Genomic DNA, 243,867 nt, shown 5'->3' with positions numbered 1-243,867 from the left:
AGCAGCTAAGCCCGTGACCTTTTATCCCTCAGGCTGTACTGCATCAACAAGCCACATCAGTGTGTAAAGGATATCACCACATGGGCTCAGGAACACTTCAGAAACCCACTGTCAGTAACTACAGTTGGTCGCTACATCTGTAAGTGCAAGATAAAACGCTCCTATGCAAGGCGAAAACCATTTATCAACAACACCCAGAAACGCTGTCGGCTTCGCTCATCTAAGATGGACTGATGCAAAGTGGAAAAGTGTTCTGTGGTCTGACGAGTCCACATTTCACATTGTTTTTGGAAACTGAGGACGTCGTGTCCTCCGGACCAAAGAGGAAAAGAACCATCCGGATTGTTATAGGCGCAAAGTGTAAAAGCCAGCATGTGTGATGGTATGGGGGTGTATTAGTGCCCAGGACATGGGTAACTTACACATCTGTGAAGGTACATACAGGTTTTGGAGCAACATATGTTGCCATCTAAGCAACGTTATCGTGGGACGCCCCTGCTTATTTCAGCAAAACAATGCCAAGGCCACGTGTTACAACAGCGTGGCTTCATAGTCAAAGAGTGCGGGTACTAGACTGGCCTGCCTGTAGTCCAGACCTGTCTCCCGTTGAAAATGTGTGGCGTATTATGAAGCCTAAAATAGCACAACGGACTGTTGAACAACTTAAGCTGTACATCAAGCAAGAATGGGAAAGAATTCCACCTGAGAAGCTTCAAAAATGTGTCTCCTCAGTTCCCAAACCTTTACTGAGTGTTGTTAAAAGGAAAGGCCATGTAACACAGTGGTGAACATACCCATGTGCCAACTTTTTTTGCAATGTGTTGCTGCCATTACATTCTAAGTTAATGCTTATTTGCAAAAAGTTTGAACATTAAATATCTTGTCTTTGCGGTCTATTCAACTGAATATAAGTTGAAAAGGATTCGCAGATCATCGTATTCTGTTTTTATCTACGAATTACACAACGTGCCAACTTCACTGGCTTTGGGTTTTCTACAGACCAACTACAAAAAAACGTTACTTATTCCACTCAATGAAATACAAATGATTTCATAACCTTTATTTGGGTGTTTTTCTGTTAAATAATCCTGCCGTAAAATAACTATGTATGTTATGTATAAGTGGCTATACAATATCAGCAGGTATCAAATACTAAATGCTATATTAATGGCAAGTTTGCTTTGTTGCTGTGCAAAACACAAATCTACTGAACACGTGAGGTACAGTAGCAGCCCTGTGGTGACGTCAGACAAATTCATAGTCATTAAAAACCCTCCCCGAAAAACACAATTAGAAAATGTTTACTGTTAGGTGCCTATAACAGTAATATTCTATTACTGCGGTCTTCTGCTGGCATTGGACTGGATCATTTGCATACTGAAAAGCTGAGGAATGGCATTGAGAAGTGGAAGAAAAAAAATATTTAGGAAAAATATTTTGATTGCCAGGATCTTCTTAAAACATGAACACTGTCATAAATCATAATAAAACGAGTTTGAATCATCATCCATCCCTGCCTGTTCTCAATGGAGTCGCTTCAAAAAGCACAGTCCAGTCATTCAGCGTCTTTTCCAGGCCGCACTGCTCGTCATATCTGGAATTGTTCAATTCCACCTTAAGAACAAGTCAGTACGATTTGTGTTCCTACTTTGCCCCGGAGATAAAATTGCATCCCAGCTTAAAACAGTGGTTCTTAACCTGGGTTCGATCGAACCCTAGGGGTCCGGTGAGTCAACCTCAATGGGTTTGGCGGAGGTCGAGACACACCCGACTCATCGTGTAAATAAAAACTTCTCCCTATCGGCAACAGCGGAAGTCACACTGATTTGCAGGTGTGTGAATTTGTTGTGAGTTTATGCACTGTGTTGGTGTTGTTCTTTGAACAAGGTGATGTTCATGCACGGTTGGTAACACTTTAGTATGGGGAACATCTTCACCATTAATTAGTTGTTTATTAACATGCAAATTAGTAACATATTGGCTCTTAACTAGTCATTATTTAAGGCCTACTGAAAGCCACTACTAGCGACCACGCAGTCTGATAGTTTATATATCAATGATGAAATCTTAACATTGCAACACATGCCAATACGGCCGGGTTAACTTATAAAGTGACATTTTAAATTTCCCGCTAAACTTCCGGTTGAATGATGGCGTATGCGCGTGACGTCGATGGTTGAAACGGAAGTATTCGGACACATTGTATCCCAATACAAAAAGCTCTGTTTTCATCTCATAATTCCACAGTATTCTGGACATCTGTGTTGGTGAATCTGTTGCAATTTGTTTAATGAACAATGGAGACTGCAAAGAAGAAAGCTGTAGGTGGGATCGGTGTATTAGCGGCTGGCTGCAGCAACACAAACAGGAGGACTTTGAGTTGGATGGCAGACGCGCTATCCGACGCTAGCCGCCGACCGCGTCGATGATCGGGTGAAGTCCTTCGTCGCGCCGTCGAACGCTGGAACGCAGGTGAGCACGGGTGTTGATGAGCGGATGAGGGCTGGCTGGCGTAGGTGGATAGCTAATGTTTTTAGCATAGCTCTGTGAGGTCCCGTTGCTAAGTTAGCTTCAATGGCGTCGTTAGCAACAGCATTGTTAAGCTTCGCCAGGCTGGAAAGCATTAACCGTGTAGTTACATGTACATGGTTTAATAGTATTGTTGATCTTCTGTCCATCTTTCCAGTCGGGGGTTTATTTCTTTTGTTTCTATCTGCAGTTAAGCCCGATGCTATCATGTTAGCTCCGTAGCTAAAGTGCTTCGCCGATGTATTGTCGTGGAGATAAAAGTCACTGTGAATGTCCATTTCACATTCTCGACTCTCATTTTCAAGAGGATATAGTATCCCAGGTGGTTTAAAATACAAATCCGTGATCCACAGTAGAAAAAGGAGAGAGTGTGGAATCCAATGAGCCAGCTTGTACCTAAGTTACGGTCAGAGCGAAAAAAGATACGTCCCGCACTGCCTCTCTAGTCCTTCACTCTCACGTTCCTCATCCACGAATCTTTCATCCTGGCTCAAATTAATGGGGTTAATCGTCGCTTTCTCGGTCCGAAACGCTCTCGCTGCTGGTGTAAACAATGGGGAAATGTGAGGAGCCCTTCAACCTGTGACGTCACGCTACTTCCGGTACAGGCAAGGCTTTTTTTTTTATCAATGACCAAAAGTTGCGAACTCTTATCGTCGATGTTCTCTACTAAATCCTTTCAGCAAAAATATGGCAATATCGCGAAATGATCAAGTACGACACATAGAATGGATCTGCTATCCCCGTTTAAATAAAAAAAAATTCATTTCAGTAGGCCTTTAACTAGTCATTATTAAGTACTTATTAATGCTTTATTCGGCATGGCCTTATTCTAACCCTCTAACCCTAACCAAATAACTCTAAATGAAGTCTTTATTACTTAGAATATGTTCCCCTGGTGTCCAAATAACTTTAAATTAAGTCTTTGTTACTTAGAATATGTTCCCCTAGTGTCCAAATAACTTTAAATTAAGTCTTTATTTCTTAGAATATGTTCCCCTAGTGTCCAAATAACTTTAAATTAAGTCTTTGTTACTTAGAATATGTTTCCCATACTAAAGTGTTACCAAAAAAATATAACTTTGCCTTGAATTTGAAAAAAAACTAAACATTTTATTTTTCACTAAAGAAGGGTTGGGTGAATGCGCATATGAAACTGGTGGGGTTCGGTACCTCCAACAAGGTTAAGAACCACTGGCTTAAAACCATCAACAAAATGAATCCAGGGGGGTTTTTAGAGTGGATTGTTGCTTTAAATAGAGACACACTTTGCACCCTTTGCGTGAGTTTCCAGCCTATGTGTACCGTTTCGGAATAAAAGAGAAAGAGGACGACGTACTTAGTTCCGCACTTCCTATGCTCCTCTTAAGAATTCCAAGTTTTTCACTCAAAAGGTGGAAGTGAGCCCGTCGAACGCAACGCAACTTGAGTTTACAGCAAGTGTGACATTTGACCTCTGTGGCACGGCAGGTGTAGCTAAAATATTTGTTGTTGTAGCAAAGTTTAAAAAAGGCACATTCTGGATGCCGAGTCCTTAGAATTGCCCTACGAAAGGGCAAAAAAAAAAAACGTCCTTAAAAATCCACGCAGGTGTCGCTTCCTGAGCTGAGGAACGAGGAAGGCTAATGTAGAGCAGTTTCCTGCTCGACCAGGAGGTGGCGGCGCCAACAACATGGAAGACTTCCTGGCATGGGAAGAGTCTCAGTCTAGGGTGGAAACCCTCACTGATGTGAATTTGATTGTGTCAGATTTACATGCTGGTTTTGTTCGGATGTGTATTTTAAAAAATAAAAAAAAAATTCTGTTAGCTTGTGGCCCCTTGGTGCTTGAGGACAGTGTAGACGTTGTCCACTTTGCTTAGGCGCTCGAAGAAAGGGATGAGGTCCAGCAGCTCGGTGTCGGACATGTCGTCGAACCACGAGGCCACGGGCACCTGGGGGATGACCACACAATCTTGTGAACGAGCGAGACAGGATAAAGGATGCGCTTGTTAGATCTATTTGCTAGGGGTGTCCCGATTTTGCACGTCCAATACGATACCGATATTGGAGTCCTGGGTATTGCACTGCAAAAATTTCAATCTAAGTAAGATGAAATATCTCAAACAAGGGTGATATTTGCTTATTTTCTGTCTGGTAAGATAATTCTTCTCAATAAGCAGATTTGATGTTAGAGTGTTTTACTTGTTTTAAGGGTTTTGGTCCTAAATGATGTCAGTAAGATATTACAGCTTGTTGCTGAGATTTGATGACCTATATTGAGTAAAACATGCTTGAAACTAGAATATCAACTGTTGCAAAGCTGTGTCATCAACACTCACAAGTAGAAAACTACTTTTTTAAAGTAATGATTTCTTACGTCAAGCATGAAAAAAAAAAAACATGACTTTGACACAATTGTGTCTCATAATTAAAACAGATGACAGCCAAATGGACTTTGCTGTTTTATTTTCAATGAAAAAATAGAAAATACGTACTCATTAGGGCTGCAACAACTAATCGATTAAATCGTTTAAAATCGATTATAAAAATAGTTGCCGATTAATTTAGTCAATCTATGCTATGCGCATGCGCAGAGGCTTTTAAAAAAATAAAAAAATAAAAATATTTTTTTATTTTTAAATAAACCTTTATTTATAAACTGCAACATGTAAAAACCGCTGAGAAACAATAATCAAAATAAGTATGGTGCCAGTATGCTGTTTTTTTTCAATAAAATACTTGAAAGGATAGAAATGTAGTTTGTCTCCTTTATCCGATTATTAATCGAAGTAATAATCAACAGATTAATCGATTATCAAATGAATCGTTAGTTGCAGCCCTAGTACTCATATAGTAGTACAGTTGGCACAGTACAGTAAACTGACAGTTAATATTTAAACATTTAACATGTGACATTTCTAACAATTTTTAACAGAAATAGTTCATGCACATTCAGATGAATTCTTCAAAATTACAAATAAAAAATTGTTGGCCGGGGGCCAGGCTGTGTGTGTGTGTATATATATATATATATATATATATATATGTATTCCTTGCGCACTAATTGACTGAAAGAGCACGCACTTGGCGCGATGATGTCATGTTGTCGATGGAAAAATGCATTTTTAGACAATATGATTTGCCTGAGCGGCTAGGAGACCCCGAGAGTAACAAGCGCTTGCCTTGTTGCCTTTCCATTAAGAACAATAAATTAGTTTTTAGTAGGGATGTCCGATAATGGCTTTTTGCCGATATCCGATATTCCGATATTGTCCAACTCTTTAATTACCGATACCGATATCAACCGATACCGATATCAACCGATATATGCAGTCGTGGAATTAACACATTATTATGCCTAATTTGGACAACCAGGTATGGTGAAGATAAGGTACTTTTTTAAAAAATTTGTAAAATAAGATAAATAAATTAAAAACATTTTCTTGAATAAAAAAGAAAGTACAACAATATAAAAACAGTTACATAGAAACTAGTAATGAATGAAAATGAGTCAAATTAACTGTTAAAGGTTAGTACTATTAGTGGAGCAGCAGCACGCACAATCATGTGTGCTTACGGACTGTATCCCTTGCAGACTGTATTGATATATATTGATATATAATGTAGGAAGCAGAATATTAATAACAGAAAGAAACAACCCTTTTGTGTGAATGAGTGTAAATGGGGGAGGTAGGTTTTTTGGGTTGGTGCACTAATTGTAAGTGTATCTTGTGTTTTTTATGTTGATTTAATTAAAAATTAAAAATAAAAAATAAAAAATAACGATACCGATAATAAAAAAACCGATACCGATAATTTCCGATATTACATTTTAACGCATATATCGGCCGATCTAGTTTTTAGTATAAGTTTGCTGGTTTCAAGAAATGTAATGCCGAGCGCATATCATTATGTCAAGATAATGGCACTAGCATTTACTTCATTTAAGAATATTTTTCCACATATTGAGCAAAAAGGTCTTATATTTTTTTTTTCTACCAAGAAAAGTGCACTTGTTATTAGTGACAATATACTTATTTTAAGGTATTTTTGGGTTCATTGAGGTTAGCTAATTTGACTTGTTTTGGAAAGTCTTGACAAGCCAAATTTTCATGTTCTATTGGCAGATAATTTTGCTTACCTGTAGTTCAAATAAAATACCCCTCATTTTTGTGGGTTTTTTTCTTGTTTTTGAACACTGACTTTTTGCAGTGTGGCTGATACCGATATTAATCGGACACAATATCCCTAGTTATAGAGCAGACCTGGGCAAATTAAGGCCCGGGGGCCACATGCTAAGTATTTCAATCTGGCCCGTCGGACATTCCCAAATAATTTTTTTTAGATCTTTAAGATGGAAAGTGTCGCTGCCATTATGATGTGCAGTGATGTTTTCAAATGACCGTAAGTCTTGAACTACCATATTTTTCGGAGTATAAGTCGCTCCGGTTGAAAATGCATAATAAAGAAGGAAAAAAAACATCTAAGTCGCACTGGAGTATAAGTCGCATTTTTGGGGGGGAAATGTATTTGATAAAAGCCAACACTAAGAATAGACATTTGAAAGGCAATTTAAAATAAATAAAGAATAGTGAACAACAGGCTGAATAAGTGTACGTTATATGAGGCATAAATAACCAACTGGTATGTTAACGTAACATATTATGGTAAGAGTCATTCAAATAACTATAACATATAGAACATGCTATACGTTTACCAAACAATCTGTCACTCCTAATCGCTAAATCCCATGAAATCTTATACGTCTAGTCTCTTACGTGAACTAACTGAATAATATTATTTGATATTTTACGGTAATGTGTTAATAATTTCACACATAAGTCGCTCCTGAGTATAAGTCGCACCCCCGGCCAAACTATGAAAAAACTGCAACTTATAGTCCCAAAAATACGGTATGCTCTATAACAGGCCTGGGCAATTATTTTGACTGGGGGGCCAAATTTAGAGAAAGAAATGTGCCTGAGGGCCGGTATATCAATTTAAGGAACACTGATGCGATGGCATTTGGTTGTGAGTTCAAACCCCGGCCGAGTCATACCAAAGACTATAAAAATGGGAGCCATTACCTCCCTGCTTGGCACTCAGCATCAAGGGTTGGAATTGGGGGTTACATCACCAAAAAGGATTCCCGGGCGCGGCACCGCTGCTGCCCACTGCTCCCCTCACCTCCCAGGGGGTGAACAAGGGGATGGGTGTAATGCAGTGGACACATTTCACCACACCTAGTGTGTGTGTGTGTGTGTGACAATCATTGGTACTTTAACTTTAATATTCAAAATATTTTTTTTTAAACAAGCAAAACTTCCTACTCCTATTGGAACATGTTGAATAGAGAAACTGGAAATTGTGATGCATCATGTTGCATGCATGCATGTTCGAAATGAACTCAAAACTCTAGTAAACTCAACTCAAAAAACACTGACAGGGTGTTTGATTGTTTGTGCTATGGCGCCATCTTTTGGACAAATTCGCTCAATGCAGGGGTTTGCGGCGTTCTTTTATTTATCGGTAGTGGTCTTTCCGTGTGGTTGTATATTCCCCCCGTGAGTGCGTGGGTTCCCTCCGGGTACTCAGGCTTCTTCCCACCTCCAAAGACATGCACCTGGGGATTGGTTGATAAGCCCTGATGTGTGAATGTTGTCTGTCTATCTGTGTTGGCCCTGTGATGAGGTGGCGATTTGTCCAGGGTGTACCCTGCTTTCCGCCCGAATGCAGCTGGGAAAGACTACAGCCACTCTAAGAGGTGCAATCGGTAGAAAATGGATGGATTCATCACTCCAAGCAACATTTATAAGTTTTACAACAGGGGTCACCAACCTTTTTGAAACCAAGAGCTACTTCTTGGGTACTGATTAATGCGAAGGGCTACCAGTTTGATACACACTTAAATAAATTGCCAGAAATAGCCAATTTGCTCAATTTACCTTTAACTCTATGTTATTAATAATTAATGATATTTACACCTAATTGAACGGTTTAAAAGAGGAGAAAACACGAAAAAAATGACAATTAAATTTTGAAACATAATTTATCTTCAATAATCATTACTAATTTTTCCTGATTAAGATTGATTTTAGAATTTTGATGACATGTTTTAAATAGGTTAAAATCCAATCTGCACTTTGTTAGAATATATAACAAATTGGACCAAGGTATATTTCTAACAAAGACATCATTATTTCTTCTAGATTTTCTAGAACAAAAATTCTAAAAGAAATTCAAAAGACTTTGAAATAAGATTTAAAATTTGATTCTACAGATTTTCTAGATTTGCCAGAATAATTTTTTTGAATTCTACTCATAATAAGTTTGAAGAAATATTTTACAAATATTCTTCGTCGAAAAAACAGAAGCTAAAATGAAGAATTAAATTAAAATGTATTTATTATTCTTTACAATAAAAAAATTTAAAAAATTACTTGAACATTGATTTAAATTGCCAGGAAAGAAGAGGAAGGAATTTAAAAGGTAAAAAGGTATATGTGTTTAAAAATCCTAAAATAATTTTTAAGGTTGTATTTTTTCTCTAAAATTGTCTTTCTGAAAGTTATAAGAAGCAAAGTAAAAAAATTAATGCATTTATTTAAACAAGTGAAGACCAAGTCTTTAAAATATTTTCTTGGATTTTCAAATTCTATTTGAGTTTTGTCTCTCAGAATTAAAAATGTCGGGCAAAGCGAGACCAGCTTGCTAGTAAATAAATAACATTTAAAAAATAGAAGCAGCTCACTGGTAAGTGCTGCTATTTGAGCTATTTTTAGAACAGGCCAGCGGGCGACTCATCTGGGGCCGTACTTATCAAGCTTCTTAGAGTGCCATTTTACACTTAAGTCCTGAGAATTTGCGAAATTTAGTCCTACTCTCAAACTTAAGAATAAAAGCTTTTTATCAACGTTCTTAAGTCTAAGAATCACTCCTACTCTCCACGATATTTGAGAGACCTTCAGAGGTGTCTTAAGTGGTTAGGAGTTGCCAGCAGGGGATGGCACTGAGGCGAGAGAGACGTGCGCGAACGTTCAGGGAACGGAACAATGTTGTTGTTTTTTTGATGACGAGCAGCTGATCAAACGGTATCGTTTAGACAGAGCGGATATTATTTTTGTCACAGATTTAATACTTTTCTATTCCTTGTTGATTTCTGCATGTGTCTGCAGTGGGCTAGTATATATAGAGCCACCCACACCAGTTTCAAATTAGTTGCCTAATTAATGAATTGGAAAGAAAATGTTATGACAGTAGCGTATGTGTGTGGCCGTGAGGTGAGTGACGTCAGTGAGTGTGTGGGCGACAGAAGAGAGGGAGCGGTAGCGTGAGTGCCGGCGGGGACTAGTTTGTTTTGTATTATTTTGTAGTTTATTGTCAAAATATACACTCCCATTGTCCACTTAAATATTTCCAAGATATTTCTTTATTCTTAGACAACGGATTCCCTTCCGTGATTGGTCATTTCTATGGACACAGAAATGACGTCACCTAAAATTCCGTTTACGGCACATAGTAATGTCGTAATTCAGCTCTGAGTGTGACACTCAAGATTCAGTCCTACACTTCGCTGAAAGTGTGAGTAAGACGCTTGATAACTAACTTTTAAGTGCAGCTTTCAGCGAAGAATTTATTTACTCTTAAGTCAACTCTTAGCAGACTTCTTAGGAGTAATTCTAAGAAGCTTGATAAGTACGGCCCCTGGTCCTTACGGGCGACCTGGTGCCCGCGGGCACCGCGTTGGTGACCCCTGTTTTACAATATAACTAAAACTGTTTATACTTACTAAACCGTCTCATGTGTGATGTAGGAGTGTTTTCGTGCATATTTGTAGGTGCTATTGTAATGTAATGACGCTAGCATCGTTAGCTCTAGCTAATATGCTAACACGTTTATGGGCATCTGTGTTCGTATTAACTTACAACGGCATTATTTTTGTTTTGTTTCAGTTTCACAAATTCCTCAGTAAACTCACCATAGAGTTGTATTATTGTAAATGCAAACCAATATCATTCGATAATATCTTTTTTGCTGATATATAATATCGGATCAGGACACCCCTCCTATTATTTGTCTCCACCATGGGTGTCCTAAAAAATAGAAACTGTGGACACCCCTGCTTTAGACCGACTGGGCTCAGAATGGGATGGACTCACGGCGTTGTCAGGATGGAAGATGTAAGAGGCAGGGGAGTTGTCTACAATGATGACTTTGTTTAGGTCGCGACCCAGGCGACTTAAATCCTTGACGTAATTTCCTCGGTGGAAGACGCAGGACTCCCGAAAAAGGCGACAGCGGAAGGCTCCCCACTTGTCCAGGAGGTCAGAGACCGGGTCGGCATACTGTGTCGGGGAGAAGAGTGGACGGATGAGATGAATGATGTTCAACGTTAAACAGACATCTTACCTTGGCTAAACTGGCAGTGAACAGGACACACTCGAACATTTCTCCCATCCTCTTTAAGAACTCGTCTACATGAGGTCGCTTCAGCACATACACCTAGAAACCATAGCGAACGTTAGACCAGGAGGCATTGGAAAATGTTTCTGCAGACTTATTATGTGAACCTTTTCCATCCATCCCTATCGGGTTCACAGGAGGGCTGAAGCCTATACCAGCTGTATGTAAGGGTGTAACGGTACGTGTATTTGTATTGAACCGTTTCGGTACGGGGGGTTCGGTTCGGTTCGGAGGTGTACCGAACGAGTTTCCACACGGACATATTAAGTAGCGCAGCGCACGTTGTGTAAACAACGCACAGAGGCACAACACACGGCATGCTAGCAACGACCGGGCTACTACAACATGCAAAAGCCAGAGCTGGAAGACCCTCTTGCCTCGTTAAGATCTCCCGTTTGGGAACATTTGGGCTTCGCGGTGCGATACAACAATGGATAACATCGCTTCAACGAAGAGAAAGACGAACAAACACAACTCCCACCGCATTCAAGCAGCCTCTCCTCGGCGAGTCAGGCAGGGCTAAAGCAATAACAAATGCCGTTGGTGTTTTTATAGCATCAGATTTAAGACCATATTGCATTAAAAACTAGATTTTGACCCACTTCTATGGTGGAAGAACATTGAGCCCATATACCCTCTTACTGCCAAGTTAGCCAGGCACTACCTCACCATACCTGCTAGCTCCGTGCCCAGTGAAAGGGTATTTTCCACAGCTGGAGACATTTTAACTGCAAGCAGGTCTGCTCTTTCTGCAGACAATGTGGATAAACTGATTTTTCTGGCTAAAAAACATGAACATTGAGTGAAAGTCACCAGGGTTAAAGGCTGGGGGGGGGAAAGAAAAGTTAATCTGAGGCTGAGTTGACTTGAAACTGTTTAATGTTGCACTTTTTGTATGTAGAAGAAAAGTTGTGTCATTTTATTTAATCTGAGCAACAACTTGAAGCACTTTATATGTGGAAATGTTGCACTTTATACGTAGAAAGGTTTTGTTAAGAAACCAATTCTGAGCCTTATTTATTTAGTTTTTATTTTATATACGTTGACTGCATTAACCCTGGCTATGGACCCTGTGCTTAGCATTCATGACTGCCTGCTGTTGCACTGATCAGCCTAGTGGTGGCTCACATCCATCACACACACAGCTATTTTAAAGCAATGTTAAAAGGATAAAGCCATTGTTTACAAATGTTGGTAAATAAATAACCATAAAATGTATATTTTGTTGTTTTCTTACTGTACCGAAAATGAACCGAACCGTGACCTCTAAACCGAGGTAGTACCGAACCGACATTTTTGTGTACCGTTACACCCTATGTGAACTTTTGACGCGTCTCAAATCATCTGCACAACCATTCCAGAGAGCTGTAAGTGCATATGAAGCCAATGTTTCCCATACATGCATTTATGGCTCGTACTGACACTTTCAAATGAGTATGGTATCGGATATCAGTGTTTCCCATAAACTGCCAAGATACCTGTGGCGGTGGGGGCGTGGCTATGGGCGTGGTCACCATGACATCATCGACTAATTTACTACAATAATATGATTTTCTCTAAAAAGGCTAAAAAAATGTATACTTACTAATTAATAATAACAGTTTTGTTTTAAACGTCCATCCATCCATCCATCCATTTTACAATATAATTACAACACTTTATGTACATATTTATATACAGATTTGAACAATAAGTTATTCACTGAAATATATGTATTAATTGTGGTTCTTACAAAAAATATATCTTATAAAATATAAAAGCTAAAATGTCTCTTAAAGCTCTGCCCCTTTAATTAGTGCATACTAAATAATTTAACTTTAGCCTACTACTACAACCATATTTTTTTACCAGCAACATAAAGTGAAACAGAGGCAGAGGTGTCCTGCCACAGTCAGTAACAAATAAACAGAAAACAGTAGTGGTCAAATACAAATAAGGCAACAAGAGAAGTATCCTACACTTCTCTTTTGTAAAGTAAACAGCTATATGGGCATCTACATCAACTATTTGATTTGCCTGCGAAGCTGGACTAGACAAAAAAAATAAAATAAAAAAAATAAAATTTTTATTTTTTTTATTTGTGGCGGACTTAATTCTTCCGTGGCGGGCCGCCACAAATAATTGATGTGTGGGAAACACTGGATATAATGTTTTAGCATTGATGCATTTTTGGGATTTAACCCTAGTTTGCAGTCCTGTGGGAAACACTGCTTGAAGCTAAAATAAACTTGTAAATGACTGACATTGAAAAAGTGGGACTCATTCCTCCATCTTTTCTTCTCTTTGTGGTATTGGTGGCTGAGGGCCACGTTCCCGAACCAAGTCATCCAGAATAGGCTGGGCTTGTTACAACAAACCTATCCTGGATTACTTGAATCTGGCCCGGGCCCCTGGCAGGGCTTGTGTCTTTTAAGTGCCTTTCCCTGAAACCAGCTGGATGCAGCGGTTCGACAATTAAAAAAAGGACGTGCTTTCGTGCCGACGAAGCATGGTTCTGGACGGGGGGGGGGGAGAAGATTTTCAGCAGGTGGAAGAGTGTGTGAGGCGTTACCTGGTGTACGGTTCCATCTATTTCCACGGGAATTATGAAATCTGCGTTGTTCACAGGCTGGGTGAAAAGAGGAAAGTGTATCAGAGGAGGACTTGAGAAACCGTTTATTTGAAGAAGCTCTTTGGGACCTACAAAAACTCTACACACTGCAAAAACTGAAATCTAAGTAAGATGAAATATCTCAAATAAGGGTGATATTTGCTTATTTTCTGTCTGATAAGATAATTCTTCTCACTAAGTAGATTTTATGTTAGGGTGTTTTACTTGTTTTAAGTGTTTTGGTCCTAAATGATCTCAGTAAGATATTACAGCTTGTTGCTGAGATTTGATGACCTATATTGAGTAAAACATGCTTGAAACTAGAATATCAACTGTTGCAAAGCTGTGTCATCAATAGGGATGATGTTTGATAAGGAATTATCGAGTTCGAGCCTATTATCGAATCCTCTTATCGAACCGATTCCTTATCGATTCTCTTATGGAGTCCAGATAGGGTGTTGTATATGGAAAAAAACACACAATATTTGGTTTAACAAAAGCTCACTTTTATTATATAATAAAAAAATAAAATCTAATAAATAAATAAATATTGACTGTTACCCACCTAAAAAAATAAAATAAAATAAATAAATATTGACTGTTGTTACCCAAAGTATATTAAGTGGGATTTTTCAGAGAAACAAATATATACAGTAACACAAAAACAACCTGTCTCTGTGATCACTATAGGTGTATAAATAATAATAGAGTGTTAAATAAAATCAGTCCCTTGGGCACAAAACTGAAAATAATACAGCTCTCCAAAAAGTGCACTTCTGCTGCTATTTGGCATAACTGTTTGTTATGATGCTTTGACATTTTTGCACTTTATTTCTTTATTGAAAGAAAATTCTAAGAAGAGAAAAGTTGTTTGCAAATGTGGTTACAATGCTAATAAATGAAAAGTTAAAGCTAAAAAAAGAAATACACTTTATTGAGTTAACATTATTTCTTTATGGGGGAAAAATGTTATGAGCTAGAGCAGGGGTCGGCAACCTTTACCACTCAAAGAGCCATTTTGGCAAGTTCCACAAATTAAAGAAAATAATGGGAGCCACAAAAAAAAATTTTTAAATGAAAAACACCGCATACAAAGCTTAAATTGCTTTGTGCTATGTTAACCAGGGGTCTCAGACACACGCACCGGCACGCACCTTAATTTTGAAATTTGATGTTAGTGCGGCCCGCGAGTTTTGAATGAATGGCGCTTGATAGCGTCATAGTTGCCAATACTCTCATTATTTCCGGGAGACTCCCAAATATCAGGGCGTGATGGCACTGCTTTTGGCGCCCTCTACAGTCTGCCCAAACAGTGTACCTGCTCAACCACATGTAGAATGCAGCTTCAGCTTGCTCACGTAAGTGACAGCAAGGCGTACTACTTCAACAGCCACACAGCTTACAGTGACGGTAGCCGTACAAAAACAACTTTAACACTGTTACGTTACAAATATGCGCCACACTTTGAACCCACACCAAAAAAGAATGACAAACACATTTCTGGAGAACATCTGCACTGTAACACAACATAAACACAACACAACAAATACCCAGAATCCCATGCAGCCCTAACTCTTCCGCTCAACCGACGCACGGAGGGGGGGAGGGTTGATGTGTGGGGAGGTTTGGTGGTAGCGGGGGTGTATAATCTAGACCGGAAGAGTTAGGGCTGCATGGGATTCTGGGTATTGGTTGTGTTGTGTTACACTACCGTCAGTGTAAGCTGTGTGGCTGATGAGTAAGTATGCTTTGCTGTCTCCTACGTGTGCAAGTAAAAGCTACATACAACATGTGGCCGGGCTGGCACGCTGTTAGTAAATGCTATAGAGGACAATTACTGCAGTGCATCTAGGGCACGCCCTTTATTTAGTAATTAGAGTGAAAATAGGATTATAATTGCCCTTGGAGATTTCATAGAGAGGCACTGAGATCCACAAGTCTCCTGGGAAAATCGGGGGGTCGCAAGTATGCCGCTGAGCCGCATCAGAGTGGTCAAAGAGCCGCATGCGGCTCCGGAGCCGCGGGTTGCCGACCCCTGAGCTAGAGAATATAACAACTACACTACCCAGCATGCAACGGGAGTTACGAGCATGCGCGGTAGCCCCGAAAAGTGTTGCATGTTGCCACGCTGTGAAAGTAAACGTCAAGAACTCAGCCAACACGCCTCGTCTGCATTATTTATAATTAGACCGACAACACATCTACAGTGTGATTTTGTAACGTTTACAAGGAAAGAAAAACAAAAGTTAAAAAAGGGAGATATGTTGTATATATATGTATGTGCTGCGGTTGTTTTAAGAACGTTGCGGCAGCTGCCGTAAAAGAGGTGCGTTGCTAGCCTGGTTGCTATGTTTCCGGTTGGTCGTAAAAGTGTTGGTCATGTGTTTTACCCTGCTCAAATCTCTCAGTAAAGTTATTCGATGGATTATAGCTTTTGTTTTGAACTTTATTACACCTTGGAGCGCTTTTTCCCGTCCATTGTTTTCCTGCTTTCGCTATCTGCGCCTAATGACTGAGATACGTGACGTCATTTCTTGTGATGTCCCCCGGAGCATTTCTGGTCGGGACGGGATTCGAATAAAGAATCAAGTCTTTTCCTTTACTACAGTGGTCTCGATAACGGGTACCGGTTCTCAAAAAGGGATTCGAGTCCGAGGACTCGGTTCTTTTCTTATCAAACAACCGGGAAAACCGGTTTCGAGTATCATCCCTAGTCATCAACACTCACAAGTATAAAACTACTTTTTTAAAGTAATCATTTCTTACTTCAAGCATGAAAAAAAATCATGATGCCGAGCGCATATCATTATGTCAAGGTAATAGTACTAGCATTTACTTAATTTAAGAATATCTTTCAACATATTGAGCAAAAAGGTCTTTTTTTTTGTACCAAGAAAAGTGCACTTTTTTATTATAAGGTATTTTTGGGTTCATTGAGGTTAGCTAATTTGACTTGTTTTGGAAAGTCTTGACAAGCCGAATGTTCTTGTTCTATTGGCAGATAATTTTGCTTAGTTCAAATAAAATACCCCTAATTTTTGTATTATTTTTTTTCTTTTTTTTGAACACTTGACTTTTTGCAGTGCAGAAGAACAGTGTGGACTTAGGTTCCAGATCACAAACAATCCCCAAGAGATCCAAATCACAGTGGAATTTTGTAGAACTGACCTCAGTTGGTACTATGCCTACCTTAAAAGAGCTGTGAACTAGCGTCTCATCCAGGTCGATAACCACGCAGACCTTTCCAGAGTCTTTGGACTTGACTGGTGGCAGGAGCGGTTTCACCTGGATCAAAAACACCTCTCATTAGACACTAGGGGTGTAACGGTACACAAAAAATTCGGTTCGGTACGTACCTCGGTTTAGAGGTCACGGTTCGGTTCATTTTCGGTACAGTAAGAAAACAACAAAATATAATATTTTTTGGTTATTTATTTACCAAATTTGCAAAATCTTCCACCAAAAATATTTTTCTTAGTGGAATATTTGATGTGAAGTAATGGGAACTTTGGATAGGTCAATAATTAATAATAACATTGCTTTTGATTGAATATTATGTTTTGAGCAATGACAGTTTGAAAGAAAAAAAAACAGCTTTGTTTTATAAGTCAACATTGCAACTTTTTCTAAATTACATTTAACCTTTAAGCTTTTTTATTTCACTTTTGTTATGTTTTTGTTTATTTGAATAGTATTTTTAGAATGTGCCGTGGGCCTTTTAAACATTAGCTGTGGGCCGCAAATGGCCTCCGGGGCACACTTTTGACACCCCTGCTACAGATAATAAAAAATTGAATGTGATAAATCTATGGATAAAAAGCAGAGCCTGGCGACGCATGCCCGTTTATCATAACTCTCTCGCTCTCTCTGTCTCTGCCCCTCTCTCACCAATGCTGCTGCACGCACAATTAGTTTTGTTTTTAACCCCTTCTAAACCCTGAACGTATATTAAAAATACACGCAACCCTAACTCAAAATGCCGGACATTTGAGGCATTTAAGAAACTTCGCCCGGTGAAAAGAGGACGTATGGTTAGTCTATCCTAGCCCGTTAGCTGCTAGCATGCCGTGTGTTGTGCCTCGGTGTGCATTGTTTACACAACGTGCGGTACGCTACTAAATATGTCCGTGTGGATACACGTTCGGTACACCTCCGAACCGAACCGAAACCCCTGTAACGAAACGGTTCAATACAATTACACGTACCGTCACACCCCTTTTAGACACACGGTATGTTTCAACTAAAAAGGAAGGAATTGGAACGTTTAGATCACCTTGGAAACGGTGCCATTCTCCTCGACTAGCAGGGGGGCGTTGTTGTTCACCGGCGGAGGTTCTTGCTGGTCTCGGCACAGGCAGCAGGAAAAGATGGAAAATAAGCCACCACTTCGGGGCTTCTTGGTGGACAACGAGGGTGTGGAACCTGCAGAAGATGGGGGTGCTCAGCAAATTACTGTTGTGCAGACCAGTTAGCTCATCTTACTTCCATGGCATTCCAGTAGAACACAACCTCACCAGAGCCTCTGAATGCTATTAACACTCTTCCCTCACTTATTGTTGCCATTTGTTTTGCAGAACCACAAACAAACCACCGTCACCACCAAAAAACATGCCACCATGGCCGCTTCTCTGGTGGGCTGGACGTGATGGTATTACCAATACACAACACTCTTTCATTCCTGCTGCCTGTGCTCGCGCATTCAAATGCTGTCTGACCCTCCGCTAGCCTCTACAGCAAAACAGGAAGAGGAAGAAGGCGGGTATCAAAGCAGGAAGTGGCTTGTTCGAGCAGAACGGCAGTTTTATTATGTAGTGCGGACACGGGCTTCCTTGCCGGTACACTATTTTTAATACCGCAGGATTATTATTAGCAGAATATGTAGAAGAAAATAGTCACGAGAGACTCCCAAAAACAACAAAAAGTGTGAAATGAGCCACATGCAAACTTTTAATTGTGACCAAGCTGGAAAATGACTGGATCGTAACACGGTCTCTGCAGGTTTCAACAAGTCAAATGTAAGACTTTTAAAGACTTTTATATGCACTTTTTGTGTCTTTTTATGATCGTGGCCAATTTTATTGATCATATTGATTTTTGAACAAATGAATGAAGGGCATTCTTACTCAACAGCCATACACGTCACACTAAGGGTGGCCGTAGAAACAACGGCAACACTGTCATAAACACGTGCCATATATTGAAACCACATTACACAAAAATGACAAACACATTTCGGGACAATATTTGCACCGCAACACAACAGAACAAATACCCAGAATTCCCTGCAGTGCCAACTCTTCCAAGACTATTTTATTTGGTACAGGGTGTAATTATAAGTGTGACCAGTAGATGGCAGTCAAACATAAGAGATAAGCCTAAAATAAACACCACCAACATTTTTAAATGTTCCATTCAAAATATAGAACATTACACACATCTATCAACATTTTTAAGTAGTACATGTTTTGGTGCCATTTCTAATATAAAATAGTGTAAAGTTCTTGATTATATCTGTCAGTAAACTCGCCATGAAAGCACCAAAACATACCGGTGTAGTGAGTTTACATTATTCACCCAAGGAACTTTAGTTATTAGAGAGTTCCGGTCGGACGGTTTTTCACGGGACACATTTCCGGTGTAATTCTTTCCGGATGAGGAGATGCTGCTCCGTTATTGATTGATGTAAAGTCTGAATGTCATTAAAACAGTTAGCTCCATCTTTTGACACTTCTTCCACTCCCGTCCTTGCACACTACACCGCTAGAACAAAGATGACGGGGAGAAGACGCTGTCGAAGGTGAGCCACGTAAATAAGACCGCCCACAAAACGGCGCATCCGGAAGCGACTGTCAGAAAGCGGCTTGAAGATTATCTGCAAAACATCATCTATGGTACATTTTTACCAAAGAACCACCATTACATGTTATGTAGACCACAAGGAAGTCTTTTACATTTAGAAAATAATAATAATAATTAGAGCTGACCAATAATGGCTTTTTTGCCGATATCCGATATTGTCCAACTCTTTATTACCGATTCCGATATCAACCGATACCGATATATACAGTCTTTGAATTAACACATTATTATGCCTAATGTTGTTGTGATGCCCCGCTGGCTGCATTAAACAATGTAACAAGGTTTTCCAAAATAAATCAACTCAAGTTATGGAAAAAAAATGCCAACATGGCACTGCCATATTTATTATTGAAGTAACAAAGTGCATTATTTTATTTAACATGCCTCAAAACAGCAGCTTGGAATTTGGGAGGTTGAGGAGGTTGAGGTGGGCGGGGTTGGGGGTGTATATTGTAGCGTCCCGGAAGAGTTAGTGCTGCAGGAGGTTCTGGGTATTTGTTCTGTTGTGTTTATGTTGTGTTACGGTGCGGATGTTCTCCCGAAATGTTTGTCATTCTTATTTGGTGTGGGTTCACAGTGTGGCGCATATTTGTAACAGTGTTAAAGTTGTTTATACAACCACCCTAAAGTCATAAACTTTACTTTTTGAAAGCGATACCGGTCATTTTGAAAGCGATACCGATAATTTCCGATATTAGATTTTAAAGCATTTATCAGCCGATAATATCGGCAGTCCGATATCGTCGGACATCCCTAATAATAATAATACGACTCCTTTAATGCGCTCTATAATCAGGTGCGCCTTATATATGAAAAAAGATTAAAAATAGACCATTCATCGGCAGTGCGCCTTATAATCCGGTCTGCCCTATGGTCCGAAAAATACGGTATATTTGCCGGGTCAAATTATTCATTATTGGTCGACTTCAAAGTAATGCACTTTCCGGTCCAGTTTCTTAAATTTTGATTCGCCGAAAGTTTTTTCGATCACAAACACTGCATTTGTTTTCTTTTGTGTTATTTTTTTAATGAATTAAGTAACGTTTATGACAACCGTTTTCCAAAACACAATACAGAAGGTGAGATATAACAGGATAATGCATACATTTATAAGATGGCTAAGGTTATCCTGGGTAAATCCCACCTAAACGTATCCTTGTCCACACGCACACACACACAATGGTTGTGTCATAGTCACCTCCAGTGTTGCTTTGTGTGCAAGTTCTTAAATTTAACTTATCTGAACAATATCCAGTGTTGTGGTATTTCAATTAACTGGAATCCTGTGTGATGTGGGGCCCTATTGTAGTGAATCACACCTGAGCCATCATCAATTAATTAAATCTTTAATGGACACTTGAAAGTAAATAATGTGATAAAGAACATTTTACATCAATCTTTCAAGGGATCTAGATATCTGGTCAGGACACTTTTGCCTTCACCTTCATTGTCCATTCCTTTTTGGTGACTTTTAATACTCTGGACCTAGACGTTGAGTCCGCACATGGCGGACAATAACTGATACAGTCTGCTTTGCCAGTCCAAAAGCATTCGCCGTTTTCCGTAGTCTTCCCTCGACGGCCAGGTAATAGAAAGCACACGCTACCTTTTTTTAATCCCATCCACGGGAGCCCGCATTCTCGATGTCTCTCCTTCGACAAATGGACCAACTTTTTCGGTAAGTAGAATCACAGCTGGCCTGGACATTCAAAAGTTCTCTTGCCGTCTGATGACGCGCTAACTGTTCAAAGTCGGGACTTTGGGGACGTCTCTGCGCTGCTGACTTTTCCCCACTCAAGATGATCCCACTATGGACTGGACTCTCACACTATTAACTAGATCCACTCCAACGTCCATTGCAACACATCTGCGGCCCTCTACAAGGTTTCTCATTGTATCCCATTGGGTTGAGTTTTTTCTTGCCCTGATGTGGGATCTGAGGCTTGTGCAGCCCTTTGAGACACTTGTGATTACAGGCTATATAAATCAACTTTGATCGATTGATTGATTTGTTTTGCTTTTCATGTTTTCAACTCACTTTTTGCAATTGAGCCATGACCAATTGTGCAAATTCGATGATCACCATCCGCCCCCTCCAAATACAGTATATTTTGCATTCCTGTAAGGAACACTGATGATGGCCTCAGATTTAATTCAATAATTAATTCAACAATATATTGATTATTTGTAGCAGGCATGTGATTTGACCACAATGAAAAAGACTGAAAAAATTTCCGGGGGTCTGGGGGACGAAGGCCCCCAGCCAGGTCCAAGGCGGCGCCCTGGTGGGGGGACAAGGTTTTTCACCAATTTAACATGCTAAAATTAACAAAGACAGCACCATTTGAAGAAAATATTTTAGTGTTTAAAGACATGAAAACATCATTAATAGAACATACATAACCCAATTATAATAATGAATCACTGTATATGGTTCAGTCCCAACAGTATTTAGTCACTAATATTTACATCTTGTGTTCATTTCACATCCACAGTTGTCACATCGATCAGTGTTATTATCTACAGTTTATTTACAGTATTACCACATTACTTCAGTTCATGTAATGTAATGGAAACATTTCATTCTTTTCGCCAAAATAGGATATACATTTATTTTAAGATTAAGATTAAAGGCCTACTGAAACCTACTACTAGCGACCACGCAGTCTGATAGTTTATATATCAATGATGAAATCTTAACATTGCAACACATGCCAATACGGCCGGGTTAACTTATAAAGTGACTTTTAAAACTTCCCGGGAAATATCCGGCTGAAACGTCGCGGTATGATGACGTATGCGCGTGACGAAGTCCGAGTAACGGAAGTTATGGTACCCGTAGAATCCTATACAAAAAGCTCTGTTTTCATTTCATAATTCCACAGTATTCTGGACATCTTTTGCAATTTGTTTAATGAACAATGAAGGCTGCAAAGAAGACAGTTGTAGGTGGGATCTGTGTATTAGCAGCGGACTAATTGTAGTACAATAATGTTCATTGTCATTTCTGTATTATTATTTATTTCACTATCTTCTTCTTTGCTATCACCTTTACCATCATATTTGTACATATCCTATTTGCTGATGTTGTTCTGTTGTTTTTGTTGTGTTTGCTGTTGTTGTTGTCTCTGTCTTATCCCCCTCTTGTCCCCACAATTTCCCCCTCTATGTCTTTCTTTTTTTCCTCTTTATATCCCCTCCAGCTCCGGCCCGGCTGCACCAATTAATAATATAAATCCATTTAAGTCAAATACAAATAAGGCAACAAGAGAAGTATCCCACACTTCTCTTTTGTAAAGTAAATGTGTACAGCAGATATGGGCATCTACATCAACTATATGATTTGCCTGAGTAGCTGGACAGGACACAAAAGTATTTAAAAAAACAACCGGGGATGGGACCCGGTAACCTCACGTTGCTGTCACGGCCGCTTTACCAACCGAGCCGCGCCGCCCCAATAATATTGATAATGCTTGTACAAACCCCGTTTCCATATGATTTGGGAAATTGTGTTAGATGTAAATATAAACGGAATACAATGATTTGCAAATCCTTTTCAAGCCATATTCAGTTGAATATGCTACAAAGACAACATATTTGATGTTCAAACTCATAAACTTGTTTGTTTTTTTGCATATAATAATGAACTTAGAATTTCATGGCTGCAACACGTGCCAAAGTAGTTGGGTAAGGGCATGTTCACCACTGTGTTACATGGCCTTTCCTTTTAACAACACTCAGTAAAGGTTTGGGAACTGAGGAGACACATTTTTGAAGCTTCTCAGGTGGAATTCTTTCCCATTCTTGCTTGATGTACAGCTTAAGTTGTTCAACAGTCCGGGGGTCTCCCTCGTGCTATTTTAGGCTTCATAATGCGCCACACATTTTCAATGGGAGACAGGTCTGGACTACAGGCAGGCCAGTCTAGTACCCGCACTCTTTTGCTATGAAGCCACGTTGATGTAACACGTGGCTTGGCATTGTCTTGCTGAAATAAGCAGGGGCGTCCATGGTAACGTTGCTTGGATGGCAACATATGTTGCTCCAAAACCTGTATGTACCTTTCAGCATTAATGGTGCCTTCACAGATGTGTAAGTTACCCATGTCTTGGGCACTAATACACCCCCATACCATCACACATGCTGGCTTTTCAACTTTGCGCCTATAACAATCCGCATGGTTCTTTTCCTCTTTGGTCCGGAGGACACGACGTCCACAGTTTCCAAAAATAATTTGAAATGTGGACTCGTCAGACCACAGAACACTTTTCCACTTTATATCAGTCCATCTTAGATGAGCTCAGGCCCAGCGAAGCCGACGGCGTTTCTGGGTGTTGTTGATAAACGGTTTTCGCCTTGCATAGGAGAGTTTTAACTTGCACTTACAGATGTAGCGACCAACTGTAGTTACTGATAGTGGGTTTCTGAAGTGTTCCTGAGCCCATGTGGTGATATCCTTAAGACACTGATGTCGCTTGTTGATGCAGTACAGCCTGAGGGATTGAAAGTCACGGGTTTAGCTGCTTACGTGCAGTGATTTCTCCAGATTATCTGAACCCTTTGATGATATCACGGAGCGTAGATGGTGAAATCCCTAAATTCCTTGCAACAGCTGGTTGAGAAAGGTTTTTCTTAAACTGTTCAACAATTTGCTCACGCATTTGTTGACAAAGTGGTGACCCTTGCCCCATCCTTGTTTGTGAATGACTGAGTATTTCATGGAATCTACTTTTATACCCAATCATGGCACCCACCTGTTCCCAAATTGCCTGTTCACCTGTGGGATGTTCCAAATAAGTGTTTGATGAGCATTCCTCAACTTTATCAGTATTTATTGCCACTTTTCCCAACTTCTTTGTCACATGTTGCTGGCATCAAATTCTAAAGTTAATGATTATTTGCAAAAAAAAAAAATGTTTATCAGTTTGAACATCAAATATGTTGTCTTTGTAGCATATTCAACTGAATATGGGTTGAAAATGATTTGCAAATCATTGTATTCCGTTTATATTTACATCTAACACAATTTCCCAACTCATATGGAAACGGGGTTCGCATATCTTTCAAATGCAATAAGCTTGTATTTCTCATTAATTTTAATATAGGAATTGGAATGACAATGTTTATATCCCCAAGTTAAATAAAACAAACAAATAATAAAATATACTTTGTCAGCAACATTTTGCACTTGAATAAATATGACAGGTTAAAGCAATAACATATGTTAAAGAGGAGGCGGGGGCCCTGAAATATATGCATGCAAAACAATACCGTATTTTCCGCACCATAAGCCACCCCGTGTTATAAGCCGCACATTCAATGAATGGCATATTTCAAAACGTTGTTTACCTATTAGCCGCCCCGTGCTATTAGCCGCACCTACGCTGCGCTAAAGGGAATGTCAACAAAACAGTCAGATAGGTCAGTCAAACTTTAATAATATATTACAAACCAGCGTTCTAACAACTCTGTTCACTCCCAAAATGTAATGTGCAAATGTGCAATCACAAAAATAGTAACACTCAAAATAGTGCAGAGCAATAGCAACATCAATAACTCAACGTTGCTCGAACGTCAATGTCACACGACACACAAAATAAACATTTAAAGCTCACTTTCTGAAGTTATTACTCATCCACAAATCCCTCGAATTCTTCTTCTTCGGTGTGCTTCACTTGTTTTTTGACACCATCTGTGATGTGGACGCGCATGCAGTCGTAGATCAACAGGAACGGCGCTGCGTGAAAAAAGTCACCCGGTCTCTTCGCGTAAACGTCTATCAACCACTCGCTCATCTTTTCTTCATCCATCCATCCCTTCCAGTTAGCTTTTATGATGACGCCGGCTGGAAAGTTCTCTTTTGGCAAGGTCTTCCTTTTGAATATCACCGTGGGTGGAAGTTTCTGGCCGTTAGCATGGCAAGCTAGAACCACAGTAGGACGACTTCTCATTCCCTGTGGTGCGAATATTCACCGTACGTGTTCCCGTTGTATCCACAGTGCGGTTCACAGGAATATCAAAAGTCAGTGGAACCTTGTACGCGTGTCTCTTAGTAGGAGACATTTTGTGGTCTTTACAGAAACACACAAATGAAATGAAAGGTAATATCCGCGCGCTTCTTCTTCTACGGGGGCGGGTGCTCACCTTGGCGGTTGCTTACAGTAGAAGAAGAAGCGCTTCCTCTTCTATGGGGGCGGTTGCTTACCGTAGAAGAAGAAGCGCTTCCTCTTCTACGGGGAAAAAAGATGGCGGCTGTTTACCGTAGTTGTGAGACCTAAACTTTATGACAATAAATATTAATATTAATCCATATATAAGGCGCACCGGGTTATTAGCCGCACTGTCAGCTTTTGAGAACATTTGTGGTTTTTAGGTGCGGCTTATGGTGCGGAAAATACGGTAAATAAAAAGTCTTAAGTATTGACAAACAAAATTGCACTTCAATCTTGAACATGTAGGCAGGTGGAGTTGAACATTACTTAACTGACAATCAACATTTTTAAACAAAAGTGCAGAGTAACAATATTAACACTACTTTATAAGCAGATGTATTAACAGGTCATGTGCAAAAAATGTCAATAAAGTCTGGCAGATTCCTAGTGAGGAAAGACCGACAGGACAACACGATTTGCACGTTTGCAGCGTTTTTAGAGAAACTAGTTTTATAACAGTATTACATGTCTTCGGCGATGCATTTTTAACCACACTTTCTGGGAGCTCTGTTTTGTTTGCAGTCACATGGCTTGTTCACTGAACGCTCCGGTGAGTGTGGCCTGTCAGGCGGGTGTGCAGGTTTATTGTAGTCGCACGCATTCTGCAAACGGACTCCTCGGTGTTGATAGGCTCATCTTGTTCCAATGGTTTAAACTGAAATATTCCCACAGTGATGCGATGGCACTTGGTTTTATGATCATTTTGTCAGTTCACCCCCTTCTTTTCATTTCGCCACGGCAAAAACGCAAGCAGCTGCTGAAAGCGACGAAAAGCGTGAATGATCTGGAACAGTGGTTCTTAACCTGGGTTCGATCGAACCCTAGGGGTTCGGTGAGTCGGGCTCAGGGGTTCGGCGGAGGTCAAGACACACCCGACTCATCGTGTAAATACAAACTTCTCCCTATCGGCGTATTACGGATACGGCAACAGCTGACTGATTTGCAGGTGTGTAATTTGTTGTGAGTTTATGCACTGTGTTGGTTTTGTTGTTTGAACAAGGTGGTGTTCATGCACGGTTCATTTTATGCACCAGTAAAAAAACATGGTAACACTTTAGTATGGGGAACATATTCACCATTAATTAGTTGTTTGTTAACATGCAAATTAGTAACATATTGGCTCTTAACTAGTCATTATTAAGTACTTATTAATGCCTTATTCGGCATGGCCTTATTATAACCCCTAACCCTCTAACCCTGACCCTAACCAAATAGCTCTAAATTAAGTCTTTATTACTTAGAATATGTTCCCCTAGTGTCCAAATAACTCTAAATTTAGTCTTTTTTACTTAGAATATGTTCCCCTAGTATCCAAATAACTCTAAATTAAGTCTTTATTACTTAGAATATGTTCCCCTAGTGTCCAAATAACTCTAAATTAATTATTTGTTACTTATATGTTCCCCTAGTGTCCAAATAACTCTAAATTAAGTCTTTGTTACTTAGAATATGTTCCCTTAGTGTCCAAAAAACTCTAAATTAAGTCTTTATTACTTATAACATGTTCCCCTAGTGTCCAAATAACTCTAAATTAAGTCTTTGTTACTTAGAATATGTTCCCTTAGTGTCCAAATAACTCTAAATTAAGCCTTTGTTACTTAGAATATGTTCCCTTAGTGTCCAAATAACACTAAATTTAGTCTTTATTACTTAGAAATATGTTCCCCTAGTATCCAAATAACTCTAAATTAAGTCTTTTTTACTTAGAATATGTTCCCTTAGTGTCCAAATAACTCTAAATTAAGTCTTTGTTCCTTAGAATATGTTCCCCTAGTGTCCAAATAACTCTAAATTAAGTCTTTGTTATTTAGAATATGTTCCCTTAGTGTCCAAATAACTCTAAATTAAGTCTTTATTACTTAGAATATGTTCCCCTAGTGTCCAAAAAACTCTAAATTAAGTCTTTATTACTTATAACACGTTCCCCTAGTGTCCAAATAACTCTAAATTAAGTCTTTGTTACTTAGAATATGTTCCCTTAGTGTCCAAATAACTCTAAATTAAGCCTTTGTTACTTAGAATATGTTCCCCTAGTGTCCAAATAACTCTAAATTAAGTCTTTGTTACTTAGAATATGTTCCCCTAGTGTCCAAATAACTCTAAATTAAGTCTTTGTTACTTAGAATATGTTCCCTTAGTGTCCAAATAACTCTAAATTAAGTCTTTATTACTTAGAATATGTTCCCCTAGTGTCCAAAAATCTCTAAATTAAGTCTTTATTACTTAACATGTTCCCCTAGTGTCCAAATAACTCTAAATTAAGTCTTTGTTACTTAGAATATGTTCCCTTAGTGTCCAAATAACTCTAAATTAAGCCTTTGTTACTTAAAATATGTTCCCCTAGTGTCCAAATAACTCTAAATTAAGTCTTTGTTACTTAGAATATGTTCCCTTAGTGTCCAAATAACTCTAAATTTAGTCTTTATTACTTAGAATATGTTCCCCTAGTGTCCAAATAACTCTAAATTAAGCCTTTGTTACTTAGAATATGTTCCTCTGGTGTCCAAATAACTCTAAATTAAGTCTTTGTTACTTAGAATATGTTCCCCATACTAAAGTGTTACCAAAAACATAACTTTGTCTTGAATTTGAAAAAACAAAAAACATTTTACTTTTCACTAAAGAAGGGTTGGGTGAATGCGCATATGAAACTGGTGGGGTTCGGTACCTCCAACAAGGTTAAGAACCACTGGTCTGGAAGCATGCAGATGCCGATTTATCGACGCTGGAAAAAATGCCCGACTTAATTTTCATTTATCGTTGGTTAATTGACTAATTGAATATGGGACCAGGCCTTTGCACATCAACAACACTGACATTGCAACTTTAAGTATGTATTGATACAATTAAAAAAACTAAATAAAAAATTATCTCCACCACATAGATCCCATGACCCAGACACCACCGCTCTTATGTGCATTAAACCAGTGTTTTTCAACCACTGTGCCGCGGCACAGTAGTGTGCCGTGAGATACAGTCTGGTGTGCCGTGGGAGATGATCTAATTTCACCTATTTCGGTTAAAAATATTTTTTGCAAACCAGTAATTATAGTCTGCAAATTATGTACCGTTGTGGAGTGTCGGTGCAGTCTAGAGCTCGGCAGAGTAACCGTGTAATACTCTTCCATATCAGTAGGTGGCAGCCGGTAGCTAATTGCTTTGTAAATGCAGGTAAAAAGGTGTCTTTTGCTTAAACCAAAAATAAACAAAAGGTGAGTGCCCCTAAGAAAAGGCATTGAAGCTTAGGGAAGGCTATGCAGAACGAAACTAAAACTGAACTGGCTACAAAGTAAACAAAAGCAGAATGCTGGACGACAGCAAAGACTTACAGCGTGTGGAGCAGACGGCGTCCACAAAGTACATCCGTACATGACATGACAATCAACAATGTCCCCACAAAGAAGGATAGCAACAACTTAAATAGTCTTGATTGCTAAAACAAAGCAGATACTGGGAACACCGTTTAAGGAAGACATGAAACTGCTACAGGAAAACATCAACAAAACAGGAAAAGCCACCAAAATAGGAGCGCAAGACAAAAACTAAAACACGACACACAGGAAAACAGCAGAAAACACAAAATAAGTCACGGCGTGATGTGACAGGTCGTGACAGTACACCTACTTTGAGACAAGAGCTCAGGGTTTCCCACACATTCATTTATTTGTGGCGGCCCGCCACGAAAGAATTACGTCCGCCACAAATAAATAAAAAAATAAAAAAAATATAAAATGTATTTTTTATTTTTTTATTTTTTTGTCCTCTCCAGCTTCTCAGGCAAATCATATAGTTGATGTAGATGCCCATATCGGCTGTTCAGATTTACTTTACAAAAGAGAAGTGTAGGATACTTCTCTTGTTGCCTTATTTGTATTTGACTTTATTAAATGTATTTATATTAGAAACACAACATGTGTATATAACAAAGGGTGCAAAGTCTGCAGGCAGTAGGAAACACATGGTTAAGTGTAGGGAGTAAAACTGATGGCAGTCTAAAGTTCAAGATTTTTGGAGCTCTTTGTTCAGTGGATCAGATGTTTGATGAAGCTCTGTGTCTATCTACCACCACTACTGTTTTCTGTTTATTTGTTACTGACTGTGGCAGGACACCTCTGCCTCTGTTTCACTTTATGTTGCTGGTAAATAATATGGTTGTAGTAGTAGGCTAAAGTTAAATGATTTAGTATGCACTAATTAAAGGGGCAGAGCTTTGAGACATTTTAGCTTTTACATTTTATAAGATATATTTTTTGTAAGAACCACAATTAATAAATATATTTCAGTGAATAACTTATTGTTCAAATCTGTATATAAATATGTACATAACGTGTTGTAATTATATTGTAAAATGGATGGATGGACGTTTAAAACAAAACTGTTATTATTAATTAGTAAGTATACATTTTTAAGCCTTTTTAGAGAAAATCAAATCATTGTAGTAAATTATGCAAATTACTCGATGATGTCATGGTGACCACGCCCATAGCGACGCCCCCACCGCCACAGGTATCTTGGCAGTTTATGGGAAATACTGAGAGCTATATTAATGCATGGTTGGTTATGGTTTAAAGTCATATCCAACAATTGCGACTTTTTACTGCCAACTAAATAAATAAATAAATAAATGGGTTATACTTGTATAGCGCTTTTCTACCTTCAAGGTACTCAGAGCGCTTTGACAGTATTTCCACATTCACCCATTCACACACACATTCACACACTGATGGAGGGAGCTGCCATGCAAGGCGCTAACCAGCAGCCATCAGGAGCCAGGGTGAAGTGTCTTGCCCAAGGACACAACGGACGTGACTAGGATGGTAGAAGGTGGGGATTGAACCCCAGTAATCAGCAACCCTCCGATTGCTGGCACGGCCACTCTACCAACTTCGCCACGCCGCCCCCACGGAGTTTAATTTTTTAATGATTTCTGCTGGTGGTGTGCGCCCGGATATTTTCAATAAGAAAATGTGCCACGGCTCAAAAAAAGGTTGAAAAACACTGCACTAAACAATTGGCGCAGCTGTGCAAATAAACTATAGCTGAATATTTTAAGTTGTGGACACAAATTCAATACATTTGCATTAGTTACGCTCATTAAACGATTATTTGAAGCAACACAATATAAATCGAAGCGTATTCCAATCGATCAATTCTTTGCAGCCCTAATGAGTGTTGACAAGTAAGGTTTTTTGAACGTTCTGTAATGCTGCAATAATTATGACAATTTGTTTTGGTTTTTATTTTTTTATGTATTACTTAGTTATCATGTAATTCAAATAATTGAAGTATGTAAATTGCTAGTCTGTTCAACTTAAATGTCACACAATTACATAAAGAGAAAAAAAGGCATTTTAACCTATTGTTACTATAACAATCTACAAGGTTATTATAGTTGGCTTCGCTTTCTTCCCCTCCATTTATCTGCTTTCTTTTGTATTTCAAGTTATCATTACATATTTGTATTAGGGCTGCAACTAACAACTAATTTGATTATCGATTAATCTGTCGATTATTACTCCGATTAATCGATTAATAATCGGATAAAAGAGACCAACTACATTTCTATCCTTTCCAGTATTTTATTGAGAAAAAAAAACAGCATACTGGCACCATACTTATTTTGATTATTGTTTCTCAGCGGTTTGTAAATGTTGCAGTTTATAAATAAAGGTTTATAATTTTTTTTTTTTAAAGTAGCCTCTGCGCATGTGCATAGCATAGATCCAACGAATCGATGACTAAATTAATCGCCAACTATTTTTATAATCAATTTTAATCGATTAGTTGTTGCAGCCCTAATTTGTATTGTTGCATTTGAACAATTGCTGATAATAGAGGTAATTATTCTTATTATTCATTATCAATAGTGCTATTTCTATTGGTTTTTGTATTGTTCATTGTTATTTCTGTATTATTTATTTCACTAACTGCTTCTTTGCTATCATTTTTACCATCATATTTGTATATATCCTATTTGCTGATGTTGTTCTGTTGTTATTGTTTTGTTTGTTGTTGTCTCTCTGTCTTATCCCCCTCTTGTCCCCGTAATTTCCCCCTTTGTCTTCCTTTTTTCCCTCTTTCTATCCCCTCCTGCTCCGGCCCGGCTGCAACAAATAATAATATAAATCCATTTAATCAAGTCAAAATACAAATAAGGCAACAAGAGAAGTATCCCACACTTCTCTTTTGTAAAGTAAATTTGTACAGCCGATATGGGCATCTACATCAACAATATACAGGACAAAAAAAAAAAAAGAACAAAAAAAAAGGCATTTTCCCTCCCCCAATTTTTTTAAGTAGGTACCATTTTGGGCACCATTTGGGCACAAGCACCATTTTTTTTTTTTTTTTTAATTTTTTTTTTTTATAATGTCCTGCCCAGCTTCTCGGGCAAATCAAATAGTAGATGTAGATGCCCATATCGGCTGTTCAGATTTACTTTACAAAAGAGAAGTGTAGGATACTTCTCTTGTTGCCTTACTTGTAATTTGACTTTATTAAATGTATTTATATTATCATTTGGTGCAGCCGGGCCGGAGCAGGAGGGGATAGAAAGAGAGAAAAAGGAAGACAGAGGGGGGAATTGTGGGGACAAGAGGGGGATTAGACAGAGAGACAAAAACAACAACAGCAAACACAACAACAACAACAACAACAACAGAGCAACATCAGCAAATACGACATGTACAAATATGATGGTAAAAGTAATAGCAAATAAGCAGTTAGCGAAAAATTTTAAAAAAATACAGAAATGACAATGAGCATTATTACACTAAAAATGGAGCAATATGAATACCAATAGAAATAGTGCTATTGATAATAAACAATACCAGTACTTTACCTTTATTATCAACAATACAATTGTTCAAATGCAACAATACATATACGTAATGATAACTTGAGATACGAAAGAATGCAGAAAAATGGAGGGGAAGAAAGAGAAGCAACCTACATTAACCTTGTAGATTGTTATAGTAACAATAGGTTAAGCTTTGTCAGTGTGCCATGTGTTATACCCAGTTTACCCTAGGGCAACAACGTTAATATATGTTTGATGAAATGTGATTATGTGCATGAGTGTATGTGTGCATATGTACTTGTATATGTATAGTAGGTGTATGTGTGCTTGTACAGTGAATGTATATGTACAGTATGTGTATATGTGTGTACAAGCACCATTTTTAAAGTTCTGGCACTAGAAGGGGTGTAACAATATGAACATGTCATACCACGGTTATTGTGAGCAAAATGATCACGGTTATCATGGATATCATTATTATCGCGGTACTGTTGAATGTGCTCGAAAAGTACTTCTACACACAGTCAAAATGTTTGGATTTTTTTTAAATGACTTAAAAAAAACTGTTGGTTAAGCCCACTATTTTACATGTTTTGTGTTTCTCATGCTTCATTTGTGTTCTGGCGGGCGTTGTGGTGTCCTCCTCTGTTCAGTAGTCCACGAACACAGCGTAAAAAAACCTCTGTCATATTCCTCCGAGTATATATTGATCGCCTCGTACTAAAAGAGCACAGCTTGTAGGTTCAATGTGCACAATTGAATAGCTTAGTTGCATAGACAGCAATGGTTCTATACATTTAGATTGGGGTATGTTGTTTCTTAAAGGGGAAATATGTTAATTTCTCTTGTATCCATTGGTTTCATTTTAGCGAGATAGCGCCAGTTGAGCAGACTACAACTACCAATCGCGGTTTTTTTTTTCGATAAGTTTGATCGAAAACGGTAATACTAACCGTTGAGTTTTACTGTGATAATTATTACCGTATTTTCCGAAATATAAGCTGGTACTTTTTTTCCCAACGCTTGGAACCCTGCGGCTTATAAAATGGTGTGGCTAATTTATGGATTTTTTCTTGCCTAACGGCCATAATGTTTTGTATTCAACAAATAGTTTTCCTTTGACCCTGACAAAGACACTGAAAAGATGTGTTATTATTCATTCAATGCAAGTGCTGCTGTTCGACAATGTACTTTTTGTTGCTCAAAAATAGATAGATAGATAGATAGATAGATAGATAGATAGATAGATAGATAGATAGATAGATAGATAGATAGATAGATAGATAGATAGATAGATAGATAGATAGATAGATAGATAGATAGATAGATAGATAGATAGTACTAAAGGTTCATTATGTCTTCTTATTCATATACTTTTTTAAATGTTCTTGTAATCAGACAACATTTTCGGTATATGTAAATAATCCATCTAATATACAGAAAATATTGTCTGATTACAAGATATTGTCTGATTAGTATATTTGTCCATAGCATTTCTGTTCGAAAGGATTCTTCATTCATTACTCTAAGCAACGTTTGTAAGTTTTACCATATACGGAATTCTCCGGACTATAGAGCACATCGGTATGTAAGCGGCACTCACTACATTTTTAAAGAAAAAATATATTTTTCCATATATTAGCTGCACCAGGACCTGCGATAAGGTGGCGACTTGTCCAGAGTGTACCATGCCTTCCGCCTGAGTGCAGCTGGTATAGGCTTCAGCCCCCCCAGGCGGTAGAAAATGGATGGATAGGTAGCAGCACCGGATTATAAGCCGCAGACATATATGTTGTGAAATTAGTTATTTACACAGAAAGATTTTGTAAATGTTTATTAACATACGTTAATAGTTTCCAAACGGTGCCTGTAACACGGCAGTAAAAGGGCTGATCAAACAAAACAGAAGTCATCGTCATGGACCCACTAGCTGCGGAAGCTAGCTGTCCAATCAGCTAAACAGACTCAATAACTCCACGGTGACGTTTTGGTGAATTTACTGAAGAATTTGTGAAACTGAAACAATTCAAAAAGAATGTTGTATGTTAATATTACTAACACAGACACTTGGAGTCGCAACACATTAGCATATTAGCTCAGGTTAATAACGCTTGAATAATTCCATTACGATAGCACGTACAAACACGCATGAAAACACTCCTATAGACATCACACATGGGACGGTTAAGTAAGTATGAATACTTTTAGTTATATCTGTTCTATAGAATCTATAGGAGTAGAGACACTATGGACAACTAGAAGACGGAATGGCACTTGTATTTCTGGTTCAAAGCAGGGACGGAAGGAAATACTGTAGACGTTCACCCAGCAACATCTACAGTGAGCGAACTCGTCTAAAATATACCGTAATAGCACAAACAATAACACACTTTTTCAATGTCTTTGCTTGTGTTTAATAAAAACTATTTGTTAAACACAAAACATTATGATTGTTAATAAACATCTAGAAATTAGCTGCACCTTTGTATACGCCGCAGGGTCAAAGCGTAGGAAAAAAGTAGCGGTTTATAGTCTGGAATTTACGGTAACTCAAATAATTCGTACTTACTAAAGTACGTATTCAACTACGGCCCCGCGGGCAAAGTTAAAAAAAATTAAATTAATGTTTGTTGAAAAAATCTGTCTTTTCTAATCCATTTTCTACCGCTTGTTACTCTCGGTGTCTCTTAGCCGCTTAGGGTCTAAAAATGCATTTTCCCATCGATAACGTGACATCATCGCGCTCGGAATATATATAGATAGTCAAGGTTTCTGTGGTTTGTCCGTTATACAGTTCTCAATACCCGGGTAGAGCAAAATATATGTTAGGTCAGGAAAAAACACAGAGGCTATTTCATCCCTACAAGCCTGTTTCGCAGGTTTTCCTGCTCTTCAGGGGATTTTATAACATATAATATAATAAAATCCCCTGAAGAGCAGGGAAACCTGGCTTGTAGGGATGAAATAGCCTTTTTCCTGACCTTACGTGCAGGAGTTTTTTCATATATATATATATATATATATATATATATATATATATATATATATATATATATATATATATATATATATATATATATATAAGTTTGGGGTCACCCAAACAATTTTGTGGAATAGCCTTCATTTCTAAGAACGAGAATAGACTGTCGAGTTTCAGATGAAAGTTCTCTTTTTCTGGCCATTTTGAGCGTGTAATTGACCCCACAAATGTGATGCTCCAGAAACTCAATCTGCTCAAAGGAAGGTCAGTTTTGTAGCTTCTGTAACGAGCTAAACCGTTTTCAGATGTGTGAACATGATTGCACAAGGGTTTTCTAATCATCAATTAGCCTTCTGAGCCAATGAGCAAACACATTGTATCATTAGAACACTGGAGTGATAGTTGCTGGAAATGGGCCTCTACACACCTATGTAGATATTGCACCAAAAACCAGACATTGCAATGTATAGAGTGTATTTCTTTAAAGTTAAGACTAGTTTAAAGTTATCTTCATTGAAAAGTACAGTGCTTTTCCTTCAAAAATAAGGACATTTCAATGTGACCCCAAACTTTTGAACGGTAGTGTATATATTAGGGCTGCAACTAACGATTGATTTGATAATCGATTAATCTGTCGATTATTACTTCGATTAATCGATTAATAATCGGACAAAAGAGACAAACTACATTTCTATCCTTTCCGGTATTTTATTGAAAAAAAACCAGCATACTGACACCATACTTATTTTGATTATTGTTTCTCAGCTGTTTGTACATGTTGCAGTTTATAAATAAAGGTTTGTAAAAAAATTTTTTAAAAATGTATTTAAAATTTAATTTAATTTTTTAAATTGCCTCTGCGCATGCGCATAGATCCAACGAATCGATGACTAAATTAATCGCCAACTATTGTTATAATCGATTAGTTGTTGCAGTCCTAATATATATATATATATATATATATATATATATATATATATATATATATATATATATATATATATATATATATATATATATATATATATATATTAAGTTAAAGTTAAGTTAAAGTACCAATGATTGTCACACACACACTAGGTGTGGTGAAATTTGTCCTCTGCATTTGACCTATCCCCTTTCATATATATACTGTATATATATATATACACAGCCCCGGCTATATTTTTTTTAACCCAATGATATATATATTTTTGGGTGTCTGGACATTATGTCTTGTGGAAAAACTTTTTGAAGGGGATTACTGTGTTAAGTTGATATATAAATCAGACTTTGTTACAAGCGCTTGTCTTTTAGATGCATGTGAGTTTGCAGGCTTGGACAGACGAAAAAAAAACAAAAAACGTTTGCTTGTTCTTTGATGGGATGGCACAGATAATGACTGAGGCCCCGTTTACACTAAGCCGGATCAGGTTAGCAGCACGGTGGAAGAGGGGTTAGTGTGTCTGCCTCACAATACGAAGGTCCTGAGTAGTCGTGAGTTCAATCCCGGCCTCGGGATCTTTCTGTGTGGAGTTTGCATGTTCTCCCCGTCACTGCGTGGGTTCCCTCCGGGTACTCCGGCTTCCTCCCACCTCCAAAGACATGCACCTGGGGATAGGTTGATTGGCAACACTAAATTGGCCCTAGTGTGTGAATGTTGTCTGTCTATCTGTGTTGGCCCTGCGATGAGGTGGCGACTTGTCCAGGGTGTACCCTGCCTTCCGCCCGATTGTAGCTGAGATCGGGGTCGCGGGGGGCGCTGGAGCCTAAGGGAATAAGCGGTAGAAAATGGATGGATGGACGGATCAGGTTATCCAGGGTAAACCACACCTAACCTTATCCGTGTCCACACACACAACAATGCCACCGTTTAAAAAGACCCCCGCCCTCCTCCATCCGCCGGCGCAACGCGACCCAGTACGCATGCGCGGAAAATGCGCACGTCATAGTCACCTCCAGTGTTGCTTTGTGTGCAAGTTCTTAAATTAAATGTAACTTATCTGAACAATATCCAGTGTTGTGGTATTTCAGTTAACTGGAATCCAGTGTGCTGTGGGGCCCCTTTTGTAGTGAATCACACCTGAGCCATCATAAACTAATCAAATCTTTATTAGACACATAAACAATGTGATAAAGAACATTTAACATTAATCAATCTAGGGATCTAGATATCTGGTCGGGACACTCCTCACTCTTTTGCCTTCACTTTCATTTGCCATTCGTTTTTGGTGACTTTATATACTCTGGACCTAGACGTTGAGTCCGCGACATACATGGCGGACAACAACTGATACAGCCTACTTTGCCAGTCCAAAAGCATTCGCCGTTTTCCTCGACGGCCAGGTAATACAAAGCACATGCTACCTTTTTTGTCACATCCACGAGAGCCCGCAATCGCGTTGTCTCTCCTTCGACGAATGGACGAAGCTTTTCCGCTAAGTAGCATCACAGCTGAGAAGTGTTGTATCCCAAATAGCTGCAATCGCTTTCTCTTAAGGAATTCATGTGTGATTTCCACAAGCGTCTGTACATGTAGAAGGTGAAACACGGGCATGTCTGGATTAGGGCAGGGCGATATATCGAATATACTCAATATATCGCAGGTTTGTCTCTGTGCGATATAGAACATGACTATATTGTGATATTCGAGTATACGTTCTCACGCAGTTGCTTTTAGCTGCGGGCATTACACTTCAGGCGTTTCTCACGCGTTCTTGTCTCTCCTTCTCACAGAGACATAAAACAAGCGCACCTTCTTACATACGTCACACACTGTCGCGCGTGCAACGCCATACGCCCTCGCGGAGCAGAGAGGCAGAGACATTGTGATAAAATGTCAACCAAGGTAATCAGAAAGGTTAACCAACGAACGAGATTTCTCTACAGAATTTCCTCTCTGGTCAACAAAAGCACCTTGAGGATTCTGGCGGGAACTCTCGTTCAACCCTTTTTCGATTACGCATGCACCTCCTGGTACCCTAGCACCTCCAAAACCCTCAAATCTAAACTCCAAACATCTCAGAACAAGCTAGTCAGGTTACTTCTAGACCTCCACCCCAGATCCCACCTCACTCCTACCCACTTCTCTAAAGTGGGCTGGCTCAAGGTGGAGGACAGAGTTAAACAACTTGCACTGAGCCTAGTCCATAAAATCCACTACACCTCCCTGATACCGAAGTACATGTCAAACTACTTCCTTAACGTAAATGACCGCCATAACCACAACACCAGGGGGAGCTCCACTAACCACGTTAAACCCAGATTCCGAACTAACAAAGGTCTTAACTCATTCTCTTTCTATGCCACATCAATGTGGAATGCGCTCCCAACAGGTATAAAAGAAAGGGCATCTCTATCCTCCTTCAAAACTGCAATAAAAGTTCACCTCCAGGCAGCTACAACCCTAAACTAACACCCTCCCCGGATTGCTAATAATCAAATGTAAACAATCAAATGCAGATACTTTTTCTTTTTCTTATGCCTTCTGATCTCTCTCTCTCTCTCTCTCTCTCTATGTCCACTACTTGATGTCCATATCCCCCCCACCCCCCTCCCTCCACACACCTGATTGTAAATAATGTAAATAATTCAATGTGATTATCTTGTGTGATGACTGTATTATGATGATAGTATATATGATAGTATATATCTGTATCATGAATCAATTTAAGTGGACCCCGACTTAAACAAGTTGAAAAACTTATTCGGGTGTTACCATTTAGTGGTCAATTGTACGGAATATGTACTTCACTGTGCAACCTACTAATAAAAGTCTCAATCAATCAATCAATGGCTAACGATGTTGAACAGAATACCGTAATATGTCAAGTATGCGGCAAAAGCGTTGCTACAAAAAGTAGCATTACTGCTAATGTGTGGCATCATTTGAAAAGTCACCCGCTAGAGAATGAAGAGTGCTTGAAACTCCGCATGTCAACATCTCCGTTCGGTGCCACACCCACAAAATTTCCAGATCATTACTGTATGAAAAAAATAGTCGACAACAGAAGGAGATAACGTCCGAAGGAACCTACCACATAGCGAAGGACATACACTATTTGATTTCATATTATGCAGCTCATTTTTATTTGACAGCTATTTAAATATCTTGTGACATCATGCACAAAAGTGCACTTTATTTGTTTTGAACTATTGTAGTGGCGTTCTGTACAAAAAGTGCACTTTAATTTAGTGTTGTTTTGATATGTCATCTTAGTGACATCATGCACAAAAGTGCACTAGTAGCTTGTTTTAAAATGTCTCTGACAATCTTGCACTTTCTGTTTTGAAATGACATGAATGTTTGTGCCACTGCTTAATAAATACAGTTTTGGTCAATTGACTTAGTTGTGACTTCCCTCTCTGCATGAAAGTTTAAAATGAGCATATATTAATGCAGTATGAAGAAAAATGTTTTAAAGTAGACACATAGAATCATCATACTGCTGTGATTACATGCATCAAGTGTTCATTCAAGGCTAAGGAAAAATATCGAGATATATATCGTGTATCGTGACATGGCCTAAAAATATTGAGATATTAATAAAAGGCCATATCGCCCAGCCCTAGTCTGGATGACTCGCCTCCATATTTCCAGTGGTTACACTGCAAAAAGTCAGTGTTCAAAAACAAGGAGAAAAAAAATACAAAAATGAGGGGTATTTTACTTGAACTAAGCAAAATTATCTGCCAATAAAACAAGAAAATTCGGCTTGTCAAGACTTTCCAAAACAAGTCAAATTAGCTAACCTCAATGAACCCAAAAATACCTTAAAATAAGTATATTCTCACTAATAACAAGTGCACTTTTCTTGGTAGAAAAAAAAAAAAGAGACCTTTTTGCTCAATATGTTGAAAAATATTCTTAAATTAAGTAAATGCTAGTGCCATTATCTTGACATAATGATATGCGCTCGGCATTATGATTTTTTTTTTCATGCTTGAAGTAAGAAATTATTACTTTAAAAAAGTAGTTTTATACTTGTGAGTGTTAATCGCAACAGTTGATATTCTAGTTTCACGCATGTTTTACTCAATATAGGTCATCAAATCTCAGCAACAAGCTGTAATATCTTACTGAGATAATTTAGGACCAAAACACTTAAAACAAGTAAAACACTAACATAAAATCTGCTTAGTGAGAAGAATTATCTTAGACAGAAAATAAGCAAATATCACCCTTTTTTTAGATATTTAATCTTACTTAGATTTCACTTTTTGCAGCGTAGCTCCGAGCTACGGAACCGCTTTATAATGAAGCTGGCTGTGGCGCGTTCTTTCTGGCGTCACTTCCTGTGTGGGGGGTGGTCTTTCTGGCGTCACTTCCTCCCCGAACTCACTTTGTAAACAATCAATGAGTCCATACAAAGCTAAGAGCCGGAGATTCAAGAATTACACGGCACGCTTACCCGTGTAAAAACTTGTCCGAGGAGGGGGACCTTAAACGCTGGTTTAGCGTGGCTGAAACGGGGCTTAGGCTAAATAATTATTAGTTTAAGGCAGACCTGGGCAAATTAAAGCCCGGGTGCCACATGCGGCCCGTTCATCTTTTCAATCTGGCCCGCCGGACATGCCCAAATATTTTTTTTAGATCTTTAAGATGGAAAGTGTAGCTGCCATTATGATGTGCAGTGATGTTTTCTAATGACCGTAAGTCTTGAACTATACAAAGTATTTCAATGGTTGGAATCTGTGCTTTTGCATGATATACTAGTTACTATGGTCATCTAATTAGTTGCTATGGTCATCTAATTAGTTACTATGGTAATGTAAGTCACAGCAGCTCAGACGAGGCACCAAGCAGTGTGGGTGGGGAGCGTTTCCACAGAGTGTTTCCAGAGCCTGAAAATGTGGGTGTCAGAGACAGACGCGGAAGGATATTTTTACAACAGAGTTCTAAAGCTTAGTGATACATCAGATATATCAGATCGTAGGTGGGTTTTTTTTACCCTTAGCGTTCATATTTCAAAGTTTGTTATGTTTCCCTTAATTGTCAAATATGTGGATGGAGTGGGTGCGTGGCGTTCTTTTGTTGTCAATATTCAGTGTTTTATCGTTCATAGTCAGTATTGTAAATACCACATTCTTTGCTTTCATGTACAAACTCCGTTTCCATATGAGTTGGGAAATTGTGTTAGATGTAAATATAAACGGATTACAATGATTTGCAAATCCTTTTCAAGCCCTATTCAGTTGAATATGCTACAAAGACAACATATTTGATGTTCAAACTCATAAACTTTTTTTTTTTTTTGCAAATAAAAATTAACTTAGAATTTCATGGCTGCAACACGTGCCAAAGTAGTTGGGAAAGGGCATGTTCACCACTGTGTTACATGGCCTTTCCTTTTAACAACACTCAGTAAAGGTTTGGGAACTGAGGAGACACATTTTTGAAGCTTCTCAGGTGGAATTCTTTCCCATTCTTGCTTGATGTACAGCTTAAGTTGTTCAACAGTCCGGGGGTCTCCCTTGTGCTATTTTAGGCTTCATAATGCGCCACACATTTTCAATGGGAGACAGGTCTGGACTACAGGCAGGCCAGTCTAGTACCCGCACTCTTCTACTATGAAGCCACGTTGATGTAACACGTGGCTTGGCATTGTCTTGCTGAAATAAGCAGGGGCGTCCATGGGAACGTTGCTTGGATGGCAACATATGTTGCTCCAAAACCTGTATGTACCTTTCAGCATTAATGGTGCCTTCACAGATGTGTAAGTTACCCATGTCTTGGGCACTAATACACCCCCATACCATCACACATGCTGGCTTTTACACTTTGCGCCTATAACAATCCGGATGGTTCTTTTCCTCTTTGGTCCGGAGGACACGACGTCCACAGTTTCCAAAAACAATTTGAAATGTGGACTCGTCAGACCACAGAACACTTTTCCACTTTGTATCAGTCCATCTTAGATGAGCTCAGGCCCAGCGAAGCTGACGGCGTTTCTGGGTGTTGTTGATAAACGGTTTTCACCTTGCATAGGAGAGTTTTAACTTGCACTTACAGATGTAGCGACCAACTGTAGTTACTGACAGTGGGTTTCTGAAGTGTTCCTGAGCCCATGCGGTGATATCCTTTACACACTGATGTCGCTTGTTGATGCAGTACAGCCTGAGGGATGGAAGGTCACGGGCTTAGCTGCTTACGTGCAGTGATTTCTCCAGATTATCTGAACCCTTTGATGATATCACGGACCGTAGATGGTGAAATCCCTAAATTCCTTGCAATAGCTGGTTGAGAAAGGTTTTTCTTAAACTGTTCAACAATTTGCTCACGCATTTGTTGACAAAGTGGTGACCCTCGCCCCATCCTTGTTTGTGAACGACTGAGCATTTCATGGAATCTACTTTTATACCCAATCATGGCACCCACCTGTTCCCAATTAGCCTGCTCACCTGTGGGATGTTCCAAATAAGTGTTTGATGAGCATTCCTCAACTTTATCAGTATTTATTGCCACCTTTCCCAACTTCTTTGTCACGTGTTGCTGGCATCAAATTCTAAAGTTAATGATTATCTGCAAAAAAAATAAAAATGTTTATCAGTTTGAACATCAAATATGTTGTCTTTGTAGCATATTCAACTGAATATGGGTTGAAAACGATTTGCAAATCATTGTATTCCGTTTATATTTACATCTAACACAATTTCCCAACTCATAGCCTACCATAATAGTGGGTGACATTGTTATCACCAGGAAAGATGAGGTCACCTACCTAGGTTCCATTCTAGAGGCTAACCTTTCCTGTGATAAAATGGCAACCAAGGTAATCAGAAAGGTTAACCAACGAACGAGATTTCTCTACAGAATCTCCTCTCTGGTCAACAAAAGCACCTTGAGGATTCTGGCGGGAACTCTCGTTCAACCCTTTTTCGATTACGCATGCACCTCCTGGTACCCTAGCACCTCCAAAACCCTCAAATCTAAACTCCAAACATCTCAGAACAAGCTAGTCAGGTTACTGCTAGACCTCCACCCCAGATCCCACCTCACTCCTACCCACTTCTCTAAAGTGGGCTGGCTCAAGGTGGAGGACAGAGCTACACAACTTGCACTGAGCCTAGTCTATAAAATCCGCTACACCTCCCTGATACCGAAGTACATGTCAAACTACTTCCTTAACGTAAATGACCGCCATAACCACAACACCAGGGGGAGCTCCACTAACCACGTTAAACCCAGATTCCGAACTAACAAAGGTCTTAACTCATTCTCTTTCTATGCCACATCAATGTGGAATGCGCTCCCAACAGGTGTAAAAGAAAGGGCATCTCTATCCTCCTTCAAAACCGCAATAAAAGTTCACCTCCAGGCAGCTACAACCCTAAACTAACACCCTCCCCGGATTGCTAACAATCAAATGTAAACAATCAAATGCAGATACTTTTTCTTATGCCTTCTGATCTCTCTCTCTCTCTCTCGCTCTCTTTCTCTCTCTCTCTCTATATATATATGTCCACTACTTGCTGTCCATATCCTATCCTACCCCCCCCCCCCTCCACACCCCTGATTGTAAATAATGTAAATAATTCAATGTGATTATCTTGTGTGATGACTGTATTATGATGATAGTATATATCTATCAATTTAAGTGGACCCCGACTTAAACAAGTTGAAAAACTTATTCGGGTGTTACCATTTAGTGGTCAATTATACGGAATATGTACTTCACTGTGCAATCTACTAATAAAAGTCTCAATCAATCAATATGGAAACGGGGTTTGTACATAGATAGATAGATCTACTGGCCCCCAGACACATTTTTTTCCCTCTAAATTTGGCCCCTGAGTCAAAATAATTGCCCAGACCTGGTTTAAGGGGTTTAAACGACTTAGTGTAGACATGGCCTGATAGGTCACCTGATCACTGCACTCACACACTTTGCTGCCTTTTGTGTGCAGTGGAAATCAAAGTGCGGTCAAACACGCACTTCGAAACACACACTTCGGACAAGACTGCGTGGAAATAGAAACAAGCTCCGTCGCCTGCAAACTTTAGAGACGTTCGTTTAGTGACGCTGACGTCACTTCCGCTGTGCAGACTCGAGGCCCGCAGAAAAAAAAAGTAAGAAAAAAAAGTGACACTTTCGCTGTTTAAAGTTGAAAACTAACACTCCACTCACCTCTATCTCCTCTTTCCGCGGCTTTATTCGCCTCTTCGTCCCGGCTGACCTGCGTGATGACCGAGGACGGGTCGTCCATCACGTCCACTTCTCGCTCCCGCCGTCAAAACTCGTGGATCGTGGCGCAGACTAGTGCAACTTTGCAGGGGTGTGTGGGGGGGGGGGGGAAAGTTCGCCCACTCGTACGCCGTCACAGCTCCCCCATTTACACGAACACCCCGAACTTTTACAGCATTGTTGTCACCGGAGTTGGCAACTTTGATTCAATATGGAGCCGCTGGACGCCCCCACGCAGTTTCAAGAGCTAAACACGGAGGTTTCAAGGCGTCCCATTCCACTTCAAGTGGCGCAGTAAGGGAATGGCGAAAGCGTGGAGCGCCCGCGACTTTGACGACGGTCCCTTGTAAAAAAAAAAAAAAAAAAAAAAGTAGCTCGTAACAAACTTACCCCCGAGACAAAGTTAACGCATTGAACTTATAAATTAAATGAAGCACAAAATATTCAACTATGTAGCGTTTGGAGACATTCCAAGCCAGCGACATTAACTTGGCGCCGTTGTCTGGAAAACACGACTGGTAAACAAGTCGACCACGACGGTTGGATACTTTCCATGCGAAAGGCTATAAAGGGAACGCAAAACGACAAAAGGACGAATTCCAGGCCGTGGTTTAGTGTTCATGGAGGAGGATTTTCTTGCCGTTTAGTCCTCGGTATAAAAAAAATTCGGAGGTTGACGCCGTTTCGCAGAAACTTTTCGTGGGAGTTGCCACACAGAAACGCCCAGTTTGGGTTCCCTTGAAACTGCCTGGGTCCAGCCAAGGGAGCGTCGCCAAAGTTCAGCGTTTTTACGGTTTGTTTTAGTTCTGAAGGAAAATCAGACTGGTAAAAACTAGGGATGTCCGATAATGGTTTTTTGCCGATGTCCGATATTGTCCAAATCTTTAATTACCGATACCAATATCAACCGATACCGATATATACAGTCGTGGAATTAACACATTATTATGCCTAATTTGGACAACCAGGTTGGTGAAGTTAAGGTCTTTTTTAAAAAAATAAAATAAAATAGGATAAATAAATTCTAAACATTTTCTTGAATATTAAAAAAAAGGAAAACATTACAAAAATAGTTACATAGAAACTAGTAATTAATGAAAATGAGTAAAATTAACTGTTAAAGGTTAGTACTATTAGTGGACCAGCAGCACGCACAATCATGTGTGCTTACGGACTGTATCCCTTGCAGACTGTATTGATATATATTGATATATAATGTAGGAACCAGAATATTAATAACAGAAAGAAACAACCCTTTTGTGTGAATGAGTGTAAATGGGGGAGGGAGGTTTTTTGGGTTGGTGCACTAATTGTAAGTGTATCTTGTTTTTTTTATGTTGATTTAGTAAAAAAAAACAAAAAAAAAACGATACCAATAATTTAAAAAACGATACCGATAATTTCCGGTATTACATTTTAAAGCATTTATCGTCCGATAATATCAGCAGGCCGATATTATCGGACATCTCTAGTAAAAACATGGCAAAATTGAGTTGAGTTTGAGTTTATTCCCAACATGCATGCACACAACATGATACATCACAATTAGGGAAGTCCGATAATGGATTTTTGCCGATATTCCGATATTGTCCAACTCTTTAATTACCGATACTGAAATCCACAGATACCGATATCAACTGATGTATACAGTCGTGGAATTAACACATTATTATGCCTAATTTGGACAACCAGGTATGGTGAAGATAAGGTACTTTTTAAAAAAAATTGTAAAATAGTATAAATAAATTCTAAACATTTTCTTGAATAAAAAAGAAAGTAAAACAATATACAAACAGTTACATAGAAACTAGCAATTAATGAAAATGAGTAAAATTAACTGTTAAAGGTTAGTACTATTAGTGGAGCAGCAGCACGCACAATCATGTGTGCTTACGGACTGTATCCCTTGCAGACTGTATTGATATATATTGATATATAATGTAGGAACCAGAATATTAATAACAGAAAGAAACAACCCTTTTGTGTGAATGAGTGTAAATGGGGGAGGGAGGTTTTTTGGGTTGGTGCACTAATTGTAAGTGTATGTTGTGTTTTTTATGTTGATTAAATTAAAAACAAAAACAAAACAAAAACGATACAGATAATTAAAAAAACCGATACCGATCATTTCCGATATTACATTTTAAAGCATTTATCTGCATCTCTAGTAAAAACATGGCAAAATTGAGTTGAGTTTGAGTTTATTTCCAATATGCATGAACACAACATGATACATCACAATTAGGGATGTCCGATAATGGCTTTTTGCCCATATCCGATATTCCGATATTGTCCAACTCTTTAATTACCGATACCAATATCAACCGATACCGATATCAACTGATATATACAGTCGTGGAATTAACACATTATTATGCCTAATTTGGACAACCAGGTATGGTGAAGATAAGGTACTTTTAAAAAATAATAATAAAATAAAATAAGATAAATAAATTTAAAAAAATGTCTTGAATAAAAAAGGAAGTAAAACAATATAAAAACAGTTACACAGAAACTAGTTGTGGAGGGAAGTGAGTCAGCGCGTCTGCAGGAGCAAAGGTCAACGCCTCCGGCAATGGTGTCGAGGGCGGGGCACCATCAGCTGGGGGCGGGGCATGAAACACCGCTGGCAGGTGATTGGATGGCACAGGTGGTACGTGTTAGTCTAATCATCTGTTGTCTGTAACAGTGAGCGACCGGCGGCGGGAAGCGAGATGAGACTGGAGAAAAGTGACATGCAAGAAGTGTATGAAAAAGCTGCATGAGTGAAATAAAAGCTCTGGTAAAACGACACGCCAGGCTCTGTGACGTGGTATCCGTGGAACGGGCAGGGATCGACTTTCACACTAGTAATCAATGAAAATGAGTAAAATTAACTGTTAAAGGTTAGTGGACAAGAAGCACGCACTGACTGTATCCCTTGCAGACTGTATTGATATATATTGATATATAATGTAGGAAGCAGAATATTAATAACAGAAAGAAACAACCCTTTTGTGTGAATGAGTGTAAATAGGGGAGGGAGGTTTTTGGAGTTGGTTTACATGTACGACTTTCTCCGACGCTGCCACAGAAAGACGTGTTTTATGCCACTCCTTCTTTGTCTCATTTTGCCCACCAAACGTTTTATGCTGTGCGTGAATGCACAAAGGTGAGCTTTGATGATGTTATTGACTTGCGTGGAGTGCTAATAATCCGTGCTAACATGCTTTTAAGGCTACATATTGCATCACTGTGCCTCGTTTGTAGGTATAATTTGAGTTCATTTAATTTCCTTTACTTATGTCCTGTGTGTATTTAATTGATATTTGCGTGTCTCATGACACATTACCTGTATGTGATATTGGCTGCATTTGTGATTGTGTGCCATGTCGTTCCAGACCACAGCAAATGTTACCCAGCCTGCAAAGATTGTAATAAATCCATTAGAAGAAGACAGCCTGTCCTTTCCTTTAACTTGGTCATACACATCTATACCTTTGGCAGTTTTAAGCCAGTAAATTCCAGGAGTTATCTAGACACTTACTTAAAGGCCTACTGAAAGCCACTACTAGCGACCACGCAGTCTGATAGTTTATATATCAATGATGAAATCTTAACATTGCAACACATGCCAATACGGCCGGGTTAACTTATAAAGTGACATTTAAAACTTCCCGGGAAATATCCGGCTGAAACGTCGCGGTATGATGACGTATGCGCGTGACGAAGTCAGAGTAACGGAAGTTATGGTACCCCGTAGAATCCTATACAAAAAGCTCTGTTTTCATTTCATAATTCCACAGTATTCTGGACATCTTTTGCAATTTGTTTAATGAACAATGAAGGCTGCAAAGAAGACAGTTGTAGGTGGGATCGGTGTATTAGCAGCGGACTACAGCAACACAACCAGGAGGACTTTGTTGGAGCGCTAGCCGCGCTAGCCGCCGACCTCACCTTGACTTCCTACGTCTCCGGGCCGCCAAACGCATCGGGTGAAGTCCTTCGTCCTTCTGCCGATCGCTGGAACGCAGGTGAGCACTGGTGTTGATGAGCAAATGAGGGCTGGCTGGCGTAGTTGGAGAGCTAATGTTTTTAGCATAGCTCTGTGAGGTCCCGTTGCTAAGTTGCTAAGTTAGCTTCAATGGCGTCGTTAGCACAGCATTGTTAACCTTCGCCAGCCTGGAAAGCATTAAACGTGTATTTACATGTCCACGGTTTAATAGTATTGTTGATTTTCTATCTATCCTTCCAGTCAGGGGTTTATTTTTTTGTTTCTATATGCAGTTAAAGCACGATGCTATCACGTTAGCTCGTAGCTAAAGCATTTCGCCGATGTATTGTCGTGGAGATAAAAGGCACTGAATGTCCATTTCGCGTTCTCGACTCTCATTTTCAAGAGGATATAGTATCCCAGGTGGTTTAAAATACAAATCCGTGATCCACAATGGAAAAAGGAGAGTGTGGAATCCAATGAGCCAGCTTGTACCTAAGTTACGGTCAGAGCGAAAAAAGATACGTCCATCACTGCCTCTCAAGTCATTCACTGTAACGTTCCTCATCTACAAATCTTTCATCCTCGCTCAAATTAATGGGGTAATCATCACTTTCTCGGTCCGAATCTCTCTCGCTCCATTGTAAACAACGGGGAATTGTGAGGAATACTAGCTCCTGTGACGTCACGCTACTTCCGCTACAGGCAAGGCTTTTTTTTATCAGCGAGCAAAAGTTGCGAACTTTATCGTCGATGTTCTCTACTAAATCCTTTCAGCAAAAATATGGCAATATCGCGAAATGATCAAGTATGACACATAGAATGGATCTGCTATTCCCGTTTAAAAAAAAAAAAAAATCATTTCAGTAGGCCTTTAAGATTCGATGGGCCATTCGTATTGATGCTAATCTTTGAACGTTAGCTAAATTTAACAATGTATATTTTTGGAGAACTAAACAATGATGGTGGTGTTGTGGTTTTCGGTCAAGGATTTTGAGGGATTGTTTGTGCAAAGTTTCCAATGGCCTCAGTGTCATTTTGCTTGCCTGCGACCAACATGTTATACAATAATAAAAACGAGACATAATCATTGCATTAAAATAAGTTTGAGCTGCCTCCAGTGTTAATGAATTCCTGATACATTTGAACGTTTTTATGTTGTATTTAAGACTCTGGCACATCTGTTTGATATGTTTTTTAAAGCTCTAAAATGACACCCAGGTAACGATATTCACTAACATTTTGTATTATTTCCTTATTAACCGTTATATTTGGAAAGGATGACATTTTATATTTGTTTACAAAATACATTGTTGCAGTTTTCTTAATGTTTAATGTAAGACAAGAGTCATGTAGCCATCTTGCCACCTAATATGTTACGTTAACATACCAGGCACGTTCTCAGTTGGTTATTTATGCCTCATATAACGTACACTTATTCAGCCTGTTGTTCACTATTCTTTATTTATTTTTTTGAATTGCCTTTCATATGTCTATTCTTGGTGTTGGGTTTCATCAAATAAATTTCCCCCCAAAAATGCGACTTATATGTGTTTTTTTCCTTCTTTATTATGCATTTTTGACCGGTGCGACTTATACTCCGGAGCGACTTATAGTCCGAAAAATACGATACTGTTTTAATTGGTTTTACCCTTTAAAACCGTTTTTTAATCATATTTATTTTTATATTGTTTTTATATTTATTTATTTTTTGTTTTTATTCAGTATGAATATTGTTTTTAATATTGTTGTGGAAACATTTTTGTTGTTTAAATGTGCTATATAAATAAAGTGGATTGGCTTGGATTAAAAACGCACGAAGAATGTTGAACGACAAGACTTTCTATCAACATTTTATTACATACTGTCTCTGGAAAAAAAAAAAAAAACATTTCCCACGTATAAACACCGCAAAGTGGCACATTTACAAATTCTTAAGCATCCAAATTCAAAGAAAAATGGAGTGCTGTTAGAGTAACAGGACTATTAAATGCCATCAATACTGTCACATGTCGACAAGAGTATGTCGTTGTAAAGTTGCAACAGTGGGGCTAAGGTTTGTTAAAAAAAAACATGTGATTTACCACCGGAACACATTAAAACACTTTGGATTGGACTCCAATCCAGGCACTGACTGGGCAACCATAACTTCACCAAAGTACGAGTAACACTGAGGAACCACAGGAGTTCACCATTGTGGTGTGACTGTGTGGGGTGGCGTGGCCTGCGGACCTGCAGCGAAGCGGGGTGCGCCAGGACCGGTTTCGAGATTAGCGAGAGGTGCGTAGATGGCACACCTGGGCTGGCTTATCTAATCACCGGTCGCTCTGTTAAAGAGCGGCAGCCGGGAAGGAGAGGGGTTGTTGACGGTGGAGAGAAAACCCGAGCACGAACGAGAGTGAGGGCGAGACGGACAGAAATAACTGAAAACGAACACAAATTGCAAAATAAATCATTGTTCAGAAAGATGAACGAGGCGGTCATGTCCGTAGTTGGTGGTCTTAAGAACCCGGAAGAGCAAGTCTTCCACAATTTGAAATTGTGGAAGACTACGCACCGGTCGATAATCTCGAAACCGGTCCTGGCACACCCCGCTTTGCTGCAGGTCCGCAGGCCACGCCCCCCCACAAACTGTTCTAATCTCCACCGCTCACTGCTTGTAATCCACGTTTAAACACAGACACGTTAATTGCACCCTACCTTAAATAACAACCACAAGGATTCTCCTCTTCTTTTTTGTTTTCCCTTATTGAGTCCAAAAAGTGATTGAAAGATGCTCGTGCATGCATGCAAATAAATTAACATGAAAAAAGTAAACATTTAAAGGAAAAGTAATTGCGATTTTTTTTTTTTTTTTTTTTTTAAACCAATGTGTAACGCAAATGCAAATATAAGTTAGCAGCTCAAAGTATGGTACATTCACAGGTGGTGCGTGACGTAAAAAGAAGGCTGATGATGAACAATTTCAGTGTTAAGAATTTGCACACAATGTGTTGGCGTCTGAAAGTATCTCGTCTTCTGCGGCTGACTTGGCAGCCTTAAGAGCGGTCAACAATGCGTCATTCCAGGCGACGGGAGTCGGTCCGTTCTCGGTTATTTCACTTTGGGCCGGGACCTGGCGGCACGGACCGGGGCGCGTTTTGGTAGGTGCGCAGCTGCACCTTGTGTTTGGTGGAGCTCTCGGCGCGGCGACACTGCTGCTCCACCAGGAACTCCTTGAGTCCGGCGGTGGCGAAGGTGAGAGTCTGCCTTCTCAGCTTCATCAGGTAAGTATCCTGCAGCCACGCGTGGGTGATGCAGTCGCGTGTGGTCGGGCGGGCCCTGAAAACACAGATGCCTATCGATCAGTGGCGGGGCCGTGCGTTTCCCACTTAGGCCTTCAGTCATGTCCGACTTCAATGATTACCTCTCAAAATACCATAATTGATGTCACCACATGACCATTGCTGGAGAAATACTATACAGCAGTGGTCCCCAACCTTTTTGTAGCTGGGGGCCGGTCAACGCTTGAAAATTTGTCCCACGGACCGGGGGGAGGGGGGGTGGATTATTATTATTATTTTTTTTTTCATAAAGAAATACAATCATGTGTGCTTACGGACTGTATCCCTGCAGACTGTATTGATCAATATTGATATATAATGTATATAGTGTTTTTTATGTTGATTTAATTTTTAAAAAAAAAAAAAAAATTTTTTTTTTTTTTTTTTTTAATTTCTTGCGCGGCCCGGTACCAATCGGTCCGCGGACCGGTACCGGGCCGTGGCCCGGGGGTTGGGGACCACTGCTATACAGGAACACATATACGCCCTACTACTTATCATTGAAACACATCAACAGTGTACAAAACGGGTTTTTTTCTGGCGCATTTAAAAATCTATTAAAACGCATCAGTGTTAGAATAATCATGTATATATATTATCACACAACTTTAGTATGCTTAAAGTCCGTTGCTATAGTTATTAGCTATTGTGCTCAAGCTGTACGTTTTCTATTTGTGCAAGGACAAAAACTTATTGTCTGAGGGGTGGCCATACTTGCCAACCTTGAGACCTCCAAATTTGGTGGTAGTTAAGGGGGGAGGAGTATATGTATAGCTCAAATCTCTCAATATTTTATACACTAACACTTGATCTTGATAACTTCCGCGTCTCTTTCTTAGTAGCGCGCAGGCTAAGCTAACTAGCAAGCTAAGCTAAGCCTGAGAAGCTTTAAAGTTCACTGAGACGAGTCTGACGCAAATAATACATTTTCGTTTTTTCACACGACATGCGAATAAGTAAAAATGCGTAAATGAAGGATTTAACGCCGACTTCCAAGCCACAACGCTCGTTAAATGCTTTTTCTGTCAATGCTGTGTTCGCTGTGAGCTGGTTTGTTTTCAACGAATTCCCGGTTGCTAGGGGATTGGTAGGCGGAAGTGACGTAGGTCCGCCCTCACCCATTGCATCATTATGCCTCATTTGTAGCTATATTTGAGCTCATTTAGTTTCCTTTAAGTCATCTCAATTCAATGTATATCTCATGACACACTATCTGTATGTAATATGGCTTCTAATTTGTTGCGGCTCCAGACAGATTTGTTTTTGTATTTTTGGTCCAATATGGCTCTTTCAACATTTTGGGTTGCCGACCCCTGCCCTAGTGTCCAAATAACTCTAAATTAAGTCTTTGTTACTTTAACAAGCAACTAATTAATGGTGAATATGTTCTCCATACTAAAGTGTTACCGTATTTTTATATGGATTTCCAAATATTACAGACGAGATTATACCGTAATAAATACAGTAAATCAGATAATGACACAACAGTGCTGTATTTTACTTATTTTAATTTAAACAACAAATATTTATTCTGGTTAGGGGGTACTTGTCTAGAAATATAATATTTCACAGGTGGTATTTAACCAAAAAAAAAAGTTTAGAATTATTGTCATAGGTACGATCAACGATAAAAGGCTTAACCAAACTTTGGGTTTCCGCTGTTTGACTTTACATCTTCTTTGCCAACAGGGGGCAGTGTTTCCTCATGCGTTGTATAAAAAAAGAAGAAGGTTCATCCAGTTCTGTGAATCTTCCTTTTACAATGTGTGTGTTTTGAACATTGTATTTTACTCTTTTTGGGGTTTACATTGCAGGGGATGAATAGGAAATATGGAGGCTCTAAAACACAGGTGTCAAACTTAAAGGGTGAAGTGAATTAATTAACTCATATTATGTTTTGCACATGGTGAATGTTTATATTAATCTGGGAGAAAGAAAACTACCAGTTTAAATGCTCGGTATTTCAGGTTGGGCTCATAATAACATAGGGCCTTTTAGTATTGACATTTGTGTGTGTATTGGATTAGTTCTCGCGGAAGAAAAGGAAATAAAATCGGACCTTGGTATTCTAGGGTGATGGCCCTATCCGTGAGAAGAGACTACACGTTTAGCTTAACGACAGCATCTAAGATACGACCTGGATCTGCTGTCTTTCCAGACACTTACACACGAACATCTACTCTTATGGTCTGGGTGTGTTGTCCTGACCTAGCACACACCCAGAGACAGGAAAGAGGAATATAAAACTGAGGGTTTGGCTCCTCCAAGTTAGGAGTCCTTCATTTTTGACCCGACCTCCTCCAGGAACTGCAGTCCTGTATAATGACGCTCGCTTGTAATAAAGCAACTTTTGGTACAGTAAAGCGTCTCCGACGTCTCTTTTGATCCAGCCGCACTGCCGTGTCATCATTCTGTCTGGACGAGGATGACAATCATTATATGAGAGACAAAAATACAATTTATTTTTTTTCCGCTTTCTAAAATCGGCTCGGTTTTGGTAGCTAGCAGGGCAGCTAATGCATTGTAAATGCATTCAAAAACAGTCAACAATACTTCATTTATGTTCCGTAACTGTAAAATTAAACCAAACAGTAGCAACATTGTTATCGTAAGAGCAAACACAGAGGAAACTATTTTTCTAGCGTACTAACACATCGGTGTGCTATGGTATTAGCCGTAGAAACTAACTACAGAAAGAGATAAGCTAGCTTCAAAGTCAGCACAAAACGAGTTCGAGTTTGTAATTCACAAAACTGCGATAAGACACCAATCTGTACTGAGTGAAAAACAAAGTATCCTCCAAGAATAACCTCCTATGCCGACTAGCAGGCTGGTCTTGGGGAGCAAGCGCCTACACCTTAAGAACCGGCGTCCTTGCCCTGGTGTACAGCGCGGCAGAATATGCCTCCCCTGCATGGTGTCGCCGCGCACATGCCAAGAAACTCGATGTCACCCTCAATGAGACCATGAGGATTGTCACCGGCTGCCTGAAACCCACCCCAACGGAGTTTCTCCCGGTACTATCTGGCATCGCACCAGCCGCCTTACACAGACTTGTGAGTAAGGCCTCGCAGGATCCAACCCATCTCCTGCACAAACTTGTAGCTCTCCCAAGACTCCCAAGACCATGGTCGCCAACGCCTACCCTTCCGGCCCCCGTTCTCCCGCCACCCAGTAACTCTTGGTGGACCCAAATTCAACACACTTGAAGCATGGAGAACCAGCTGGCAGGAGACCCCCCCCGACCTCCTCAACTCTGTCAACCCAAATGCAAGCCTACCACCGGGCGCTGACCTTCCTCGCAAGAACTGGTCAACACTAAACCGGACACGGACGGGTGTTGGCTGATTCAACGCCCATCAGCAGCCTGCCCATCAGCAGCCTGCCCATCAGCAGCCTGCCCATGCATCGCCGAGGAACAGACCGCCCACCACATCATCCACGAGTGCCCCACCTTTCCCCCACCCAATGACCTGGACCTCGATAATCTGAGCCCTGACACAGTAAGCTGGCTGACATTGCCTAGCTGTCTCATACGAAAGACTGTAAAAATGAAAAAACCCATTCCCAGACTTTTACTGTGATGAATAAAACAAAAAACTAAGTGCGGTACTGTTTTTTGTATTTACAGTAATACAACATTTTACATTAAAACATTGATACTATACAGTAACATTTTGGCAACTGAGCTGTCAGTTTTTTTAACTGTAAAATATATATATTTGTGTTTTTTACACAGTGGACATAAAAAACTATATAACTAATAAATAATTGTGTAATAACGTCAAGTCGGAAATTTATACTTATTATTCACAGTTACAAGCGGCCATAACTGTCATGTGGCCCTCAATAAAAACAAGTTTGACGTCTAAAAGGTTAAAAGTACGATCTGGCGGTTTGTTTGTCCGTTAGTTAGTTCGTTAGCAAACTAACTCAAAAGGTTATTGGTAGATTTTCTTGAAACTTTCAGGAAATGTCCAAAATGAGATTAGGAACAATTGATTAGATTTTCGGCCTGGCTTGGAGGTAGCGGGGGTGTATATTGTAGCGTCCAGGTGTTGTGCCGGATAATGCACTCCCGGCGTAGAATGCACCCCCTGACGGGAGTGTTATATCAACTAAAGCTCACACTTAAAGTTTCAACGTGCACGATTGAATCTATTTGAAAAAGTTATTTAACAAGAAGCCAAAAGTGCAAAAACAATAATGTTCGTGTTGGAGGAGTTGTGAATGAATGAAATATGAAATCCGTGCTGCAGTCTGCAGGTGTACCTAATGTTGTGGCCCAGCAGCGACTGCAGCACGGATTTCATATTTCATTCATTCACAACTCCTCCAACACGAACATTATTGTTTTTGCACTTTTGGCTTCTTATTAAATAACTTTAAATAACACACACACACACACCTTGTAGCGTCCCGGAAGAGTTACTGCTGCAAAGGGTTCTGGGTATTTTTTCTGTTGTGTTACTTTGCGGATGTTTTCCCGAAATGTGTTTGCCATTCTTGTTTGGTGTGGATTCACAGTGTGGCGTATATTTCTAACAATGTTAAAGTTGTTTATACGGCCACTCTCAGTGTAAACTGTATCGCTGTTGATGAAGTATGCGTTGCATTCACTTCAGTGTGCATACAGGAGCCGCACATATCTTGTGACTGGGCGGGCACGTTGTTAGAGGGGATGAAAAGCGGACATGACGTCAGCTCGTAGAGGACGTTAAAAGCAGTGCATTCAATTTTTATTTAAATTGTATTTGATATGCCATTGATATTTTTTAATTTGTATTATTATTATTTGAAACTCGATTTTGCATGTCCCTATAAAGTTATATAAGCCTTGCTTGTTCAATATTTAATGCAAAACTTGTTTGGGTCCCTATCAAAAAGGTTAATTTGTTCAACCTTGGCCCGCGGCTTTGTTCAGTTTTAAATTTTGGCCCACTCTGTATTTCAGTTTGACACCCCTGGATAAGAGGCACTAACAGTTGTGGGCACATTTTGATTAAACTTTAGGAAATGTCGGAAATGGAATTAGGAACAAGTGATTACATTTTTGCATCCCTAAAATTAACTGGTGTGTCTTGATCCTTGAATGTATACACAATATGTTCATAATGTTATTAGATATTCTCACCAAGCGTAACTGCTCAACATCTTCTTGACAAAAGCAGAAGCACTTTGGGACACGTTGGGGTACAGTCTTGTTGGGTCAAACTTCGCCGTCAGGATCTTGGATTTAACCCTCTGCAGGTCTTTGTCTTGAAAAGGCAGTCGGCCACTAAGCCTTTTTTGTTCGTGACAAAAATAGAGTTAGGTGATGACGGTGTCCCTTAAAGGCCTACTGAAAGCCACTACTACCGACCACGCAGTCTGATAGTTTATATATCAATGATAAAATCTTAACATTGCAACACATGCCAATACGGCCGGGTTAACTTATAAAGTGCAATTTCAAATTTCCCGGGAAACTTCCGCTTGAAAACGTCTATGTATGATGACGTTTGCGCGTGACGTCAATGGTTGAAATGGAAGTATTGGGACACATTGTATCCCAATACAAAAAGCTCTGTTTTCATCGCAAAATTCCACAGTATTCTGGACATCTGTGTTGGTGAATCTTTTGCAATTTGTTTAATGAACAATGGAGACTGCAAAGAAGAAAGCTGTAGGTGGGATCGGTGTATTAGCGGCCGGCTGCAGCAACACAACCAGGAGGACTTTGAGTTGGATAGCAGACGCGTTATACGACGCTAGCCGCCGACCGCATCGATGATCGGGTGAAGTCCTTCGTCGCGCCGTCGATCGCTGGAACGCAGGTGAGCACGGGTGTTGATGAGCAGATGAGGGCTGGCGTAGGTGGAGCGCTAATGTTTTTATCATTGCTCTGACGAGGTCCCGTAGCTAAGTTAGCTTCAATGGCGTCGTTAGCAACAGCATTGCTAGGCTTCGACAGGCGGCACAGCATTAACCGTGTGGTAACAGTTATTTATTTTGTTTCTATCTGCATTTAAGCACGATGCTATCACGTTAGCTCCGTAGCTAAAGTGCTTCATCGATGTATTGTCGTGGGGATAAAAGTCACTGTGAATGTCCATTTCGCGTTCTCGACTCTCATTTTCAAGAGGATATAGTACCTAAGTTACGGTCAGAGCGAAAAAAGATACGTCTTGCACTGCACTCTAGTCCGTCACTCTCACGTTCCTCATCCACAAATCTTTCATCCTCGCTCAAATTAATGGGGTAATCGTCGCTTTCTCGGTCCGAATCGCTCTCGCTGCTGGTGTAAACAATGGGGAAATGTGAGGAGCCCTTCAACCTGTGACGTCACGCTACTTCCGGTACAGGCAAGGCTTTTTTTTATCAGCGACCAAAAGTTGCGAACTTTATCGTCAATGTTCTCTACTAAATCCTTTCAGCAAAAATATGGCAATATCGCGAAATGATCAAGTATGACACATAGAATGGATCTGCTATCCCCGTTTAAATAAAAAAAAATCATTTCAGTAGGCCTTTAAAAGGATCAGATGGTGTATTTCGACATTTCGATAAGAAACTCACATAATGTAGATAACAATTCCGACTGTCCAAATATCTGCTGGGGGCCCCACCACTTCACCTTTCACCATTTCAGGAGCTTTAAGCACATTTAATAATACATTTATATTGACATAAGCACAAATATACATGAGTGATTGGGCTTACCCATGTATTCCAGAGTTCCTGTTACCGAGTCCTGCTGCTTAAGACTGAGCGGGTTAAAGCTCTGAGCGCTCCCAAAGTCTACAATCTTGATGGTGTTATTGTTTGTCACCATAATGTTGTCGGGTTTCAAGTCCAAGTGGAGGACCCTGCGGTTGTGGAGGTACTCGACTCCCTGAAGGATCTGCACCAAGTACTCCACCACGTCATCCTCAGAGTAGCGAAACCTATTATTGAGAAAAAAGATTTCAACAAGGATGGTGCTTTCGTGTGTATTATATCCTGCTTGAATGACTGTTTAGAACCTGTCTATTAGGCTGTGCAGAAGCTCTTTGCCTGTGTAGTACTCTGCCACCAGCACAACGTAGCGTGGCGTGACGTAGGCCTCGTGCAATGCCATGACTCTTTCATTGTGCAGGGATTTCAGAATCTCATACTCCTTCAACACCTCCTGTTTGTTCTCATGGCTATAGGGGATGATCTTGGCCATGTACATTCTGCCCGTGGCATTCTCACGGCATTCGCGGATGACTCCAAAACGACCCCTGGAAATAGTTTGGTTTAGATGTATCACTTTCCAATGTCGGATGAGAGGTTTAATGATAACATTGTCCATCACCTGGATTTCTCATCCAGGAAGGTGTACGGTTTTTGTGGAACCCCTTGCCGCAGAGCCGTGGATGGGGTCCCTCTGCCGGGCGTACTGACCCCTTCACCGATGGGGCTCAGGCTGGATGTTTGAAGCACTTGAGGGGAGAAGGAGACAGGAGATGTGGCCACAGATGCTGTGGTGCCTTTAATGGGCACTGAGGCTGGTTTGGTGGGGGTTGAAGGTGGAGTTACAAGTGTGATGGGACTCTGGGTCATAGGAGACACAATGTTCACGGGACTTTGGGGTTTGGGCACTATAAATGGTGCAGAGGGATGTTTAGCGCTTGTTTTTGGGTCATGTGGTGTATTTTTTGGTGTATTATGGCTTGAAGGACCTAAGGATGATGGCGATTCTGCTGCAGAAGGGGACATCACTTGTGCAGTTGCATCTTCAGCAGCTGTAACTGTGACAGTCATCATGGGTGTGAGTTGGGGGATGGATGAGGGGGACACCAGAGGCTCTCGTTTGTTCGCTGTCTTCACAACAGCCACCTCTGGTATTGCGTCTTGAGCTGAGAACCAAAGACAACAGTACTGCAATGTGTTTCCAAAAATATCTTTAAAGGCCTACTGAAAGCCACTACTACCGACCACGCAGTCTGATAGTTTATATATCAATGATGAAATCTTAACATTGCAACACATGCCAATACGGTCTGGTTAACTTATAAAGTGCAATTTTAGATTTCCCGGGAAATATCCGGCTGAAAACGTCTCGGTATGATGACGTTTGCGCGTGACGTCACGGATTGTAGCAGACATTTTGGAACAGCACGGTGGCCAGCTTAAGTCGTCTGTTTTCATCGCAAAATTCCACAGTATTCTGGACATCTGTGTTGGTGAATCTTTTGCAATTTGTTTAATGAACAATGGAGACAGCAAAGAAGAAAGCTGTAGGTGGGATCGGTGTATTAGCAGTCCGCCGCCGTGCCGCTGTCCTCACCGGTGTCTGGGTTGACTTCCTCCGTCTCCGGGCCGCCGACCGCACCGATGATCGTGGTGAAGTCCTCCGTCGCGCCGTCAATCGCTGGAACGCAGGTGAGCACGGGTGGTGATGAGCAGATGAGGGCTGGCGTAGGTGGAGAGCTAATGTTTTTAGCATAGCTCTGTCGAGGTCCCGTAGCTAAGTTAGCTTCAATGGCGTCGTTAGCAACAGCATTGCTAGGCTTCGCCAGGCGGGACAACATTAACCGTGTGGTTACAGGTCCAGGGTTTGGTTCGGTGTCTCCTGATAGTAGAAGTAATAGTAGTATTGTTGATCTTCTGTCTATCTTTCCACTCAGGGGCTTATTTCTTCTGTTTCTATCCGCAGTTAAGCACGATGCTATCACGTTAGCTCCGTAGCTAAAGTGTTTCGCCGATGTATTGTCGTGGAGATAAAAGTCACCGTGAATGTCCATTTCGCGTTCTCGACTCTCATTTTCAAGAGGATATAGTATCCGAGGTGGTTTAAAATACAAATCCGTGATCCACAATAGAAAAAGGAGAAAGTGTGGAATCCAATGAGTCCTTGTACCTAAGTTACGGTCAGAGCGAAAAAAGATACATCCTGGCGTCCTGCACTGCACTCTAATCCTTCACTCTCACTTTCCTCATCCACAAATCTTTCATCCTCGCTCAAATTAATGGGGTAATCGTCGCGTTCTCGGTCCGAATCGCTCTCGCTGCTGGTGGGAATGATTGTAAACAATGTGCAGATGTGAGGCGCTCCACAACCTGTGACGTCACGCTACTTCCGGTACAGGCAAGGCTTTTTTATCAGCGACCAAAAGTTGCAAACTTTATCGTCGATGTTCTCTACTAAATCCTTTCAGCAAAAATATGGCAATATCTTGAAATGATCAAGTATGACACATAGAATGGACCTGCTATCCCCGTTTAAATAAGAACATTTCATTTCAGTATGTCTTTAAGTACAATCAGTGCATTTGCATGTTGTGTCCAACGTTGCTAAAAATACCTGTTGAGTCCAAATTGACTGGAGCTGAACAGTTGCTATGTGGCCCCTGTCCTGCCTTATTCACGCAGGACACACGGAACCTAAACAAGCCACCTCGCGGTAAGTCGGTCACATTGTAGTAGCAGTCAACCACTCTGGTGGCTACAGTTTGCCACGTTGAATCTCCTGATGAAACAAGATGCAACCCATGGGTTTTCAGTGGACCCCGACTTAAACAAGTTGAAAAACGTATTGGGGTGTTACCATTTAGTGGTCAATTGTACGGAATATGTACTTCACTGTGCAATCTACTAATAAAAGTCTCAATCAATCAATCAATTCTGTAAAACGTTACCCCCTTGGATGTAAACCAAATGCTTGGTGAGATTTTATCAAATAAAACGATTGATGTTCAATTCAAACCTTTCCCTTTGCTCTGTTTGGAGCAAAGACAAGGAGGTATGATGCAATCCCAAGGTGTTGCTTATCTTTATCGATCCAGTTTCAAATGTATTTATTTATTTTGTCACCTTCTGACTTCCTTTCCAGAGTATAGCTGCACGGAGGCTTGGTGTCTGCCGGCTTCCAAAGCACCAGGGCAGTGTTGTTGTACGTCTGAGGGACCTCAGGGGTCCCCGGTCGCTTAGGAATATCTTCAGCATTTTAAAAAAAAAAAAGGGGAAGAGAGAAGAGGACCCAATGAGGTGACATTCTGTATTATGAAAAACATAGATTGCATTTGTTTGTACAGTGTTCCCTCCGTTATCTAAAACATATGTAATTTTAACATGAAACTCCCATATGTATGCAAATCTCAATGTACAATACTCAATGGTACTTTAAAATCTTGGACAGCGTTTTCTGGTGAGTCAACTCACTGAGAAACCATGGCACCTTCTGACTATTTAGCTTGTTAGCTTCCTGCGTCACAAGTGCACAATGGTGACTTAAAGGCCTACTGAAATGATTTTTTATTTATTTAACGGGGATAGCAGATCCATTCTATGTGTCATACTTGATCATTTCGCGATATTGCCATATTTTTGCTGAAAGGATTTAGTATAGAACAACGACGATAAAGTTCGCAACTTTTGGTCTCTGATAAAAAGAAGCCTTGCCCCTACCGGAAGTAGCGTGACGTAGTCAGTTGGTCACCTCCTCATATTTTCCTATTGTTTTCAACGCAGCTAGAGCGATTCGGACCGAGAAAGCGACGATTACCCCATTAATTTGAGGATGAAAGATTCGTGGATGAGGAAAGTTAGAGTGACGGACTAGAATGCAGTGAAAGACATATCTTTTTTCGCTCTGACCGTAACTTAGGTACAAGCTGGCTCATTGGATTCCACCCTCTCTCCTTTTTCTATTGTGAATCACGGATTTGTATTTTAAACCACCTCGGATACTATATCCTCTTGAAAATGAGAGTCGAGAACGCGAAATGGACATTCACAGTGACTTTTATCTCCACGACAATACATCGGCGAAGCTCTTTAGCTACTGAGCTAACGTGATAGCATCTGGCTCAAATGCAGATAGAAACAAAATAAATAAATCCCTGACTGGAAGGATAGACAGAAGATCAACAATACTATTAAACCATGTACATGTAACTACACGGTTAATAATTCTCAGCCTGGCAAAGCTTAACAATGCTGTTGCTAACGACGCTGAAGCTAACTTAGCAACTTAGCAACCGGACCTCACAGAGCTATGATAAAAACATTAGCGCTCCACCTACACCAGCCAGCCCTCATCTGCTCATCAACACCCGTGCTCACCTGCGTTCCAGGGATCGACGGCGCGACGAAGGACTTCACCCGATCACAGATGCGGTTGGCGGCTAGCGTCGGCTAGCGCGTCTGCTATCCAAGTAAGTCCTCCTTGTTGTGTTGCTACAGCCAGCCACTAATACACCGATCCCACCTACAACTTTCTTCTTTGCAGTCTCCATTGTTCATTAAACAAATTGCAAAAGATTCACCAACACAGATGTCCAGAATACTGTGGAATTATGAAATGAAAACAGAGCTATTTTGTATTGGCTTCAATGGGCTACCGATACTCCAGTTTCACTGGCTACGTCACGCGCATACGTCATCATCCAAAGGCGTTTTCAACCGGAAGTTTAGCGGGACATTTAAAATGTCACTTTATAAGTTAACCCGGCCGTATTGGCATGTGTTGCAATGTTAAGATTTCATCATTGATATATAAACTATCAGACTGCGTGGTCGGTAGTAGTGGGTTTCAGTAGGCCTTTAAGAGAGACGGAGAGTGCTATTGGAGGTGCAACTATCTGATGTGTTACAACAGACGCTTACTTATATTGCACATTTTGAAAGACGGCGTTTGTGATACTGGCTCTCTGAAGGAGTTGTACATGTCTGAAATGATGTACTAAAACATCCAATCACAGCTTTACAGTCTGCATCAAAGTATTATATTCGTATTTATTAAATTTTTTCTACCACTACAACCCAATTCAGCAAATACCATGCATAATTGAATGGTGTGATAAAAGAGATAGGTAATTTAGGAGGAAATACCATGTTTTGATAAATGCTTGGTTGTCACGTCACTCACAAGCTATTGACAGTGTACAGGACGTGGTGATGGCAGCAATGGGATTAGTAGCTAAACACTCGTACACCCCGGCATCTTTATGGCTACACTTGAGGATGGTAAGAAGCTGCCTGCCGTCTGGATGGGAGATCAGACTAATGCGGTCATCCGCCAGCACAGCTTTACGATCTGTAACGGAAATGCAACAATTAATTCAAACCTGCATTAAAAACATGACTTTTTTGAGAAATGACAATATCTTTATTGCTACTAGCGTTCAAATACCTTTCATCCATGAAATGTCAGGAGGTGGACTTCCTGCCGGTAGGCAGCAAAGGGTGACCTGCTCTCCTTCTAGCAGTATTTGGTCCTTGAGTTTGATATGGAACACCGGTGGGAAATCTGACGCAGAACGGACAAACTTCGGAGTGTTTGAGTTCTCCTCCTCTTTTGGGGCAGGTAAAAGAATGTCAGTCTGGGAAGGTGTTTTGTCTTTTTTGCTCCTGCTTAGACCCCACCTGTCCCATCTAGACCGCCGGTCGTTCTCTTTCTCAGAATGAACACTTGAAACAGATTCAATCGACTCTTTAGAGGTGCCGACGGCAACCTGTTTTGCAAGCTGATTTTCAGGCACACAGATTTCTTGCAGTCCACGACCCTCAGAGCGTGAGTGGCGATGGCGAGAAAACAACGGTGTCCTCTTTCCTTCTGTGTTCTCTTTTCTCTCGTCCGACTGGCTTCGTATTTTGGTGGAAATTCCTGCCACTTTATTCTCAAACTTCTGTCGCATTGCAAAGACGGAAGAATCTGTGATCTTCTTCAAATCCGTCTCTTTCTGACTTCCCTCGGCATGTTTATCCTTCCTATCCTCAGACTGGGTTCTTATTTTAGCAGAGATTCCTGCCACTTTGGACTCAAACCTGCGCCTCACAGAAGAAATTGCAGACTCATCAGCCTTTCTTTGTTCTCTATCTTGCTCTTTGGTGTCCAGAGATTTACTTCGACCAATTGCCCAAGTAACCCTCTTAGTGGCCGCACTTTCCTGTGCATCCTGAGTCTTTCTTTCAGTGGATTTGTCTCCCTTTTTGTCATCGGATGGTGATCTCTTTCCTCGTAATGAAAACCTTCCGATAAGGCTCAGGCCTCGTTCCTTTATCTCATCTTCACGTAGGTCTTGAACTGATTTGGACTTCTCTTGTAGCCCTTTGGAGCTCATCTCAAGAGGTGCTCCCCTTGGCCCTGGCCTGTAAACCTCTTCACCTCCACCGCCAATCTTACGGCTTGGCACAGGCGATTCCCCTTCTGATTTGTTTCTTGTCAGCTTTCTGAGGCCACGGGTCAAAGAGGATTCCCGCTTCTTAAATCTGGACTCAAAGACCTCCTCTGAGTCAATGTCTTTGATATCTGTTCTCAGTTTTGGGTGGCTAAGCATGCCAGAAATATCCGGATTTGATAACGAGGAATTTGAAGCAGAAGATGAGTGGCCAGCGGCTACTTTTGCAAACACAGCCAAGTGTTTCGATGATAAAGCATTTTCTTTAGGCTCAGGTCTGCCTCTTGACTTGTCAGGAACCTGATCAGATGTTTCAGATGACACTACAATGGCTTCTGCACTGCTTCTTTTTGCAAATGATTCTTTATAGGTTTGTGATGTTTCTTTATCTTCCATCACTTCCTCTCCATGTATTTGCATGTCCTGATATTTTTTTCTTGTGTCCTCTTCGTCATCATCCTCTTCTATCACTATTATGGGAGTAACTACTGAAGGTAATTTCAACTCAGATTCAACTTCATTTAGCTTGTCTTTGTTGGCTATTTTTTCTTCATAATTCAGTTTTTTGCGTTGGTCCACTTTCCCTGGTGTTGGGTAGACAAAATTGTTGTGTTCAGTAGGCGACGCTGACTCCAGCATCGTTTGTCCTGTTAGTGCCGACATTGACGTTGCTTCCTGAAGCTTCTTACTCTCGGTGCTGACATTGATGACAGATGGAATCTCCAAGGGAGCTCCATACCTGCGGTGAAGTGGCATGGGCTCAGAATCTCCCTGGGTAAAGGAGACACTTTTCCGAAAAACTCTGGTCTTTGTTGTGTCCTCTCCAGCATTCTCAGAAGATGCAGCTCTTGTGAGTGTAGATTGCCCTGTTCTGGATCTCCTCAGATTACGATCGAGAGACCCGGTCTGCCTCTCATCTTCCATGCCAAGTGTTTCAAACAAAGGCCCTCGGAGGCCACTCATCTTTTTATCCATGTTGCCACCCCTTAGTAGCCGCTGTCTCATGAGCTCCAGTTTCAAGGCGTAATCCTCCTGGCTTAGCTTTGTCATGCCAGGGCTTGGGCTGCGGTGTGGCAGTTCCAGAGAAGTCGCCTTTTTCAGGCTATTGCTGCTTGTTTCTGTATCTTCAATGGCATTGTCCTCCTCGGGGTCAATATGGAGAAGTAGTGCAGAGTCCGCCGAGCTGCCTCTCCTCATGGTTGATCTTCTGGCTTTTGTTTGTGATTCATCAGACTCAGTGCTTAATCCTTTTTTAAACGGAGCTCGTTTTGTCTCTTGATTTATCTCGTCTGGGCTAATTGTGTCCAGGTCGTCCTTAGTTTTCTCGACAGCAATGTGTTCATCTGCAGGGATCTCATTCAGGGAGACTCTGGAACCGGAGAAAAACATAGATATCGGCATTGGAATGAAGGGCAGCTCATCTACGTCTGCCTCAGAGTCGGAGGACGAGGAAGGCGGCGGTGAGCCGTCTTTTAATTGCCGGGCCACTGCAATCGAGACGTGGTTAGATGCGTCATTAAGTATCTCTGGGATTGTGCGCATCACCATCTTGGATTTGTAACTGATGAGGGAGCGCTGAGAAGCAAAAATCAGGACAAGCATGAGAAAGCAATGGTCAATTAAATTGTAAAAAAAACTATTAGTCAACAGACACACCCTTTGTCACACCTGCACCATCTAATGCAGGGGTGTCCAAACTTTTTCCACTGAGGGCCGCACACTGAAATATTAAAGCAAGCAGGGGCCATTTTGATATTTTTTATTTTAAAAACAATACAATATATGTATAAAAAAATATACATTTAGGCCTCCACTCAGGCTTGATCCTGGGGACCCCAAAGTGTTTAGGTAAAAAAAAAAATTACAAATGTGTCATTATTTAGTATTATTATTATTATTCAAGGTCTAAATCTCCAGATCAACATTAGGTCTATCTGTCAATATAAAGTGTTTTTCAAGATTTAAGTTGTATGCTCTTTTTGTCAAAGAAAACCCATTTTTTTTATGGAAAAAAACACAAAATATGCAATATTTTCCCCCAATAACATTTTAAAGTCATAATACATAATGTTGAATATAGAGAACATACAAACCCTTTGTTTATTAAGTCAAAAATATTAAAGTTTGGTGATTTGGTAAAATTGCAAACAGCTAAAATGATGTACAAAGCAATCTATCACCTGCTACCAAAGAATGTACAACATTTCTTCTCAACTAAAGAGGAGAAATATAACCTTAGAGGAAAAAATTATTTAAAACATTTGTATGCACGTACAACACTTAAAACTTTTAGCATAACAGTATGTGGAATTAAATTATGGAATGGATTAAGTAAAGAAGTTAAAAATTGTACTGACATGATCCAGTTTAAGAGGTTGTTTAAATTAATAGTGCTTACAAAGTACAAAGAAGAAGAATTATGAGAAAAACTTCCAACCTTATTGAAAATATTCTTCATCTCAGTATGTTAATAATGACTGAATTAATTAATTACATATTACAAACTGTTGTATATACTAATTCATAGATGTTATTTTATTATATAAAAAGGTCAGTAAATTATTTTATATAATTGTAAACGCTTTCAAGTGGGAAAGGGGTAGGATTAAATAAGCTTTGCTTCTTCCTACTCCTTTTCGGGCATGATGTAAATGAAATGATATGAAATTGTGTGATGTATTATGATGTAAATGTGTTCATGTTCTAAATAAACTAAAAGAAAGAAAGAAAGAAAGTAGAATATTTGAGATTATATAATAATTGGAGTTCATAGCATAACTCATAACAACATTAATTCATTATTATTTTTGAGCAACTTAAATAGACACTTAAAAAAAAAAGTCCCACTAAAATTATTGGGGATCCAAAAGGGTCCTGCTCAGTAAAGTATTAAAAAATAAATCATACTTTTTTTTAAAAACTTTTAACACAATAGTCTCAAGATCAACTTCAGATCTATCCGTCAATTATAACTTTTGTTGTTGTTTGTGTTTTTTGTTTGTTCGTTTTAGGCCCTTTAAACAAAACAGCTTTGTTTTTTATATGGCAGACACAAAATATTTTCCCCAAAAAATATTCCAAAGTGGAATATTTAATGTGACGTAATTGGAGCTTTGAATAGGTCAATAATTCATAACGACATTGATTTTGATTCATTATTATTTTTTAAAGAAAGAAACAGCCTGCATGGCAGCTTTGTGTTATTAGAGTAAAATTGCAACATGTTCTTGTTACATTTCACCTGTTTGCTCTTTTATACCACTTTTTATGTTTTTTATTTTTTTAATCGTATTTTTAGAATGTGCCGCGGGGCCGTTAAAAATTACCTGCGGTCCGCAAATGGCCCCCGGGCCGCACTTTGGACACCCCTGATCTAATGAGTAAAGAGCCAAAAAGCTATATATTCAGAAATGTGCATTTTGTAGAATCTTTTTGTGAAACTGCAATTCGTCTTGCTGTCAAATGTCATACTATTGAAAATCCTGTTATTTTGTTTTTAAATGAGTCTTCTTTTGTAAAAAAAAAAAAAAAGCTGGTGTGCTCCGCTGGCGAGAGCATTGCAATCTTGAAGGATGAAGTTTGACAAGATTGCCATTATTTGCAGAATCTCAACTCAAAATCTGTCTGGATTGAGATTGCCTTCAATGATGAAAAGCCACCATAATTAACAAATATCATCACCGTATCATTGAAATAACAACTCAATCAGAGTACTAAATTGATTGTTACGCATTTATTTTTATTGGCACATGCAGCGCTTGTATTGGCTCTCATTAGAATGTGTGCCTAATGTGATCAGTAAGTGCAAAAGTGTGTGTACTGTACCTGCCATCGCCTTCTAGACAAAGTCTGTTTAAGCCTCGCTGTGCAGATGCCATTGTTGCTTTCTGACTGCAAGACAAAATGTAATCAATGTCATGAAATATTTAATGTTTTGAAGAGGCATTTATAAAAAGACGCATCATGTGATGTTTTAAAATACATTTAAGTGGTTATAGTACAAACCCCGTTTCCATATGAGTTGGGAACTTGTGTTAGATGTAAATATAAACGGAATACAATGATTTGCAAATAATTTTCAACCCATATTCAGTTGAATATGCTACAAAGACAACATATTTGATGTTCAAACTGATAAACAATTTTTTTTGGCAAATAATCGTTAACTTTAGAATTTGATGGCAGCAACACGTGACAAAGAAGTTGGGAAAGGTGGCAATAAATACTGATAAAGTTGAGGAATGCTCATCAAACACTTATTTGGAACATCCCACAGGTGAACAGGCTAATTGGGAACAGGTGGGTGCCATGATTGGGTATAAAAGTAGATTCCATGAAATGCTCAGTCTTTCACAAGAAAGGATGGGGCGAGGTACACCACTTTGTCCACAACTGCGTGAGCAAATAGTCAAACAGTTTAAGAACAACCTTTCTCAAAGTGCAATTGCAAGCAATTTAGGGATTTCAACATCTACGGTCCATAATATCATCAAAAGTTCAGAGAATCTGGAGAAATCACTCCACATAAGCGGCATGGCCGGAAACCAACATTGAATGACCGTGACCTTCGATCCCTCAGACGGCACTGTATCAAAAACCGACATCAATCTCTAAAGGATATCACCACACGGGCTCAGGAACACTTCAGAAACCCACTGTCACTAAATACAGTTGGTCGCTACATCTGTAAGTGCAAGTTAAAGCTCTACTATGCAAAGCGAAAGCCATTTATCAACAACACCCAGAAACGCCGCCGGCTTCTCTGGGCCCGAGATCATCTAAGATGGACTGATGCAAAGTGGAGAAGTGTTCTGTGGTCTGACGAGTCCACATTTCAAATTGTTTTTGGAAATATTCGACATCGTGTCATCCGGACCAAAGGGGAAGCGAACCATCCAGACTGTTATCGACGCAAAGTTGAAAAGCCAGCATCTGTGATGGTATGGGGGTGTATTAGTGCCCAAGGCATGGGTAACTTACACATCTGTGAAGGCACCATTAATGCTGAAAGGTACATACAGGTTTTGGAACAACATATGCTGCCATCTAAGCACTGTCTTTTTCATGGACGCCCCTGCTTATTACAGCAAGAAAATGCCAAGCCACATTCAGCACGTGTTACAACAGCGTGGCTTCGTAAAAAAAGAGTGCGGGTACTTTCCTGGCCCGCCTGCAGTCCAGACCTGTCTCCCATCGAAAATGTGTGGCGCATTATGAAGCGTAAAATACGACAGCGGAGACACCAGACTGTTGAACGACTGAAGCTCTACATAAAACAAGAATGGGAAAGAATTCCACTTTCAAAGCTTCAACAATTAGTTTCCTCAGTTCCCAATCGTTTATTGAGTGTTTTTAAAAGAAAAGGCCATGTAACACAGTGGTGAACATGCCCTTTCCCAACTACTTTGGCATGTGTTGCAGCCATGAAATTCTAAGTTAATTATTATTTGCAAAAAAATAAATAAAGTTTATGAGTTTGAACATCAACTATCTTGTCTTTGTAGTGCATTCAACTGAATATGGGTTGAAAAGGATTTGCAAATCATTGTATTCCGTTTATATTTACATCTAACACAACTTCCCCACTCATATGGAAACGGGGTTTGTATTATTTACATTTTAATATCAAGCACATATGAGTACTACATTGGAATTTAGATTATACAAACAATTTGATATATTAGTCATTAATGAACTAAGGGGGTTTACTCTATTTGAAGGTTGTTCATACAACTTATTTGTTGTTGCATCACAGCCATTGGACATAGAGGACAATACAATAGCTTATTAAGATCAAGTAAATCCTGCAAGTTATTTTTCAAGGGATATTAAACACAAGATTGACTGCTACCTTGAACCAAGGATGGCGGAGGCATTCAACGGCACTCGGCCTCCTGGCGGTGCAAACACAACATGCTGCAGTTTAGTTACGATGCGTAATACAAAGGCTGTCCAAAACTAAATTTGAGATGCTTACAGGCGGTCCACCACCAAAAGCTTGATGACAAAGCCCCTTGCTTCTTTGCAGAGGGCAGAGAACATACTCTCTTCAAAGGCCACATTGTAGTTGCGAATGTTTAACGCTGTGGCGCGGTCGTTTTCACCGGCAAATGGTGACACTCCTGTCAGGCTGCAATAAACATATTTATATATATATATATATGACTCAATACTTGTTAAATATTAAATAAAGACGGATAAATATGCGTGCCCCTGCTGGATGACCTACCACAGATATGTAATGACGCCAACTGGCCTGTAGAGAGCAGCAGAAGCATAAAATAGTTGAGAGAACAATTTTTGTTGTGGTTGCCAACAGTGCACAAGGTACATGAGGCTCACCATATGTCTGTTGCTGTGGAAACGGGGGTCTGGTTCACAATTTCTGGGCTCACATATTCTGGTGTGCCATACTTGCAATAGTGCTCCTCGGATGACTCCAGTCTGATGGCATTGCCGAAGTCACATATGCGGATCTGGTCACTGCTGGTACCAGTCATCAAAATGTTTTCTGGCTAGCAGAAGACAAACACAAATGCGATGAAATCTCGTTTGAATCTCGCCCTAATCCCGTAAAAGCATTACCTTGATGTCGAGGTGAGCAATTCCTTTCTCATGAAGGTAACGAAGGCCTTCTAACACCTGCTGAACACTTCGACGGATCTGTGGAGATGCACAAATTAAGTCAAGGTCAAGTGACATGAAGGCATTTGGGCAGAATCCAAGCCACTTTCAATTCAACCGACTTCCAGTTCTGTGACGGTTGTTCTTCTGGACATTCGTTCCAGCAGCTCTTCATGACACCTTCAGGTCACAGCTGAGGAAAGGTAGACTACATAGTCCAACTGATGAATCATACATAAACAATACCCCGAGTATGTGTTTTTTGTTACGATGCACTCAGTGATGAGTCAAAGGTCATAAATAGGGATGATGCTCCCGGTTGTTCGATAAGAAAAGAACAGAGTCCTCGGACTCGAATCCCTTTTTGAGAACCGGTACCCGTTATCGAGACCACTATAGTAAAGAAAAAGAGTTGGTTCTTTATTTGAATCTCTGGGAACGAATCCCGTCCCACAAGAAATGCCCTGTGGGACATCACAGGAAATGACGTAGCTCAGTCATTTGTCACGGACCGGGTGCAGCGTGCTGCGGTTCGTTCTCCCGGGACGCAAAAAGCGTGCATACAGTGTAAAAAAAAGAAAGTTGAGAAAACGCAAATTTTCAAGGCAACAGGATGCAACAAGATTTTTGCGTTTTCTCAACTTTTGACTACTGCTAAATAGTGAAATACGATTTGCAATTGTTGGACTAATTATAGTTTTCAAGTCAGTCAGACTCAGAAATAAGGTTTCGCTATGTTTAACTACCAAAACAGTGTCTGGCCAGCAGTAGTCAAAAGTTGAGAAAACGCAAAAATCTTGTTGCGTCATGTTGCCTTGAAAATTTGCGTTTTCTCAACTTTTTTTTTTTTTTACAGTGTAGATAGGAGATGATTTATTTCTCATAAATCATACACATTACAACAGATAGGAACAAAACAAAAAAGGAAGGCGTGCCGTTCGCACGAGAAGCTAAAGCAAAAACTTACTCAGCACAGGGATACTAGAAGCTAAGGTAACTTGGCACAGGAATCATGAGCTCGAAAAACCAGAATGCCAACATAACCGTTGCAAATGCAAACAATGAAGCCACGACGAGTGAGCGGAAAAGGCAGGCTTAAATGGAGTCTCTGATGAGCAACAGGTGCGCGTACAAGGCAGGTGAAAATCATAAGTAACCATGGTGACTAAAACAAACCCCCGAAGTGCACAAAACAACTAAGGAAGTCCAAAACTAACAGAACATAACTAAACAAAACATGATCCGACCACATCATAATAATACATCACAGTTTCATATCATTTCACTTTCCAGGAGTAGGAAGAAGTGAAGCTTATTTAATCCTACCCCTTTCCCACTTCATAGCGTTTACAAATATATACATCATTTACTGACCTTTTTATAATAAAATGTATGTGAATTAGTATATACAACAGTTTTGTAATATGTAATTAATTAATTCAGTCATTATTAATATATTGAGATGAAGAATATCTTATTTTTAATAAGGTTGAAAGTAGGGATGTCCGATAATGGCTTTTTGCCGATATCCGATATTCCGATATTGTCCAACTCTTTAATTACCGATACCGATATCAACCGATACCGATATCAACCGATATATGCAGTCGTGGAATTAACACATTATTATGCCTAATTTGGACAACCATGTATGGTGAAGATAAGGTACTTTTTTTTAAAAATTGTAAAATAAGATAAATAACATAAAAACATTTTCTTGAATAAAAAAGAAAGTACAACAATATAAAAACAGTTACATAGAAACTAGTAATGAATGAAAATTAGTAAAATTAACTGTTAAAGGTTAGTACTATTAGTGGACCAGCAGCACACACAATCATGTGTGCTTACGGACTGTATCCCTTGCAGACTGTATTGATATATATTGATATATAATGTAGGAAGCAGAATATTAATAACAGAAAGAAACAACCCTTTTGTGTGAATGAGTGTGAATGGGGTAGGGAGGTTTTTTGGGTTGGTGCACTAATTGTAAGTGTATCTTGTGTTTTTTATGTTGATTTAATAAAAAAAAACAAAAAACAAACAAACAAAAAAACCCGATACCGATAACAAAAAAAACGATACCGATAATTTCCGATATTACATTTTAACGCATATATCGGCCCATAATATCAGGCCGATATTATCGGACATCTCTAGTTGAAAGTATTTCTCATAATTCTTCTTCTTTGTACTTTGTAAGCACTATTCATTTGAGCAACCTCTTAAACTGGATCATATCAGTGCAATGTTTACTTCTTTACTTCAATCAATCAATCAATGCTTATTTATATAGCCCTAAGTCACAAGTGTCTCAGAGGGCTGCACTTAATCCATTCCATCATTTAATTCCACATCATTTGAGCTGTTTGCAATTTTACCAAATCATCGAACTTTAATATTTTTAACTCAATAAATAAAGTGTGTGTATGTTCTCTATATCCAACATTATGTATCAGTCTAATTGATTGTTTTTGTAACACGGTTAACGAATGTAGCGCACATTTGTAGTTATTTCCCCCACATTTCTGCACAATAACTCAGATATGGTAATACTATAGTAGCGAGCAGTAGAGAATGTGAAGTGATTTGTTAAACCAATTATTGTGTTTTTTTCCATACACAACAACCTATCTGGACTCGATAACAGAATCGATAAGAGGATTCGATAATAGGCTCAAACTCAATAATTTCTTATCAAACATCATCCCTAGTCATAAATGAATCATTCATGCCTCAGGCCATGTCTACATTAAGTCGTTTAACCCCTTAAACGAATAACTATTTAGTCTAAGCCCCGTTTCAGCCACACTAAACCAACGTTTAAGGACCCCCTCCTCGGACAAATTTTTACACGGGTAAGTCAGCCGTGCAATTCTTGAATCTCCGGCACTTAGCTTTGTATGGACTCATTGATCGTTTACAAAGTGAGTTCGGAGAGGAAGTGACGCCAGAAAGACCACGCCCCACACAGGAAGTGACATCACAAAGAACGCCCACAGCCAGCTTCATGATAAAGCGGTTTCGTAACTCGGAGCTAACCACTGGAAATATGAAGGCGAGTCATCCAGACATGCCCGTGTTTCTCCTTCTTCTACATGTACGAACCCTTGTGTAAATCACACATGAATACCTTAAGACAGGGGTGTCCAAAGTGCGGCCATTTGCAGCCCGCAGGTCGTTTTTTAACGGCCCCGCGGCCCATTTTAAAATACGATTAAAAAAATGTAAAACATAAAAAGTGGTATGAAAGAGCAAACAGGTGAAATGTAACAAGAAAACGTTGCAATGTTTACTCTAATAACACAAAGCTGCCAATGCAGGCTGTTTCTTTCTTTAAAAAATAATAATGAATCAAAATCAATGTTGTTATGAAGTATTGACCTATCCAAGGCTCCAATTAAGTCACATGAAATATTGCACTTTGAGATATTTTTTGGGGAAAATGTTGCATATTTTGTGTTTGCCATATAAAAAAATTGAGCTGTTTTTCTTTTTTTTTTTAAAGAAGGGCGTAAAACGAACAAACAAAAAACATCAACAACAATACAACTTATAATTGACGGATGGATCTGAAGTTGATCTCGAGATCATTGTGTTAAAAGTAAACAGTAAAAAAAAAAGTATAATTTATTTTTTAACACTTTAATGAGTAGGACGCTTTTGGTTCCCCAATAATTTTTGTGTGATTTGTTTTTAAGTGTCATCGCTCAAAAAATAATAATGAATTAAAATCAATGGTGTTATGAGTTATTGACCGTTTTAAGGCTCCAATTATTATATAATCTCAAATATTCCACTTACAAATTTTATTGGGTGAAAGTATTGCATATTTTGTGTTTTTTCCATAAAAAAAACTAGGGTTTTCTTTGACAAAAAGAGCATACGACTTAAATCTTTAAAAACGTCATATTGACAGATAGACCTAATGTTGATCTAGGGATTTAAAACTTGCATAATAATAAAAATAATAATACTGAATAATGACACATTTTTTATATTTTTTTTTACCAAAATCCTTTGGGGTCCCTGGGATCAAGCCTGAGTGGAGGCCTAAATGTATATTTTTTATACATATATTTGATTGGTTTTTAAAATAAAAAAATATCAAAATGGCCCCTGCTTGCTTTGATTTGTCAGTGTGCGGCCCTCAGTGGAAAAAGTTTGGACACCCCTGCCTTAAGAGAAAGCGATTGCAGCTATTTGGGATACAACACTTCTCAGACTGCAAGAGAACTTTCAGCTGTGATGCTACTTAGCGAAAAACTTCGTCCATTTGATTTACCCTGGGTAACCTTATGGCTTTACATTTACACACTAGAACAAATGTATTGGATATTTTTTGTTCGAGAGATAATCAGCTTACTTTTAAGCACATGAAAGACCCGGTAAGACACAAAAGTATATTTTTAAATAAAAGATGGAAAAAGGATACAATTCTGTTATGAGCACTACCACATTCTTCTTTTCAAAGGCATCTTGGAAGTAGATGATCCGCTCGTGGTCCAGTGTGGACAGCAGTTCCATCTCCCGCAGTGCCAAGGCTTTCCTTTTCCCGCGTGCAGATGTGAACTTGGCGGCAAAATCCTTCTTTCCCTTCTTCTGAGTTACCCGTTTTATGTAAGAGAAGGCCCCCCTGTGAGGAGACATGCCCAGAAATCACTTTTTTTTTTTTAACCTTTTGATATCATTGAAACTTTTGGCATAAGTCTGTGTTCTAGTTATATATTTAAGTTTAATCTGCAGTCCCCGAGCCTTGTCATTTTTGTGTTGTTTTCACCGAGCCTCCGTCAACCTGGGATTGAGTCTTCACAAGGATGGAGAAACACATACCGGCCTATCTCCTTGTGGAGGTCATAGTAGTCGGTCAAGCGTCGCATCTTCCTGAGAATGGTTCCCTTGTCTTCCATTGGTTCTATTGCCTCTTTTCGCTCTGCAAGAAAGATGTACGTTTACATGTGCATTAGTCTTGGTGCTTGTAGTACAATTGTAGTCAAAAATTGAGCTGTTTGTGGCCAAACAGCTCAATTTTTGTTTCATCAGACCACAGAACTTTCCTCCAGAAGGTCTTATCTTTGTCCATGTGATGTCAGATGAAACAAGAATTGAGCTGTTTGGCCACAATACCCAGGAATATGTTTGGAGGAGAAAAGGTGAGGCCTTCAATCCCAGGAACATAATGCCTACCATCAAGCATGGTGGTGGTAGTATTATGCTCTGGGCCTGTGTTGCTGCCAATGGAACTGGTGCTTTACAGAGAGTAAATGGGACAATGAAAAAGGAGGATTACCTCCAAATTCTTCAGGACAAGCTAAAATCATCAGCCCGGAGGTTGGGTCTTGGGCGCAGTTGGGTGTTCCAACGGGACAATGACCCCAAACACACGTCAAAAGTGGTAAATTAATGGCTAAATCAGGCTACAATTAAGGTTTTAGAATGGCCTTCCCGAAGTCCTGACTTAAACGTGTGGACAATGCTGAAGCAACAAGTCCATGTCAGAAAACCAACACATTTAGCTGAACTGCACCAATTTTGTCAAGAGGAGTGGTCACAAATTCAAGCAGAATCTTGTGGATGGCTACCAAAAGCGCCTTATTGGAGTGAAACTTGCCAAGGGACATGTAACCAAATACTTAAAGGCCTACTGAAAGCCACTACTAGCGACCACGCAGTCTGATAGTTTGTACATCAATGATGAAATCTTAACATTGCAACACATGCCAATACGGCCGGGTTAGATTAGTAAAGTGCAATTTTAAATTTCCCGCAAAATATTCTGCTGAAAACGTCTCGGTATGATGACGTTTGCCCGTGACGTCACGGATTGTAGCGGACATATTGGGACAGCATTGTGGCCAGCTATTAAGTCGTCTGTTTTCATCGCAAAATTCCACAGTATTCTGGACATCTGTGTTGGTGAATCTTTTGCAATTTGTTTAATGAACAATGAAGACAGCAAAGAAGAAAGCTGTAGGTGGGAAGCGGTGTATTAGCGGCAGGCTGCAGCAACACAACCAGGAGGACTTTGAGTGGGATAGCAGACGCGCTACCGTGAGTACGCAGCTTTGGCTTCCAAACATTTATACGCTTGCCCGTACGTGCGTGCCGCTATGTGCATGTCACGTACGTAACTTTGGGGAAATATATGTGCTGTATGAACTTTGCGGAGGTGAACGGTACTTTGGGCTGTGGGATTGAGTGTGTTGTGCGGGTGTTTGAGTTGTATTGGTGGGTTATATGGACGGGAGGGGGGAGGTGTTTGTTATGTAGGATTAATTTGTGGCATATTAAATATAAGCCTGGTTGTGTTGTGGCTAATAGAGTATATATATGTCTTGTGTTTATTTACTGTTTTAGTCATTCCCAGCTGAATATCAGGTCCCACCCGCCTCTCACAGCATCTTCCCTATCTGAATTGCTTCCAACGCCCTCTAATCCTTCACTCTCACTTTCCTCATCCACAAATCTTTCATCCTCGCTCAAATTAATGGGGTAATCGTCGCTTTGTCGGTCCGAATCGCTCTCGCTGCTGGTGGCCATGATTGTAAACAATGTGCAGATGTGAGGTGCTCCACAACCTGTGACGTCACGCTACTTCCGGTACAGGCAAGGCTTTTTTTATCAGCGACCAAAAGTTGCGAACTTTATCGTCGATGTTCTCTACTAAATCCTTTCAGCAAAAATATGGCAACATCGCGAAATGATCAAGTATGACACATAGAATGGACCTGCTATCCCCGTTTAAATAAGAACATTTCATTTCAGTAGGCCTTTAACATTGCCGTATGTATACTTTTGACCCAGCAGATTTGGTCACATGTTCAGTAGACCCATAATAAATTCATAAAAGAACCAAACTTCATAAATGTTTTTTTTGTGACCAACAAGTATGTGCTCCAATCCCTCTATCACAACAAAATAAGAGTTTTAGAAATGATTGGAAACTCAAGACAGCCATGACATGATGTTCTTTACAAGTGTATGTCAACTTTTGACCACGACTGTACATACTCCCGACTTTCGTTGATTACGTAGACACAGTTTAGTGTGTCGGTACCACAGTGTGGTTAGTACAACGGTCAGCCCCCTTTTACCGTCAAAAGAGCCATTGTAGCCCGTTGTGCATGAAAGAAAGATAGTCTGGGGCCACGATACATGACAAAACTTATACACTTTTAAAAGTTGTAAGCTTTTTATTTTATTTTATAATTGAATACAGCAAACAGAAGTTGGGTGTGCATGTGTAACGAATGCTGCCAGCTAATGTGGCTGTTAATATGTGCAGTGTCTTTTAACTTTATTGATAGCGTTGCTGGACTGAATAGTCATTTCGTGGGAATATGTGGTCACAGGCACCGCCTGGTGTATCATTCAAATGTCAACAAACAAAGCTTTCCAATGACTCATAACAGCAGGGGTGTAAAACGTACGGGCCGTGGGCCGGATCAGGCCCGCGAGATGAGTTTGCCAAGTACAAAAATGAGCCGAAATGTTTGAATGAAAGAAACTGCTGTTCTAAATGTGTCCACTAGATGTCGCAATAGCAATTATTTGTATCTTTGTAGATGATGCTACATATGTAAACAAAAAAAAAAACCCACATGAGGTGTCCTGCCACAGTCAGTAATAAATAAACAGAAAACAGTAGTGGTCAAATACAAATAAGGCAACAAGAGAAGTATCCTACACTTCTCTTTTGTAAAGTAAATCTGAACAGCCTATATGGGCATCTACATCAACTATATGATTTGCCAGAGAAGCTGGACAGGACAAAAAAACAAAAACATTTTTATTCTTATTTTTATTTGTGGCGGACGTAATTCTTTCGTGGCGGGCCGCCACAAATAAATGAATGTGTGGGAAACACTGCGGGATGCAAACGGACTATTCCGGACAGGACTTGAAGGTAGGAACCTGATTTAATCTTGACTCTCAAATAGGTACAAACAAAAAGGCGCACAAGGCGAAGACACAACTTAGCGCAGGAAACAAAAGCTAACACTTAGCATAAACTATGGACAGGGCAAAAACTCACTAACTGTGGCATGAACAAACAAAACTTACTTGACAAGGCATGAAGCAAACAATCGCATGACACAAGCCGACTGACAGGCAAAGACAGGCTTAAATACTGGTCTCTTGATTAGAGACATGTGTGTCCCGAACGCAAGAGGCTGGTGAAAATAATAGGTCGCCATGGAAACTAAAACAAAAAAGGGTGCACAAAAACAGGAACTATGGAGTCTTAAACTAACAGAAAATAACAAAAAAAATGATCCAGACCACAGATCATGACAACTATAAACCTAAGTGTAAAAAAACAACAACAACATTATGATTTGTACAAACTACATTTTCAGAATGTACTTGTTCTATTTTTAAACAAAAAAAAACAATCTGAAGTTGTCTTTATTTTGAAGTTATCGTGCTGGGATTTTACCAGTCGGGCCCACTCGGGAATAGATTTTCCTCAATGTGGCCCCGATCTAAAATGAGTTTGACACCCCTGCATTACAGGCTCAAGAACACAAACAGGGTGATAGGGAAATCTGCTTTGCCATGAAAACAATATATAAAAAGGGGCGGCATGGCGTAGTGGGTAGCAGGGCCGGCCCGTGGCGTAGGCCGTATAGGCAAATGCTAAGGGCGCCGTCCATCAGGGGGCGCCACGCCAGTGCCACAAATGTTGGAGGAAAAAAAAAATACAAATAAAAAAAAGTTGTTACTATTATTTCTAAATACATAAAATAATCCCACGTTAATTAAAATGCAAAGTACAGCCTATTTAATAGAAATATTATTTGTTACAACATTACGCCCCCCTCCCCCGGCACGGTGCGCCCCCTCCCTTCCCGTATCATGACTCTTTTTGGACGTCACCACATCAAAAAAAATCAACACAAAATGTCAAAACGGCCAAAACTGTCAGGTGCCCAGGGAAGAAAGAAGAGAAAAGAAGAGGAGAAACGAGAAAAAGACAGAGGTAGCAGGTAGGTAACGTTAGCCTACATGAAATTATTTGTCTGTTACAGAATGTGATAGTAACCTGGCTTTTTAGCATTAAGCTAATGTTACATGATTCGGCAATTGCTAATCAATAAATAGCTAGTTCTGTTTTAACGTCGGGTTAATATTGTGGAGGGGGCTAAATTGTTATGGAAAATAATAATGTAATGTTAGGTAATTACAGTACTCCCTGGTGTACAGTAATTTGTAAGTCATTCTAGTTAATGCAATATTAAAAAGCACAAATAGAGAACTCTGTAGGATCCCCTTTTTTTGTAATATAGTTGTTCAAGTCATACTGGTTTGATATCTTGTTTTGTGCAGTGCCTTATTTATATTGTATTTTTTATTTATTTTATGCAACTTGTTGACACGTTTTATTTTGTGTTTATGTATGTAAAAAATATTGTATTTCATATATTCATTTTTTATTTTTTGTATTCATTTATTTATCCATATTTTTTTTCATCTTGTTAACTATTCTGATTGTTAATTTGCTTTCTTGAAGTTAAAAAAAAAGGTCAAAGACAAAGCTATTCGGTTTCTTGTGAGTATATACACTTCACTGCCGATGTGGGGGGGCGCCACCTAAAATCTTGCCTAGGGCGCCAGATTGGTTAGGGCCGGGCCTGGTGGGTAGAGCGCCCGTGTCAGAAACCTGAGGGTTGCAGGATCGCTCCCCGCCTCTTACCATGCCGTTGTGTCCTTGGGCAGGACACTTCACCCTTGCCCCCGGTGCCGCTCACACCGGTGAATGAATGTTGAATGAATGATAGGTGGTGGTCGGAGGGGCCGTAGGCGCAAATTGGCAGCCACGCTTCCGTCAGTCTACCCCAGGGCAGCTGTGGCTACGAAAGTAGCTTACCACCACCAGGTGTGAATGAATGAATTATTATTATTATTATTAATATGTTATAAGATGATTGGTACAGACCTGTGTGAACTGTCAGTTCAGCCTTGCAGGAGTTGGATCCAGCCATGTTTTTTACAGTGCACGTATAAACACCAGAGTGCCCCGGACGGGCGTTGAGGATCACAAGGGAATATTCTGGGTCATCGTAAACAAAGGTGAAATAGCTGCTCTCGGAGAGAAGCTCATCATCCTTTGAAAAATGAAGAGGAAACACCTGAAATATTCATATGTGACCTAAATGATTCAACCGCTCCAGAGACTAACCTTGTACCACAAAATGTCCGGATCTGGTTTCCCTTCGACCACAACAGCCAGAAGGGACGTTTGCCCAGCCTCCACATCCACGTCCTCCATGATTGTTTCGAACTTCGGCGACACTGTGAAAGAGGTAAAAATGTTTCCGTTTTAATGTCACTTGGGTCTAGAGCGGGGGTTAGCAACCCACGGCTGTAGGGCCACATGGGGCTCTTGAGCGGCGCCCTGGTGGCTCCGTGGAGCTTTTTAGAAAATGTATGGAAATGGGAAAAAAAAATTGGGTGAAAAATATATTTTTTGTTGCAATATGGTTTCTGTAAGAGGACAAACACGACACAAACCTTCCTAATTGTTAAAAAGCCCACAGTTTAATATGTTGTGTTCATGCTTCACTGATGAGAGTATTTGGGGAGCGGCGTTTTGTCCTACTAATTTCAGCGGCCCTTGAACTCACCGTTGTGTGGACTGTAACTCAACAGTTTGTTTACACGTGCAACTTTCTCCGACGCTGCCACAGAAGGACGTGTTTTATGCCACTCCTTCTCTGTCTCAATTTGTCCACCAAACGTTTTATGCTGTGCGTGAATGCACAAAGGTGAGCTTTGTTGATGTTATTGACTTGTTACGGAGTGCTAATCAGGCATATTTGGTCACTGCATGAATGCAAGCTAGTCAATGCTAACATGCTATTTAGGCTAGCTGTATGTACATATTGCATCATTATGCCTCATTTCTAGGTAAACTACCGTTCAAAAGTTTGGGGTCACATTGAAATGTCCTTATTTTTGAAGGAAAAGCACTGTACTTTTCAATGAAGATAACTTTAAACTAGTCTTAACTTTAAAGAAATACACTCTATACATTGCTAATGGGGTAAATGACTATTCTAGCAGCAAATGTCTGGTTTTGAACCCCTTCAAAGATTGGCTTCAAAGCACATTAGGCAGGTGGACTGACCTAATTAAGTCTGTCTTGGTCTCCATTCGGAGCTTTTTTGGCCATCATAGCCTCATGCGGTTGCTTTATCGCCCCTTGGGCTAAGTGTCACTAAAGGGGGTCTAGCAAAGTGGTAACTTTAAGACTTTCGAGAATTGTTGGTTTACTTCCCTGACCATGACGACATTGACGTGGACTCCTTCCATCTATCTCCCATGTAAATAAGCTGTTGTTTTATTGCTAGCTTGCTTAAAGAAAAAAAACAGCACCTACTTTAATGTGGGGCGTGCTTTATAAGTTTTGTACAAGTAATAAAGATCTTATTAGAAGATCTTAAAGGGGGACTTGTTGGAAGCATATCCATATTTAAGTGTTACTTCTTTCTAAACTCCTATAGTCATATAAAGAATAGCTAGTATTCTTCCTTCTTTTGAGTCTCATAGTAAGGTGTTGGCCTTCTAGATTGGAATGTGTCAGAGTAGAGATAACTCGGAGTAGTCTAAACAAAGAGAGTGGGGGCGAGGGACAGACGGAAGATCACGGGACTTCCGGGAGTTTGAGCTAGACCGAGCTAGACCGATCTGGACCGGGCTAGGGAACGCTTGGGTGCTGGGTTGGTCTCAGGTTTGTCCTCTAAGCTTTGAGAATAAACTACAAAATACCAACTATTGCCTGGAGATTGAATATAAACATCAGCGTATTGCCATAAAAAGAATCTGGGAGAGACTAGCAATTTGAATTCCCCATTGGAGGAATGCTGGTCAACGCAACAGTGTATAGAGGCCCATTTCCAGCAACTATCACTCCAGTGTTCTAATGGTACAATGTGTTTGCTCATTGGCTCAGAAGGCTAATTGATGATTAGAAAACCCTTGTGCAATCATGTTCACACATCTGAAAACAGTTTAGCTCGTTACAGAAGCTACAAAACTGACCTTCTTTTGAGCAGATTGAGTTTCTGGAGCATCACATTTGTGGGGTCAATTAAACGCTCAAAATGGCCAGAAAAAGAGAACTTTCTACTGAAACTTGACAGTCTATTCTTGTTCTTAGAAATGAAGGCTATTCCACAAAATTGTTTGGGTGACCCCAAACTTTTGAACGGTAGTGTATATTAGAGCTAATTTAATTTCCTTTACTTACATCCTTTGTGTATTTAGTTAATTTTTCCATGTTTCATGACACAATGTTGGCTGCATTTCTGATCGTTGTTAGTGTGCCATGTTGTTCCAGACCACAGCAAACAAGCCAGCTTGCAAATATTGTAATAAATCCGTTAGAAGAAGACAGCCTGCCATTTCCTTAAATTTGGACACACACTTCTATACCTTTGGCCATTTTAAGACAGTAATTTCCAGGAGTTATCGCACCCTCTGAGAAGTCTTACTAATGTTTTCCAAATTTTGTAAAAATGTGTAGAATAAATATTACATTTCAACATTTCTGTCAACAGAGATTTGCGTTAGCCTGCGACGGAATCATTTTGATAGTAGGCTAATATAGCTAATTAGCCACATACATCATGTTTTGTCTTCATTATAACACTTATACAGTATATGACTTGTAAAGCCATTTTGATAGTAGGCTAATATAGCTAATATAGACACTTACATCATGTGTTGCCTTCATTATAACACTTATATAAGTCTTTAAATTTTTTGCAGCTCCAGACAGATTACTTTTTTGTATTTTTTGTCCAATATGGCTCTTTGAACAATGTGGGTTGCCGACCCCTGGTCTAGAGAAACCAAACCTGCGAGAGGTCCAACCTGCCATGGCGAGCTCAAGCATGCAGAGGTCGCTGCCGAATTGGTTGCTGGCCAACACCACCAGCTGGCCGAGGTCTGAGGCCTTGACCCTCTGGAGTGTGAGGGAGTGTTGATCATCGTCTGGCATGCTCATCTCGCACACCCCTGGTTTGTTGACCAAGGACGTTCCCCTCCTGGTAAACACACAAGCGATATATTTCAGCAACTTCAAACCTAAGAACATAGGAAACCGAGGAAATGAAAAACCAAAATTTACCTTTTCCAAGTTACTGTAGCGTGCACATGGTTCAGGGTGATTGAGATGCTCGCAGGTTGGTTGTCGACCACATACAGAATGTCAGGTTTGTCCACGATGACCGGCGCTTTCTTCAGATAGGGTCCTGCAAGGATGTTTATTGTGTTAATGTCGAGCCACATTGACTTTAATCAACTTCCTTTTGCTTTCCCTGCTATTCGTCTACCTTTTTCAACAGCTTGTCAAAGGAGCGTAATTAACCATCAGATTTAAACTGAAACAAAAAACTAATATACTCGTTTGGGGCACATTTACTATTTACAGTTACTATTTTATCTTGTCCAAAACACATATTAATTCTGCAATCTTATAATTGTATTTCCTGAAAGAAGTAATAGTGTACATGGTAATTGGGATTTCTTATTTATTGTATATATTATATAAAAATATAATATAATATATCGGTATATATTATATATCGTATGTATAATATGTAAATATTACGGTAATACTTTAGTATGGGGAACATATTCACCATTAATTAGTTGCTTATTAAAGTAACAAAGACTTAATTTAGAGTTATTTGAACACTAGGGGAACATATAAGGGTTAGGGTTACTAATAAGCAATAATTCTGAGGTTATTGAGGGATTGATTGATTGATTGAGACTTTTATTAGTAGGTTGCACAGTGAAGTACATATTCCGTACAATTGACCACTAAATGGTAACACCCGAATAAGTTTTTCAACTTGGGGTCCACTTAAATTGATTAATGATACAGATATATACTATCAGATATATACTATCATCATAATACAGTCATCACACAAGATAATCACATTGAATTATTTACATTATTTACAATCGAGGGGAGGAGGGGTAGGTTTGGTTGATTATCATCAGTCATAACAGTTGAGAACAGAGAAATGGATATTGGAACAGTGTAGGTCTGACTTGGTAGGATATGTACAGCAAGTAGTGGACATAGAGAGAGAGAGATCAGAAAGCATAAGAAAAAGTATCTGCATTTGATTGTTTACTTTTGATTATTAGCAATCCGGGGAGGGTGTTAGTTTAGGGTTGTAGCTGCCTGGAGGTGAACTTTTATTGCGGTTTTGAAGGAGGATAGAGATGCCCTTTCTTTTACACCTGTTGGGAGCGCATTCCACATTGATGTGGCATAGAAAGAGAATGAGTTAAGACCTTTGTTAGTTCGGAATCTGGGTTTAACGTGGTTAGTGGAGCTCCCCCTGGTGTTGTGGTTGTGGCGGTCATTTACGTTAAGGAAGTAGTTTGACATGTACTTCGGTATCAGGGAGGTGTAGTGGATTTTATAGACTAGGCTCAGTGCAAGTTGTTTAACTCTGTCCTCCACCTTGAGCCAGCCCACTTTAGAGAAGTGGGTAGGAGTGAGGTGTGATCTGGGGTGGAGGTCTAGAAGTAACCTGACTAGCTTGTTCTGAGATGTTTGGAGTTTAGATTTGAGGGTTTTGGAGGTGCTAGGGTACCAGGAGGTGCATGCGTAATCAAAAAAGGGTTGAACGAGAGTTCCCGCCAGAATCCTCAAGGTGCTTTTGTTGACCAGAGAGGAGATTCTGTAGAGAAATCTCGCTCGTTGGTTAACCTTTCTGATTACCTTGGTTGCCATTTTATCACAGGAAAGGTTAGCCTCTAGAATGGAACCTAGGTAGGTGACCTCATCTTCCCCATTACCCCCATGTGTCTTATAAGCCCACGCCTCCCTTTGTTCTGTGCCAGATTGTCTCGTTTATTTGTGCCCCTCCAGCTTCCTGTCCATGCCTTGCCTCTTCTCATGTTTGAATACCTTGATCCTGAATTCCTTTCGTTGCTATTTTGAGTTTTCTTTTTCTCCTCCTCAGCAGAGTGATTTTGTGTTATTTAGTTTTACAGCCAAAGTGGTGAGTTTTCAGTTTTTTCTTACAGTTTTTTCTTTTCCTCAATTTTTTGAGTGACATTTTTTGTTAAACTTTATTAGATTAGAGAAAGTGTAGAAGTTTCATAGCCATTGTTTTTTACTCCTGTTGGAGAGTTTTGTGTTTATAATAAGTTTCATAGAATATATGGCGTCATGGTTTTTGTGTTTTCCTCCTTTCGGAGTGATTTTCGGTTGTTCCTTTTTTCGGAACCTTTTTCGCCGACTAGTTTAGTTATTGTATATATTGAATTGCCCTGACTCTGAAGGTGAAAGGAAGCTTTCAAAATAAAAGCCTGACGAATGATTCCCTACTCTGCATCTGAGTCCTATCTTTTGACCAAGCCTGACAAATTTAGAGTTATTTGGACACTAGGGGAAGATATAAGGGTTAGGGTTAGGTTAGGGTTACTAATAAGCAATAATTCTGAGGTTATTGAGGGAAGACTCTTAGTTAATGGCTTACTGCTTGTATAATAAGGCCATGCAGAATAAGGCATTACTAAGTACTTAATAATGACTAATTAAGAGCCAATATGTTACTAATTTGCATATTAATAAGCAACTAATTATTGGTGAATATGTGTTCCCCATACTAAAGTGTTACCAATATTACATATATGTCATATTTTATATTGCTACTACGGTACATTTTTCGTCTACTTTATACCTGCATTATCCTTTCCTTCCTTACACTTTCCATCCTTTGTAACTGAGATACTGTGTGGAACAATTTCCCTTGTGGATCAATAAAGTTTGACTAAGTCTATGTCTAAGTTCAATGGAGGCTTCATGAACTAACAATATGTGGAAACATGTTGGGCACATATTTGCTATGATATGTTGCGAAGTATCAACCAGTCATTTCTGTCCTGATTGACCAAAAATTATTCAAAGAGGATTTTAGAAAAATTTGGGTACATAATAATAACAATAATTATCCCAGTCTGTGGAATGCTCTCCCTGACCACCTGAGGGCACCACCGACTGTGGATGCTTTTAAAGAAGGCTTAAAAACCCCTCTTTTAAAAAAAAGCCTTATTATAGATATATGCATACTAGTTCTATCTATTAGGCTGTTCTAGTTTTTATTTAAAAAAAATGTTTAAATTATATTTTTATTTATTTTTATTTTTTTCTAAATACACTGTAGCACTTTGAGGTTGTTTGCTCAATGTAAAGTGCTTTTTAAAAATAAAATGTAGTATTATTATTATTATTATTATAATGATAATAATAATAATAATAATAATAATAATAATACATTTAATTTATAAGCACCTTTCAAGAACCCAAGGACACTTTAAAATATAGAAATAAAAATCATTAAAAGATAATTATAAAATCAACATTTACAAATAAAAACATTAAAAGATAATGATACAACTAAAGGATAAAATCACCATGAAACAAACAAATAGTGGACATTTCATACCTCTGTCCAGCAGCTGGACCAGATCAGTAGATGGTGAGGGCTTGCTAAGTGTCTTGCCAGTAGACGCCAGGACCCTAAAAGCATAGCGGACTCCCTTGGATAGGCAATTGACGGTGTAGCTGGTCTCCCTTAGATTGGACGCCACATTGGACCACTGTATGGAACCCAGAGGTTGCTGCTGGAGCACGTATAGCAAAGAACCGGGGTCTGCCGGAAGCAAGCAAAAGCAAACAAAGCATGAAACCAACAGAATGCGGACTTATACCAAGGCTTAGACATTTATCACATGTGAAACCAACCTAGGAACTCAAGCCATATTTAATGTAACAAACTTAATACGATTCTATATCAGCACATGTAGCGAATGTAATTAACTTACAAACTATGCAGATGATAACATAAAATCCTTGTTGAAGGCAAAAGCTTTAATGACAACCCACAAGGTTATTGCTTGTATTTTGACATGTGACTTCTTGCTTTTCTGTCTTGCCTCTGGTGAGGGCGGTTTTCCGCTCCCTCTACCCCCAGTTTGCTCTCTTTGTTTTTGTCTCGTCTGAACTTTTTTGAAGCCTCTTTCTTTGCGCTGTCCTCAAATCTAAACAACAGACTGAGAGCACCCAGCATGGACGAATAGAACAGACAAGTCATTGTTTTGTCTGCTCGCGGAAAACAAACATCCTAATCTACGATTTGACTCCCTCGAATGGCCTTGACGCTGTGGAAACAGGACCAGGCTGTTCTGAAAAACACCCCCGAGGACCTGGAGTCGAACTTTTGCAGATCGGTCTCAGTCTAAAAAAACATTACATCATCACACCCAAGACAATTGGGCACACACGCACACACACCCCTCCCCCACCCCACGCCTTCACCACCGCCAAACAAACACCAACGTGTTTATGTGTGCATTGCATGGAGGTTTTTTCCCACTCCAGACTAGGCCCCCTTAGGAGCCCAGTCTAGATTGTATTTTTTTACTCATCTTTTTCCCCAGCGTTTTACCTTTTTCCCATCTTTTACGGGGCGCCTTGTGGCGACCCGTCAGCATTCCTGTTCTGTAACCCTGTACACTGTTTGTTTGTCTAATCTTGAACGGGTTTGTGCTGAAAACAAAGTTTCGTTGTACTTGTGCAATGACAATTAAGACCTATCTGATCTATCTATCTGACTTCTTCCTAGAAGTGAAAAACTGTGGTGGTCAACCAAGCCAAGATGGCTGTTGTGCAGCAATCAGTGTGCAAAATATTTGAGTATGCAAGGGGTCTAGATCTTACCGTTAAAAGCAGATAAGAGGAAAAAAGTCTAACTATGAAACCGAATAGATCCCTATACGTTATCAAAAAAAAAGATTTGTCGAGTGATATCAAGGATTATCAGTCGGTAGAGTTCCCAGACATATCAAACTATATGGTTCTCCAGACATCATTATACTCGACAAAACAAATTAAAACTTGGAAAAGCATGGAGGTCTAGAACTTCCTTTTGTGTGGCTTGGTCAAGGAAATTGGTATCAAGACTTTCCTGGATGAATATGCATTGTTTTTCTCGTGTTTCATGATTCTACTTTGCGCCTTGGGACTGGGAGGACACGTCCATGTAAACAAACTAGCACCCGACAACTGCCACCAGTGACTGCATACCCATTTAACAAACTGACAATTACTGTATATTCACCATATTTCATTTTTGTCCTGTTATCATATGTACTCTGACACATTTGTGTACAAAATAAACAAGAGGGGTAGACGTAGAGGTGCCTTCCCTGACAAAGTATCATTGACTGTGACTTTCTGGTTTCCGTTTGTTAAAAAATAAAACACAAACAATATCAAGATAAAACTTCAAACGATTAAAGTATATAAAAATGTGGTTAACACTTTAGTATGGGGAACATATTCATCATTAATTAGTTGCTTATTAACATGAAAATTAGTAACATATTGGCTCTTAATTAGTCATTATTAAGTACTTCTTAATGCCTTATTCTGCATGGCCTTATTATACACCCTAACCCTAACTCTAACCCTAACTCTCTAACCCTATCCCTAACCCCCTAACCCTAACCCTAACCAAATAACTCTAAATTAAGTTTTTGTTACTTAGAATATGTTCCCCATACTAAAGTGTTACCTAAAATATATATCAAACACACCTTTAACAAAGTGATCGCTGCAAACTCGAGCGTTTTTCGACTCGGTCCTTTGTACTGGATTGTGTACCACTTTTGTCATTGTCTTTCGTAAACTCTTGCACTCCTCCGCCCTTCTTGATTACCTCTCGAGGAACTCTGAAGAAACTTTTATCCTTTTTGCGATTTGAACAGTTCATACAGCCGAAGACAACGCAACGTTTTACTACTTATGTATAAAATACTAAACAGTCTAGCTCCATCCTATCTTGCTGATTGTATTGTACCATATGTCCCGGCAAGAAATCTGCGTTCAAAGAACTCCGGCTTATTAGTGATTCCCAGAGCCCCAAAAAAGTCTGCGGGCTATAGAGCGTTTTCTATTCGGGCTCGAGTACTCTGTAATGCCCTCCCGGTAACAGTTAGAGATGCTACCTTAGAAGCATTTAAGTCTCATCTTAAAACTCATTTGTATACTCTAGCCTTTAAATAGACCCCCCTTTTAGACCAGTTGATCTGCCGTCTCTTTGCTGCTCTGCTCTCCTTCGTGGAGAGGGAGGGCACAGATTAGGTGACCACAGATTAGGTGACCCGGGATGGACCACTCATCTGTGCATCAGTTGAGGACGTCTCTGCGCTGCTGAGACGATCTCCGGCTGGCCCCACTATGGACTGGACTCTCACACTATGATCTAGATCAGGGGTGTCCAAAGTGCGGCCCGGGGCCCATTTGCGGCCCACAGCTAATTGTTTACCGGCCCGCCACACATTCTGCAAAAATTGCAAAATTGATAATATTGCAAAAATTTTAAAAAACATTTTAAAAAAGTGGAATGAGGTGAAATCTAAGAAGAAAAAGTTGCAATGTTGACACAAAAGCTGCCATGCAGGCTGTTTTTTTTTCTTTGGTCTTTATTTTTCTTTTTTTTGCCATTACTAAAAAAAAAAAAAAAGACTAAAAATCTATGTTACAATGAATTATTACTTAAAAAATATCACTTTTTAAAATGTTTTATGTGGAAAAAATATTGTATATATTGTGTGGTTGCCATATAAAAACATCAAAGTTTTATTTGACAAAAGAGCATAAAACAAACAAAATAATAGTTCAAACGTAAAATGGACAGATATATCTGAAGTTGATCTCGTAATTTAAGTGTTAAAAGTTAAAAAAAAACTAATAAAAATGTATCACTTTATGAGTGGGGGACCTTTTGGATCCCAAATATATTTGGTAGGATTTTATTTAACTTTTCACTGTGATTACTCAAAAATATTAAAGAATTAAAATCAATGGTGTCCGGCATTATTGATCTTTTAAGGCTCTAATTACTAAATACTGCATATTTCAGTATTACTATAAAAAACAAAGTTGTCTTTGACAGAAAACCTTTTTTTTTTTACTTTATATCAACCTCAAGTTGGGGTCACCAACGCGGTGCCCGCGGGCACCAGGTAGCCCGTAAGGACCAGATGAGTAGCCCGCTGACCTGTTCTAAAAATAGCTCAAATAGCAGCACTTACCAGTGAGCTGCCTCTATTTTTTAAATTGTATTTATTTACTAGCAAGCTGGTCTCGCTTTGCGCGACATTTTTAATTATAAGAGAGACAAAACTCAAATAGAATTTGAAAGTCCAAGAAAATATTTTCAAGACTTGGTCTTCACTTGTTTAAATACATTCATTTAGAAACAGATAACAGATTTGGTGTCCAGTTCAAAGTGTGACATGATTTATTTAAACATTTGAGAGTTGACTTTTGTATTTTACATGAGTTATTATTTGTACAAACATGGTGCAAAGTAATTCATGATTTGTTAAAAAATGTTAGTGGCTAGCTAGTTAAAATGGGATATTGTGATTTCACAAGACTGTCTTAGAAGTGATCATTTGAAAATGTTCAATTTGAAAAATGTGCACTTAGAGAAAATATAAAAATAAAGTGTTGCATATTGATATTTATCTGTTTCTATATATATTTATTGTGAGAAATCATTAAGATGATCAGTGTTTCCACAAAGATAAATATCATTAATTATTAATAATAACATAGAGTTAAAGGTAAATTGAGCAAATTGGCTATTTCTGGCAATTTATTTAAGTGTGTATCAAACTGGTAGCCCTTCGCATTAATCAGTACCCAAGAAGTAGCTCTTGCTTTCAAAAAGGTTGGTGACCCCTGATATAGAGCAAGGGTCACCAACGCGGTGGCACCAGGTAGCCCGTAAGGACCAAATGAGTAGCCCGCTGGCCTGTTCTAAAAATAGCTCAAAATGCCTCTATTTTTTAAATTTTATTTATTTACTAGCAAGCTGGTCTCGCTTTGCTCGACATTTTTAATTCTAAGAGAGACAAAACTCAAATAGAATTTGAAAATCCAAGAAAATTTTTTCAAGACTTGGTCTTCACTTGTTTAAATAAATTCATTAATTTTTTTTTACTTTGCTTCTTATAACTTTCAGAAAGACAATTTTAGAGAAAAAATACAACCTTAAAAATGATTTTAGGGATTTTTAAACACATATACCTATGCAATGCCAGGCTTCCCACTAACTGACAAAGAAACAGATAACAGATTTGGTGTCCAGTTCAAAGTGTGACATGATTTATTTAAAAATTTGAGAGTTGACTTTTGTATTTTACATGAGTTATTTTTTGTACAAACATGGTGCAAAGTAATTCATGATTTGTTCAAAAATGTTAGTGGCTAGCTAGTTAAAATGGGATATTGTGATTTCACAAGACTGTCTTAGAAGTGATCATTTGAAAATGTTCAATTTGAAAAATGTGCACTTAGAGAAAAAAAAAAAAAATATATATATATATATATATATATATTTATATTTATCTGTTTCTATATATATTTATTGTGAGAAATCATTAAGATGATCAGTGTTTCCACAAAGATAAATATCATTAATTATTAATAATAACATAGAGTTAAAGGTAAATTGAGCAAATTGGCTATTTCTGGCAATTTATTTAAGTGTGTATCAAACTGGTAGCTCTTCGCATTAATCAGTACCCAAGAAGTAGCTCTTGCTTTCAAAAAGGTTGGTGACCCCTGATATAGAGGTTTACTGTAAGCGTTAAATAAAATAATAATAATAATAATTTGACTTATTTTTAACAGTTTAATGACTGAGACCCTTTATAGTCCCCGGGAGCCCTAAAGGTTAAAAAAAATAAAAAATCCACATATTTTGTTAAGGTTTGAAAATGAAAAATATCAAAATGGCCGCCGCATGCTTAAATTTTTCCGTGTACGACCCTCAGTGGAAAACCTTTGGACACCCCTGATCTAGATCCACTCGACGCCCATTGCACCTGTCGCCCGGAGGGGGTCCCCACATCTGCGGTCCCCTCCAAGGTTTCTCATTGTAATCCCATTGGGTTGAGTTTTTTATCGCCTTGATGCGGGATCTGAGCCGAGGATGTCGTTGTGGCTTGTGCAGCCCTTTGAGACACTCGTGATTTAGGGCTATATAGATAATCTTTGATTCATTAATCTTTGAAGCATATGGGCATTTTTTGAGAAAGGCTAAATGGCGCCTATCACCCATTGAGAACAGTCGCTCACATATTCACTTAAATCCAAGCAATAAGAGACGGAGGGGATGAAATGCTACCATAAGATGCGTCCAGTCTCTTTGGTCTCTTCCAGCTAAGGGTTATAGTTTTCCCTGTGATGGTTTCTATGACAGGAGGGCCGTCAGGTGGTTCCGGAATGATATCTGTTAACAAAGCACACAAATATATGTTCACATGTTGTGAAGAGAAGAAAACTGTCAATTATAGCGCTCCCGGCCTTACCTGTGACATATAAATGTGCATAACAGGCTGCTTTACCCACTTTGTTCGCGATCACAGCCTTGTAGACGCCGCCATCAGCGTGACGAGCACTCTGAATGAGCAGGCTGTGGACATCCCTGTCTGAAGGAGATACATGCACACTTCTTATTTGCCACACGCCACCAGAAGCACCCCGCCGTGTCTTTGCATACACTGAGTCATTTTGCGCTCCTCGCTGCTTTCAATGCGCTTGCCGCTGTGGTACCAGGCGATGGTTGGGTAAGGCAGGCCTGTCACCTTGCAGCAAAGCACGGTCTCTTTGCCCTCAATGACTTCCATGTCTACCAGAGGTTTGACAAAGTCCGGCATGGTTCGCTTTTCCACTTCACTCTCGATATGTTCCGGCTCCTCTGGGATGGACGGCATCTTCTCCAGTGTGGACCTGCAAGGTAAGAGATAAAGAAATTGCGTTAGACTCTCAATGTTTTCTGTTTTTGTTTGTTTTACCTCTGGGAAAGTCTTTCAGTGACAATGTAATCATTTTCCCCACCCCAGATTTCCAATTGTCTGTCAAATCGTAACTTAAAGGCCTACTGAAAGCCACTACCACCGACCACGCAGTCTGATAGTTTATATATCAATGATGAAATCTTAACATTGCAACACATGCCAAGATTAGTAAAGTGCAATTTTAAATTTCCCGTGAAATATTCTGCTGAAAACGTCTCGGTATGATATGAAGATGGCTTCATCTGGCCAGGATCTTCAGCTCTCACTGGATCGGTTCGCAGCCGAGTGTGAAGCGACTGGGATGAGAATCAGCACCTCCAAGTCCGAGTCCATGGTTCTTGCCCAGAAAAGGGTGGAGTGCCATCTCCGGGTTGCGGAGGAGACCCTGCCCCAAGTGGAGGAGTTCAAGTACCTAGGAGTCTTGTTCACGAGTGAGGGAAAAGTGGATCGTGAGATCGACAGGCGGATCGGTGCGGCGTCTTCAGTAATGCGGTCCGTTGTGGTGAAGAAGGAGCTGAGCCGGAAGGCAAAGCTCTCAATTTACCGGTCGATCTACGGTCATGAGCTTTGGGTCATGACCGAAAGGATAAGATCACGGGTACAGGCGGCCGAAATGGGTTTCCTCCGCCGGGTGGCGGGTCTCTCCCTTAGAGATAGGGTGAGAAGCTCTGCCATCCGGGGGGAGCTCAAAGTAAAGCCACTGCTCCTCCACATCGAGAGGAGCCAGATGAGGTGGTTTGGGCATCTGGTCAGGATGCCACCCGAACGCCTCCCTCGGGAGGTGTTTAGGGCACGTCCAACCGGTAGGAGGCCACGGGGAAGACCCAGGACACGTTGGGAAGACTATGTCTCCCGGCTGGCCTGGGAACGCCTCGGGATCCCCCGGGAGGAGCTGGACGAAGTGGCTGGGGAGAGGAAAATCTGGGCTTCCCTGCTTACGCTGCTGCCCCCGCGACCCGACCTCGGATAAGCGGAAGAAGATGGATGGATGGATGGAAAACGTCTCGGTATGATGACGTTTGCACGTGACGTCACGGATTGTAGCGGACATATTGGGACAGCATTGTGGCCAGCTATTAAGTCGTCTGTTTTCATCGCAAAATTCCACAGTATTCTGGACATCTGTGTTGGTGAATCTTTTGCAATTTGTTTAATGAACAATGGAGACAGCAAAGAAGAAAGCTGTAGGTGGGAAGCGGTGTATTAGCGGCAGGCTGCAGCAACACAACCGGAAGGACTTTGAGTTGGATAGCAGACACGCTACCGTGAGTATGCAGCTTTGGCTTCCAAACATTTGATCGCTTGCCCGTACGTGCATGCCGCTATGTGCATGTCACGTACGTAACTTTGGGGAAATATATGTGCTGTATGAACTTTACGGAGGTGAACGGTACTTTGGGCTGTGGGATTGAGTGTGTTGTGCGGGTGTTTGAGTTGTATTGGTGGGTTATATGGACGGGAGGGGGGAGGTGTTTGTTATGCGGGATTAATTTGTGGCATATTAAATATCAGCCTGGTTGTGTTGTGGCTAATAGAGTATATATATGTCTTGTGTTTATTTACTGTTTTAGTCATTCCCAGCTGAATATCAGGTCCCACCCGCCTCTCACAGCATCTTCCCTATCTGAATCGCTTCCACTGCCCTCTAGTCCTTCACTCTCACTTTCCTCATCCACAAATCTTTCATCCTCGCTCAAATTAATGGGGTAATCGTCGCTTTCTCGGTCCGAATCGCTCTCGCTGCTGTTGGCCATGATTGTAAAACAATGTGCAGATGTGAGGAGCTCCACAACCTGTGACGTCACGCTACTTCCGCTACAGGCAAGGCTTTTTTATCAGCGACCAAAAGTTACGAACTTTACCGTCGATCTTCTCTACTAAATCCTTTCAGCAAAAATATGGCAATATCGCGAAATGATCAAGTATGACACACAGAATGGACCTGCTATCCCCGTTTAAATAAGAACATTTAATTTCAGTAGGCCTTTAAGTAGGCTTCTGTCGTGTTTTGGTAACACAATTTAGTGTTTGTACAAAAACCCAAAACCATTGAACCCTTTGATCGATGAACCGCAATGTTTCGTGACAGAGCTTGGTGAAACGTTACAGTCTTGTGTATATATATCACCAAGTACAAAACCCCAAACCAGTGAAGTTGGCACGTTGTGTAATTGGTAAATAAAAACAGAATACAATGATTTGCAAATCTTTTTTAACTTATATTCAATTGAATAGACTGCAAAGACAAGATATTTAATGTTTAAACTGAGAAACTTGATTTTTGTTTGCAAATAATCATTAACTTAGAATTTAATGGCAGCAACACATTGCAAAAAAGTTGGCACAGGGATATTTTTACCACTGTGTTACATGGCCTTTCCTTTTAACAACACTCAGTAAAGGTTTGGGAACTGAGGAGACACATTTTTGAAGCTTCTCAGGTGGAATTATTTCCCATTCTTGCTTGATGTACAGCTTAAGTTGTTCAACAGTCCGGGGGTCTCCCTTGTGCTATTTTAGGCTTAATATTGTGCCACATTCAGGCTACATTCAGGCCAGTCTAGTACCCGCACTCTTTTACTATGAAGCCACGTTGTTGTAACACGTGGCATGGCATTGTCTTGCTGAAATAAGCAGGGGCGTCCATGGTAACGTTGCTTGGATGGCAACATATGTTGCTCCAAAACCTGTATGTACCTTTCAGCATTAATGGTGCCTTCACAGATGTGTAAGTTACCCATGTCTTGGGCACTAATACACCCACTTGTGCCAGCTTTTTTGAAACATGTTGCAGGCATCAAATTCCAAATGAGCTAATAATATTTGCAAAAAATAACAAAGTTTACCAGTTCGTACGTTAAGTGCCTTGTCTTTGCAGTCCATTCAATTGAATATAAGTTGATAAGGATTTGCAAATCATTGTATTCTGTTTTTATTTACCATTTACACAACGTGCCAACTTTACTGGTTCTGGGGTTTGTACTTGGGGATATATATACACAAGACTGTAACGTTTCACCAAGCTCGGTCACGAAACATTGCGGTTCATCGATCAAAGGGTATTTGCAGGAGGTTTACAGCTTCATTAACAACAATATGTAGTGTTTATGTCTTACTCATACAGTATGTTAATGTTGGAATGGGCATATACATGTAGACACAACCCAAGTCTAATTGTATTGCAGCTCATTGCAATTAGCGTTGTCCAGATACCAATATTTTGGTACCAAAATGATTTCCATACTTTTCGATCATTTTCCAAATAAAGGGGACCACAAAAAATGGCATTATTGGCTTTAATTTAACAAAAAATATTACGGTACATTAAACTTATGTTTCTTATTGCAAGTTTGTCCTTAAATAAAATAGTGAACATACAAGACAACTTGTCTTTTATTAGTAGGTAAACAAACAAAGGCTCCTAATTTAGCTGCTGACATATGCAGTAACATATTGTGTCATTTATCAATCTATTATTTTGTCAACATTATTAAGGACAAGTGGTAGAAAATGAATTATTAATCTACTTGTTCATTTACTGTTAATATCTGCTTACTTTCTCTTTCAACATGTTCTATCTACACTTCTGTTAAAATGTAATAATCACTTATTCTTCTGTTGTTTGATACTTTACATTAGTTTTGGATGATACCACACATTTGGGGATCAATCCGATACCCAGTCGTTACAAGATCATTAATTGGTCATATTCAAAGTCCTCATGTGTCCAGGGACATATTTCCTGAGTTTATAAACATAATATATATATAAAAAAAACCAAAAGTGTCATAAAGTGGGGGTTTTTCGCAGCTTACTGCGAGGATTGTTCTCCCGGGATGCAAACGGACTTTTCCGGACAACGGTAGCAGGTAGGAACATATTTAATAATCAATTAATCCTACACAGCAGAAATGACAAAAAACAAAACAAAAGGAAAGTGTACCGTTCACACGAGAAGCTAAGGCAAAAAACTTAGGACATGAAACATGAAACTATGGACATGAAAACCTCACTAAACTATGGCATGAAACAAATAGCATTAACTATGGAATCGCATGAAATAAGCAAGACTTACTGTGGCAAGAAAAGAGCAGCAAGAACTACGATAACGCATGAAAACAAGCATGAACAGAGCAATGTCGCCAGCCCGACTGACGACAGGCTTAAATAATCATCTCCTGATTAGAGCAGGTGCGTGTCCCGAACACATGAGGCAGGTGAAACTAATGAGTCGCCATGGTGACTAAACAAACAAGGGAGCGCAAACAGGAACTAAAAGAGTCCAAAAAATAACAAAAAATAACAAAAAACGTAATCCAGACCACAGATCATGACAAAAAGAAGATGTTGTGATGCCAAAAAATATCAACGTAATCATAGCAGTATCGACTAGATACGCTCCTGCACTTGGTATCATTACAGTGGATGTTAAGTGTAGATCCACCAATGGCGTTTGTTTACATTTTGACGCCGGTGAGCTACGGTGTGTAGTTAAACATGTTTAGCTATTCCTCGTCCTGCAGGGATGATACTTGTAAGAAACTTACTTCATTTGTTGCCATGGAGATGAGGATTAGCGATTTAGAAGTAGCTACCACCTCTTCCTAAGGGCGTTTCAGTGTTATAACTTCACCTTTATCGTCAGTTTTTAAGCCAAAATGCGTCCGTTCTCCCTTTTCTGTCTACACACTGTGTCCACTTGTAAGTACTCTGTGTGTGTGCGCTGCCGAACATGCTCCTCTGCTCCTAAACCAGCAATGTCACAACGTGACGACGATGGGGGCGCGAGGGGTGGCGGACCGGTACTTTTCAGTACAGTACCGATGACTCATTAGTATCGCGGTACTATACTACTACCGGTATACCATACAACCCTAGTTGCAATGTACCATACCATACCATACCAACTTTATTTATAAAGCCCTTTAAAAACAACCACAGTTGAAGAACAAAGGGCTGTACACCACAAAGAAATAGAGGCAAAGGACAGACTAAAAAATAACATTTAAAACAGATTTAAAATACACATTAAAAAAGCAAATACAAATTAGAGGAAGTTGTGTCTGTGTTTTCTTCCTAGGTGCTGCGGCACAGTGGTTCTTTGAAGGCTCGTAAAATCACAGCAGCATTATCAGTGCAGTGGTTCTTTGAAGGCTCGTAAAATCAAAACCGTAGCACTTATCCAAACTCTTTGAGTATCCGTCAATCAGAAGGGTTCAATCTCTCTCCTGTAGTAGTTTGAAGCCGAAACGACAAACGCGCTCAGAGGAGATAATGTTTGATGTTTGGTGACCGCTTTTTACAAAAAGGTTGTTTTGAAGGGGGGATATCAAACTTCCTGTTGATTTTTGCTGAAGGATGTCAATCTATGAAATGTAGGTCTGAGTGAGACCAACATAGATGTTTCATGTCTCTAAGACGTTCCTATCGGAAGTTACAAGCAGTTTTGTCAGTTTTTTCCTCTGAGGAGCAGTTTTGTCTGTGTTTTATTTGAAAATTGCGCTACAGCGCAATTTTGAGTTTTGGGGTTCGTTTTTTTCATTAGATCGCAATTTCCACCAGTCCTGATGTGTGTGAAAAGTTTGGTGAGTTTTGAAGTATTTTAAGGGGGTGACATTACAGCTCAAAGAGGCAAAAATGAGTGTTTTTAGTACAATTTTGTCTTGAAGGGGGATTTGCCAACTTCCTGTTGGTTTTTGCCCAAGGATGTTAAATTATGAAATGTAGGTCTAAGTGAGACCTACATAGAGGTTTTTGTTTCATGTCTCTACGACCTTCCTAGTGGGAGTTACAGGCAGTTTGTGTTTGTTTTTTCCTAGGGGGCACTAGAGCGCAATTTTGAGTTTTGGGGTTTGGTTTTGTTAGATGGAAATTTTCGCAGGTCCTGATGTGTGTGTCAAATATGGTGAGTTTTGGAGCATGTTAAGTGGGTCAAATTGCAGCTCGAAGAGGCGGCCGGTATAATAATAATAATAACAATAATAAAACCTTACAATAACAATAGGTCCTTTCGTCCCAATGCAAAAGGACTCCCGTTGGGATTCCTTTTACATGGGCCGTGCGGGCCCTAATTAAAGCTGCAAGCAGCGATGGACAGGACCGACTTTGAGGGCTCATAAAATCCAAACCGTAGCAGTAATCAAAACTATTTCATCAACTTTCAATCAGAAGGGTTCAATCTCTCTCCTGTGCTAATTTGAAGCCAACACGACAAACGCGCTCAAAGGAGATAATGTTAAAAAAAAGGTGACTGTTTTTACTCAACTTTTGTTTTGAAGGGGGAATTTCAAAATTCCTGTTGATTTTTGCTGGGGGTTGCCAGTGTACGAAATCTAGTTCTAAGTGAGACCTACATAGAGGTTTTTGTTTCATGTCTCTACGACATTCCTACTCGGAGTTAGAGGCAGTTTTGTCTGTGTTTTCTTCCTAGGGGGCGCTAGAGTGCAATTTGGAGTTTTTTTTTTTTTTTATTAGATCGCAATTTTCGCCAGTCCTGATGTGTGTGTCCAATTTGGTGAGTTTTGAAGCAAGTTAAGGGGGTCAAATCACAGCTCAAAGAGGCGGCGGTAAAATAATAAAACACTAGAAATTCAATAGGGTCCTCTGTCCCAAAGGGACTCGGTCCCTAATTACTGTTGGAAGCATATCCATATTTGACACATTAAGAGTGTTACTAAAACGGCCTTCTTTCATCTCCGTAATATCGCTAAAATTCGTTCCATCTTGTCCACTAGCGACGCTGAGATCATTATTCATGCGTTCGTTACGTCTCGTCTCGATTACTGTAACGTATTATTTTCGGGCCTCCCTATGTCTAGCATTAAAAGATTACAGTTGGTACAAAATGCGGCTGCAAGGCTTTTGACAAAAACAAGAAAGTTTGATCATATTACGCCTATACTGGCTCACTTGCACTGGCTTCCTGTGCACTTAAGATGCGACTTTAAGGTTTTACTACTTACGTATAAAATATTACACGGTTTAGCTCCAGCCTATCTCGCCGATTGTATTGTACCATATGTCCCGACAAGAAATCTGCGTTCAAAGAACTCCGGCTTATTAGTGATTCCCAGAGCCAAAAAAAAGTCTGCGGGCTATAGAGCGTTTTCTATTCGGGCTCCAGTACTCTGGAATGCCCTCCCGGTAACAGTTAGAGATGCTACCTCAGTAGAAGCATTTAAGTCCCATCTTAAAACTCATTTGTATAATCTAGCCTTTAAATAGACCCCCCCTTTTTTAGACCAGTTGATCTGCCGTTTCTTTTCTTCTCTCCTCTTCTCCCCTGTCCCTTGCGAGGGGGAGTTGCATAGGTCCGGTGGCCATGGATGAAGTGCTGGCTGTCCAGAGCCGGGACCCCGGGTGGACCACTAGCCTGTGCATCGGTTGGGGACATCTCTGCGCTGCTGACCCGTCTCCGCTCGGGATGGTTTCCTGTTGGCCCCGCTGTGGACTGGACTCCCGCTGATGTGTTGGATCCACTGTGGACTGGACTTTCACAATGTTATGTCAGACCCACTCGACATCCGTTGCTTTCGGTCTCCCCTAGAGGGGGGGGGTTACCCACATATGCGGTCCTCTCCAAGGTTTCTCATAGTCATTCACCGACGTCCCACTGGGGTGAGTTTTTCCTTGCCCGTATGTGGGCTCTGTACCGAGGATGTCGTTGTGGCTTGTACAGCCCTTTGAGACACTTGTGATTTAGGGCTATATAAATAAACATTGATTGATTGATATTTAAGTGTTACTTCTTTCTAAACTCCTATAGTCATATAAAGAATAGCTAGTATTCTTCCTTCTTTTGAGTCTCATAGTAAGGTGTTGTCCTTCTAGATTGGAATGTGTCAGAGTAGAGATAACTCGGAGTAGTCTAAACAAAGAGAGTGGGGGCGAGGGACAGACGGAAGATCACGGGACTTCCGGGGGGTTTGAGCTAGACCGAGCTAGACCGATCTGGACCGGGATAGGGAACGCTTGGGTGCTGGGTTGGTCTCAGGTTTGTCCTCTAAGCTTTGAGAATAAACTACAAAATACCAACTATTGCCTGGAGATTGAATATAAACATCAGCGTATTGCCATAAAAAGAATCTGGGAGAGACTAGCAATTTGAATTCCCCATTGGAGGAATGCTGGTCAACGCAACATTACCCTAAGAACAATTTGTTAGATAAAAATCAAGCTCCTGCCTATCTTGCCGATTGTATTGTACCATATGTCCCGACAAGAAATCTGCGTTCAAAGAACTCCGGCTTATTAGTGATTCCCAGAGCCCAAAAAAAGTCTGCGGGCTATAGAGCGTTTTCTATTCGGGCTCCAATACTATGGAATGCCCTCCCGGTAAAAGTTAGAGATGCTACCTCAGTAGAAGCATTTAAGTCTCATCTTAAAACTCATTTATATACTCTAGCCTTTAAATAGACTCCCTTTTTAGACCAGTTGATCTGCCGTTTCTTTTCTTTCCTTCTCTGCTTCCCTCTCCCTTATGGAGGGGGAGTTGCACAGGTCCGGTGGCCACGGATGAAGTGCTGGTTGTCCAGAGTCGGGACCTGTGCATCGGTTGGGGACATCTCTACGCTGCTGACCCGTCCCCGCTCGGGATGGTTCCTGCTGGCCCCACCATGGACTGGACTTTCGCTGATGTGTTGGACTTTCACAATATTATGTCAGACCCACTCGACATCCATTGCTTTCGGTCTCCCCTAGAGGGGCGGGGGGGTTACCCACATATGCGGTCCTCTCCAAGGTTTCTCATAGTCATTCACATTGACGTCCCACTGGGGTGAGTTTTCCTTGCCCGTATGTGGGCTCTGTACCGAGGATGTCGTTGTGGCTTGTACAGCCCTTTGAGACACTTGTGATTTAGGGCTATATAAATAAACATTGATTGATTAAAAAGTTAAAAATGGGTTTTAAGAAGGGTCAATGTAGAGTATTTTATCCTTTTTTGTGTGTTGACATCTTACATGTGAGAAGAGATGGCGGCCCTGTGCTCCTGCATGTAAAGCTCGGCGGTGCATTCAGACTTTCCGTGAACGTTCTGAGCCATGGCCGTGTAGAAGCCCTCCGTGTCACCGCTGACGTTGGCGATGACCAGCGAGTGGCGCCCTCCCTCGCTGAGAACATGCACGTTGTCACTCTCCTCCACCCTGGCGTCTGAGGGCATGTAAGGGGGGGGTAATCCAAGATATTCCTCTGAGGAACTTTAAACATGATTAAAGTCCGGAGAGCTCCCTACCAAAGTGCATCCAGGTGACTTGTGGTGCCGGTGACCCGCTCACCTTGCAGTCAAAACGGGCGGTGCGACCTGCGATGACCTCGAGGATGTCCAGCTTGCGAGTGAACAAGGGCTCTTTGGAGGGTGTGACCTTCAGGCTTGCACTGGAGGTCAACTCCTCTAAAAATGAAAAAAAAAAAAAAAATGCAGATTTTCTTAGAATTGCTTTGTTGAGACCAGGGTAAGTGGGTCTGTCGTTCACCTTTAGCCGTGCTCAACTTGCAGGTGTACGTCCCGCTGTCATCTTCGTGCACTGAATTGAGCAGCAGGCGGCACCTGAGTGACGAAACGGCGTCGAGCAGAAAGGACATCAAAGGCTGAGAGGACTATAAGCACACTGCAAAAAGTCAGTGTTCAAAAACAAGAAAAAACTAAACAAAAATTAGGGGTATTTTTACAGAGCCCCTAAAGCATGGGTATCAAACTCTGGCCCGCGGGCCAAATCTGGCCGGCCGTGTAATTTCATTTGGCCCTTGAGGCAATATCAAATTAACATTAGAGCTGGCCCGCCGGTATTAAACAGTGGCGGTGCCGCTGTTTCACCGCTAATACTCATATTTGCTAACACTCCCGATTTTCCCGGGAGACTCCCGAATTTCAGTGCCCCTCCCGAAAATCTCCCGGGGGCAACCATTCTCCCGAATTTCTCCCGACTTCCACCCGGACAACATAATTGCCTTTAGCGTCCTCTACAACCTGTCGTAACGTCCGCTTTCCCTCCATACAAACAGCATGCCGGCCCAGTCACATACTATATGCGGCTCTTGCACACACAAGTTAATGCAAGGCAACTTGATCAACAGCCATACAGGTCACACTGAGGGTGTACGTATAAACAACTTTAACACTGTTACAAATATGCGCCACACTGTGAACCCACACCAAACAAGAATGACAAAACACATTTCGGGAGAACATCCGCACCGTAACACAACATAAACACAACAGAACAAATACCCAGAACCCCCTGCAGCACTAACTCTTCCGGGATGCTACAATATACACCCCACGCTACCACCAAACCCCGCCCCCGCCCACCAAGTTAATGTTGATATTTGCCTCAGAAGGCTGCAAATAGAAAAGAGGCATTACATTTTTTATTAACATTTTATTTAATATACCATTGATGTTTTTTCCTTTGTTTTTTGAAAGTTGATTTTGCACTATTAAGTTATATAAGCGTTGCTTGTTCCATATTCAGTGTTAAAGCAAATCAGTGTAGCAAACTGAGCAATAATTAACGTTTTATTCATGCACTTTCTCTTGCTACTTCAACGCTTGAATGTTTGATTCATTCATTATTGTTATTTTATTTTCAATTTTATTATTAGCCTGTGGAAAAAGTTTATTTTGATATTTACCTCAGAAGGCTGCAAATAGAAAAGAGGCATTACATTTTTATTAAAATTGTATTTGATATGCCATTGATATTTTTTTATTATTATTATTATTTGAAACTCGATTTTGCATGTTGTTCAATATTCAATGCAAAACTTGTTCGGGTCCCTATTAAAAGGTTCATTTGTTCAACCTTGGCCGCGGCTTTGTTCAGTTTTACATTTTGGCCCCCTCTGTATTTGAGTTTGACACCCCTGCCCTAAAGGGACATGGGGGAAATTTTTGTTTTTACAATTGTATTTATTTATTTTTTATTTTTTTAGACATGTATCTCGTGCGCACGAGAAACTTTTTATAAATTATGATGCCGAGCGCATATCATTATGTCAAGATAATGGCACTAGCATTTACTTAGTTTAAGAATATTTTCCAACATATTGAGCAAAAAAGTTTTGGTTTTTTTTTCTACCAAGAAAAGTGCACTTGTTATTAGTGAGAATATACTTATTTTAAGGTATTTTTTGGGTTCGTTGAGGTTAGCTAATTTGACTTGTTTTGGAAAGTCTTGACAAGCCGAATTTTGTTGTTCTATTGGCAGATAATGTTGCTTAGTTCAAATAAAATATATGGAGCCCCTAAAGCAGCGTTTCTCAAAGTGTGGGGCGCGCCCCACTGGTGGGGAATAGAGACATGACAGGTGGGGCGCGAGGAACGGGAGGAAATTTCACTTTAAATTTTAAAAAAAAATTATATTCTTAGATTTTTTTTTTTTTTACTATGCTTTCATTTTCTATACACACTGTAAATCACTTTGTGATTCTGTCTGTGAAATCCGCTATATAAATAAATGTAAATTACTTATTTTTCCTGTAGGCTTTACATTTCTAGGTAGGAGCGAAAGTTTGACAGACATAACAACAGTAACTAATGGGGGCGGGGCTAAGCGGAACAAACTTTTGCGCGGATGGGTTGCTACCCATCCGCGCTAATCATCCACTCATCGGGCAGAGAGCTGTGTCCATTCTTCTCCCCTTTGCCACATCTTATCTGTGTGAGATAGGCTTTTCAGCTGTTGCTTCACTCAAAACGATGTACAGGTCTCAGCTGAACATTGAGCATGACTTAAGAGTGGCAGTGTCAAGCCTGTAACCCCCATTTGAAAAGATGTGCAGTGCAAAACAGGCTCATTGCAGCTAATAATGCTGGAGTACTGTAAAAGTCATGTTCACTTGCCCTGTCTTGCCAAATGCATAGCTCCTCCTTTTTCTTTTTGCAAAGATTGCAAAGTGGCACTTTTATTTGATTTATTATTGAACTTGATGCAAGTTATTTGATTTATTATTGAACTTGATGCAAGTTATAACACTTTTATTTGATTTATTATTGAACTTGATGCAAGTTATAACACTTTTTTTGATTTATTATTGAACTTGATGCAAGTTATAACACTTTTGTTTTATTTATTATTGAACTTGATGCAAGTTATAACACTTTTATTTGATTTATTATTGAACTTGATGCAAGTTATAACACTTTTTTTGATTTATTATTGAACTTGATGCAAGTTATAACACTTTTATTTGATTTATTATTGAACTTGATGCAAGTTATAACACTTTTTTTGATTTATTATTGAACTTGATGCAAGTTATAACACTTTTGTTTTATTTATTATTGAACTTGATGCAAGTTATTTGATTTATTATTGAACTTGATGCAAGTTATAACACTTTTATTTGATTTATTATTGAACTTGATGCAAGTTATAACACTTTTTTTGATTTATTATTGAACTTGATGCAAGTTATAACACTTTTGTTTTATTTATTATTGAACTTGATGCAAGTTATAACACTTTTATTTGATTTATTATTGAACTTGATGCAAGTTATAACACTTTTTTGATTTATTATTGACCTTGATGTAAGTTATAACACTTTTGTTTTATTTATTATTGAACTTGATGCAAGTTATTTGATTTATTATTGAACTTGATGCAAGTTATAACACTTTTATTTGATTTATTATTGAACTTGATGCAAGTTATAACACTTTTTTTGATTTATTATTGAACTTGATGCAAGTTATTTGATTTATTATTGAACTTGATGCAAGTTATAGCACTTTTTTTGATTTATTATTGAACTTGATGCAAGTTATAACACTTTTGTTTCATTTATTATTGAACTTGATGCAAGTTATTTTATTTATTATTGAACTATCATCTGTTTTAATTATTAGACACATATGTGTCAAAGTCATGATTTTTTTTTTCATGCTTGAAATAAGAAATGATGACTTTAAAAAAGTAGTTTTCTACTTGTGAGTGTTGATGACACAGCTTTGCAACAGTTGATATTCTAGTTTCAAGCATGTTTTACTCAATATAGCTCATCAAATCTCAGCAACAAGCTGTAATATCTTACTGAGATCATTTAGGAGCAAAACACTTAAAACAAGTAAAACACTCTAACATAAAATCTGCTTAGTGAGAAGAATTATCTTATCAGACAGAAAATAAGCAAATATCACCCTTATTTGAGATATTTCATCGTACTTAGATTGCAGTTTTTGCAGTGCAGACGAACTTACCGCCGGCCGTCAAAGTGCATCTTGCAGTTGAGCAATGCCGGCTGGATCAGCTTCCCGTTGGACAACCAATCCACATCCATGTCCGGGGGCCCTGCAACGTGGCATTCAAACATGGCCGACTCACCGCCCCTTACTGTCACGTCTTTGATATCCTGCTTAATTTTCAAGTTGGTCTGTGCTGCACCTGATGAATGGGCAGAGCAAACAAACTCTCAGTAATACAGTCGTGGTTAAAAGTGTACATACACTTGTAAAGAACATCATGTCATGGCTGTCTTGAGTTTACAATCATTTCTACAACTCTTATTTTTATGTGATAGAGTGATTGGAGCACATACTTGTTGGTCACACCACATTCATGAAGTTTGGTTCTTTTATGAATTTATTATGGGTCTACTGAAAATGGGTCCAAAGTATACATACAGCAATGTTAATATTTGCTTACATGTCCCTTGGCAAGTTTACCTGCAATAAGGCACTTTTGGTAGCCATCCACAAGCTTCTGCTGGAATGTTTGACCACTCCTCTTGACAAAATTGGTGCAGTTCAGCTAAATGTGTTGGTTTTTCTGACATGGACTTGTTTCTTCAGCATTGTCCACACGTTTAAGTCAGGACTTTGGGAAGGCCATTCTAGATCCACCCAGAGTCGGGACCCGGAGTGGACCGCTCGGTTGGGGACATCTCTGCGCTACTGACCTGTCTCTGCTTGGGATGGTCTCCTGCTGGCCCCACTATGGACTGGACTCTCACTATTATGTTAGATCCACTATGGACTGGACTCTCACTATTATGTTAGATCCACTATGGACTGGACTCTCACTATTATGTTAGATCCACTATGGACTGGACTCTCACTATTATGTTAGATCCACTATGGACTGGACTCTCACTATTATGTTAGATCCACTATGGACTGGACTCTCACTATTATGTTAGATCCACTATGGACTGGACTCTAACAATATTATGTTAGATCCACTATGGACTGGACTTTCACAATATTATGCTAGATCCACTATGGACTGGACTCTCACTATTATGTTAGATCCACTATGGACTGGACTCTCACTATTATGTTAGATCCACTATGGACTGGACTCTCAATATTATGTTAGATCCACTATAAACTGGACTCTCACACTATTATGCTAGATCCACTATGGACTGGACTCTCACACTATTATGCTAGATCCACTATAAACTGGACTCTCACACTATTATGTTAGATCCACTATAAACTGGACTCTCACACTATTATGCTAGATCCACTATGGACTGGACTCTCACACTATTATGCTAGATCCACTATAGACTGGACTCTCACACTATTATGTTAGATCCACTATGGACTGGACTCTCACACTATTATGTTAGATCCACTATGGACTGGACTCTCACAATATTATGCTAGATCCCCTATAGACTGGACTCTCACACTGTTATGCTAGATCCACTACGGACTGGACTCTCACACTATTATGTTAGATCCACTATGGACTGGACTCTCACACTATTATGCTAGATCCACTATAGACTGGACTCTCACACTATTGTGCTAGATCCACTATGGACTGGACTCTCACACTATTATGCTAGATCCACTATAGACTGGACTCTCACACTATTATGCTAGATCCACTATGGACTGGACTCTCACACTATTATGCTAGATCCACTATGGACTGGACTCTCACACTATTATGTTAGATCCACTATAAACTGGACTCTCACACTATTATGTTAGATCCACTATGGACTGGACTCTTACACTATTATGTTAGATCCACTATAAACTGGACTCTCACACTATTATGTTAGGTCCACTATAGACTGGACTCTTAGACTATTATGCTAGATCCACTATGGACTGGACTCTCATACTATTATGCTAGATCCACTATAGACTGGACTCTTACACTATTATGCTAGATCCACTATGGACTGGACTCTCACACTATTATGCTAGATCCACTATAAACTGGACTCTCACACTATTATGCTAGATCCACTATAAACTGGACTCTCACACTATTATGTTAGATCCACTACATTGAATTGAGCTGTTCATGAATGTTTTGTGTGACCAACAAGTATGTGCTCCAATCACTCTATCACAAAAAAATAAGAGTTGTAGAAATGATTGGAAACTCAAGACAGCCATGACATGATGTTCTTTACAAATGTCAGAAACATTGTATGTAAATTATCCAATAACTTTCCGTTCCCTGAGTTCCCAATGAACAGACAAGAGGCTGTCTTTGTTCCACCAAGTCAAAGGCTTGGAAAATTCCGCCGTGTACGATGGCATGAGACGGGAGGGGTTTATCTATTGTCATCGGGAGGGGTTATCTATTGTCATCGAAGACCTGCCTAAGCTGAATCCAGGACTAACCCAAGCCCGAGGCATCTTCGTCTTTTGTTTTCAATGTGACCAAAAACAAGAGCCGTTTACATATCCCCCAATCCTTTGGAAGCAGATGTTGTTGTGTAAACACGGAGTAAACGTAAACCTTTTTCGTCAGAGCGTGTTGAAAAGACTGTCCAGAGAGTACAGTCGCCGCGTCTCTCCTCAATATTGAGTCCAAATTGAATCCTGTCTCTGTTTGATTCTTTGCTTCTTTTCTTGTTTAATAAATGTCATCGGTGTTTGAACCTGACAACAAGTGTATGTGAACTTTTGACCACGACTGTAGGTCACGAGTACGAGAAAGGAGATTTTTGGATCGCTCACCTTTGACCTCCACTCTGCACTCTTCCTGTTTTATTCCGCTCTGGTTGACAACCTTGCAAATGTAGAGCCCCGCATCCGACCTCTTTGCTGAGATGATTTTCATCTCGCTGGAACCGGAGTCCGTCTCCTGCACGGAGAAGCGTCCTGCCGTCTTCACCGGAGCGTTGTCCTTCAGCCTGTGTCGGCAAAACATGATGTGGTCTGATAATGAAACCGAGGGTCATGTCTGGTCATTGTGTTTAAAAATAACTTATCTTACCAGTGAAGTGTAGGTTTGGGCTGCCCTGTGACTTTGACTGAGATGACAACATCCTGGCCCTCCATCACTGTTTGGTCACACGGCCCCACCTGTGTGAGACATCATTTAGCGTATTTGCTGTATGTTCCTTTCAGCTCAGCAATTCTCCCACCTGGAAATAGGGAGGCTCCTTGAAGTTGACACTTTTGGTCAGAGCAGGAGCGTCTTGATTGTGTTCCATCACCTCCTCCTTCAGGTTCATGTACTCATTATCGGATAGGTGGGTGGGGCTTCCGGCTTCCGGGGACCTGACTGACCTCTTGCATGGCTCTGGAGGAATATGAGATGTCATGTTTGAAACTGGTTTTAATTTCAAACATGCTGTTTTTTTCGAGTCACTTATTGGGTTCATGAAAATGCCACACTTTAATTATTCATCTTCAAACATGGCAGAACCAGTAGGTCCTGTCAGCTTTGATTACATTCCTTTACCAATTTAGTTGTGTGCAGCATGCACACTATATACTGCAAAAACTGAAATCTAAGTAAGATGAAATATCTCAAATAAGGGTGATATTTGCTTATTTTCTGTCTGATAAGATCATTCTTCTCACTAAGCAGATTTTATGTTAGAGTGTTTTACTTGTTTTAAGTGTTTTGGTCCTAAATGATCTCAGTAAGATATTACAGCTTGTTGCTGAGATTTGATGACCTATATTGAGTAAAACGTGCTTGAAACTAGAATATCAACTGTTGCAAAGCTGTGTCATCAACACTCACAAGTATACAACTACTTTTTTAAAGTAATCATTTTTTATTTCAAGCATGAAAAAAAAAATCATTAATTTGACACAAATGTGTCTCATACTTAAAACATGTTTTAATGTTTAATGTCCCCATTTATTTTCAATGAAACAATAGAAAATAGGTACTCATACAGTAGTACAGTTGGCACAGTACAGTAAACTGACAGTTAATATTTAAACATTTAACATTTCAAACAATTTTGAGCAGAAATAGTTCATGCACATTCAGATAAATTCTTCCAAATTACAATTAAAAAAATGTGGGCCGGGCTGTATATATGCGCACTAATTGACTGAAAGAGCACGCACTTGGCGCGATGATGTCATGTTATCCATGGAAAAATGCATTTTTAGACAATATGATCTGCCTGAGCGGCTAGGAGACCCCGAGAGTAACAAGCGCTTGCCTTGTTGCCTTTCCATTAAGAACAATAAATGAGTTTTTAGTATAAGTTTGCTGGTTTCAAGAAATGTAATGCCGAGCGCATATCATTATGTCAAGATAATGGCACTAGCATTTACTTCATTTAAGAATATTTTTCAACATATTGAGCAAAAAGGTCTATTTTTTTTTTCTATCAAGAAAAGTGCACTTATTTTAAGGCAGTGGTTCTTAACCTTAACCTTATATATATATTTTCTACCGATTGTCCCCTTCGGGGTAGCGGGGGGTGCTGGAGCCTATGTCAGCTACAATTGGGCGGTAGGCGGGGAACACCCTGGACAAGTATATATAAATATATATGTATATATATATATATATATATATATATATATATATATATATATATATATATATATATATATATATATATATATATATATATATATATATATATATATATATATATATATATAGTCAAGGTTTGCCTGGGAAACCCGCGAAACAGGCTTGTAGGGATGAAATAGCCTCTGTATTTTTTCCTGACCTAAATAATATATATATATATATATATATATATATATATATATATATATATATATATATATATATATATATATATATATATATATATATATATATATATATATATATATATATATATATATATATATATATATATATATATATATATATATATATATATATATATATATATATATATATATATATATATATATATATAAATATATATATATATATATATATATATATATATATAAATATATATATATATATATATATATATATATATATATATATATATATATATATATATATATATATATATATATATATATATATATATATATATATATATATATATATATATATATATATATATATATATATATATATATATATATATATATATAGGATTGTTGTGATGTGGAGACAGGGTGGCATTTAATAAACTGTGCTTCTTCCTACTCCTTTTGTCGAAATGAAAGCTGGTAATCTTAGTTTGTGCACACATGTAATCAGGATTGCATGTCCGGAGTAAAATAGAATAAAGTGAACTGAACAGATGTTGTTCTATTGTCATTTTTGTATTCACATTTTTGTCGCATTTGAGCGTTTTTTTTTTTGTTCTTTTGCACTGTTAATGTTTTTCTTAAAAACCGTGCGTAACATACTTACGTTTTGCATCGTGGCACTCAGTTATAAAAACATGTTTTATTCAATAGCATATTGTTCCTGTGCTATCATAGTCATAAAGGGGTACATTTACCAATTGATTCAATGGGTTATGACATTAAATTCATAATATCGGGCGATACTAGCCCTGTATTCACTTGGGATCGTCCTGATAGCAACATTCCCAGTATGGCCCACCCCTATTTACACAGAGTATATCAGATATTGCCTATTAAATTAGATTTCAGTCACATATTAATCTGATTTTGCGTGCATTTAACAGCAAATCCAACTTAACAAAACATATATTTTCCCAACTGGAAGAAACAGTAAAACTACGGTAATGCTACAGAAATCTAACAGTACAAAAATCAAGGTAGGTCACGGTATCATTGATCATAAAATAGAAAGAACAATAAAGATCTAACTGAAATGCAGCAACCTACCAAGAGTCAGCTTTCTGAGCTGCGTCTGCAGGGGATGAATACTCCTTGGGGTATTTAAGTAAACCTGCCAACTCGTGTAAAGCTGCTGCTGCACACATCCAAGCCTGCTGTTGCCAGTACATAAAGCCTCCAACGTTCCCGACATTGTGACGCCCACGCTGCTGCTGTCTATTGTGCAATTTATATTGATCTTCCAAAACAATAAAACATTAGAAACAAAGCTATTGGGGCCATGCTTCCTGCAGATGATGTTAGCCTACGCTGCCTGGAGAACATCCAGTGCGATAAAAGGCTCAAACAGGGACACAAGGCAGAGTGCATTTACCCCCAAGAAGAAGAGGGCGGCTAAAAATACACTGACAAGGTGGACTCGGTGCCCTAATATGGCAACGCAGGCTCAAGCTGATGGCGACACTGAATTGCATTTGTGTATAAAAGCGGGGCTGTCCGTCATGCATGAGCAGAGTGGACACGCAATCTAAACACATTTGCTTTACGAGATTGAATATCTCTCCTACGTCCGCATCCTGAAAGCCAGACGTGACACGTGCTTTCGTTTGAACGAGCGAATCTGCCTTTCGAACTGGTTTTGAAGGATGAAATGGGTTGCCATGGTAACCGCCACTGCAATGAGGGGATGCTGATGTCCCGCAAGGCCTGTTACTATAATCAGACAAAAGGACGGACCACTAAGTCCAATGTACCAATTTGCATAAATTCAACCATACCCCGCTTTTTATGCACAACGTCGCATTTTGTCAAATCACTTTAAGTAACGCTCCGAAATGAACGGCAGCCGCGCAACGTGTCGAATGAAACGCGTCGCTGATCCCGAAGTTGACATTGAAGGAGTGGCAGATGTGTGAAAACAACTCTTATTCGCCAACAAGAAGCACAGTGAGAGTAAAATAACTCAGGTAAAATTTTAGTTGGTGTAATTTAAAATAATCAATTATTTTCAATGCCAGCAGTTGGAACAGATTGGAAGTACAGTAACTGCTGTTTGAGAGATCTAATCAGGGGTCCCCAAACTTTTTGATTTGGGGGCCGCATTGGGTTAAAAAAAAAGTTTTTTATTTTTTTATTTTTTTATTTTTTTATTTTTATTTATTTGATTTTTTTTTGGATTTTGGATTTTTATTTTTTATTTTTGTCCTGTCCAGCTTCTCAGGCAAATCATATAGTTGATGTGGATGCCCATATTGGCTGTGCCAAAAAAAAATAAAAATAAAAAAATAAAATAAGAAAAAGGTATACATATATATATATATATATATATATATATATATATATATATATATATATATATATATATATATATATATATATATATATATATATATATATATATATATATATATATATATATATATATATAGTCAAGGTTTCTGTGGTTTATCCGTTATACAGTGCTCACTACCAGGGTACAGCGAAAAAAACGTGAGGTCAGGAAAAAACACAGAGGCTATTTCATCCCTACAAGCCTGTTTCGCAGGTTTCCCTGCTCTTCAGGGGATTTTTTATCAAATTTATTTTTATTTATTTGATTTTTTTTTGGATTTTGGATTTTTATTTTTTATTTTTGTCCTGTCCAGCTTCTCAGGCAAATCATATAGTTGATGTGGATGCCCATATTGGCTGTGCCAAAAAAAAATAAAAATAAAAAAATAAAATAAGAAAAAGGTATACATATATATATATATATATATATATATATATATATATATATATATATATATATATATATATATATATATATATATATATATATATATATATATATATATATATATATATATATATATATATATATATATATATATATATATATATATATATATAGTCAAGGTTTCTGTGGTTTATCCGTTATACAGTGCTCACTACCAGGGTACAGCGAAAAAAACGTGAGGTCAGGAAAAAACACAGAGGCTATTTCATCCCTACAAGCCTGTTTCGCAGGTTTCCCTGCTCTTCAGGGGATTTTTTATCAAATCCTTGCGCACTAATTGACTGAAAGAGCTAACTTGCTGTGCGAGTGCGATGATATCACATTATCGATGGTAAATTTGCATTTTTAGACAATATGATTTCCCTTTGCGGCTAAGAGACCCCGAGAGTAACAAGCGGTAGAAAATGGATTAGAAAGGACACATTTTAAAAATAATTATAAAAAATAAAAAAAATAAAAAATAAAATATTTTATTTATTTATTTATTTTATTTTTTAAATTAAAAAAATAAAAATAAATAAATAAATATATATAAATATATATTTATTATTTTATTGTATTTATTTATTTATTTTTATTTATTTATTTATTTTATTTTTTAAATAAAAAAATAAAAAAATAAAATAAAAATAACAAATAAAATATACATATATATTTTTTTTTATTTTTTATTTATTTTATTTAAAAAAAAAATATTAATTAATAAAAAATAAGTATATATATATACATATATATTTATTATTTTATTTTAATTATTTATTTATTTTTTATTTATTTTATTTTTTAAATAAAAAAAATAAAAAAATAAAAATACAATATGCACATATATATATATATATATATATATATATATATATATATATATATATATATATATATATATATATATATATATATATATATATATATATATATATATATATATATATATATATATATATATATATATATATATATATATATATATATATATATATATATATATATATTTATTTATTTATTTTTAATTTGGGACTTCCCGCGGGCTGGATTTTGGACGCTGGCGGAACGTATCCGGCCCGCAGGCCGTAGTTTGGAGACTTTGGTTTAGATAAACACAGATTATGTAACCAGAATACATTATCTTGAAATTATCCTTAAGAGGGACCTGCCTATACACAGTATAGTGCCGCACAAAAGTGAATAAACCTTTAAAAGGGTCGTATTATGCAAAATCAACTTTTATTACCTGTATGTACCTATTGTTGTGTATTTGGGGTGCCCATGTAAATTTGCATCCATGCTAACTGAATTCATGATCAACAATATGTAGAAAGGTTAGAGTGTGCGCCCTGAGATCGGTAGGTCGTGAGTTCAAACCCCGGCCGAGTCATACCAAAGACTATAAAAATGGGACCCATTACCTCTCAGCATTAAGGGTTGGAATTGGGGGTTAAATCACCAAAAATGATGCTGCCCACTGCTCCCCTCACCTCCCAGGGGGCGATCAAGGGTGATGGGTCAAATGCAGAGAATAATTCCGCCACACCTAGTGTGTGCGTGTGACAATCATTGGTACTTTAAAATATGTGCCATTTGATCAAAATGATGAAAGTGTTCGTGTTGTAAGGTTTGGTATGGACTATCTACAAATCACTGCATCATTGCCAACCTAACCTAACTTTATTGTTTCAATTATCTGACTTTAATGTGCATTTTGGAATACTGTGAGGATTTGAAGGTGAGTTTCATTCATCTTGTCAAACACCGTCTTAACGGCCAGTGTCAAGACCACAACAATCCTGAAACTAATGTCTCAGCCAGTCATTTCCGTCCTCACCTGACAGGATGTGGAGAGTCGCCTTACAGGAAGCTTTGCCTGCTGCGTTGACAGCTGTCACATAATACCATCCCGCATCACTGGACCCACTACACCTGATCACCAGACTATGCTTGTGGCCCTCGGCCTTGACCACGCGGAGGGAATCGTTTCGGATATCCTCGCTGTTCTTTGTCCACCTCACTGAGGAAGAGAGCATGAAATATTCCTCAAGAGATTTCCTGACCTGCGCTTATTTGCATTCAAGTGCAGTCCTGGGCTGTACCTGTAGGGGGTGGTTTGCCACGGATTGTGCATGTCAGCGTGACCTTGGAGCTGCAGGGTGCAATGGTGTCTTTAAGTGGCGTCTTAAATCTTGGTGGCTCAGCTCCCTCGTCACCGTCAGGTGATATGCCTGGGATACAAAAGGAAAAGACTTCTTTAATATTCTGTCTATTTTTTCTTGTCTTGAATTTAGATGATGTTCACATTAATGTTCCCTCTAATTGTTCATGTGTGTGAGCAAACACAAAAACTCCCTGAGCATTCAGTGGTGCACATGTGAGCAGCACACCTGTCTCAAACCAATCTTTTATAATAACACTCAAATGAGAGGAGTCATTTTCATGAGATTATTTAGTAATATTAGTGATTTGGCCCACTTGTAATGAAAATAAAAGAAATCTTGTTTTTCATAAGCTATGGATTAGTGTTGTACAATATGTCTGGGTGGGGGTCCTGCTTTGGAAATCATTTGTAGCCCTTTCAGAGATCACATTTAGTTCCCCTTAAACATCCTCATGTTGCACAATGAAATGTAAGCATAGGATGAAGTGTGCATTCCTGTAACTTTCTCTAGTAACAGCATTTCCATAATTAATATCAATAAATTAACATTAATAATAAATGACAGTAGAATAAGCACACGTATGACTGAGGAGTCATAGTGTAACTTTGTGTGGGGTTTGAGTTGTCCGACTTTTTGTGTGGCCATAAACGCACCAGCGGTTTAGTGGTATGCGTGTTGGTGACAGATGACAAGTTGGTTTTGGCCTGGTTTGTACGGCAGAAAATGACTAGTTTTTCGAGATAGAAGTTTTTTACTCATGTTTTTGGTGTGGTTATGGCCCAATATAAACAGTTTTGCTCAATAAAGTGATCAATATAATTCCTGTCCTCGAAGCATCTCGATAGACGTTACAATAATTGAACGGTGTTGGCGAACACCGTTAGGGCCGCTTGTTGTCGCTGTCACTCAGAGTTGCATTGCAAAATTACACATAATAAATGTGTTTATTTTGTTTAGAATTCAGATGGGATTTGATTTGGTGCGCGGCATATATTTGCTGTGCGCAGAGGACGCTTGAGCAGTGCGCAATTGCGCAGGCGCGCACCTCAGAGGGAACGTTGGTCCACATGCACACTGGCATTGCTGATGTTGATGTTACATGAAGCTGTCACACCGCGGTCATGTGAATTTCATGTCTTAGTTTGAAAAGTAACTCTCCTCTCGTTTCAGTTCACTTGCCCTTCCTTAAGTGTCATCAGTCTCAAGTCATCCCTGATCCCTGATTGTTTCCACCTGTTCCCCATTACCCCCATGTGTCTTATAAGCCCACGCCTCCCTTTGTTCTGTGCCAGAATGTCTCGTTGGCTCGTGCATCTCCAGCTTCATGCCCAAGCCTTGTCTCGTCTCGCTTTTGAGTATTGAGGGAACCAGATTTTTTACATTAATCCATATTTAAGTGTTACTTCTTTACTTCCATAGTTATATTACAAGACAGCTAGTGTTTTTCCAGTTCAGTCTACATAGTACTGTGTGTAGGCCTTGAAGCATTGGAATGCAAACAGTAGACATAACAACGAGGTGGGGAGGAGGGAGGGAGAGAGGGGGGTAGGAGAGAACGTGAAGGGGGAAGCGAGGCAGACCGGGGGGAGCCACGCATCTGAATGGGTTATGCAAGGCTGGTCTCATTATTGTCAAAGCTTTGAGAATAAACCACAAAATACCAACTACTGCCTGGTGATCAATTTAAATTTCAGCTTATGTGCCATAAAAAGAACTTGGGAGTGACCAGAAACTTAAATTCCCTGGAGGAACATCTGGTCAACGCAACAGTATCCTGATCCTGAATTCCCTTGTTGGTATTTTGAGTTTCATTTTCTCCTCTTCAGCAGAGGGATTTTGGTTATATAGTTTTGCAGTCAAAGTGGTGAGTTTCAGTTATTCTTACAGTTCCTTCTTTTTCAAAGTTTTTGAGGGAAATTCTGTTAACTAATTTTCTACAAAGAAACAGTGAAGAAGTTTTATAGCCATTGTTTCTTCTTCCTTTTGGAGCGTTTTTTGTTATTGATGCATTTCATAGTTATATTCTGCGCTAAGTATAGTTCACGATTGATATTTTTGATTTTCGGTTGTTCCCTTTTTGTGGAACCTTTTCGGCTAGTTTGTCAGATTATAGCCATTGTTGAATTGCCCTGTCTCTGGAGGTGAAAAGTAGCATTCAAAATAAAAGCCTGCCGGATTGTTCCCCACTCTGCATCTGAGTCCTATTTTTGACCAAGCCTGACAGAAGCACACTGCACCTTTTGCAAGAAAACACTTTTATGGCAAATCTGAAAATTGGCTGTTACAATATTTGAATTAATTCATATACTTAAAATTAATTCTGAACCTCTGATTTTACTTAGTCTTAAATTATTTTCAAGATGGTCTTAAAAAAGTCCTAAAAAGTCTTAAATTTGACATGTTGAAACCAACAGAGACCCTGAAATCAGGAAACTCTTTTGGTTTATAAAATCGGTTATAAGAGAGGTGAGATCTACCTTCTTCAGAGTGACCGATCTTGCCTTTGTCACGTTTCTCCTCCTTCCTCCCCATTTCACTTTCATCATGTTCAGTCGGGACGGTTTCATCTTCCACCAGGATGGCGGGAATGGCCTTGCATCTCTTCAGGTGTGGGCTGGTGGAAGGCGTGGGTGACGGGGTGAGCCTCGGGGGCTTGGCTGGATACTGCGACCCGGCTTCCCTCACCGTGACCGGCAACGCTCTTTTTCCTGTCGGACTGTGGGATCTGTCCTTGTCCTTGCGTGAAGCAGATCGGTGTTCTGGTAAGGCGGCAACGAGAGTGTGTGAAGAACTCTGTGTGGTTTCCCTGAATTCAAACACAAAGAAAAACTGAGTCATTTTATAGTCTAACACCTTCGTCAATAGATGTTTCTCCCTTCAAACCTGATGAGCCCGGTCTTGGCTGTTGTCAATGGTTGCCCTGGCAACTGGTGAACTGGTGCTGTCTCCATGGCAACACTATTATTCCCAGTGCTGCCTTGCGATGAGTAATGTGCTGTGTTTTTCTTTGGGCTTGGCTTCGCTCTTTTAGAAACTTTAGTTTGCGGTCTGCCAGCCTCCCAGGCCCGAGTTCCTTCCAGATCTCGCCTTGCCTCCAGTTTTTTAACCACCTCTGGAGGGATGGGCTCCACCTTGCTTGTCATCAAACAATCTTTCCGTGGTAGCTGCTCAGTAGAATATGCCTTTTTTATGTCTGTTCTAACGAGCTTTTTAATCCTGTCCAGTTCCTCCGTGAACTTGTTCTGGTAGCTCTGAACGCGCTGTGAGAAGCTGTTGTTGTCCTCCAGAGAGGAGGCTCGTTGCTTGAAGGCGGTCCGTTTTTGTGTGGCTTCCTTGTTCTTTTCCCTACAATCCAGCCCTGGAATAGATCCAACAAGGTCCGGCAGATCCACACTCAACCTTCGCTCCTCAAAAGCCCGGACCTTGTCAGAGATCTTTGGCCCTGCACGAGCCAGTTTGGAAGCCTTATCTGAATCATTTGGAGGTCTGGGTTGATTCTCGCCTGGATTTGAGGCGTTGGTGTGGTTTATGTGTGTGATGGGAGGTGGTTGAGGAGAGGTCAGAGGCGCATGGGAGAAACTCCCATATATTTCTTCATCGTTTTGAGTCCTGAAGGGATGAGGGTTGGAGGGAAACGAGGCATTTAGTTAGATGTCCTTTAGAGATACCAGAAGTTTTGGAAGGAACAAACATCTGTCTGTGTCACTTTGTTGCAATATTCTTGCATTTTGCTAGTTTTTTCAGTTGGAACACACCAGACAATCACAGATGACATAGTAACAAAGTTAAAAGGAGCCACATGTATGGCTTTATATGGCAATGGGTCAAAAATGTTATCTGAATGTGGTGAAGTGAAAAATAAACTGTTACATCTTGACTTGGAAAATGTCAAATACAAAAAAGGTCATGCCTCGAAGGGAAACCCTATTAGAAAGTTGTGTTCATGCTAATAGTAACTTAGATCAAGGTCAGAAACTCACTCATGCCACTGCAAGCGTAAAAAGTGTTTGTAGAAAGGTGAGGGTCCGGTTCACGTGCAGCAAAAGAACTCACAGTCCAAAGAAACAATGTCAGTGCCTTTGTAACATGTAAGGGTTAAGAAGAAGTCACAGCAACATCAAGTCAAAGGAAAGTGTGGCGCCAAAACTAATGTAAATGAAAAGAACTCAGAGCAATGCTAACAAGACGACTCATTCTTGCTAGTTGGGTTTACGGGGAATGTGTGGCTTGGCTTGAACGTCTTTTCAAAATTTGGGTTGGAGGATACTTTGGAATCTTCTATAAGGGCATGGAGAATGTTCTCCCCCGGTAGAGGCTGAACATGCTGCCGTAGTAGTCGCTGCCTACAGAAACACTTTCCTCTGACCCTTGAATGGGGCGCGCAAGGTTAGCGTGAGACGCCCGGATCAGTGGCTCAACACCCAGGTGACGGACAGGCAGGGGGCCTTCTGCAGGACCGCTGCCAAGCGCTTGCCTGGATGGGTTTGTGGGGTCCATGTTGGGCCCTGGGGGTCGAGAGTTCAGCGTCCGGAGCTCCCGCTCTACAATTGGGTCGTACGAGCCCGGAAGTGTGGACTGGCGATCGGAACCATCGGGGTTATAGTCCATCATCCGATCCCCCTCTCCTGGATGGACAGATAGAACCGTGTGAAGGTGTGTACATCATGAGTAAACCGATGATTTTCCCGACTTCTTTTTGACTCAAGTTATTGTTAGTGATAGCTGAGTAACCTGAGCCAGTTCCAAGCCTGGGTTGAGGCTGACTCACTTTGGACGTGCAGGTAAACTTCAAGTTTTGGTTTGGTTTGCTAACACTTTAGTATGGGGAATATATTCACCATTAATTAGTTGCTTATTAACATGCAAATTAGTAACATATTGGCTCTTATTTAGTCATTATTTAGTACTTATTAATGCCTTATTCTGCATGGCCTTATTATACAACAACCCTAACCCCAACCCCAACCCTAACCCTCTAACCCTAATCCTAACCCTAACCCTAACCCTAACCCTAACCCTAACCCTCTAACCCTAACCCTAACGATAACAAATAACTCTAAATTAAGTCTTTGTTACTTACAATATGTTCCCCATACTAAGGTGTTACCAAAATTTTTATTGACATTATATTAAATGCTTCATGATTTATGGTTGCCAATCCTGATCCGTGCTTTAAGAAAAATACAATTATTAGTAAGTACTTAAAACAAAACTATGGATAAATGTTCACAGATAAGCCACGTAGCAGGTAAAAGACAAATTTGTTAAAGATATAACACAAATTGTAGCAATTTGTTACAAAATTCTGTCGTTACCCTTGCATTAGTTGACGCTAGATGGGCGGTCTTAACTCCGCTAATATTTGACATCAATCCAAGCAGCTATGTGTGTGTCTACGTATTTACATGTTATGTATCTATATGTGCACAGCAGGAGAGCTGGTTAACTTATAGTGTTTGTGAGAATGGTAACCTGTTGTCTGAGTGACGCCAGTGAGTGAGTGGGCAAGAAGAAAGAGAAAGAGGGAGCGTGTGCACTGCGCAGTAAACTGATGAACGGGTCCGGTTGTGTCCTGCAAAACTAATTATGAAGCAACCAGATTGTCACGAATCGGCGGCCTCGTCATTCTGACCCAAAAGCGGAGCTTAGCAGACCCATTGCTGGGTAAAGTGAAGGGTGTGCCCCCCCCCCCCCCCCCCACGAAAACATCCTCCCTGGAAGGAAGGTCTTCCCTGTGCTCCTCGACTCCGGTCTGCACCGGAGCCAAACAGCAGGACAGGTGTATCAACTACATTATTACCTGTCACTCTTTATAACTCCTTGTGCAGATCTGAATGCTTATTATTTAAATGTTTACCTATGTTTGAAGCAACGCTGGTAATACTAATCGTCACATTTGGCGAGGCTGTTTTAAAGCAACACTTGCAGCGTGGTGCCTCCCAAATACCTCCATACTGTGCTTCACCACCCTCTTTATTAAAGAGGGTGGTTACGCAGCCCTTTGATACACTTGTGATTCAGGGCTATATAAATAAACATTGATTGATTAATTGATTGATTGATTGATTGATTGATTGATTGAATACTAATACAGTATTGAAATGTTCACCTCATTCAGGACTTTCAGACTTATTTCTTCACATACCAGTAAAAATTCCAGTTTTTCCTGTAATTTCACATTTTCTGTAATCAGAATTCCCATAATTCCAACTCACTTCACATGTTTTTATGTTGTTTTAAAAAGAAGCTATTCAAAGATTATTCATATGACATATGACAGTGTTTTTAGGAATCGGCTGCCAAAATAATGGTCTCTTCCAAGTTTTTTTGAACTGAGTTTACGGTCTGGTGTCAATCCCAGGCCGGATTTGGCCCCCAGGCCACCTGTTGAATAGCACTGGATTAGACAGATATTGACAGGTGTGCCAAAAGTATTTTAAATAAGTCCAGTAATGTTAGTTTAGTTGAATTGGAACACAACTGCCACGGCCCGGGCGCACGTCAGTGCACATTCATGTGTGCGCTGCCAGGCGCGTGCCAGTCCGGCTGCAGCAAGCAGCTGCAATCCATCACCGGCAATCAACACACCTAAACCTGATGATGAGACCTGCCTCCATAAGCCAGCACAACCTGCTATCCCGGGCCAGAACGTAGCTACCTGTCCTGTACAGTAAACCAAACCCGTCTAGCTCTAGGCATTCGTTTCTCTCTCAGTGTTTTCTCCCCCGTCGTGTTTATTTGTCTCGTGTCCTCCTTGTCGCCTCTCTGCAGCCTGCCTTCGTTCCCACGTCACGAGATGTGTGTCTCGTCTCCCCACCTTCCCTCTGGTTCCCCGGCTGCATCTCGGATCTCGACCTCCAGCCTGGACACGGACTTTTGACGCCTCGCTATTGCCCCTTCCTGCATGTGCTCACGGACCTACGAGCCTGCCTCGCCCCTATTGGACTTCCGCGCCTCTCGTTCAACACTACCGGTAACACACTACAGCTAATCTCTACATATAAACGCACACATTTTGGATTAGTACACACACTTTTCATTTATTATTTATATATATTAAGTATTGATGGAAGCAGATCAGAATCATATCCATATTTAAGTGTTACTTCTTTCTAAAACTCCTATAGTCATATTTACATCAGCTAATGTCTCGTGTGGTACAAAGTGCTTGGATTCGAGTGTCCTTGAGTAGACAGGCAGAGCGCTGTTGAGACTGCCATAACATTCCTTAGATAAGGAGCACAGGGCAGTGCTGAGCTTGGGGGGACAGGAGGTGGAGGGGAGACCGATCTGGACCGGGCTAGGGAACGCTTGGGTGCTGGGTTGGTCTCAGTTTTGTCCTCTAAGCTTTGAGAATAAACTACAAAATACCAACTATTGCCTGGAGATTGAATATAAACATCAGTGTATTGCCATAAAAAGAATCTGGGAGAGACCAGCAATTTGAATTCCCCATTGGAGGAATGCTGGTCGACGCAACAGTATATATATTAATAAACCTAGAGCTAAACGACATCCCTCCTGTCTGCGCCGTCTCCTTCCTCCTGTACACGTAACAACAACAAATTAATAAAAAAATTAAAAAATCATCAAAATTATGTAAGATTAGGGCTAGTGTTGGATTAAAGATGGTTGTTTATGTTGTTATTTATTTGCTCTCTCTTAATAAGCATTCATTCATTGGTTTCATAGAGTCCTCATAGTCACACAATTATATACCTTCTATTTAGTTTTTTTATTTGAAATGTATACAATTTGTTATTTTCCAGATTACATTTGGTCTCTATTGTGTATAAGTGTTGAAATGTCGGCATACATACCTGAAGGTCCTTTTCGGGCGCCCTTTTCATGGTGCCTCCCTGCCCCTCCTTTGGGTTCCACCTGGGGCTCAGTGGTCTCATCTTCTGTGTTCTCAGAGTCTGGAACAAAAACAGAAAGAAATTACGGGAGGTGCAAGAGGAGGAAATAAGAGGAGTAAGGTTCCTTTGGGGTACCTTAGTCCTCTTGAGTGGGAGATTTTTATGGGCTGAGAAATATATGGGAAATATACACTACATTGCCAATAGTATTTGGCCACCCATCCAAATGATGAGTTGGGCTTGGCCCCTTAGTTCCAGGGAAAGGAACTTTGAATGCTCCAGGATACCAAAACATTTTTGGACAATTCCATGCTCCCAACCTTGTGGGAACAGTTTGGAGCGAGCCCCTTCCTCTTCCAACATGACTGTGCACCAGTGCACAAAGCGAGGTCCATAAAAACATGGATGACAGAGTCTGGTGTGGATGAACTTGACTGGCCTGCACAGAGTCCTGACCTGAACCAGATAGAGAACACCTTTGGGATGAATTAGAATGGAGACTGAGAGCCAGGCCTTCTCGAACTAACATAAGTGTGTGACCTCACCAATGCGCTTTTGGAAGAATGGTGCACTGTATAAAAAAAACCTATTTTTATGGTTAATTTACTCTAAATTTCTACTGTCATTTTTCTATTTTTTTTTAATAGTTTATAAAACTGTAGAATTGAAGACATTATCTGTAAATAAACAATCCGCCTGTTATTTTAAGTAATATGCCAGTAATGACAAACTATGTATATTTCTATTTTTTTTTACAGAAAAATACCAAATTAATTATACATAGCATTTTCTGTTTTCTTAAATTACTTTCAAATTAAAGTAAAATTACAGTAACTATCTTTCATTAAATATGTAGCTTGTTATATAAAAGTCTACGTCCATACTAACAATCTAACTAAATAAAGGTATTTTTCTGCAGAACTGTTTGCATCGTCACTTTATTAAAGGTGGTTGATCTTAACAATTCAGAAAAAAATCTGTAAAATAATGGTATTTTTTAGGGATGTCCGATAATGGCTTTTTGCCGATATCCGATATGCCGATATTGTCCAACTCTTTAATTACCGATACCGATATCAACCGATACCGATATCAACCGATATATGCAGTCGTGGAATTAACACATTATTATGCCTAATTTGGACAACCAGGTATGGTGAAGATAAGGTACTTTTTTAAAAAATGAATAAAATAAAATAAGATAAATAAATTAAAAACATTTTCTTGAATAAAAAAGAAAGTAAAATTTTTTAAAAAACAGTTACATAGAAACTAGTAATTAATGACAATTTTTAAAATTAACTGTTAAAGGTTAGTATTATTAGTGGAGTAGCAGCACGCACAATCATGTGTGCTTACGGACTGTATCCCTTGCAGACTGTATTGATATATATTGATATATAATGTAGGAAGCAGAATATTAATAACAGAAAGAAACAACCCTTTTGTGTGAATGAGTGTAAATGGGGGAGGGAGGTTTTTTGGGTTGGTGCACTAATTGTAAGTGTATCTTGTGTTTTTTATGTGGATTTAATAAAAAAAAACAAAAAAAAACAAAAAACAAAAAAAACGATACTGATAATAAAAAAAAAAAACGATACCGATAATTTCCGATATTACATTTTAACGCATTTATCATTTATCGGCAGACCGATATTATCGGACATCTCTAGTATTTTTCTGTGGAACTGCCAGCATTGTCACTTCATTAAAGGTGTTTGATCGTAATAATTTGGAAAAAACTCTGTAGAATAAAGGTATTTTTCTGCAGAACTGTTTGCATCGTCACTTTATTAAAGGTGGTTGATCTTAATAATTTAGTAAAAATCTGTAAAATTACGATATTTTTACGCAAAACGTTTCACGAAAATTTCTGTAAATATGTTTTTGATCATTATTTGGTTTACAATGTTTTACTTTAATTTTATGGTTTTCGTTTGGCAGTCGTAGCTGCCAGTAGATTTTTTTTTTTACAGTGTGGAAAATACCTATAAACACACTCCGCGACCTTGTGGACAGCCTTCCCAGAAGAGTTGAAGCTGTAATAGCTGCAAAAGGTGGACCGACGTCATACCGAACCCTATGGGTTAGGAATGGGCTGGCACTTCAAGTTCATAGACCTACTCAGTGGCCTAGTGGTTAGAGCAGGGGTGTCCAAACTTTTTCCACTGAGGGTCGCATTCTGAAAAATCAAAGCAAGCGGGGGGGCCATTTTGATATTTTTTATTTTAAAAACCAATACAATATATGTATAAAAAATATACATTTAGGCCTCCACTCAGGCTTGATCCCGGGGACCCCAAAGGGTTGTGGTCAAAAAAATATTAAAAATGTGTCATTATTCAGTATTATTATTTGTATTATTATTCAAGTTTTAAATCTCTAGATCAACATTAGGTCTATCTGTCAATATAACGGTTTTAAAGATTTAAGTTGTATGCTCTTGTTGTCAAAGAAAACCCTGTTTTTTTATGGAAAAAATACAAAATATGCAATATTTTCACACAATACAATTTTTAAGTGGAATATTTGAGATTATATAATAATCGGAGCCTTAAAAGGGTCAATAACTCATAACAACATTGATTTTAATTCATTATTATTTTTTGAGCAATGACACTTAAAAACAAACAACACTAAAATTATTGGGGATCCAAATAGTTATAAAAAATATATATATTTTTTTTTTTTACTGTTTACTTTTAACACAATAATCTCGAGATCAACTTCAGATCTATCCGTAAATTATATGTTTTATTGTTGTTTATGTTTTTCGTTTGTTCGTTTTAGGCCCTTTAAAAAAAACAGCTCCGTTTTTCATATGGCAAACACAAAATATGCAACATTTTCCCCAAAAAAATATCTCAAATGTGACGTAATTGGAGCCTTGAATAGGTCAATAATTCATATTGACATTGAATTTGATTCATTATTATTTTTTAAAGAAAGAAACAGCCTGCATGGCAGCTTTGTGTTATTAGAGTCAACATTGCGACATTTTCTTGTTACATTTCACCTGTTTGCTCTTTTATACCACTTATCATGTTTTTCATTTTTTTCAATCGTATTTTTAAAATGTGCCGTGGGGCCGTTACAAAATGACCTGCGGGCCACAAATGGCCCCCGGGCCGCACTTTGGACACCCCTGGGTTAGAGTGTCCGCCCTGAGATCGGTAGGTTGTGGGTTCAAACCCCAGAATGGGACCCATTACCTCTCTGCTTGGCACTCAGCATCAAGGGTTGGAATTGGGGGTTAAATCACCAAAAATGATTCCTGGGCGCTGCCCACTGCTCCCCTTAACTCCCAGGGGATGAACAAGGGGATGGGTCAAATGCAGAAGACAAATTCCACCACACCTAATGTGTGTGACAATAATTGGTACTTTAACATAACTTTAAAGGCCTACTGAAAGCCACTACTAGCGACCACGCAGTCTGATAGTTTATATATCAATGATGAAATATTAACATTGCAACACATGCCAATACGGCCGGGTTAACTTATAAAGTGACATTTTAAATTTCCCGCTAAACTTCCGGTTCGAAACGCCTCTGAGGGTTGACGTATACGCGTGACGTCAATCATTGAAACGGAAGTATTCGGACACCATTGAAGTCAATACGAAATAGCTCTGTTTTCATCTCATTATTCCACAGTATTCTGGACATCTGTGTTGGTGAATCTGTTGCAATTTGTTCATTGCATTATGGAGAAAGAAGCTGAGCAAGCAAAGAAGAAAGTTGTCGGTGCGAAGTGTCTATTTTGCAGGGTTAACTTATAAAGTGCCATTTTAAATTTCCCACCACACTTCCGGTTCAAAACTCCTTTGGAGGATGACGTATGCGCGTGACGTCGCGAGGTCCACGGAAGTGTTTGGACCCTTTTGGACACAATACACAGAGCTCTGTTTTCTTCGACAAAATTCCACAGTATTCTGGACATCTGTGTTGGTGAATATTTTGCAATTTGTTTAATGAACAATGGAGACTGCAAAGAAGAACGTTGTAGGTGGGATCGGTGTATTAGCGGCTGGCTGTAGCAACACAACAAGGAGGACTTTGTTGGACTTCCTACGTCTCCGGGCCGCCGACCGCATCGTCGATCGCTGGAACGCAGGTGAGCACGGGTGTTGATGAGCGGAGGAGGGCTGGCTGGCGTAGGTGGAGCGCTAATGTTTTTATCATAGCTCTGACGAGGTCCCGTTGTTAAGTTAGCGTCATTAGCAACAGCATTGCTAGGCTTCGACAGGCGTCGAATACACATTAACCGTGTATTTACATGTCCAGTGTTTGGTTCGGTGTCTCCTGATAGTAGTATTGTTGATCTTCGGTCTATCCTTCCAGTCAGGGATTTATTTTATTTTGTTTCTATCTGCATTTGAGACAGATGCTATCACGTTAGCTCATGCTAAAGAGCTTCGTCGATGTATTGTCGTGGAGATAAAAGTCACCGTTAATGTCCATTTCGCCTTCTCGACTCTCATTTCCAAGAGGATATAGTATCCGAGGTGGTTTGAAATACAAATCCGTGATCCACAATAGAAAAAGGAGAGAGTGTGGATTCCAATGAGCCAGCTTGTACCTAAGTTACGGTCAGAGCGAAAAAAGATATCTCTTGAACTGCATTCTAGTCCGTCACTGTAACGTTCCTCATCCACGAATCTTTCATCCTCGCTCAAATTAATGGGGTAATCGTCACTTTCTCGCTCCTAATATCTCTCGCTCCATTGTAAACGACGGGGAATTGTGAGCAGCACTACCGCTTGTGACGTCACGCTACTTCCGGTAGGGGCAAGGTTTTTTTTTTATCAGCGAGCAAAAGTTGCGAACTTTATCGTCGATTTTCTCTACTTAATCCTTTCAGCAAAAATATGGCAATATCGCGAAATGATCAAGTATGACACATAGAATGGATCTGCTATTCCCGTTTAAATAAAAAAAATTCATTTCAGTAGGCCTTTAACATATGTGAGTCAAGGCAGGTGACCAAATATAGTTTTGGCAACATAGTTTATATCCCATGCATCCAATTGCCTGTCATAAATGTCTCATTGTCTCATTTTTAATCCCAAAAACGGCCTCCTTAAACCAACACATGAAAAAAAAAAAAGATGGGTGTGGAGAGTGAAACCATACATCTGTGAAAGAAACCCCATCCAAATGACATGGAGGACATTGCAATGGAGGTGAAACCACAAAAAAAGGGGTAAAGAAAAGAACGACGGACCAATCATGAGTCAAAAAGAGATGGGTTTTACCGTAGCTTTGTTTTCGGCAGGAGCGGAAAACTTCGCTTCCGTAGTGGCAGCAAGAGAGGGCAGACGGGAGAGCACCGTTACTATGGAAACCAGCATCCCTCTCACCCACACGACCAATCCTCTTCGTACCCATTCGAGGTTAAAAATCAGCGGTTGGCCCGGACAGATATGTCTACTGGTCAGAGCGCTCGGTCGCGCCTCATTGAGCTGCGCCCCGTCAAGCCAGATCCTGATTAGATCATTCCAGCAGGAGGGCCTAATAGTAGCAACATCAACAATCAGCATTAAAGTAATCACTCCGTTTGTCCGTTTTTTCCAGGCTGTCGATACACTTTCATCCACCCCGCTGCATTCAATTTAGGATTTCAGAGATTGCACGACGGAACTCATTTTTGTGGCGCGATCATGTACTCGTACTCTGGAGTGAAGCAGGACTCTGAAATTAAAAAAATGATCGCACGCGACGTCTCGATGGGGTGAGACGCCGTTCACTCGAGAGGCCGAGGGCATGATTGCAAAAGTGTTGCGTGGTGGGGGCTGGATGCACACCACTAACCACTCCCTGCTGTGGCACTTAATGGCAGGTCATGTACGGCAGCCAAAGTCATTACTTGGATAACTCAAAAAGGCTGACGTACGCAGGATGGAACACAATGCGGGGAAAGCTCATAATGACAACACACCATGGGTGAATCTGCCAAATGTCCTTGTGGAATGGCCGCTCCTCTGCAACAAGACAGAGCACAAAGTGTTACTCAGCAGCGACAAAGATTCTCTTGTTTGCATACAATGCAGAGTAGAGTCGTGGTCAAAAGTGGACATACACTTGTAAAGAACATGATGTCATGGCTGTCTTGAGTTTACAATACTTTCTACAACTCTTATTTTTGTGTGATAGAGGGATTGGCCACAGAACTTTCCTCCAGAAGGTCTTATCTTTCTCCATGTGATGTCAGATGAAACAAAAATTGAGCTGTTTGGCCACAATACCCAGCAATATGTTTGGAGGAGAAAAGGTGCACTGCAAAAAGTCAGTGTTCAAAAACAAGAAAAAAAAATACAAAGATTAGGGGTATTTTATTTGAACTTAGCAAAATTATCTGCCAATAGAAGAAGAAAATCCAGCTTGTCGAGACTTTCCAAAACAAGTAAAATTAGCTAACCTCAATGAACCCCAACATACCTTAAAACAGTGGTTCTTAACCTGGGTTCGATCGAACCCTAGGGGTTCGGTGAGTCGGGCTCAGGGGTTCGGCGGAGGTCAAAACACACCCGACTCATCGTGTAAATAAAAACTTCTCCCTATCGGCGTATTACGGATACGGCAACAGCAGAAGTCAGACTGATTTGCAGGTGTGTAATTTGTTGTGAGTTTATGCACTGTGTTGGTTTTGTTCTTTGAACAAGGTGATGTTCATGCACGGTTCATTTTGTGCACCAGTAATAAAACATGGTAACACTTTAGTATGGGGAACATATTCACCATTAATTAGTTGCTTATTAACATGCAAATTAGTAACATAATGGCTCTTAACTAGTCATTATTAAGTACTTATTAATGCCTTATTCGGCATGGCCTTATTATAACCCTACCCCTCTAACCCTGACCCTAACCCTAACCAAATAATTCAAAATTAAGTCTTTATTACTTAGAACAGGGGTCACCAACGCGGTGCCCGCGGGCACCAGGTAGCCCGTAAGGACCAGATGAGTAGCCCGCTGGCCTGTTCTAAAAATAGCTCAAATAGCAGCACTTACCAGTGAGCTGCCTCTATTTTTTAAATGCTATTTATTTACTAGCAAGCTGGTCTCGCTTTGCCCGACATTTTTAATTCTAAGAGAGACAAAACTTAAATAGAATTTGAAAATCCAAGAAAATATTTTAAAGACTTGGTCTTCACTTGTTTAAATTCATTAATTTTTTTTACTTTGCTTCTTATAACTTTCAGAAAGACAATTTAAGAGAAAAAATACAACCTTAAAAATGATTTTAGGATTTTTAAACACATATACCTTTTTACTTTTTAAATTCCTTCCTCTTCTTTCCTGACAATTTAAATCAATGTTCAAGTATTATTTTTTTTTATTGTAAAGAATAATAAATACATTTTAATTTAATTCTTCATTTTAGCTTCTGTTTTTTCGACGAAGAATATTTGTGAAATATTTCTTCAAACTTATTATGATTAAAATTCAAAAAAATTATTCTGTCAAATCTAGAAAATCTGTAGAATCAAATTTAAATCTTATTTCAAAGTCTTTTGAATTTATTTTAAAATTTTATTCTGGAAATTCTAGAAGAAATAATGATTTTTAGTCATCAAAATTCTAAAATTAATCTTAATCAGGAAAAATGACTAATGATGTGACATAAATTCTTTTTTTAAGTTTTTCTCTTCTTTTTTTCGGTTGAATTTTGAATTTTAAAGAGTCGAAATTGAAGATAAACTATGTTTCAAAATTTAATTGTCATTTTTTTCGTGTTTTCTCCTCTTTTAAACCGTTCAATTAAGTGTAAATATCATTAATTATTAATAATAACATAGAGTTAAAGGTAAATTGAGCAAATTGGCTATTTCTGGCAATTTATTTAAGTGTGTATCAAACTGGTAGCCCTTCGCATTAATCACTACCCAAGAAGTAGCTCTTGCTTTCAAAAAGGTTGGTGACCCCTGACTTAGAATATGTTCCCCTAGTGTCCAAATAACTCTAAATTAAGTCTTTGTTACTTAGAATATGTTTCCCATACTAAAGTGTTACCAAAAACATATAACTTTGTCTTGAATTTGAAAAAAAAAACATTTTATTTTTCACTAAAGAAGGGTTCGGTGAATGCGCATATGAAACTGGTGGGATTCGGTACCTCCAACAAGGTTAAGAACCACTGGCTTAAAATAAGTGCACTTTTCGTGGTAGAAAAAAAAAAATTAGACCTTTTTGCTCAATATGTTGAAAATTATTCTTAAATTAATTACATGCTAGTGCCATTATCTTGACATAATGATATGCGCTCGGCATCATGATTTGTTTTTTCATGCTTGAAGTAAGAAATGACTACTTTAAAAAAGTAGTTTTATACTTGTGAGTGTTGATGACACAGCTTTGCAACAGTTGATATTCTAGTTTCAAGCATGTTTTACTCAATATAGCTCATCAAATCTCAGCAACAAGCTGTAATATCTTACTGACATCATTTAGGACCAAAACCCTTAAAACAAGTAAAACACTCTAACATAAAATCTGCTTAGTGAGAAGAATTATCTTATCAGACAGAAAATAAGCAAATATCACCCTTATTTGAGATATTTCATCTTACTTAGATTTCACTTTTTGCAGTGTGAGGTCTTTAATCCCAGGAACACCATGCCTACCGTCAAGCATGGTGGTGGTAGTATTATGCTCTGGGCCTGTTTTGCTGCCAATGGAACTGGTGCTTTACAGAGAGGAAATGGGACAATGAAAAAGGAGGATGACCTCCAAATTCTTCAGGACAAGCTAAAATCATCAGCCCGGAGGTTGGGTCTTGGGCATACTTGCCAACCTTGAGACCTCCGAATTCGGGAGATGGGAGGGGGGGGCGTGGTTTCGGGGGCGGGGGGCGGGGTTGAGGTGCAGGCAGCATACCCCTTCCCCTTCGAGCTGTGTCCTGGATGAAATGAAATTTTTTTTTTCCAATAATTTGAGAACTTGCAAGCGTATTTCTTCATCTTAGTCGTCGTCGTTCTTCTGCTTCGTCTCCTTCTTGTCGTGTGCGCAGTTGTGCACTGAGCTCCAAAAGCCGTAGATGTTATTGTAGCGTCCCGGAAGAGTTAGTGCTGCGAGGGATTCTGGGTATTTGTTTTGTTGTGTTTATGTTGTGTTACGGTGCGGATGTTCTCCCGAAATGCGTTTGTCATTCTTGTTGGGTGTGGGTTCACAGTGTGGCGCATATTTGTAACAGTGTTAAAGTTGTTTATACGGACACCGTCAGTGTCACATGTATGGGCTGTTGACCAAGTATGTGTGACGACCGGGTCGCATAGTGATGCGGGTGTTCGTTCTCCCAGGAATGCAGATCGGGCTTCGGACACAGCTTGCAGGTAAAAAATGATTTATTTAAGAAATAAATAATACTGGAACAAACAAAAACGTGCTCATAGCACTTAAGGCAGAAACAAAAGGAGCTAGCGTGGGAGCTAGAAGGTAAACAGAGACTTTAGCGTGGAAGCTAGAAGGTTTAGAGCAGGAAACAAAAGTCGTCATCTGTTGTAAGGAAACAAACTACGAAGCAAGACCGACTGACTGGGAAGGCAGGCTTTAAATAATAATGTCAGTAATGACCAACAGGTGCGTGTCGGGAACCCCAGCGGCAGGTGAAAGTAATAAGTTGCTATGGTAACAAACACAGAGGTGCATAAACAGGAACTAGAATGAGACCGGGACTAACAGAAAAACATAAGTGACCCGAAAACCCAAACAGAACACGATCCGCGCCGCGGATCACAACAGTATGCCTTGCATTCACTATGTGCTTGAATTTAACGTTATCATTAAACCAGTCCAAAAAAATGATACAACGGGAGAAATTCGGGAAAATCGGGAGGGTTGGCAAGTATGGTCTTGGGCGCGGTTGGGTGTTCCAACAGGACAATGACCCCAAGCACACGTCAAAAGTGGTAAAGGGATGGCTAAATCAGGCTAGAATTAAGGTTTTAGAATGGCCTTCCCAAAGTCCTGACTGCTGAAGAAACAAGTCCATGTCAGAAAACCAACACATTTAGCTGAACTGCAGCAATTTTGTCAAGAGGAGTGGTCAAAAATTCAAGCAGAAGCTTGAGGATGGCTACCAAAAGTGCCTTATTGCAGTGAAACTTGCCAAATATTAACATTGCTGTATGTATACTTTTGACCCAGCACATTTGCTCACATTTTCAGTCGACCCATAATAAATTCATAAAAGAACCAAACTTCATGAATGTTTTTTTTCTGTGTGACCAACAAGTATGTGCTCCAATCACTCTATCACAAAAAAAATAAGAGTTGCAGAAATGATTGGAAACTCAAGACAGCCATGACTTTATGTCCTTTACAAGTGTATGTCAACTTTTGACCACGACTGTATGTGGTCCTCAAGTGGTACCTCGGTTTTGTACGCCCTACTATGTGTAGGATTTGGTTTCCTCCTAAATGTTTTAAGAGTTTATGTATACTCTCTCAGTTATCGCAAATATGGCGACACAAAGTAGTAGCCTGTTAACAATCTGTGGACTCGAGTAGGGACGGGTACCGAATTCGATACTTTTATAGGCACAGACCGAAGTCCGTCAAATTATAAAATGACATATTTCAATACTTTTGTTGAATGTGACGTCCCCGTCCGGTTTCTGACTTAGCACGGGCACAAGCACTTGGCCAAGAAACAAGCAGTAACTGACTCAGCCGATCCGCCTCTTGGTAATGTTACAATTTGTCAAGAAGGCTCTGAAAACTACAGTTTTTGACATATGCTAGCTCGATGCCAATTTACATTGGATTTGCCATCGACATGCTGAAGATTAGCATTGGGGATTTTACATGGCGATTTCAACACTTCCATATTTGGTAATCAAAACTAGAAAACCCAAAACCAGTGAAGTTGGCACTTTTGTGTAAATCGTAAATAAAAACAGAATACACGACGTCTACAGTTTCCAAAAACTATTTGAAATGTGTACTCGTCAGACCACAGAACACTTTTCCACTTTGCATCAGTCCATCTTAGATGAGTTCGGGCCCAGCGAAGCCGGCGGCGTTTCTGGGTGTTGTTGATAAATGGCTTTCGCTTTGCATAGTAGAGTTTTAACTTGCACTTACAGATGTAGCGACGAACTGTAGTTACTGACAGTGGTTTTCTGAAGTGTTCCTGAGCCCATGTGGTGATATCCTTTACACACTGATGTCGGTTTTTTGATGCAGTACCGCCTGAGGGATTGAAAGTCATGGGCATTCCGCTTACGTGCAGTGATTTCTCTGAACCTTTTGATGATATTACGGAGCGTAGATGGTGAAATCCCTAAATTCCTTGCAATAGCTGGTTGAGAAATGTTGTTCTTAAACCGTTCGACAATTTGCTCACGCATTTGTTGACAAAGTGGTGACCCTCGCCCCATCCTTGTTTGTGAATGACTGAGCATTTCATGGAATCTACTTTTATACCCAATCATGGCACCCACCTGTTCCCAATTAGCCCGTTCACCTGTGGGATGTTCCAAATAAGTGTTTGATGAGCATTCCTCAACTTTATCAGTCTTTTTTTGCCACTTGTGCCAGCTTTTTTGAAACATGTTGCAGGCATCAAATTCTAAATGAGCTAATATTTGCAAAACAATAACAACATTTACCAGTTCAAACGTTACATATCTTGTCTTCGCAGTCTATTCAATTGAATATAAGTTGACAAGGATTTGCAAATCATTGTATTTTGTTTTTATTTACCATTTACACAACGTGCCAACTTCCCTGGTTTTGGGGTGTGTACAACTCGGATAGATAAATGTTACAGTCGAACAGCTGGTGTGGAATAAAAACAATACTTACTGTACATATAAACACTTTACAGGGCTCAAAAGACAACTAAACAGCAAAGACTACTTCCTGACTACACCGTAGTCTATACACTACTGCCAGCTCATGTCTTAGAATTGCATCTACTTTACTATATAGTACAGTACAGTACTTGCAATTAAGACAAAGAAGTGTAAGAAAACAAGATATTTAAACAACACATTTTAACACACACAAAAGTATAAAAAATTGGTACAGTATCAATTCAAATGTTAAAAGGTTTTCATCCCTAATGACTCCAGTGCCCAAACAAAGAATATAACTCGTCGGTAACTCAGTCTTGTCGTGTTATTAATACACTGTGTGAGTCCAACTGTGTCCATTACGTCTCTTTGACAAGACAAACACTTGCCTGTGCTAGCTTACTCTCAACGCCACACAAGAAGTCACTCCTAGCTAGGGATGATGTTCAAAACCGGTTCTCCCGGTTGTTCGATAAGAAAAGAACCGATTCCATGGACTCAAATCCCTTTTTGAGAACCGGTTCCCGTTATCGAGGCCACTATAGTAAAGAAAAAGAGTTGGTTCTTTATTCGAATCCCTGGGAACGAATCGCGTCTCACAGAGCATTTCCTGTGGGACGGCAATGTTATGCCCATTTGATTGTGGACTCTTACTGACACCTTGTGGCGATATGAAAATACTACGCACCATTAGTTTGGGCACTTCCGGGTTAAGTAAACTGTTTAACTTGTTCATGTAACTCAATATTAAGGTGGAAAGTGGTTAAATTTGATACTAAGATGTTTATTGAAAAACGATTTTTGTGCACTGTTTCAATGGATGTTTTGAGGACTTAAAATGTGCCAGTCGTGTATTTTCACCATCGAAATAATTTTTTGGAAGAAGAATTGTTGATTGATGACTGTGGTCTTCTTAGTGTCATAGTGTGTGTAGTTAGTATGTTCCAATAGCAGCAGAAGTGCACTTTTTGGAGAGCTGTATTATTTTCAGTTTTGTGCCCAAGGGACTGATTTGATTTAACACCATATTATTATTTATACACCTATAGTGATCACAGAGACAGGTTGTTTTTGTGTTACTGTATATATTTGTTTTTCTGAAAAATCCCACTTAGTATACTTTGGGAAACAACAGTCAATATTGTTTTATTTTATTTTTTTAGGGGGGTAACAGTCAATATTTATTTATTTATTTATATATATTTTTTCTTATAAAATAAAAGTGAGCTTTTGTTAAACCAAATATTGTGTTTTTTTCCATATACAACAACCTGTCTGGATTCGATAAGAGAATCGATAAGGAATCGGTTCGATAAGAGGATTCGATAATGGGCTCGAACTCGATAATTTCTTATCAAACATCATCCCTACTCCTCGCGCTATGATCTCACTACTGGCAGACTCGTTGGTTCTTTGCTAACTAACAACGTTACACCACACAACTCTCTTGTCACCTTCTCCCGGGCAGAAGGGCGACATGCCAGTGGGGCCGGATCAAAAGGGATGTCGGAGACGCTTTGCCGAACAAAAAGTTGCTTTATTACAAGCGAATGTCATTATACAGGACTGCAGTACCCGGAGGAGGTCAAGTCAAAAAATGTGTTTCTCCTAACCTAGAGATGTTCTTGTGAAAGTGTCTGAAAAACAACTGATTTAAGTCACAACTTAAATGTTGGCTTTGAGCTAGACAGGTAGTCTCTTCTCAAGGATAGGGCTATCACTTTTGCATTCCGAAGTCCCAGTTAGAGCCTCTTTTCCTACAAGAAGTGATCCAATCCACCGGCGAATATCAAACTACGGGGCCTTATCTTATTATGTGCTCAAACGGAAATACCACTATTTAATTAAACTTGGTGGTTCACCTTCTCCAAGTTGGATATAAATCTTCACCATAAGCAAAACATGATAGGAGTTAATTATTTCACTTCAGTACGACTGCAAATTAAGCCACCATGGTGCCAGAGAAAGTTGTAAGTACCAGCACTTTGATAACGAAGGTGAGGAATATTTTACAATTCACGAAATAATTTCTAGCAAAGTACAGACCTTTGTCAGACTTTTTGGGAACAGATTACAAAGCAAAACTGAGGTACCACTGGATGAGAAAAAATTGGTTAGATGGACACTCAAAAATATTGAACTGCTGGTTCTACAAAACCCAAAACCAGTGAAGTTGACACATTGGGTAATTTGTAAATAAAAACAGAATACAATGATTTGCAAATCCTTTTCAATTTATATTCAATTGAATAGACTGGAAACATATATTTAATGTTCGAACTGAGAAACGTATTTTTATTTTTTTGTGCAAATAATCATTAATTTAGAATTTAATGGCAGCAACACGTTGCAAAAAAGTTGTCACAAGGGCATTTTTACCACTGTGTTACATGGCCTTTCCTTTTAACAACACTCAGTAAAGGTTTGGGAACTGAGGAGACACATTTTTGAAGCTTCTCAGGTGGAATTCTTACCCATTCTTGCTTGATGTACAGCTTAAGTTGTTCAACAGTCCGGGGGTCTCCCTTGTGCTATTTTAGGCTTCAGAATGCGCCACACATTTTCAATGGGAGGCAGGTCTGGACTACCGGCAGGCCCGTCTAGTACCCGCACTCTTTTACTACGAAGCCACGCTGTTGTAACACGTGGCCTTGGCATTGTCTTGCTGAAATAAGCAGGGGCGTCCATGATAACGTTGCTTGGATGGCAACATATGTTGCTCCAAAACCTGTATGTACCTTTCAGCATTAATGGTGCCTTCACAGATGTGTAAGTTACCCATGTCTTGGGCACTAATACACCCCCAAACCATCACACATGCTGGCTTTTACACTTTGCGCCTATAACAATCCGGATGGTTCTTTTCCTCTTTGGTCCGGAGGACACGACATCCACCGTTTCCATAAACAATTTGAAATGTGGACTCGTCAGACCACAGAACACTTTTCCACTTTGCATCAGTCCATCTTAGATGAGCGAAGCCGGCGGCGTTTCTGGGTGTTGTTGATAAACGGTGTTCACTTTGCATAGTAGAGTTTTAACTTGCGCTTACAGATGTAGCGACAAACTGAAGTTAATGACAGTGGGTTTGTGAAGTGTTCCTGAGCCCATGTGGTGATATCCTTTACACACTGATGTCGCTTTTTGATGCAGTACCGCCTGAAGGATCGAAGGTCACGAGCATTCAATGTTGGTTCCCGGCCTTTTTTCCAGATTCTCCGAACATTTTGATGATATTACGGACCGTCCGTCCATCCATCCATCCATCTTCTTCCGCTTATCCGAGGTCGGGTCGCGGGGGCAGCAGCTTAAGCAGGGAAGCCCAGACTTCCCTCTCCCCAGCCACTTCGTCCAGCTCCTCCCGGGGGATCCCGAGGCGTTCCGAGGCCAGCTGGGAGACATAGTCTTCCCAACGTGTCCTGGGTCTTCCCCGTGGCCTCCTACCGGTCGGACGTGCCCTAAACACCTCCCTAGGGAGGCGTTCGGGTGGCATCCTGACCAGATGCCCCGAACCACCTCATCTGGCTCCTCTCCATGTGGAGGAGCAGCAGCTTTACTTTGAGCTCCCCCCGGATGGCAGAGCTTCTCACCCTATCTCTAAGGGAGAGCCCCGCCACCCATAGGTGAGGATGGGAACGTAGATCGACCGGTAAATTGAGAGCTTTGCCTTCCGGCTCAGCTCCTTCTTCACCACGACGGACCGATACAGCGTCCGCATTACTGAAGACGATGCACTGATCCGATCCACTCTTCCCTCACTCGTGAACAAGACTCCGAGGTACTTGAACTCCTCCACTTGGGGCAGGGTCTCCTCCGCAACCCGGAGATGGCACTCCACCCTTTTCCGGGCGAGAACCATGGATCCGGAGCGTAGATGGAGAAATCCCTAAATTCCTTGCAATAGCTGGTTGAGAAACGTTGTTCTTAAAACTGTTCAACAATTTTCTCACGCATTTGTGCACAAAGCGGTGACCCTCGCCCCATCCTTTGTTTGTGAAAGACTGAGCATTTCATGGAAGCTGCTTTTATACCCAATCATGGCACCCACCTGTTCCCAATTAGCCTGTTCACCTGTGGGATGTTCCAAATAAGTGTTTGATGAGCATTCTTCAACTTTTCTCAGTCTTTTTTGCCACTTTTTTGAAACCTGTTGCAGGCTTCAAATTCCAAATGAGCTAATAATTGCAAAAAATAACAACGTTTTCCGGTTTAAACGTTAAATATCTTGTCTTTGCAGTCAATTCATTTGAATATAGGTTGAACGGGATTTGCAAATCATTGTATTCTGTTTTTATTTACCATTTACACGACGTGCCAACTTCACTGGTTTGGGGTTTGGTAAGTACTGAGTGACATAACACACTCAAGTAGCACGTTCTCACAATTGTTTCATCGACGCTGTTCAAGAGCAAATAACCTTTCCCACATAAATAATGCATTTGAACAGTGGGAATGAGCAGAGTTGTTTTTAATAACAGAAATATTTATGTGTCAGAGTGAAAAGGCCCTGACCAGCTGCTCCGTCAAATCACTCCTGTCCATCAGCACCACGGAGAGCAACCCACAATGACTCACTGTGTTGCAGTGAAAGTAGCAAAAGTGCAACAACAAAATAAACACGGTACATTGAAATGACTCATTTACCTCTCCATCCCCGCTCCACAATTTTTGCTTCTCATTGGCTGAATATATTTGCGCGGCTGTTGCCGGAAGGCTGATCGTGATCGCCTTATCAACAGGGAGCAGCTGCGTCAGAACAAACACGTTGTGGCTGAAAACCACAACGCCTGCCAGACACAATTGCTCGGGCAAATTTGCCGCCACCGGAGAGAGCGAGAGAGAGCAGACCGTAGGGGTTTGAAATCAAGTGTTCAAGCGGCCGCCTACTGACACACTTTCATCATCTTTAGGAATGCCCTATTATTCAGCGTGCGTTACAGTTGCCATAACAACAGATGACTAGAAATCTCTCCTCTGTACTTTTTCCACAAAAAGTATGATGATAATTAGCTCATTTGGTGTGGAAATACATCCCGAAATACACACCATCAGATATGCATCAGTAGACTCACCTGAAATCTCTTCTTGGACCAGATTTTCTTCATCCTGCTTTCTTTTCCAAAAGGACAAGATTACCTGTGGCATGCGCTCGCTCGCACAAAGCCGGAGTGCCAAGGGTGTGGCATGGAGAGCGCAAAAAAAAAAAACAACCACCAAACGGTATTCGGTTTATGCTCCCGCGCAACGTCGAGGCGACGGTGAGGAGCCAGGCGGTGGGAGGCGTCTTTGTGTCTGAGCGTGCATCCGACCGCTGACGGGAGCACCGTCCACCGAAATCACGGCGGGTGGGGGGGGATGCGGGGGGGGGAGCAAAAGCGCCGGCTTCGGAGCAGGGAGAGGAAAGAGGAGGAGGGGGGAAGAACGACTGAGGAGGAGAGGATGCTCGGGGGCAGAATGGAAATGGCAAAACAGAAAAAAAGAGGGGCGGATGATGCGTGGGCAACACGTCTTCTGGAAAATGCCAGCTTATTTTAATTACCTGCAGGGGTCACAGCTGCTGCACTGATGACTCTGTCAAACCATTCATTTTGAATGGCGTTCATTTTTCATCTAAATTAATCATGTTTTCATTTGTATGTGCAAAGAAACCCCAAAACAAAGTGAATATACACAGTGTGTGGTGTTCGGGTCTGCGGGACCCGTTTTCATTTTTTATTCAAAGAAAAATGGTGCAATTAGTTAATTTTTCAAACTGAGACTCACTGACTTTGGCTCATTTTCTGTGAAGAGCATATATCAAAATACATATTTAATGACCACACACACCATACATCCCCCCCCTACACATTTATATTACATATAAGATGTCCGGGTCCGGGGGAGGACAGAGTGTAGGTACACAGAACACCAGAGGGTCAAATGTGCGAGAAAATGAGAGCAGACAGTGTTGACAAACAATGTTGCAACCTTGTGTGGGAACCGTAGGTGCAGAAACACAAAAGAAGAATCCCTGTGGGATGCAGAAACTGGCAGAGAAATTGTCTGTTCATATTGTTGTTGCTCAGCCGGCGTTTGTGGGTCCGATGGACCCGTTGCATTTTGTGGTTTTTAAAGGCCTACTGAAAGCCACTACTACCGACCACACAGTCTGACAGTTTATATATCAATGATGAAATCTTAACATTGCAACACATGCCAATACGGCCGGGTTAACTTATAAAGTGACTTTTAAAACTTCCCGGGAAATATCCGGCTGAAACGTCGCGGTATGATGACGTATGCGTGTGACGAAGTCAAAGTAACGGAAGTTATGGTACCCGTAGAATCCTATACAAAAAGCTCTGTTTTCATTTCATAATTCCACAGTATTCTGGACATCTTTTGCAATTTGTTTAATGAACAATGAAGGCTGCAAAGAAGACAGTTGTAGGTGGGATCGGTGTATTAGCAGCGGACTACAGCAACACAACCAGGAGGACTTTGTTGGAGCGCTAGCCGCGCTAGCCGCCGACCTCACCTTGACTTCCTACGTCTCCGGGCCGCCAAACGCATCGGGTGAAGTCCTTCGTCCTTCTGCCGATCGCTGGAACGCAGGTGAGCACGGGTGTTGATGAGTAGATGAGGGCTGGCTGGCGTAGGTGGAGAGCTAATGTTTTTAGCATAGCTCTGTGAGGTCCCGTTGGGGGAGGTTGCTAAGTTGCTAAGTTAGCTTCAATGGCGTCGTTAGCACAGCATTGTTAACCTTCGCCAGCCTGGAAAGCATTAACCGTGTATTTACATGTCCACGGTTTAATAGTATTGTTGATTTTCTATCTATCCTTCCAGTCAGGGGTTTATTTTTTTGTTTCTATATGCAGTTAAAGCACGATGCTATCACGTTAGCTCGTAGCTAAAGCATTTCGCCGATGTATTGTCGTGGAGATAAAAGGCACTGAATGTCCATTTCGCGTTCTCGACTCTCATTTTCAAGAGGATATAGTATCCAAGGTGGTTTAAAATACAAATCCGTGATCCACAATAAAAAAAGGAGAGAGTGTGGAATCCAATGAGCCAGCTTGTACCTAAGTTACGGTCAGAGCGAAAAAAGATACGTCCATCACTGCCTCTCAAGTCATTCACTCTAACGTTCCTCATCTACGAATCTTTCATCCTCGCTCAAAGGCCTACTGAAATGATTTTTTTTTATTCAAACGGGAATAGCAGATCCATTCTATGTGTCATACTTGATCATTTCGCGATATTGCCATATTTTTGCTGAAAGGATTTAGTAGAGAACAACGACGATAAAGTTCGCAACTTTTGGTCGCTGATTAAAAAAAGCCTTGCCTGTACCGGAAGTAGCGTGACGTCACAGGAGGAAGGATTCCTCACAATTCCCCGTTGTTTACAATGGAGCGAGAGAGATTCGGACCGAGAAAGCGATGATTACCCCATTAATTTGAGCGAGGATGAAAGATTTGTGGATGAGGAACGTTAGAGTGAAGAACTAGAGAGGCAGTGCAGGGTGTATCTTTTTTCGCTCTGACCGTAACTTAGGTACAAGCTGGCTCATTGGATTCCACACACTCTCATTTTTCTGTTGTGGATCACGGATTTGTATTTTAAACCACCTCGGATACTATATCCTCTTGAAAATGAGAGTCGAGAACGCGAAATGGACATTCACAGTGACTTTTATCTCCACGACAATACATCGTTGACGCACTTTAGCTACTGAGCTAACGTGATAGCATCGGGCTCCAATGCAGATAGAAACAAAATAAATAAATCCCTGACTGGAAGGATAGACAGAAAATCAACAATACTATTAAACCATGGACATGTAACTACACGGTTAATAATTCTCAGCCTGGCAAAGCTTAACAATGCTGTTGCTAACGACGCTGAAGCTAACTTAGCAACTTAGCAACCGGACCTCACAGAGCTATGATAAAAACATTAGCGCTCCACCTACACCAGCCAGCCCTCATTTCCTCATCAACACCCGTGCTCACCTGCGTTCCAGCGATCGACGGCGCGACGAAGGACTTCACCCGATCACAGATGCGGTTGGCGGCTAGCATCGGCTAGCGCGTCTGCTATCCAAGTAAGTACTCCTTGTTGTGTTGCTACAGCCAGCCGCTAATACACCGATCCCACCTACAACTTTCTTCTTTGCAGTCTCCATTGTTCATTAAACAAATTGCAAAAGATTCACCAACACAGATGTCCAGAATACTGTGGAATTGTTCGATGAAAACAGAGCAGTTTGTATGGTGACACATTGGGTACGAATACTTCCGTTGCCGTCGTGACGTCACGCGCATACGCATCATACATAGACGTTTCCAACCGGAAGTTTAGCGGGAAATTTAAAATGTCACTTTATAAGTTAACCCGGCCGTATTGGCATGTGTTGCAATGTTAAGATTTTATCATTGATATATAAACTATCAGACTGCGTGGTCGGTAGTAGTGGCTTTCAGTAGGCCTTTAATGCCTCACAATCAAACACTTTTATGTTAAAATACTGAACAGATGTTTACCTTATCCCAATAAACATCTGGGGCCGTACTTATCAAGCTTCTTAGAATTACTCCTAAGTTGACTTAAGAGTAAATAAATTCTTCGCTGAAAGCTGCACTTAAAAGTTAGTTATCAAGTGTCTTACTCACACTTTCAGCGAAGTGTAGGACTGAATCTTAAGTGTCACACTCAGAGCTGAATTACGACATTACTATGTGCCGTAAATGGAATTTTAGGTGACGTCATTTCTGTGTCCATAGAAATGACCAATCACGGAAGGGAATCCGTTGTCTAAGAATAAAGAAATATCTTGGAAATATTTAAGTGGACAATGGGAGTGTATATTTTGACAATAAACTACAAAATAATACAAAACAAACTAGTCCCCGCCGGCACTCACGCTACCGCTCCCTCTCTTCTCTCGCCCACACACTCACTGACGTCACTCACCTCACGGCCACACACATACGCTACTGTCATAACATTTTCTTTCCAATTCATTAATTAGGCAACTAATTTGAAACTGGTGTGGGTGGCTCTATATATACTAGCCCACTGCAGACACATGCAGAAATCAACAAGGAATCGAAAAGTATTAAATCTGTGACAAAAATAATATCCGCTCTGTCTAAACGATACCGTTTGATCAGCTGCTCGTCATCAAAAAACAAACAAACATTGTTCCGTTCCCTGAACGTTCGCGCACGTCTCTCTCGCCTCAGTGCCATCCCCTGCTGGCAACTCCTAACCACTTAAGACACCTCTGAAGGTCTCTTAAATATCGTGGAGAGTAGGAGTGATTCTTAGACTTAAGAACGTTGATAAAAAGCTTTTATTCTTAAGTTTGAGAGTAGGACTAAATTTCGCAAATTCTCAGGACTTAAGTGTAAAATGGCACTTTAAGAAGCTTGATAAGTACGGCCCCTGTTCAGTATTTTATCATAAAAGTGTTTGATTGTGAGGCATTAAAAGCCACAAAATGCAACGGGTCCATCAGACCCACAAACGCTGGCTGAGTAACAACAATATGAACATTACATAAGGGTTAAATGGGAAACTGCACGTGTTTTAGAATTTTTCCTATCATTATGTACGGCCACAGGTGTATAAAATCAAGCACTTAGGCATGGAGACTGTTTCTACAAACATTCGTGAAAGAATGGGCCGCTCTCAGTGATTTCCAGCGTGGAACTGTCATAGGATGCCACCTGTGCAACAAATCCAAATTTCCTCGCTCCTAAATATTCCAAAGTCAACTGCCGGCTTTATTGAAGAGTTTGGGAACAACAGCAACTCAGCCACCAAGTGGTAGGCCACGTAAACTGACAGAGAGGAGTCAGTGGATGCTGAAGCGCATAGTGCTAAGACTTTCTGCTACAGAGCTCCGAACTTCATGTGACCTTCCAATTAGCCCACGTACAGTACGCAGAGAGCTTCATGGAATGGGTTTCCATGGCCGAGCAGCTGCATCTAAGCCATACATCACCAAGTCCAATGCAAAGCGTGGCATGCAGTGGTGTGAAGCACGTCGCCACTGGACTCTAGAGCAGTGGAGACGCCTTCTCTGGACTGATGAATGACACTTTTACACCTGGCAATCTGATGGACCAGTCTGGGTTTGGAGGTTGCCAGGAGAACGCTACATTGTGCCGAGTGTGAAATTTGGTGGAGGAGGAATTATGGTGTGGGGTTGTTTTTCAGGAGTTGAGCTCCAGTGAAATGAACTTTGAATGCTCCAGCATACCAAAACATTTTGGACAATTCCATGCTCCCAACCTTGAGGGAACAGTTTGGAGCGAGCCCCTTCCTCTTCCAACATGACTGTGCACCAACGCACAAAGCAAGGTCCATAACTTGACTGGCCTGCACAGAGTCCTGACCTGAACCCGATAGAACAACCTTTGGGATGAATTAGAACGGAGACTGAGAGCCAGGCCTTCTCGACCAAACATCAATGCGTGACCTCACCAATGCGTTTTTGGAAGAATGGTCAAGAAATTCCTATAAACACACTCCGCAACCTTGTGGACAGCCTTCCCAGAAGAGTTGAAGCTGTAATAGCTGCAAAATGTGGACCAACATCATATTGAACCCTATGGGTTAGGAATGGGATGGCACTTCAAGTTCATATGAATACATATAGATCAGGGGTCACCAACGCGGTGCCCGCGGGCACCAGGTAGCCCGTAAGGACCAGATGAGTAGCCCGCCGGCCTGTTCTAAAAATAGCTCAAATAGCAGCACTTACCAGTGAGCTGCCTCTATTTTTTAAATGTTATTTATTTACTAGCAAGCTGGTCTCGCTTTGCCCGACATTTACATTTTTAATTCTAAGAGAGACAAAACTCAAAAAGAATTTGAAAATCCAAGAAAATATTTTAAAGACTTGGTCTTCACTTGTTTAAATAAATTCATTAATTTTTTTACTTTGCTTCTGATAACTTTCAGAAAGACAATTTTAGAGAAAAAATACAACCTTAAAAATGATTTTAGGATTTTTAAACACATATACCTTTTTACCTTTTAAATTCCTTCCTCTTCTTTCCTGACAATTTAAATCAATGTTCAAGTAATTTTTTTTTTTTAATTGTAAAGAATAATAAATAAATTGTAATTTAATTCTTCATTTTAGCTTCTGTTTTTTTCGACGAAGAATATTTGTGAAATATTTCTTCAAACTTATTATGATTAAAATTCAAAAAAATTATTCTGGCAAATCTAGAAAATCTGTAGAATCAAATTTAAATCTTATTTCAAAGTATTTTGAATTTATTTTAAAATTTTTGTTCTGGAAAATCTAGAAGAAATAATGACTTGTCTTTGTTAGAAATATAGCTTGGTCCAATTTGTTATATATTCTAACAAAGTGTAGATTGGATTTTAAACTATTCAAAACATGTCATCAAAATTCTAAAATTAATCTTAATCAGGAAAAATGACTAATGATGTTCCATAAATTCTTTTTTTAAGTTTTTCTCTTCTTTTTTTCGGTTGAATTTTGAATTTTAAAGAGTTAAATTGAAGATAAACTATGTTTCAAAATGTAATTGTCATTTTTTTCGTGTTTTCTCCTCTTTTAAACTGTTCAATTAAGTGTAAATATCATGAATTATTAATAATAACATAGAGTTAAAGGTAAATTGAGCAAATTGGCTATTTCTGGCAATTTATTTAAGTGTGTATCAAACTGGTAGCCCTTCGCATTAATCAGTACCCAAGAAGTAGCTCTTGCTTTCAAAAAGGTTGGTGACCCCTGATATAGAACAAAGCCTTAATCCTTTTTTTTTGTTTTTTTGCACCTTTTGACTTTACTAGTTTATTGACTCCACAAACATGTATGATTGATTGATTGATTGCATCCTGGACGGAATTTAAGATGAACCTGCTAACACATCAATGCATCCACGGCAACGCCCCCTCCTACCTCAAGGACCTAGTTTCCCCTCATCCTCCTACCCGCAACCTCCGCTCCTCAAACACCAACCTCCTCAAACCCATCAGGACAAACCTACAAACAATGGGCCGCCGAGCTTTCTGCTCGACCGCACCCGAACTCTGGAATGCTATCTTAGTGCACCACAGTCGGTCGACCATTTTAAGAAGGGACTAAAAACCCCCCTTTTTAGCACAGCTTTTATCTCATTTCTCCGCCTATCTGTTTTATCCAGTGCTTTCATGTTTTTATTTCCATTTGATCTATGTTTCTATGTTTTATCTAGTGTTTATCTAATGTCTTTATTTCTATTTTAATTTTCTATCATATATTCTAACTTTCTATTTTTATTTTTTTCCCTTTTTTTTTAAATAGTTTGTAGCACTTTGAGATTTTAACAAATGTAAAGTGCGTTACAAATGTAATTCATTATTATTATTTATTATTATCACATGTGAGTCAAGGCAGGTGGCCAAAAGACTTTTGGCAATATACACTGCAAAAAGTCAGTGTTCAAAAACAAGAAAAACAAAAAACAAAACTTAGGGGTATTTTATTTGAACTAAGCAAAATTATCTGCCAATAGAACAAGAAAATTTGGCTTGTCAAGACTTTCCAAAACAAGTAAAATTAGCTAACCTCAATGAACCCAAAAATACCTTAAAATAAGTATATTCTCACTAATAACAAGTGCACTTTTCTTGGTAGAAAAAAAAAAGAGACCTTTTTGCTCAATATGTTGAAAAATATTTTTAAATGAAGTAAATGCTAGTGCCATTATCTTGACATAATGATTTTTTTTTTTTTCATGCTTGAAGTAAGAAATTATTACTTTCAAAAAGTAGTTTTATACTTGTGAGGCCCAAGCTGTTTGTTTACATGCTTTATTTTTATTTCTCTTTGCTATTTGGGCTTATTGGACCCTAATTAGAATAAAAACTAAGAATCATCTTTTTATATGATGTACTTAGTCCATAAGTAACAAACGTGTACTTCATGTTTAGTGACATGCTAATTCTTATTTTTACACTTTTTTTCCCCAAATTTCATTGTATGTTATACTCTTCTGACACCACCAGATGGCAGTATATGTGTCCACATAAGCGGCCATAAGATCCCAATTCAGTAGTGTACACAATTTTGGAAATAAGAGCTAAAAGGTGCTGTCCACGTATGTGGCCAACTAAGCCTTTAGAGTTGATGACACAGCTTTGCAACAGTTGATATTCTAGTTTCAAGCATGTTTTACTCAATATAGGTCATCAAATCTCAGCAACAAGCTGAGATTTGATGACCTATATTGAGTAGATATATGCTCATATAGTAGTACAGTTGGCACAGTACAGTAAACTGACAGTTAATATTTAAACATTTAACACGTGGCTGTATATATGCGCACTAATTGACTGAAAGAGCACGCACTTGGCGCGATGATGTCATGTTATCCATGGAAAAATGCATTTTTAGACAATATGATTTGCCTGAGCGGCTAGGAGACCCCGGGAGTAACAAGCGGTTGCCTTGTTGCCTTTCCATTAAGAACAATAAACTAGTTTTTAGTATAAGTTTGCTGGTTTGAAGAAATGTAATGCCGAGCGCATATCATTATGTCAAGATAATGGCACTAGCATTTACTTCATTTAAGAATATTTTTCAACATATTGAGCAAAAAGGTCTCTTTTTTTTTCTACCAAGAAAAGTGCACTTGTTATTAGTGAGGATATACTTATTTTAAGGTATTTTTGGGTTCATTGAAGTTAGCTAATTTTACTTGTTTCGGAAAGTCTTGACAAGCCGAATTTTCTTGTTCTATTGGCAGATAATTTTGCTTAGTTCAAATAAAATACCCCTCATTTTTGTAATTTTTTTTCTTGTTTTTGAACACTGACTTTGTGCAGTGTAGAACCCGTCACGATAGAGGAGGTCTCTTTGATTACGGCCTATTTTAGACTCCTTTTAATGAAGTAGGAGATTGTGTGGAACGCGCGGACGTGCTATAAGGAACAATTAAATCTCAGCCTGCGGAAGAGAGGTTGGAGGAAAGAAATGGACGGGCAGGGCAGGAGGAGAGATGGTGGTAAATTGGATTTCCACGAATGAATCTAATGAGGCAGATATGAGAGGAGAGGTGTTGGAGGAGGAGGGGAAAAAGTATGGTGGGATAGTGGGAGGGAAGATTGAAAGCATGGAAGGATATTTTAGATGGATTGAAGAAAGATGGAAAAAGGTGCAGAAAAGGTAAGAGGGAAGGAACCAATGCAAAGAAAGTAGGATTGAATATTTTGGAAAAGGGCTGGTGTGAAGAAAAGATGGATAAACGGGATCACATATACACTACACTGCAAAAACTGAAATCTAAGTAAGATGAAATATCTCAAATAAGGGTGATATTTGCTTATTTTCTGTCTGATTATATAAGTCAGGTAGCCCGTAAGGACCAGATGAGTAGCCCGCTGGCCTGTTCTAAAAATAGCTCAAATAGCAGCACTTACCAGTGAGCTGCCTCTATTTTTTAAATGTTATTTATTTACTAGCAAGCTGGTCTCGCTTTTCCGACATTTTTAATTCTAAGAGAGACAAAACTCAAATAGAATTTGAAAATCCAAGAAAATATTTTAAAGACTTGGTCTTCTTTTGTTTAAATAAATTCATTAATTTTTTTACTTTGCTTCTGATAACTTTCAGAAAGACAATTTTAGAGAAAAAATACAACCTTAAAAATGATTTTAGGATTTTTAAACACATATACCTTTTTACCTTTTAAATTCCTTCCTCTTATTTCCTGACAATTTAAATCAATGTTCAAGTAAATTTATTTTTTTTATTGTAAAGAATAATAAATAAATTTTAATTTAATTCTTCATTTTAGCTTCTGTTTTTTCGACGAAGAATATTTGTGAAATATTTCTTCAAACTTATTATGATTAAAATTTAAAAAAAATTATTCTGGCAAATCTAGAAAATCTGTAGAATCAAATTTAAATCTTATTTCAAAGTCTTTTGAATTTCTTTTAAAATTTTTGTTCTGGAAAATCTAGAAGAAATAATGATTTGTCTTTGTTAGAAATATAGCTTGGTCTAATTTGTTATATATTCTAACAAAGTGTAGATTTGATTTTAACCTATTTAAAACATGTCATCAAAATTCTAAAATTAATCTTAATCAGGAAAAATTACTAATGATGTTCCATAAATTCTTTTTTAAATTTTTTCAAAAAGATTCGAATTAGCTAGTTTTTCTCTTCTTTTTCTCGGTTGAATTTTGAATTTTAAAGAGTCGAAATTGAAGATAAACTATGTTTCAAAATTTAATTGTCATTTTTTTTGTGTTTTCTCCTCTTTTAAACCGTTCAATTAAGTGTAAATATCATTAATTATTAATAATAACATAGAGTTAAAAGTAAATTGAGCAAATTGGCTATTTCTGGCAATTTATTTAAGTGTGTATCAAACTGGTAGCCCTTCGCATTAATCAGCACCCAAGAAGTAGCTCTTGGTTTCAAAAAGGTTGGTGACCCCTGATATAAGTCTTCTCACTAAGCAGATTTTATGTTAGAGTGTTTTACTTGTTTTTAGGGTTTTGGTCCTAAATGATCTCAGTCGTGGAATTAACACATTATTATGCCTAATTTGGACAACCAGTTATGGTGAATATAAGGTCCTTTAAAAAAAAAAAAAAAAAAAAAAATTAGATAAATAAATTAAAAACATTTTCTTGAATAAAAAAGAAAGTAAAACAATACAAAAACAGTTACATAGAAACTAGTAATGAATGAAAATGAGTCAAATTAACTGTTAAAGGTTAGTACTATTAGTGGAGCAGCAGCACGCACAATCATGTGTGCTTACGGACTGTATCCCTTGCAGACTGTATTGATATATATTGATATATAATGTAGGAAGCAGAATATTAATAACAGAAAGAAACAACCCTTTTGTTTGAATGAGTGTAAATGGGGGAGGGAGGTTTTTTGGGTTGGTGCACTAATTGTAAGTGTATCTTGTGTTTTTTATGTTGATTTAATAAATTAAAAAAAAGAAGAAAAAAAAAGATACTGATAATAAAAAAACCGATACAGATAATTATCGATATTACATTTTAAAGCATTTATCGGCCGATATTATCGGCAACAGTTGATATTCTAGTTTCAAGCATGTTCTACTCAATATAGGTCATCAAATCTCAGCAACAAGCTGTAATATCTTACTGAGATCATTTAGGACCAAAACGCTTAAAACAAGTAAAACACTCCAACATAAAATCTGCTTAGTGAGAAGAATTATCACCCTTATTTGAGATATTTCATCTTACTTAGATTTCTGTTTTTGCAGTGTACAAGTGAGGCACGCCGCTGTTTACGGCCATGATTTACTCCGGTCACAAATCAGGAGTCACTCAGGCAAAGAAGGATGTGCTCATTTATCCACTATTCATCACCCTCAAAGTCACATATTCCAACAAAAAAATATATATATATAAAAAACTCATTCTAATTTAAGACCATGGAGATGAGGCAGTGGTGAGCAGCTTCTTCACTCTTCTCCCGCCTCGCTCTCCTCCTCCATCCATCAGCGGTGCGAGGCGGCGGAGAGCGCGGCGATCAATGCGAATGCTTTAAGATGATACAGGATACACCCCCAAGAAACGGCTCCAACGCCCCTGAATCAATACACCCATCATCACACCGCCTCTCAGGGCTGGCGTCCAATCAGAAGCGTTTTATTGAGGCCGCTCTGATACTGTTTTCCCCCAGAAGGGCCTAAAAAGCCACAAACTCCCCTGTGACTTGGACTCATAGATGCTAAACAGCAATTAGAGGGGGGGAAAAAAAGTCCTGACGTGCAAAACGTGCCGTTTAATTAGTTTAAGACGATGTGACTTCACGGAAGGCCGATCAATTATGTGACGGATGCAGTTTTCCCTGATAGATGACTTGCAGGCATGCCGCTTCATCAGCAACTGAATGCAAACACTATTGTTACTATAACTGTCAGGTTCAAACACTGATGACACATTATTAAACAAGGCAATAGGCAAAGAATTAAACAGAGACACAATTCAATTTGGACTCAATATTTTGAGGAGAGTCGCCCGGGCATTGTATCCTTCTACAACAGGGGTGTCCAAAGTCTGGCCCGGGGGCCATTTTTGGCCCGCAGCTCATGTTTTACCGGCCCGCGGCACATCATTCTAAAAATACGAAAAAAATGTTTAAAAAAACATTAAACAGTGGAATAAAAGAGAAAATAGGTTAAAAAAAAAGTTGCAATGTTGACTCTAATAACACCATTTTTTTTAAAAATTTGTCAAAAAATAATAATGAATCAAAATCAATGTTGCTATGAATTATTAACCGATTTAAGGACAAAAAGGACATACAAAACATAAATAAATTAAAAATAAATTATTATATAAATTGTTCATTATAAACATACTAAGCTAATGACACTATATTATCTGAAGCTGATAGAGAGATTTAAGCGTTGAATGTAAAAAAAAGAGTGGGGCACTTTTGGATCCCTCAGAATTTTAGTGGAATTATAAAACATGTCTTTGCTAAAAAAAAAAAATTATAATAATAATACATTCAAAGCACTGTTGCTATGAATTATTGACCTATTTAGGGATCCAATTACTTCACATCAAATATTCCACTTTGAAAATCTTTTTGGGAAAATTATTGTTTATTTTATATTTTTGCCCCAAAAAATAGGGTTTTGACAAAAAGCTCATAAAATGTAAAAAAATAAAAATAATAATAATAAAAAAAAGTATACATATATATATATATATATATATATATATATATATATATATATATATATATATATATATATATATATATATATATATATATATATATATATATATATATATATATATATATATATATATATATATATATATATATATATATGTATGTACTTTTTTTTAGTTATTATTATTATTGTAATTTTTTTTTCACCTGAAGTTGAATTAGAGATTCAAGCGTTTAATAAAAAAATATATATATTACTTATTTTTAACCTTTTTTAAGACTGAAATCCTTCTGGGTCCCTAGGACCTAACTTGAGGGAGCCCCGAAGGTAAAAAAAAAAAAAAAAAAAAAAGTTTATATTGTATTGGTTTTGAAAATGAAAAAATATCAAAATGGCCCCCGCGTGCTTTGACTTTTCGGTGTGTGGCCCTCAGTGGAAAAAGTTTGGACACCCCTGTTCTACAATCTCCAGCACGCTCTGCCAAAAGATTATAGGCCTCCTTCTTTCCCCGACCACATGGCCACGGCTGTTTCCAAAGGACAAAAGTCGCAAAAAGTTCACAGAAAAGGTCGTAAACAATTCATAGAAAGGGTCAGTTCAAAAAGATTTCCATAAAATAGTTCAAAAAGAGTTCGTAAAATACTTCAAAAAGAGTTCGCCTGGAAATTGGGCAGATCCTGTCATCACTTCGCTTTGAAGTCCTTGGGCCAGAACAACATCCTTCTGTTGATTACCATACATGAGAGAAAACTGACAACCCTTCATGTGGCTCTCCCCCTTACAAAGTGGAGTTTTACGAGCCTTACTCTTGGTAGGCCTCAAAGACAGCCCCTGTCCTTTTGCCTGGAACTCATTTCAACACAAAGTTTTTTGTGATAACTTACAAACAATTATTCTAACAATAACAATCTACAAGGTTAATATAGTTGACTTCTCTTTCTTTCCCTCCATTTATTTATTCTAACAATAACAATCTACAAGGTTAATATAGTTGACTTCTCTTTCTTTCCCTCCATTTATCTGCTTTCTTTTGTATTTCAAGTTATTCTTACATATATGCATTGTTGCATTTGAACAATTGTATTGTTGATAATGCCTGGTTCACACCAACGGCGCTTGCCGCGCTTTAAAGCGGCGAGCAAAGCGCTGTCATTTTTGTCAATTTTTCCACGAATATCCCGATCTCCGAAGTAATGTTATGCTCTGATACGCTCTGATACGAATTAGTTGCCGCTTTGTTACCGTTCCTCACGATTTGATGCCGCTTTGATCCCGCTTTGATACGCTTTAAATCACGCTTTGATACGTTTTATTACGCTTTATTGAACTTTATTACGCTTTGATGCGATCCTTTTAAACCATGAACATGTAAATACACGGTTAATAATTTCCAGCTTGGCGAAGCTTAACAATTGAAGCTAACTAACTTAGCTACTGAGCTAACGTGATAGCATCAGGCTCAAATGCAGATAGAAACTAAATTTTAAAAAACCCTGACTGGAAGGATAGACAGAAGATCAACAATACTATTAAACCATGAACACATAAATACACGGTTAATAATTTCCAGCTTGGCGAAGCTTAACAATTGAAGCTAACTTAGCTACGGAGCTAACGTGATAGCATCAGGCTCAAATGCAGATAGAAACAAAATTTAAAAAAACCCTGACTGGAAGGATAGACAGAAGATCAACAATACTATTAAACCATGAACATGTAAATACACGGTTAATGATTTCCAGCTTGGTGAAGCTTAACAATTGAAGCTAACTACGGAGCGGCGGCGGGCGTTGTAGCTTTCGACGACACCCCAGCCGCCATCAGAGTCGGCAAGAAATATACATTTCCCCAAAGTTACGTACGTGACATGCACATAGCGACACGCACGTACGGGCAAGCGATCAAATGTTTGGAAGCCAAAGCTGTACTCACGGTAGCGCGTCTGCTATCCAACTCAAACACAACACAACCTCCTGATTGTGTTGCTGTAGTCCGCTGCTAATACACCGATCGCACCTACAACTTTCTTCTTTGCTGTCTCCATTGTCCATTAAACAAATTGCAAAAGATTCACCAACACAGATGTCCAGAATACTTTGGAATTGTTCGATGAAAACCGAGCAGTTTGTATGGTGACACATTGGGTACGAATACTTCCGTTGCCGTCGTGACGTCACGCGCATACGTCATCATACATAGACGTTTCCAACCGGAAGTTTAGCGGGAAATTTAAAATTGCACTTTATAAGTGTTGCAATGTTAAGATTTCATCATTGATATATAAACTATCAGACTGCGTGGTCGCTAGTAGTGGCTTTCAGTAGGTCTTTAAGGACCAAAAAGGGGCTACAAACATAATCTTGTTGAGGTAACAATAATGTCCGTTTGCCCGTGTAGCATTCCATGGACTACGGTGCGCAAACCAAGAATCCGACATGTTGTTATTGTGAGTCAAACTGTGCTAGAAATGTGTCTTTACTGTATTACAAACCCCAAAACCAGTGAAGTTGGCACGTTGTGTAAATGGTAAATAAAAACAGAATACAATGATTTGCAAATCCTTGTCAACTTATATTCAATTGAATAGACTGCAAAGACAACATAGTTAACGTTCGATACTGGTACATTTTGTTATTTTTTGCAAATATTAGCTCATTTGGAATTTGATGCCTGCAATATCTTTCAAAAATCCTGGCACAAGTGGCAAAAAAGACTGATAAAGTTGAGGAATGCTCATCCCGCTAATTGGGAACAGGTGGGTGCCATGATTGGGTATTAAAGCAGCTTCCATGAAATGCTCAGTCATTCACAAACAAGGATGGGGCGAGGGTCACCACTTTGTCAACAAATGCGTGAGCAAATTGTTGAACAGTTTAAGAACAACATTTCTCAACCAGCTATTGCAAGGAATTTAGGGATTTCACCATCTACGCTCCGTAATATCATCAAAAGATTCTAAGAATCTGGAGAAATCACTGCACGTAAGCGATGATATTACGGACCTTGGATCCTACAGGCGGCACTGCATCAAAAACCGACATCAGTGTGTACTTTTGGCATCACAACATCTTCTTTTGTTTTTTATTTATTTATATTATCTTTATAAACTCAGGAAATATACACATGAGGACTTTGAATATGACCAATGTATGATCCTGTAACTACTTGGTATCGGATCGATACCCAAATTTGTGGTATCCTCCAAAACTAATGTAAAGCATCCAAACAACAGAAGAATAAGTGATTATTACATTTTAACAGACGTGTAGATAGAACATGTTAAAATAGAAATTACGCAGATATTAACAGTAAATGAACAAGTAGATTAATAATCCATTTTCTACCACTTGTCCTTCATAATTTTGACGAATTAATATATTGATGAATGACACAATATGTTACTGCATATGTCAGCAGCTAAATTAGGAGCCTTTGTTTGTTTACTTACTAATAAAAGACAAGTTGTCTTGTATGTTCACTATTTTATTTAAGGACAAACTTGCAATAAGAAACATATGTTTAATGTACCCTAAGATTTTTTTCTTAAAATAAAGCCAATAATGCAAATTTTTGTGGCCCCTTTATTTAGAAAAGTACCGAAAAGTATCAAAATAATTTTGGCACCCGGTACCAAAATATTGGTATCGGGACAAGACTAGTACCTAATGATCTAACCTTTAACCTTGCTATGTAATAGGGCAGTCATGTCACACTACTGAGCCAAGCAATATGACGACAAATAAGTTATTTTCTAAATCACAAACATTCACAATTAATTGGGACGTTGAATTTGATCATTTCCAAAGATATTTGCACAAGGCAACACTGCAAAAACTGAAATCCAAGTAAGATGAAATATCTCAAATAAGGGTGATATTTGCTTATTTTCTGTCTGATAAGATAATTCTTCTCACTAAGCAGATTTTATGTTGGAGTGTTTTACTTGTTTTAAGGGTTTTGGTCCTAAATGATCTCAGTAAGATATTACAGCTTGTTGCTGAGATTTGATGACCTATATTGAGTAAAACATGCTTGAAACTAGAATATCAACTGTTGCAAAGCTGTGTCATCAACACTCACAAGTAGAAAACTACTTTTTTTAAGTAATCATTTAACAAGTGCACTTGTTATTAGTGAGAATATACTTATTTTAAGGTATTTTTGGGTTCATTGAGGTTAGCTAATTTGACTTGTTTTGGAAAGTCTTGACTAGCCAAATTTTCTTGTTCTATTGGCAGATAATTTTGCTAAGTTCAAATAAAATACCCCTCATTTTTGTATTTTTTATTCTTGTTTTTGAACACTGACTTTGTGCAGTGAAAGCACTGACATGTACCTAATTAATTTGACCTTTCAACTCAACAACCGCAATGATCTGGGTTTTATTCGCAATCATGAGCACTTGCCGGACTAGCAAATAGTGGGTTATGGTTAACAACATGGAAACAATCTAAACATATGGACCTCAGCTACACTGCAAAAAGTCAGTGTTTAAAAACAAGAAAAAAAAAATAGAAAAATGAGGGGTATTTTATTTGAACTAAGCAAAATTATCTGCCAATAGAACAAGAAAATTTGGCTTGTCAAGACTTTCCAAAACAAGCAAAATTAGCTAACCTCAATGAACCCAAAAATACCTTAAAATAAGTATATTCTCACTAATAACAAGTGCACTTTTCTCGGTAGAAAAAAAAGAGACCTTTTTGCTCAATATGTTAAAAAATATTCTTAAATTAAGTAAATTATTATTATTATTTTTATTTAGCAAATGTTTACTTTTTATTCTACTCCTTTTACCGTATTGTTTTTGCACGATCTAGTTCAGCTCATTCATTGTTTACGTTATTTAATTTTTTAAATTTTTTATTTTTTTTGCTCTATGCTGTTTTTACCTGTAAAGCACTTTGGTTCAATTTGAAAGTTGTCGTAAACGTGCTGTATAAATAAAGTTGACTTGACTTGACTTGACTAAATGCTAGTGCCATTATCTTGACATAATGATATGCGCTCGGCATTACATTTCTTGAAACCAGCAAACTTATACTAAAACTAGTTTATTGTTCTTAATGGAAAGGCAACAAGGCAAGCGCTTGTTACTCTCGGGGTCTCCTAGCCGCTCAGGCAAATCATATTGTCTAAAAAGGCATTTTTCCATGGATAACATGACATCATCGCGCCAAGTGCGTGCTCTTTCAGTCAGTTAGTGCGCATATATACAGCCCGGCCCCCGGCCAAATTGTTTTTTATTGTAATTTTGAAGAATTTATCTGAATGTGCATGAACTATTTCTGTTTTAAATTGTTAGAAATGTTAAATGTTTAAATATTAACTGTCAGTTTACTGTACTGTGCCAACTGTACTACTATATGAGTACGTGTTTTTTGATGTTTCATTGATAATAAAACAGGAAAGTCCATTTGGCTGTCATCTGTTTTAATTATGAGACACATTTGTGTCAAATTCATGATTTTTTTTTTCATGCTTGAAATAAAAAATGATGACTTTAAAAAAGTAGTTTTATACTTGTGAGTGTTGATGACACAGCTTTGCAACAGTTGATATTCTAGTTTCAAGCATGTTTTACTCAATATAGCTCATCAAATCTCAGCAACAAGCTGTAATATCTTACTGAGATCATTTAGGACCAAAACACTTAAAACAAGTAAAACACTCTAACATAAAATCTGCTTAGTGAGAAGAATTATCTTATCAGACAGAAAATAAGCAAATATCACCCTTATTTGAGATATTTCATCTTACTTAGATTGCAGTTTTTGCAGTGTACACTACAAAAAGTCAGTGTTCAAAAACAAGGAAAAAAATACAAAAATGAGGGGTATTTTACTTGAACTAAGCAAAATTATCTGCCAATAGAACAAGAAAATTCAGCTTGTCAAGACTTTCCAAAACAAGTAAAATTACCTAAACTCAATGAACGCCAAAACACCTTAAAATAAGTATATTCTCACTAATAACAAGTGCACTTTTCTTGACTTTTCAAATATGAGACTTTTTTTCTCAACATGTTGAAAAATATTCTTAAATGAAGTAAATGCTAGTGCCATTATCTTGACATAATGATATGCGCTCGGCATTACATTTCTTGAAACCAGCAAACTTACACTAAAAACGAGTTTATTTTTCTTAATGGAAAGGCAAAAAGGCAACGCTCAGGCAAATCATATTGTCTAAAAATGCATTTTCCCATCGATAACATGACATCATCGCACCAAGTGCGTGCTCTTTCAGTCAATTACTGAGCAAGGAATATAATATATATATATATATATATATATATATATATATATATATATATATATATATATATATATATATATATATATATATATATATATATATATATATATATATATTTTTTTTTTTTTTTTTTTTAAATTTTTTTTAAATTTATTTATTTATTTTTTTAATTGTAATTTTGAAGAATTTATCTGAATGTGCATGAAATATTTCTGTTCAAAATTGTTTTGAAATGTCACATGTTAAATGTTTAAATATTAACTGTCAGTTTAATTATGAGACACAACTGTGTCAAAGTCATGTTTTTTTAATTTCATGCTTGAAATAAGAAATTATTACTTTGAAAAAGTAGTTTTATACTTGTGAGTGTTGATGACACAGCTTTGCAACAGTTGATATTCTTGTTTCAAGCATGTTTTACTCAATATAGCTCATCAAATCTCAGCAACAAGCTGTAATATCTTACTGAGATCATTTAGGACCAAAACACTTAAAACAAGTAAAACACTCTAACATAAAATCTGCTTAGTGAGAAGAATGATCTTATCAGATGGAAAATAAGCAAATATCACCCTTATTTGAGATATTTCATCTTACTTAGATTTCAGTTTTTGCAGTATATGAAGGCCATCTTGTGCAAAACATTATTCTTCTTGTCGGCGACCCGATTTGTTTTGTCCCCAAAGAGAGAGAGGGTAGACTCATCAGCAGGAGCATGTCAGTTGGTGTCACGTGGGCCAGCCACCCGATCCTACCATCTAATCCTGACAACATTCCGGCAGACACATAGAAGGGAAGATGTTGCTTCAGCTGCCTCGTCAGAAGAGGCAATCAAATTAATCCACTTGAATGCAACATTTGAAGAATGTCAACCAGCAAGGAGGGCGGCACAACAAAGGAGAACTGGGTCGGCCGAGAAAAACGGCAATAAGGCTTGAGAGGACAAGCGGTAGGAAATGGATGGATGGATATGGCAGTTAGCCACATTTGGCATATTTGGTCCACTGGGATGATAGAATATGAAGAAAAAGATAAGAGCGACTAAAACTCACCTGGATGTTTCTTGCTCCTTGACCCGCCGGCGTCCTCTCTCACACTCTTCAACGCCTTCCGAGCATCGAGCAGTTCTCGCCTGGCCATGGCTTCCACAAAATGAACTTCCCCTTCTGAGCCCACCCGTGACCATAACCCTCCCTTGTTCTCCTCAACCCATGACCCGTTCTCCTCTGACACGCTCCACGTCCGTGCAAACTTTTGACTCCGGGCTTTCTGCAGTCGGACCCGACGTTCCCTCTGCACCCCCCCCCCCCGGGACTAGAACCAGCCCCCTCCCGCCACAGCATGATATTACACACAGCGTCCTGCTGGATCGATGTGTTTTGACCCAGGATGGTGGGGGTTCTGAAACTCTAGCACATGTCATCTTGTAAGACAAGCTAAAGATAGGGCTGGTTAAAGCTTGTCCTTAGTCTAGTTTATTTATTCATGCTTGTATAGGCCTATACCAGGGATGTCCAAAGTGCGGCCCCGGGGGCCATTTGCGGCCCGCAGGTAATTTTTTAACGGCCCCACAGCACATTCTAAAAATACGATAAAAAAACATAAAAAGTAGTATAAAAGAGTAAACGTAGACAATAAAATGTTGCTATGTTGACTCTAATAACACTAAGATGTCATGCAGGCTGTTTCTTTCTTTAAAACATAATAATGAATCAAAAACAATGTTATTATGAATTATTGACCTATTCAAGGCTCCAATAAAAAACTAAGTTTTGTTTTGTTTTTTAAAGAAGGGCCTAAAATGAACAAACAAGGAACATAATAAACAACAATACAAGTTATAATTGACGGATAGATCTGAAGTTGATCTCGAGGCTATTGTGTTAACAGTTAACAGTTTAAAAAAAATTACGATTTAATTTTTAACACTTTACTGAGCAGCACCTTTTGGATCCCCAATCATTTTAGTGGGACTTTTTTTTTTTTTTAAGCGTCATTGCTCAAAAAATAATAATAAATTAAAATCAATGTTGTTATGAGTTATGTTATGAGCTCCAATTATTATATAATCTGAAATGTTCCACTTTAAAATTTTATTGGGGGAACATATTTCATATTTTGTGTTTTTTCCATAAAAAAATGGGTTTTCTTTGACAAAAAGGGCATACAACTTAAATCTAAAAAAAACCAAAAAACATTATATTGACAGATATACCTAATGTTGATCTAGATATTTAAACTTTGAATAATAATAATAATAATAATACTAAATAATGACATTTTTAAAAACATTTTTTTACCTAAACCCTTTGGAGTCCCCGGTATCAAGCCTAAGTGGAGGCCTAAATATATATTTTTTATACATATATTGTATTGGTTTTTAAAATAAAAAATATCAAAATGGCCCCCGCTTGCTTTGATTTTTCAGTGTGCGGCCCTCAGTGGAAAAAGTTTGGACACCCCTGAACTATACAGTACTGGGGGATTGCCCATAATACAACCTTTCCCTCAACTCATACACTGCAAAAACTGAAATCTAAGTAAGATGAAATATCTCAAATAAGGGTGATATTTGCTCATTTTCTGTCTGATAAGATAATTCTTCTCACTAAGCAGATTTGATGTTAGAGTGTTTTACTTGTTTTAAGTGTTTTGGTCCTAAATGATCTCAGTAAGATATTACAGCTTGTTGCTGAGATTAGATGACCTATATTGAGTAAAACATGTCACAGTCTCTGTCTTTTTGTCTCTTTGTGTGTCTTTGGGAGAGTGGGCATGTTTTGGGCGTTGGCTTGGCTCCAGCTCTCAGCCTGGCACAGCTGATCCCAGCACTCTAATCACTCACCTGCCTGCCATCAACTCATCACCTGCAGCCTTCAAATGTTTGGACTTCTCTCGGCGCGATCGCCAGATCGTTTCACCTTCTACATGTGGTAACGCTTCTCGCCCGTTTGTTCTAGAAGTCTAGCACTTTTGATCATTTTGCGATTCTGCCATTTTTGTATTTTTTGGCTCCTCATTCTACCCCTGTTTTTTCCTCTGCCTTCAGTTCCCTCCCTACCTGCCGTGTGTGCCTGCCTCAACCTGCTAGCCTCAGCCTGCTAGCCTCAGCCCGCCAGCCTCAGCCCGCCAGCCTCAACCCGCTAGCCTCAACCCGCTAGCCTCGGCCTGCTAGCCTCAGCCTGCTAGCCTCAACCTGCTAGCCTCAACCTGCTAGTCTCAACCCGCTAGCCTCAACCCGCTAGCCTCAACCCGCTAGCCTCAACCCGCTAGCCTCAACCCGCTAGCCTCAACCCGCTAGCCTCAGCCTGCTAGCCTCAGCCCGCCAGCCTCAACCCGCTAGCCTCGGCCTGCTAGCCTCGACCCGCTAGCCTCGACCCGCTAGCCTCAACCCGCTAGCCTCAACCCGCTAGCCTCAGCCCGCTAGCCTCAACCTGCTAGCCTCGGCCTGCTAGCCTCAGCCTGCTAGCCTCAACCCGCTAGCCTCAACCCGCTAGCCTCAACCCGCTAGCCTCAACCCGCTAGCCTCAACCCGCTAGCCTCAACCCGCTAGCCTCAACCCGCTAGCCTCAGCCCGACAGCCTCAACCCGCTAGCCTCAACCCGCTAGCCTCAACCCGCTAGCCTCAACCTGCTAGCCTCGGCCTGCTAGCCTCAACCCGCTAGCCTCAACCTGCTAGCCTCGGCCTGCTAGCCTCAGCCCGCCAGCCTCAACCCGCTAGCCTCAACCCGCTAGCCTCAACCCGCTAGCCTCAACCCGCTAGCCTCAACCCGCTAGCCTCAACCCGCTAGCCTCGGCCCGCCAGCCTCAACCCGCCAGCCTCAACCCGCCAGCCTCAACCCGCCAGCCTCAACCCGCCAGCCTCAGCCCGCCAGCCTCAGCCCGCCAGCCTCAGCCCGCCAGCCTCAGCCCGCTAGCCTCAGCCCGCCAGCCTCAGCCCGCCAGCCTCAGCCCGCTAGCCTCAACCCGCTAGCCTCAACCCGCTAGCCTCAACCCGCTAGCCTCAGTGTGCTCTCCTGGACTGCAAAGCCAAAGACTACGAGCTCCCTCCTTTCCCTCTGGTTTTATTAATAATAACCCTTGAACTTTAATCCTGTTTGTCTTTTCTGCATTTGGGTCCACTAGTTTTACCTATCGTGACGAAACATGCTTGAAACTAGAATATCAACTGTTGCAAAGCTGTGTCATCAACACTCACAAGTATAAAACTACTTTTTTAAAGTCATCGTTTCTTATTTCAAGCATGAAAAAATAAAATCATGACTTTGACACAATTGTGTCTCATAATTAAAACAGATGACAGCCAAATGAACTTTGCTGTTTTATTTTCAATTAAACAATAGAAAACAGGTACTCATATAGTAGTACAGTTGGCACAGTACAGTAAACTGACAGTTAATATTTAAACATTTAACATTTCTAACTATTTTGAACAGAAATAGTTCATGCACATTCAGGTAAATTCTTCAAAATTACAATAAAAAAAATGTGGCCGTGGGCCGGGCTGTCATTTTCATCTGGTACTATTTCCTTAGCATTCAAAACAGCGGTTATTCATCCTCTGCTTAAAATACCTAACCTCGATCCTGACCTCATGGTAAACTACTGGACCGTGTCCCACCTTCCGTTTATCTCAAAAATCCTCGAAAAAACTGCTAAATGAACACTTAGCATCTAACAATCACTGTGAACCCTTTCAGTCTGGTTTCAAGGTAAATCACTCTACTGACACTGCCCTCGCAAAAGTGACTAATGATCTATTGCTAACTATGGATGCTGATGCATCATCCATGTTGCTGCTACTTGATCTTAGCGCTGCTTTCGATACCGTCGATCATACCATTCTATTAGCACGTATCAAAACACGTATTGGTATGTCAGACTTAGCCTTTTCTTGGTTTAATTCCTGTCTTAAAGGCCTACTGAAAGCCACTACTAGCGACCACGCAGTCTGATAGTTTATATATCAATGATGAAATCTTAACATTGCAACACATGCCAATACGGCCGGGTTAACTTATAAAGTGACATTTTAAATTTCCCGCCACACTTCCGGTTGAAAAGGTCTAGATATGATGACGTATGCGCGTGACGGATTCAGTTGATGCGGAAGTATTGGTACCTCATTGAATCCAATACAAAAAAGCTCTGTTTTCATTTCAAAATTCCACAGTATTCTGGACATCTGTGTTGGTGAATCTTTTGCAATTTGTTTAATGAACAATGGAGACTGCAAAGAAGAAAGTTGTAGGTGGGATCGGTGTATTAGCGACGGACTACAGCAACACAACCAGGAAGACAGAGATGGATAGCAGACGCGCTAGCCGCCGAACTCACCTTAACTTCCTCCGTCTCGCCGACTGCATCTGTGATCGGGTGAAGTCCTTCGTCGCACCGTCGATCGCTGGAACGCAGGTGAGCACGGGTGTTGATGACATACTTGCCAACCCTCCCGTTTTTAGCGGGAGAATCCCGGTATTCAGCGCCTCTCCCGACAACCTCCCGGCAGAGATTTTCTCCCGACAAACTCCCGGTATTCAGCCGGAGCTGGAGGCCACGCCCCCTCCAGCTCAATGCGGACCTGAGACTGAGTGGGGACAGCCTGTTCTCACGTCCGCTTTCCCACAATATAAACAGCTTGCCTGCCCAAAGACGTCATAACATCTAGGGCTTTTATAGAGTGCACAACTGCGCACACAACAAGGAGACGAAGCAGAAGAACGAGGAAATTACAGACATGGCGGCCGAAATGATATACTCATCATGAACGGAGAAGTTAAACAGGACAATACTGCCATCTAATGGACAGCCATTGGAACACTGAAATTCAAGTATTTGTTTTTTTTTCTATGTAAATAAAATAAATAAATATATATATATATATATATATATATATATATATATATATATATATATATATATATATATATATATATATATATATATATATATATATATATATATATATATATAAATAGCTAGAATTCACTGAAAGTCAAGTATTTCATACATATATATATATATATATATATATATATATATATATATATATATATATATATATATATATATATATATATATATATATATATATATATATATATATATATATATATATGAAATACTCGAATTGGTGAATTCTAGCTGTAAATAACCACGAGAAAAACCTAATAAAAATGTATCACTTTATGAGTGGAGCACCTTTTGGATCCCAAATATATTTAGTGATTTTTTATTTATCTTTTCACTGTGATTACTCAAAAATATGAAAGAATTAAAATCAATGGAATCCTGCATTATTGATCTTTTAGGGCTCTAATTACTAAATACTGCATATTTCAGTTTTACTATAAAAAAAAACTAAGTTGTTTTTGACAGAAAAGCCATAAAACATTTTTTTTTATTTGTATTACTTTATATGAACTTGAAGTTGATACAGAGATTTACTGTAAGCGTTAAATAATTTAAAAAAATAATAATCTGACTTATTTTTAACATTTTAATGACTGAGACCCTTTATGGTCCCCGGGACCCCTAAGGGCAAAATAAATAAAAAAATCCATATATTTTGTTATGGTTTGAAAATGAAAAATATCAAAATGGCCCCCACATGCTTTAATTTTTCCGTGTGCGGCCCTCAGTGGAAAAAGTTTGGACACCCCTGCCCTACCGGTAACAGTTAGAGATGCTACCTCAGTAGAAGCATTTAAGTCCCATCTTAAAACTCATTTGTATACTCCAGCCTTTAAATAGACCCCATTTTAGACCAGTTGATCTGCCTTCTCTCTTTTCTGCTCTCCTGCGTGGAGAGGTTATCAGGTAGCCACAGATCAGCTTCCACGCGGAGGAGGCGCTAGTTGTGACCGTGACTGGACCCCTCCTCTGTGCATCAGTTGGTGACGTCTCTGCTCTGCTGACTTGTCTGCATACAACAGGATCCCTGCTGGCCCCACTATGGACCGGACTCTCCCAATATGAAGTCGGGACCCAGGGGAGACCACTCCTTATGCATCAGTGGGTGACGTCTCGGCGCTCCGACTTGTCTTCATGCCAGAGAGTCCCCTACTGGCCCCTGCTATCCACTCGGCATACATTGTACCGGTCCTCCAAGGAGGAGGGTGGGGGTCCCCACATCTGCGGTCCCTTCCAGGGTTTCTCGTTGTTCCCATTGGGTTGAGTTTTTTTTCGAAGCCGTAACAAGTATTAGGTGCGTGGATCGCCCACCTGGGCACAATTATATAATCTCCTCCAAGTGTGTAAAAGGGCGGCAGCCGAGAACGACGGGGCAGCAGAGGGAGTTGGAGAGCCAGCGCGCAAGAGACAGAGAGCAAGAGGCAGACGAAGACGCGGCCGGCTGAAAAGCGGACCGAAGAGCGAGCAGTGGAAGACGAAGGAGCTGAAAAGCGACCCGACCTGAGACTGAGTTTGATTGAAAAATAAACAAAGTCAACGCTGCTTGCAGTCATGTCAGTCCTTGGTGGTCCATGGAACCCAGACGACAGTGAGAGACTGTCACAGGGCTATATACGTTTGTAAATAAACTTTGATTGATTGATTGATTTCCTCCACATCAGTGTTAAAACAGTCCTTCGAAACAGGTGGTCGGAAAAAAAAAAAAGTCCAATCCCTGTAATACAGGAATCACTGTGGCATCAAATAATTATTAATGAATTAATCATGAATTAATCATTATTATTATTAATAACCATAATAATAAATGTATCATCAGTGGCCACAAACATCTCCACCATTCTATTTAATTTTTGCAAAGTGTTATTTGTTACACTATGAGAGTTATTCTCAAACTGTTGGGTGTGTACCACTAGTGGTACGCGGGCTCCATCTAGTGGTAAGAATTGCTTAAATGAAGTACAGTGTTTTTTTTTCCTATATTCATTCACAGTGTTACCGTTCAAATGGAGTATAATATGACAGTGGCCAAAAATATTAAACATATGTGGTAAATAAAGCATCTGCATTGTTTTTATTGAATACTTAGGCCTACTGTGCTACTGTCATTGTGGTGGTACTTGGCGAGACAAGTTTTTTCTGAGGTGGTACTTGGTGAAAAAAGTTTGAGAACCCCTGCTTAATCAACACATTTAGTAATGTTTGACTTTTAACAATACTATGATCCCAAAGTTGTGCGTTTGCTTTATTATTATTTCATTTTAAAGCTGTTGATTAGAGATGCTGATCGTGGAAGTCCGTCCTACGCTCGCCCGCCCTACTATAAGGACCATGGTACTGTACAGGATTTAATGCTAAACACCCAAACGGATTTAAAAAGAACATACCAGTTTTAGACTCACATGGTGGGCCAGAAGGTGGCGCTACTTCAGGCTGTCAGGCTGCAAAGGACGTGTGACGCTAGAATGTTCACAACGTCACATGCTCGTCTGAGATTCAAATGCTAAACGCGACACGGTATCAGTCTGGCACGTCCCCTTCGAGAGAAGGCAATAAACGTCACCACACACACACACACACACACACACACACACACACACACACACACACACACACACACACACACACACACACACACACACACACACACACACACACACACACACACACACACACACACACACACACACACACACACACACACACACACACACACACACACACACATTGTTGTATTTCTTACCTTCTTGAGACCTCCGGAAAAATGCCTACCTCTTTAGGACCTCCCTTTCTAAATATATAAATATTTGTATTTACAACATTATTGTCATGTACAAACTATGCAAATATAAAAAAAGCTTGTTGTGAAAGATGAGTTGGAATTTCACAAGAAAAAGGTCACAATTTCACAAGAAAAACTTAACATTTTGGCAGTATTATAATAAAAGTCGTCATTTTACTCAACGCAAGTCAAAATGTTACAAGATAAACTGAACATGTGTGCAATATTATGATAAAAGTTGGAATTTTACTCAATAAAAGCTTACATTTTTGGCAACTTTATGAAAAGAGTCGTAATTTTACTCGGCAAAAATCTAAATTTTATAAGATAACTTTAACATTTTGGCAATATATTAATAATTGGCATTTTACTGGGCAAAATTATGACAAAAGTTGTAATGTATTAATTTTTTGTTTTACTATTTTACAAGAACAACAAAAAAATTGGCAATATTGTGATAAAAGTTGGAATTTTATATGACAAATTTCACCATTTTGCATTAAAAAGTAATAATTTAACATAAAAAAGTAATCATTTTACTAGAAAATACTGCAATATTGCAGAAACAGAAACAATATGAGAAATTGTTCCCAATTTTATAGGAAAAAAGTTGACACATTGTGAGAAAACGACTGCTTTTAGTTGATTTAAATTTAATTTTTTTTTTTTTTTTTTTAATTTATTTGCTTCATGTCGCTATATACATATTTTTTAAATTGCTTGTATTAATTTTGGCCAAAGGGGGCACATGTATTTCTTACCTTCTTGAGACCTCTGAAAAATGCTTACCTCTTTAGGACCACCCTTTCCTAGATATATAAAGATGTGTATTTACAACATGAATAATATATACATTCTATGCAAATATAAAAACGCTTGATGTGAAAAATCAGTTGGAATTTCACAAGAAAAACTTAGAGTTTTGGTAGTATTATATAAAAGTCATGATTTTACTCAATGAGAGTCAAAATTTTACAAGAAAAACTGAACATTTGTGCAATATTATGATAAAAGTTGGAATTTTACTCAATAACAGCAGCAATTTTACAAAAAAAGCTTCAACTTTTGGCAATTTTATGAAAAGAGTCGTAATTTTACTCGACAAAAGTCACAATTTTATAAGAAAACTTTAAAATGTTGGCAATATATTAATAATAATCGGAATTTTACTTGGCAAAATTATGACAAAAGTCGTAATTGTATTAAATTTGTTTTACTATTTTACAAGAACAACAAAAAAATTGGCAATATTGTGATAAAAGTCGGAATTCTATATGACAAATTTCACCATTTTGCATTAAAAAGTAATAATTTAACATAAAAAAGTAATCATTTTACTAGAAAATACTGCAATATTGCAGAAACAGAAACAATATGAGAAATTGTTCCCAATTTTATAGGAAAAAAGTTGACACATTGTGAGAAAACGACTGCTTTTAGTTCATTTAAATTAAAAAAAAAAAAAAAAAATTAAATTTATTTGCTTCATGTCGCTATATACATATTTTTTAAATTGCTTGTATTAATTTTGGCCAAAGGGGGCACATGTATTTCTTACCTTCTTGAGACCTCTGAAAAATGCTTACCTCTTTAGGACCACCCTTTCCTAGATATATAAAGATGTGTATTTACAACATGAATAATATATACATTCTATGCAAATATAAAAACGCTTGATGTGAAAAATCAGTTGGAATTTCACAAGAAAAACTTAGAGTTTTGGCAGTATTATATAAAAGTCATGATTTTACTCAATGAGAGTAAAAATTTTACAAGAAAAACTGAACATTTGTGCAATATTATGATAAAAGTTGGAATTTTATTCAATAACAGTCGCAATTTTACAAGAAAAGCTTCAACTTTTGGCAATTTTATGAAAAGAGTCGTAATTTTACTCGACAAAAGTCACAATGTTATAAGAAAACTTTTAAATGTTGGCAATATATTAATAATAATCAGAATTTTATTTGCCAAAATTATGACAAGTCATAATTGTATTAATTTGTTTTTACTATTTTACAAGAACAAAAAAAAATTGGCAATATTGTGATAAAAGTTGGAATTTTATTTGACAAATTTCACCATTTTGCATCAAAAAGTAATAATTTAACATAAAAAAGTAATCATTTTACTAGAAAATACTGCAATTTTGCAGAAACAGAAACAATATGAGAAATTGTTCCCAATTTTATAAGAAAAAAGTCGACACATTGTGAGAAAACGACTGCATTTAGTTAATTTTTTAATTTTTTTGTTTGTAATTGTTTTTTAATCTTCATTATTTGCTTCATGTTGCTATATACATATTTTTTAAATTGCTTGTATTAATTTTGGCCAAAGGGGGCACATGTATTTCTTACCTTCTTGAGACCTCTGAAAAATGCCTACCTCTTTAGGACCACCCTTTTCTAGATATATAAAGATGTGTATTTACAACATGAATAATATATACATATAATGCAAATATAAAAACGCTTGATGTGAAAAATTAGTTGGAATTTCACAAGAAAAACTTGGAGTTTTGGCAGTATTATATAAAAGTCATGATTTTACTCAATGCAAGTCAACATTTTACAAGAAAAACTGAACATTTGTGCAATATTATGATAAAAGTTGGAATTTTACTCAATAACAGTCGCAATTTTACAAGAAAAGCTTAACATTTTGGCAACTTTAGGAAAAGAGTCGTAATTTTACTCGACAAAAATCAAAATTTTATAAGATAACTTTAAAACGTTCGCAATAAATTAATAATAATCTGAATTTTACTTGGCAAAATTATGACAAAATTCATAATTTTATTAATTTGTTTTTACTATTTTACAAGAACAACACAAAAATTGGCAATATTGTGATAAAAGTCCGAATTTTATATGACACATTTCACCATTTTGCATTAAAAAGTAACAATTTAACATTAAAAAGTAATCATTTTATGAGAAAATACTGCAATATTGGCGAAACAGAAAGAATATGAGAAATTGTTCCCAATTTTGTAAGAAAAAAGTCGACACATTGTGAGAAAAAGACTGCTTTTAATTAATTTTTTTATTTGTAATTGGTTTTTTATCTTCATTATTTGCTTCATGTCGCTATATACAGTAAATCTTTTTTAAATTGCTTGTATTAATTTTGGCCAAAGGGGGCACATGTATTTCTTACCTTATTGAGACCTCTGAAAAATGCCTACCTCTTTAGGACCACCTTTTTCTAGATATATAAAGATGTGTATTTACAACATGAATAATATATACATATAATGCAAATATAAAAACGCTTGATGTGAAAAATTAGTTGGAATTTCACAAGAAAAACTTAAGAGTTTTGGCAGTACTATATAAAAGTCATGATTTTACTCAATGAGAGTCAAAATTTTACAAGAAAAACTGAACATTTGTGCAATATTATGATAAAAGTTGGAATTTTACTCAATAACAGTCGCAATTTTACAAGAAAAGCTTCAACTTTTGGCAATTTTATGAAAAGAGTCGTAATTTTACTCGACAAAAGTCATAATTTTATAAGAAAACTTTAAAATGTTGGCAATATATTAATAATAATCGGAATTTTACTTGGCAAAATTATGACAAAAGTCGTAATTGTATTAAATTTGTTTTACTATTTTACAAGAACAACAAAAAAATTGGCAATATTGTGATAAAAGTCGGAATTTTATATGACAAATTTCACCATTTTGCATTAAAAAGTAATAATTTAACATAAAAAAGTAATCATTTTACTAGAAAATACTGCAATATTGCAGAAACAGAAACAATATGAGAAATTGTTCCCAATTTTATAAGAAAAAAGTCAACACATTGTGAGAAAACGACTGCTTTTAGTGAATTTTTTTATTTTTTTGTTTGTAATTGGTTTTTAATCTTCATTATTTGCTTCATGTCGCTATATACATATTTTTTAAATTGCTTGTATTAATTTTGGCCAAAGGGGGCACATGTATTTCTTACCTTCTTGAGACCTCTGAAAAATGCCTACCTCTTTAGGACCACCCTTTTGTAGATATATAAAGATGTGTATTTAAAACATGAATAATATATACATTCTACGCAAATATAAAAACGTTTGATGTGAAAAATTTGTTGGAATTTCACAAGAAAAACTTAGAGTTTTGGCGGTATTATATAAAAGTTGTGATTTTACTCAATGCAAGTCAAAATTTTACAAGAAAAACTGAACATTTGTGCAATATTATGATAAAAGTTGGAATTGTATTCAATAACAGTCGCAATTTTACAAGAAAAGCTTCAACTTTTGGCAATTTTATGAAAAGAGTCGTAATTTTACTCGACAAAAGTCACAATTTTATAAGAAAACTTTTAAATGTTGGCAATATATTAATAATAATCGGAATTTTACTTGGCAAAATTATGACAAAAGTCATAATTTTACTCAAAACATGTCACTGTTTTACAAGAACAACAAAAAAAATTGGCAATATTGCGATACAAGTCGGAATTTTATATGACAAATGTTACCATTTTGCATTAAAAAGTAATAATTCTACATAAAAAAAGTAATAATTTTACGAGAAAATATTGCAATATTACAAAAACAGAAAGAATATGAGAAATTGTATAAGAAAAAAGTTGAAGATTGCTTTTAGTTTGGGTTTTTGGGGAATTTTTTTGTTAGTAATTGGTTTATAATCTTCATTATTTACTTCAGGTTTTTACAGTATGTCTCTATATACATATTTATTTATTTATTTTTTTAAATTTTGGCCAAATTGTACGCATTTCAATTTCTTACACACACTTGTTATTTCATATGTTGACCAGAGGGGGAGCACTTTTAAAACCGACATACAGTCAATTTGAAAAATCCCACCTTTTTGGGACCACCCTAATTTTGACAGATTTCACCACCAGGGAGCAAATGAGACATTTTCTATTAGATTAAATGGTTTTCCGTTTTGGGACCATGATTTATGTCCTCATATGAAAGGTACTTTTTCTTGTTGATGTCTCAAGAAGAGTAGAAAACAAGAACACACACACACACAGGTTCGCATGCTCATACACACAGTCCTAACAGCCGCCCCCACCACCACCACCACCTCCACCCCCAATCTCCATCTCGCTTTCATCACACTGACTGTGATTGAGTGTGACAGCACCACATTTTGACCGCGGTGCTGCTATACTTATCTGTGATGTCTGCCGGTGCAATCGGAGACACATCCACACAGCAGAGCGCCAAGCGCCCCCCAGGCCAGCGAGGCACATACCGAGCCACAAATAACCAGCGAAGGGGAGGGGTGTTACAGGGGTCATAGTGTCTGAGGTAACCAGAATGTGATAGGTTTGAGTATATTGCTGATAAAACAGCAAAAGTCACATTAAAACTCCATCAATCAAGACGTCCACGTGGAATATGAAGCTTTCTGCTAATTGCCATCATTAATAACAGAGCGTCTCAGCTGGCTCTGCATACATAGAATCAGATCTAACTCTCACCAACTAATTTTGGAGATGCAACTGGGCCACAGACCTAAATATCTGGCTTTATCGTTAACATAACCCATTGGGTCAAGAGGTTATTACCTTCTCCAAGGTCCATGATGGCAAGGATGGCGCTGCAGCTCGCCTCCCCCGACTCATTGGCGGCCACGCAGGTGTACAAGCCAGCGTCCCGCGTACGGCAGTCGCGTATCCACAGCCCTCCTGAGTCCTGGGCTTCCGAGGGAGGCAGGAATGTGTGGTTGTGGTACCAGGCGAGAGAGGGTTCGGGAAAGCCCGTCACTGACACCCTCAGACGAATGTCACAGCCCGTTCCCACCGCCGCCTTGCGGAGTTTACGGCTAAAAACCGGCGCCTTGGGCTCCTGTGTCAGCCCGCCCTGGTCTAGGGCAACTTGGTCATTGGTGAATTTGGCCCTCTTGAATTGGATGTTTCGATCAGGACTGGATGCTGAAACTTCCGCCATCTTGGACTCCATTCCAACTCTTTGGCAGGCTGAACTTTATATCTCGATGGCAGTTGTTGGAGGCCTCATGACAGGCAGTGAACCGGCAGGAGACTGAAATACATATGTAAAGTTTAAGTTCATTATGAACATGCATACAGTTACAATATGATACATCACATATTTTACATATTTTCATTTGTCTTTAAACAAAATGCCCAAAAGGAATAAGAAGAGTAAAACAACCTAGTCTATAAAATACGCTACACCTCCCTGATACCGAAGTACATGTCAAACTACTTCCATAACGTAAATGACCGCCATAACCACAACACCAGGGGGAGCTCCACTAACCTCATTAAACCCAGAGTCCGATCTAACAAAGGTCTTAACTCATTCTCCTTCTATGCCACATCAATATGGAATGCACTCCCAACAGGTGTCAAAGAAAGGGCATCTCTATCCTCCTTCAAAACCGCACAAAAAGAACACCTCCAGTCAATTTCAACCCTTGACTAACACACGGGGTTGATGGCAGCGTCTGCAGGCCCAGCGGGGTTGATGGCGATGTCTGCAACGGCCTCACTGGGAGAGGTGAGAGCTGTGCTTCCCCTCTCGCACAGCTGACATTAGCTCCCACCCTCATGAGACGGATCCCAGACGTCCCCAAAGAGGCCAACAGACGACAGGAATGTGTGGGATGGCGCCCGAAACGAGGCAAAGCATCTCCTCGATTCGGCCATCAGCGCCAAAATCCTGTCAAGCCTCTACGCCATTGAAATCTCCGCAGGGTTCGTATTTGGCTTGATGATCCTGTCAAGAACTGCTGGTGACGAACCCCAAGATGCAGAGATGGCAGGCGTAGCGGAGGAAAACATGACTTTAATGTCAAAATGCAGAGAAAACAGGAACCAGGAACCAGGAGACAGGCACCAGACTACAGGATACAATCATCAAGCACTGACTGGAGGGCGAGGCAGGCATAAATAGTAGCCTGATTGGCAACTGCAACCAGGTGTGCCAGGCTGCCAAACAGGGACAGGTGAGAGAAACGAGCGCTCAGGGATACATGCAGGAAATGGAACCATAATAAGAGCTCTGACAGGAAGTAAACACAAACACGGAGGAAAACCCAAACACAACCAAACTGTTAGTGACAAGCCTGACAGTAGCCCCCTCTTCCGATAACGGATACCAGACGTTTTAAGTTTTAACAAAAAGGGAGGGTGGAGGGAGGAATTGCAGCGTGCCGCCAGGCCAAGTGTCCCCGAAGCCACCGGGGTTGATGGCAGCGTCTTCAGGCCCACCGGAGAGGATGGCAGCGTCTGCAGGCCCAGCGGGGTTGATGGCGGTCTCTGTAATGGCCTCACTGGGAGAGGTGAGAGCTGTGCTTCCCCTCTCGCACAGCTGACATTAGCCCCCACCCTCAAGGGACGGATCCCAGACGTCCCCAAAGAGGCCAACAGACGACAGGAATGTGTGGGAGGGCGCCCGAAACGAGGCAAAGCATCTCCTCGATTCGGCCATCAGCGCCAAAATCCTGTCAAGCCGCTCCGAAATTGAAATCTCTGCGGGGTTCGTATTTGGCTTGATGATCCTGTCAAGAACTACTGGTGACGAATCCCAAGATGCAAAGATGGCAGGCGTAGCGCAGGAAAACATGACTTTAATGTCAAAATGCAGAGAAAACAGGAAGGAACCAGGAAACAGGCACCAGACTACAGGATACAATCATCAAACATTGACTGGAGGGCGAGGCAGGCATAAATAGTAGCCTGATTGGCAACCGCAACCAGGTGTGCCAGGCTGCCAATCAGGGACAGGTGAGAGAAACGAGCGCTCAGGGAGACATGCAGGAAATGGAACCAAAATAAGAGCGCTGACAGGAAGTAAACACAAACACAGAGGAAAACCCAAACAAACAAACTGTTAGTGACAATCCTGACGGATCCTTTCCTTAATTTAATTCCACATACTGATATACTAAAGGTTTTAGGTCTTGTTCGTGCATACAAATATTTAAATTAGATTTTTCTCTAACGTTATATTTGTACTTTTTTGTAGAGATGAAATGTTGTGCATACTTGGTTAGCAGGTTATAGTTTGCTTTGTACATAAGTTTAGCTGTTTGTAAATGCACCAAATCATTGAATTGCAATATTTTCAATTCAATAAATGAAAGGGATTTGAGTGTTCTTGATATCCAACACTATTTAATTATTCTAACTGGTCTTCATGTAACAGAGTTAGTGAGTGGAGCATACTTTTGTAGTTATGTAGTTATTATTTTCCCGCACAACAACTCAGATATGGTAACATTAGTGAGCGTAGAGAATATTGTCATGATCTGTGGTCTGGATTATGTTTTTGTTATTTTTTGGACTCTTTTAGTTCCTGTTTGCGCTCCCTTGTTCATTTTAGTTTCCATGACGACTTATGATTTTCACCTGTCTCTTGCGTTCGGGTAAACTTACTGGAAAGGAGGGTCCGGCCGATAGTCGAACCTCAGATTCAAGAGGAGCAATGTGGATTCCGTCCAGGTCGTGGAACAACTGACCAGCTCTTTACTCTTGCGGGAATCCTGGAGAAGGCCTGGGAGTATGCCTATCCAGTCTACATGTGCTTTGTGGATTTGGAGAAGGCGTATGACCGGGTCCCCCGGGAGATCTTGTGGGAGGTGCTGAGGGAGTACGGAGTGAGGGGAACCATGCTGAGGTCCATCCAATCTCTGTACAACCAAAGCGAGAGTTGTGTCCGGGTGCTTGGATGTAAGTCGGATCCGTTTCCAGTGGGGGTTGGTCTCCGCCAGGGCTGCGCTCTGTCACCTATCCTGTTTGTGATTTTAATGGACAGGATTTCTAGGCAGAGTCGTGGCCATGGCGGAGAGGGTATACGTCTCGGGGGGCTAAAGGTTGCATCACTGCTGTTTGCAGATGATGTGGTCCTGATGGCACCTTCGGTTCGTGACCTTTAGCTCTCACTGGATCGGTTCGCAGCCGAGTGTTCAGCGGCTGGAATGAGGATCAGCATCTCCAAATCTGGGGCCATGGTTCTCAGCAGGAAACCGATGGTTTGTACAGTCCAGGTAGGGGACGAGACTCTGTCCCAGGTGGAGGAGTTTAAGTATCTCGGGGTCTTGTTCACGAGTGAGGGAAAGATGGAGAAGGAAATCAGCCGGAGAATCAGAGCAGCTGGGGCAGTATTGCAGTCTCTCTGCCGCACTGTTGTGACGAAACGAGAGCTGAGCCAGAAGGCAAAGCTCTCGGTCTACCGAGCTATCAACATTCCTACTCTCACCTATGGTCATGAAGTGTGGGTCATGACCGGAAGAATAAGATCGCGGATACAAGCGGCCGAAATGAGTTTCCTCAGAAGTGTGGCTGGCATCTCCCTTAGAGATAGGGTGAGAAGTTCAGTCACCCAAGAGAGACGCGGAGTAGAGCCGCTGCTCCTTCGCTTGGAAAGGAGCCAGCTTAGGTGGTTCGGGCATCTCGTGCGGATGCTTCACGAGCCTCTCCCTAGGGAGGTCCTCGTTGCACGTCCCACTGGGAGGGGACCCCGCGGCAGGCCAAGGACCAGATGGGTGGATTACATCTCCTCTCTGGCCTGGGAACGCTTCGGGATTCCCCAGGAGGAAGTCGCTAATGTTGCTCTGGAGAGGGAAGTCTGGGGGTCTCTGCTGGAGCTGTTGTCCCCGCGACCCGATTCCGGATAAGCGGTTGAAGATGGATGGATGGATGCGTTCGGGTCACACCTGTCTCTAATCAAGAGAGACTCTTATTTAAGCCGGTCGTTGTCAGTTAGTCGGTCTGGCGACATTGTTCTTTTCAAGCCATAGTTCATGCTTGTATTCATGCGATTGTTTCATGCTCTTTTCATGCTTGTATTCATGCGATTGTTTGCTTCATGCCATACCAAGTAAGTTTTGTTTATTCATGCCACAGTTAGCGAGTTTTTGTTTTCCCTGTCCATAGTTTACGCTAAGTGTTAGTTTTTGGTTCCCTGCGTTAAGTTGTGCCTTCGCCTTGTGCGCCTTTTTGTTTACACCTATTTGAGAGTCAAGAATAAATATGTTCCAACCTGCTACCTTTGTCCGGAAAAGTCTGTTTTCATCCCGGGAGAACAATCCTCGCAGTAAGTTGCGAAAACCCCCACGTCGTTAAAAATATAGAGTGATTTATGGCCAAGAACGTGATTTGCTTTTTCTTTGTTGAAATATTTCTTGCTACTTAATGTTGTATTTTTTAAATATGACATTTCCAGTTCATTTGATCGTCTATTATTATACCGCAAAATGGTATTTTACCCTGTCATTATCTGTTCCGTCTATTTTCTCTTCTACTTGTTACCGAACAGTATTATTTTATTTTCGCTAAAATGCAAGATGTTCGCTGATCCGGTTTGAAACCACTGTTTTAAGCACTTGCATGGAATTCAACAAAAACAATTGAACATGTTTTGAGTCACACACTTTCAAGTGAATTATACACTACCGTTCAAAAGTTTGGGGTCACATTGAAATGTCCTTATTTTTGAAGGAAAAGCACTGTACTTTTCAATGAAGATAACTTTAAACTAGTCTTAACTTGAAAGAAATACACTCTATACATTGCTAATGTGGTAAATGACTATTCTAGCTGTAAATGTCTGGTTTTTGGTGCAATATCTACATAGGTGTATAGAGGCCCATTTCCAGCAACTATCACTCCAGTGTTCTAATGGTACAATGTGTTTGCTCATTGGCTCAGAAGGCTAATTGATGATTAGAAAACCCTTGTGCAATCATGTTCACACATCTGAAAACAGTCTAGCTCATTACAGAAGCTACAAAACTGACCTTCCTTGGAGCAGATTGAGTTTCTGGAGCATCACATTTGTGGGGTCAATTAAACGCTCAAAATGGCCAGAAAAAGAGAACTTTCATCTGAAACTCGACAGTCTATTCTTGTTCTTAGAAATGAAGGCTATTCCACAAAATTGTTTGGGTGACCCCAAACTTTTGAATGGTAGTGTATGTGAAGTGAGTTATATTTATATAGCACTTTTCTCTAGTGACTCAAAGTGCTTTTACATAGTGAAACCCAATATCTAAGTTACATTTAAACCAGTGTGGGTGTCACTGGGAGCAGGTGGGTAAAGTGTCTTGCCCAAGGACACAACGGCAGTGACTAGGATGGCGGAAGCGGGGGTCGAACCTGGAACCCTCAAGTTGCTGGCACGGCCACTCTACCAACCGAGCTATACCGCCCCAGTTTCAAGAATTTCGAGTAATGGTAGCGCTAATTGAACAGTATGTGGACCACAGTGTAATTAATAGCGTTTGAACAGTGTTGTGTGTGTGTGTGTGTGTGTGTGTGTGTGTGTGTGTGTGTGTGTGTGTGTGTGTGTGTGTGTGTGTGTGTGTGTGTGTGTGTGTGTGTGTGTGTGTGTGTGTGTGTGTGTGTGTGTGTGTGTGTATGCGTGTACAGGTATAGGTATTCACACATCTGCAGAACCTCAGACTAGGATGGTTTTTAGTCAAAACAAAACACACAATTTCACTGACAGGCCTAAAATAGCCGCACACCACAAGTCTGCACACCTGACTTTTGCCGTTAAAGCTGAGAGGAATCCTTTTGGACGTCCCCGCAAAGCCCGAGTTAAAGTAACGAGATCCATGGAGGGAAATAGTACATCGCCGCGTGTCCTTTGGCGTGCTCGGGCCGCAGGTGTAAGTCCCCCTGGGATCATGTAGCATTAGTGGTCGTCACCATGGTCCCTTTCAGGACTTTGTCACCAGAGACAGCGAGGGAGAGGGAGAGAGAGAGAGAGAGAGAGAGAGAGAGAGAGAAAGAGAGAGAGATCTAGAATGTTCCAGCGCTTCGACCCGACAGGCTCTTTGAATAAGTTCCTTTAAAAAAAAAATCTCCTCAGGACTCTTCAGTACTTTGTTATCCGCCTTCTCTTGTCCTTCCACCTCAACGCCTCAACTTTGGAGAAACAGCTGCACCTCACATTTCTCAGCCCACCACATATAACTCACACACACACGCGCACACACATCTAAGTTTAGGTGCAGTGTTAGGAGTAACGCGTTACACGAGTGACAAAGTTACAGTAACTAATACTTTTTTGTTGTAACGCAGTAATAAGGAACTGCTAGCACAATTTTAAGAGTATCAAACCCTTACAAATACAGCATCATTAGTTACAATGCATTTTAACCCTGTGGTTGGCACACACACACACACACACACACACACACACACACACACACACACACACACACACACACACACACACACACACACACACTCGTGTATTTGTTACCTTCTTAAGACCTCCGAAAAATGCCTACCTCTTTAGGACCACCCTTTCTAGATATATAATGATTTGTATTTACAACATTAATAATATATACATACTATGCAAATATAAAAAAGGTAAGCTTTTAGTTAAATATTTTTTGTTGAATTTTTTTGTTTGTAATTGGTTTTTAATCTTCATTATTTACTTTAATTTATTACAGTATGTCTCTATATACATATTTATTTTTATTTATTTTTAACTAATTTTGGCCAAAGGGGGCGCGTTTCAATTTCTTACACACACTTGTTATTTCATATGTTGACCAGAGGGGGAGCACTTTTAAAACCGACACACAGTCAATTTGAAAAATCCCTCCTTTTTGGGACCACCCTAAATTTGATAGATTTCACCGCCAGGGGGTGCAAATGAGACATTCTCTATTAGATGCAATGGTTTTCCGTATTGGGACCATGATTTATGTCCTAACTTGTTCGCACCTCCTCATATGGAAGACACTTGTCCTTGTTGATGTCTCAAGAAGAAAAGAAATACAAGAACACACACACACGCGCACACACACACACACACACACACACTCTTGTATTTGTTACCTTCTTAAGACCTGCTAAAAATGCCTACCTCTTTAGGACCACCCTTTCTAGATATATAATGATTTGTATTTACAACATTAATAATATATACATACTATGCAAATATAAAAAAGGTAAGCTTTTAGTTAAATATTTTTTGTTGAATTTTTTTGTTTGTAATTGGTTTTTAATCTTCATTATTTACTTCAAGTTATTACAGTATGTCTCTATATACAGTACATATTTATTATATATTTGTTTTAATTAATTTTGGCCAAAGGGGGCGCGTTTCAATTTCTTACACACACTTGTTATTACATATGTTGGCCAGAGGGGGAGCACTTACAAATTGTTACACGCAACATTTTACAAGAAAAACAGAACATTTGTGCAATATTATGATAAAAGTTGGAATTTTACTCAACAGTGGCAATTTTACAAGAAAAGCTTAAAATGTTGGCAATTTTATGAAGAGTCGTAATTTTACTCAACAAAAATCCAAATTTTATAAGATAACTTTAAAATGTTGGCAATATATTAATAAAAATCTGAATTTTACTTGGCAAAATTATGAAAAAAGTCATACTTTTATTTTTTATTTTTTACTATTTTACAAGAACAACACAACATTTGGCAATATTGTGATTAAAGTCCAAATTTTATAAGACAAATTTCACCATTTTGCATTAAAAAGTAATTTAACATAAAAAAGTAATCATTTTACGACAAAATATTGCAATATTACAGAAACAGAAAGAATGTGAGAAATTGTCCCCAATTTTATAAGAAAAAAGTCGACACATTGTGAGAAAAAGACTGCTTTTAATTAATTTTTAATTTTTTTTTTGTAATTGTTTTTTAATCTTCATTATTTACTTCAAGTTATTACAGTATGTCTCTATATACATATTTATTTGTATTTTTTTAAATTAATTTTGACCAAAGGGGGCGTGTTTCAATTTCTTACACACACTTGTTATTACATATGTTGGCCAGAGAGGGAGCACTTAAAAATTGTTTACACGCAACATTTTACAAGAAAAACAGAACATTTGTGCAATATTATGATAAAAGTTGGAATTTTACTCAACAGTGGCCATTTTACAAGAAAAGCTTAAAACGTTGGCAATGTTATGAAAAGAGTCGTAATTTTACTCAACAAAAATCCACATTTTATAAGATAACTTTAAAATGTTGGCAATATATTATTAATAATAATCGGAATTTTACTTGGAAAAATCATGAAAAAAGTCATACTTTTATCATTATTTTTTTTTACTATTTTACAAGAACAACTCAAAATTTGGAAATATTGTGATTAAAGTCCAAATTTTATATGACAAATTTCACCATTTTGCATTAAAATGTAATTTAACATAAAAAAGTAATCATTTTACAAGAAAATATTGCAATATTGCAGACACAGAAAGAATATGAGAAATCGTTCCCCAATTTTATAAGAAAAAAGTCGACACGTTGTGAGAAAAAGACTGCTTTTAGTTAATTTATTTATTTATTTTTTTAATTGTTTTTTAATTTTCATTATTTACTTCAAGTTATTACAGTAAGTCTCTATATACATATATATATATATTTTTTTAAAATTCATTGTGGCCAAAGGGGGCGCATTTCAATTTCTTACACACACTTGTTATTACATATGTTGGCCAGAGGGGGAGCACTTAAAAATGGTTACACACAACATTTTACAAGAAAAACAGAACATTTGTGCAATATTATGATAAAAGTTGGAATTTTACTCAACAGTGGCAATTTTACAAGAAAAGATTAAAATGTTGGCAATTTTATGAAAAGAGTCATAATTTTACTCAACAAAAATCCAAATTTTATAAGATAACTTTAAAATGTTGGCAATATATTAATAAAAATCTGAATTTTACTTGGCAAAATTATGAAAAAAGTGATACTTTTTTTTTTTTTTTTTTTACTATTTTACAAGAACAACACAACATTTGGCAATATTGTGATTAAAGTCCCAATTTTATATGACAAATTTCACCATTTTGCATTAAAAAGTAATTTAACATAAAAAAGTAATCATTTTACGAGAAAATATTGCAATATTACAGAAACAGAAAGAATATGAGAAATTGTTCCCCAATTTTATAAGAAAAAAGTCAACACATTGTGAGAAAAAGACTGCTTTTAATTTTTTTTATTTTTTTTTTTGTAATTGTTTTTTAATCTTCATTATTTACTTCAAGTTATTACAGTATGTCTCTATATACATATTTTTTATTTTTTTAATTAGTTGTGGCCAAAGGGGGCGCATTTCAATTTCTTACACACACTTGTTATTACATATGTTGGCCAGAGGGGGAGCACTTAAAAATGGTTACACACAACATTTTACAAGAAAAACAGAACATTTGTGCAATATTATGATAAAAGTTGGAATTTTACTCAACAGTGGCAATTTTACAAGAAAAGCTTAAAATGTTGGCAATTTTATGAAGAGTCGTAATTTTATTCAACAAAAATCCAAATTTTATAAGATAACTTTAAAATGTTGGCAATATATTAATAAAAATCTGAATTTTACTTGGCAAAATTATGAAAAAAGTCATACTTTTATTTTTATTTTTTTTACTATTTTACAAGAACAACACAAAATTTGGCAATATTGTGATTAAAGTCCCAATTTTATATGACAAATTTCACCATTTTGCATTAAAAAGTAATTTAACATGAAAAAGTAATCATTTTACGAGAAAATATTGCAATATTACAGAAACAGAAAGAATATGAGAAATTGTTCCCCAATTTTATAAGAAAAAAGTCGACACATTGTGAGAAAAAGACTGCTTTTAGTTATTTTTTTATTTTAATTTTTTTGGAATTGTTTTTTAATCTTCATTATTTACTTCAAGTTATTACAGTATGTCTCTATATACATATTTATTTATTTATTTTTTTAATTAATTGTGGCCAAAGGGGGCGCGTTTCAATTTCTTACACAAACTTGTTATTTCATATGTTGACCAGAGGGGGAGCACTTTTAAAACTGACACACAGTCAATTTGAAAAATCCCTCCTTTTTGGGACCACCCTCATTTTGATAGATTTCACCACCAGGGGTGCAAATGAGACATTCTCTATTAGATGCAATGGTTTTCCGTATTGGGACCATGATTTATGTCCTAACTTGTTCACACCTCCTCATATGGAAGCTACTTTTCCTTGTTGATGTCTCAAGAAGGGTAGAAATACAAGAACACACACACACACACACACACACACACACACACACACACACACACACACACACACACACACACACACACACACACACACACACACACGCATACCACGCAAGATAATGTTATCAAGCGAAATGTATGTGTCAAGTACTATTGATAGACTGCCCAAGAATACTGATGGTGGTTTACCACGGAAGTTATGGTGCAACTGGCAATATGGGAAGAAAAATGTACTGTGGGCACATTTCCATTCATTTTTTAGAAGTTTATTCATATGATGTGTTTAATGAGATGCTTATATTACAAACACAGAAAATGTAAAATAACACAAATATCGAAAATATATACTTTCTTTAAAACCTAAACCTGCTTACCTTCCATCCATCCATCCATCCATCCATCCATCCATCTTCTTCCGCTTATCTGAGGATGGGTCGCGGGGGCAGCAGCCTAAGGAGAGAATCCCGGACTTCCCTCTCCCCAGCCACTTCGTCCAGCTCCTGCCGGGGGATCCCGAGGCGTTCCCAGGCCAGCCGGGAGACATAGTCTTCCCGACGTGTCCTGGGTCCATAGGAAGGCGTTCAGTCGGCATCCTGACCAGATGCCCCAACCACCTCATCTGGCTCCTCTCGATGTGGAGGAGCAGTGGCTTTACTTTGAGCTCCCCCCGGATGGCAGAGCTTTTCCCCCTATCTCTAAGGGAGAACCCCGCCACCCGGCGGAGGAAACTCATTTCGGCCGCTTGTACCCTTGATCTTGTCCTTTCGGACATAACCCAAAGCTCATGACCATAGGTGAGGATGGGAACGTAGATCGACCGGTAAATTGAGAGCTTTGCCTTCTGGCTCAGCTCCTTCTTCACCACAACGGATCGATACAGCGCCCGCATTACTGAAGACGCCGCACTGATCTCACGATCCACTCTTCCCTCACTCGTGAACAAGACTCCGAGGTACTTGAACTCCTCCACATGGGTCAAGATCTCCTCCCCAACTCGGAGATGGGACTCCACCCTTTTCCGGGCGAGAACCATGGACTCGGACTTGGACGTGCTGTACCCTGTAAACCTAAAAAAAATAGTTTACCTTTCAGATGTTGTAAGAGGCATTACAGAGTGGTTTTTGAAGACTAATGTTTATGTACGTTTTTACAGAAATGTTGGATTATTGCAACATAACTGGTAGAAACATTTCTGTAGTTGTACTCACATTGTCTGAACAGCAATTCAGAACAGCCGAGGGTTCATTTGCAGGGTTGATTGCTTACTTAGTCCTACAAAGGTTATAACATTAATTATAATCACGCATCAGTCACATTTTTATGAAGCTATTCATTTAAAAAAACTACTGAACAGGATAAAACAACTACTTCATTCAGTGTTTTATTTTCTGGTAGTGATAGTCCCAAACACGGTTCTTGTCCTCTGAAAAGTAAAGGCGAACATCACACTTGCGGCAATGCATGTCGGTGTATACTTTCTTGCAGTGTCTGCACCGTCCTCTCCCTGTCTTCTGTCAGGTTCAAACACTAATGACATCTATTAATCAGACAAGAAGCAAGGAAATCATGCAGAGACAGAGTTCAATTTAGCTCATGAGGAGAACGCATGGAGCTGCACACTTAGTCACAGTCTCGCCCTACGCTCTAAGGTTAAGCTCTTGCGTCCCTCTATTTATTCAGGAGTTCCACAGTCAACAACACTAAGGCCGCCTCTAAAAGGAGTGGTCACTTATATTATGCAAAGCAGGTCCAGGACGGGGGTGTCCAAACATTTTCCACTGAGGGCCGCACACGGAAAAATTAAAGCATGTGGGGGCCATTTTGATATTTTTCATTTTCAAACCATAACAAAATATATGCATTATTTATTTATTTTACCTTTAGGGGTCCCGGGGACCATAAAGGGTCTCAGTCATTAAAATGTTTAAAATAAGTCAGATTATTATTATTTTTTGATTATTTAACGCTTGCAGTAAATCTCTATATCAACTTCAAGTTGATATAAAGTAATACAAATTTAAAAAAAATGTATTATGGCTTTTCTGTCAAAAACAACTTAGTTTTTTTTATAGTAAAACTGAAATATGCGGTATTAGAGCCCTAAAAGATCAATAATGCAGGACACCATTGATTTTAATTATTTCATATTTTTGAGTAATCACAGTGAAAAGATAAATAAAAAATCACTAAATATATTTGGGATCCAAAAGGTGCCCCACTCATAAAGTGATACATTTTTATTAGGTTTTTCTTTTACGTTCAACACTTAAGTTACGAGATCAACTTCCGACATATCTGTCCATTTTATGCTGGAACTATTATTTTGTTTGTTTTATGCGCTTTTGTCAAAGAAGACGTTGATGTTTTTATATGGCTACTACACAATGTATGCAATATTTACCACATAAAACATTTTAAAGTGAAATATTTGAAGTAATTGGAGCCCTGAAAATAATTCATTATGACATGGATTTTTTTTCATTATTTTTTTGTTTTGAGCAATGGCAAAAAAAAGAAAAATGAAGAAAGACAAAAGAAAGAAAAAAAAACCAGCCTGCATGGCAGCTTTTGTGTCAACATTGCCACTTTTTCTCGTTAGATTTCACCTCATTCCACTTTTTTTTAATGTTCTTTTTTATTTTTACAATAGTATTTCCAGAATGTGTGAAGGTAAACAATTATTATTATTATTTTTATTTTTATTTTTTTTAATTTTTTTTAATAAACCTTTATTGATAAACTGCACCATTTACAAACAGCTGAGAAACAATAATCAAAATAAGTATGGTGCCAGTATGCTGTTTTTTTCAATAAAATACTGGATAGGATAGAAATGTAGTTTGTCTCTTTTATCCGATTATTCATCGATTAATCGAAGTAATAATCGACAGATTAATCGATGATCAAATTAATCGTTAGTTGCAGCCCTAGTTGGCGCACCTGCCTGGCTATTCCCACCTAATCAATTCCCCGATCAAGGAGCTTAACTAATAACGGAACACTGGCAAAGTAGTTGTCTGCATACATTGTGTAGTTCTGACCTTCTGGAAGTGTGGAAGCCAGCTTAAACACATCATCACCTGACAATCCAAGTTCAGATTTGGCTCCTATTCCGTTGACACTGCCCTGGAAGACATCAAAGTCACACACCATGCCAGACATTCCAGTTCTCACCGTCAACAGGGAGCAGAATCTGTTGCGTGGCATCACATCATCAACAGGGGGGTACAGTGTCTCTGTCTCCCAATACATGCAGGTGTCCCCAGTAAATGACAGATAGTTAATAGTAATATACCTTTATTAGGTCCATTTGTACACTCTCAGGTACATCAACATTGATATTATACAGGTGGGCCCATACATATACCGAACAAAAACATAAACACAACACTCAGACGATCATGAAGGTGCACCTGTTGAATGTGGAGATCCACACGTGGTCTGGTTGGATGTACTGCCAAATTCTCTGAAACGTCTTATGGTAAAGAAATGAACATTCAATTGACGGGCAACCGCTCCTGTTGACATTCCTGCTGTCAGCATGCCAACTGCACGCCCCCTCAACACTTGCGACATGTGTGGCATTGTGCTGTGTATTGATAAAACTGCACACTTCAGAGTGGCCTTTTATTGTGCGCAGCCGGAGACACACCTGTGCAATAATCATGCATCTTGGTATGCCACACCTATGAGGTGGGATGGATCATCTTGGCCCAGAAGAAATGCTCACTAACACAGATTTAGACACATTTGTGAAACAATATTTGGGAGGAATTGGTATTTTGTGAATATAGTAAACGTTTTAAATATTTGAGTTCAACTCATGAAAAATTGGAGCAAAAACAAAAGTGTTGCGTTTATATTATTGTTCAGTGTAAAAATTTCGTTATATGTGGGTCTGTAGCTTAATGCATGTCATGCTGGGGATCATTTATATATATATATATATATATATATATATATATATATATATATATATATATATATATATATATATATATATATATATATATATATATATATATATATATATATATGTACGTATATATATATATATAGATATATACATATATATGTATATATATATATATGTGTATGTGTACACATATATATATATGTATATATATATACATACAGTATACATATATATATATGTATATATATATATATATATGTGTATGAGTACACATATATATATATATATATATATATATATATATATATATATATATATATATATATATATATATATATATATATATATATATATGAATATGTATATATATATATATATATATCCATCCATTTTCTACCGCTTATCCCTTCGGGGTCGCGGGGGGCGCTGGAGCCTATCTCAGCTGCAATCGGGCAGAAGGCGGGGTACACCCTGGACAAGTCGCCACCTCATCGCAGGGCCAACACAGATAGACAGACAACATTCACACTCACATTCACACACTAGGGCCAATTTAGTGTTGCCAATCAACCTATCCCCAGGTGCATGTCTTTGGAGGTGGGAGGAAGCCGGAGTACCCGGAGGGAACCCACGCAGTCACGGGGAGAACATGCAAACTCCACACAGAAAGATCCCGAGGCCGGGATTGAACTCACGACTACTCAGGACCTTCGTATTGTGAGGCAGATGCACTAACCCCTCTGCCACCGTGCTGCCCTTATATATATATATATATATATATATATATATATATATATATATATACACATATATATATATATATACATACATATATATACATATATATATATATATATATATATATATATATATATATACATATATATATATACATACATATATATACATATATATATATATATATATATATATATATATATATATATATATATATATATATATATATATATGTATGTATATATATATATGTATGTATATACAGTATATGTATGTATATATATATATATATATATGTAAATATATATATATATATATATATATATATATATATATACATATATACATATATATATATATATATATATATATATATATATATATATATATATATATATATATATATATATATATATATATATATATATATATATATATACTGTATATGTATACGTTAGGTCAGGAAACACTCAGAGGCTATTTTTTACCGTTTCCATAGCAGTGCATAGTCGACTTCCGGCAAAAAATGTGTGTTCCTACTTCCAGAAACAAACGCGAGTGTGTTGTTTTTATCTTTTTGAACCTGAATATATGGAGGATGAACTGATAATAGAAGCGAGCACAAAGAAAGACTGAAAAGTTGGAGCAGACAGAAGCCGAAAGAGTTGGGTCGGCTTGACTAGAAACTGCAAACATGGAGCTAAGCTATGCGAACATATATGGAGTGCTTACCCAAAATCAACTTGAATAAAACCTCCCCTGCCAGCTAGACCAAACAGACAACTGTCCATCACGTGAGTCTCTATAATATTGATCATGATACATGGAGACCATGCCTGTTATTACAACTACATACAGTGTTGAGCTTGCTGTGTACAAACAAAACATGAAATGTGGGCTAATACTTTACAGCAGGGGTCACCAACGCGGTGCCCGCGGGCACCAGGTAGCCCGTAAGGACCAGATGAGTAGCCCGCTGGCCTGTTCTAAAAATAGCTCAAATAGCAGCACTTACCAGTGAGCTGCCTCTGTTTTTTAAATTTTATTTATTTACTAGCAATCTGGTCTCGCTTTGCCCGACATTTTTAATTCTAAGAGAGACAAAACTCAAATAGAATTTGAAAATCCAAGAAAATATTTTAAAGACTTGGTCTTCACTTGTTTAAATAAATTCATAATTTATTTTACTTTGCTTCTTATAACTTTCAGAAAGACAAATTTAGAGAAAAAATACAACCTCAAAAATGATTTTAGGATTTTTAAACACATATACCTTTTTACCTTTTAAATTCCTACCTCTTCTTTCCTGACAATTTAAATCAATGTTCAAGTAAATGTATTTTTTTTTATTGTAAAGAATAATAAATAAATTGTAATTGAATTCTTCATTTTAGCTTCTGTTTTTTCGACGAAGAATATTTGTGAAATATTTCTTCAAACTTATTATGATTAAAATTCAAAAAAAATATTCTGGCAAATGTAGAAAATCTGTAGAATCAAATTTAAATCTTATTTCAAAGTATTTTGAATTTATTTTAAAATTTTTGTTCTGGAAAATCTAGAAGAAATAATGATTTGTCTTTGTTAGAAATATAGCTTGGTCGAATTTGTTATATATTCTAACAAAGTGTAGATTGGATTTTAACCTATTTAAAACATGTCATCAAAATTCTAAAATTAATCTTAATCAGGAAAAATTACTAATGATGTTCCATAAATTATTTTTTTAAGTTTTTGTCTTCTTTTTTTCAGTTGAATTTAGAATTTTAAAGATTCGAAATTGAAGATAAACTATGTTTCAAAATTTAATTGTCATTTTTTTGTGTTTTCTCCTCTTTTAAACCGTTCAATTAAGTGTAAATATCATTAATTATTAATAATAACATAGAGTTAAAGGTAAATTGAGCAAATTGGCTATTTCTGGCAATTTATTTAAGTGTGTATCAAACTGGTAGCCCTTCGCATTAATCAGTACCCAATAAGTAGCTCTTGGTTTCAAAAAGGTTGGTGACCCCTGCTTTACAGGTACTGTAATATTAATTTTTTCAGTTCAAATTTGTGTCCAATCTCATTGTGTTGCGTATTACAAACTCAAAATTAATTCATCTGCTAAAGCAAAAGCTATCTTTTTTTTTCTTCTTTTTGCCGTAGCTAGCTCATGGCTAACGCCTTAGCATGCCGTCCCAAGACGATGTATTACTATACTGGAAAAAAGACTTCCTCATTGTTTTGTTCGCTCTTACAATAACAATTTCACTACAGCTTGGTTATTGTACACGTCACGGAACGTAATTGAAGCATTGTTGGCGGTTTTTGGATGCATTTTTAAAGTGAATTAGCTGCAATATGGATTGCTCCCGCAAGTTGCATTGCAAGCCACCAAGAACAAGCTGATTTTTGCAAATTAGGATGCAAAAAAAAATAAAAATGTCCTCTTGTCTCTCATTGGGATGTAACATAGTTAAATAATTAAAAAAGTGCAGTCCCTTTTAAGAGTACATGCACAACTTGCAGTTTGCAGCAATGCAGAACAAAACTGTTGGATTTAGTGACCTCTAGTGGCCAAATGCTGCTAACTACAGCCACATGACACCACATAAACATTTAAAAAAATTAATAAATGAATGTCTGGAATCCAAAACAAAATCAAATTAAATGGTATTCAGGAAAAAAAAAAGTACTTTATCAGTTGACAAGCTAAATCCAAACCAAAGAGTTTCACCGAAAAATAATTGAATGTAAGCTTTATCAGCACATGAAAAAACACCATTTCAACACCCACATACACCGCTGAGGCCTCAGCGATGTGCGACGCCATCGTCCACTGCGGGGGCAGAATGACCAGAGACAGGAACAGACCCAACAAAGCAACCAAGAGAGCCTACTGCGTCCTAGGCTGCCCATTAGCTCTAGCCCAGAGTCCAGTCCTCCCTTCCAGGGAGACCAAGGTGTCAGATACATGCTTGTTCAGCCATCAAGCACATCCATTCCGACTCTCACACTCACTTCTCTGGTCTCTCCACGCAGACTCTGGTATGGCAGAGAGCCAGCAGCTGGTCTCCAGGCTCAGTGAGCACATCCTGGATTGCTCATTGCACCTACCAGATTTTCAGCTCTCCAGCGTAAAAGAGCTCTCAGGGAAGATGAGGGGAGGCGGAACATGCGTCTACATCAGGGGTGTCAAACGTATGGCCCGCGGGCAGGAACAGGCCCGCGAACAGGTTTTATCCGGCCCGCGGGATGAGTTTGCTAAGTATGAAAATGAGTCGAAATTTTTTAATGAAAGAAACTGCTGTTTTAAATGTGTCCACTAGATGTCGCAATAGCAATTATTTGTATATTTGTAGATGATGCTACATATGTAACAAAAATAAACCACATGATGCTAGTACATCAGTCGAGGAAAATGAGCAAACTACATAAATAACATCCTGTAATTTGATTTTGATATTATTTTTTTATCTTGATAGATTGAAAGTTTACACCAATGAGTTGACTGATGAACATTATCACATCATTTATTCAGAAAGTATAAATAACGAGAAATAAAGGTAGCATACTATTAACCGCAACATGTAAGTGTAAAAAAAAACAACAACAACATTATGATTTGTACATTTTCAGAATGTGCTTGTTCTATTTTTAAACAAAAATGTCATGTCTGGGATCATGTTTTGTTTAAGTTCTGTTCTGTTTGGTTTTTGGACTCTTTTTAGTTCCTGTTTACGCTCTCTTGTTTGGTCACCATAGCAACGCATTAGTTTCACCTGTTTCACGTTTTGCACTCGCGCACCTGTTGTCAATCATGTCTGTATTATTTAAACCGATAGTTGCCAGGAAGTCAGCCTGGCGACACTAACTCTGATACCTCCATGATTACGCATCCATGCCATAGTTCTATGATCTTTCCATGCTTGACCAAGTAAGTTTTGTTTCATGTCCTTAGTCTGTTTATGTGTTAATTTTGTTCATAGCCAAGTTTGTACTTCCGCCCTTGTGCGCGCTTTTCGTTTGTTCCTTTTGTTAGTGTTTAAATAAATATGTACTCACCTCCAAGCCATGTCCGATCCAGCTTTACTTGCATCTCGGGAAAACAAACAACCCATAGTCCACGTATTGACAGAAACAAACGAAAAGCGCGCACAAGGGCGGAAGTACAAACTTGGCAAAGTACGGCATGGCAACATAAGCTAGCTGAATTCTGATTGGATACAAACTAAAACTAAAAACAACAGCCCTGGAAGGAGCATAATATGACACGAAGAGAATATGAATACTTTTAGATATTTAGGGAAAGTAAATCAAAAAATAATTTTACTTTTAATTATGATCATGATTTCTGGTTATGTTAGGCCAGCAGAGAAGGCCTTACTGGCCCTGACGGCACACCACTGCATCTCAGTGTGTTTAAAACCAGCAAGGTTACATAAATGAAATTGCACTTATTTAGTGTGCTTACCGGTTGCAGCCAGAAACTAAAAACCAGACTCACCAACATCAACATCAAGGAAGGTGACTCCCTCATTACAGACAAAATGGAGGTAGTAAGCAGACTTAACACCTTTTTCACCAGCATAGCCGCAACTCTTGTCAACAAGCTGTCCCACCACTCTGGTCGCTTTGGTGTAGAACACATTAAAGCCCTCTACAGAAAGCTAGGAGTATCCAACAACGATTTCAAATTCGAAATGGTCTCAGCTGATGAGGTGCTTAAAAAATTGAGTGCGCTCCACCCAAACAAGGCCACCAGCCTTGATAATATCCCCTCCAGATTCCTCAGGGACTCTGCTTCCACCATTGCCCCAATCATCTCGCACATAATAAACCTCTCAATTACACAAGGCCAAGTACCAAAAGATGTTAAGATAGCAAGAGTAACTCCCCTCTTTAAAAAAGGAAGCAAATTGGAAGCTGGCAACTACCGACCTGTTTCTATTCTCAGTTCCATTTCGAAAGTAATGGAGAAAATAGTTTATGAACAGGTCGATAGTTACCTTGCCACTAATAAACTCATGTACAAATTCCAATCCGGCTTCAGAACTAAGCACTCCACTGACACATGCCTTCTCTATCTGACCGACCACATCAAACATGAGGTGGACGCGGGCAAATACTGCGGCATGGTCATGCTGGACCTTCAGAAGGCCTTTGACACCGTTAACCACGCTATACTGTTGGATAAGCTCAGAGCAATCGGATTTAACAAAACCTCTTGGAGCTGGATGCAATCTTACTTGGAGGGGAGGAAGCAGGTGGTAGAGGTGAACGGCACCGTGTGTGTCCCCCCCCCCCCCCCCCCCCCTCTCAGTGAGCTGTGGAGTCCCCCAAGGCAGTATATTAGGGCCTTTACTGTTCCTAATATACATAAACGACATGTCATCAGCATGCGACTGTGAATTGTTCTTGTTTGCGGATGACTCTGCCCTGCTGGTATCCGGCAAGGACAAGTCACAGGTGGAGAAAATCCTCAGTGCTGAGCTCTGTAGAACTTGCACCTGGCTCACAGACAACAAGCTATCCATACACTTGGGTAAAACGGAATCCATCCTGTTTGGGTCCCACATCAACGTTAAGAAAGTCAGTGACTTCACTATAAAAGTGGGTGACATTGTTATCACCAGTAAAGATGAGGTCACCTACCTAGGTTCCATTCTAGAGGCTAATCTTTCCTGTGATAAAATGGCAACCAAGGTAATCAAAAAGTTCAACCAACGAACGAGATTTCTCTATAGAATCTCCTCTCTGGTCAACAAAAGCACCTTGAGGATTCTGGCGGGAACTCTCGTTCAACCCTTTTTCGATTACGCATGCATGCACCTCCTGGTATTCTAGCACCTCCAAAACCCTCAAATCTAGACTCCAAACATCTCAGAACAAGCTAGTCAGGTTACTTCTAGACCTCAACCCCAGATCCCACCTCACTCCTACCCACTTCTCCAAAGTGGGCTGGCTCAGGGTGGAGGACAGAGTAAAACAACTTGCACTGAGCCTAGTCTATAAAATCCGCTACACCTCCCTGATACCGAAGTACATGTCAAACTACTTCCTTAACGTAAATGACCGCCATAACCACAACACCAGGGGGAGCTCCACTAACCACGTTAAACCCAGATTCCGATCTAACAAAGGTCTTAACTCATTCTCTTTCTATGCCATATCAATGTGGAATGCACTCCCAACAGGAGTAAAAGAAAGTGCATCTCTATCCTCCTTGAAAACCGCACTAAAAGAACACCTCCAGGCAACTTCAACCCTAAACTAACACCCTCCCCGGATTGTTAATATTAAAATGTAAATAATCAAATGTAGATACTTTTTCTTATGCTTTCTGATCTCTCTCTCTTTCTCTCTCTATGTAAACTACTCGCTGTACATATCCTACCAAGTCAGACCTACACTGTTTCAATGTCCATTTCTCTGATGATACAATTGTTGATGACTGAAGTGATGATAACAACCAAACCTAACCCCCCCCCCCCCCTCCACATCCCACACCCTGGATTGCAAATAATGTAAATAATTCAATGTATATACTCTTATGATTATCTTGTGTGATGACTGTATTATGATGATAGTATATATCTGTACCATGGACCCCAACTTAAACAAGTTGAAAAACTTTTTCGGGTGTTACCATTTAGTGGTCAATTGTACGGAAAATGTACTTCACTGTGCAATCTACTAATAAAAGTCTCAATCAATCAATCAAGGCTTTTAATACAAACGCAAAAATGAAGTTTTTTGAAAACAGTTAGTTTTTAAGGACAAAACGTGGAGAAAGCAGGAGTACCTGTGAGGTCAGTGTCATCACTAGGCTACCGAGTGGCCCTATTTCCACGTTTTTATATGTTCCCACTGACTTCAATGACCGTAAGCCACAATATGATTAAATACTGCTCCAAAAAACCCATACATGCAGCTGAATATGCATGAACTAAAACATCTTGTCCGATTAAAGTGATGCTTTACTCTTTCTTTCCCCGCCTTAGGGTACGTCAATATTGAGTCTAGACAAATCCCTAAATACACAGCATTATGATGATGTTATGTGCACAGCAACTCCTGAGGGGGCTCTTCAAAGGTACACATTTACTCTTTGGCAAGATCATTTGTCTCAATGTTGCATCCTTCCTCAGAAATATAGCTTGCATCTATATATCCATCCATCCATCCATCCATCCATCCATCCATCCATCCATCCATCCATCCATCCATCCAATGCAGTCTTGCATGTCCCGATGCCAACAACATGCTTGAGTGTAGCATGAATTCCGCCTTCCTTGCTTCATTTTGTCCTGTGTTGTTCCAACCTTGCAGTGAATGTCACTAATGTCATTAACGTTGAAAATAGAATTGTAAAGTTCTATAACATGCATGCAAAGAACTCAGAACATGTTTCCCATTCGGCAACTTTACCCTGAAGCCACACCCCCCTTGAGAAATGTACTTCCTTTGTGGTGATTTCTGAACTGGAACTCTGAATTCCATAGCAATAACAAGGCATTGTTGTTGTTTTTTGGTTTTTTTTACAAAGAACTGCATATTTTCCATTTTTTAAGAACTGGTTCAAGGAGCATTTAAGCACTAGCACCGTTTTTAAAGCATCGCTTTGGTAATAATGTCAGTTGAAATATAAACAATAACCATCACTGCCAGCTACTGAAATTCCGGTTTCGCGACATCCCTAATACAGATGTATTTGCTCAGTATTACGTACTTTAAATAGGCATGATACAACAAGTAATAAAAAAGTGGAAAAAAAACTCAACTTATTGCACCATGTAAGTCCAATATTGCAATCTGTTCCGTGTTTTGTGGTGTTTTACTTATTTGGTGTTGTTGAACATTATTTGTGTTTTGCGATATTAATTGATGGTAGATTTTGTTTAACATTATTAAACGTATTTCGTAATTATCATTTTATTGACATTGTTGAAGTATTTAACCCTTGGATGCACAACCCCACACCAGTGGGGTCGAAAAAGGACCCCAATTAAAATCTATTTGTTTTTGCAAAAACTGGGTTGTTAGTAGGGATGTCCGATAATGGCTTTTTGCCGATATCCGATATTCCGATATTGTCCAACTCTTTAATTACCGATACCAACCGATACCGATATATACAGTCGTGGAATTAATATATTATTATGCCTAATTTGGACAACCAGGTATGGTGAAGATAAGGTCCTTTTTTAAAAAAAATATAAAATAAAATAAGATAAATAAATTAAAAATATTTTTTTGAATAAAAAAGAAAGTAAAACAATATAAAAACAATTACATAGAAACTAGTATTTCATGCAAATGCGTAAAATTAACTGTTAAAGGTTAGTACTATTAGTGGACCAGCAGCACGCACAATCATGTGTGCTTACGGACTGTATCCCTTGCAGACTGTATTGATATATATTGATTTATATAATGTAGGAACCAGAATATTAATAACAGAAAGAAACAACCCTTTTGTGTGAATGAGTGTGAATGAGTGTGAATGGGGGAGGGAGGTTTTTTGGGTTGGTGCACTAATTGTAAGTGTATATTGTGTTTTTTATGTTGATTTAATAAAAAAATAAAAAATAAAATAAAAAATATAAACCGATACCGACAATAAAAAAAACGATACCGATAATTTCCGATATTACATTTTAAAGCATTTATCGGCCGATGTTATCGGACATCTCTAGTTGTTAGTCTTCAATATCTTTAAAACGAAGAGTTGTAATATTTTCGTATTCCGGGTATTCCTCTTAAAATATGTTTGTGACATGAGTCCATTTGCATTTTTATACATTTTTTCATTAATATTAAGAAATTGCAGTTTTTGTATCGCTACCCACTATTTCACAAGTGGGGTCCAACATGACCACAAGCAGTTCCTATGGAATCTTCTATGAACCTTTAGCAACTCTGACTGTCCCACTTCCATATCTGATGTCATCTCTCACATCTGACTGTCAATATCGTACCACTTACACATGTGATGTCAGCCGTCTCACCACCCAGGAGGGGGAGAATCTGAACCCCTCAAGAATGTAGATGATACTGTAACAGTCTCTATGCTGGTGTCTGAGCAGTCTGTGTGGATTTCCCTGGCATCCATCTGTGGCCTCACAAACACAGCTGATCAGTACTTTAAATTAAGTTATTTCAGCTACAATGTTCATACCTGGCAGTGTGGGCCGTTTCGAATCGGGATCAAAGGATAAAAATATTGAATAGGACATCGCTCCAGGACTGATTTAAAGCCATCTGAACTCTGAAGTCAACGATGGATTTGTGAAGCCACGCATGCTCTGTAAAGTAAAGTGCAACTGTATATTTACTAAGGGTGTAACGGTACGTGTATTTGTATTAAACCGTTTCGGTAGCGTACGTTGTGTAAACAATGCACACCGAGACGCAACACACGGCATGCTAGCAGCGACCGGGCTACGACAACAAAGCGAAAGCGGTTTGCCGACATTGTTCAGCAGCAATAGGGTAAGCTTCTGCCAACACGTCAAACATGCTAACCCATTTGAAGCGGCACCACCCCCCAGTGAACATCGCTTCAACGAAGAAAAAGACGAGCGTCGTGCAAACACCGCATTCAAGCAGCCTCTCCTCGGCGAGTCAGACAGGGCTAAAGCAATAACAAATGGTGTTTTTATTGTAGCAGATTTAAAGGCCTACTGAAAGCCACTACTACCGACCACGCAGTCTGATAGTTTATATATCAATGATGAAATCTTAACATTGCAACACATGCCAATACGGCCGGGTTAACTTATAAAGTGCAATTTTAAATTTCCCGGGGAACTTCCGGTTCAAAACGCCTTTGAGGATGACGTATGCGTGTGACGTCAATTGTTGAAACGGAAGTATTCGGACTCCATCGAATCCAATACAAAATAGCTGTTTTCATCTCATTCTGGATGTATTCTGGACATCTGTGTTGGTGAATCTGTTGCAATTTGTTCATTGCATTATGGAGAAAGAAGCTGAGCAAGCAAAGAAGAAAGTCGGCGCGAAGCGGAGTATTTTGCGAGGGAAGTCAGCAACACAACACAGTCGGTGTTTCATTGTTTACATTCCCGAAAGATGCAGTCAAGATCGAAGAACTCGGACAACAGAGACTCTTACCAGGAGGACTTTGACTTCGTTAACAGACGCAGACGCGATACAGTGAGTACGCTTCCAAACATTTGATCGCTTGCTATAACTAGCTCGAGCTAGTAGCTAGTAGCTAGGAGCTAGGAGCTAGCATAACAAACACCTAGGTGTTTGTTATGCAGGATTAATTTGTGGCATATTAAATACAAGCCTGGTTGTGTTGTGGCTAATAGAGTATATATATGTCTTGTTTATTTACTGTTGTAGTCATTCCCAGCTGAATATCAGGTCCCACCCGCGCGCTTCCAAACATTTGATCGCTTGCCCGTACGTGCGTGTCACGTACGTAACTTTGGTTAAATATATAAGCTTTATGAACCTTGGGTTAGGTGAACGGTTCTTTGGGCTGAGTGAGTGTGTGTGTTGTGCAGGTGTTTGAATTGTATTGGCTGGTTATATATACGGGATCCCGTCCATATTACCCGCTCGAGCTATAACTAGCTCGAGCTAGTAGCTAGGAGCTAGCATAACAAACACCTAGGTGTTTTTATGCGGGATTAATTTGTGGCATATTACATATAAGCCTGGTTGTGTTGTGGCTAATAGAGTATATATATGTCTTGTGTTTATTTACTGTTTTAGTCATTTCCAGCTGAATATCAGGTCACCCCCGGCTCTCACAGCATCTTCCCTATCTGAATCGCTTCCACTCCCCACTAGTCCTTCACTTGCACTTTACTCATCCACAAATCTTTCATCCTCGCTCAAATTAATGGGGAAATCGTCACTTTCTCGGTCCGAATCTCTCTCACTTCATGCGGCCATCATTGTAAACAATAGGGAACTTTGCGTATATGTTCAACTGACTACGTCACGCTACTTCCGGTAGGGGCAAGCCTTTTTTTTATCAGATACCAAAAGTTGCGATCTTTATCGTCGTCGTTCTCTACTAAATCCTTTCAGCAAAAATATGGCAATATCGCGAAATGATCAAGTATGACACATAGAATAGATCTGCTATCCCCGTTTAAATAAAAACAATTCATTTCAGTAGGCCTTTAAGACCATATATATATATTAAAAACTAGATGTTGACCCACTTCTTCTTTCTGCAGACAATGTGGATAAACTGATTTTTCTGGCAAAAAAAATGAAGATTGAGTGAAAGTCACCCGGGTTAAAGTCTGGGGGGAAAGAAAAGTTAATCTGAGGCTGAGTTGACTTGAAACTGTTTAATTTTGCACTTTTTATATGTAGAAGATGTCAGGTGGGGGCGGGGTTGTTCTTCCAACGCAAAAACGGCTCCGGACGACAACGTGAAGGTAGGCTTGGATTTATTTAACATAAATAACTCACTACCATAAACACAAAAATACAAGAAAAAGGCAAGCGTGCCTAAAACACGAGTGAAGCTGCTAGTTAGCAGAAGCTATGGCATGGACTATGAAACTTACTTCGGTCAGAAAGAGACACGAACCGGTGTGACACAAAGACAATGCAGGCAGAACGAGTGATGAACAAAGGTGAGCTTACATAACAGTGACATGATTGGTGACAGGTGTGTGTGAATCTCAACGTGGAACAGGTGCGTGACATGGCAGGTGAAAACTAATGGGTGACCATGGAAACCAAACAAAACAAGGAAGTGAAACCAGGAACTAAGTCCAAAAACCAAGCAAAACATAGCCAAACAAAAACATGATTAACACAGACATGACAGAAGAAAAGTTTTGTCATTTTATTTAATCTGAGCAACAACTTGAGGCAGTTTAATGTTGATTTACGTGGACCTCGACTTAAACAAGTCGAAAAACTTATTCGGGTGTTACCATTAAGTGGTCAATTGTACGGAATATGTACTGTACTGTGCAATCTACTAATAAAAACCTCAATCAATCAATCAATCAATCAATCAAAAAAAGCACATTTTATGTACCGGTTTTGTTAAGAAACCATTCTGAGCCTTACCTTATTCAGTTTTTATTTGATACATGTTGACCACATGAACCCTGGCAATGGACCCTGTGTGTATATGTATGTTATTGTTATGCTTAGCATACATGACTGCCTGCTGTTGCACTGATCAGCCTAGTGGTGGCTCACATCCATCACACACGCAGCTATTTCTATTTTTGGGCAGAATTATTATAGTGTTCCCAATGTTAAAAGGATAAAGCCATTGTTTACAAATTTTGGTAAATAAATAACCCAAAAATGTACACTACCGTTCAAAAGTTTGGGGTCACATTGAAATGTCCTTATTTTGGAAGGAAAAGCACTGTACTTTTCAATGAAGATAACTTTAAACTAGTCTTAACTTGAAAGAAATACACTCTATACATTGCTAATGTGCTAAATGACTATTCTAGCTGCAAATGTCTGCTTTTTGGTGCAATATCTACATAGGTGTATAGAGGCCCATTTCCAGCAACTATCACTCCAGTGTTCTAATGGTACAATGTGTTTGCTCATTGGCTCAGAAGTAGGGATGTCCAATAATATCGGCCTGCCGATATTATCGGCCGATAAATGCGTTAAAATGTAATATCGGAAATTGTCGGTATCGGTTTTTTTATTATCTGTATCGTTTTTTTAATTTTTTTTTATTAAATCAACATAAAAAACACAAGATACACTTACAATTAGTGCACCAACCCAAAAAACCTCCCTCCCCCCATTTCTTTCTGTTATCAATATTCTGGTTCCTACATTATATATCAATATATATCAATACAGTCTGCAAGGGATACAGTCCGTAAGCACACATGATTGTGCGTGCTGCTGCTCCACTAATAGTACTAACCTTTAACAGTTAATTTTACTCATTTTCATTCATTACTAGTTTCTATGTAACTGTTTTTATATTGTTTTACTTTCTTTTTTATTCCAGAAAATGTTTTTAATTTAGTTATCTTATTTTATTATTTTTTTTAAAAAGTACCTTATCTTCACCATACCTGATTGTCCAAATTAGGCATAATAATGTGTTAATTCCACGACTGCATATATCGGTTGATATCGGTATCGGTTGATATCGGTATCGGTAATTAAAGAGTTGGACAATATCGGAATATCGGATATCGGCAAAAAGCCATTATCGGACATCCCTATAAATAACCCAAAAATGTACACTACCGTTCAAAAGTTTGGGGTCACATTGAAATGTCCTTATTTTTGAAGGAAAAGCACTGTACTTTTCAATGAAGATAACTTTAAACTAGTCTTAACTTTAAAGAAATACACTCTATACCAGGGGTCTCAAACTCAATTTACCTGGGGGCCACTGGATGCAGAAACTGGGTGAGGCTGGGCCGCAAGAAAATATTTCTTAAAAAAATCTAACATGCACTTTTTAATGAATTCACCTTCTTTGAATGGCTATCCCGCCCTAGCAACATACTTGCCAATCCTCCCGATTTTACCGGGAGACTCCCGAATTTCAGTGCCCCTCCCGACAATCTCCCGGGGCAACCATTCTCCCGAATTTGTCCCGATTTTCACTCGGACAACAATATTAAGGGCGTGCTGTGATAGCACTGCCTTTAACGTCCTCTACAACCTGTCGTCGCGTCCGCTTTTTCACCATACAAACAGCGTGCCGGCCCAGTCACATGTTGTATGAGGCTTCTGCAGACACACGTAAGTGACTGCAAGACATACTTGATCAACACCCATACAGGTCACACTGAGGGTGGCCGTATTAACAACTTTATCACTGTTACAAATATGCGCCACACTGTGAAACCACACCAAACAAGAATGACAAACACATTTCGGGAGAACATCCACACCGTAAGACAACATAAACACAACAGAACAAATACCCAGAACACCTTGCAGCCCTAACTCTTCCGGGCTACAATATACACCCCCGCTACCACCAAACCCCGCCCCCCTCAACACCGCCCACCTCAACCGACGCACGGAGGGGGGTGTAGCCCGAAAGAGTTAGGGCTGCATGGGATTCTGGGTATTTGTTCTGTTGTGTTTATTTTGTGTTACGGTGCGGATATTCTCCCGAAATGTGTTTGTCATTCTTGTTTGGTGTGGGTTCACAGTGTGGAACATATTTGTAACAGTGTTAAACTTGTTTATTCGGTCACCCTCAGTGTGACCTGTGTGGCTGTTGATCAAGTATGTCTTGCAGTCACTTACGTGTGTGTACAGAAGCCAAATACAACATATGACTGGCCTGGCATGCTGTTTGTACAGGTTGTAGAGGGCGCTAAAGGCAGTGCCATCACGGCACGCCCTTAATATTGTTGTTTGGGTGAAAATCGGCAGACATTCAAGAGAATGGTTGCCCTGAAATTCGGGAGTCTCCTGGAAAAATCGGGAGGGTTGGCAAGTATGACGCTGTCAAGCGCCATTCATATAAAACTCGCGGGCCGCACTAACATTAAATTTTCATATTAAGGTGCGGGCCGCAAAATAACGTCTCGCGGGCCACAATTGGCCCGCGGGCCGCGTGTCTGAGACCCCTGCTCTATACATTGCTGATGTGGTAAATGACTATTCTAGCTGCAAATGTCTGGTTTTTGGTGCAATATCTACATAGGTGTATAGAGGCCCATTTCCAGAAACTATCACTCCAGTGTTCTAATGGTACAATGTGTTTGCTCATTGGCTCAGAAGTAGGGATGTCCAATAATATCGGCAGGTCGGCCGATAAATGCGTTAAAATGTAATATCGGAAATTATCGGTATCGGTTTTTTATTATCTGTATCGTTTTTTTTTGTTTTGTTTTTTTTGTTTTGTTTTTTTTATTAAATCAACATAAAAAACACAAGATACACTTACAATTAGTGCACCAACCCAAAAAACCTCCCTCCCCCATTTCTTTCTGTTATCAATATTCTGGTTCCTACATTATATATCAATCAATCAATCAATGTTAATTTATATAGTCCTAAATCACAAGTGTCTCAAAGGGCTGTATCAATATATATCAATACAGTCTGCAAGGGATACAGTCCGTAAGCACACATGATTGTGCGTGCTGCTGCTCCACTAATAGTACTAACCTTTAACAGTTAATTTTACTCATTTTCATTCATTACTAGTTTCTATGTAACTGTTTTTATGTTGTTTTACTTTCTTTTTTATTCAAGAAAATGTTTTTAATTTAGTTATCTTTTTTTTTTTTTTTTTTTTTTAAAGTACCTTATCTTCACCATACCTGGTTGTCCAAATTAGGCATAATAATGTGTTAATTCCACGACTGCATACATCGGTTGATATCGGTATCGGTTGATATCGGTATCGGTAATTAAAGAGTTGGACAATATCGGAATATCGGATATCGGCAAAAAGCCATTATCGGACATCCCTACTCAGAAGGCTAATTGATGATTAGAAAACCCTTGTGCGATCATGTTCACACATCTGAAAACAGTTTAGCTCGTCACAGAAGCTACAAAACTGACCTTCCTTTGAGCAGGTTGAGTTTCTGGAGCATCACATTTGTGGGGTCAATTAAACGCTCAAAATGGCCAGAAAAAGAGAACTTTCATCTGAAACTCGACAGTCTATTCTTGTTCTTAGAAATGAAGGCTATTCCACAAAATTGTTTGGGTGACCCCAAACTTTTGAACGGTAGTATATATTTTGTTGTTTTCTTACTGCACCGAAAATGAACCGAACCGTGACCTCTAAACCGAGGTGCGTACCGAACCGACATTTTTGTGTACCGTTACACCCCTCAATATTTACATGAACAAACATTTTAATGCCATGAGTGAATAACACTTGCATGTGCATAAATATGATCAAGGGTTTTGAAGTGCTCTGCTCAAGGGCAACACACTCATGGGTACAGTCGAGTGGTCACTGAAGGGGGAACCCCTCTTTAGTTGTCTCTCTCTGAGTAGTCTGTACATTAACAGGATAGTATTCACCCCTCTGTAGGTGTACAGCTCAGGTACGCATTAAGGTACTTTATTCAACAGTCTCGCTTGTCACTCAAAGAGTCGGCCTTTAATTTGATCCTCATCCAATATTTGCTTATTATCATTTATATACTGAGTTGGTAATTTGTTTACAACCCTGGGATCGTTCCAATGTCCCGAGTTTGTTTGCACAAGCCTGAATAAAAAGCCGTACATTCCCAGCGTTATTACATTCGTTTTGACGAGATGTTGCCTGCAAAGCTGACAGTCCTTGCCTGTAAGTATTCCATTAAATCTACACTTGAAATTGTTGTAGTTGTTTTTTAACTGATGTTCTATTTCGATAGTACTGGCGGCGGTTTGGTGCTGCACATCAGAACCAGGTAACCTTCTTTTTTTCGTTTTTATATGAAAATATTTTTCAAGCTCTGGGGTCGTACTTATCAAGCTTCTTAGAGTGCCATTTTACACTTAAGTCCTGAGAATTTGCGAAATGTAGTCCTACTCTCAAACTTAAGAATAAAAGCTTTTTATCAACGTTCTTAAGTCTAAGAATCACTCCTACTCTCCACGATATTTAAGAGACCTTCAGAGGTGTCTTAAGTGGTTAGGAGTTGCCAGCAGGGGATGGCACTGAGGCGAGAGAGACGTGCGCGAACGTTCAGGGAACGGAACAATGTTTTGGTTTTTTTGATGACGAGCAGCTGATCAAACGGTATCGTTTAGACAGAGCGGATATTATTTTTGTCACAGATTTAATACTTTTCGATTCCTTGTTGATTTCTGCATGTGTCTGCAGTGGGCTAGTATATATAGAGCCACCCAAACCAGTTTCTAATTAGTTGCCTAATTAATGAATTGGAAAGAAAATGTTATGACAGTAGCGTATGTGTGTGGCCGTGAGGTGAGTGACGTCAGTGAGTGTGTGGGCGATAGAAGAGAGGGAGCGGTAGCGTGAGTGCCGGCGGGGACTAGTTTGTTTTGTATTATTTTGTAGTTTATTGTCAAAATATACACTCACATTGTCCACTTAAATATTTCCAAGATATTTCTTTATTCTTAGACAACGGATCCCCTTCCGTGATTGGTCATTTCTATGGACACAGAAATGACGTCACCTAAAATTCCGTTTACGGCACATAGTAATGTCGTAATTCAGCTCTGAGTGTGACACTTACGATTCAGTCCTACACTTCGCTGAAAGTGTGAGTAAGACGCTTGATAACTAACTTTTAAGTGCAGCTTTCAGCGAATAATTTATTTACTCTTAAGTCAACTCTTAGCAGACTTCTTAGGAGTAATTCTAAGAAGCTTGATAAGTACGGCCCCTGAGCTCTAGTATTTGGAACTATTTTAATAAAATATAGGGATGTTCGATAATGGCTTTTTGCCGATATCCGATATTGTCCAACTCTTTAATTACCGATACCGATATCAACCGATACCGATATCAACCGATATATGCAGTCGTGGAATTATCACATTATTATGCCTAATTTGGACAACCAGGTATGGTGAAGATAAGGTACTTTTTAAAAAAATTAGTAAAATAAGATAAATAAATTAAAAACATTTTCTTGAATAAAAAAGAAAGTACAACAATATAAAAACAGTTACATAGAAACTAGTAATGAATGAAAATGAGTAAAATTAACTGTTAAAGGTTAGTACTATTAGTGGAGCAGCAGCACGCACAATCATGTGTGCTTACGGACTGTATCCCTTGCAGACTGTATTGATATATATTGATATATAATGTAGGAACCAGAATATTAATAACAGAAAGAAACAACCCTTTTGTGTGAATGAGTGTAAATGGGGGAGGGAGGTTTTTTTTGGGTTGGTGCACTAATTGTAAGTGTATCTTGTGTTTTTTATGTGGATTTAATTAAAAATAAAAAAAAAATAAAAAAACGATACTGATAATAAAAAAAAACGATACCGATAATTTCCGATATTATATTTTCACGCATATATCGACATCTCTAATAAAATACAGTAAACGAGTGATAACTGTGTTGTGTGTTCCGACTATTCAGATATCCTCTATAGTGTCGCATGTCCGGATACAAACGTTATACTGCAATGCCGTAAGTATTCCAACTTCACTCCCACAAGCCTCGTTTGCTCCATGTTGTCCTGCATTGCACCGACCTTCCATCGTGCTTCATGCTTTGTACAGCCCAACGTCATGTGATCACGGTGGAAGAAATACGCTACGGTAAAGCCAACGCGGTCGACTGTGCCGCATCAACCCAGGCCGCCGCAGTCTTCAGCCCTGACCAGGAATGCATCCATCCAGCCTTTAAGGCCTGGGTCCAGTTCATGTAAGACCCTCATTGAAATACATTTTACTGTATAGACCTTTAGAGCCACATGTGGCAAAAAAGGGAGATATGTTGTATATATATGTATGTGCTGCGGTTGCTTTAAGAACGTTGCGACAGCTGCCGTAAAGGAGGTGCGTTGCTAGCCTGGTTGCTATGTTTCCGGTTGGTCGTAAAAGTGTTGGTCATGAGTTTGTACCCTGCTCAAATCTCTCAGTAAAGTTATTCATTGGATTATACCTTTTTGTTTTGAACTTTATTACACCTTGGAGCGCTTTTCCCCGTCCATTGTTTTCCTGCTTTCGCTATCTGCGCCTAATGACTGAGCTACGTGACGTCATTTCTTGTGATGTCCCACGGAGCATTTCTGGTCGAATAAAGAATCAACTCTTTTTCTTTACTATAGTGGTCTCGATAACGGGTACCGGTTCTCAAAAAGGGATTCGAGTCCGAGGACTCGGTTCTTTTCTTATCAAACAACTGGGAAAACCGGTTTCGAGTATCATCCCTACCTACAAATGAGCAATATTTTGCACTATTACACAATTTAATAAATCAGAAACTGATGACATAGTGCTGTATTTTACTTCTTAACTCTTTTTTTCAACCAAAAATGCTTTGCGCTGATTAGGGGGTACTTGAATTTTTTTTTAAATTCAACAGGGGGTACATCACTGAAAAAAGGTTGAGAACCACTGACTTAGATGAATAGAAAAATTGTAACAGACACGCTCTAAAATCAAAAATTCAAAAAAATGTACGTTGTTTTACAAATATAACCAACGAGGGGTTCAAACTCCATGTTCTTCCATTTCCACTTCCCGTAGATGCAAAAATCACATGTCCAAATACTTGTATTTACACTTGCTCTCTTCCAGTGCAACCACATTTTTAAAAAATCCAAATGTTTTCCAACATTTCAGCTGTGACGGCCAGGAGCGCTGCCGCCTGCCAAAGCCAGACGCAAACATGTTTATATGCGACATGCATGACAACTTTGTCCAGGTCGACTATTCCTGCAGGGAACAAAGACCTGGTGAGCTTTCTATCCAACCTAAACACAACGTGGTGACAAATAAACATACATACATACATACACATGCACGTATACACGTACATACTCGCTTCAGCACGTGCATATTCCTACATACACACTTACATGCGTAAATATGCACATCCACATCACCTGTCGTAAAACACAGCACACCACTATGCTTGATTTATCATTATCATAACACTGTATAATGTAATATATTCATCTCATCTTCTTTAGTTGTTTTTTTATTTCCTTCTTTCTCTTGTAATCTACTTATTTAATACATGTATTGCTATATTGATAGTAATGGTGATTACAGCGCTAAATACTAGTATTATTTGTGAATATTGTTATTACTATTAATAATACTTTAGTTAGAGTGTAATTAATGATCATTGTCAGTACTGTATTATAATTATTATTACTACTACTAATATTATTGTGATTATTATTAGGTTACTTTACTGATTTGTTTTTTATGAATACTGGTACCATATTTGTATATACTAGACCTGGGCAAATTAAGCCAGGGGTGTCCAAAGTGCGGCCCGGGGGCCATTTGCGGCCCGCAGGTAATTTTTTAACGGCCCCACGGCACGTTCTAAAAATACGATGAAAAAAAACATTAAAAGTGGTATAAAAGAGCAAACAGGTGAAATGTAACAAGAAAATGTTGCATTATTTACTCTAATAACACAAAGCTGCCATGCAGGCTGTTTCTTTCTTTAAAAAAATAATAATGAATCAAAATCAATGTCATTATGAATTATTGGCCCATTCAAGGCTCCAATTACTTCACATTAAATATTCCACTTTGAGATATTTTGGGGGGAAAATGTTGCATATTTTTTGGTTGCCATTTAAAAAACAAAGTTTTTTAAAGAAGGGCCTAAAACGAACAAACAAAAAACATAAACGACAATAAAACGTATAATTGACGGATAGATCTGGGGCCGTACTTATCAAGCTTCTTAGAGTGCCATTTTACACTTAAGTCCTGAGAATTTGCGAAATTTAGTCCTACTCTCAAACTTAAGAATACAAGCTTTTTATCAACGTTCTTAAGTCTAAGAATCACTCCTACTCTCCACGATATTTAAGAGACCTTCAGAGGTGTCTTAAGTGGTTAGGAGTTGCCAGCAGGGGATGGCACTGAGGCGAGAGAGACGTGCGCGAACATTCAGGGAGCGGAACGATGTCCTGGATTTGTTTGATGACGAGCAGCTGATCAAACGGTATCGTTTAGACAGAGCGGGTATTATTTTTGTCACAGATTTAATACTTTTCGATTCCATGTTGATTTCTGCATGTGGCTGCAGTGGGCTAGTATATATAGAGCCACCCACACCAGTTTCAAATGAGATGCCTAATTAATGAATTGGAAAGAAAATGTTATGACAGTAGCGTATGTGTGTGGCCGTGAGGTGAGTGACGTCAGTGAGTGTGTGGGCGATAGAAGAGAGGGAGCGGTAGCGTGAGTGCCGGCGGGGACTAGTTTGTTTTGTATTATTTTGTACTTTATTGTCAAAATATACACTCCCATTGTCCACTTAAATATTTCCAAGATATTTCTTTATTCTTAGACAACGGATTCCCTTCCGTGATTGGTCATTTCTATGGACACAGAAATTACGTCACCTAAAATTGCGTTTACGGCACATAGTAATGTCGTAATTCAGCTCTGAGTGTGACACTTAAGATTCAGTCCTACACTTCGCTGAAAGTGTGAGTAAGACGCTTGATAACTAACTTTTAAGTGCAGCTTTCAGCAAATAATTTATTTACTCTTAAGTCAACTCTTAGCAGACTTCTTAGGAGTAATTCTAAGAAGCTTGATAAGTACGGCCCCTGAAGTTGATCTTGAGACTATTGTGGTAAAAGTTTAAAAAAAAAAGGTTGGATTTATTTTTTTAAACTTTACTGAGCAGTACCCTTTTGGATCCCCAATAATTTTAGTGGGACTTTTTTTTTTTTTTTTTAAGTGTCATTGCTCAAAAAAATAATGAATTAAAATCAATGTTGTTATGAGTTATTGACCTTTTTAAGACTCCAATTATTATATAATCCACTTAAAAATTGTATTGGGGAAAAATATTGCATATTTTGTGTTTTTTTCCATTAAAAAACAGGGTTTTCCTTGACAAAAATGGCATACAACTTAAATCTTTAAAAGCGTTATATTAACAGATAGACCTAATGTTGATCTAGAGATTTAAACCTTGAATAATAATAATAATAATAATAATACTAAATAATGACACATTTGTAATATTTTTTTTGACCAAAACCTTTTGGGGTCCCCGGGATCAAGTCTGAGTGGAGGCCTAAATGTATCTTTTTTATACATATATTGTATTGGTTTTTAAAATAAAAAATATCAAAATGGGCCCCGCTTGCTTGGATTTTTCAGTGGAAAAAGTTTGGACACCCCTGCGTTAAGCTTTTCAATCCGGCCCGCCGGACATTCCCCAAAAATTATTTTAGAAATTTAAGATGTAAACTGTAGCTGCCATTATGATTTTTACAACAAAGTTCTAAAGCTTAGTGACATATGAGATACACCAGATTGTAGGTGGGGCTTGCGTTCATATTTCTTTGTGTTTGTTGCATTTTTGTTGCATTGTTTCGCTTGGTTGTAAAATATGTCTATAGAGAGGGGCTGTTGTCAGGTTCAAACACTTATGACATCTATTAAACAAGACAAGAGGCAAAGAATTAAACAGAGACAGAATTCAATTTGGACTCAATCTTAAGGAGAGTCGTCTGTACACTGTACGCTTGCACAGTATCTCAGCACGCTCTGCCAAAAGATTGCACGCCTCCTTCTTTTGTTTTGGACCCTCCCCGACCACATGGCCACCTTTGTTTCCAAAGGACAAGGGTCGCAAAAAGTTCACAGAAAAGGTCGTAAACAATTCACAGGAAAGGTCAGTTCAAAAAGAGTTCGTAAAATAGTTCAAAAAGAGTTCCATAAAATAGTTCAAAAAGAGTTCGTAAAATACTTCAAAAAAGAGGTCGTCTGGAAATTGGGCAGATCCTGTCACCGCTCCGCTCTGAAGTCCTTGGGCCAGAACAACATCCTTCTGTTGATTACCATACATGAAAGAACACAGGAACACCTTCATCTTGCTTACCCCCCTACACAGTGGAGGTTTACGAGCCTTACTTTTGGTAGGTTTCAAAGACAGCTTTTGTCTTCTGGTCAGGAACTCAATGTAATACAAAGTTTTTGTGATAATTTAGAAATAATTATTCTAACAGGTGTGACGTTCATATGTTGTCAATATTCAGTGTTTTATCGTTCATAGTTAATATTGTAAATCCCACATTCTTTATTTTCATGTACATTCTGGATGTACCATTTAGTAAAAAAACATTTTTAAATTCCATTCTGTTTTTGAAGACGGTCTGTCATAACGTTTTTAGCATTCAATCAGACATTATTGTGAGGTTTTGTATTAGTGTTCCTAAAAATAGATATACCGGCCCCCGAGCACATTTTTTTCTCTAAATGTGGCCCCCTGAGGCAAAATAATTGCTGGTTGGGGGAGGCGTGGTTGGGGACGTGGTTATTTACAGCTAGAATTCACCAACTCGAGTATTTCATATATATTTCATATATATATGTATGAAATACTTGACTTTCAGTTAATTCTAGCTATATATATATATATATATATATATATATATATATATATATATATATATATATATATATATATATATATATATATATATATATATATATATATACCTGTATATATATATATATATATATATATATATATATATATATATATATATATATATATATATATATATATATATATATATATATATATATACCTGTATATATATATATATATATATATATATATATATATATATATATATATATATATATATATATATATATATATATATATATATATATATATATATATATATATATATTTATTTATTTATTTATTTATTTTATTTACATAAAAGAAATACTTGAATTTCAGTGTTCCGGTGGCTATCCATTAGATGGCAGTATTGTCCTGTTTAACTTCTCCGTTCATGATGAGTATATCATTTCGGCCACTGTGTTCAATGGAGAGGTCTGTTCTACATATTTACAGGCAACATACACCTTCCCCTTCGAACTGTCCTGGATGAACTGAAATTCTTGTTTCCATTCGTTTGAATTCGTTAGGCAAGCTGTTTATATTGTGGGAAAGCGGACGTGAGAACAGGCTGTCCCCACTCAGTCTCAGGTCCGCATTGAGCTGGAGGGGGCGTGGCCTCCAGCTCCGGCTGAATACCGGGAGTTTGTCGGGAGAAAATCTCTGCCGGGAGGTTGTCGGGAGAGGCGCTGAATACCGGGAGGGTTGGCAAGTATGACATAATGATATGCGCTCGGCATTACATTTCTTGAAACCAGCAAACTAATTTATTGTTCTTAATGGAAAGGCAACAAGGCAAGCGCTTGTTACTCTCGGGGTCTCCTAGCCGCTCAGGCAAATCATATGGTCTAAAAATGCATTTTTCCATCGACAACATGACATTATCGCACCAAGTGCGTGCTCTTTCAGTCAATTAGTGCGCATATATACAGCCCGGCCCCCGGCCCAAAAAATTGTAATTCTAATTTTGAAGAATTCATCTGAATGTGCAAGAACTATTTCTGTTGAAAATTGTTAGAAATGTCACATGTTAAATGTTTAAGTATTAACTGTCAGTTTACTGTACTGTGCCAACTGTACTACTATATGAGTACGTGTTTTCTATTGTTTCATTGAAAATAAAACAGCAAAGTCCATTTGGCTGTCATCTGTTTTAGTTATGAGACACAATTGTGTCAAAGTCATGATTTTTTATTTCATGCTTGAAATAAGAAATGATTACTTTAAAAAAGTAGTTTTATACTTGTGAGTGTTGATGACACAGCTTTGCAACAGTTGATATTTTAGTTTCAAGCATGTTTTACTCAATATAGGTCATCAAATCTCAGCAACAAGCTGTAATATCTTACTGAGATCATCTAGGACCAAAACACTTAAAACAAGTAAAACACTCTAACATAAAATCTGCTTAGTGAGAAGAATGATCTTATCAGACAGAAAATAAGCAAATATCAGCCTTATTTGAGATATTTCATCTTACTTACATTTCAGTTTTTGCAGTGCAGGCCTGGTATATACTCTATCTGATGTTGTTCTCTTCTTGGTCAAATAAATCTGTACAGTAGATACGGGCATATTGATCAACAATATTATTTACCCATGTGGCTGGAGAGGACAAATACAAATAAAAACTTCAACACATCTTGTGTGATTTTCTTACATGACTCTGAATCTGATTTTACATTGTGCTTTGACAGGTGTGCGCCCCCTGGTTGCCTGTGAAGGACATACAGCACAGCTCTCCTGCGGTAAGGATGCAGCTTTACCATTTTTGGTGATAATTCAACACGACGCAATGAGTAGTCATACACTATCAGCACACTAAGGGCCCGATCGACTAAAACTCCAATACCGCATGCTAAACAGCGTCTGCAAAGTATAATATCGTGTACAATATCAGTGGAGGTTTTTGCGGGGGATCTACTAAGACTGCGTGTGCAATTGCCGACAAGTACAAAAGTGGTGCAGACCGATCTATTTAAACAGGGATTTTGTGTGTACTGTCACCATGGAGACACTCATTTACTGCACATGTCCTCATTTTTCCTACCCGATGCTATGTTTTGAAACATGCAGCATACAGCTACAAACCCCGTTTCCATATGAGTTGGGAAATTGTGTTAGATGTAAATATAAACGGAATACAATGATTTGCAAATCTTTTTCAAGCCATATTCAGTTGAATGCACTACAAAGACAACATATTTGATGTTCAAACTCATAAACTTTATTTTTTTTTGCAAATAATAATGAACTTAGAATTTCATGGCTGCAACACGTGCCAAAGTAGTTGGGAAAGGGCATGTTCACCACTGTGTTACATGGCCTTTCCTTTTAACAACACTCAGTAAAGGTTTGGGAACTGAGGAGACACATTTTTGAAGCTTCTCAGGTGGAATTCTTTCCCATTCTTGCTTGATGTACAGCTTAAGTTGTTCAACAGTCCGGGGGTCTCCCTTCTGCTATTTTAGGCTTCATAATGCGCCACACATTTTCAATGCCTGGACTACAGGCAGGCCAGTCTAGTACCCGCACTCTTTTACTATGAAGCCACGTTGATGTAACACGTGGCTTGGCATTGTCTTGCTGAAATAAGCAGGGGCGTCCATGGTAACGTTGCTTGGATGGCAACATATGTTGCTCCAAACCTTTCAGCATTAATGGTGCCTTCACAGATGTGTAAGTTACCCATGTCTTGGGCACTAATACACCCCCGTACCATCACACATGCTGGCTTTTACACTTTGCGCCTACAACAATCCGGATGGTTCTTTTCCTCTTTGTCGAAACGTCCACAGTTTCCAAAAACAATTTGAAATGTGGACTCGTCAGACCACAGAACACTTTTCCACTTTGCATCAGTCCATCTTAGATGAGCTCAGGCCCAGCGAAGCCGACGGCGTTTCTGGGTGTTGTTGATAAACGGTTTTCGCCTTGCATAGGAGAGTTTTAACTTGCATTTACAGATGTAGCAACCAACTGTAGTTACTGACAGTGGGTTTCTGAAGTGTTCCTGAGCCCATGTGGTGATATCCTTTACACACTGGTGTCGCTTGTTGATGCAGTACAGCCTGAGGGATGGAAGGTCACGGGCTTAGCTGCTTACGTGCAGTGATTTCTCCACATTCTCTGAACCCTTTGATGATATTACGGAGCGTAGATGGTGAAATCCCTAAATTCCTTGCAATAGCTGGTTGAGAAAGGTTTTTCTTAAACTGTTCAACAATTTGCTCACGCATTTGTTGACAAAGTGGTGACCCTCGCCCCATCCTTGTTTGTGAATGACTGAGCATTTCATGGAATCTACTTTTATACCCAATCATGGCACCCACCTGTTCCCAATGTAACCTGCACACCTGTGGGATGTTCCAAATAAGTGTTTGATGAGCATTCCTCAACTTTATCAGTATTTATTGCCACCTTTCCCAACTTCTTTGTCACGTGTTGCTGCCATCAAATTCTAAAGTTAATGATTATTTGCAACAAAAAAAATGTTTATCAGTTTGAACATCAAATATGTTGTCTTTGTAGCATATTCAACTGAATATGGGCTGAAAATGTTTTGCAAATCATTGTATTCCGTTTATATTTACATCTAACACCATTTCCCAACTCATATGGAAACAGGGTTTTTACTACACATGTTCGTCTATCTTAGACATGCTGGGACGACTGCAAAAGGCCCGGACACAAAAGAAAAACATGATGCAAGAAGTTGGTTTTCTATTAGGAGATATGTTCATCTTAAAGAAACCCAAAACCAGCGAAGTTGGCGCGTTGTGGAAATGGTAAATAAAAACAGAATACAATGATTTGTAAATCCTTTTCAACTTATATTCAAGCATTGCTGCCAAGTTTGAGCGTGTTTTATTACACGCAAACCTTTAGTACGTCAAGTCCTTATGCTAGGTTCACACCAACGCCGCTTTGGTAAAGCGGCGTTAAAGCGTAACAAAGCCTGGTTAAAGACGATGACAAAGAAATAAAAGAAATGAAGATATAAAACATAATATAACGGGGGAAAAAAGAGAAATTGAAAAAATAAATGAATATAAATAATAAAAGAAATGCCTTTTATTATTGTCAACTAGCATAAGAAATGAAAGATAGATATTTATTAAGATGACAAAGAAATAAAAGAAATGAAGATATAAAACATAATATAACGGGGAAAAAAGAGAAATTGAAAAAATAAATGAATATAAAAAATAAAAGAAATGCCTTTTATTATTGTCAACTAGCATAAGAAATGAAAGATAGATATTTATTAAGATGACAAAGAAATAAAAGAAATGAAGATATAAAACATAATATAACGGGGAAAAAAAGAGAAATTGAAAAAATAAATGAATATAAAAAATAAAAGAAATGCCTCTTATTATTGTCAACTAGCATAAGAAATGAAAGATAGATATTTATTAAGATGACAAAGAAATAAAAGAAATGAAGATATAAAACATAATATAACGGGGAAAAAAAGAGAAATTGAAAAATAAACGAATATAAAAAATAAAAGAAATGCCTTTTATTATTGTCAACTAGCATAAGAAATGAAAGATAGATATTTATTAAGATGACAAAGAAATAAAAGAAATGAAGATATAAAACATAATATAATGAAACAAAAAAAGAGAAATTGAAAAAATAAATGAATATAAAAAATAAAAGAAATGCCTTTTATTATTGTCAACTAGCATAAGAAATGAAAGATAGATATTTATTAAGATGACAAAGAAATAAAAGAAATTAAGATATAAAACATAATATAACGGAAAAAAAGAGAAATTGAAAAAATAAATGAATATAAAAAATAAAAGAAATGCCTTTTATTATTGTCAACTAGCATAAGAAATGAAAGATAGATATTTATTAAGATGACAAAGAAATAAAAGAAATGAAGATATAAAACATAATATAACGGGGAAAAAAAGAGAAATTGAAAAAATAAATGAATATAAAAATAAAAGAAATGCCTCTTATTATTGTCAACTAGCATAAGAAATGAAAGATAGATATTTATTAAGATGACAAAGAAATAAAAGAAATGAAGATTGAAAACATAATATAACGGAAAAAAAAGAGAAATTGAAAAAATAAATGAATATAAAAAATGTGTGGAAAACAGTATACTGAGTTTTTCACTTTTTTTTTTACTATTTGTTTATCATATTTCTCTTTTTTATTACATTATGTGTTTTATCCTGTATATAATAAAACAAAAAGAGAAATCAAATAAATAGATAAATCTAAAAAAATGTTGGGAAAACTACTGAGTTTTTCAAAAAAAATTCTTATTTTTGTTGTAACAATGCACAACAGAGCTTGATAATCCTGTCAGAGCCTGATTTAAAGCGTCAGGATCGCATCAAAGCGTAATAAAGTTCAATAAAGCGTAATAAAACGTACCAAAGCGTGATTTAAAGCGTATCAAAGCGTATCAAAGCGGCATCAAATCGTGAGGAGTGGTAACAAAGCGGCAACTAATTCGTATCAGAGCGTATCAGAGCATAACATTACTTCGGAGATCGGGATATTCGTGGAAACATTGACGGCGCTTTGCTCGCCGCTTTAAAGCGCGGCAAGCGCCGTTGGTGTGAACCGGGCATTCATGACAATTGTGGGTTGCCCTCAAGACGCCGGCAGCTCCATTGAGATCATCAGGGCCAGATACGGACGCTTTGACGAGCGACTCTGCAGCGACACTCCCTCGGTGATGACTTTCTGCTCGAGCTACTCAACCCAGGGGTCCGTTTCAACAAAGTGAGTGTTAGTTTGGTCGGTTGCATTAATGGAGTCCAACTAGCAAACAGGCAAGTTTGTTAATTGGGACACCTTCCAGACCCCAGCTTGTGTGCTACTCAGTGCAATGCTCTATGCATTGCTGTGTAACTGTTTTTTCCTTGGACCGACCTACAGGTGCGATGGCCACGATACTTGCCAAGTCACTGCCGACAGTACCTTGGGGCCCACGTATCACTGTGATGATCTTCCCAAGTACCTTACTGTGAACTATGTGTGTGTGTGAATGGTGAGTGCAGAGAACACACCTGCAAACAAACAAGCATCCCACTTCCACACGCAATCATGTGATTTTTTTGCTTGTCCCTTCATGTCTCAAAGCATGGATGGTTTGGTCCTACCGGAGACTGCAAGAGGAGAAGCATCTCCACGTGGTTTTTTTTTGTCCAGTCTCTTGTTTTGACAAGCACACAGCTCATTAGAAACCTGCAATGACCTGACTTGCATAATGTGTCCTCTTTGGGGTTATGCCTCACAGAGTTTGTGTCTTCTCGGGGTTCATTCCCATAATTTGGTTCCTAAATAAATGTAAGTTACTCTCGCAAAGTCAGTGCATACACTGCAAAAACTGAAATCTAAGTAAGATGAAATATCTCAAATAAGGGTGATATTTGCTTATTTTCTGTCTGATAAGATAATTATTTTCACTAAGCAGATTTTATGTTAGAGTGTTTTACTTGTTTTTACTCCTAAATGATGTCAGTAAGATATTACAGCTTGTTGCTGAGATTTGATGAGCTATATTGAGTAAAACATGCTTGAAACTAGAATATCAACTGTTGCAAAGCTGTGTCATCAACACTCACAAGTATAAAACTACTTTTTTAAAGTAATAATTTCCTATTTCAAGCATGATTTTGACACAATTGTGTCTCATAATTAAAACAGACGACAGCCAAATGGACTTTGCTGTTTTATTTTCAATGAAACAATAGAACATACGTACTCATATAGTAGTACAGTTGGCACAGTACAGTAAACTGACAGTTAATATTTAAACATTTAACATTTCAAACAATTTTGAACAGAAATAGTTCATGCACATTCAGATAAATTCCTCAAAATTACAATTAAAAACATTTTGGCCGGGGGCCGGGCTGTATATATGCGCACTAATTGACTGAAAGAGCACGCACTTGGCGCCACGATATCATTTTATCGACAGAAAAATGTATTTTTAGACGATATGATTTGCCTGAGCGGCGAGGAAACCCCGAGAGTAACAAGCGCTTGCCTTGTTGCCTTTCCATTAAGAACAATAAATTAATTTTTAGTATAAGTTTGCTGGTTTCAAGAAATGTAATGCCGAGCGCTTATCATTATGTCAAGATAATGGCACTAGCATTTGTGACCTGTGCTGGCAAAATGAGTCACAATGAGGAAATTTTAAAAACTGAGTTATTGTTATTTACACATTCTCCATCTAAAGACCTTCAAAATGATATATGGTTTGTTGGAATCGGACAGAAAATGACCGAGTTACATCCGATTGAAGTCGACCGAGTTTGAGGGTCCGTTTTGAGAAAAAACAGCTTAAAGTTTACTGTTCCAAAACAGAATGTTCCAAAACAAAACTCCATAGCAACCATACCTTAAAAGTCCTTGTAGCAACACCAAAATTGGTACAATTAAAGTCAAATCCCATGTCTAAAGGAAAAATATATATTCAACTCTATTGAAAACGGTTATGTACAAAAATGTCAACACTGTTATGTCACAGTTTTTTTGTTCACTGGTCAGTTTGTCGGATGGTCAGCTGTCCGTAATATTCCTGGGACCGTACTTATCAAGCTTCTTAGAATTACTCCTAAGAAGTCTGCTAAGAGTTGACTTAAGAGTAAATAAATTCTTCGCTGAAAGCTGCACTTAAAAGTTAGTTATCAAGCGTCTTACTCACACTTTCAGCGAAGTGTAGGACTGAATCTTAAGTGTCACACTCAGAGCTGAATTACGACATTACTATGTGCCGTAAACGGAATTTTAGGTGACGTCATTTCTGTGTCCATAGAAATGACCAATCACGGAAGGGAATCCGTTGTCTAAGAATAAAGAAATATCTTGGAAATATTTAAGTGGACAATGGGAGTGTATATTTTGACAATAAACTACAAAATAATACAAAACAAACTAGTCCCCGCCGGCACTCACGCTACCGCTCCCTCTCTTCTATCGCCCACACACTCACTGACGTCACTCACCTCACGGCCACACACATACGCTACTGTCATAACATTTTCTTTGCAATTCATTAATTAGGCAACTAATTTGAAACTGGTGTGGGTGGCTCTATATATACTAGCCCACTGCAGACACATGCAGAAATCAACATGGAATCGAAAAGTATTAAATCTGTGACAAAAATAATATCCGCTCTGTCTAAACCAGGAGTCACCAACGCGGTGCCCGCGGGCACCAGGTCGCCCGTAAGGACCAGATGAGTCGCCCGCTGGCCTGTTCTAAAAATAGCTCAAATAGCAGCACTTACCAGTGAGCTGCCTCTATTTTTTAAATTGTATTTATTTACTAGTGTGACAGTCCTAACTGTCGTGCGGGCTCTCAGGACCATCCAGGGAAGACATTGTCGTGAGACGGTTTAGACTTCTTTATTATTTCAATCACAGTCTTTTGCGTGCTTTTCAGCAGCTGCCTTTTTTCTCACGTGAGCACACGAATGGTTTCCTCCCGTCCGCCGTCTGCTTTTCAGCAGCACGTCGCCGTCGTTTGCGCGGCAGCAGAGGATGGTTTCCTCCCGTCCGCCGTCTTTCTCCGTCTCCTTTCTTGATGTTCACGTCTCTCGCCCTTTTATACGGTCCGAGAGGGTGATTGCACTGTCCACAGCTGCGCGCTCCACGCACCTTGTGCCGATGGCGGCGTCGCTCCCAGCGCACCCCGCCTTGCCGCTCGCTCGTCCACGCCTCCTCGCCGCCATCTTGGAACGGGCGCCGTCGGTCCGCCGGCCCCGCCTCCCCACAACTAGCAAGCTGGTCTCGCTTTGCTTGACATTTTTAATTCTAAGAGAGACAAAACTCAAATAGAATTTGAAAATCCAAGAAAATATTTTAAAGACTTGGTCTTCACTTGTTTAAATACATTCATTTATTTTTTTACTTTGCTTCTTATAACTTTCAGAAAGACAGTTTTAGAGAAAAAATACAACCTTAAAAATGATTTTAGGATTTTTAAACACATATACCTTTTTACCTTTTAAATTCCTTCCTCTTCTTTCCTGACAATTTAAATCAATGTTCAAGTAAATTTATTTTTTAAAGAATAATAAATACATTGTAATTTAATTCTTCATTTTAGCTTCTGTTTTTTCGACAAAGAATATTTGTGAAATATTTCTTCAAACTTATTATGATTAAAATTCAAAAAAAATATTCTGGCAAATCTAGAAAATCTGTGGAATCAAATTAAAATCTTATTTCAAAGTCTTTTGAATTTCTTTTAAAATTTTTGTTCTGGAAAATCTAGAATAAATAATGATTTGTCTTTGTTAGAAATATAGCTTGGTCCAATTTGTTATATATTCTAACAAAGTGCAGATTGTATTTTAACCTATTTAAAACATGTCATCAAAATTCTAAAATTAATCTTAATCAGGAAAAATTACTAATGATGTTCCATAAATTATTTTTATTTTTTAATTTTTTTATTTTACATGAGTTATTTGTACAAACATGGTGCAAAGTAATTCATGATTTGTTAAAACAATGTTAGTGGCTCGCTAGTTAAAATGGAATATTGTGATTTCACAAGACTGTCTTAGAAGTGATCATTTGAAAATGTTCAATTTGAAAAATGTGCACTTAGAGAAAATATAAAAATAAAGTGTTGCATATTGATATTTATCTGTTTCTATATATATTTAATGTGAGAAATCATTAAGATGATCAGTGTTTCCACAAAGATAAATATCATTAATTATTAATAATAACATAGAGTTAAAGGTAAATTGAGCAAATTGGCTATTTCTGGCAATTTATTTAAGTGTGTATCAAACTGGTAGCCCTTCGCATTAATCACTACCCAAGAAGTAGCTCTTGGTTTCAAAAAGGTTGGTGACCCCTGCTCTAAACGATACCGTTTGATCAGCTGCTCGTCATCAAAAAAAAAAGACATTGTTCCGTTCCCTGAACGTTGGCGCACGTCTCTCTCGCCTCAGTGCCATCCCCTGCTGGCAACTCCTAACCACTTAAGACACCTCTGAAGGTCTCTTAAATATCATGGAGAGTAGGAGTGATTCTTAGACTTAAGAACGTTGATAAAAAGCTTGTATTCTTAAGTTTGAGAGTAGGACTAAATTTCGCAAATTCTCAGGACTTAAGTGTAAAATGGCACTCTAAGAAGCTTGATAAGTACGGCCCCTGACCAGCAGCACTAAGAAGATTCGCCGACTGCAGTGAATTTAGCGCACTTGCAACCGACTGTGTACCCTCTCCACCTTCTAAATCCATTACGGAATGTAAAACAGTCTAACTTATCCACAAAAATAATAATCAAATGTTCGATAATCACCTTTTTTCACCAAATATTCCGCTGGAATTACTGTGTTGTTTTTCATCCGGGCGCTGCCATGATACCACAATGCACCGCGCGGGGTGATTCAACCAATGAGGGTACGCCTCACAGCGACCGCTGTTCCGCTTAGCAACAAGCCGGATTTGTTTACAGGTTTAAAAACTCGAATTATATTGGTTCAGAATGGCGTCATCGGGAATTCCATGCTCATTTTTAGAAAGTAGGTCAACTTGGCGTCACAATGATACCAAATATGGCTAGGGCGGGGGTCGGCAACCCGCGGCTCTAGAGCTGCATGCGGCTCTTTAGCGCCGCCCTAGTGGCTCTCTGGAGATTTTTCAAAAATGTATGAAGAATGGAAAAAGATGAGGGGGAAAAAAAATAATTTTTTTTGTTTTAGTATGGTTTCTGTAGGAGGACAAACATGACACAAACCTCCCTAATTGTTATAAATCACACTGTTTATATTAAACATGCTTCACTTATTCAAGTATTTGGCGAGCGCCGTTTTGTCCTACTTATTTTGGCGGTCCTTGAACTCACCGTATAGTCTGTTTACATGTATAACTTTCTCCGACTTTCTAGGACGTGTTTTATGCCACTTCTTTTTCTGTCTCATTTTGTCCACCACACTTTTAACCTTGTACATGAGTGCACAAAGGTGAGTTTTGTTGATGTTATTGACTTGTGTGGAGTGCTAATCAGACATATTTGGTCACTGCATGACTGCAAGCTAATCGATGCTAACATGCTATTTAGGCTAGCTATATGTACATATTGCATCATTATGCCTAATTTGTAGCTATATTTGAGCTAATTTAGTTTCCTTTAAGTCCTCTTAATTAAATTTATATCTCATGACACATGTAATATGGCTTTTAATTTTTTGCGGCTCCAGACAGATTTGTTTTTGTTTTTTTTGGTCCAATATGGCTCTTTCAACATTTTGGGTTGCCGACCCCTGGGCTAGGGGGATTCCCCCTTATTGCCGCGAGTGAGCGTTGAAAACATTGGATTTTCTCAAGGAATTTTAACACAAAGGACTCATTTCTGAAGACATACCTCGTACAAAACCTTCAAATAAAGGTGATTTAAGATGTTTTCTTGCTATTTCGATGATTGGGATTGCTAGATTGTGGCTTTATGGACTCATTTTTGTGAAAATCTCAATTTCAACCAAGATTTTAAAAAAATCACTTATTTGCCTGTAGGTCAAAATTAGCCTGTACTCATTTTGCCAGCACGGGTCACATTTACTTAATTTAAGAATATTTTTCAACATATTGAGCAAAAAGGTCTCTTTTTTTTCTACCAAGAAAAGTGCACTTGTTGTTAGTCAAGAGAATATACTTATTTTAAGGTATTTTTGGGTTCATTGAGGTTAGCTAATTTTACTTGCTTTGGGAAGTCTTGACAAGCCAAATTTTCTTGTTCTATTGGCAGATAATTTTACTTAGTTCAAGTAAAATACCCCTAATTTTTGTATTTTTTTTTTCTTGTTTTTGAACACTGACTTTTTGTTTGATGCTGCCCTGTTCTTATTTGTTTGGAAATAATTGCCACCGGGACAAAAGACGGAAATTAGCCACTGGCTACAGTCTTGCATATGTACACTCGTAGTATGTACTTAAGAGATGTGTCATGAGGAGAATTTTTTTTGCATATGGATTTTGAACCATCACATCAACAATGTCCCTGCAGAGAGCAAATACTGTTACGGGAGTACACTAAAGGATGTGTGAGTGTCAGGCAGGGGAAGGTCTTATCCCATTATAATTCTTGGAAAACTCTCTGAAAATAAACATCATGAGTCATAATTGTTTATAAATACATGAGAGCATAAAATGGACCGCAAAATACAAAGTCAAGATGTGTATTTTGAAACGGTGGCAACCTGTGTGGCAATGGAAGTAGGGATGGCTACTGGATTCGGTACTTTAACAGGCACCGACCAATTTCTACCGGGTTTCGATCCACGTAAGATAGCGTTTAACGTCACATTTGGCGAGGATTCTGTCACTTAAGCGGCGATCAGAACGGACTCAGCCAAACTGTCTTTGATTGATTGATTGAAACTTTTCTTAGTAAATTGTACAGTACAGTACATATTCCGTACAATTGACCACTAAATGGGAACACCCCAATTTCAACTTGTTTAAATCCACGTTAATCAATTCATGGTACAAATATATACTATCAGCATAATACAGTCATCACACAAGTTAATCATCACAGTATATACGTTCAATCAATCAATCAATGTTTATTTATATAGCCCTAAATCACAAGTGTCTCAAAGGGCTGCACAAGCCACAACGACATCCTCGGTAGAGCCCACATACGGGCAGGGAAAAACTCCCCCCAGTGGGACGTCGGTGAATGACTATGAGAAACCTTGGAGAGGACCGCATATGTGGGTAACCCCCCCGCCCCTCTAGGGAAGACCGAAAGCAATGGATGTCGAGTGGGTCTGACATAATATTGTGAAAGTCCAGTCCACTGTGGATCCAACACATCAGCGAGAGTCCAGTCCATAGTGGGGCCTGCAGGAAACCATCCCGAGCGGAGACGGGTCAGCAGCGCAGAGATGTCCCCAACCGATGCACAGGCTAGTGGTCCACCCGGGGTCCCGACTCTGGACAGCCAGCACTTCATCCATGGCCACCGGACCTATGCAACTCCCCCTCGCAAGGGACAGGGGAAAAGAGGAGAGAAGACGTTGAATTATTTACATTATTTACAATCCGGGGGTGGGATGTGGAGGGCGGAGGGGGTTAGGTTTGGTTGATATCAGCACTTCAGTCATCAACAATTGCATCATCTGATAAATGGACATTGAAACAGTGTAGGTGTGACTTGGTAGGATATGTACAGCGAGCAGTGAACATAGTGAGTTCAGATAGCAGAAGAACAAGAATATACATTTGATTATTTACATTTTATTATTTACATTGGATTATTTACAATACGGGGAGGTGGGATGTGGAAGGGGGAGGGTGTTAGTCTAGGGTTGAAGTTGCCTGGAGGTGTTCTTTTAGTGTGGTTTTGAAGGTGGATAGAGATGCACTTTCTTTTACACCTGTTGGGAGTGCATTCCATATTGATGTGGCGTAGAAGGAGAATGAGTTAAGACCTTTGTTAGATCGGAATCTGGGTTTAACGTGGTTAGTGGAGCTCCCCCTGGTGTTGTGGTTATGGCGGTCATTTACGTTAAAGGCCTACTGAAATGAAAATGTTTTATTTAGCAGATCCATTCTATGTGTCATACTTGATCATTTCGCGATATTGCCATATTTTTGCTGAAAGGATTTAGTATAGAACAACGACGATAAAGTTCGCAACTTTTGGTCGCTGATAAAAAAAAGCCTTGCCTACACCGGAAGTAGCGTGACGTCACAGGAGGAAGGATTCCTCACAATTCCCCGTTGTTTACAATGGAGCGAGAGAGATTCGGACCGAGAAAGCGACGATTACCCCATTAATTTGAGCGAGGATGAAAGATTCGTGGATGAGGAACGTTAGAGTGAAGGACTAGAGTGTAGTGCAGGGTGTATCTTTTTTCGCTCTGACCGTAACTCAGGTACAAGCTGGCTCATTGGATTCCACACACTCTCCTTTTTCTATTGTGGATCACGGATTTGTATTTTAAACCACCTCGGATACTATATCCTCTTGAAAATGAGAGTCGAGAACGCGAAATGGACATTCACAGTGACCTTTATCTCCACGACAATACATCAGTGAAGCTCTTTAGCTACGGAGCTAACGTGATAGCATCAGGCTCAAATGCAGATAGAAACAAAATTTAAAAAACCCTGACTGGAAGGATAGACAGAAGATCAACAATACTATTAAACCATGAACATGTAAATACACGGTTAATAATTTCCAGCTTGGCGAAGCTTAACAATTGAAGCTAACTTAGCTACGGAGCGGCGGCGGGCGTTGTAGCTTTCGACGACACCCCGGCCGCCATCAGAGTCGACAAGAAACATATATTTCCCCAAAGTTACGTACGTGACATGCACATAGCGACACGCACGTACGGGCAAGCGATCAAATGTTTGGAAGCCAAAGCTGTACTCACGGTAGCGCGTCTGCTATCCAATTCAAACACAACACAACATCCTGATTGTGTTGCTGTAGTCCGTCGCTAATACACCGATCGCACCTACAACTTTCTTCTTTGCAGTCTCCATTGTTCATTAAACAAATTGCAAAAGATTCACCAACACAGATGTCCAGAATACTGTGGAATTTTGCGATGAAAACAGAGCAGTTTGTACGGTGACACATTGGGTACGAATACTTCCATTGCCGTCGTGACGTCACGCGCATACGTCATCATACATAGACGTTTTCAAGCGGAAGTTTCCCGGGAAATTTAAAATTGCACTTTATAAGTTAACCCGGCCGTATTGGCATGTGTTGCAATGTTAAGATTTCATCATTGATATATAAACTATCAGACTGCGTGGTCGGTAGTGGTGGCTTTCAGTAGGCCTTTAAGGAAGTAGTTTGACATGTACTTCGGTATCAGGGAGGTGTAGCGGATTTTATAGACCAGGCTCAGTGCAAGTTGTTTTACTCTGTCCTTCACCCTGAGCCAGCCCACTTTGGAGAAGTGGGTAGGAGTGAGGTGGGATCTGGGGTGGAGGTCTAGAAGTAACCTGACTAGCTTGTTCTGGGATGTTTGGAGTCTAGATTTGAGGGTTTTGGAGGTGCTAGGGTACCAGGAGGTGCATGCGTAATCGAAAAAGGGTTGAACGAGAGTTCCCGCTAGAATCTTCATGGTGCTTTTGTTGACCAGAGAGGAGATTCTGTAGACCAGAGAATAGACCAGTCTATAGATAATGTTGCAAATTCAATACCAACAACGCAATTATGTCTGACAGAAAACACTCAAAAAACAAAACAATGCTCCACTTTTGCAAAATGTGCTGGTTTGATGCTAATTGACATAGTTTTTCTCCACATACAGTACAGGCCAAAAGGTTGGACACACCTTCTCCTCATTCAATGCGTTTTCTTTATTTTCATGACTATTTACATTGTAGATTGTCACTGAAGGCATGTGCATGCCGTACATTCCTATTTCAAGCAGTGGCGTGCAGTCACTAGAGGCAGGGGAGGCGGTGCCTCACCTGCCGTCATGTAAAGAAAAAAAATGTAAAAAGAAAAAAAAAATAATTAAATTGTTATATGTATCCAGTGATTATACTAAAGTTATTTTCCATTTAACTTAACCAGTTTTAGATTATTTGTATTTTTATTTTCACATTTGCCGTTCAAATACTGAGAAGAGACGGTGCGGTGATCAGCAGCCAGTTGAGGCACGTCACTGATTCGTGCCTCAACATGGATTGTGCACAATGACTCGGCTAACTGCTGAGCTGCTGTGCAGTGAGACTGTATTGCTATATGAATTATATCAGCTAACTAAACTATGGCATCGTTTAGTTAGCTGAGGTATATAATGTACAGTGTATTTTGTCCAAAACTGTATGTGTGTAACGTATTTCTTGTGCTGAGCATTCATAAATCTGCTGCAAAAGACGTACTGGTTGAGGCTCGCAGTAATCCGGCCTCCTGGTGGTAGAGGGCGGTAGTGATCCCAGAGATCATTCCTCGGCCGCAGAAGAAAAAAAAAAAAATAGAAAAAAAATTTGCAAGCGATTGTTTATTTCCTCTCACCTGGACTTTTATTAAAAACATGGATGATTACATATGTAAAATAAAACAGTTTTCTAAACTGGACTTTCAATGGAAGCAGGAGGTAATAATTAAAGGTAGACCAACGCCGGAGCTAAAAGGTTTGCTTTTGACTTCGGGACAGAAGACCCGTTCTTTTCAAACGGTGTGGTACACACGCAAAGGCTGTCCAGCAAGAAAGGTAAGACCATAAAAATGTTTTTTTTATTAAATGTGTTTTTTTGTGTGCTACAGTTGTGTAAAGAATGCTGGTATGAGCTTTTAAACATAACCCGTTAACTGCTGCCAATCACATGGTGAATAAGATACTATTTAGGGTTCGTATGTTTGTAAATCTGACTGTGATGATGCAATGCCTCACCAGACATGAACCTCACCGCACGCCACTGATTTCAAGCCTTCCAAATCTGGTAATGAAAACTACAACTTACAATCAAACATCACATGTGTAATGAGTACAATACTTACAGTACAACGACAACAAAACTGGCAAATGTTGCTTCAAGGCAAAGGTCACCGTGGTCTATACACTATTGCCATTTAAAGGGAAACTGCACGTTTTTCGGAATTCCGCCTATCGTTCACAATCGTTATGAGAGACAAGAAGAGAAAAGGTTGGTTTTTTTTGCATTCTAACATGTAAAAAAGGGCTTGTTCTCGGTAGCTAGCAATGCAATCAATTTGTACCCCTAAATCACTTTAGGTAATGCATTCAAAAACCGGCACCAATACTTTGTTTACGTTCCGTAACCTGTATAATAACCTAACTGTCGCGACATTATTGTGAGAGCGAACACTGAAAACTCTCTTTCTAGCGTACCAACACATCGGCATGCTACGGTATTAGCCGTAAAAGCTAACCGCGGCAAGAGATAAGCTAACTTCCTTGTCAGTACGGAACACATTTGAGTTTGTAATGCACAACACTGCGATAGAACACCCAATTTGTTCACTACACACCGTAGCTCACCGGCGTCAAAATGTAAACAAACGCCACTGTAATGATACCAAGTACAGGAGCGTATCTACTCGATACTACTATGATTACATCGATATTTTTTATCGTCACAAAATCTTTTTCCGTTTAAAAAAAAATCTATATTATGTTTATCAACTTGGGAAATATGTCGAGGACTTCAATTTTGACCAATGTATGATCCTGTATCTACTTGGTATCGGCTCGATACCCAAATTTGTGGTATCCTCCAAAACTATTAAGTAATAAGTAAAGCATCCAAACAACAGAAGAATAAGTGATTGTTACATTTTAACAGAAGTGTAGATAGAACATGTTGAAAGAGAAAATAAGCAGATATTAACAGTAAATGAACAAGTAGATTAATAATTAATTTCTACCACTTGTCCTTAATAATGTTGACAAAATAGTACAATGATAAATGACACAATATGTTACTGCATATGTCAGCAGACTAAATTAGGAGCCTTTGTTTGCTTACTCACGAATAAAAGACAAGTTGTCTTGTATGTTCACTATTTTATTTAAGGACAATCTTGCATTAAGAAACATATGTTTAATGTTCTGTAAGATTTTTTTTGTTAATATAAAGCCAATAATGCTGGTCCCTTTATTTAGAAAAGTATCGAAAAGTATCGAAATACATGTTGGTATTTTATGTTAAAATACTGAACAGATGTTTACCTTATCCCAATAAACATCTGTTCAGTATTTTAACACAAAAGTGTTTGATTGTGAGGCATTAAAAGCCACAAAATGCAACGGGTCCATCAGACCCACAAACGCTGGCTGAGTAACAACAATATGAACATTTGCACGGAAAATTGTTTTAATGTTATTACTTATGGAGTATATTGTGAATAAATGTACAGGAAGTCAACAAAAGTATTAGCAGCTGCTATGTAAAGGAAAAGGAGTAGGATTTAAATAAACTATGCTTCTTTCTACTCCTTTTCGAACATGTTGAAAAGAGAGACGGGAAATTGTGATTGGAAAATGTTGTAATGTTCCAGATAAACTCAAACTCAACTCAACAACTCAACATGTTGAAATTCCACTGATTTTATCGGGGCAAGCAAATATTACATTTCACTTCATTTCAATGACAGATGCTGATTTGAGATACAAACGTTTTGGGTTAAGAGCTTCATCACACACTGCAAAAAGTCAGTGTTCAAAAACAAGAAAAAAAATACAAAAATTAGGAGTATTTTACCTGAACAAAGCAAAATGATCTGCCAATAGAACAAGAAAATGTGGCTTTCCAAAACAAGTAAAATTAGCAAACCTCAATGAACCCAAAAATATCTTAAAATAAGTATATTCTCACTAATAACAAGTGCACTTTTCTTGGTAGAAAAAACAAAATATGAGTCTTTTTTTCTCAATACGTGGAAAAATATTCTTAAATGAAGTAAATGCTAGTGCCATTATCTTGACATAATGATATGCGCTCGGCATGACATTTCTTGAAACCAGCAAACTTATACTAAAAACTAATTTATGTTTCTTAATGGAAAGGAAGCAGTTAAGAATAAATTTCTTAACTGCGAGAGATCATTTAGGAACAAAACACTTAAAACAAGTAAAACACTCTAACATAAAATCTGCTTAGTGAGAAGAATTATCTTATCAGACAGAAAATAAGCAAATATCACCCTTATTTGAGATATTTCATCTTACTTAGATAGTTTTTGCAGTGCAGAACCGATTAAGCACGAAAGTTGAGGCACTACTACCCACACTGCAAAAAGTCAGTGTTCAAAAACAAGAAAAAAAAACAAAAACAAAAAAAACAATTAGGGGTATTTTATTTGAACTAAGCAAAATTATCTGCCAATAGAACAAGAAAATTCGGCTTGTCAAGACTTTCCAAAACAAGTCAAATTAGCTAACTTCAATGAACCCAAAAATACCTTAAAATAAGTATATTCTCACTAATAACAAGTGCACTTTTCTTGGTAGAAAAAAAAAGAGACCTTTTTGCTCAATATGTTGAAAAATATTCCAAAATGAAGTAAATGCTAGTGCCATTATCTTCACATAATGATATGCGCTCGGCATGACATTTCTTGAAACCAGCAAACTTATACTAAAAACTAATTTATGTTTCTTAATGGAAAGGAAGCAGTTAAGAATATATTTCTTAACTGCGAGAGATCATTTAGGAACAAAACCCTTAAAACAAGTAAAACACTAACATAAAATCTGCTTAGTGAGAAGAATTATCTTATCAGACAGAAAATAAGCAAATATCACCCTTATTTGAGATATTTCATCTTACTTAGATAGTTTTTGCAGTGCAGAACCGATTAAGCACGAAAGTTGAGGCACTACTACCCACACTGCAAAAAGTCAGTGTTCAAAAACAAGAAAAAAAAAAAGAAAAAAAAAAATTGGGGGTATTTTATTTGAACTAAGCAAAATGATCTGCCAATAGAACAAGAAAATTCAGCTTGTCGAGACTTTCCAAAACAAGTAAAATTAGCTTACTTCAATGAACCCAAAAATAGCTTAAAATAAGTATATTCTCACTAATAATAACAAGTGCACTTTTCTTGGTAGAAAAAAAAAATTAGACCTTTTTGCTCAATATGTTGAAAAATATTCCAAAATGAAGTAAATGCTAGTGCCATTATCTTGACATAATGATATGCGCTCGGCATCATGATTTTTTTTTTTCATGCTTGAAATAAGAAATGATTACTTTAAAAAAAGTAGTTTTCTACTTGTGAGTGTTGATGACACAGCTTTGCAACACTTGATATTCTAGTTTCAAGCATGTTTTACTCAATATAGGTCATCAAATCTCAGCAACAAGCTGTAATATCTTACTGAGATCATTTAGGAGCAAAACACTTAAAACAAGTAAAACACTCTAACATAAAATCTTCTTAGTGAGAAGAATGATCTTATCAGACAGAAAATAAGAAAATATCACCCTTATTTGAGATATTTCATCTTACTTAGATAGTTTTTTCAGTGCAGAACCGATTAAGCACGAAAGTTGAGGCACTACTACCCACACTGCAAAAAGTCAGTGTTCAAAAACAAGAAAAAAAAAAAAATGAGGGGTATTTTATTTGAACTAAGCAAAATTATCTGCCAATAGAACAAGAAAATTCGGCTTGTCGAGACTTTCCAAAACAAGTAAAATTAGCTAACAACAATGAAACAAGTAAACAAGTACAATTAGCTAACCTCAATGAACCCAAAAATACCTTAAAATAAGTATATTCTCACTAATAACAAGTGCACTTTTCTTGGTAGAAAAAAAAAGAGACCTTTTTGCTCAATATGTTGAAAAATATTCCAAAATGAAGTAAATGCTAGTGCCGTTATCTTGACATAATGATATGCGCTCGGCATCATGATTTTTTTTTTCATGCTTGAAATAAGAAATGATGACTTTAAAAAAGTAGTTTTATACTTGTGAGTGTTGATGACACAGCTTTGCAACAGTTGATATTCTAGTTTCAAGCATGTTTTACTCAATATAGCTCATCAAATCTCAGCAACAAGCTGTAATATCTTACTGACATCATTTAGGACCAAAACACTTAAAACAAGTAAAACACTCTAAAATCAAATCTGGATATTGAGAAGAATGATCTTATCAGACAGAAAATAAGCAAATATCACCCTTATTTGAGATATTTCATCTTTTGCAGTGCAGAACCGATTAAGCACGAAAGTTGAGGTACTACTACCCACACTGCAAAATGTCAGTGTTGAAAAACAAGAAAAAAAAACAAAACAAAAAAACAATTAGGGGTATTTTATTTGAACTAAGCAAAATTATCTGCCAATAGAACAAGAAAATTTGGCTTGTCAAGACTTTCCAAAACAAGTCAAATTAGCTAACCTCAATGAACCCAAAAATACCTTAAAATAAGTATATTCTCACTAATAACAAGTGCACTTTTCTTGGTAGAAAAGAAAAAAGGAGACCTTTTTGCTCAATATGTTGAAAATATTCCAAAATGAAGTAAATGCTAGTGCCATTATCTTGACATAATGATATGCGCTCGGCATCATGATTTTTTTTTTTCATGCTTGAAATAAGAAACGATTACTTTAAAAAAAGTAGTTTTATACTTGTGAGTGTTGATGACACAGCTTTGCAACAGTTGATATTCTAGTTTCAAGCATGTTTTACTCAATATAGCTCATCAAATCTCAGCAACAAGCTGTAATATCTTACTGACATCATTTAGGAGTAAAAACAAGTAAAACACTCTAACATAAAATCTGCTTAGTGAGAAGAATTATCTTATCAGACAGAAAATAAGCAAATATCACCCTTATTTGAGATATTTCATCTTACTTAGATAGTTTTTGCAGTGCAGAACCGATTAAGCACGAAAGTTGAGGCACTACTACCCACACTGCAAAAAGTCAGTGTTCAAAAACAAGAAGAAAAAAAAAAATTAGGGGTATTTTATTTGAACTATGCAAAATTATCTGCCAATAGAACAAGAAAATTCGGCTTGTCGAGACTTTCCAAAACAAGTAAAATTAGCTAACAACAATGAAACAAGTAAACAAGTAAAACAAGTCAAATTAGCTAACCTCAATGAACCCAAAAATAGCTTAAAATAAGTATATTCTCACTAATAACAATTGCACTTTTCTTGGTAGAAAAAAAAATTAGACCGTTTTGCTCAATGTGTTGAAAAATATTCCAAAATGAAGTAAATGCTAGTGCCATTATCTTGACATAATGATATGCGCTCGGCATCATGATTTTTTTTTTCATGCTTGAAATAAGAAATTATTAAAAAAGTAGTTTTATACTTGTGAGTGTTGATGACACAGCTTTGCAACAGTTGATATTCTAGTTTTAAGCATATTTTTACTCAATATAGGTCATAAAAATCTCAGCAACAAGCTGTAATATCTTACTGAGATCATTTAGGACCAAAACACTTAAAACAAGTAAAACACTCCAACATAAAATCTGCTTAGTGAGAAGAATGATCTTATCAGACAGAAAATAAGCAAATATCACCCTTATTTGAGATATTTCATCTTACTTAGATTTCAGTTTTTGCAGTGCAATAAAGGACATGACACTCTCTCTGTAAAGCCGAGTATTGTTATACAGAATGTTTGTGTACTAATAGGATTTGTTGAATTATGAGGTGATATTGGTGTTATTAAGAGGTGGAATAGGTCAATAAAGTCCCCAGGTAGCAAATGCACGGCACATCACTTGTGTAAAGTGTTGACTTTCTATAGTTTTGCAGCCTTTTGGGGAAAATCAATATTAAACTCAAGTTAAACTGAGAACTGTCCAGCCACTATTTGCTTATTTCAACACTCTACTGTTTAACAGCAACTTTACATTAGTCAACTTCATTCCCGCCCCTGGCAAGACGTCAACGCCCTGTCCATGCGCTCTGTTTGCACAGGTCTGAATAAAAATCCCTACATTTCCAGCCTTGCTACATTCATCTGACGAGATGTTGCCTGCAAAGTTGACAGTCGTTGCCCGTGAGTATTCAGTGAGATCTACACTTTGAAATAATAACCGTCATTCATTTTAGTTGATGTTCTATTTCCATAGTCCTGGCGTCAGTTTGGTGTTGCACGTCACAAGGTAAGTGTTTTCTCTTTTTTTCTATGAACATCTCAGGGTTGTTTTTTTTTTCCTCGTAGAAGATTACATTTGTCGCGTTAGTACAAGGGTGTTAAACGTATTTCCGCTCAGGGTGTATTCCCACGCTGAGCCGCACTGGTAAAATCATGGCATAATAACTTAAAGATAAACACAACTTCAGATTGTCTCTTTGTTTTACCTCGGCCAAAAATAGAACCGGCGCATCCTGAAAATCTTTACATTAGAAATAATCTTATTGGCAAAACACTTCAAGTTAGTTGAAAATTCTGAGGAAAAAAAAATATGGTGCAATTTCAAAAACACCAGGGAAGAACAAAATAAACTTAGATTTGGTCGCAGTATATTTACAAAGCCGGTCAACTTTAAGCACTTCCTGTTAAGCATTCTCGTGTTGGCAGTTCACCTTTTGAAAGACGTGTTTGGAAAAGCGACGGAATGTTTCTTCAAACCGCTGCATTGATGACATCCGCAACTGCCACAACACATTCATTTATATAACGCCATGGCCCGAAATCAGGGTAATATAACTACAAACTTAGCCAATGTGAACATGGTAGATTGAAGCATGAAATAAAATAGAACAAACAACAAATGTAGAAACACACATTTTACAATGGAGTTCAGGGTGCGCATCTTGCCATCAACGTGCGCCGACGAAACTCTAACCACAAAGATGATGGTCGTATTGACTTCAGTGGAAAATGTATAATGAAAGAAGCCAGCAGGCACAAGACATTAAAACAACGTCGAAAACTTGTTGAATTAGGTTCTGACGTTGAGCATCTCAAACTTAACGTTGGAACAACATGTTTTTGGACGACGTTTAACCAACGTCGGCTTCTGAGGTTGATTTGACCATTGAACTTTGGTCATTTCCCAACCAATATTCTACAACACAAATAGAAGGTTGAAACAACATGCTTTTTGACAACGTTTAATCAATGTCAGGTTGTGACGTTGATTTGACCATTGAAATGTGGTCATTTCCCAACCAACAACGTGGATCCACTGTTCGACACCAACGTTGTCCCATTTTACAAATACAACTATTTTGCAGCGTTGTTTCAAAGTCCGTTTTAAAAGGACATGAAATAGAACAAATAGAACAAACAACAAATGTAGAAACACACATTTTACAATGGAGTTCAGGGTGCGCATCTCGCCATCAACTCATTGCATGCGCCGACGAAACTCTAACCACAAATATGATGGTCATATTGACTTGATTGGAAAATTTACAATGAAAGAAGCCAGCAGGCACAAGACATTAAAACAACGTCGACAACTTGTTAAAATTGGGTTCTGACGTTGAGCATCTCAAACCTAGCGTTGGAACGACATGCTTTTTGACGACGTTTAACCAACGAGGTTGATTTGACCATTGAACTTTGGTCATTTCCCAACCAATATTCTACAACACAAGTAGAAGGTTGAAACAACATGCTAATCAATGTCAGGTTGTGACGTTGATTTGACCATTGAAATGTGGTCATTTGCCAACCAACAACGTGGATCCACTGTTCGACACCAACGTTGTCCCAATTTACAAATACAACTATTTTGCAGCGTTGTTTCAAAGTCCGTTTTAAAAGGACATGAAATACAACAAATAGAACAAACAACAAATGTAGAAACACACATTTTACAATGGAGTTCAGGGTGCGCATCTCGCCATCAACTCATTGCGTGCGCCGACAAAACTCTAACCACAAATATGATGGTCATTTTGACTTGATTGGAAAATTTACAATGAAAGAACCCAGCAGGCACAAGACATTAAAACAACGTCGAAAACTTGTTAAAATTGGGTTGTGACGTTGAGCATCTCAAACCTAGCGTTGGAACGACATACTTTTTGACGGCGTTTAACCAACGATGTTGATTTGACCATTGAACTTTGGTCATTTCCCAACCAATATTCTACAACACAAATAGAAAAGTGGGTGACATTGTTATCACCAGGAAAGATGAGATCACCTACCTAGGTTCCATTCTAGAGGCTAATCTTTCCTGTGATAAAATGGCAACCAAGGTAATCAAAAAGGTCAACCAACCAACGAGATTTCTCTACAGAATCTCCTCTCTGGCCAACAAAAGCACCATGAAGATTCTAGCGGGAACTCTCGTTCAACCCTTTTTCGATTACGCATGCACCTCCTGGTACCCTAGCACCTCCAAAACCCTCAAATCTAGACTCCCAGAACAAGCTAGCCAGGTTACTTTTAGACCTCCACCCCAGATCACACCTCACTCCAACCCACTTCTCCAAAGTGGGCTGGCTCAAGGTGGAGGACAGAGTTAAACAACTTGCACTGAGCCTAGTCTATAAAATCCACTACACCTCCCTGATACCAAAGTACATGTCAAACTACTTCCTTAACGTAAATGACCGCCATAACCACAACACCAGGGGGAGCTCCACTAACCACGTTAAACCCAGATTCCGATCTAACAAAGGTCTTAACTCATTCTCTTTCTATGCCACATCAATGTGGAATGCACTCCCAACAGGTGTTAAAGAAAGGGCATCTCTATCCTCCTTCAAAACCACACTAAAACAACACCTCCAGGCAACTTCAACCCTTGACTAATGTCTTGTGCCTGCTGGGAAGGCGTCGCAGGTCGATACTGCATCAGTCTGCCGCCATCTGCTGCCAGACACAACAGGAGGAGCTGATGTGCCGATTGGAGTAGCGCAGGGGTCGGCAACCTTTACCACTCAAAGAGCCATTTTGGCAAGTTTCACAAATTAAAGAAAGTAATGGGAGCCACAAAAAAAAATGTAAAATTTAAAATGAAAAACACCGCATACAAAGCTTAAATGCTTTGTGCTATGTTAACCAGAGGTCTCCGACACACGCACCGGCACGTACTTTAATGTGGAAATTTGATGTTAGTGCAGCCCGCGAGTTTTGAATGAATGGCGCTTGATAGCGTCATACTTGCCAACCCTCTCATTTTTCCCGGGAGACTCCCGAATATCAGAGCGTGATGACACTGCATTTGGCGCCCTCTACAGTCTGCCCTAACAGTGTACCTGCTCAACCACACATAGAATGCAATTTCAGCTTGCTCACATAAGTGACAGCAAGGCGTACTACCTCAGCAGCCACACATCTTACACTGACGGTACCAATACCCAGAATCCCATGAAGCCCTAACTCTTCCGCTCAACCAACGCACGGAGAGGGGGGGGGGGGGGGGGGTTGATGTGTGGGGGGATTTGGTGGTAGCGGGGGTGTATAATGTAGACGGGAAGAGTTAGGGCTGCATGGGATTCTGGGTAATGGTTGTGTTGTGTTTATGTTGTGTTACGGTGGGATGTTCTCCAGAAATGTGTTTTTCATTCTTTTTTGGTGTGGGTTCACAGTGTGGCGCATATTTGTAACATAAAAATGTTAAAGTTGTTTGATACGGCTACCGTCACTGTAAGCTGTGTGGCTGATGAGTAAGTATGCTTTGCTGTCTCCTGTGTGTGCAAGTAATAACAACATGCAACATGTGGCTGGACTGGCACGCTGTATGTAAATGCTATAGAGGACAATTACTGCAGTGCAATTAGGGCACGCCCTTTATTTAGTAATTAGAGTGTAAATAGGATTATTTTTTCCATGGGAGTAATCTATGAGAGACACTGAGATCCATAAATCTCCTGGGAAAATCGGGTGGGTCGGCATGTATGTAGCTGAGCCGCATCAGAGTGGTCAAGGAGTCGCATGCGGCTCCGGAGCCGCGGGTTGCCGACCCCTGGAGTAGCGGAAGCCAATCCCGAAGCTGCTTGAAGTCAACTTTAAACAGTGTCGTGTGTGTTACACTTCAATTGCGGCGTCCTGGGTATGACTCAAAACTGCATCCGGTGATGAGGCTTCAGTTCGGGAGTTCTGGAGTTTTGGGGAAGGTGGAGTTACCCCTCAGTCATCATTGCTCCCAGGTCCACTCTGACCCGGGGTGGTAGTACCTGTCAGGGTCCCAGCTATGGGTTGAATAGCATTTCAAAGACCTCAACGGTGGAAGTGGCGGAGGATGACACTGCGTGTCACAACGGCACTGAAGGCGGATGAAGGCTGCAACAGAGGGTGGTCTCCAGTCGTCGTGGATCCACGCCACTGGATCAAGGCCCCTCTCTGCCAAGGACCGTGTGGTGGCTGCAGGCGCATCAGTCTCCCCACCCTAAAAGACGTCACGCGCAGGCGTCCCCCCGAATGGGAAGCCATCCATTCTGAGGACAGTCATACTCGACTACGAGTGACTGCCGATGATGATGATGACTTCAATTGCTATTTCGACATCCAGTGGGCACATTTAAAACAGCGGTTTCTTTCATTTCAAAAAAACGGTAGCTCGTTTTTATGCTTAGAAAGTGCGTCTTGCTGGCTGCGGGCAGGATTACACCTGCTCACTGGCCTGATCAATTTGACACCTTTGCTTTTGTATTGGAGTGACAGCTGTGTTGTGTGCTCCAACCATTCAGAGCTCCGCTATAGTGTCGCATGTGGCGATGCAAACCTGATACTGCAATGCCGTAAGTATTCCAACTTTACTCCTAAAAGCCTCACTTGCTTCATATTGTCCAGCATTGAACCAACCGCCCGTTGTGCTTCATGTTTCGTACAGCCGACCGTCATGTCGTCAGAGTGAAGGAACTACGCTACGGTAAAGCCGATCGGGTCAACTGTGCCGCCATAACCCCAGCCACCGCAGACTTCTCAGCACGACAGTACTGCCTCAATCCCGGTCTTAAGACATGGACCGCGTTCATGTGAGACCATCATGACTTGCTTAGAAATACATTGAGCGGTGTTTCCCGGAGCTAGCAAATGTTATCCATACCTTAAAGGCCTACTGAAAGCCACTACTAGCGACCACGCAGTCTGATAGTTTATATATCAACGATGAAATATTAACATTGCAACACATGCCAATACGGCCGGGTTAACTTATAAAGTGACATTTTAAATTTCCCGGGGAACTTCCGGTTCAAAACGCCTTTGGAGGATGACGTATGCACGTGACTGCGCGTGACGTCGCGAGGTCCACGGAAGTGTTTGGACCCTTTTGGACACAATACACAGAGCTCTGTTTTCTTCGACAAAATTCCACAGTATTCTGGACATCTGTGTTGGTGAATTTTTTGCAATTTGTTTAATGAACAATGGAGACTGCAAAGAAGAAAGTTGTAGGTGGGATCGGTGTATTAGCGGCTGGCTGTAGCAACACAACAAGGAGGACTTTGTTGGACTTCCTACGTCTCCGGGCCGCCGACCGCGTCGTCGATCGCTGGAACGCAGGTGAGCACGGGTGTTGATGAGCGGAGGAGGGCTGGCTGGCGTAGGTGGAGCGCTAATGTTTTTATCATAGCTCTGACGAGGTCCCGTTGTTAAGTTAGCGTCGTTAGCAACAGCATTGCTAGGCTTCGACAGGCGTGGAATACACATTAACCGTGTATTTACATGTCCAGTGTTTGGTTCGGTGTCTCCTGATAGTAGTATTGTTGATCTTCGGTCTATCCTTCCAGTCAGGGATTTATTTATTTTGTTTCTATCTGCATTTGAGACAGATGCTATCACGTTAGCTCATGCTAAAGAGCTTCGTCGATGTATTGTCGTGGAGATAAAAGTCCCTGTGAATGTCCATTTCGCCTTCTCGACTCTCATTTCCAAGAGGATATAGTATCCGAGGTGGTTTGAAATACAAATCCGTGATCCACAATAGAAAAAGGAGAGAGTGTGGATTCCAATGAGCCAGCTTGTACCTAAGTTACGGTCAGAGCGAAAAAAGATATCTCTTGAACTGCATTCTAGTCTGTCACTCTAACGTTCCTCATCCGCGAATCTTTCATCCTCGCTCAAATTAATGGGGTAATCATCACTTTCTCGCTCCTAATATCTCTCGCTCCATTGTAAACAACGGGGAATTGTGAGCAGCACTACCGCTTGTGACGTCACGCTACTTCCGGTAGGGGCAAGGTTTTTTTTATCAGCGAGCAAAAGTTGCGAACTTTATCGTCAATTTTCTCTACTAAATCCTTTCAGCAAAAATATGGCAATATCGCGAAATGATCAAGTATGACACATAGAATGGATCTGCTATTCCCGTTTAAATAAAAAAAATTCATTTCAGTAGGCCTTTAAATATCTCAAATAAGGGTGATATTCGCTTATTTTCCATCTGACAAGATAATTTTTTCTCATTATGCAGATTTTCTGTTAGTGTTTTACTTGTTTTAAGTGTTTTGGTCCTAAATGATCTCAATAAGATATTACAGTTTGTTGCTCAGATTTTATGACCTATATTGAGTAAAAAATGCTTGAAATATCAAGTGTTGCAAAGCTGTGTCACCAACATTCAGACGTATAAAACTGCTTTTTCAAAGTCATAATTTCTTATTTCAAGCATGAAATAAAAAAAACATGACTTTGACACAATTGTGTCTCGTAATTAAACTGACAGTTAATATTTAAACATTTAACATGTGACATTTCAAAAAATTTTGAACAGAAATAGTTCATGCACATTCAGATAAATTCTTCAAATTACAATTAAAAAAAATTGGCCGGGGGCCGGGCTGTGTATATATATATATATATATATATATATATATATATATATATATATATATATATATATATATATATATATATATATATATATATACTACCGTTCAAAAGTTTGGGGTCACCCAAACAATTTAGTGGAATAGCCTTCATTTCTAAGAACAAGAATAGACTGTCGAGTTTCAGATGAAAGTTCTCTTTTTCTGGCCATTTTGAGCGTTTAATTGACCCCACAAATGTGATGCTCCAGAAACTCAATCTGCTCAAAGGAAGGTCAGTTTTGTAGCTTCTGTAACGAGCTAAACTGTTTTCAGATGTGTGAACATGATTGCACAAGGGTTTTCTAATCATCAATTAGCCTTCTGAGCCAATGAGCAAACACATTGTACCATTAGAACACTGGAGTGATAGTTGCTGGAAATGGGCCTCTATACACCTATGTAGATATTGCACCAAAAACCAGACATTTGCAGCTAGAATAGTCATTTACCACATTAGCAATGTATAGAGTGTATTTCTTTCAAGTTAAGACTAGTTTAAAGTTATCTTCAATGAAAAGTACAGTGCTTTTCCTTACAAAATAAGGACATTTCAATGTGACCCCAAACTTTTGAACGCTAGTGTATATATATATATAATATATATATATATACTATATTCCTTGCTCACTAATTGAGTGAAAGAGCACGCACTTGGCGCGATGATGTCATGTTATCGATGGGAAAATGCATTTTTAGACAATATGATTTGCCTGAGCGTTGCCTTTTTGCCTTTCCATTAAGAACAATAAGCTAGTTTTTAGTATAAGTTTGCTGGTTTCAAGAAATGTAATGCCGAGCGCATGTCATTATGTCAAGATAATGGCACTAGCATTTACTTCATTTAAGAATATTTTTCAACATGTTGAGAAAAAAAGTCTCATATTTGTTTTTGCCCTCAAGAAAAGTGCACTTGTTATTAGTGAGAATATACTTATTTGAAGGTGTTTTGGGGTATATTGAGGTTAGCTAATTTTACTTGTTTTGGAAAGTTTTGACAAGCCAAATTTTCTTGTTCTATTGGCAGATAATTTTGCTTAGTTCAAGTAAAATAGCCCTCATTTTTGATTTTTTTTCCCTTGTTTTTGAACACTGACTTTTTGCAGTGTCGTTTTTATTTGTATTTATTTTTTATTTGTATTTATTTTGTAATACACTGTAGCACTTTGAGGTTGTTTACTCAATGTAAAGTGCTTTTTACAAATAAAATCTATTATTATTATT

General features: G+C 38.9%; 3 protein-coding genes and 1 long non-coding RNA gene across 13 annotated transcripts in view; 2 read left to right on the top strand and 2 right to left on the bottom strand.

Annotated features, from left to right (window-relative positions):
• Positions 1 to 1,029: 1,029 nt before the first annotated feature.
• On the bottom strand, positions 1,030 to 45,325 carry LOC133659935 (carboxy-terminal domain RNA polymerase II polypeptide A small phosphatase 1-like). Its single transcript, XM_062062861.1, has 7 exons — positions 44,521 to 45,325; positions 17,837 to 17,985; positions 16,753 to 16,848; positions 13,525 to 13,581; positions 10,920 to 11,012; positions 10,670 to 10,855; positions 1,030 to 4,462 (listed from the first exon to the last, which is right to left on the bottom strand). The coding sequence occupies exons 1-7, from the start codon at positions 44,597 to 44,599 to the stop codon at positions 4,334 to 4,336; spliced, it is 789 nt and encodes a 262-aa protein (XP_061918845.1). The 5' UTR covers positions 44,600 to 45,325; the 3' UTR covers positions 1,030 to 4,333.
• Positions 45,326 to 50,351: 5,026 nt separating this feature from the next.
• On the bottom strand, positions 50,352 to 142,401 carry LOC133659912 (striated muscle preferentially expressed protein kinase-like). 10 transcript variants are annotated; one of them, XM_062062827.1, is made up of 44 exons: positions 142,155 to 142,204; positions 131,221 to 131,263; positions 130,667 to 130,793; positions 130,538 to 130,572; positions 125,241 to 125,339; positions 121,895 to 122,045; positions 120,304 to 121,029; positions 119,898 to 120,226; positions 117,358 to 117,486; positions 117,093 to 117,275; positions 110,886 to 111,043; positions 110,735 to 110,823; positions 110,476 to 110,651; positions 107,743 to 107,926; positions 104,015 to 104,088; positions 103,774 to 103,932; positions 103,502 to 103,691; positions 94,244 to 94,473; positions 94,053 to 94,172; positions 93,869 to 93,973; positions 88,112 to 88,318; positions 84,763 to 84,886; positions 84,507 to 84,679; positions 81,811 to 81,923; positions 81,568 to 81,736; positions 76,461 to 76,560; positions 76,063 to 76,263; positions 71,747 to 71,804; positions 71,586 to 71,663; positions 71,343 to 71,515; positions 71,230 to 71,256; positions 70,978 to 71,130; positions 70,852 to 70,894; positions 68,826 to 68,891; positions 64,013 to 66,575; positions 63,749 to 63,916; positions 61,693 to 61,815; positions 61,184 to 61,348; positions 59,192 to 59,735; positions 58,878 to 59,117; positions 58,576 to 58,799; positions 58,432 to 58,507; positions 57,008 to 57,157; positions 50,357 to 51,871 (listed from the first exon to the last, which is right to left on the bottom strand). In XM_062062827.1, the coding sequence occupies exons 6-44, from the start codon at positions 122,029 to 122,031 to the stop codon at positions 51,649 to 51,651; spliced, it is 9,150 nt and encodes a 3,049-aa protein (XP_061918811.1). In that variant the 5' UTR covers positions 122,032 to 122,045; positions 125,241 to 125,339; positions 130,538 to 130,572; positions 130,667 to 130,793; positions 131,221 to 131,263; positions 142,155 to 142,204; the 3' UTR covers positions 50,357 to 51,648. The 10 variants fall into 10 exon arrangements, with proteins under 10 accessions (XP_061918821.1, XP_061918751.1, XP_061918775.1 ...); XM_062062767.1 differs by lacking the exon at positions 130,667 to 130,793 and having other exon boundaries at positions 50,355 to 51,871; positions 142,155 to 142,401; XM_062062791.1 differs by lacking the exon at positions 130,667 to 130,793 and having other exon boundaries at positions 50,355 to 51,871; positions 119,922 to 120,226; positions 142,155 to 142,400.
• Positions 142,402 to 206,631: 64,230 nt separating this feature from the next.
• On the top strand, positions 206,632 to 208,618 carry LOC133645569 (uncharacterized). The gene is made up of 4 exons (XR_009825140.1): positions 206,632 to 206,666; positions 206,737 to 206,772; positions 208,429 to 208,479; positions 208,572 to 208,618. It is a non-coding gene; the product is annotated as an uncharacterized LOC133645569 (long non-coding RNA).
• A 27,159-nt stretch (positions 208,619 to 235,777) lies between these two features.
• LOC133650130 (uncharacterized) overlaps positions 235,778 to 243,867 on the top strand; it is an 11,045-nt gene continuing 2,955 nt past the window's right edge. Inside the window, exons 1-4 of the mRNA XM_062047028.1 lie at positions 235,778 to 235,924; positions 235,998 to 236,030; positions 240,523 to 240,573; positions 240,666 to 240,810. Of these exons, the coding sequence (XP_061903012.1) occupies positions 235,894 to 235,924; positions 235,998 to 236,030; positions 240,523 to 240,573; positions 240,666 to 240,810 (260 nt within the window). The 5' untranslated portion in view covers positions 235,778 to 235,893. The remainder of the gene's footprint in view (positions 235,925 to 235,997; positions 236,031 to 240,522; positions 240,574 to 240,665; positions 240,811 to 243,867) is intronic.

Source organism: Entelurus aequoreus, linkage group LG01 (assembly GCF_033978785.1).
Source record: "Entelurus aequoreus isolate RoL-2023_Sb linkage group LG01, RoL_Eaeq_v1.1, whole genome shotgun sequence".
Taxonomy (NCBI): domain Eukaryota; kingdom Metazoa; phylum Chordata; class Actinopteri; order Syngnathiformes; family Syngnathidae; genus Entelurus; species Entelurus aequoreus.
This window is presented reverse-complemented; position numbering and strand designations above follow the sequence as displayed.

Coding starts and splice junctions, on each gene's coding strand:
- LOC133659935 (XM_062062861.1), bottom strand. CDS start 44,599: ATGGACGACCCGTCCTCGGTCATCACGCAGGTCAGCCGGGACGAAGAG. Junction 13,582..16,752: donor TAGTTCACAGCTCTTTTAAG/GTAGGCATAGTA, acceptor CTTTTCACCCAG/CCTGTGAACAACGCAGATTT. Junction 4,463..10,669: donor TCTTCCATCCTGACAACGCC/GTGAGTCCATCC, acceptor GTCATCCCCCAG/GTGCCCGTGGCCTCGTGGTT.
- LOC133659912 (XM_062062767.1), bottom strand. CDS start 142,227: ATGCCACAGGTAATCTTGTCCTTTTGGAAAAGAAAGCAGGATGAAGAA. Junction 76,561..81,567: donor TGAACTGACAGTTCACACAG/GTCTGTACCAAT, acceptor TCTTTCTTGCAG/AGCGAAAAGAGGCAATAGAA. Junction 71,257..71,342: donor TCCACAGCAACAGACATATG/GTGAGCCTCATG, acceptor TGCTCTCTACAG/GCCAGTTGGCGTCATTACAT.